We start from the raw sequence: 288358 nt of genomic DNA, 5'->3' as shown, positions 1-288358 counted from the left end.
ATGTTTGCACAAACACTAATTGCAATGATTAGATGTCCTGAGAACTATATACCTTGATATTGCTACAGAAATCTGCCCTTCTATGTGCTTACCAACAGTTTATCATTTTAATGAGCTTGTCCAATGGAGCTCAGATCACAATACTAGACTTGGCATCTGGTGCTTCCAAAAATTATTAAGAAAATGAAAACAATACTTTATGATTGTTAATTATGTGGGCAAATTAATATTCACAATCCTGCAAACCCAAATATTGAGTTTTTAAGAAGTATTTCCCTAATGTAATTCAGGTCATCCAAAACAGTCCCTCACAAGATCTAAGTTTATCTTGCTGGTGTTCTTAATACGGTTTTGTCATGGACATTAAAATCCCACACAAAATGTTTGATACTTACAATGGAAAATCTTAAATGTAATTTTTCAGCATTATATTCTACCTCTACAGATTCTAATGAATGAATAAATTCTTTATTGACTTTGGCTCAACTGGCAAGGCTATGTGACTCAGGGAATAACCAAGTGTTGGCAGAACAAAAGTGAAAAATCAATAGCAATTGATTATTTAAACTCGGAATTTCAGGGTACTCAGGGAGGATTTATTCTAAGCCAAGCCCCAGTAGGAACACTCTTTGAATCTATCCGATTTGTAAACTGTCTCCAATACTTTTTCCTATATAGTTAATTTGCAATCAGAATTGCTGTTTTAAACTAGGGCATCTAATGTGTTGGTGAATGTTACATAGTTCCTGTAATTTATTTATTTTTGTTCATATATGTGTCAATGTCTACCTATGTCCCATTACTCTTTTTCGTTTTGACTTCTGATCCTTCTCTTGAGATGTTTCTTCTTTATATTATTTTATTTCAGAAACTGCTAGAATTCCTTCAGGACTCCAGTACCCCTGTGGTGTTGTCATATTGAATTTTCGGGGCGGGGGCGGTGGTGTTACCCATCTGATCTCAGCCAAATCAGGATGGGACATCATTCAACTGAAAGCCAAGAGGGGCACAATTGGAAAGCAGTGCACCATGCTTTTTGTATATTGCACCTGTCTCTTGGGTGGCATGCTAAAAGTGGGAGCACTTTCAGAAAGAGAAAAGCTGGCAGATGTTGGCAGTGATTAAAGGGATGATTAAAAACTGGCACACTCTCTCCATGAAAGTGTGTCTGTGTTTATTCAACTACACTTAGAACTTGGCAGGTCTTGGAGATCTGGCCAGACTGGCAAAGCTCTGGCAGGACCACTGTTACTCATAGTTTCTTCTTCCAAGATACTAGGATCAGATACTAAGCAATTAAATTTACCAAAATAATATATAATGCCATAAATATAATTTTTGCATGAACTAAGTAGAATATAAGGAAGTTACTTTCGCAATATGGTTATTGAATATTACAAACACTAATACTTAAAATTAGAGATGTAGAATTCTATACCATTAATTCATAGGTTTGTAAATATTTGGGTGTTTGCATGGAAACACTTTTTGTGTATAAAATAATTTAAAATTGAAAGTGCACAAGTAAAATATTTGGCTTCTTACAATCATGATTACACTTTTTTTTCTAGGAGAATCTGCTGTTAATATAGCCATTATAGAGATTTTCAACACAATTATCCATGAGACACTTTGTTAAGGCAAATGAGAAACAAGCTATGTACTGATCCTTCTGAAAACATAAAATGAAATGGCTTACAAAAGTTTGCAAGAATGATTCATCAATAGATAGTTTTGGGTTTTCAATTATTATTGGGAGTATAAAGGCATATAAAGTATAAGCAAATTCTTTATGTGAACTTGTGAATTACTAATAGTAAATTAGAAGTTGATGAGTCACTTTACAAATAGCTAATTGGGGAGAAAGAATATATTATTGCCACATACATGATTGCCAGTGAAAAATATAGACTGATATTATTATTGAATGCAAAGGGATCTTTGAATTCAACCTTTCTTCCAATTTTTGAATTCTTTATCCAACATCCTTGATAAACAGTCATTTAATATTTTTGCTATCAGCTATGTTTTTTTTGCCACCTCCAGCCATGAAACCCATTGAATTTCTCTATTGCCGACACATTTCTATGCCTTTGGCCTACTGTTTCTCCTGTCTGGACTTCTTTCCTCCCGTGCAATTTCCAAAGTATTATTTGCCTGGCAATATGAAATGCTTCCTTCTCCATGAAGAGGCTTTCACAATTCTGTCAAGGTAGCTAAAAATATATTTTGTTCTCTACTGCTGTTATGGCATTTGCCATACTGTATTGCTATTATAATGCACACACACATAAAAATATTTGTAACTCTCACTTTAAAATGCTTGTGGTCAGCAATGGTAAAATTCATTTGTATATTTTTGGAACTTAGCATATAGTCACCTCCCAATAAGTATTTTTTTGACTACACGTGTGAATGAATGAATAATTTTAATTGGACCAGAAAGAACAGTCACAAAATTACATAAGCAAGAATTAAAATAAAATATTTGAGCTCATAAGATTAAAAAAAGGTACTGACATAGATTAGCTATTGCTGAAACAACCAGTATTATCTCATTTTCATTTTTTAAAAGAGCTATATTAACCAATGATGGCCCCAGGTAACTGAGTGAAGTGAGCCTAGAGACAAGTATAATGAAGGAAGAGTTTTCACGTTGCTGAGAAGAATCAAAAGTGGACAAGAAACAAATGTTGATGTCCTGTAGCATGCTGTTGAAGTTCATGTCTTTTGTCATGCTGGTACCCTCTCAGCAAATGATAAAATCCTCAAAATGATAAAACTTGTAATTCTGGCAAGCACCCATTGTTTGCCGTTATTGTCCATCTTGATAATAGAAATAAAGCTGTAAGATTTTGCTGAAATCAGTATATTATTACTTTCTCCAATGCAGCTATAAGTGGAACGAAGGTTAATACATTTGCTATGTTTCTTTCATTGTGAAGTTATTAGAATATGTTCATTTTGTAACTGTTGTTTTATAGTAAAACAAACACATAGGAACACATACAAAGGATTTTTTGCTCCTTAGTTCAGCTAAAATCTGGGTTCTTGTCTCATGACCAGGAAAATTTAGGCACATGGACGCATTGAAGGGTGAGGAGAGCAGAATTTATTAAAATAAAGCTGTCTGTGAAAAAAACGGCATACTGCCAGCAAGCTCCCACCTTACAGATAGAATACCAGACCACCACACATGAGCTGAAGTGGCCAGGATCCTCCTGCTACATAAGGCACAAATTCCCTGTGGCTTCGCTCCATTCTCCCAGTGCGCAGGCAGGCCCTTAGTCTGAGTCACTCCACATTGATTTACTTCTCTTACTGCACATGTGTTAAGGGTTGGAATTTTTCACCGTGGGCATGTTTAGGCAAGCCCCCCGTGCAGAATGACCCCGTGTGGCATTTGGCTGTCTCCTGCCTCTATCATTCCCCTCTCTAAATAAGTACTTCTAACTGCCATTAGAACAAGGATAAGGATAAGGGCAAATACCAATCTTAACTGATTCCTGCTGACAGGGATGCTGTTTTGTGAAAACAGTAGTCAGATCTCCTTCAGAAGCCTATTTAAAGGTTCCCAGCAAAAGGAGCTACCATCTGAGGCTCTGGTTGCATGACCGTTTGGAGTTTCATGGTCTGAAGGCAAGAAGAGATAAATTGGGTTATTAGAAAACATGTGTCAAAACTCCTAAAGCCTTTTACTAGTTTGCATGGAGAGGGGGAGTCCAAAAGCCTGACTGGTAAAAACAAACAAACAAACAAAAAACAACAACAACAAAAACTTTGCCCTTTTGACAGCATGTTGGGCTTCTGGCCCCTGAGCCCAATACTAAGACAACCAGTTTAAGGTTTGGGAAATTAACTTTTCCCAGTTTGGAGGATGCATCTGATGGGAGGGTCCTGTAGTACAGAGACACAACTACCTATCTGTGAAGAGAGGAAAGAGGAGGAAAAAGGAAAAAAGGAGGCATTATTTTCAAAGGCATCACAGGGGTTCAGGATGCATTCAAAAAGGGTACAGACTGAAGATGAATGGCTACTCATCTAGAAAGGTGGCAGCGGGGCATCCCAGGTTCCCTTCTCTTCCTAGCAAATACCCAAGGTACATGAGGGAGAGAAAGTGAGGCATCCCTCTTTCTTTCTACCGTCCTTATATCCCTGAGTACCAGCAACCACAACAGGATACCACCCATGGGTGTCAAAGCGGCTTTCACCCATGTTAACAAGGGGGCATAGGGGGTGGGAATATCCACTCTTACTCATTTATGCCCTATCTCTCCTGCTGTCAGTAGCCTTTGAGTTCCCTAGAACTCATTTTTACCATGGATACTAGCATGACCTTTATCCATGAAATGAGAGGCTTGGCTTAATTGGCAGGAATTAGTGATGCTCACCTGCACTGTGCCTTTTAACTTCACTATTGTCTGCCTCTGTATCCTTCAGATCCAGTTTTCTTTCCTAGGGCTTCAACCAAAAGCTTGGAATTGAGTTTGGGACCAAAAATCTGTCTTGGGGAGGTTTCATGGACTCCTTATCATAAGCTGAATGCTAAAGTGAAGCTGTGGAATGAGACCTCCTCCAACAAGGGACTCAAAAAGGAAATATTTGGGCATCCTATTTATTTCCATCACCCAGCAGGATTTGTAGGATAATTGCCCAGAACTAGAATATTGATCCAGAGTTTTTCATTATCCATCCCCTATTATTCTTTTTTTTTTTTTAAGATGAATTCTCACTCTGTCACCCAGGCTGGAGTGCAGTGGCACGATCTCAGCTCACTGCAACCTCTGCCTCCCGAGTTCAAGCAATTCTCATGTCTTAGCCTCCCAAGTAGCTCGGGTTACAGACGTGTGCCTCCACACCCATCTAATTTTTGTATTTTTAGTAGAGATGGGGTTTCACCATGTTGGCCAGGATGGTCTCTATCTCTTGACCTCAGGTGATCCACCTGCCTTGGCCTCCCAAAGTGTTTGGATTACAGGCATGAACCACTGTGCCCAGCCCTCCCTTTTGTTCCTTCTGAGCTGTGGTCAGAGATTGCAGGTTGGTTCATAGGAATAAGCAGGGTTAGTCTAAAATGTAGGCAAAAACTTAAAAACAACTAATAAGTCTAGAATTTAGTGATAATAAGTTTTGAAACATAATTTCTCTAGTCTTCATTTTTGTTAAAAAAATCATGATAGGACTGAGTTGCTTGCAAAATAGACTTTAGTCTTATACTTAGCCTGATTATTTACATAAAGTGCAGCAAGAATAATTATTTTTACATAGGCCTTTTAGATTGGCTTTGATGGAACTCTGTTCCACAAGGAATCTCAGATAGGACTTTCTAAAGCAGAGCCCACCCATGGGTTTGTACCGTCAAACACCTGTGAGTGGGTAAACTCTTTTCTTGAGGTCCCAAGAGCATGGGGTTCTTGGGCCTGTTAGAAAGTGACATTCTTTACTTACCACAGGTTAGGAACCCAGTATGAAGACTGTGTAGACAAGGTATGAGGCCAGTTTTCCCAAGGGACTTTTATTGTCTCTGCAAGTTGAGCTTGACTCCTTAAAGGGAAGCATACCCTTTCAGTCAAAGCCTTGGTAAAACAGCCAGTTTTTCCAATTGCATCCTTTTGCAAAAGAAAATGGGTTGTTATTACACTGATGCAAGCAACTATATTGCCATAAGTTAAGAATACTCAACTAGTTTCTAAATTCTGCAGAAGCCAGGGAGAGACAGAAAAAAAAACATGATCTAAATTTTGTTCACAGGAGTATATCTTAATTATTAAAGGCTATAAATAGCTCAAAATAAATTTCCTTGACTCTGAAAAGCAAAACAAGGATCAGCAATGTTCCAAACAAAAGTGAAAAAATTACTTCAGCTTTCTATTAGTTCAGTCTGTTTAGTTAACTCTTGTTTTGCTTAGTATTTATGAACCTATCAGCTCTTCATGAGTCCTGTACATTTTTTTCTCTATTCCAATGTCACAATCTCCAAAGTTATCAGAAACCTGCATTTGAGAGCACTTGTCAAAGTTCTATAGCTGGTTGTAAACCATCTTTTGAAGAGGATCAAAACAATACAATTGTGAATAACAAAATGTCTGGGGTAGTTACAATCAGACACATGATTGACAAAGAAGTTTGGTTATCTGTATGGTTTACAATAACATAACAACCCTAATTGTGATTGATAGCATACATTCAGCCATAATAATTTTAGAAATCCCATACAATTTTGGAACATATGTTATTCCCTAAAATACAACCTGATGAAGATTAAACATCATTTTGGCAATCCCATGTACCTAAGCCTGTCAGACCACCCTGTTTACCTCTCTTCTGGATGCTGCAGAGGCCCTCTGCAGCATCCAAAAGCTAGGGTTCAGGAAAGACAACCTCAGAGCTGAAATATAATTTTGGGAAGCCTGTTAAATGTTAGAGGTTTAAAACACTTGATGTTACGAAATAAAATCCCAGATTACCATAAGTTATTTTGCCAAAATGATAACTCAAAAATTTAAAAAAGCAAAAACCTTTATAACACTTTTGAATTTAGTCAGTGTTCATACACAGAATTTTTTTGGCAAGATTAATTATTTAGAAACCTTCCACAACTTTGAGCGTTTGGCTTTATCTTATCTAATTCAAAACAATCCTTTAACTCTACGCAAAAATTTACATTTTGACTGCACCTGCATTTTACTAATAATCTTTAAGGCTTTTTATTTCTCAAAGATTAAAATCTTGTGAACCAAAAGATATCACAGCTTTTATGTTCTCTTTAAAAAATATTTGATTTAAGCATTTATTTTTCTTTCAAGCCAATTAATTAGAGCTCTTTTTTGTAGACACCACACGCAACGCATATATAACTACACAGACTCACAGAAGAAGATCGAATAGCTATAAGAGATTTTTTTATTTGCCAATCTCCTAAATGGACGATTGCCGTCTGGGTGGAGACATTTAAGAGCAAGGCTAGGAAAGCATGCACTTTCTAGGGCCTGCTAAACAGGTATAGCTGAAACACAAAAACAGATTTTGAGAGGGATCCATCTGCCTCCAATTCCTGGGACTCCCTGAGGAAAACAGAGGTCTCTCTCAAAATGGATTCTGTGGTGCCTTTTCTGTTTTTTTCCAAGGAGTCCCAAGCCATCAGAAATTATCTTAGGGCCCCTGATGCTTGCATTTAGAGTGACAAGATGAAATGGAGAAAAATAATTCAGTTGACTGAGAAAAAAATCCTTCTTCCAGCAAAACAAGATCCAAGAAGGGAAAACATAAAGGCCTTTTAAATATACCTATAACTTGGATATCCACTTTTAATTAAGCTGAACACTTTTTAAGAAAATTCTTTTAAATCCCTTGTTACATGACTTTAGCTGCACCAAGCAGCCAGTATTTCTGGCTTTCAAACTTTACTGAAGGTAACCACCCAGGTGCTCAGAGAAAGGAAAATTCAAGGCAGTTTGTGGAGTGGAAGAGAATCAACAAATGGCAAAGGTCACACAGATATCAAACCAGAAAGGACTCATTCCCTAAGCCAGGATTGAACCCAGGCCACCATTGTAAAATAGTGGAGGCTAAAACAAAGCATTGCCACATGGTTCTCCCAAGGACATAAAAGAAGATAGAAGCTTGCAGCAAAGTTTGCTACTGACCAGTTAGCCAGGCTGGCTTGAACAGTGGGCCTATGGAGTCCTAGGCCCACATCCCATCCTAAGATACCCCTCTTTCTGACAGAACCATACTAAAGCCATCCAAAGCATCACCAGATTGGCTACAGATTAAGACCAATCTCACAAATCCATTTTCATAAGTAAAACTTTACAAAGAATGTAAACAGTGATAGTTGGGTTCCTGGCCTAGTAAAACGTCCTTGAAAAGGAAAGAATAGCCTCTTGCATAAAAGTTAGCTCCTTGGACACAGGAAGGGGAACATCACACTCTGGGGACTGTTGTGGGGTGGGGGGAGGGGGCAGGGATAGCATTGGGAGATATACCTAATGCTAGATGATGAGTTAGTGGGTACAGTGCACCAGCATGGCACATGTATACATATGTAACTAACCTGCACATTGTGCACATGTACCCTAAAACTTAAAGTATAATAATAATAAAAAAAATAAAATTATTGAAGTAATAATAAAAAAAAAAGTTAGCTCCTGACCTAATGGAGAAAAGGAAAAGAAAAACAGCTTAAATGCAGGGCTAGAAAGATACCTTGGGGAAGAACCTCTTATTCTTATGCAAATGGGTTTTTCCAACAGGGAGAGAAACTTTTAATTGCTATTGGATGGAGATGGACTCCTCGGCTGGGGGAGGGGAAGACACCATGCATGTGTGGCAGGGAATGCTGGCCAGCCAGCCAAGCAGGGACTTGGGCCATGTGCCGCAGCCCCAGCTAGGAGGGTAGGGGGGTGGGAGTCACCACTCACCTGTCTATCCAGTGCATGTGATTGCAGCCATTGGGGTAGGGGTAGAACACCCCCAATATTGTAAAGGAAAAAATAGGTGCCATTACAGTCCTGACAAGAAAGATGGAAAATGACATAGAAAAGACTGGGTTGGATTGAGGCCGACATTCCTGAATCCGAAGAGCGACAGTAGGGGGTTGGTGGGGTGGGGTGCAGTTTCCTCTACCCTCGGAAGAAGTCTGAGGACAGGAAGGCTCCGAAACAAGAGGGATAAAGATTTTTTGTTCTGCATTTTATTCACCTTTCCTCATTCCCCAAACAGGCCACCAAAATGATGCAGGATTTTTTTTTTGCTTCTTAGCTCAGCTAAAATCTGGGTTCTTGTCTCATGACCAGGAAAAATTAGGCACACAGACACATTGAAAGTTGAGGAGAGTAGAATTTATTAAAAGAAAGCTCTCAGCAAAGAAAGGGGGTCCTTCCAACAGGCTCTCACCTCACATATTGAATATCAGACCACCACACAGGAGCTGAAGAGGACAGGCTTCTCCCTGCATAAAGTGTGAATTCCCAGTGTCTCCACCCTGTTCTCCCAGTGTACATATGGGTGGGTCCTTAGTCTGAGCCATTCCACATTGTTTTATTTCTCTTACTGCACATGTGTTAGGAAATGAAATTTTTGACCCTGGGCATGTTTAAGCAAGCCTCTTGTGCACAGTGACCTGGTTGGCATTTGGCTGTCTCCTGTCTCTCTCGCAAGCACACATGATGATTTGAGATGATGCATATATTCAAGGAATGGATATTAAAAAAATAAAAATTATTAATCTGGGCCATGTTCACACTTCTGTTGCTCTTTATTTCCTTAATTGGGGGGAGTTTTCTTAATTTTATTTCAGCCATTATGGCCTTTCATGCATTTCAATTTTGAGCATAATGTTTTTAATGAATGTTCTATCTTGGTTAATATTTTTACAGAATGCTGTTTTCAGTAAATGTTATATAATGCAGCTTATCAACTAATGTTTCAAAATATAACATTTTTGTTATATTACTATCATTGAGTGGGTACCACTCAAGAATTTTAAACAGGACTGTGATAAATTTACTGCTATTTATTTTCTCTGTCTTTTTTTTTTTTTTTTTTTGAGACAAAGTCTTGCTCTGTTGCTAGGCTGGAGTGCAGTGGCACGATCTTGGCTCACTACAACTTCTGACTCCCTGGGTCAAGTGATTCTCCTGCCTCAGCCTCCCAAGTAGCTGGGATTACAGGCATGTGCCACCATACCCAGCTAATTTTTGTGTTTTTAGTAGAGACGGGGTTTCACCATGTTGGCCAGGATGGTGTCTATCTCTTGACCTCATGATCTGCCTACCTTGGCCTCCCAAAGTGCTGGGATTACAGGCGTTAGCCACTGCACCTGGCCTCTTTTAGACAGCACTAGTTTACAGATCAAGATCTATTCTCAAATATCTAATTATATGTTTATATATTTATACTGTTTGTGTATTTATATTTTCAAGTAATAAGTTTTTCCAGGAATATTGAAGCAAAGAGAAATAATTATGTAATGAATCTCTGAGGTTCAGTTGAAAAATGAAAGTAAGAGAAAGCATCTTTATGATTTTAAAAAATGATCTTTATCTCAAGAGCAAGTGAATGAGACTGTATTCATGAATAAAATGTAAAATTTCAAAAAGATTTATAAATAAAATAATTAAATGTTGGAATTTGGAATTCCAAGGGATGGAAAGAATAACAAATAATGAAAATAAAAATTTCAATAAAATGTTAGTCAAGAAATGGGAAGTAATAGAAAATCTTAGGTAAAAAGAGTTTCAAGGAACATTTAGAAAATCACACACGTACACAAATATATGAGGTTGCATAGGAGACATTCAGGGGTACTGCTAGTTGAATCAAAATTTTAAAACCTTGAAAAATGAGACATGTATAAGAATTATACCAAAGCAGGATGACTTGAAAGAATTAAGCTCAGAAAGTCAAAATAAGAAGGTAGCTGCAACTAATAACTGACAAGATGTCAAGGTATGGAGTAATTAACCTCTAGAGATATCTTCCAATTCAACCAATAGCTTTTTTTTTTTTTTAAATACTATAAAGGTCCTTGGTTATCTACTGAATGTCTTGTGTTATTATGAATAAATCTGACACAGTTCTGTAGAACTCAAGATTTTTTTTTTATTTGTTTGTTTTTGAGACAGAGTCTCACTCTGTCGCCCAGACTGGAGTGCAGTGGCATGATCTCAGCTCACTGCAATCTCCACCTCCTGGGTTCAAGCACTTCTTGTGCCCCAGCCTCCTGAGTAGCTGGGATTACAGGCATGCACCACCATGCCAGCCTAATTTTTGTATTTTTATTAGAGACTGGGTTTTGCTATTTTGGCCAGCCTGGTCCCAAACTCCTGACCTCAAGTGATCCTCCCACCTCGGCCTCCCAAAATGCTGAGATTAGAGGTGTGAGCCACCACATCTACCCTAAGAGGTTTTTTTTAAACACTCTTCAAAATACAGTCAACAGGTTTCTTCTTAAAAATAAAGTAGATTATAGATGTATTCTTTAAGGAAGCAGGAGAGATCTAGTGCTTATTTCCACAACTGCATTCCTGCTATGTCTACTGTCTTTTGAAAGAATGTGTGCAGTGAGTTAGATTTTGTGCTACAAATGCCAAAGGTGAAAAATAGAAAAATATTATACAAGTTAAGAATTATATGTATATATTCATTTCTTCAACAATGATTTATTAAATAACTATTTCTTCCAGGCACTGTTCTAGGCATTGAATATATAGAAGTAACCTAAATGGATAGTAACTTTTCTCATGGTGTTCTGGTGTGGGAAGACAGACAATAATAATAATAAAAAAGAGTGAATATGTGTCAGAGTGTGAAGAGAGTTTTGGAGAAAAAAGACAGAGCTGGTAGATAGTACTGGGGTTGCTATTTTAGACAGGATGATCAGGAAAAATCTCTTTAATTTGGTGAAAATTAAGCAAACACCAAAATGCAATGAGGTGGCTACATTGGGGAAAATGTAAATTACAATTTATAAAATGCATTACAAAGTATATTATTTTATTTGAGTTCTACAACAACTGTAGGAAGCTAGATAAATATTATTATCATTCTTAATCTTGTGGAAACTACAGTTTAAAGAGGGCAAGGGAGTTGAAGTTACCTGCCTAGTAGAGAGGGGTGTTATATTTAATCCAAGTCAAATATTATTAGTTCAGCAACAGGTCTTGACAAAGTTGTTTACTTTCTCTAAGCCTCAGCCACCTAATTATTAAGATGGGGATAATAGTAATAGTGACCCCATAGAGTTGTGACAATTGTAAGATGATCTGTATAAATCAAATTAATATTTGGCACATGCATCTGACAAGCCTTGACTCTAGATCGGGGTCAGCAAAGTATTGCCCTCAGGCCATAGCCGGTCTGCTGTCCGTTTTTGTAAAATATGTGAGCTAAGAATGGTTTTTACATTTTAAATGGTTGGAAAAACCAAAAGAACATTATGTGGACTTCAAATATCATTGTCCATAAATAAAGTTTTATTGGAACACAGTCATTCTCATTCATTTATGTTTGTCTAAAGCTGTTTTATGCTACAACAGCAAAATTGAGGAGTTATAACAGAGACCATATAGCCGGCAAAGCTGAAAATTTGCTAACTGACCCTTTACAGAAAAATTTTACTGATCCCTACTCTGGATAGAAGTGCTCAACTTTGCTGCCCAAGTTGTGTCTTGTTTCTTATTTCATTTATTTTTATATTATTTTATTTTTAATAAGCATATAATAATTTTACGTATTTGGGGGGTACCTAGTTATGTTGTGATATGTACCACGTACAGTGATCAGATCAGGGTGATTGGCATATCCATCATCTCAAACATTTATTGTTTCTTTGTGTTGGGATCATTCAATATCCTCCTTCTAGCTATTTAAAACTATATATTATTGTTAACTATAATCGTCCTATAGTGCTATAGAACACTATAAATTGTTCCTCCTACTTGACTGTAAATTTGTATTCTTCAACAAATCTCTTCCTACCCCCAACTCCCACCACCCTTCCCAGCCTCTAGTATCCTTTGTTCCACTTTTTACCCCTTCGAGATCAACTTTTTTTTTTAGCTCCCACATATGAATGAGAACATATAATGTTTAAATTTCTGTTCCTGGCTTATTTTACTTAACAAAATGCCTCCCAGTACCATACAAGTTGCCACAAATGACAGGATTTCATTCTTTTTTTATGGCTAAATATAATTCCATTGTGTTTATATACCACCTTTTCTTTGTCCATTCATCTGTGGTTGGACACCTACCTCAAGATTTATTCCATATCTTGATTATTGTGAATAGTGCTGGAATAAACATGGGATTGCATATATCTCTTGGATATACTGATCACCTTTCTTTCGGATAAATGCCCAGTAGTGGGATTGTTAGATCATATGGTAGTTCAACTTGTAGTTTCTTAAGAAATCTCCATATGGTTCTTCATAGTGGTTGTACTAGTTTACATCACATCAACAGTGTATATGTCTTGCATATGTCTTGCCCTTTCAAGTCTGCAAAGAGGTCTGCCCATACCACCTAATCTAAAGTAGTTCCTTCCATCCCAATCTCACGTTTTAACTTCTCTCCATTGCTATGTTTTATTTTCATCAATGCACTCACTAGTGTCTGAAATTATCCTATTTATTTTGTGCTTGTTTATCAGTTTCCTTCCCACTTGATGAAATATTCTGCTTGTGTAAAAAATCCATCTGACATCTTGTCAGTTAGAGTTTTAGGATATATTTATGTTTTGCCTATTTGTCTTTGGTCTTATTTCTCAGTTTCCTATGAACTCTGAATGGTAAAGAAGTGTTGTTGATAGATTCTGCTCAAAATCTCCAGAAACACGTACAGATTGTTTCTTTTGAAGAATGGGACTATACTCTAGATCTTATTTGACTTTATTTTCTCTCTTTATTTTACCTTGTTTGTACATATAACTCCCTATTCTTTTTTTTTTTTTTTTTAAACAGATTCTCACTCTGTCACTCAGGCTGGAGTGCAGAGGCACAATCACAATTCATTATAGCCTCAACCTCTTGGCTCAAGTGATCCTCCCACCTTAGCCTCTCCAGTAGCAGGATTACAGGTATGTGCCTCTGTTCCCCACTAATTTTTGTATTTTTTGTAGAGACAGGGTTTCACCATGTTATGCAGGCTGGAACTTCCTATTATTTTAGTAACTCCAATATATACATAAAATTAGTTTAACTATTATCATTTGGATGGAAATTTGTAATAATTTATTATTACAAATAGTGATACAATGAGTATTTTGTTATTTTGTTCATTTGTGCAAGTATTTCTGTAGAATAGTATTAGATGTAAATATTATCTCAAGGAATATGCCTGTTTTAAAGTTTATAGATATTGAAGAATTGCTTTCTAAAGAGTTGTATGAATTTTTATGCTCCTTAACAGCACTTCTTTCCCATATCTTAACTAACACTGGATATTGTAAAAATTTTTCATTTCAGGCCAATCTGGTATGTAAAATGTGATACTGCATTACTATTTTAATTTTTTCATTGAATATATATGACTGGACATATTTGCTTAGGTGTGGTGGTCATTTGTATTCCTTTATTCTGTAAATTACCATTCATATCATTACTCCTCAAAAATGTTGAATTGTCCTTTGTTAAAATTGATTTCTATGAGTTCTTTAAAAAATGTTGACATTATTTCTTTTTAATCTTATGTAAGTTTTAAATATTTCCCATTTGTCTATTAATTATCTTTGAATTTTGCTTCTGGTATCTTGTAGCCAAATCTATCAGCTTTTTCTTTGTGGCTGTTAGATTTTAAGCCTTGAAGAACTTCTTCAATCAAAAATTATAAAAATATTTCTCTATATTTTCTTCTAGTAATTTTATAAATTTTTAATGTTCAGCTCTTTCATCTATCCAATTTTGCCTAATGTAACCAATCTAAATTAAATTTTCCCTTAATAGTTATCTGCCTCAATATTATTTACTGAGTTGCCATTTTTTAAAAACTACTTATTTGAAATGTTAACATCCAAAAACATATGCAGTTATTTCTTGATTATATTAATTTTTTTAAGTAAAAAATTTAAAATTAAAGAACAGAATAAATACAAAAGTGCACAAATTGTGAATGAAAACTTGATTAATTTACAAAGCAAACACACCATGTAACTATCAGCTATGTCAAGGAATGAAATTATTACTATCTCAGAAACCTGTATTCTGTAGGTAGTCAATTATATCTTCAAATATTGATAATTCTGTCTTTTAGAAATATGTTTTAATTTTGCTCCTACTATGTTAGGAAGGTCTCCAGAAATATACAAGGACCTGTTTCTCTTGTTCCTGCTTTAAATGGGCAATGCTTTTGATCTTTTATTATTAAACATGAGATTTGCTGTAGGTTCTTGGTAGATTCTCCCCAATAAAGTACAGAAAAATGTTTTTGTATTCCAAATTTATAAAGGTAAAAAAACATGCATAGGAACTGAATTTTGTAAGGCAACAATCAGAATTGTCTGAAGGTGACCTTATAGGCTCAGGCTGGCTTGCTTGAACATCAGGCTAGCTGGGACAACAGCATTTCTCCTAGGAGAAAATTCACTGAAATTCAGCTTTCACTCTCTCTCTGCCCCACCTTTGAAGGAGAAACTAAAGCATCTCACCTCACTAATATCTTTATTAAGACAGGTAGCTGATCTACTCAGGCAATTCCTCTAAACTGCTTTTGCTTCAAATCCAGAAAACCTGATGCTAGGCAACCTGAGTGCTCTCCCCACCCACAAGATTGACTCTCATGATTGAATTATCAGGAGGAGAGATGAGGGTGTGGAGGTGATAGTAGAGGTTGGCAGTAGACCTCTGGGTCTACTGGCTTTGGTTTGTCTTCCTGTGTCGTGTTGAAAGGATTAGGGGTTTCCACTTATGCCGTCTCTTCATTTCTGGTTCCTGGCATTTATAAATTCCCCCTTTCCCAAAAAGTGTATTCTTCAATAGGTGTAACATTGTAGAATTCATCCGATACTTTGTGCGTAGAGATGGTGCTCACTCAGGTTAGAACCACCAGCTGGCAACATGAATAGCATCTGTCATGATTATCATATTTTAAAGCCAATTTGTTAATGAATTGAATTATATGAATAGATATATTACTGGTTAACTTTTCTTTCTTGTGATAAACGCTAACATGATCTAATGCTGGTCTGATTCACCAGTATTTATTTATCATTATAAAAATCTCTATTAATGAGTAGGAGGACTTTATAGTTTTTTTTTGTAAATAATTTTGACACAATTTTGGCAAGGCTTTTCATCTTTATTTCTGTGCTCTGAACCAATTTAAATAACAAGGAGTTATCTGTTCTTTTTGAATTTAGTAAAACTGACTAGTAAAACTGGGCATGTGCATTTTGTAGAGAGGGTAGATATTGATATGCTTTCAATACATTTTTTCACTGTTGTCTAATTGAGGCTTCCTATCTATTTTTAAACTAAAATGAGTAGTTTAAGCTTTTCTGGGAAATTTTCTATAATTATCCATTTCATCTAATTTCCCCTTCCCCCAACCCATTAGAATAATATTTTTTTAATTAATTATTTTTTTTTTTTTTGAGAAGGAATCTCATTCAGTCACCCAGGTTGGAGTGCAGTGGCACGATCTCGGCTCACTGCAAGCTCCGCCTCCCGGGTTCACGCCATTCTCCTGCCTCAGCCTCCCAAGTAGCTGGGACTATAGGTGCTCACCACCACGCCCGGCTAGTTTTTTGTATTTTTAGTAGAGACAGGGTTTCACCGTGTTAGACAGGATGGTCTTGATCTCCTGACCTGGTGATCCGCCCACCTTGGCCTCCCAAAGTGCTGGGATTACAGGCGTGAGCCACTAGAATAAATTTTTATGTTATTGTCTTTAACTTTAAAAAATATGACCCAATATTCCCTTTCTTGTTCTGAGTTTATTATTAATAGCTTTTGTATGAAAAGACTTTCCAAAGTTTCTGTTTCTAAAGAACTAGTTTAAGAAATTGTTTTTACAGGCATGCTTTATTTTGTTGAATTTCGTGGATGTTGTGTTTTTTATACAGTGAAGGATTGAGGCACTTCTGCATCTAGCAAGTCTATTGGCATCATTTCTCCAACAGCATGTACTCACTTGTGTCTCTGTGTCACATTTTGGTAATTCTCTCAATATGTCAAGCTTTTTCATTATTATTATGTATGCTATGGTGATCTGTGATCAGTGATCTTCGATGTTATTATTGCAATTGTTTTGGGGTGCCATGAACCATTCCCATATAATATGGTGAACTTAATTAATAAATGTGTGTGTTCTGACTGCTCCACTAACTGGCTGTTTCTCTGTTTCTCTTCCTCCCCTTGGGCCTTTCTATTCCCTGAGACACAATAATATTGAAATTAGACCAATTAATAACCCTACAATGGCCTCTCGGTGTTCAAGAGAAAGGAAGAGTTATACATTTCTCCCTTGAAATCGAAAGCTGGAAATAATAAACCTTGGTGAGGAAGGCATGTTAAAAGGCTGAGATAGGCTGAAAGCTAGGTCACTCATGCCAAACAGTTAGCTAAGTTGTAAATGCAAAGGAAAATTCTTAGATGAAAATTAAAAGTGCTAGTCTAATGAACAGATGAATGATAAGAAAGTGAAACAACCTTGTTGCTAATATGGAGAAAGTTTTAGTGGTCTGGATAGAAGATCAAATCAGCACAGCATTCACTTAAGCCAAAGCCTAATCCAGAGCAGGAACCTAATTCTCTTCAATTCTGAGAAGACTGAGAGAGGTAAGGAAGCTGTAGAGGAAAAGTTTGAAGTTAGCAGAGGTTGGCTTATGAGGTTTAAGGAAAGAAGCCATGTCCATAACATAAAAGTGCAAGGAGAAACAGCAAGTGGTCTTTTGTAGAAGCTGCCATAAGTTATCCAGAAGATTTAGATAAGATCAATGATGAAGGTGGCTGCATACACTAAACAACAGAGTTTCAAAGTAGACAAAACAGCCTTCTATTGGAAGAAGATGCTATCCAGCACTTTGATAGCTAGAGAGGAGAAGTCAATGCGTGGCTTCAAAGCCTCAAAGGTCAGGCTGACTCTCTTGTTAGGGGATAATGCAGCTGGTGACATCAAGTTGAAGCCAGTGCTAATTGACCATTCTGAAAATCTTGAAGCCCTTAAGAATTATGCTAAATCTACTCTATTGTGCCCTATAAATGGAACAACAAAGCCTGGATGACAGCACATCTGTTTACCATGGGTTGTTTATTTAATAAAGTCCACTGTTGAGGCCTAATGCTCAGAAAATAGGATTCCTTTTAAAATGTTACTGCTCATTTGAATGTGCTTGGTCACCCAGGTACTCTGATGAAAATGTATAAGGAGACTGATGTTTTCCTTCCTGATGACACAACATCCATTTTGCAGCCCGTGAATTAAGGAGTAATTTCAACTTTTAAGTCTTATGATTAAAGAAATACATTTCATAAGGCTATAGCTGCCATAGATAGTGATTCCTCTGTTGGATCTGGGCAAAGTAAATTGGAAACCTTCTGGAAGGGATTCATCATTCTAGATTCTATTAAGAACATTTGTGTTAGGAATGTGGCAAGTCATTTACTTCTCCCAGTATCCTTAAAGCCATGAAAGGACTCATACTGAAGAACCTGAGGAATATAAGAAATGTGGTAAAACCTTTGGTTGTTCCAATTCCCTTTGAAAGCATGAAATTTCTTATATGTGGTTTTAAAAAACCCTATGAATGTAAGAAATGTGTTAAAGCTTTCAGATGTTCTAGTTTCACTAGAACACATGAAAAAACTCACACTGGAGAAAAACCCAACAAATATAAGGAATATGAGAATGTATGCAATTTCCCTAGTTCCCTTCAAAAACAGAAGAACCTATACTATGAAGAAAACCTCATAAATGCACAAAAGTGGTAAAGCATTCCATTTTTGCAGTTGCTTTCAGATACATAAAATAATTCACAATAGAGATATACCTTGTAATTTTCAGAAATGTGGTAAAGCTTTTAGTTTTTTTATTTTTCTTGAAATCATGGAAGGACTCTGTGGGGAAAAGCCGTATAAATGTAAACATTTGGTAAGCCCTTTAGTTGTTCCCGTTCCATTTGAAGATATGAAAGAACTCATTTCTGAGACTAACCCTATAAATGTATACAGTGTGGGAATGCTTTTATTTCTCTGATATTTATTCAAAGATACATGATAACATATACTGGAGATTGACCTTATAAATAAAAGCATGCTGAGATAAAACCCCAGTAGTTTGGAAAATACAGGGAAGTTTTCAATTGTAACAATTACTTTAAAAATTAGTGAAAACTCCCACTGGAATGGAATCTTATAAATATAGGTTAATTGGAACTTGTGATGCAAAGTAATTATTGCATAATGCTAAAAATGCACATAAATTTTATACTCGTCACAAATGTATAGTATTTGTCAGTGGTTCATTGTTAAAGAGGGACTCTATACTTTTGATTTTAACTTGTTTTGCAAGGAATCATGGAGGTGAGAATTGTGTAGATACTCTGTAAGCCATAGTACATGAATTTAATAGGCAGTGGTTTTATTCTCATCAGTTAATAAAATGTTTGTGTATCCACTTAAAAGTGTGTTAGACCCCTAGGTGAGTTGAAAAGCATTTGTAATATGTAGGTAGTTTTAATTTTCACATAGTTGTTTAATTGTTCTGTAATTAATGGGCCATGGAAAAATGAGTTCTTGTTAATTGTTTGAATTTTCTTAGTAGTTTTATGTGTCAAGTTTTAGTTATTACTTACCCATTATATATATAATGTATATTATATATTATATATAATTATATATTTATAGATATGATTTATATATATAATTATATATATTACATGTATGATATATATATCCTACCATTTAAATGGGAAAAATTATTTTTTGGCTGTAAAAGATGTTTATTCAATTTTCTTTGCTAATAAAGAGTTGTGATCAATTTTCAAAAAAAAAGAACACTAGTGATTCATGGGAAGAGGTAAAAATATGCACATTAATAGGAGTTTGGAATAGGTTGATTCCAGCTCTCATGGATAACTCTGAGTGGCTCAATACTTCAGTGGAGGAAGTAAATGCAGATGTTCTAGAAATAACAAGAGAACTAGAATTCAAAGTTGAAGCCTGGAGATGTGACTGAATTGCTACAATTTCATTATAAAGCTTTCATGAATGAGGAGTTGCTTCTTATGGATGACCAAATAAAGTAGTTTCTTGTGATAGAATCTGAAGCTGGTGAAGATATTATGAACATGGTTGAAATGATGACAAAGAGCTTAGAAGGTTACCTAACTTATTTGATAATTCAGTGGCAGTGTTTGAGAGAATTGACTACAAATTTGAAAAAAAGTTCTATGAGTGAAATGCTATCAAACAGCATCACAGGCTTCTTGTATTAAATGTTTGGTTTATTTGTTTTCAACTCTTTCTTTTCAGTTAATACCTGTATTTAAGTTGATTTTTTTGCTAAGTGCTTCTTTGCTCATCACATAGACTTTTTCAGTAATTCCTTAATAGTTCTAATTTCCTTTTTGATTTCCTCTTTAATGTAAGTAATTTAGGAGGGTATTTTTAATCTTTATAGAGACAGACTTTCATTTGATGTATTGAGCCACTTGTTATTCGATTTATAATATGATTCTATTTTTCTCCCCAGTCAGTACATTAAGTTCTGCCTCATTTTCTTAAAAGTTGCATTGCATTAAGTTTTATAGATGCATCATAATTTATTAAACCAGTATCATATAGGTAGAGATTTAGAGCCTTTAGAATTTTAGCTTGTACAAAGATTGCTACAAAATATTTTTATCAACGCATATGTACAGGTATTTCTTCAGGAGAGCACCCCAGAATTGAAATCATAAGGTCAAAACTTATGTATATTTTACATTAGATAGATACCATTCAATTGGGTTTCAAAGACTTACATAGGTACCATCAACAATACTGTTTCCTTTCATCCTCATCATAAGTAGGTGTGGTCAAACTTTTAATTTTCTTTGTGCCAATCAAATTATGTTACGGAGAATAATGGTCCCCAAAGATGTCCATGCCGTAGTTCTGGGAACATGGCAAATGGGGCTTTGTAGATATGATTAAGATATGGACCTTTAGATGGGAGATTATCCTCATTATCCTTTCCAGTAGGGCCCAAAATAATCACACAAGCTCTTAGAAGCAGAAGAGAGAGTCAGAAGAAGGTGTGAGAGAAATACGGCATAAGAAGACCTGACCCACAATTGCTGGTTTTAAAGATGGAAGAAAGAGGCTATGAGCCAAGGAATGTGCTGGCTTCTAGAAGCTGGGAATGACCCCTGGCTTACAATGAGTGAGAAAATCAAGAACCCAGTCCTATAACTACGAGAAACTGAAATCTGCCAACAACCTGAATAAACACAAAACATGCTTCCCTAGAATAAACAGGAAACATGCTTCCCTAGAGCCTCCAGAAAGGAAGGCAGCCTGCCATCATCTTGAGAGTATATTGAGACCCATTTCAGACTTCTGATCTACAGAACTGTAAGGTAATAAATTTGTGTTGTTGTAAACTACTAAAATGTGATGATTTGTTATGGTAGCAATGAAAAATGAATACATTGATGCTTTAATTTTCTTTCCAAGATAAGAAGTAAATTGGAGCATTTAATTTTTTATTTATAGTGTTACTGAATTGTGATTAGAAAATGTGATCTGTTTGTTTTTATTTTTAAATTTTATCAATATTTCCTTTGGGGCCTAATATGCTAATGTAGTTTTTATCTCCTGACAGGACCCTGATTAACTTTCTAGTGTATGTAAATATCTCAATTTTTATTTGAAAATAATACACATTCACCATTTGTCGGGTATAAAATGCAATGTTGCTATGTGGAACTATTAAATAAAACTTAGTTTATTTAAATCCTTTATATTTTTACTTAATTTTTTTCAATCACCTGATCTCTTAAATTCTGAAAGATTTCCTAAATTCTTCTATAATGATTGCAAATTTGAAAATTTATTGTTGTGTTTTTTCTAATTGAAATGATGAAATATTTGATGCTAATGAAAATTTCAAAGCATATAAATGAATAGCTATGACTGTTGGTTGATCTTATGAACTAGAACATTACCAACTGATAGGCTTTGGCTGTGTTCCCACCCAAATCTCGTCTTGAATTCCCATGTCTTGTGGGAGGGACCAAGTGGGAGGTAATTGAATCACGGGGGCAGGTCTTTCCCTTGCTGTTCTCATGATAGTGAACAAGTCTCACAAGATCCCATGGTTTTAAAAAAGGGAGTTTTCCTGCACAAACTCTCTTCTCTTGTCTGTTGCCATGTGAGTCATGCCTTTCACCTTGCAACATGATTGTGAGCCCTCCTCAGCCACGTGTAGCTGTAAATCTATAAAGCTCATTCTTTTGTAAATTGCCCAGTCTCAGGTATGTCTTTATCAGCAGCATGAAAACGGACTAATATACCAACATTTTGCAACACTTCTGTGACTTCCTGTATCTTATTCCTCTTCTTTCCCTAAGAGTTAATCAACTATTCTGAATTTAGTTTTCATCATTTCCTTGCTTAAAAAAATCTATCATATATGCATTTCTGTTCCTAAGCAATATATTACTTAAGTTTTGTTTGCCTTTGAGCTTTAAAAACTGTTGTATAGTCGTTTCTCCAGAAAAACAGAACCAATAGGATATACAGTTGACCCTTGAAGAAGCCACATATATGCAGTTGAAAATCCACATGTAACTTTTGACTTTCAAAAATTTGGGCTAGGCGCAGTGGCTCATGCCTGTAATCCCAGCACTTTGGGAGGCTGAGGCGGGCAGATCAAAAGGTCAGGAGATTGAGACCATCCTGGCTAACATGGTGAAACCCCGTCTCTACTAAAAATACAAAAAATTAGCTGGGCATGGTGGCACGTGCCTGTAGTCCCAGCTACTTGGAAGGCTGAGGCAGGGGAATCTCTTGAACCTGGGAGGCAGAGGTTACAGTGAGCTGAGATTGTTCCACTGAACTCCAGCATGGGCAACAGAGTGAGACTCCCCCTCCAAAATAAAAAAAAAATTGACTACTAATAGCCTAACATTTATCAGAGCCTTACTGATAACATAGACAGTCAATGAACATATGTTATGTATGTTATATGTATTATATATTATATCTCATTATAAAGTAAGCTGGAGAAAAGAAAGTGTTATTAAGAAAATTATAAGAAGAGAATATGTATTGACTATTCATTAAGTGGAAGTGGATTGTTGTATTTTTCTTCATTCTTATCATCTTCACATTGAGAAAACTAAGGAGGAGGAGGAGAAAGCTAAGGAGGAAAGCTAAGGAGGAGGAGGGGACCTGCACAGTTCAAACCCGTTGTTCAGTTGTTTCTGAAGTGTTTGTAATTTACCTCTTTAACAGCAGTTGTCTAACAATATATTTCTGTCAGTTCACTTTCTTAACATTCAGTGTCCTGAATGGTATTGCTGAGGCTTTCTTCTAGGGTTCTTATGGTTTTAGGTCTTACATTTAAGTCTTTAATCCATCTTGAGTTAATTTTCGTATAAGGTGTAAGGAAGGGGTCCAGTTTCAGTTTTCTGCATATGGCTAGCCAGTTTTCCAAACACCATTTATTAAATAGGGAATCCTTTCCCCATTCGTTGTTTTTGTCAGGTTTGTCGAAGGTCAGATGGTTGTAGATGTGTGGTGTTATTTCTGAGGCCTCTGTTCTGTTCCACTGGCCTATATATCTGTTTTTGGTACCAGTACCATACGGTAGCCTTGTAGTATACTTTGAAGTCAGGTAGCATGATGCCTCCAGCTTTGTTCTTTTTGCTTAGGATTATCTTGGCTATGCGGGCTCTTTTTTGGTTCTATATGAACTTTAAAGTAAATTTTTCCAATTCTGTGAAGAAAGTCAATGGTAGCTTGATGGGGATAGCATTGAATCTATAAATTACCTTGGGCAATATGGCCATTTTCACAATACTGATTTTTCCTACCCATGAGCATGGAATGTTTTTTCATTTGTTTTTTTTTTGTTTTGTTTTTGTTTTTCTTTTATTATTATTATTATTATTATTATACTTTAGGTTTTATGGTACATGTGCCCAATGTGCAGGTAAGTTACATATGTGTACATGTGCCATGCTGGTGCGCTGCACCCACCAACTCGTGATCTAGCATTAGGTATATCTCCCAATGCTATCCCTCCCCCCTCCCCCCACCCCACAACAGTCCCTGAAGTGTGATGTTCCCCTTCCTGTGTCCATGTGTTCTCATTGTTCAATTCCCACCTATGAGTGAGAATATGCGGTGTTTGGTTTTTTGTTCTTGCGATAGTTTACTGAGAATGATGATTTCCAATTTCATCCATGTCCCTACAAAGGACATGAACTCATCATTTTTTATGGCTGCATAGTATTCCATGGTGTATATGTGCCACATTTTCTTAATCCAGTCTATCATTGTTGGACATTTGGGTTGGTTCCAAGTCTTTGCTATTGTCAATAATGCCGCAATAAACATACGTGTGCATGTGTCTTTATAGCAGCATGATTTATAATCCTTTGGGTATATACCCAGTAATGGGATGGCTGGGTCGAATGGAATTTCTAGTTCTAGATCCCTGAGGAATCGCCACACTGACTTCCACAAGGGTTGAACTAGTTTACAGTCCCACCAACAGTGTAAAAGTGTTCCTATTTCTCCACATCCTCTCCAGCACCTGTTGTTTCCTGACTTTTTAATGATTGCCATTCTAACTGGTGTGAGATGGTATCTCATTGTGGTTTTGATTTGCATTTCTCTGATGGCCAGTGATGGTGAGCATTTTTTCATGTGTTTTTTGGCTGCATAAATGTCTTCTTCTGAGAAGTGTCTGTTCATGTCCTTCGCCCACTTTTTGATGGGGTTGTTTGTTTTTTTCTTGTAAATTTGTTGGAGTTCATTGTAGATTCTGGGTATTAGCCCTTTGTCAGATGAGTAGGTTGCGAAAATTTTCTCCCATTTTGTAGGTTGCCTGTTCACTCTGATGGTAGTTTCCTTTGCTGTGCAGAAGCTCTTGAGTTTAATTAGATCCCATTTGTCAATTTTGGCTTTTGTTGCCATTGCTTTTGGTGTTTTAGACATGAAGTCCTTGCCCATGCCTATGTCCTGAATGGTATTGCCTAGGTTTTCTTCTAGGGTTTTTATGGTTTTAGGTCTAACATTTAAGTCTTTAATCCATCTTGAATTGATTTTTGTATAAGGTGTAAGGAAGGGATCCAGTTTCAGCTTTCTACATACGGCTAGCCAGTTTTCCCAGCACCATTTATTAAATAGGGAATCCTTTCCCCATTTCTTGTTTTTCTCAGGTTTGTCAAAGATCAGATGGTTGTAGATATGTGGCATTATTTCTAACGGCTCTGTTCTGTTCCATTGATCTATATCTCTGTTTTGGTACCAGTACCATGCTGTTTTGGTTACTGTAGCCTTGTAGTATAGTTTGAAGTCAGGTAGCGTGATGCCTCCAGCTTTGTTCTTTTGGCTTAGGATTGACTTGGCGATGCGGGCTCTTTTTTGGTTCTATATGAACTTTAAAGTAGTTTTTTCCAATTCTGTGAAGAAAGTCATTGGTAGCTTGATGGGGATGGCATTGAATCTGTAAATTACCTTGGGAAGGATGGCCATTTTCATGATATTGATTCTTCCTACCCGTGAGCATGGAATGTTCTTCCATTTGTTTGTATCCTGTTTTATTTCCTTGAGCAGTGGTTTGTAGTTCTCCTTGAAGAGGTCTTTCACATCCCTTGTAAGTTGGATTCCTAGGTATTTTATTCTCTTTGAAGCAATTGTGAATGGGAGTTCACTCATGATTTGGCTCTCTGTTTGTCTGTTATTAATGTATAAGAATGCTTGTGATTTTTGCACATTGATTTTGTATCCTGAGACTTTGCTGAAGTTGCTTATCAGCTTAAGGAGATTTTGGGCTGAGACAATGGGGTTTTCTAGATATACTATCATGTCATCTGCAAACAGGGACAATTTGACTTCCTCTTTTCCTAATTGAATACCCTTGATTTCCTTCTCTTGCCTAATTGCCCTGGCCAGAACTTCCAACACTATGTTGAATAGAAGTGGTGAGAGAGGGCATCCCTGTCTTGTACCAGTTTTCAAAGGGAATGCTTCCAGTTTTTGCCCATTCAGTATGATATTGGCTGTGGGTTTGTCATAAATAGCTCTTATTATTTTGAGATACGTCCCATCAATTCCTAATTTATTGAGAGTTTTTAGCATGAAGGGTTGTTGAATTTTGTCAAAGGCCTTTTCTGCGTCTATTAAGATAATCATGTGGTTTTTGTCTTTGGTTCTGTTTATATGCTGGATTACATTTATTGATTTGCGTATATGGAACCAGCCTTGCATCCCAGGGATGAAGCCCACTTGATCATGGTGGATAAGCTTTTTGATGTGCTGCTGGATTCGGTTTGCCAGTATTTTATTGAGGATTTTTGCATCAATGTTCATCAAGGATATTGGTCTAAAATTCTCTTTTTTTGTTGTGTCTCTGCCAGGCTTTGGTATCAGGATAATGCTGGCCTCATAAAATGAGTTAGGGAGGATTCCCTCTTTTTCTATTGATTGGAATAGTTTCAGAAGGAATGGTACCAGCTCCTCCTTGTACCTCTGGTAGAATTCGGCTGTGAACCCATCTGGTCCTGGACTTTTTTTGGTTGGTAAGCTATTGATTATTGCCACAATTTCAGCTCCTGTTATTGGTCTATTCAGAGTTTCAACTTCTTCTTGGTTTAGTCTTGGGAGGGTTTATGTGTTGAGGAATTTATCCATTTCTTCTAGATTTTCTAGTTTATTTGCCTAGAGGTGTTTGTAATATTCTCTGATGGTAGTTTGTATTTCTGTGGGATCAGTGGTGATATCCCCTTTATCATTTTTTATTGCATCTATTTGATTCTTCTCTCTTTTTTTCTTTATTAATCTTGCTAGCGGTCTATCAATTTTGTTGATCCTTTCAAAAAACCAGCTCCTGGATTCATTTATTTTTTGACGGGTTTTTTGTGTCTCTATTTCCTTCAGTTCTGCTCTGATTTTAGTTATTTCTTGCCTTCTGCTAGCTTTTGAATGTGTTTGCTCTTGCTTTTCTAGTTCTTTTAATTGTGATGTTAGGGTGTCAATTTTGGATCTTTCCTGCTTTCTCTTGTGGGCATTTAGTGCTATAAATTTCCCTCTACACACTGCTTTGAATGCATCCCAGAGATTCTGGTATGTTGTGTCTTGGTTCTCGTTGGTTTCAAAGAACATCTTTATTTCTGCCTTCATTTCGTTATGTACCCAGTAGTCATTCAGGAGCAGGTTGTTCAGTTTCCACGTAGTTGAGCGGTTTTGAGTGAGATTCTTAATCCTGAGTTCTAGCTTGATTGCACTGTGATCTGAGAGACAGTTTGTTACAATTTCTGTTCTTTTACATTTATTGAGGAGAGCTTTACTTCCAAGTATATGGTCAATTTTGGAATAGGTGTGGTGTGGTGCTGAAAAAAATGTATATTCTGTTGATTTGGGGTGGAGAGTTCTGTAAATGTCTATTAGGTCCGCTTGGTGCAGAGCTGAGTTCAATTCCTGGGTATCCTTGTTGACTTTCTGTCTCGTTGATCTGTCTAATGTTGACAGTGGGGTGTTAAAGTCTCCCATTATTAATGTGTGGGAGTCTAAGTCTCTTTGTAGGTCACTCAGGACTTGCTTTATGAATCTGGGTGCTCCTGTATTGGGTGCATATATATTTAGGATAGTTAGCTCTTCTTGTTGAATTAATCCCTTTACCATTATGTAATGGCCTTCTTTGTCTCTTTTGATCTTTGTTGGTTTAAAGTCTGTTTTATCAGAGACTAGGATTGCAACCCCTGCCTTTTTTTGTTTTGCATTTTCTTGGTAGATCTTCCTCCATCCCTTTATTTTGAGCCTATGTGTGTCTCTGCACGTGAGATGGGTTTCCTGAATACAGCACACTGATGGGTCTTGAGTCTTTATCCAATTTGCCAGTCTGTGTCTTTTAATTGGAGCATTTAGTCCATTTACATTTAAAGTTAATATTGTTATGTGTGAATTTGATCCTGTCATTATGATGTTAGCTGGATATTTTGCTCGTTAGTTGATGCAGTCTCTTCCTAGTCTCAATGGTCTTCACATTTCGGTATGATTTTGCAGTGGCTGGTACTGGTTGTGCCTTTCCATGTTTAGCGCTTCCTTCAAGAGCTCTTTTAGGGCAGGCCTGGTGGTGACAAAATCTCTCAGCATTTGCTTGTCTGTAAAGTATTTTATTTCTCCTTCACTTATGAAGCTTAGTTTGGCAGGATATGAAATTCTGGGTTGAAAATTCTTTTCTTTAAGAATGTTGAATATTGGCCCCCACTCTCTTCTGGCTTGAAGAGTTTCTGCCGAGAGATCCGCTGTTAGTCTGATGGGCTTCCCTTTGATGGTAACCCGTCCTTTCTCTCTGGCTGCCCTTAACATTTTTTCCTTCATTTCAACTTTGGTGAATCTGACAATTATGTGTCTTGGAGTTGCTCTTCTTGAGGAGTATCTTTGTGGCGTTCTCTGTATTTCCTGAATCTGAATGTTGGCCTGCCTTGCTAGATTAGGGAAGTTCTCCTGGATAATATCCTGCAGAGTGTTTTCCAACTTGTTTCCATTCTCCCCATCACTTTCAGGTACACCAATCAGACGTAGATTTGGTCTTTTCACATAGTCCCACATTTCTTGGAGGCTTTGCTCGTTTCTTTTTATTCTTTTTTCTGTAAACTTCCCTTCTCGCTTCATTTCATTCATTTCATCTTCCAGGGCTGATACCCTTTCTTCCATTTGATCGCATCGGCTCCTGAGGCTTCTGCATTCTTCACGTAGTTCTCGAGCCTTGGTTTTCAGCTCCATCAGCTCCTTTAAGCACTTCTCTGTATTGGTTAGTCTAGTTGTACATTCTTCTAAATTTTTTTCAAAGTTTTCAACTTCTTTGCCTTTGGTTTGAATATCCTCCCGTAGCTCGGAGTAATTTGATCGTCTGAAGCCTTCTTCTCTCAGCTCGTCAAAGTCATTCTCCGTCCAGCTTTGTTCCGTTGCTGGTGAGGAACTGCGTTCCTTTGGAGGAGGAGAGGTACTCTGGTTTTTAGAGTTTCCAGTTTTTCTGCTCTGTTTTTTCCCCATCTTTGTGGTTTTATCTACTTTTGGTCTTTGATGATGGTGATGTACAGATGGGTTTTTGGTGTGGATGTCCTTTCTGTTAGTTTTCCTTCTAACAGACAGAACCCTCAGCTGCAGGTCTGTTGGAGTACCTGGCCGGCCGTGTGAGGTGTCAGTCTGCCCCTGCTGGGGGTGCCTCCCAGTTAGGCTGCTCGGGGTTCAGGGGTCAGGGACCCACTTGAGGAGGCAGTCAGCCCGTTCTCAGATCTCCAGCTGTGTGCTGGGAGAACCACTGCTCTCCTCACAGCTGTCAGACAGGGACATTTAAGTCTGCAGAGGTTACTGCTGTCTTTTTGTTTGTCTGTGCCCTGCCCCCAGAGGTGGAGCCTATAGAGGCAGGCAGGCCTCCTTGAGCTGTGGTGGGCTCCACCCAGTTCAAGCTTCCAGGCTGCTTCGTTTGCCTAAGGGAGCCTGGGCAATGGCGGGCGCCCCTCCCCCAGCCTCCCTGCCGACTTGCTGTTTGATCTCAGACTGCTGTGCTAGCAATCAGCGAGACTCTGTGGGCGTAGGACCCTCTGAGCCAGGTGCGGGCTATACTCTCCTGGGGCACCGTTTCCTAAGCCCGTCGGAAAAGCACAGTATTCGGGTGGGAGTGGCCCGATTTTCCAGGTGCCGTCTGTCACCCCTGGAAGGGGAACTCCCTGACCCCTTGTGCTTCCCGAGTGAGGCAATGCCTCACCCCTGCTTTGGCTGGCGCACGGTGCGCTCACCCACTGACCTGTGCCCACTGTCTGGCACTCCCTAGTGAGATGAACACGGTACCTCAGATGGAAATGCAGAAATCACCCATCTTCTGCGTGGCTCGCGCTGGGAGCTGTAGACGGGAGCTGTTCCTATTTGGCCATCTTGGCTCCTCCCACCTGTTTTTTCATTTGTTTGTGTCCTCTCTTATTTTTTGAGCAGTGGTTTGTAATTCTCCTTGAAGAGGTCCGTCACATCCCTTTTAAGTTGCTTCCTAGGTATTTTATTCTCTTTGCAGCAATTGTGAATGGGAGTTCACTCATGATTTGGCTCTCTTTTTGTCTGTTATTGGTGTATAGGAATGCTTGTGTTTTTTGCACATTTATTTTATATCCTGAGACTTTTCTGAAGTTGCTTATCAGCTTAAGGAGATTTTGGGCTGAGACAATGGGGTTTTATAAATATACAATCAGTCATTGGCAAACAGAGACAATTTGACTTCTTCTTTTCCTATTTGCATACACTTTATTTCTTTCTCTTGCTGGATTGCCCTGGCCAGAGCTTCAAACACTATGTTGAATAGGAGTGGTGTGTTGTGGGAAGTCAGGGACTCCAAACAGAGGGACCGGCTGAAGCCATGGCAGAAGTTCATAAATTGTGAAGATTTCATGGACATTTATTAGTTCCCCAAATTAATACTTTCATAATTTCTTATGCCTGTCTTTACTGCAGTCTCTGAACATAAATTATGAAGATTTCATGGACATTTATTACTCTTATAATTCCCTATGCCTGTCTTTATTCTCTTAATCCTGTCATCTTCGTAAGCTGAGGATGTATGTCGCTTCAGGACCATGTGATGATTGTGTTATCTGTACAAATTGTTTGTAAAATGTGTGTTTGAACAATATGAAATCTGGGAATCCTAAAACAGAACAGGATAACAGTGATTTTCAGGGAATAAGGGAGATAACCATAAGGTCTGACTGCCTGTGGGGCCAGGCAGAACAGAGTCATATTTCTCTTTTTGCAGAAAACGAATAGAAGAAATATCGCTGAATTCTTTTCCCATCAAGGAATAATCCCAGGAAAGGAATGCATTCCCAGGGTTGGGTCTATGGATGCCTGCTCTGGGAGTGTCTGTCTTATGTGGTTGAGGATTAGGGATGAAATACTCTCTGGTCTCCTGCAGCACTCTCAGGCTTACTAGGATTGGGAAATTCCAGCCTGGTGAATTCTAGTCAGACCGGTTGTCTGCTCTCGAACACTGTTTCCTGTTAAGATGTTTATCAACGACAATGCATGCCCAGCAGGACATGGAACCTCATCAGTAATTCTAATTTTGCCCTGGTCTTGTGATCTCGCTCTGTCTCTCTGCCCTTGTGGTCTTTTATTGCCCTTTCAAGCATGTGATCTTTGTGACTTACTCCCTGTTCATACTCCCCTCCCCTTTTGAAATCCCTAATAAAAACTTGCTGTTTTTGCAGCTCAAGGGGCATCACAGAACCTACAAATAGGTGATGTCACCCCCAGAGGCCCAGCTGTAAAATTTCTCTCTTTTGTACTCTTTCTCTTTATTTCTCAGACTGGCCGACACTTAGGGAAAATAGAAAAGAACCTACGTTGAAATATTGATGGCTGGTTCCCCCGATAGTGGTGAGAAAGGGCCTCCTTGTCTTGTGCCAGTTTTCAAAGGAAATGCTTCCAGCTTTTGCCCATTTAGTATGATATTGGCTGTGGGTTTGTTAAAAATAGCTGTTATTATTTTGAGATACGTTCCATCAATACCTAGTTTATTGAGACTTTTTAGCATGAAGGGGCATTGCATTTTATCAAAGGTCTTTTCTGCATCTATTGAGATGATCATGTGGCTTTTGTCATTGGTTCTGTTTATGTGATGGATTATGTTTATTGACTGTTGTATGTTGAACCAGCCTTGCATCCCCAGGATGAAGCTGACTTGATTGTGGTGGATAACCTTTTTGATGTGCTGCTAGATTTGGTTTGCCAGTATTTTATTGAAGATTTTCACATCAATTTTCATCAGGGATATTGGCCTGAAATTTTCTTTTTTTGTTGTGTCTTTGCCAGGTTTTTGTATCAGGATGATGCTGGCCTCATCAATGAGTTAGTGAGGAGTTCCTCTTTTTCCATTGTTTGGAATAGTTTCAGAAGGAATTGTACCAGCTCCTCTTTGTGCCTCTGGTAGAATTCAGCTGTGATCCATCTGGTCCTGGGATTCTTTTTGGTTGGTAGTCTATTAATTACTGCCTCAATTTAAGAACTTGTTATTGTTCTATTCAGGGATTCACCTTCTTCCTGGTTTAGTCTTGGGAGGGTGTATGTGTCGAGGAATTTATCCATTTCTTCTAGATTTTCTAGTTTACTTGCATAGAGGTGTTTATAGTATTCTCTGATGGTAGTTTGTATTTCTGTGGGATCAGTGGTGATATCCCCTTTATCATTTTTTATTGTGTCTATTTGATTCTTTTCTCTTTATTAGTCCGGCTAGCAATCTATTTTATTGATCTTTTCAAAAAACCAGCTCCTGGATTTATTGATTTTTAGAAGTGTTGTAGTGTCTCTAGCTCCTTCAGTTCTGCTCTGATCTTAGTTATTTATTGTCTTCTGCTAGCTTTTGAGTTTGTTTGCTCTTGCTTCTCTAGTTCTTTTAATTGTGATGTTAGGGTGTCAATTTTAGGTCTTTTCTGCTTTCTCCTGTGGGCATTCAGTGCTATAAATTTCCCCCTAAACACTGCTTTAGCTGTATCCAAGAGATTTTCATATGTTGTATCTTTGTTCTCATTGGTTTCAAAGAACATATTTATTTCTGCCTTAATTTCTTTATTTACCCAGTAGTCATTCAGGAGCGGGTTGTTCAGTTTCTGTGTAGTTGTGGGGTTTTGAGTGAGTTTCTTAATCCTGAATTCTAATTTGATTGCACTGGGGCCTGAGAGACTGTTTGTTATCATTTCTGTTCTTTTGCATTTGCTGAGGAGTATTTTACTTCCAGTTATGTGGTCAATTTTAAAATAAGTGCAATGTGGTGCTGAGAAGAATGTATATTTTGTTGATTGGGGTGGAGAGGTCTGTAGATACCTACTATGTCCACTAGGTCCAGAGCTGAGTTCAGGTCCTGAATATTCTTGTTAATTTTCTCTCATCGATCTGTCTAATATTGACAGTGGTTTGTTAAAGTCTCTCAGTGTTATTGTGTGGGAGTCTATGTCTCTTTGTGGGTCTCCATGAACTTGCTTTAAGAATCTGGGTGCTCCTGTATTGGGTGCATAAATATTTAGGATAGTTAGCTCTTCTTGTTGCATCAATCCCTTTGCCATTATATAATGGCCTTCTTTGTCTTTTTTGATCTTTGTTGATTTAAAGTCTGTTTTATCAGAGATAAGGATTGCAACCCCTGCTTTATTTGGCTTTCCATTTGCTTGGTAAATATTCCTCCATTCTTTTATTTTGAGCCTATATATATCCTTATATGTGAGACGGGTCTCCTGAATACCACACCAATGGGTCTTGACTCTATCCAATTTTCCAGTCTGTGTCTTTTAAATGGGGCATTTAGCCCATTTATATTTAAGGTTAATATTGTTGTGTGTGAATTTGATCCTGTCATTATGATGTTAGCTGGTTATTTTGCCTGTTAGTTGATGTATTTTCTTCATAGTGTCAATGGTCTTTATAATTTGGTATATTTTTGCAGTGACAGGTACTGGTTGTTCCTTTCCATGTTTAGTGCTTCCTTCACGAGCTCTTGTAAGGCAGGCCTGGTGGTGACAAAATGTCTCAGCATTTGCTTGTCTGTAAAGGATTTTATTTCTCCTTCACTTATGAAGCTTAGTTTGGCTGGATATGAAATTCTGGGTTGCAAATTCTTTTCTTTAAGAATGGTGAATATTGGCCCCCACTCTCCTCTGGCTTGTAGGGTTTCTGCCGAGAGATCTGCTGTTAGTCTGATGGGCTTCCCTTTGTGGGTAACCCAACCTTCCTCTCCGGCTGCACTTAATATTTTTTTCCTTCATTTCCACCTTGGTGAATCTGACAGTTATGTTCTTGGGGTTGCTGTTCTCAAGGAGTATCTTTGTGGTGTTCTCTGTATCTCCTGAATTTGAACATTGGCCTGCCTTGCTAGGTTGGGGAATTTCTCCTGGATAACATCCTGAAGAGTGTTTTCCAATTTGTTTCCATTCTCCTCCTCATTTTCAAGAACACCAATCAAATATAGGTTTGGTCTTTTAACATAGTTCCCTATTTCTTGGAGACTTTGTTCCTTTTTATTCTTTCTCCTCTCATCTTTTCTTCATGCTTTATTTCATTAAGTTGATCTTCAATCTCTGATATCCTTTCTTCCAGGGCTATTGATACTGTGTATGGTTTATGAACTTCTCGTGCTGTGTTTTTCAGCTCCATCAGGTCATTTATGTTCTTCTCTAAACTGGTTATTCTAGTTAGCAATTCCTCTAACCTTTTTTCAAAGTTCTTAGCTTCTTTACATTGGGTTAGAACATGCTCCTTTGGCTCGGAGGAGTTTGTTATTACCTACCTTCTGAAGCCTACTTCTGTCAGTTCATCAAACTGGTTCTCCATCCAGTTTTGTTCCCTTGCTGGGAGGAGTTGTGATAATTTGGAGGAGAAGAGGTGTTCTGGTTTTTAGAATTTTCATCCTTTTTTCCACTGGTTTTTCCTCACCTTTGTGGACTTATCTACCTTTGTTCTTTGATGTTGGTGACCTTCAGATGGGTTTTTGTGTGGACAATCTTTTTGTTGATGTTGATGCTATTCCTTTCTGTTTGTTAGTTTTCCTTCTAACAGTCAGGCCCCTCTGCTGTAGATCTGCTGAAGTCTGCTGGCGGTCCAATCCAGACCCTGTCTGTCTGGTATTACCATGGGAGGCTGCAGAACAGCAAGATTGCTACCTGTTCCTTCCTGTGGGAGCTTTGTCCCAGAGGGGCATCCGCCACATGCCAGCTGGAGCTCTCTTATATGAGGTGCCTGTTGACTTCTGCTGGGAAAAGTCTCCCAGTCAGGTGGCATGGGGGTTGGCGACCCACTTGAGGAGTCAGTCTTTCCCTTAGCAAAGCTCAAATGCTGTGCTGGGAGATCTCTTCAGAGCAGGCAGGCACGAACGTTTAAGTCTGCTCAAACTTCACCCACAGCCTCCCCTTCCCCGAGGTGCTCTGTCCCAGGGAGATGGGAGTTTTATCTATAAGCCCCTGACTGGGGCTGCTGCCTTTCTTTCAGAGATGCCCTGCCCAAGAGGAGGAATCTAGAGAATTAGTCTGGCTACAGCAGCTTTGCTGAGCTGTGGTTTGCTGCCCAGTTTGAACTTCTATGTGGCTTTGTTTACACTGTGAGGGGAAAACCGCCTACTCACGCCTCAGTAATGGCAGATGCCCCTCCCCCCACCAAGCTTGAGCATCCCAGGTTGACTTCAGATTGCTGAGCTGGCAGCGAGAATTTCAGGCCAGTAGATCTTGGCTTGTTGAGCTCTGTGGGGGTGGGATCTGCTGAGCTAGACCACTAGGCTCCCTTGCTTCAGCCCCCTTTATAGGAGAGTGAACGGTTCTCTCACTGGCACTCCAAGTGCCACTGGGGTATGAAAAAAAAAAAAACTGCAGCTAGCTCGGTATCTGCTCAGTTGGCTGACCAGTTTTGTGCTTGAAACCCAGAGCCCTGGTGGTGTAAGCACCTGAGGGAATCTCCTGGTCTGCGGGGTGCAAAGACCATGAGGAAAGAATAGTATCTTGGCTGGAATGCACTGTTCCTCATGGTACAGTCTGTCAGGGATTCCCTTGGCTAGGGGAGGGAATTTCCTGACCCCTTGCGCTTCCCAGGTCAGGTGACGCCTTAGTCTGCTTTGGCTTGCCCTCTGTGGGCTGCACCCACTGTCTAACCAGTCCCAGTGAGATGAGCTGGGTACCTCAGTTGGAAATGCAGAAATCATCCGCCTTCTGCATTGGTCTCGCTGGGAGCTACAGACTGGAGCTCTTCCTATTTGGCCATCTTGCCAGCCACCCCGTCTTATTATTTTCTTGCTTTTTCTTTTCCTTCTTTTTTTTTTTTCTTAAGATAGAGTCTTGCCCTGTTGCCCAGGCTGGGGTGCTATGGCACGATCTCAGCTCACTGCAACCTCCGCCTCCGGGGTTCAAGCGATTCTCCTGCCTCAGCCTCCCAAGTAGCTGGGACTACAGGCATGTACCACCACGCCCAGCTAATTTTTTGTATTTTTAGTAGAGATGGGTTTTCACCATGTTGGCCAGGCTGGTCTTGAACTCCTGACCTCATGATCCACCCGCCTCAGCCTCCCAAAGTGCTGGGATTACAGGCGTGAGCCACCATGCCCAGCTCTTTATTTTCTTGATTATTAATGAGCTGAGAATCTTTTCTTGTTTATTGGCCATTGATATTTCCTTTCTGTGAAATGTGTTTCAGGCATTTTTTCCAATTTCCTATTGGGATTTTGGTTATTGTCTTTATTTTTTTTAGTTTATATAAATTTAAAGGGTACAATTGCAGTTTTGTTATATGGATATATTGCATAGTGTTTAATTCTGGGCTTTGAGTGTTTCTATTAGTGGAATAATGTATATTGTACTCATTAAGTAATCTCTCATTACCCACCACCCCAACCTCCCATCCTCTGAGTCTCCAGTGTCTATTATTCAACACTCTATGGCCATGTGTACTCGTCATTTAGCTGCCACTTCTAAGAGACACACGGTATTTGACTTTTCATTTCTGAGTTGTTTCACTTAAGATAATGGCCTCCAGTTTCGTCCACGTTGCTGCTGAAGTCATAATTCATTCTTTTTTGTGACTGAATAGTACTGCATTATGTATACGTTATTTTCTTACAGAATTTAAGGTATTATTTATGTATTTTTTTCTCTATATATGTATTTTTTTGCTCTGTTGCCCAGGCTGGAGTACAGTGGCGTGATCATGGCTCCCTGCAGCCTTGATCTCCTGGGTTGAAGCCATCCTCTTGCTTCAACCTCCTAAGTAGCTGGGACTACAGGAACGTGCCATGACACGTGGCTAATTTTTTAATTTTATTTTTGTAGAGATGGGGTCTTGCTATGTTGCCTAGGCTAGTCTCGAACTGCTGGGCTCAAGCAATACTCCCACCATGGCCTCCCAAAGTGCTGGAATATAGGAGTGAGCCACTGTTCACAGCTGCTCTCCATATTTAATATTTTGTTTCTCTCAAGTGTGGCAAATCTCTTTCCCAGTTTGTGATTTGCACTTTGTTTTTTCATTAATTTATTCATTCTTTATAATTTACTTTTTAAAGTCTTATTTCAGTAATCATTCCCTACCTCAAGATCATAAAAATATTCTGCTTTATTTTCACCTATTTATGTGGGTTTCAAATATTGATAATTAATTTTTGCAAATTGTTTAATCCTATTTCATTTATTTTTTGATATGGACAATCATTTTTTCAGTACCACTTTTTGAACAGTTAGTTTTTCCAGGTGACTGCAAAGACACTTCTGTCAAATATCAAGTTTTCATTTTTTGAGGATCTGCTTCTGGACAATGTATTCTATTAGACTATTTGCCCATCAGAGTTCCTATGCCACTCTGTATTAATTATTCTAGTTTCAATATAAGTTCTAATATATACTAGGTCAACACTCTCTGCTTCCTTCTTTTTCCTTCACTCTTTGTCCTTGTCCTCTTTCTTGTCCTGCTTTTCAGTTTTTTTTTTGGTTATTCTTAGGTTTTAATATTTTCATGTAAATTTTTAAACTCTATTTCAAGAGCTTTTCAGATTCCTTTAAAAATTTAAAAAATCTTCCTGGAACTTGATTGAAATTACATTGAATCAATACACAACTCTGTAGAGAATTGACATCTTTATGACACTGAGTCATGCTATCCTACTATAGAATATGATATCTCTATTTAGGTAATATTTAATTAAAATGGTCGGTATAAAATATTAATAATAACTGCTGTAGACCTTCACATACAAGTTTTTGTGCAGACACATGTGTCCAGTTCTCTTGGGAATATACATAGGTAAGAAATTGCTGGTTCATATGGCTTAACTATGTTTAACTTTGAGAAACTGCCGAACTGTTTCCTAAGCAGCTGCACCATTTTGCACTCCTACCAGCTATGTATGAGGCTTTTAATTTCTCCACATGGTTGTCAACATTTATTGTTATCTTCTTTTAGATCATAGTCATTCTAGTGAGTGGGAAGTGGTACATCACTGTGGTTTTAATTTGTGTTTACTTGATGACTAATTTTGAGTATCTTTTGGGTATATATAGATATACATATAACATCTATATGTATATACAGATATATATAACGTCTATATGTATATACAGATATGTATAACGTCTATATGTATATACAGATATGTATAACGTCTATATGTATATACAGATATGTATAACGTCTATATGTATATACAGATATGTATAACGTCTATATGTATATACAGATATGTATAACGTCTATATGTATATACAGATATGTATAACGTCTATATGTATATACAGATATGTATAACGTCTATATGTATATACAGATATGTATAACGTCTATATGTATATACAGATATGTATAACGTCTATATGTATATATAGATATGTATAACGTCTATATGTATATATGGATATATGTATAACGTCTATATGTATATATAGATATATATATGAATCTATATGTATATATAGATATATATATAACATCTATGTGTATATATAGATATATATATAACATCTATGTGTATATATAGATATATATATAACATCTATAGGTATATCTAGATATATATATATAACATCTATAGGTATATCTAGATATATATATATAACATCTATAGGTATATCTAGATATATATATATAACATCTATAGGTATATCTAGATATATATATATAACATCTATAGGTATATCTAGATATATATATAACATCTATAGGTATATCTAGATATATATAACATCTATAGGTATATCTAGATATATATATAACACCTATAGGTATATCTAGATATATATATAACACCTATAGGTATATCTAGATATATGTATAACACCTATAGGTATATCTAGATATATATATAACACCTATAGGTATATCTAGATATATATATAACACCTATAGGTATATCTAGATATATATATAACACCTATAGGTATATCTAGATATATATATAACACCTATAGGTATATCTAGATATATATATAACACCTATAGGTATATCTAGATATATGTATAACATCTATAGGTATATCTAGATATATATATATATATAACATCTATAGGTATATCTAGATATATATATAACATCTATAGGTATATCTAGATATATATATAACATCTATAGGTATATCTAGATATATATATAACATCTATAGGTATATCTAGATATATATATAACATCTATAGGTATATCTAGATATATATATATAACATCTATAGGTATATCTAGATATATATATAACATCTATAGGTATATCTAGATATATAACATCTATAGGTATATCTAGATATATAACATCTATAGGTATATCTAGATATATAACATCTATAGGTATATCTAGATAGATATAAAACATCTATAGGTATATCTAGATAGATATAACATCCCTATGTATATCTACATAGATATAACATCCCTATGTATATCTAGATATAGATATAACATCCCTATGTATATCTAGATATAGATATAACATCCCTACGTATATCTAGATATAGATATAACATCCCTACGTATATCTAGATATATATGACATCCCTACGTATATGTAGATATATATGACATCCCTACGTATATCTAGATATATATGACATCCCTACGTATATCTAGATATATATGACATCCCTATGTATATATAGCTATATATGACATCCCTACGTATATATAGCTATATATGACATCCCTACGTATATATAGATATATATGACATCTCTATGTATGTATAGATATATATATGACATCTCTATGTATGTATAGATGTATATATGACATCTCTATGTATGTATAGATGTATATATACATCTCTATGTATGTATAGATGTGTATATACATCTCTATGTATGTATAGATGTATATATAACATCTCTATGTATGTATAGATGTAATATATACATCTCTATGTATGTATAGATGTAATATATACATCTCTATGTATGTATAGATGTATGTATAACATCTCTATGTATGTATAGATGTATGTATAACATCTCTATGTATGTATAGATGTATGTATAACATCTCTATGTATGTATAGATGTATGTATAACATCTCTATGTATGTATAGATGTATGTATAACATCTCTATGTATGTATAGATGTATGTATAACATCTCTATGTATGTATAGATGTATGTATAACATCTCTATGTATGTATAGATGTATGTATAACATCTCTATGTATGTATAGATGTATGTATAACATCTCTATGTATGTATAGATGTATGTATAACATCTCTATGTATGTATAGATGTATGTATAACATCTCTATGTATGTATAGATGTATGTATAACATCTCTATGTATGTATAGATAGATAGATATATAACATCTGTATGTATAGATAGATATATAACATCTGTATGTATATATAGATAGATATATAACATCTGTATGTATAGATATATATAACATCTGTATGTATAGATATAGATATAACATCTATATGTATATATAGATATAGATATAACATCTATATGTATATATAGATATAGATATAACATCTATAGGTACATATAGATATATATAACATCTATATGTATATGTAGATGTATATAGAACATCTATATGTATATGTAGATATATATAACATATCTACATATAGATATACATAATATATATATCTCTATAGATATATAACAGCTATAATATATAGTTATATATAACACATAGATGCACACATATGGACATATATATACAATTTGCAAATGTTTTCTCCCATTTTATGGCTTTTTTTTTTACTTTCTTGATCACATGCTTTGTAGTATAAAAATTTTAATATTGATGGAGTCCACTTGTCTATTTTTTTTAGGTTGTTTGTACTTTTGGTATCATATCAAATATACTATTGCCTAAGCCAAGATCACACAGATTTACTCCTATGCTTTCTTCTAAGAGTTTTATAGCTTTATTTCTTATATTTATAAGAAATATAAAGTTCTATATTTATACTGAGTTAATTTTTATATCTGGTGTGAGGTAGGAACAATTTTTATCATACTTTAACTCTTTAGATAAATTTTAAAAAATTATTTTAACATAATAGCTGATTTAAAATCTGTTTCTAATATGTCTACAATCTGGGCTTTTGTAGAAATAGTTTCTGTTAATTATTTTCCCCCCTGTGTATTGCTCATAATTTCCTGCTTCTTTGGGTGCCTTAAATTTTTTTGGTGAAACTGAACATTTAAAATAAATAATGTGGTAACTCTGGAAATGATAGCCCCCCACCTCCAGGGTTTGTTGTTATTGGTATTTGTTGCTGTTAGTTTAGTGACATTCCTGCACTAATTCTGTAGCCTGTGTTTTTTGTTTTAACTGACCACTGATGTCTCTGCCTGGTAAGCCTGATGGTCAGCTCATGATTGAATAGAGATTTCCTAAAATGTCCTGTATCATAAGTCTCCCAGCCTTTGCTGAGGGGCTGTGTGTGTGTGTGTGTTTGTGTTTGTGTGTGTGTGTCGCAAAATGTCTTGAATGCTCTGACTGGCAGTCTATAATTCTGGCTTAACTTTAACTTTCTTCTTGTGCAGGGACTCAAGGTGAGCCAGAGGTGAGAAATTACATGTTCTTAGGTCTTTCTTGGGCATGTACAGAACCCTTCAAATGTATGTGGTTTTCTAGATCCCAGTAATATGTCTGAACTTTTAAAGCTCCCTATGAACACTTTGTTTTCCATTTTTTATTCCTTTTCAATTTTTTGGGTCATCCTCTTGTTAGCCCAACTGGTAACCCTGCCTTAGTTAGCCATGAAGTTGAATAATTGCCAGTGATTTTTTTTTTTTTTGACAAATACCCTGGGATAGGTCAGTTTGCAAAGACTGACCTCTGAGTTAGGTGAAATAATGATAAACCCTGAAAATGGTGCTTTTCAAATGCTGCTAGTCAGGTCAGATATATTCTGTAGGGTTAGATCTTTAGGGAACTCCAAACCCATTCTCCCTTCTCTAATGGCTAATAGGCTCAAGGTTTTCACAGTTACCATCATTGTGAGGCTGTTGGTTTTTAAGGCTACTGCAATGCTAGAAAAAGGAGATAGGATTAGGGCAAGTTAAAATGCCACAAAATTTGCTCTTCTTACTGAATTTTAGCTGCTTTCGTTGAATGAACATTCATTGAATTGCTGCGGTTTTTAATTTACAGCATTCTGAAAAAGTTGATTTTGATGATTTTTGCAAGCGTTCTTTCTCATTGCTTTTATGAAGAGATGGATTTTCAGAGTTCCTTACTCTGTCATTCTGATGACAGAGTATCTGATATACTAAATGTTGATCTATTTTTAAATTTGTTGTTTTTTGTTATACTTTTAATTTTGAAAACAATTTACGATGAAGATAATAGAGATTGACATAAATAAATATGAGAGACATCAATATACCTAGCTTTTATAATTAACCAATGTTAATCTTTTTATTATTGTTGTACTCTTTTGAAATATACTAATAATACAAGGTTGTCGTGATTCAATTATTTGGTTGTTTCTGTCCTAAAAAGTTACCTATCTTAAGAAGCACTTGGACCAGGCGCGGTGGCTCATGCCTGTAATCTGAACACTTTGGGAGTCTGAGGCGGGTAGATCACGAGGTCGGGAGTTCAAGATCAGCCTGGCCAAGATGGTGAAACCCTGTCTTTACTAAAAATACAAAAACTAGCCTGGCGTGGTGGCGTGCACCTGTAATCCCAGCTACATGTTTTTAATATCCCTGACTTTCAATCTGCTAATTTATAAAATAGCAACCATAACATACACCTCATAGGGTTATGTTGAAGATTAAATGACACAATGTATGCAATGCTCTTTATTCAATACATAGTGCCTATTATTATTTAAAATTGAAGCAGTAGTTTAGATATAATTTCAGTTGGAGGAAATTAGCAGGTGAGATGGTTTATTCATGTCAGAAATTTAACATCCTCCCACCTCTTTCAGTTGGTTACTTTGAAATTTTCCATACTTCGTCTTCTGCTGTGATTCTTTTGAGGGGGCACCATTTATTTATATATTTCAGTTCCAAAGCACAGGAAAAGATCCTGTTGATAGCATCTTCAATCAGTTGCACAGTCTACTTCTTTCCTAGGGCCAGGAAGCCCTGGGTAGGTTACTTCTTAATCCAACTTGAGCAGTAGTGGGCTTACTACTTCGTGTAACATATCAATTTTGCAAATTTACGTTGCGTGTCAGGGATAAACACAGGTGTTTCACAGAATGTTATCTATCTTTACCTAAGTTTCTGTAACCACTAATAGATAGCAATAACATCAAATGTCAAAATATTAATTGCTTTTTTATTCCCGAACATCAGATTGTGCAGTTACTTAGTAATTGGTGTTAAATTTATCTGGTAGATAAAATGAAAAAGATATTGGTGTTATATTTCAAGGGGTGCTTACAGAAATAATGAATAACAAAAATTAAATTTAGCAAAATGTACATGCAAACATTTAAATCATTTTCACAAATAGAATTTAAAACATTTCACGTGATCTTGCTTTGGGATTCACAATAAATAAATGCTCGGATATTTTACTTAGCTATTTTTGAAATCCTATCTGTGTACTTGAGCAAATATTTATGATAAAATCACAATCTTTGCTACTAATCTTTAACTTAAATTGCCACATGCAAAATTTGGGTGGAGTAGGATACATAGAGAATATCTATTTTTAAAGAAAGTGTGTGGATTTTGTTAGTCTAAATGTTACTGTTCTTCCCAAGGATGAGGGCATCTCCTTAGTCTAGCCCTGTGGGTTCTGGTGATGATCATTCATGTTATATATATGTGTGTGATTTGCTTCCTTGGTCCGGTGGCCATTTTTAGAAGTTATCGATTTCCCTGTGTTCTTACTTTAATTCCCATCTCCATTTAGTTAGTGATTTAAGGAAAGAGTTATTTTCTAGCATATTTTTTATTGGCGATTTGAAGAATTTTAAAAGATCCAAAATGTTACTGTTTTTTCCCCAAGGCTGAAGAAATTAGAATGTGAGCCCAGAATATGTGTAGAAAAGAAGCTAATTGGAGTAGAGCACCAGGCTCAAATATCATAGGCCAGAATGCTCACATATCTGGGTCTATAATTATTTGGCAAGTGGCATCTACAGTGCTTTCACTAGGAACCAAAGAGATTTTACTCCTAAATGTAAATGGGAGTGAGGGTAATATTTGTATAGGGACTACAATAATTCAGATATATTGATGAAAAGTTCTTCACATATTACTTAAGTTTTACTCCACTCCTGAGAGTCAGTCATTACTATTTTTCTTTTTTTTTTCAGATGAGAACTTTTTTTTCTTAGAGAGGTTAAATATTTTCTCATAAGTCATATCACTAGTAAAGACTTCCTTCCTTCCTTTCTCTCTTTCCTTTCTTTCTTTCTTTCTTTCTTCCTTTCTTCCTTTCTTCCTTTCTTCCTTTCTTTTCTTTCTTTCTTTCTTTCTTTCTTTTCTTTCTTTCTTTCTTTCTTTGATATGGAGTCTTGGTCTGTCGCCCAGGCTGGAGTGCAGTGGCACAATCTTGGCCCACTGCAACCTCTGCCTCCTGAATTCAAGCAATTCTCCTGCCTCGGCCTCCTGAGTAGCTGGGACTACAGGCAGGCTACTATACCTGGCTAATTTTTGTTTTTAGTAGAGATGGGGTTTCACCATGTTGGCCAGGCTGGTCTTGAACTCCAGACCTCAGATGATCCACTTGCCTCAACCTCCCAAAGTGCTGGGAATACAGGTGTGAGCCACTGCGCCCAGCCCATTTTTGATATATTTTCTTGAGAGTAGTGTAATTAATGTCAGATTAAGGAGGTAAATTAACACTTTTATAAAATGAAAAATGTTAAGAACATTTATGCAGTTTTTAGCGTAGAAGTATGTGGTTCAGATAGTGACAGTGATATTTTTACCAAATGTTCATAGGTAAGGAAATAAAATTCAAACAGTGCTGCTTTTCCCTAATTCTACTTCCTCTAGTCTTCAATTGTAAAGAATTTGATGTAATATTTAGTTGGTTATAAAACAAAAATCCCTAAATATATGTTCTATTTCTGCTATATAGAATGGCTATGTTTCCAAATGTAAAGAGCCTATTGAACCACTAACTTAATAATAAGAATTTTTTTTCTTCATGAGGACATTTATAATTCTCATGATTTTACCGTTCATTTCCCCTACAGATCCAGAGTTCTCTTGGAGTAACTATTGAACAAGTATAATACATTAATCAAGTATCTGCTTATGCTTGATAATTTATTTGTCTCATCCAGATCCACTCTACACTCTTCTCTCTCTTGTTCTATGTCCTGGGAGGCTAACCTTTTTATAAAGTGCATCAGTAGGATCTCCTGCTCTCTGGCTTCTTGTGGGAGTTTCCCAGTGGCAGTCACTGTCAGGAGAATGGAGGCCTAGAGAACAGTAAGATTGGGGTATTTTTTTCTTTGATTTGATTTTTGTCATGGCTCCACAGGGTTGCTTGAATCTTGTCTATAACAGACCACTGCTCCTATAGCTATAGTTACTCTATTAAGGTTCCAGAAACTTCTCCCTCCCCCTTTTTATGCATAATTGCATAATAGCAATTATAACTTGTAGATTTCCCTTGCAACTGTCCATACTTTTGTAAATTGTCCGTTTATTATCCCATTTGAGTGCACAATCTGTTTCCTACCAGAAGCCTGACTGGTACACACCTACATACTGAAAAATGTATTAGCCTCTGTACTCTAGACAGAACAGAGGGATAATTCTTAGGGGAGAGACATTACTAAAAAGCAAAGAACAGATACCAGGCATACGCAATGAAACATGCCATACAAATTAACATGGCCAACAGTTCCAATAATTGAGTGTGGAGATGGAAAAAAGAAAAACTGGAGTTAGTAAGATTTATTGAGTCTTCAAAAGTACACGTTTGTTAGAGTAAAGCTAGATATTGGTAGAGTAAAGCTAAATATTGAAAAATATTGGCCAGGCGCAGTGGCTCACGCCTGTAATCCCAGCACTTTGGGAGGCCGAGGTGGGCGGATCACAAGGTCAGGAGATGGAGACCATCCTGGCTAACACGGTGAAACCCATCTCTACTCAAAATGCAAAAAAATCAGCCGGGCGTGGTGGCGGGTGCCTGTAGTCCCAGCTACTCGGGAGGCTGAGGCAGGAGAATGGTGTGAACCTGGGAGGCAGAGCTTGTGGTGAACCGAGATTGCACCACTGCACTCCAGCCTGGGCGACAGAGCGAGACTCTGTCTCGAAAACAACAACAACAACAACAACAACGAAATATTGCCCTCAGTATACATTCTAAGCAATTTGGTTCTCAAGATATAAGACGTTCCCTGATAAGAATGACAGAATTGGATCATCTTTGATATAAGCATTCAGTAATTGCTCTTAGAGTGTAATACATGGGAGTTATTTCTCTCCCTAAGATACTGAGTGATATGATACTCACGGAATTTGCTATTTGGGTGGTATAGGTTTCATGGAACTTGAACTTTGAGTGGTACTCTGCTTTGGAAGTTAAATTCTGGGTGATACAGCCTTTATAGAATTTAACCTTTGGGTGGTGCATTCTTCGGGAATTTGACCCTGAGTGGTACAGTTCTTGTCTAATTTGACCTGTAAAGTCATTGGATGAATATTAAATGGGATATGCATTACAATATTTGACAAAGTCACAGCTCAAATCTGAAAAAGCACTTGAACTCCGAGTTTATAAAGAATTTTAAAATAATAATAAGATATACAATCCAATTTAAAACATAGACAACAAGTTAAGTAGTTTGCCAAAGATGTACCAATGCAAACAGGGACATGAAAGGACGCTCAACATCATTGGTTATTAGAAAAATGCAAATTAAAGCCATATTGAGATACCACCATAGACCTGCTAGAATGGGTAAAATTAAAAAGATTGAGAATAACAAGTGATCGTGAGGTTGTGATACAATGGAAAGCCTCTTATGTTGGTGTCCAAGAATGCCAAAATGATACAGCCACTTTGAAAAACAGCATTGGCAGTTTTTTTTCTCATAAACACATTTATCATATGATTTAACAATTCCACTTCTAAGTATTTACCAAAATAAATAGAAACAGGTTTACACAAAGACCTGAACTCCAATGTTCGGAGGAGCTTTATTCATAACAACCCAAACTTGGAAACAAACGTAATGTTCATCAAATAACGAATGGATAAATACTTTAATATTCATATAATGGAATGCTACCCAGCAGTAAAAAGGAGTGTACTACAAATACTGGAGACAACATGGATAAATTTCAAAAGTATGATGCTAAGTGAATAAAGTCAGGTATAAGACATCACATACTGTATGATTCCATTTATATTACATTCTATAAAGGCAAACTTATAGGGAAAACAAACAAATTAGTGATTACCAGAGTCTGGGGACTTGGGGGAGCAGGTATTGACCACAAAGGAAAATAAAGGAACTTTTCTAGATGATAAAGATGTTCTGATTCTTGATGATGGTGGTTACATGACTGTATATATTTATCAAAACTCATCAAACTGTACATTTAAAATAGTGGGCCTTATTGTATGTAATTATACCTCAATAAACCTGACCAAAAAAGGTAGAAAGTTAGGCAGTTTATAATAATAGGTAAGTATTCAGTTCCTCTCTGAAGTTGTTGATGGTATATTTTGATATTGGGCATATTTCAGTGCAATTCAGCTTATTTGAAATTTGAAGCACTGAGGGAGATAAGATTATTTACACTCTAAATGGTATGTTATTGGAAAAGTAGAGTATGTGAATAGAGTTTATTTCTTTTGCTAAAAACCTTACTGATTTGCTCTTATGCAATGAAAATACCTGTGTATATTATGAATGATGGATTAAGATGAAGTAGAGAAATTCTAAGAGAGGACCAAAGACTGAGAGTCAAGGGTCCTTGAAAATGGTAATTTCCAATTAAGAAAAATAAGCAATTCAAAGAACTATATCCAACAAAGACCATTTTGCGTAAATTTAGGCTAATCAGACTTAAGCGTTCCTTTCGGAGTTACCTGGAAGGGCTCGGAAGGCACCCTCACAATGACCAGATTAAATTTGTATTTGTCCTCCATACTCCATACAATCAGAAGTAACTAAAACTACTTTTTTTTCTTAATGGTGGTGGAGGAATTCATATCAAAATATCAAAGAAATCCTTCAAAGGATATTTTTTAAACAGTGGAAATTTTGAAGAAAAGAAACACTACAATTTTAAAAAGATAACCTTTCTGCATTCCTGACGTCTCACAATGCCATTGTGTCCTTATTACTACCTAAAATCAATCCTGAATAGTTCATTTTTATATTTTACTTCAGTGTTTTACTTAAAGATTGTCATTTCCCCCCGCGTTATCTGACTTGGTACTTCTTGCATAAATTTGTTGCTTTTATTTTATTGTCTTCCAGGCTGTTTGTTTTGTGGCTAGTGAGTTATACATTTGTTTCAAATGCATAATGAGTGTTTTGGTGTCTGATCTCATTTCTTAGAAATATTAAATTATCTTATTTTTATACTCCATGTACGCTATCTGTGGGTTCTCTCTGTGGTGGCATAAAAACAAATGTTCTTAAATTTTGTGTCAACTCTGTGTGCTCCAAAAAGGGGTAGTGTCTCCCTGGGGATTCAAGGAGTTTTTAAGGAGCCAGTTTTCTCAGTCAAGAGTAGTTGGTTGTGATCTAAAAAATATCCCCACAGTCAAATGTGATAGTACTCTTGCTTTTCAAATGCTAGCATTATTTTAGAAGTTCTAAGCATTAGTGTTTCATATGCAAATGAAGATTACATTTTATGAAAGAGAACTCCTGTGTTTTGAATGCCTACTGTTGGTCACTTATTGGCACTTCCCCTCTATTTCTTGATCTTCCTCAAAATTATATGAGATAGGTAGAGAAATCTAAGGTTGACATGTAAAGTGACTAGCCCAAATTTACATAACTTAGGAACAGAGGTAACGTTGAACCCACCCCTATCAGACTTTAAACACAAGGCATTTTCAACTATGTCCCACAGAAAATAGAAAAGAAAAAGGGAAATTTTCAAAGTAAAAAGAAGACTATATAAAATTTAAGTTTCCTGGGTTGTTACTCTTCCAGGATTCCATAAAAATTTTTAAAAGAAATTGAAATCACATACCTTTGTACCCATTTGTTTTTACCTTATATCATACCCACTTTAATGGACAGAAGAAACAACGTTTCATAAAGTAAGAAGTTCTGGAGATTTTTTAGCAGGTAATTAGTTTCAAAGTTGCAGCTGAATTAAAACAAGATTTTCCTGTTGGTAATCTCTGTGTCCAAAAAGGTGTTGTAATTTTTATTTTTGATTTTTATGTTGTTTTCTTATATGCTTCCAGCCTTTTTGAAACAATAGCAAACATGTTGTTATGCTTGTATATGATCAGGGAAATTACAAATATGTATTTTGCTGTAGTCATATTCCCACTTATATCAGTTTGAAGTGCCTTTTCTAGTCTGTGATGGTTATAGGTAGTCTGATCTGGTCCTATAACTATTACTTACTGAGTCTAGTTCTACATTTACACCAAATATTTCTATGAAAAATAATGTATCCAACTTTTGTTTTGGTTCTTTCTTTCTTTTTTTTTTTGTTTGTCTTTTGAGAGAGGGTCTCACTCTGTTGCCCAGGTTGAAGTGCAGTGGCATGATCTCTGCTCACTGCAGCCTCCACCTCCCAGACTGAGGTGATCCTCCTACCTCAGCTTCCCAAGTAGCTGAGACTACAGGTATGTGCCACCACCCCTGACCAATTTTTGTATTTTTTTGTAAAGGTGGGGTTTTGCCATGTTGCCCAGGTTGGTCCCAACTTCTGGGCTCAAGTGATCTTCCCATCTCTGCCTCTCAAAGTGCTGGAATTATAGGCATGAACCACAGCACCCAACCTATTTTGGTTATTTCTGCAAAACCAGAAACATCTATTAATCAGAATATTTTTGATGTTATCTGGCACTATCAACTAAATTACATAAAGAAAAACTGAATTTCATATCACTGAGAAGTGGGTGTATTAAATGCCATAGATTTTTTGGATGATCATTTAAAGTGGTTGAAAGCCTGCTGACAGAATCCAAAAGGAACTTGGCAGGAAGATATAATCTTGGCAGATTTTATTAAAGGGCACTTCCCTCCCTTCTTTCTTTCTCCAGTCAATGAAATAATTGTTACAGGAGAGATGGAGATTGATCCACAGACTACCTAAGTAGTCCTTTCATTTATGGGCTTCTGATTACACCTAAGGTTAAATATGTTTGAAGGATAGTCTCAAAAATAAATTAATGACACTTCTGGCTATTTGGAAGAGTTTGAATATATTTATTTATTTATTCATTCATTATTAAGCATTCGCACACATATTTTATCTTCCTTCAAAGAGTTTATAATTTAATGCTGGAAGTAAGACATAAATGAAAATAAAAGGCAGAAGAATAGTTCAGTGAAAGAGGCATCCATAAATTTGTTAAGTCAGAAAGAAGCATAACTTCTCAGGGTGGAGAACACGGAAGGCTTTCTGGAAGAAGTCACTTTTGGACTATGCCTAACAGATGATAATGGTGGAACAGGGAAGGGTATTCAAGTAGGAGGGAACAGACTGACTGACAACATAGATAGGAAAGCTTTTGGGTGTGTATGGAGAATGGGGAGTAGTGTGATTTGGCTTGAAACAGGATAATAAAATGGGAAAATAAAGTGGGACACTCGGGATGTGTTGAAATTCTGGATGGAGTGTGGACAGGCTAAGGAATTTGGCTTTTATTCCACAGGCAGTTGAGAAATCAATTGGCACTAATGCAGCCACTGGAAAACTCAGTGTACCACAAAGAATTTCAATAGTCTTGTGAGAGGTGTTAAGAGGTCATTTAACAAAATTTATATTTTTTTCTCTTGTTTTTTTCTCCCCTCCTTTTTTTTTCCCCACTGATGTGCTATCTACTGTGTCAAAAGCAAACTTTCCAAGATTTTCAAGTTACATATAATGGCAACTCTAATCAATTCAACATAATTATTTACTGAATTTCCCTTATATGCAAGACCCATTATGTCAATTTTAAGACTTTACTTCTCAAAACTTTTTTACCTAAAAATCCCAAATGCAGAGAATAAGACTTCTTACCCTCAAGGTTTTGGGGATAGAACTCCCAAACAACCCACAGACATAACATTATTTGAAGTTTTTTGCTTTATCTTACATGTGATTTTTCATTGAACTTTAAACTATGTAAACACAATCTTAAATTCTTGCTGTAATAGTATTAAAGGTAAGGAATTCCTACTATTCCTACTAAAAGTCCTTGACTAAAATTGACACTTAAGGAAGATGAACAAAATTTATAAGTGGTACTTTTCTTAAAATGTCAATTTAGCTATTGGAGATAATCATTAGTCAGTGATTAATTGAAAACTGACCAGACAGAAAATAAGGACATTGGAGTCCAGAAGAGGGAAAAAAATCATGACCTCTGCATTTGTATTTGAACTCCCAATGCTAATGTACCATTATACTTTCCATTTTAAAAGAAAATAGATTTTATTAATACTCTGAATACAAATATCTTGAAAATTAAAACATTATTTTGAAAGGGTTAAAGATTGACATATGCTACCATATTAAAAAGATTTTGATCAGATTGCCAATAAAAATTTAAAAGTTTAGTTTGTAAATACAAACATAAACGCATTTTCACCAATTCTTGTTTCTAGTAGATATTTGATTTCTGTCCTTCCTGACGTCAGTTTCTTTTTCAAAAAAATTCTTTTAAATTTTCTTAATATTCAAATGGTATTTTAAAATGTTTACGACAGATGGAACTTCTCGACTTTAATTTTAGTTATGACCATTTACTCCAGTTGTTCCCAAACTTGTATTTAAATTGTTATGTTTTAATATAAAACTTTAATTATAATCACAACATAATGTGGCACAAGAAAGCAGTTTGTAGGTATTATATACTAGTATGACATTTTTGTTTAAAATGTATTCCAAATATTTGGGAAGAGTATATAATAAATTATTAACAGTGGTTATTAGCATATATTTTCTGTTTTTTAATGAGCAAAACAATTTTAATCACTGAAACAAGAAAAGTATTTAAAATGGCACCTAGAATAGTATTTTGCTATGCTCTGGTGTTAGGATGTTTACTTTTGAGGATTTCGATTTCAGGTGCTCCTATCTTTGGAGCACTGATGTTAGATTTGACCTATCTTCTTTGTGTCTCCTACTTTCAACTCCTTTGCAAATATGTACTTACGTTAGTATTAAGTTTGGGATTTGAGGGGAAGAGCTATCAGCTTTTAAAACCACAGAACTTCATTTGAAAGAAGTTTGCCATTAATGTCTCCCCTTGGTTTTATTTATGTTTACAGGGATGTGGTCACTTAGCACATGTATATAGGGTAAATGCAAACCATAATATAATACTAGAGCAGATGTATGCTACTACCACAATTCAATGGAGAAAGTTCTGTGTTCATAGTAAGTTTCTTTCCTCAGAAACTCAAACCCTTGCTGTCTGTCCATTGATAAGAACTGATAGGCTAGTTTAGGTAACCTAAGACATACAGATGCACTTTATTTCTCTGAATATTATTTTCCTCTTTCTTTTCACTTTTAAGACTCAATCCTATGCCTTTGGAATCCTAGTATAATTCCTCCTGTATTTGTTTCTCAATATGTTCTTTTGCAGTAGTCTATCCATTCACGTGGATGAACGTCACTCTGGATAGAGGAAGGGCAATCCCAGGCAATCATAAACATAAAATCAAATGTCCTTCATTTTTTCCAGAGGGATTCTGGATTTTCCATAGAGGATCAATGCTACTTCTTTGGCATCTTCATCACCCAGGAATGTATAGCCTGTGTTTGCCAGTGATTTACAAAAATAAAAACAAAGTTTTGTCCCCCATTTCCTACAAATAACATTTTATTGGTTATGCTATTTCAAAGCATTGATCTCCTTACTGTGTAATGCTCAACTCAATTCAGTTGAAATATTACAGAGTTTCACACTCTAACTACCTCTAAATATCAATTTGAGGGTAAAGGAAAATAATGAAAGGAATCACAATGTAGTGAAAAAAGCACAGGCTTTAGGGTCAGACAGATCTGGGTCTGAGTTACCTCTCTTGTTCACTGTATGACTGTGGTCAAATCATATGACCCATCTGAGCCTCAGTTTCCTCATCTGCAAAGGGCAGATTGTGATACCATCTACAGTGAGGATTAACAGTGCATGCAGAATATATGACACATGGTATGGTAGCTACTATTGGAATTTATGAATGTGAAAGTATTTTATAATTTACCAAGTGCTTTATAAGTGAGGAGTTAAGACTCTCCTTTTGAAAACTTTCCATCTCGATTCTTCTCAGATTCATATGCCTGAAGCACCAAACTGCTTGGCATTTACCAAGATTCATAATCTTGTCCCCTTTTCTTTCATTTATTTTGGAACTGTAGTTACTGACTTCTCCTCTTCTTTTCTCCCCACCTCGGCACCCCGGTGGAGCTCCTTGTCTGAATTCTGCTTGAGCACTCTGTATATGTTTCCATGCACAGATGTATATGTTTAAGTATGTATCTTTTCTCCCCAACCAGCCCTTAACACAGTATGTTGCTCATGATGCTTTGCTCCTTACCGCATGTTGATATTGGGATTCAACAGAAAATATATGGTCCATAGACTTTGGCTTGGATATACTGGCTGTCATGAGGGACTTGGAATGAACTTGAAAGTTCGATCTGGTTTGAGTTCTGGCACTGACATTGACCATCTCTGGGGACTTGCTTAATATCGCAGATTTTTTTTTTTAACTCCAGAGGACACAAATTAGATTATGGTTGAGAGAACTGTTAAAGATCTGCCTTGGGACAGAGTATTTTCTTACATATGTTAATTTGGATTCCTGTCTGTAACCTCCTCCCCAGAGTAGATCTTTCTTTTTATATTATATTTTAATTTTCTTCCGTGGTAGCCTAACCCTTGTCACTTGCCTCATTTTTTTCTACACACTCAAGTGTCAGCACCTCACACAATTTAAAAATAGAGATGTTTGAGCTGTTTATTTTTATGCTTGCGTGTTTTAGGGGCAAGTGGGTGGGAACACTGCATCCTAAATTGTCGCATTTCAAAGAAAGTCTTAGTGAATGTATAAAAGTTATAAAATAAAACAAAGTTTTTATTTTCCTATAGTGGACACTATGATTGCCTATCCAGCATTCATTATCCCCTTTCCTTTTCCATAAGGATACCCTCAAATTTTCAGGTAGCTGCCCTTCCATCACATATTAGTCTGTTCTCATGCTGCTAATAAAGACATTCCCGAGACTGGGTAATTTATAAAGGAAAGAGGTTTAATGGACTCATGGTTCCACATGGCTGGCGAGGCCTCACATCATGGCAGAAGACAAATAAACAGCAAAAGGGCATCTTACAAGGCAGCAGGCAAGAGAGAGTATGTGCAGGGGAACTCTGCTGTATAAAACCATCAGATCTCGTGAGAGAGACTTATTCACTATCACAAGAACAGCATGGAAAAGACCCACCCCTATGATTCAATTACCTCCCACTGGGTCCCTCCCACGACACATGGGAATTATGGGAGCTACAATTTAAGATGACATTTGGGTGGGGACACAGCCAAACCATATCATATCATGTTGTCCAAGTGCTTGAGACAGGGTACTACAACAAGACTCGTCAGAGAAGGCTGTGTTTGGTCTAAGGCTCGTCAAGCTCACCCTTTTAAAAAGAATTGTTCAGGAATATAGGCTTAGCCAGGCAGCCTGAATTAGTTCCTCTGTCAGGCAGGGATATGGGATATATATGGGGTTGGTGAATGCAAGGGAGCAGGGTTGTTTGGAACTTTAAGGAATTAGTTTTCTGACCCAGAAGAGATCTGGGTCTTCTTTTAGATTTCAAGTTGTATGAAATAAAGCTGAAAAATGTCATAGCCATTTTTTTCTGTCACCAAGGAAGCTATTTTGAACCAACTCAGATGAGGGGATAGTGAAGGGGAATCCAGAGAAATAAAACTGAAATACTGGGTTCAACCTAAGCTGAGGCCTAACCTGTCTCGTGGCTTGTTACTTAAGTCAGTTTGAGTCAGGGTTTGTAGTATATGCATCTAAAAGCTTCTTAACATGATATACAATTTTAAAACTGAGGTTTTTCCCTAGAGATAAAAATGTGATCTAGATCAGTACTATCCAATATTACTTTCTGAGATGATATAAATGTTCCATATAAGTGTAGACACTATTCAAACGTAGCTATAGAACAATTAAAAAGTGGCTAGTACAATTCAGGAACTAAATTTCTAATTTTATTTAGTTCTTCCCATTTTATTATTTTTATTTTTTATTGATACATAATAGATGTACATATTTTTGGGTACATGTGAATATTTAATACATTCATGTAGTTTGTAAAGACCAAGTCAGTGTAATTGGATAGTATCACCTTAAATATTTGTCTTTATGCTAGAAACATTTCAATTACTCTCTTCTAGCTGTTTTGAAATATACAATAGATTACTGTAAACTATGCTCATCCAACTGATCTATCAAATACTAAGTCTTATTTCTTCTATCAAACTATATGTTTGTACCTATTAATCAACCTCTCTTCACCCCTCCTCTCCTCTACCCTTTCTAACCTCTGATAACCACCAATCTACTCCTATCTTCACGAGATTTGATATTTTAGCTTTCCTGTATCATTGGGAATGTGCAATATTTGTCTTTCTGTGCCTGGCTTATTTGACTTTACAACCGCCATTTCCATCCATGTCACTATCAATGACAGAATTCCATACTTTTTATGGCTAAATAATATTCCGTTGTGTATATATACCACATATTCTTTATCCATTAGTCCATCAATGGGCACTTAGGTTGATTCTATATTGTGGCTGTTGTGAATAATTCTGCATTAACTGTGGGAGTGCAGATACCTCTTAGATATACTGATTTCCTTTCTTTTAGATATATAAGTGGTAGTGGAATTGCTAGATCATATGTAGATCAATTTTTAGGTTTTTGAGAAACCTCTGTACTATTCTTCATAGTTGTAGTAATTTACATTCCCACCAACAGTGTACAAGGGTTCCCTTTTCTCCACATTCTCACCAGCATCTGTTATTCCCTGTCTTTTTGATACATACTATTTTAACTGGTTGAGATAATATCTCATAATGGTTTTGATTTTCATTTCACTGATGATTAGTGATGTTGAGTATTTTTCATGTCTTCTCTTGAGAAATATCTATTCAGACCTTTTGCTTATTTTTAAAATAGATTGGACAGGCTCAGTGGCTCACGCCTGTAGTCCCAACACTTAGGGAGGCTCAGGTGGGCAGATGGTGAGGTCAAGAGATCGAGACCATCCTAGCCAACACGGTGAAACTCTGTCTCTACTAAAAATACAAAAAATTAGCTGGGCGTGGTGGCGTGTGCCTGTACTCCCAGCTACTCAGGAGGTTGAGGCAGGAGAATTGCTTGAACCCAGGAGGCGGAGGTTGCAGTGAGCTGAGATCATGCCACTGCCCTCCAGCCTGGTGACAGAGTCTCAAACAATCAAACAAAGAAACTATATATATATATATATATATATATATATAGATAGATATATAATTTTTATTATCTTTTGCTATTGAGTTGTTGGGGTTCCTTTTGCATTCTGGTTATTAATCCCTTGTCATATGAATAGTTTGAAAATGTTTTCTTGCATACTGTGGTTGTTTCTTCACTTTGCTGATTGTGTCCATTGCTGTGCAGAAGCCTTTAGGCTTGATATGATCCCATTTATCTATGTTTGCTTTGGTTGCCTGTGCTTTGAGATCTTGCCCAAACAATCTTTGCGTATATCAATGTCCTGGAGCACTTCTTAATGTTTTCTCCTAGTAGTTTTATAGTTTTAGGTCTTGGATTTAAGTCTTTAATCCATTTTGATTTTATTTTTATGTATGGTGAGAGATAAGGATTTAGTTTCATTCTTCTACATATTGTTATGCAGTTTTCCTGGTACATTTAGTGAAGAGACTGTCCTTTCCCCATTGTATGTTCTTGGCACTTTTGTTGAAAATGAGTTAGCTGTAGTGGAGAGAGGCAGAGCAAGATGGAGGAATAGAATGCTCCACTGATCGTTCCCTACAAAAGGACAACAATTTATCTACACGAAAAACAAAACAAAACAAACAGACAAACAAAAAAACACCTTTAGAAGAACCAGAAGTTCGATGAGCCCTCATAGTAGCTAGTTTTATCTTTGTATCACTGAAAGAGGCACTGAAGAGATAGGAAAAATAGACCTGAACTGCCACCCCTCCCCGACCCCTGCAGCAGCAGTATGGTGCAGAGAGCACAGAAATTGTGAGGCCGTGAACTCAGTGCTATCCTGTTAGAGCAGAAAGAAAAACCTGGACCAAACTCAGCTGACGTCTGCCCATGGAGGGAGCATTGTAACCATTCCTAGCCAGAGGGGAATCCCAGCAGTTGGAACTTGAATTCCAGCAAACCTTGCCACTGAGGGATACAGTCCTCTCTGTCTGTAAATGAATTTGAAAGGCAGTCTAGGACATTAAATCTGCAAAACTTAGGTGAGTCCTAGTCCTGAACTAGGCCCAGAGCCAGTGGACAGCGACATACTGAGACAGTAGCTGAGGCGGTTAAGGGGCTGCTGTTGTCACCTCCCCTAACCTCAGGCTGCACAGTTCAGGGCTCCAAAAGCGACCCTTTCTTTTTGCTTGAGGAGAGGAGTGAGAATACTGGGGAGGACTTTGTCTTGTATCTTGGATACCAGCTCAGCCACAGCTGGATAGGGTACTAGTTAGAGTTGTGAGGCCTGTGTTCCAAGTCCTTGCTCTTGGATGACATTTGTAGACACACCCTAGGCCAGAAGGGAACATGCTGTCTTGCAGGAAAGGACCCAGTCATGGCAACATTCATCACCTGCTTGCTAAAGAATCTGTGTGCCCTGTATAACAAGCATCAATACCCAGGTACTACATCAAGGGCCTTGGGTGAGCCTCTGAGACTTGCTGGCTTCAGGTGAGACTCAGCACATTACCAGCTATGGTGGCTATGGGGCAAAACTCCTGCTTTGGAAAAGTGGAGGGAAAAGTAAAAGGGACTTTGTCTTGCATCTTAGATACCATCATGGGCACAGAGAGGTAGAGCACCAAGTGGGCTCTTGGGGTCCCCAACCCCAGGACTTGACTCTTGGATGGCAGTTCTGGACTTGCCCTGGGCCAGGGGGAAGCCCACTGCCCTGAAGGGTGAGTCCCAGGCCAGGCAGCATTTACCACAAGCTGACTTAAGAGTCTCTGGGCCTTAAGGAATATCAGAGGGAGGTAGTCTGGCAGTCCTCCTGTGGCCTAAGGTGGTGTTCGCTATGGAATGAAGCTCCTTTGCCTTTGGAAAGGGGAGGGAAGAATGGGAAGGACTACATCTTTTAGCGTGAGTGTCAGCTCAGTGGTAGTAGAACAGAACAGCAGGTAGAGTTCTAAGGTTTTTGACTCTAGTCCCCAACTCCTGGATGGCACCTCTGGACCCCCCTGGGGCCTGGGAGACCTCACCATCCTGAAGGGAAAGACACAGGCCTGCCTGGCTTTGCCACCAGCTGATTGTGGGGCCACAGGGCCTTGAGCAAACATGGAAAGTAGCAAGGGAGTGGTTACAGCAAGCCTTGGGTAAGACCCAGCACTGTGCTGGCTTCAGGTCTTACCCAGTGGAATCATAGTGGTGTTGGCCACAGGGATGCTTGTTACTCCACCCCCAGATTTAGGTGCCTCAAAACAGAGAGAGAGACTGACTCTATGTTTGGGGGAAAGCAAGGGAAGAAAACAAGAGTTTCTGCCTGATTATCAAGATAGTTCTTCTGGATCTTGTCCAAGACTATCAAGGTGGCACCTCTACTAGTCTGCAAGAACCACAGTGCTACTGGGCTTGGGGTATCCCCTAGAGCAATTATAGTTTGGATCACAACACCTAAGTCATTTCAAATATCTGATCCATCCCAAGAAGGATGGATACAAATAAACCCAGACAGCGAAGACTATAATAAATACCTAACTCTTCAATGCCCAGACACCAAAGAATATTTACAAGCATCAACACCATCCAGGAAAACATGACCTTATGAGATGAACTAAATAAGAGACTAGGGACCAATCTTGGAGAAACAGATATGTGAATTTTCAGACAAAAAATTCAAGATAGTGTTATGGATGAATCTCAAAGATAAATTCAAGATAACACAGAGAAGGAATTCAGAATTCTATTAGATAAATGTAACAAAGAGATTAAAATAGTTAAACAGAATTAAGCAGAAATTCTGGAGCTAAACAATGCAATTGGCATACTGAATAATGCTTCAGAGTCCTTTAATAGTAGAATGGATCAAGCAGGAGAGAGAATTAGTGAGCTTGAAGATAAGCTATTGGAAAATACAGTCAGAGGAGACAAAAGGTAAAATAATAAAAATCCATAATGCACTCCTACAGGATCTAGAAAATAGCCTCAAAAGGGCAAATCTGAGTTACTGGCCTTAAAGAGGAGGTAGAGAAAGAGATAGGGGTAGAAAGTTTATTCAGAGGGATAATAGCAGAGAACTTCCCAAACCTAGAGAAAGATATCAATATCAAAGTTCAACCTCAAAAAAGTCTACCTCAAGGCATTTAATAATCAAACTCTCAAAGGTCAAGGATAAAGAAAGGATACTTAAAGCAGCAAGTGAAAAGAAACAAATAACATAAAATGGAGCTCCAGTAAGTCTGGCAGCAGACTTTTCAGTGGAACATTTACATGCCAGAAGGGAAAGTTATGACATATTTAAAGTGCTCAAAGAAACAAGACTTTCACCCTAGAATAGTATATTCGATAAAAAAATCATTCACACATGAAAGAGAAATAAAGACATTTCCAGACAAACAAAAGCTGAGGGATTACATCAACACCAGACCTGTCCTACAAGAAATGCCTAAGGGAGTACTTTAATCAGACAAAAAGAAGAACATTAATGAGCGATAAGTAATCACCTGAAGGTACAAAACTCACTGGGAATAGTAAGTACAGAGAAAAACAGAATATTATAACACTGTGACTGTGTAGAAAGACTAAGTGATGAACCAATAAAAATAATAACGAACAACTTTTCAAGACATAGTACAAAAAGGTATAAATTAAAAAACCAAAAAGATTAAAAGCAGAGGAATGAAATTAAGGCATAAAAGTTTTACTACTTTTCTTTTTGCTTGTTTGTTTATGTAAATAGTGCTGTTATCAGTTTAAAATAGTAGGTTATAAGATAGTATTAGCAAGCCTCATAATCACCTCAAACCAAAAAACACAATGAAGACACAAAAAATAAAAGGCAAGAAACTAAATTACATCACCACAGAAAATCACCTTTACTAAAGGAAAGCAGGAAGGAAAGAAAGAAAGAAGAGAAGATCACAAAACAACCAGAAAAAAATCATAAAATGGCAGGAGTAAGTCCCTACTTATTAATAATAACATTGAATGTAAATGGACTAAAGGTTTCAATCAAAAGACATAGAATAGCTGAATGATTGAAAAAATAAGACCCATTGATCTGTTCCCTATGAGAAACACACTTCACCTATAAAAACACACACTGACTGAAAATAAAGGTATGGAAAAAGATATTCCATTTCAATGAAAACCAAAAAAGAGCAGGAGTCACTATACTTATATTAGACAAAATAGATTTCAAGACCAAAACTATAAAAAGAGGACTATAAAAAGGAGAAGGTCACTATACAATGATTAAGGGGTCAATTCAGCAAGAGGATATAACAATTTAAAATATATATGCACCCAACACAAGCACCCAGATATAGGAAGCAAATATTATTAAATCTAAAGAGAGAAATAGGCCCCAATACAATAATAGCTGGAGACTTCGATTCCCCACTTTCAGCATTGGACAGATCTTCCAGACAGAAAATCATCAAGAAATATCAAACTTATTCTGCACTGTAGATCAAATGGATCTAATCGATATTTACAGAATATTTTATCTGATGGCTGCAAAATACAAATTCTTTTCCACAGCACATGGATCATTCTCAAGGATAGACCATATGTTAGGTCGCAAAACAAATCTTAAAACATTCAACAAAACTGAAGTAATATCAAGCGTCTTCTCTGGCCACAATGGAAAGTAACTAGAAATTAATAACAAGAGGAATTTTGGAAACTATACAAATACATGGACATTGAACAATATGCTCCTGGATGACCAGTGGGACAATGAAGGAATTAAGAAGCAAATTGAAAATTTTTTTAAACAAATGATAATGGAAACTCAACATACCCAAACCTATGGGATATAGCAAAAGCAGTACTAAAAGGGAAGTTTATGGCTATAAGTACCTATATCAAAAAAGAGGAAACATTTTAAACAAATAGTCTATCAGTGAAACTTAAAGAACTAGAAAAGCAAGAGCAACCCAAACCAAACTGAAATTTAGTAGAAGAAAATAAATAATAAAGATCTGAGGAGAAATCGATGAAATTGAAATGAAAGAAACAATACAAAAGATCAATTAAACAAAACATCAGTTTTTTGAAATGTTAAACAAAATTGACAAACCTTTTGCCAGACTAACATGGACAAAAGAGAGAAGATCCAAATATATAAAATCAGAAATCAAAAAGGAGACATTACAAACTGATACTGCAGAAATTCAAGAGATCATTAGTGGCTACTATGAGCAACTATATGCCAATAAACTGGAAAATCTAGAAGAAATGGACAAATTTTTAGACACATAAAACCTACCAAGATTGAACCAGGAAGAAATCCAAAACCTAAACAGGCCAATAACTATTAATGAGATTGAAGCCATAATGAAGTCTTCCAGTAAAGACACGCCTGGGACCCAATAGCTTCACTGATGAATTCTACCAAACATTTAAAGAAGAACTACTACCAATCCTACTCAAACTCTTCTGAAAAATATAGGAGGAGGGGATACTTCCAAACTCATTCTACAAGGTCATTATTACCCTGATAGCAAAACAAGACAGACAGAAAAAAAAGAAAGAAAAAAGAAAACTACATGCCAGAATCTCTGATGAATATTGATGCAAACATCTTCAACAAAATACTAGCGCATCAAATTCAGCCATACATAAGGAAGATCATTCATCATGACCAAGTGGGATTTATCCCTGGGATGCAAGAATGGTTCAACATATGCAAATCAATCAATGTAATACATCCTATCAACAGAATGAAGGATAAAAAACATATGATCGTTTCTATTGATACTGGAAAAGCATTTGATAAATTTCAATATCTCTTCATGATAAAAACCCTAAAAAATTGGGCAATGAAGAAACATACCTCAACATAATAAAAGCCATACATGACAGACCCACAGCTAGTACCGTACTGAATGAGGAAAAACTGAAGGCCTTGATGGATGCCCACCATCACCACTGTTGATTAACACTGTATTGGAAGTCATAGGTAGAGCAGTCAGACAACAGAAATACATAAAGTGCATCCAAATTAGAAAGGAAGGAGTCAAATTATCCTTGTTTGCTGATGATATGATCTTATATTTGGAAAAACTTAAAGGCTGCACAATAAAACTATTAGAAATGATAAACTCAGTAAAGTTGCAGGATGCAAACTCAATACACAAAAATCAGTAGCAGTTTCCGTTCCAAGATGGCTGAATACAAACAGCTCCGGTCTGCAGCTCCCAGCATGATCAATGCAGAAGATGGGTGATTTTGGCATTTCCAACTGAGGTACCTGGTTCATCTCATTGGGACTGGTTGGACAGTGGGAGCAGCCCACAAGGGTGAGCTGAAGCAGGGCAGGGCATCACCTCACCTGGAAATGCAAGGGGTCAGGAGATTTCCCTTTCCTAGCCAAGGAAGCCACGACAGACTGTACCTGGAAAAATGGGACACTTGTGCCCAAATACTGTGCTTTTCCCATGGTCTTAGCAACCAGCAGACCAGGAGATTTTCTCCCATGCCTGGCTCGGTGGGTCCCATGCCCACAGAGCCTTGCTCACTGCTAGCGCAGCAGTCTGAGATCAACTTGTCAGGCTGCAGCCTGGCTGGGGGAGGGGCATCCGCCATTGCCGATGCTTAAGTAGGCAAACAAAATGGCCAGGAAGCTCGAACTGGGCAGAGCCCACTGCAGCTCAGCAAGGCCTACTGCTTCTATAGACTCCACCTCTGTGGGCAGGGCATAGCTGAACAAAAGGCAGCAGAAACTTCTGCAGACTTAAATACACCTGTCTGACAGCTCTGAAGAGATCAGTGTTTCTCCCAGCACAGTGTTTGAGCTCTGAGAACAGACAGACAGCCTCCTCAAGTGGGTCCCTGACCCCTGTCTAGCCTAACTGGGAGACACTTCCCAGTAGGGGCCAACAGACACCTCATACAGGTGGGTGCCCCTCAGGGACAAAGCTTCCAGAGGAAGGATCAGGCAGCAATATTTGCTGTTTTGCAATATTTGCTGTTCTGCACCCTCTGCTGGTGATACCCAGGCAAACAGGGTCCAGAATGGACCTCCAGCACACTCCAAAAGACCTGCAGCTGAGGGACCTCACTGTTAGAAGAGAAACTAACAAATAGAAAGGAACAGCATCAACGTCAATAAAAAGGACATCTACACCAAAACCCCATCTGTAGGTCACCAACATCAAAAACAAAAGGTAGACAGTATCACAAAGATGGAGAAACCAGAGCAGAAAAGCTGGAAATTCTAAAAGACAGAGTGCCTCTTCTCCTCCAAAGGATTGCAGCTCCTCTCCAGCAACAGAACAAAGCTGGACAGAGAATGACTTTGATGAGTTGACAAAAGTAGGCTTCAGAAGGTCAGTAATAACAAACTTCTGCAAGCTAAAGGAGCATGTTCTAACCCACTGCAAGGAAGCTTAAAACTTTGCAAAAAGGTTAGCGGAATGGCTAAATAGAATAAACAGAGTAAAGAAGACCTTAAATGACCTGATGGAGCTGAAAACCATGGCACAAGAACTTTGGGACACATGCAGAAGTTTCAATAGCCGATTTGATGAAGTAGAAGAAAGGGTATCAGTGATTGAAGTTCAAATTAATGAAATAAAGTGAGAAGACACGTTTAGAGAAAATAGAGTAAAAAGAAATGAACAAAGCCTTCAAGAAATATGGGACTATGTGAAAAGACCAAATCTACATTTGATTGGTGTATCTGAAAGTGATAGGGAGAATGGAACCAAGTTGGGAAACACTCTTCAGGATATTATCCAGGAGAACTTCCCCAATGTAGCAAGGCAGGCCAACATTCAAATTCAGGAAATACAGAGAACTCCACAAAGATACTCTTCGAGAAGAGCAACCCCAAGAACATAACTGTCAGATTCACCAAGGTGGAAATGAAGGAAAAAAATATTAAGTGCAGCCGGAGAGGAAGGTTGGGTTACCCACAAAGGGAAGCCCATCAGACTAACAGCAGATCTCTCGGCAGAAACCCTACAAGCCAGAGGAGAGTGGGGGCCAATATTCACCATTCTTAAAGAAAAGAATTTTCAACCCAGAATTTCATATCCAGCCAAACTAAGCTTCATAAGTGAAGGAGAAATAAAATCCTTTACAGACAAGCAAATGCTGAGACATTTTGTCACCACCAGGCCTGCCTTACAAGAGCTCCTGAAAGAAGCACTAAACATGGAAAGGAACAACCGGTACCAGCCGCTGCAAAAACATGCCAAATTGTAAAGACTATTGATGCTAGGAAGAAACTGCATCAATTAACGGACAAGATAACCAGCTAACATCATAATGATAGGATGGTACAATTCACACATAATAATATTAACCTTAAATGCAAATGGGCTAAATGCCCCATTTAAAAGACACAGACTGGAAAATTGCATAAAGAGTCAAGACCCATTGGTGTGCTGTATTCAGGACATCCATCTCACTTGCAGAGACACACATAGGCTCAAAATAAAGGATGGAGGAAGATCTATCAAGCAAATGGAAAGTGAAAAAAAGCAGGGGTTGCAATCCTTGTCTCTGATAAAACAGACTTTAAACCAACAAAGATCAAGAGACAAAGAAGGCCATTACTTAATGGTAAAGGGATCAATTCAACAAGAAGAGCTAACTATCCTAAATATATATGCACCCAATACAGGAGCACCCAGATTCATAAAGCAAGTCCTTAGAAACCTACAAAGAGACTTAGACTCCCACACAATAATAATGGGAGACTTTAACACCCCACTGTCAATATTAGACAGATCAACGAGACATAAGTTTAACAAGGATATCCAGTACTTGAACTCAGCTCTGCACCAAGCGGACCTAATAGACATCTACAGAACTCTCCACCCCAAATCAACAAAATATACATTCTTCTCAGCACCACATCACACTTATTCTAAAATTGACCACATAATTGGAAGTAAAGCACTCCTCAGCAAATGTAAAAGAACAGAAATCACAACAAACTGTCTCTCAGACCACAGTGCAATCAAATTATAACTCAGGATTAAGAAACTCATTCAAAACCACACAACTACCTGGAAACTGAGCAACCTGCTCCAGAGTGACTACTGGGTAAATCACGAAATGAAGGCAGAAGTAAAGATGTTCTTTGTAACCAACGAGAACAAAGACACAACATACCAGAATCTCTGGGACACATTTAAAGCAGTGTGTAGAGGGAAATTCATAGCACTAAATGCCCGCCAGAGAAAGCAGGAAAGATCTAAAATTGATGTCCTAACATCACAGTTAAAAGAACTAGAGAAGCAAGGGCAAACAAACCCAAAAGCTAGCAGAAGGCAAGAAATAACTAAGATCAGAACAGAACTGAAGGAGATAGAGACAACCCTTCAAAAAATCAATGAATCCAGGAGCTGGTTTTTTGAAAAGATCAACAAAATTGATAGACCACTAGCAAGACTAATAAAGAAGAAAGGAGAGAAGAATCAAATAGACGCAATAAAAAATGACAAAGGACATATCACCACCAATCCCACAGAAATACAAACTACCATCAGAGAAAACTATAAACACCTCTATGCAAATAAGCTAGAAAATCTAGAAGAAATGGATAAATTCCTGGACATGTCCACCCTCCCAAGACTAAACCAGGAAGAAGCTGAATCTCTGAATAGACCAATAACAGGCTCTGAAATTGAGGCAATAATTAATAGCCTATCAACCAAAAAAAGTCCAGAACCAGATGGATTCACAGCCAAATTCTACTAGAGGTACAAAGAGGAGCTGGTGCAATTCCTTCTGAAACTATTCCAATCAATAGAAAAAGAGGGAATCCTCCCTAACTCATTTTATGAGGCCAGCATCATCCTGATACCAAAGCCTGGCAGAGACACAACAAAAAAGAGAATTTTAGACCAATATCCGTGATGAACATTGATGTGAAAATCCTCAATAAAATACTGGTAAACCAAACCCAGCAACACATCAAAAAGCCTATCCACCATGATCAAGTTGGCTTCATACCTAGGAAGCAAGGCTGGTTCAACATACCCAAATCAATAAATATAATCCATCACATAAACGGAACCAATGACAAAAACCCCATGACTATCTCAATAGATGCACAAAAGACCTTCGACAAAATTCAACAGCGCTTTATGCTAAAAACTCTCAATAAACTAAGTATTGATGGACCATATCTCAAAATAATAAGAGCTATTTATGACAAACTCACAGCCAATATCACACTGAATGGGCAAAAACTGGAAACATTCCAGCACAAGACAAGGATGCCCTCTCTCACCACTCCTATTTAACATAGTGTTGGAAGTTCTGGCCAGGACAATCAGGCAAGAGAAAGAAATAAAGAGTATTCAATTAGGAAAACAGAAAGTCAAATTGTCCCTGTTTGCAGATGACATGATTGTATATTTAGAAAGCTCCATCATCTCAGCCCAAAATCTCCTTAAGCTGATAAGCAACTTCAGCAAAGACTTAGGATACAAAATCAATGTGCAAAAATGACAAGCATCCCTATACACCAATAGCAGACAAACAGAGAGCAAAATCATGAGTGAACTCCCATTCACAGTTGCTACAAAGGGAATAAAATACCCAGGAATCCAACTTACAAGGGATGTGAAGGTCCTCTTCAAGGAGAGCTACAAACCTCTGCTCAATGAAATAAAAGAGGACACAAACAAATGGAAGAACATTCCATGCTCTTGGATAGGAAGAATGAATATCATGAAAATGGCCATACTTCCCAAGGTAATTTATAGATTCAATGCCATCCCCATCATGCTACCAGTGAGTTTCTTCTCAGAATTGGAAAAAACTACTTTAAAGTTCATATGGAACCAAAAAAGAGCCTGCATTGCCAAGACAAGCCTAAGCCAAAAGAACAAAGCTAGAGGCATCATGCTATCTGACTTCAACGTATACTACAGGGCTACAGTAACCAAAACAGCATGGTAGTGGTACCAAAACAGATATATATAGACCAAGGGAACAGAACAGTGGCCTCAGAAATAACACCACACATTTACAAATATCTGATCTTTGACAAACCTGACAAAAATAAGATATGCGGAAAGGATTCCCTATTTATGTTGTTGGGAAAACAGGCTAGCCATATGTAGAAAACTGAAACTGGATCTCTTTCTTACACCTTATACAAAAATTAATTCAAGATGGATTAAAGACTTAAATGTTAGACCTAAAACCATAGAAACCCTAGAAGAAAACCTAGGCAATACCATTCAGGACATAGGCATGGGCAAGGACTTCATGACTAAAACACCAAAAGCAATGGCAACAAAAGCCAAAATTGACAAATGGGATCTAATTAAACTAAAGAGCTTCTGCACAGCAAAAGAAACTCCCATCAGAGTGAACAGGCAACCTACAGAACGGGAGAAAATGTTTGTAATCTACCCATCTGACAAAGGGCTAATATCTAGAATCCACAAAGAACTTAAACAAATTTACAAGAAAAAAAACCCCATCAAAAAGTGGGCAAAAGATATGAACAGACACTTCTCAAAAGAAGACATTTATGTAGCCAACAGACACATGAAAAAATGCTCATCATCACTGTTCATAAGAGAAATGCAAATCAAAACCACAATGAGATACCATCTCATGCCAGTTAGAGTAGCAATCATTAAAAAGTCAGGAAACAACAGATGCTGGAGAGGATGTGGAGAAATAGGAATGCTTTTACACTGTTGGTGGGGGAGTAAATTAGTTTAACCATTGTGGAAGACAGTGTGGCGATTCCTGAAGAATCTAGAACTAGAAATACCATTTGACCCTGCGATCCCTTTACTGAGTATATACCCAAAGGATTATAAATCCTGCTACTATAAAGACACATGCACATGTATGTTGGGCACTATTCACAATAGCAAAGACTTGGAACCAACCCAAATCTCCATCAATGATATACTGGATTAAGAAAATGTGGCACATATATACTATGGAATACTGTGCAGCCATAAAAAAGGATGAGTTCATGTCCTTTGCATGGACATGGTTGAAGCTGGAAACCATCATTCTCAGCAAACTATCAGAAGGACAGAAAACCAAATACTGCACATTCTCATTCATAGGTGGGAACTGAACAATGAGAACAAGGCGGGGAACATCACACACCAGGGTCTGTCGGAGGGTCGGGGGCTAGGGTATGGATAACATTAGGAGAATTAGGAGAAATACCTAATGTAAATGATGAGTTGATGGGTGCAGCAAACTAACATGGCACATGTATACCTATGTAACAAACCTGCATGTTGTGCATATGTACCCTAGGACTTAAAGTATTAAAAAAAAGTAGTATTTCTGTATGCCAATAATGAAAAATCTAAAAAAGAAATAAAAAAAAATCCCATTTATAATAGCCACACATGAAATTAAATACCTAGGAATTAACTCAACCAGAGAAGTGAAAGATTTCTATAATGAATACTATAAAACACTAATGAAAGAAATTGAAGAGGACACCCCAAAATGAAAAGTATTCCATATTTATGAATTGTAAGAATAAATAAAATATCCATACTACCCAAAGCAGATTGCATCGAATCTATAGATTTCAATTCTGTCAAAACACCAATGAAATTCCTCACAGAAATAGAAAAAAAAATCCTACAGTTTATAGAGAATCACAGAATACCTAGAATAGCATAAGCTGTCCTAAGCAAAAAGAACAAAACTGGAGTTATCACACTACTTGACTTCAAATTATGCACAGTACCCAAACAACATGGTACCGGCATAAAAACAGACACATAGACCAACCAGTGGAAGAGAATCCACACACCTATAGTGCACTTATTTTTGACAAATGTGCCAAGAACATACAGTGGGGACAAGACAGTCTCTTTAATAAGAGAAAACTGGATATCCATTTGCAGAAGAATGAAACTGGTGCTGGGAAAACTGGATATCCATTTGCAGAAGAATGAAACTAGATCCCTATCTCTCATCATGTACAACAAAATCAAATGAAAATAGTTTAAAGACTTAAATCTAAGATCTCTAACTATGAAACTACTACATGAAAACATAAGGGAAAATCTCAAGGACATTGGTCTGGGCAAATATTTCTGGAGGAATACCCCACAAGCACATGCAACCAAAGCAAAAATGGAAAACAGGATCACATCACATTAAAAAGCTTCTGCACAGCAAAGGACACAATCAACAATTTGAAGAGACAACCCACAGAATGGGAGAAAATATTTGCAAACTATCCATCTGACAAGGGCTTAATATATAGCCCCATATATAAGGAGCTTAAACAACTCTATAGGAAAAATCTAATAATCCAGTCAAAAATGGGAAAAAGATTTGAATGGATATTTCTTAAAAGAAGACATGCAAATGGCAAACAGGCACATTAAAAGGTGCTCAGTATTGTTGATCATCAGAGAAATGCAAATCAAAACTACAATGAGATATCATCTCACCCCAGTTAAAATGGCTTATATCCAAAACGCAGGCAATAATAAATGCTGGCGAGGATGTGGAGAAAAGGGAACCCTTTTTCCACAACTCATTGTTGGTGAAAACGTAAATTAGTACAACTATGATAGAGAACAGTTTAGAGGTTCCTCAAAAAACTAAAAATTGAGCTATTATGATTCAGCAATCCCACTGCTGGGTATATACCAAAGAAAGTTAGTATATCGATGAGATAGCTGCACTCCTGTGTTTGTTGCAACACTGTTTACAATAGCTAAGATTTGGAAGCAACCTAAGTGTCCATCAACAGATGAATGGATAAAGAAAATGTGGTACATATACACAATGGAGTACTATTCAGCCATAAAAAAGAATGAGATCCAGTCATTTGCAACAACATGGATGGAACTGGAGATCAACGTATTTAGTGAAATAAGGGAGACAAAGGACAAACATCTCATGTTCTCACTTATTTGTGGGATCAAAAAATCAAAACAATTGAACTCATGGACATAGAGAATAGAAGGACAGCTACCAGAGCCTGGGAAGGATAGTAGTGGTGGTGGGGGAGGTGGGGATAGTTAATTGGTGCAAAAGGTAGTTAGAAAGAATGAGTAAGACCTACTATTTAATAGCATAATAGAGTGACTATAGTTAATAATAGCTTAATCGTACATTTTAAAATAACTTAAAGGGTGTAACTGGGTTGTTTGTAACTCAGAGGATAAATGCTTGAGAAGATGGATACCCAATTCTCCATGGTGTGCTTATTTTACTTTCCATGCCTGTATTAAAACATCTCATATACCCCATAAATATATACACCTACTATATACCCATAAAAATTAAAAATAAGAAAAAGAAAAAAAGAAAATGAGTTGGCTGTATATGTGTAAATTTATTTCTGTGTCCTCTGTTCTCTTCCATTGGTCTCTGTGTCTGTTTTTATGCCAGTACCCTGCTGATGTGGTTACTATAGCTTTGTAGTATATTGTGAAGTCAAGCAGTGTGATATCTCCAGCTCTGTTCCTTTTGCTTATGATTGTTTTGGCTATTTGGAGTCTTTGTGGTTTCATATACATCTTGGCATTATTTTTTCTACTTTTGTGGTGACTTATTTTTGTTGTTGTTATTGTTTTGTTTTTTTTGTTTTGTTTTATTTTTGAAATGGAGTTTCACTCTTGTTGCCAAGGCTGGAGTGCAATGGTATGATTTTGGCTCACCACAACCTCTGCCTCCCAGGTTCAAGTGATTCTCCTGGCTCAGCCTCCCAAGTAGCTTGGATTACAGGCATGCACCACCACACCTGGCTAATTTTGTATTTTTAGTAGAGACAGGGTTTCTCTATGTTGGTCAGGCTGGTCTCAAACTCCCAACCTTAGGTGATCTGCCCACCTCGGCCTCCCAAAGTGCTGGGATTACAGATGTGAGCCACTGTGCCCGGCCTATATTGGTGTTTTAATAGAGATTGCATTGAATCTGTAAATTGCTTTAGGTAGAATTGTCATTTTAACAATATTATTTCTTCCAATCTATTAGCATGTGATATTTTTCAATTTTTTTGTGTCCTCTTCAGTTTCATTCATCAGTGTTTTATAGTTTTCCTTGTATAGGCCTTATAGTTCTTCAGTTAAATTGATTGCTAGGTATTTTATATTCTTTGTAGGTATTGTAAATGGTATGGCTTTCTTGATTTCTTTTTCAGATTGTTTGCTCTTGGTATTTATAAGTGCTGATTTTTGTCTATTGATTTTCTATCCTGCAACTTTACTAAATTTGTTTACCAATTCTAACAGTTTTTTTTTTTGGTGGTGTCTTTACATTTTTCTAAGTATAAGATTATGTTATCTGTAAACAAGGCTAATTTGACTTCTTTGTTTCCAAATTAGGTGCCCTTTATTTCTCTTCCCTAATTGCTCTGGCCCTATTTAATTTTTATTAATTAAAAGTTAAATAGCTTCATATGTCTAGTGGCTACCATACTGGATAGTACAGATCTAGACCGACCAAACTTCAGATGGTTGGGAGCAATCTGTACCATCCCTCCTAAGCTTCATCTTCAAATGATCACTAATAACTCTGTTGAATTCTGTTTTGGATTTCAGTAAGTTATTCCAAAACCAAATGAAGCTCTGATTTAATTAGACCAAAGTGTCAGTTGCACAGGTGTGTGTGTGTGTGTGTGTGTATGTGTGTATTCAAAGTTTTCAATTTGCTCACATTTCTATTTCCTGTAATTGGTGCTATAAGAAGATAAGCATGTACATATTCATTGCCAAACAACTTAAGATAAACACATACAAAAACAAACCTGAGAAATACAGAGCAATATATAATTACGTATCTGTCTTTAAAAGCTAAGAGACAGAAGGATAAAGACTGAGAGTACTTCTTTCACTAACTCTAGCCACTGTTAGAGTGGCTTCCTAAAGAAGATGACAAGACACTTATGTTACACTCTGGGCGAAATTAGCCATTTTTCCTCTGAAGAGGGCCCAGCTTCTATATTAAAAAATAGCTTGGCTATTTTAAATACAGAATATTATAAAAATATTCAGCAATAATCAGGTGGATATTCAGCAAATTATTAACTTCCGAGTATAGCATTTCAAATGTTGTATTGGTTAAATGATTATAATAATATCATCTTTTTAATTTAACTTCAAGTTTATTATGAGGGTAAACATATCTGTAAATATTTCTGATGTTAAATGTGTAATGTAAGCACAGTGTACTGTTTTAGGGATTACAACCTAGGGAGAAAATAATACAACAAACTACAAAGCAAAAATGTTTGGCTACTGGCTAAATTTTCAGAATTCTAGAGGAAAAGAAATGTAACTCAAAATAAAAAAGTTACCCTGCACAAGAAAATATACAACACTTTGAATGATCTAACAGACAAACGTCACTTCCCCTAAACAGTAAAAAAGCAACCTAGGTATTAATGAAGTTCTGGCAACTTGTCTGTGCAGGCTACTCAACGAGGCAGACAACCTTCAGAAAGAAGATACAAGCTGTCAGGTTCATCCAGCTAAAATTGGAGTATATATTGACTTTGGTCAGTTTAGCAAAGAGAATATCAATTTACAAAGTGCTAGCTATGATGGAGATGTGATAACTGGAGATCATTGTTAAGAAGTCTGCCACTTTAAAAAAGATTTGTCTCTAGAAGCTAATAGGAATTTTAAATTGCTACAGCAATTGCATGTCAACATGAGCTATTTATTGGCTGTTAACTATAAATGTATAATATATTAATATGTTTGAACATACTGTCATTAAATTCAATTAAAATTGAATAATTATAAACATATAAGTCCCTAGAGCCTAAAATCACCAATTTTCAAGGAAAATAAAGAAGATAAGAAATTATTCATATTCAATCACATTTTGCCATCAAATTTATTTTTCAGATGAAATATTTGCAACAAATAAATACTTAAAATTGGGTGCTGTAATAGAATAATTAATAGATCCTTACTTCCAGATAAAATGATTAATGCTTCCATTATGTATATTATGTAGCATTCGAGTTAAATATGTCAATGTTATTGTATTCAGTGAATAGTTCAATTGATCTTTCCTGTCTTAAAGCAAATCATTTTCCAAAGGAATATGTATTTCAGAATTACATAGTTCCACAAATAAGATGTTTGAAAGCATGAAATAGATAATGCCTTGGTTTGATAGACCCCAAAACTGAAACGGAAATTACAGTCATTTGGGATAACTAAACTATTGTTTTACATAGTTTTGTTTCAAGCTTACCAGTGAACAGAAAGAAAAAAAAACTAATCAAATTATTTTCAATGGGGCTACAAAGCATTGCATTGTAACCTGAAATCCAAAGCTTACATTGGCTTGAAAATTTGACCAGGCTTACTTAGCTGAAAGAGTCCTCTTAGACTATAAACTTTTGCTAATTTTGTACCAGAAAAACTGGGTTCAAAGATTTTATTCTTTATTTTCCTTTAAATCATATATATATATGATTTTAAAATATTTTTTAAAATAGTAATTCAGAAAAAGGATAAGGAAACTCAATTGTCCTGATCACGTAAGCAAAACTACTTTGAGATTAGCATTTAGAACCACCCTTTTTCCCTCAATCTGGTTCTTAGTTCAGGAAAGATCATTTTATATACCAGAATAAATGAAAAAATTTATTTCTGCCCTATTGCATTGGATTAGTGTCCTCACTAGTTCATGAAACAGTTTCAATAAAAATGCAATTACAATAAAGTATTTTAAATCATATTAATATGATTAACTTAGCCTCACATTGAAAATACAGAGAATGTTTAATTTTTAGAAAATGTTAAGTATTTTAGCTTAGTAAATCCTATCATGTTTTCCAGTAATGCTAAAAGGTGCACAATACTTTTTCACTTTAGGTGCCCTGTGACTAGAGACTTGGCACTTGATGGCTGCAGGGGAATCACTAATAAGCTACAAAGCCTTTACACCTCTAGGTCAGGAGTTTGGCTTAGATCTAGGTTGGGAGTGACAGAAAGTCGTTACCATCTCATGATAGTTCAATGGTTTATGTGAAGGAAATTCATTGTTTCAGGCCACTTTCTAATGAGCAAGCATCCACCTTACAAAAAGTCACCACTGCTTTTGACAGTAATTGGCAACAACCTAGAGAATGAAAAATTTAACCAAGATTTGTGTTCCTTCCATGCTATGACTACCATATTCAAGTAAGGAGTTTTTAATGGAAAAAGACACAGTACATTGCAGATATGCCTATGAAAAGTAAGGCTAGGGAAGAAAAGGGGAGGGAGAATAATGAAGAGAAAAGAGAGAGTCATCCAGAGTAGAGTAAATCAAAATGCAGTTAAGACATATCATCAAAAACCTTTACTTACGGTTTATATAGCAAAGGTATTTAATTCAGAAAAGACATGCACTTATTATTTGTTTCTCTTTAGTAAAATTTTAATAATTTTACCTGAGGCCTTTAGATTAGGGCATCAAAAAGATGATAAATGCCTGGAAGTGGTGTTTCCTTAGCGGAGAGTTGTCACTACACATGTCGTTATTATCTTCTTTAGGAAGCCATGGTGGCTAGAGTTAGTGAAAGAAGGCTTCTCAATCTTCCTTCTTCCTAGTCTTTTAGTTTCTACAGACACAGACACATAATTACGTATTACTCTGTTTTATTCAGGGTTGTTTTTGCATGTGTTTGCCTTAAGTTGTTTGGGAAGAAATAGGCACATGTTTATTTTTCTTACAGCACTCATTACAGGAAACACAAGTCTGAGCAAATGAAAAACTTCGAATATGCACATAGACACATGTGTGTGCACACACACACACACACTTGTACCATTAATGTTTTCATTTAATTAAATCTGAGCTTTGTTTGGTTTTGGAATTATTTATTAAAATCTAAAATGTTACTAATGATCTTTTGAAGACAGAAGCATAGGAAGGATGTTGCAGAGTGTTTCCAACCATCTGAGGTTTGATCAGTCAGGATCTGTGCTATCTAGTATGGTAGCCACTAGAAAAATGAGGCTATTTAAATTAAATTAGTGTTCACTTAAAAAAATTAGAAATTAAGTTCCTAAGTTGCACTAGCCACATTTCAGTTGTTCTGTACCCACATGTGGATAGTATCTAAGTTATTTGAACATTTTTATCATCTCAGTAAGTTCTATTGAACAGTAGGGCCCAGACCACCTTTTCATCCCTATGCTTAATGTTTTTATATTAAAATATGATATTTTATGTAATAATAAAAATCAAAAGAAATAATTGGAAAGTAATAGTGAAACCTAAGGAAAAAGAAAACAATGAAAAAATGCATTAGAGTCGGAAGCTTATATAATGCATGATCTATAATAATATCCCACTAATTATTATATTGAATGAATGCATTTTTCATTTTTTCAATTTAAGATACTTGAAGATTTTGATTTTTCAAGAGAGACAAGAACTTGATGCCTTCTTTTTTCTTTGCAAAGAAGATGATATTAATAATTTGTTATAGGCTGGCCCTGGTGGCTCACTCCTGTAATCCCAGCACTTTAAAAGGCTGAGGTGGGAGGATCGCTTGAGGCCAGGCATTCAAGACCACCCTGGGCAACATGGTGAGCCCCTGTCTCTAAAGAAAAGTAAAAAATTGGCTGGGCATGTTGTTGTGCACCTGTAGTCCCAGCTACTCAGAAGGCTGAAGTGGTGGGAGGATTGCTTGAGCCCAGGAGGTGGAGGTTGCAGTGAGTGGTAACTGTGACACTGTACCCCAGCATAGGTGACAGAATGAGACCCTGTCTCAAAATAATAATAAAATAAATAATAATAATAATTTAGTGTTATTTTTATACCTTAAATTTAGTTAATAGGAAGAAATATATCAATTAGAGCGTACTGGAATCCCTCGGCCTTATTTTTTCTTTTTCAATGAATGATATGTTTGCCTGCACAAGCACAAAACCATAAACCTATTTAGAAGATGAGGACATACCAATACTTCTCTAATATCCCAGAGGTGAAGTTCACCTGCATGTCAGATATTAGAACTGAGAGAGGCTATTCCTATTTGGGAACATTTCTGTCTAAAATATTGTCCTCTACATTATTTTATAAATGATGAACTAACTAAAGAAAAAGTTTCAGAATGTTGGTGGATGGGAAAGGAGCAACTGTTGACAAGTTTAATTTCATTTTAAGCCATTATCACAGGGGATATGTGTATACTATCTTAGAATCTGCCAATTTTTCAGCTTATTCATAACAGTCAAAAGAAAGATGTTATCTCTATGCTTATAGTGAAAAGCTTTGGAAGTCAGAAAGCAAATCTTTTATTAAATTCTTGTGCAGGGTTCATCTGTCAGGTCTAGAAATGACTAGTTATTGTTACCATGTACACCAAGATCATCTATGAGTGATATGGAAAAATGAAACATTTTAAAAGAATTCGAGAAGCAGTGGGTCCCTGTTCTTGCCTATCAATTTTGTAATGAAACAACAATTCCTTGTATTTACCTGGACAATTCTTCCAATGCAAGTCAGATCTATTTAAAGTAGAAGGTTTGTAGGAAAAGGGGTATCAGGGAAGCAGGTAAGATTTTGTGAAAAGTTAAAGAATAATGTTGCTGTAATGTTAACAATCATATTTATAGGAATACAACCAGGGAAATTCTTCAACATATTGGTCAAAGATAAATTAATAAAATTTCCCATTCAAATATACAGTTAGATTGCTCAAGTATACTGAGCATTGGAACTTTTAATAAAGTGGATCCTTCGGAGTCTTAAATTAGTCTAATAATGGCTTAAAAAAGTGATTGAAATGCAGCAGCTTTGGTGTCCTGTTTTAACTTTAGTGAAAATACTAATTCTGGATGTTTATAAACAATTTTTACTTCTACTTTCTCTAGAGAATTTCACCCCCTGATACCCACATCACAGGAGATAACACAAGAATTTATTTACAATAAATTCAAGTTTCTCTGAAAAATATGGTACAGTAACCTGAGAGAAGATGAACAGATTATTTTCTCATCCTAAGTGTCTGCTATTTTATATATTGACCATATGAGAGAATGAGTTTTAAAAAAATTTTTAATTTTTGTAGATACATAGTAGGTGTATATATTTATGGGATACATGAGATGTTGTGATACAGGCATGCAATGTGAAATAAACACATCATGGAGAATGGGATATTCATCCCCTCAAGCGTTTATCCTTTGTGTTACAAACAATCCAATAACAGTCCTTTAGTTATTTTTAAATGTACAATTAAGTTATTATTAACTATAGTCACCATGTTGTGCTATCAAATAATAGGTGTTATTTATTTATTATATTTTATTTTTGTACCCAGAGTATTTTCTTATATGAATAAAAGATAATGATATTCCATACCATCTTGGGAATGGAATCCCTTGATCCCAGGTGCCTGTGGAAATGTTCACATTTTTCATGGGTGAGGATAAGTGAGGAAAGAATAAGAGCAGAAGGGCCCTAGAGGGAAACCTTAAAGAACCCGAGAGTAGAGAATGGATGGAAGCAGGTGATGCGGCTTTTTCTCCTTTCCTCACTGCTCTCCCTTCTGCAGAGGTGAATGTCTTCTTGCCTCAGCTTTATTTTTCAAATTGTAATCAAGACCGAAACAAGTCAGACCATTAAGACTCATTTGTTTTCTTTCCGAGTGAAAGCAAACAGAACTAATTTCATTCTGAGTCAAGGCAGGTGGGCTTAATAGACAGTATGGGGGTGGGCAAAGAGGAGAAATGGTAACTGTGGGAAGACATCAGTTGTAATTTATCTTGACTTAGTAAGACTTTTCCTTTTTGCATGACATACTGCTCAACAAATGGAGAGACACTCCAGTTAAGTAATTGCTCAGATTATTAGTGTGTTGTGCTTAAAAAGGACTTCTAAGCTGCATTAGCTTGGGTTGACATTGGAGATGCTCATTTTCAAGGGGTCAGTACAAGAATGAATCTATTTAACATCTTCATCAATGACCAAGATAATGGAAGAGATACAGCAGGTCCGTTAATTAACATTATGAAAGACATTATACTGCAAGGGTCGCTTGCACATTGTAGGGCAGTGTATGAATTTTAAATGGCCTTTACCATGTTAAAACACTTGTCCTTTGCATTCAAAATTTTAAAGGCTATTTGTGTTCATCCCTGCAGGCATGGCTAAGAAAACAAATAAGTGAACTCTTGCTACTGTGAATCTCTGTGTTCTATTTGCTAAAGCACAGGGCACTAGGACTGGAACAGCTTTACTTTAAATAGAACCATCCATTTTTTATAGCTGCAGCCCCAAATGATTTCCCTCATTTCCCTATATGTAACTCTTTCCCAGAATTTCAAGGCAATGGTGTAAGGCAGGGTCAGATACATAACTTGAAGAGCCCACTGTGAAGAAAAGAAAAAAAAAGCACCCTTTGTTCAAAAAGTAGAAACAACCACTAAAGCTACTAATATATAAAGCTTTTTTCATTTCTTCATTGTTGCTCTATTAACTTGTTATGGTGTTTTTATTTACTATTTAATATCAGTGTAAGAAAAAAATTAAAAATTTAAATTATTAGCATAAATTAATAATCATCTTTATATTGTGTATTGTCAGTTTTAAATGCACTCAGGGGAACATTTTACTCATATATGAAATCACCAAAATTATGCAATTCATATTTGGTAGCTCATAGTAAATTGGTACCAGTTGAGTGGGGGTGCTGCTAAAAAGATACTCGAAAATGTGGAAGCGACTTTGGAACTGGGTAACAGACAGAGGTTGGAAAAGTTTGGAGGGCTCAGAAGAAGACAAGAAAATGTTGGAAACTTTGGAACTCCCTAGAGACTTGTTGAATGGCTTTGCCCAAAATGCTAATACCAATATGGATAATAAAGTCCAGGCTGAGGTGGTCTCATATGGAAATAAGAAACTCGTTGGGAACTGGAGCAAAGGTGACTCTTGTTATGTTTTAGCAAAGAGACTGGCAGCATTTTGGCTCTGCTCTCGAGATTTGTGCAACTTTGAACTTGAGAGAGATGATTTAGGGTATCTGGCAGAAATCTGTAAGCAGCAAAACATTCAAGAGGTGACTTAAATGCTTTTAAAGGCATTCAGTTTTAAAAATGAAAGCGTACAGAAGCCTGGAAAATTCACAGCCTGACAATGCGATAGAAAAGAAAATCCCATTTTCAGAAGAGAAATTCAAGCCAGCTGCAGAAATTTGCATAAGTAACAAGGAGCTGAATGTTAGTCACCAAGATAATGGAGAAAATGTCTCCGGGGTATGTCAGAGACCTCTGTAGCAGCCCCTCCCATCACAGGCCTGGATGTTTGGGAGGAAAAAATGGTTTCATGGGCTGGGCCCAGAGTTCTTCTGCCTTGTGTAGTCTAGGGACTTGGTGCCCTGCATCCAGTCACACCAGCTGTGACTAAAAGGGGCCAAGGTACAGCTTGAGCTGAGGCTTCAGAGGGTAGAAGCCCCAAGCCTTGGCAGCTTCCCCGTGGTGTTGAGCCTGCAGGTGCACAGAAGTCAAGATTGAGGTTTGGGAACCTCCACCTAGATTTCAGAGGATGTATGGAAATGCCTGGATGCCCAAGTAAAAGTTTGCTGCAGGAGCAGCACCCTCATGGAGAACCTCTGCCAGAGCAGTGCAGAAAGGAAATGGACAGTCAGAGCCCCCCCTACAAAGTCCCTACTGGGGCACTGCCTAGTGGGACTGTGAGAAGAGGGCCACCAGTCTCCAGACTCTGAATGGTAGATCCACCAACAGCTTGGAAAAGCTGCAGACACAATGTCAGCCCATGAAAGCAGCCAGGAGGAGGGCTATACTCTGCAAAGCCACAGGATGGAGCAGCCCAAGGGCATGAGAGCCCATTTCTTGCATCAGCATGCCCTGGATGTGAGACATGGAGTCAAAGGAGATTATTTTGGAGATTTAAGATTTGACTGCCCTGCTGGATTTTAGACTTGCATGAGAACTGTAGCCCCTTTGTTTTGGCCAATTTCTCTCATTTGGAATGGCTGTATTTACCCAAAGCCTATACCCCCATTGTATCCAGGATGTAACTAACTTGCTTTTGATTTTACAGGCTCATAGGCAGAAGGGATTGCCTTGTCTCAGATGGTACTTTGGACTGTAGACTTTTGAGTTAATGCTGAAATGAGTTAAGATTTTGGGGGACTGTTGGGAAGGCAGGATTTGTTTTGAAATGTGAGGACATGAGATTTGAGAGGGGCCAGGGTGGAAGGATGTGATTTGGCTGTGTCCCCATCCAAATCTCATCTTCAATTTTCACAAGTTGTGGAAGGGACCCAGTGGGAGGTAACTGAATCATGGGAGCAGGTCTTTACTGTGCTGTTATTGTGATAGTGAATAAGTCTCATGATGTCTTATGGTTTTAAAAAGGGTAGTTTCCCTGCATAAGCTTTCTTCTCATCTGCCACCATGTGAGACGTGGCTTTTACCTTCCACCAAAACTGCAAAGCCTCCCCAGCCACATGGAACTGTAAGTCCATTAAACCTCTTTCTTTTGTAAATTGCCCAGTCTTGGGTATGTCTTTATCAGCAGCATGAAAATGGACTAATACACTCATACATGCATGTATATTTCATTCTTCCCAGAAGAGTAGAAACACTGTACAAAACTAATTTTGTGATTTTTATTTCATTTCTTGATATGCCCACATTCTACCAGTACTTCAATCTTGGGCTTACTGATCAGTAAAGAAGAATTGAAAGGAAAAGGATCCATGGGTTACTCTATCATTTTCTGTATAAGAGGATGGTTAATATGGGGAAGTAATTGACTCGTTATAGTGTTATGGTAAGAAAGGATAAATAGGGTTACTTGAATATTTGCCTTTTTTAAGAACACCATTCCCTTTTCTCTACATCTGAATCAAATTCTTTTCTGAATGGAGAACATGGCTTGTTGGGGTTGTCAGTGCCTCTGTTTACTGTCACACTTCTACTTCATGCTCACTTTGAATCTTCATCAGCTCTTACATATTGTGGGTCCATTAAATTTCTTTGCTCATAGGGCCTCTGAACTCTATCTGTTAATGAGTGGCAAGGAATGGCAGGCACCCATATTGCATGTATCTCCTCTGTCACACTCATGCTTGATGGTCCCAGTGGATTTCACTTACAATACATAAATTCTGGGATACAATTATTAAGAATATTAAGAGGGTGACAGAATTGAAAAAGCAGAGGGCTACTTCTGAGCATGGGGTTTAATGCAACTGCACAGACTACACCCCCAGAAAACTGACCTTTGTGTAGGATCTCCATAAATTTTCTCTGCCTGCCATGGTCCATATTTGTAGTCCTCTTTGTCTGATCTTATCCCACAAAAGACAGCTGTTTTCATCTTCCTGTAAGAGTCTAGGTTTGTTTTACCTCTGTTGCCAGAAGGCAAGAACTTCCTTGACTAGGCTGGAAAAGAGATTGCTAAGATAAATGACTACTTTGACAGCTCCAATATTTAAATGTGCAGCTACAAAGCAGAATTCTCAGGTTAAGGCAGAAAATACGTGTTGAGATATATATCTATACACATATTATATATGTATTTTCTGAATAGTTGGGACAAGAAGTCCATGCCACTAATATATATTATATATACTTATTTATAATATATGAGATTATATATAATTATAATATATTATATAACATAAATTATATATGTTATATATAACATATATAATTATCTTTATATATGTTATATAATATGTTATAATATATGCTATATAATATATAATTATATATAATATTATATAACATAATATATTATATATTATATTATTAATTATATCTTATAGATAATTAATAATATATTATATAACATATAATATTATATATTACATATAATATATAACATATTATATATAATTATACATAATATATTATATGACATATATGTCATATAATATTGTATAAAATTATATATAATCTATTATATGACATATAATGTTATATATAATATTATATGACATATAATATATATTATATATAATATTATATGTTAATATATTACAATATTATATATACTTATAATATTAATATATAATGAATATGTTATATAATATGTGTTCATATATTATATATTATAATAATATATATATCATTATAATATTATATATAATGTATATAAGATATAATTATAATATATAATATAATATATATAAAATATAATATATCATATATAATGTATAACATATGTTATATATTATACATTATATATAAACATTGTATGTTATATATTATATATAACAGATAATATATGTTATATATTATATATAACAGACAATGTATACGTCGTATATTGTATATAACAGACAATATATACGTCGTATATTGTATATAACAGACAATATATACGTCGTATATTGTATATAACAGACGATATATACGTTGTATATTGTATATAACAGACGATAAATACGTCGTATATTGTATATAACAGACGATATAAACGTCATATATTGTATGTAACAGACGATATAAACGTCGTATATTGTATGTAACAGACGATATATACGTCGTATATTGTATGTAACAGACGATATATATGTCGTATATTGTATGTAACAGACGATATATACGTCGTATATTGTATGTAACAGATAATATATATGATATATAATATATCATATATAATATATTATATATAATTATATATACAATGTATCATAGATAATATATTATATATAATTATGTATACAATACATCATATAGAATATATAATTCTATATTATATATAGAATATATAAATATACATTATATATAATATATAAATATTATACATAATTATATATACTATATAACATATTATATATAATTATATATAATACATAATATAACATATAATGTACATAATTATATGTAATATATTATATAACATGTAATATTATACATTATAGGACATATAATATATAATTATCTATAATATGATATGTTATATTATATATTATATATAACTATATATTATACATTATATAATATTATCTTACATATTTTATAATATTATATACTATATGATATTATATATCATATATAATATGTGACATATGTTATATAATATATTATATATAATTTTATATAATACATGACATATATTATATGTTACATAATATATGACATATATGTTATATAATATATTATATATAATTATATATTATATATGTTATATATAACATGTTATATACAATATATATTATATATAACATGTTATATACAATGTTATATATATAACAATATACATTGAATTATATATATTTATATATATATTTATATATAAATATATATATAAATATATATATTTATATATATCATATAACTATTATAGATATTTATATATTATATAACTATTATAGATATTTATATATAAATTTATAAATATATATATTTATATATATAATTTATATATATAAATTATATATATAACAATATATATTAAATTATATATGTTATATATAACATGTTATATAGTGTATATGTTATATATCACATGTTATACATAGATATACAATATGTTATATATAACATGTTATATATACAGTTTTATGTAACAAGTTATATATAACATGTTATATATACAGTTTTATATAACATGTTATATATACAGTTTTATATAACATGTTATATATACAATTATGTATAACATGTTACATATACAATTATATATAACATGTTATATATACAATTATATATATTGTTATATATAGTATATATAATTATATATAGTATATATAATTGTATATATATTGTATATATGTATATATGTATATATATACATGTATGTATATATAGTATATATAATTGTATATATATTATATATACAATTATATATATTGTATATATATAATTATATATACATTGTATATATATAGTATATATAATTATATATACAATATATATAATATTTATATATACAATTATATATAATATACAATAAAATATTATTACTATATATTATATATTATATATTACTATATTGTATATATTATATATAATATATAATATATCATATATAGTAATATATTATATATATCATTTTATATTATTATATATAATATAGATGATATAGTATTATTACTATATATAATATATAGGTAAAATATAAATCTATATTATAATATAGATATATATTATTATGTCTACATTATATAGATAATATATAGATAATTATACAGATATAAATATATATATTTATCTCTCTATATATTATATATAGATATGTATATTATCTATATATAATATCTAATTATCTATATATAATTATATATAATTATATAGATAATATAGATATATAAACATATAGATATAATATAGATAATATATAATGTTATCTACTATAGATAAAATATAATTTTATCTACTATAGATAAATTATATAATAGATGAATTTTATATTATATATAGATAAGTTATATAATATTATATATAATACATTATGTAACATATATTATAGATAATCATATATAATACATTATTATATCGAATATATAACATATAATAGATGTAATTATATATAATATAATATATAACTACATTATATTATATATTATAGATATATATCGATATCTATAGTATATATAATATATAAATACTTCGATATGTCTGATATTATATAAATATTTATACACCTAGTACACAGGGGTTAGGGCCACTGATGCCCATGCAGTCATAAATCTATGTATAACTTTTTCTCCCCATGTATCCCTGTATAACTTTACTAAGTTATCCTTGTATAATGTTACTAATACTCTACTGTTTACTGGAAGTCTTACCAATAACATATACAGTAGATTAACATATATTCTGTATGTTATATATGTTATATACCATATTCTTGCAAGAAAATAAGCTAGAGAAGAGCAAATGGTAAGAAAATCGTAAGGATGAGAAAATATATTTAATGTCCAGTAACTAGAAGTGGATCATCATAAAGTTCTTCATTTTCATTCTCTTCACATTGAGTAGGGTGAGGAGGAGGAAAAGGAGGGATTGGTCTTGCTCTCTGAGATCTGCATATAAGTGAATCCTCACAGCCCAAACCTATGTTGTTCACAGGTCAGCTGTATCCTTCTATCTATGTATCAATCAATCAATCAGTCATTGATCTATTGCTCTATCGATCGATCTACACACACACACACACACACCCACACCCACACAAATGCACACCTGTTTGTACCTCAGGTACAGGAGATTACATTCAATCCCTGCTCCTATCTACTATTATCTCTCTGGCTTCGGTTTCAGAGAAAATGACAATGTTTCTCTAACTTATGAATTTATTGTCACCTTGGGCAGATTTTTATTTATTTTTTATTTTTTTATTTTTTAATTTTTTAATTTTTTTAAGCATTTCTTTTTTTTTATTTATTTTTATTTTTTTATTTTTTATTTTTTATTATTATTACTATTATTATTATTATACTTTAGGCTCTATGGTACATGTGCGCAACGTGCAGGTAAGTTACATATGTATACATGTGCCATGCTGGTGCGCTGCACCCACCAACTCGTCATCTAGCATTAGGTATATCTCCCAATGCTATCCCTCCCCCCTCCCCCCACCCCACAACAGTCCCTGAAGTCTGATGTTCCCCTTCCTGTGTCCATGTGTTTTCATTGTTCAGTTCCCACCTATGAGTGAGAATATGCGGTGTTTGGTTTTTTGTTCTTGCGATAGTTTACTGAGAATGATGATTTCCAATTTCATCCATGTCCCTACAAAGGACACGAACTCATCATTTTTTATGGCTGCATAGTATTCCATGGTGTATATGTGCCACATTTTCTTAATCCAGTCTATCATTGTTGGACATTTGGGTTGGTTCCAAGTCTTTGCTATTGTGAATAATGCTGCAATAAACATACGTGTGCATGTGTCTTTATAGCAGCATGATTTATCATCCTTTGGGTATATACCCAGTAATGGGATGGCTGGGTCAAATGGAATTTCTAGTTCTAGATCCCTGAGGAATCGCCACACTGACTTCCACAAGGGTTGAACTAGTTTACAGTCCCACCAACAGTGTAAAAGTGTTCCTATTTCTCCACATCCTCTCCAGCACCTGTTGTTTCCTGACTTTTTAATGATTGCCATTCTAACTGGTGTGAGATGGTATCTCATTGTGGTTTTGATTTGCATTTCTCTGATGGCCAGTGATGTTGAGCATTTTTTCATGTGTTTTTTGGCTGCATAAATGTCTTCTTTTGAGAAGTGTCTGTTCATGTCCTTCGCCCACTTTTTGATGGGGTTGTTTGTTTTTTTCTTGTAAATTTGTTGGAGTTCATTGTAGATTCTGGATATTAGCCCTTTGTCAGACGAGTAGGTTGCGAAAATTTTCTCCCATTTTGTAGGTTGCCTGTTCACTCTGATGGTAGTTTCCTTTGCTGTGCAGAAGCTCTTGAGTTTAATTAGATCCCATTTGTCAATTTTGGCTTTTGTTGCCACTGCTTTTGGTGTTTTAGACATGAAGTCCTTGCCCATGCCTATGTCCTGAATGGTAATGCCTAGGTTTTCTTCTAGGGTTTTTATGGTTTTAGGTCTAACATTTAAGTCTTTAATCCATCTTGAATTGATTTTTGTATAAGGTGTAAGGAAGGGATCCAGTTTCAGCTTTCTACATATGGCTAGCCAGTTTTCCCAGCACCATTTATTAAATAGGGAATCCTTTCCCCATTTCTTGTTTTTGTCAGGTTTGTCAAAGATCAGATAGTTGTAGATATGTGGCATTATTTCTGACGGCTCTGTTCTGTTCCATTGATCTATATCTCTGTTTTGGTACCAGTACCATGCTGTTTTGGTTACTGTAGCCTTGTAGTATAGTTTGAAGTCAGGTAGTGTGATGCCTCCAGCTTTGTTCTTTTGGCTTAGGATTGACTTGGCGATGCGGGCTCTTTTTTGGTTCCATATGAACTTTAAAGTAGTTTTTTCCAATTCTGTGAAGAAAGTCATTGGTAACTTGATGGGGATGGCATTGAATCTATAAATTACCTTGGGAAGGATGGCCATTTTCATGATATTGATTCTTCCTACCCATGAGCATGGAATGTTCTTCCATTTGTTTGTATCCTCTTTTATTTCCTTGAGCAGTGGTTTGTAGTTCTCCTTGAAGAGGTCCTTCACATCCCTTGTAAGTTGGATTCCTAGGTATTTTATTCTCTTTGAAGCAATTGTGAATGGGAGTTCACTCATGATTTGGCTCTCTGTTTGTCTGTTATTGATGTATAAGAATGCTTGTGATTTTTGCACATTGATTTTGTATCCTGAGACTTTGCTGAAGTTGCTTATCAGCTTAAGGAGATTTTGGGCTGAGACAATGGGGTTTTCTAGATATACTATCATGTCATCTGCAAACAGGGACAATTTGACTTCCTCTTTTTCTACTTGAATACCCTTGATTTCCTTCTCCTGCCTAATTGCCCTGGCCATAACTTCCAACACTATGTTGAATAGAAGTGGTGAGAGAGGGCATCCCTGTCTTGTGCCAGTTTTCAAAGGGAATGGGCAGATTTTTAAATGTGTCTGAGGTTTAATTTTTTTATCTGTTAAAAGCGGACAGTGCCTATCTTGTAGATATTATTTAAAGATTTAATGAGGTAATAAAATTGCCTCACAGACAGTAGTCCTATCACTTGTGCTCTACTAAATTCTTTCTGAGAAGACGTTAATGTAGTAGATAAATCCCTATATCCTTATTTTCACTACACTCAGCACTCAAAGCATTCAAACTTTTCATTTTAGCACTCAATCTTTATGTAAGTTTAGAAAGTTTACTTATTATTCCCATGATCACTTTTTTTTTTTTTGAGACAGTCTTGCTCTGTCACTCCAGTTGGAGTGCAGTGGCACCATCATAGCTCACTGCAGCCTCGACCTCCTGTGCCCAAGCGATCCTCCCGTCTCAGCTTCCTGAATAGCTGGGACTACAGGAGCACACCACTAGGCCTGACTCAATCACTTATTTAATCTTATTTCCTTTACTTGTCTGCCATCCTAAAAGTTTCCATCTTAGGTGGGCTGCGTGGATTTTGTGTAGAAAGTTGGATGCCTGCTTGTTTCACCGTAAAATGCTGACATAAGAAACAGCCATTTACCTTTTTCTGCCGTCAGATTTTATGCATAAGCTGTACAAATTTAAATATCAGGCAGAAAAATATACACTGGTGTGGCTCACATTTACAACTTCTTAGTTAAATTTTTACGATTACATTGCTCTTACTTTGCTCAATTTTAAAAATATAGTATTTTTCTTTACTAGAGGAAATTGAAAATACAGAAACAATAAAATGAAGAAAGAATTATACACATTGAAGATAGTCAATGTAAATAGTTTTCCACTTCTTTTCTGGTCTTTTCTAAATGTACAACTTTAAAAAATACTGGCAGATTCCTACCATATATAAAATTTTACATCTTGCTTTTTATGTAATATTATATTGCAAACATTTTTTTTCATGTTACATTCTGCCTGGACATTTTTATGGCTGCAGAGTATATTACTACATGGATTTATTTACCAATTACTCCATTTTTGGACACAATTTCATTTATAGTAAATACTGTGATGAACATCTTTTTGAATAAATCTTTTCTCATTTTTCAAGGTTATGTCCTTAGGATAGATTCCCCGAAGAACATTACTGGGTAAAAGCATCTCAGACATTTTAAGTCTCTTGATTCTTGTTGACAAATTGCTTTCGAAGGAGTCGTACCAATTTTTACTCCTGCTAGGGATTTACCACAATGCTTGTACTTCGTTAAATGTAGATTACTGTTATTAATGGTGATGGGCATTTTTATATGTGTTTATTTTCTAATTCTAATTCCTCCATCGTGAAGTATGGTATCTCCTTCATGTCCTTTTGTAGACCACTCACTCTTACAGGCATGACCTCCTGGCAAAAGTATGGCAGAAGAAAACACTGAAACATTTCTACAGAGGTTGTATCATTTCTAATGTCTCCACTTCCCTAGCCACCCTCCCTTATAAAAATTGGGAGAAAATCAGAAAAAAGCTGATATCTCTTTTTTTCAAAGCTTATTTTTCTTGCAAAATAATATGCTTATATTGCATAAACTAAACATTGCAAATAAAGCTAAAGCATCCCTTGACCAAGACCACAATGTTGCACAAATTCACAGACTGTTTGTGACCAGCCTGGACAACATGGCAAAACCCCATCTCTACAAAAAATACAAAAAGTAGCCAGGCCTGGTGGCACATGTCTGTAGGCCCAGCTACTTAGGAGGCTGAGGTGGGAGGATCACCTGAACCTGAGAGTTCAAGGGTGCAGTGAGCCCCAATCATACCACTGCACTCCCGCTTAGGTGACAGAGTGAAATCCTGTCTCCAAAAAAAAAAAAAAAAAAAAAAAAGAATCTACAGACCACCTTACACAGTTAGTTGTGCAGTGTTGATGGAGAGACCCTGGGCTGGACTATATCTGCTTGTCATTCCCAATCTTTATCCTCTCATGGGAGGGAAACATTGCTCTCAGTTTTATGTAAATCCCCCCAGATACTTTTCTTTTTAAAATTTTTTTTAAAATTTCATTTTCTTATTATTACCATAGTGGAATGAGCAGAACTGGCTTATCCCTGCCCTTCTCCTTAGCTTGTTTCCTCATAGAACGCTAATGCCTTTTCTCTGCATTAAATTCCAGTTAGTCCTATTGTTTAGTCCTCTTTCTGTAGTCCGGGCCACTTGTTTTCCACATTTACATGTTATGAATATGGTTTTGCATCTCTCTAGCAGTCTGATCCCAGAGCGCCTCTCAGATTTTTTATTTTTAAAGGTTCAGGATGTTTTGCTGTATTAAGGAATGCTGGGGAGAAACATGTTAGAGAAACATTATTTTAGGATGCCAAAATCTTTTTCTCTCCCTCAAGCTAAAACACATACAGTTTCACCCTAAGGAAGCAATTCTTTAGAAAACTGAGCTAAAAGGGAAATGAAATGAAAGGCAGCCTACATTAAATTTCATTTAGTCCTATTGTTTAATTTATGTTCTGGGCTGCTCGATTCCTTTTAGGCCCTAGGCATGCAAGATACTCTTTCTGTGTGTTTGGTCACTCCTTCATATTTTATCCTACCTTTGGGCCTTATGGATATTTCTGTTCTGGAGGCTTCTGAAATCAGTCGGCTCTCTTTTTGGGAGAGTTGGTAGGTGGAGTGCGATATGTTTTAGCAGGCATGTTGGTTTATATTTTTTTTCCATTAAACCTATTGGCTTTCTTCTTTGTGAGTTTAATAATGTGATGTCTTGCTTCTGCTGATCAATTTTTAAAGTTTTGATTATTCATTTGTACTCGGATTGTTTTGCCATATTTTCTGAGTAATTTTGTTTATTATTTATTTATTTATTTTTAGTACAGCCTTGGAAGAGACATTAGATTTCCTAGGAAAGCCTGATGAAAACACAGTCTAACCCACTTGTGGACCTTTGCAGATTAGGGGTGCTTCCATATTGTGAGCCATGTGGCTAAGCAGGATATGATTGCCTCGTTTCTGACCCAGCAGTCAAAGATGCTGTGCTTTGCTGGAGGGAAATGTTCACAGCTACTGCCTGTGTTGTAATTTTTTTTTTTTTTTTTTTGAGGATTAACAGAAGACCTGAATTTTTAGAGTTTTCCATATGGTTGCTTTCCTAGTAGGACTAACATTGACTTAAAAAAAAAATCCACCTCTTCACTTTAAGGAAAAGAAAAGTCCTGAGTCACTTAGTATTCCTTACACTCGGGAAGGCTGACTATAAAGGCTTACACTTCCTGCTGTGATTGTATCCTCCTTGAAAGAAATGAAGCAGCAACATGAACTTAGTTCCCTTTATCTGCACAGTGATTCTAAGTCTCAATTTCTGCCGTCTTCCCTCTCTGACTATTTAATACACTTATCGTTTCTCTGCCTGGCATTCCCCTATAGGAGAGATTGAATTTAACAAATGTACACTAAGAATGATAGCTGACACTAATTCAATGAGCAGAAGGTTAAATCCGATCATAATTCTTGAGGTAATAGAGACGGGTCAGGTATGCAGATCTCTGAAGAGTCAAAGAGATTAAAGGAGACTACACAGTTCCTTTGACTCTGTAGACACTAGGAAACTATAATAGCATTTTAAGGTAGGGTAGTACTGGAGCCTAAAGATTTATTTTTTAAAAAATGAAGAAAGCATCACCGTCAAGCTGATGCAATAATTTTGCAATCCCTTGAGCTGTTAAACTCAAGAAAGATGTTAGCTAAATGCAATCTGGAACAAATACATTAATTTTCACATTTCCTTTTCCCCGTTGCGCATAGTCTTGAACTATTTTAACTCAGATGAACTTTAGTCCATGATAAAATCTGGAAAGAGTATCTGCAAAGATGTAATAAATATAAATAAATTACATTAGGGATATACGAGTGGAAAAGGGAGAAAGAAAAAATTTGCAAACACTTAAAAAAAAAAACTGCTTGATTTAATGTCTGTAGATGGAAGCTGTGGATCAGTACTTCCCATGAGACTCCATGGTGGATTGTCGCTGATGGCAACTAACAGAAAACGAATGAAAGACTTGCAGCTGGGGCCCTTGCTGGATTCGCCTCTAACAGCCCTTCTCAGTGGGATGGCAGGATCAGGGTTAAGGCTGATAAGATAATGGAATCTGTGTGTGCCCGGCCTGATTGCTCCCCTGATCTGATCACTAGTATCGGGGTGACAGCTACTTTTCCAACCCTCTGGGCAGCAAGTGGCAGAGCAGCATGTCAATTGCATGTGCACATTTGGCAGTCATATATTGACAATTAAAGAGAAAGTGTTTCACATTTGTATTACCCTTATTAAAGAGTGTGTGAAATATTTAGTCAAGGAGTTGGAGGGTTTAGAGATCCCATTATGCATTTTTGCATGACTGAGCAGGGTTCTTTTAAAATATACACTTGATCAGTGAATTATGATAATTCTTGCATTGGTGTGTCTGTGTAAAGATATTGAACATTACATATGCAATTCACATATATACCTCAGAGGAAGACTGTCAAGTTTTAGAATTGCAATAGTAGTACATGACACTGAAATTGGGATGGGTTTGTTAAAATTCAAAATGGAGGTAATGAAATTGAAAAAAAAAAAAAGAACTGGAAAGAGAATGTTTTGTTTTCAGGGATTAAAGCTTTCTAAATTAGTGGGTTAGAATAAAGTATTATGTCACTAAAGATAGTAAAATGTGTAAATACATTACTTTATATAGAAAGGAAACCAGTTTATATATACACATTTGTGTGTATATATATATATATGTATACACACATACACAGACACATACACATGTATATCTGCTAGTATATATCCACTTAAAATGTGCATACTCTTATATCTCAGATTTCCACGTCAAGGAATAGGTATTCTTCACCTGCCCTTTTCACTTAAATAATGTATCTTCTTTGTTGTTTGTTTTTGCAATTGAAGGGCACTTCTTTTAGTTCTGTGTAAAAATTGTGTGTTTGAAAAATACAAAAGAATACATGTAATTGATACGTAAGCAAGGAAGCATGATAATTACTGAACACTAGTGAATCTACCATGCAATTAGGATCTGGAACATTATTTATATAATTGTGTTACACTCCTATTTCATCCTATTTTCTACTTCCTATAGATACTCAGTAAACTGAATTTTATCATTTCTTTTTCCAAAATGGTTTTATCATATAAGTATATACTTTCATAACCTCATTTTTCAAAATTAAGGTATAATTTACATATGGTAAATTTTACTCATTGTGATTTACAATTCTTTGGCTTTTTACAAACACCTACACAATCAAAATTAAGATATAGAGCAGTTCTATTACCTCTCAAAATCATCCCATGCCACTTTGTAAATCAGTCCCTCCCCTTTTTCCCCACCCTTGGCAACCTCTAATTTGTTTTCTGCCCCAAGAGTTTAGCCTTTTCCAGAGTGTCCTTTAGATGGAATCATACATTATATGTCCTTTTGAGCCTTCTTTCCTTCTGCATAATGCATTTGAGATTCATTCATGTTTTTGTACATATCAGCAGTTTATTTCCTTTTATGAGTAATAGTATTCTATTATAGGAATGTATTACAGCTTGTTTATTGATTGACTAGCTGAAGAGCAATTTGTTTCCAGTTTTTTGCAATTGTAAATGTATCGGCTATCAATATTTGTATACACATTTTTGTATAAATATAAATTTTCATTTCATCTGGGTACCTACTTAGAAGTGAAATTTCTGGGTCATATGACAAATGTATGTTAAACTTCATAAAAAACTATAAGATGTAGCACACATTTCCAAAGGGACTGTATCATTTTGCATTCTCACAAGCAATTTGTCAAAGTTTCAGTTGCTCTGCACCCTTATTAGCATTTAATATTGCCAGTTGCCTATTTTTTTTCCAAATTTAGCCATTTTAAATTAATGGTATCTCACTGAGTTATAATTTAAACTTTCTGAATGACTAATTACTTTGAGCAACTTTATGTGCTTGTTTATGATCTATATGGCTTGTTTAGTGAAGTGTTCACTTTTTTTGCCAATTTTAAAACATATGTTGTCTATTTTCTTATTGAGTTGTGAGAATTTTTATGCAAAAAATTTGTTTTAATTAGACGTGTGATTAACAAATATTTTCTTCCAGTCTGTGCTTTGTCTTTTCATTCCTTTAACAGTTTTTGAGGATCAGAAGTTCTTAATTTTGTTAACACATAATTTATCAATTTGTTTTATGCATTATGCTTTTGGTACCTAAGAATTTTTCACCTAACCCAAAGTCACAGAGAGTATCTCTGATTTCTCCTAGCAGTTTATAGTTGTATGTTTTACATTTAGATTAGTTACTCACTTTCAGTTACTTTTAGTATATTATGTGAGGTAGGGATCAACATTTATACATTTTTTTGCGTATGAATAGCTAATTGCTTCAGCATAATTTGTTAGAAAGATTATTTTCAATTGAACAGACTTTGCATCTTTGTTAAAATCAAGTAAACATGTGTGATCTACTTCTGGATTGTCTACTTAAAAAAATTGATTTAGGTGTCTGTTATTTTACCAGTGCCATACTGTCTTGATGACTGGAGCTTTAATGTAAATCTTCAATCAGTTATCGTAAAATCAGGTACTTTTAAAAAAAGATTATTTTGGACTACTTAATTCTTTTAACTGTCCATATAAATTTTTGAATCAGCTTGTCCATTTCTATGTAAAACTTGCTGAGATTTTGATGAAATTATATTAAATCTATAGATCAGAATGTGGAGAAATGATATCTTAACCACACCAACTCTTCCAGTTCATAAAAGTCACTTTTTTGATGTTTAAAGTCAATATTATATAGTTTTCAGCACACAGATCTTGTACATATTTTGTTAGATTTATAACTAAGTATTTAATGTTTTGGTACTGTTATAATAGTACTTTAAAAATTTCAATTTTCAATTGTTCATCCTTATTGTATAGAAATATTAGAGAGTTTTAAATATAGAACTTCTATCTGAAACCTTAAATCACTTATTAGTTCTTTTAGCTTTCTAAAAATAGATTTCAGGATTTTATACAATCTTGTTACCCAAGAATAGAGACAGTTCTATTTCTTCCTTTTCAATCTGTATTTCTTGTATTTCTTGTGATTGCCTTACTGCACTGTCTTGGACATCTGGTATGATAAACAGGAAAGCAGACATCTTTACCTTATTCTCATTGTATGGGGAAAGCATTCAATCTTTCATCAATAAATATGATGTAAGGTGTAGGCTTTTTTGGTATGTCTTCTTTATCAGGTTTGGGAAGTTCCTTTCTATTTCTAATTTGCCGAACATTTTCTATAAACTACAAATCAGTGTTCAAATCTCTCAAATTTTTCTCTATCTTTCAAGATGGTGATTTTTTTCTTCTCTATTACATTGATATAGTGGATACATTGATTGCTTTTCAAATGTTGAACAAACTTAGCATTTTAAAAATAAACCCCACGGTGGCTGGGTGTGGTGGTTCATGCCTGCAGTCCCAGCACTTTGGGAGGCCGAGGTGGGCGGATCGCAAGGTCAGGAGATCGAGACCATCCTGGCTAACACGGTGAAACCTCGTCTCTACTGAAAATACAAAAAAAAAAAAAAAAAAATTAGTCGGGCGTGGTGACGGGTGCCTGTAGTCCCAGCTACTAGGGAGGCTGACGCAGGAGAATGGCGTGAACCTGGGAGGCGGAGCTTGCAGTGAGCCGAGATCGCGCCACTGCACTCCAGCCTGGGCGACAGAGCAAGACTCCGTCAAAAAACAAAAAACAAAAAACCCTTGGTCATGATGTATTATTATTGTTTTTTTACGTATTGTTGTGTTCAAATTTACTGGTATTTTGGACAAGCGCGGTGGCTCATGCCTGTGATCCCAGCACTTTGAGAGGCCAAGGCAGGCAGATTGCCTGAGCTCAGGAGTTTGAGATCACCCTAGGCAACATGGTGAAACCCTGTCTCCACTAAAATACAAAAAATTAGCCAGGCATGGTGGCGTGTGCCTGTAATCCAAGCTACTAGAGAGGCTGAGGCAGGAGAATTGTTTGAGCTGGGAGGCCGAGGTTGCAGTGAGCCGAGATCACACCACTGCACTTTAGCTCGGGCAATAGAGTGAAACTCCCTCTCAAAAACAAAAAACAAAAGACAAAAAACAAACAAAAAAACCTCACGAAATTTACTGGTATTTTGTTGAGGATTTTTGTCTCTTTATTCATGAGGAACGTTGCTGTGTAATTTTTTCTCTCCACCTGCCCCCCACCTCCGTCTTGTGTTGTTTTTTTCTGGTTTTGGTATTAGAGTATTTTTGGCTTTACCAAATGAGTTGGGAACTGGCCCCTCTTTTCTATTCTGGAAAAGATTGTGTCAAATTTGTATTATTTCTTTTTCAAATGTTTCGGAGAGTTTGCCAGTGTGGCCCTCTGGCTTGAAGAGTTTTTGGTTGGAAACTTTAATCCAGAAATACACTTTAATTAATAGATATAGAATTATTTGGATTATCTGTTACATGATTGAGATTTCATAGTCTGGGTCTTTTGAAGCATTTGCCCGTTTTACCTAAGTTGTTCATTTCTGGGCATAGAGTTGTTTGTAATATTATTATTATCCTTTGAATGTCTGTAGTATTTATAGTGACGTCTCCCTGTAAAAATTCTTACTATTTGTACTTCCATATCTTCCCTCTTACTTTGTTGGTCAATTTGGCTGGATGAGTACAATATTTTTTTTTCAAAAAATAGCTGTGGTTTTATTACTTTTCTCTTTTTTTGTTCTCAGTTTAATTTCTATATGTTTTATTCCTTCTGTTTGGGTATAATATAATTTTATTTTTCCAGTTTTTAAGGTGGATTCTTAGAAGATTGCTTTTCAAATATCGCTCTGGCTGCATCTCACATATTTTGACAGGTTATGTTTTCATTTTCATTCAACTAAAATATTTTCTAATTTCCTCTGTGACTTTCACTTTCATCTTTGGGTTATTTAGAAATGTTTTGTTTGCTAACCAATTATTTTGGGATTTTCCAAGTATATTTCTCTTACTAATTTCTAGTTTAATTCCATTATGGTTACAGAACATACTTTGTATGATTTAAATTTCTACAAATTTTAAATGTTTTTTTAAATTTTTATTTTTTTGTTATACTTTAAGTACTAGGGTACATGTGCACAACATACAGATTTGTTACATAGGTATACATGTGCCATGTTGGTTTGCTGCACCCATTAACTCATCATTTACATTAGGTATTTCTCCTAATGCTATCCCTCCCCCAGTCCCCAATCCCCCAACAGGCCCCAGTGTGTGATGTTCCCCTCCCTGTGTCCAAGTGTTCAGTTCTCATCTATGAGTGAGAACATGTGGTATTTGGTTTTCTGTCCTTGTGATAGTTTGCTGAGAATGATGGTTTCTAGCTTCATCCATGTCCCTACAAAGGACATGAACTCATCCTTTTTATGGCTGCATGGTGTTCCATGGTGTATATGTGCCACATTTTCTTTGTCCAGTCTATCACTGCTGGACATTTGGGTTGGTTCCAAGTCTTTGCTATTGTGAATAGTGCCGCAATAAACATACATGTGCATGTGTCTTTATAGTAGCAAGATTTATAATCCTTTGGGTATATACCCCAGTAATGGGATCACTGGGTAAAATGGTATTTCTAGTTCTAGATCCTTGAGGAATTGCCACACTGTCTTCCACAATGGTTGAACTAATTTCCACTCCTACCAACAGTGTAAAAGCATTCCTGTTTTGCCACATCCTCTCCAGCATCTGTTGTTTCCTGACTTTTTAATGATCGCCATTCTAACTGGCGTGAGATGGTATCTCATTGTGGTTTTGATTTGCATTTCTCTGTTGAACAGTGATTATGAGCATTTTTTCGTGGGCCTATTGCCTGCATAACTGTCTTCTTTTGAAAAGTATCTGTTCATATCCTTTGCCCACTTTTTGATGGTTTTTTTTTTCTTGTAAATTTGCTTAAGTTCTTTGTAGATTCTGGAAATTAGCCCTTTGTCAGATGGGTAGATAGCAAAAATTTTCTCCCATTCTGTAGGTTGCCTTTTCACTCTGATGGTAGTTTCTTTTGCCGTGGAGAAGCTCTTTAGTTTAATTAGATCCCATTTGTCTATTTTGGCTTTTTTTGCCATTGCTTTTGGTGTTTTAGTCATGAAGTCTTTGCCCATGCTTATGTCCCAAAGGGTATTGCCTAGGTTTTCTTCTAGGGTTTTTATGGTTTTAGGTCTAACATTTAAGTCTTTTATCCATCTTGAATTAATTTTTGTATAAGATGGAAGGAAGGGATCCAGTTTCAGCTTTCTATATATGGCTAGCCAGTTTTTGCAGCACCACTTATTAAATAGGGAATCCTTTCTCCATTTCTTGTGTTTGTCAGGTTTGTCAAAGATCAGATGATTGTAGATGTGTGGTGTTACTTTTGAGGCTTACGTTCTGTTCCATTGGTCTATATATCTGTTTTGTTACCAGTACCATGCCCTTTTGGTTACTGTAGCCTTGTAGTATACGTTGAAGTCAGCACAATGCCTCCCGCTTTGTTCTTTTCGCTTAGGATTGTCTTGGCAATCCTGGCTCTTTTTTGGTTCCATATGAACTTTAAAGTAGTTTTTTTCAATTCTGTGAAGAGAGTCATTGGTAGCTTGATGGGAATGGCATTGAATCTGTAAACTACCTTGGGCAGTATAGCCATTTTCACGATATTGATTCTTCCTATCCATGTGCATAGAATGTTCTTCCATTTGTTTGTGTCCTCTTTTATTTCATTGAGGAGTGGTTTGTAGTTCTCCTTGAAGAGGTCCTTCACATCCCTTGCAAGTTGGATTCCTAGATATTTTATTCTCTTTGTAGCAATTGTGAATGGGAGTTCACTCATGATTTGGCTCTCTATTTGTCTGTTATTGTTGTATAGGATTGCTTGTGATTTTTGCACATTGATTTTGTATCCTGAGACTTTCCTAAAGTTGCTTATCAGCTTAAGGAGGTTTTGGGCTGAGATGATGGGGTTTTCTAAATGTACAATAATGTCATCTGCAAACAGGGAAAATTTGACTTCCTCTTTGTTTTATGATCCAGGATGTGATCTATTTTAGTGTATGTTCCACATACTTTTGAAAAGAATGTATAGTCAGTCACTGTTTTATAAATGTCAATTAGGTTAAGAGGATTGATTGTGTTGTTGAAGTCTTTTATATTCTTACTGAATTTATGTCCAGTTATTTTATTGATTAATGAGAGAAGGATATTTAAGTCTCTAACAATAAGTGGTTTGTCTATTTTTCCCTTCAATTTCATTAGTTTTCTTCTTTGTATATTTTGATATACTATTAGATGAATGCATGTTTAGAATTATTGTCATTCTACTAAGCTGCTTCTCTTTGTATTTATTATATTAATTTTCCTGAAGTCTACTTTGTCTACTATTTAGATAGCCACTACAGCTTTTTTTTTGTTGTTGTTTGCATGATATATACACTCTTGTCCTTTTATTTTTAATTTGCATATTTATGTCTAATGTAAGTTTCTTGAATACATAATGCAACTGGGTGTTGCTTTTCTAATTAATCTAACAACCTTAGTTTTAAATCAGTGTGTATTTTGGCATTTTATGTAAGTACTGACATTTTTGGATTATTCTACCATCTTGCCAATTATTTTTTGTATGCACTCATCTATTTTATGATTCTTTTGTTGTTTTCTTTTGTATTATTTATTTTATGATGATTCCATTTTATCTATACCATTCACTTATTATTTTTACTTCGTATATATTTTTATAGTTGTTCTTGGGTTCATATTTTAATTAATCATATATTTTTGTTCACATCACATATAGTGCTTCATAGAGCCTTATAATGTTATTATCCCAATTCCTCCCTCCCTTCTTTTGGGATCTTTTTATAATTTTATCTTCACATGTGCTATAAATACACAATAAATTGGTACTATTTTTTGCTTTGATAATCCACCATCTTTTAGAGCAACATTATATATTTGTTCATAAATATTATTTCCAGGACTATTCATTTCTTTGTATAGATCTAAATTTCTGTCTGATGTCATATTCTTTCTAACTAGGGAATTTCCTTTAACATATCTTGTAGTGCAAGTGTGCTAGTAATCAATTCTCTCAAGTTTTGTTAGTCCAAAAAAGTCTATATTTTACCTTCATTTTGAAAGTTGTTTTCACTGGATATAGAATTCCGTATTTAAATTTTTTTCTTCAGTAATTTAATGATATTCTTCCATTGCTTTCAGGCATGTATAATTTCTGACAGAAGTCTGCTGTAACTTTTAAATCTTTGTTCCTTTGTATGTAACTTGTTTTTCCCCTGGCTTCCTTCAAAATTTTTCATCTCTTTTGGTTTTAAAATTTTAATATAATATAATATAATATAATAAATATAATATAATATAATATTATAATATAAGCATGGGTTTTTTTGGCATTTATTCTCCATGGCATTACTTGAGTTTCTTAGATCTGGAATTTGCTGCTCTTCCTTAATGTTAGAATTTCCATTTACTTTTTATCGTTTCTCTTGGTATTCCAATTACAGACATATTAGGCCATTTTTTGTTGGTCCACAGCTCTTCAGTGTTTTGTTCTCCCTCTCACCTTCTTTCTTTCTTCTTATTTTTTTGGATTCCAGTTCTATTGACTTTTAGTCAAGATCACCAATTCTTTTTCCTTAGCTTGTTCAAGTCTATTGATGAGCCTATCAAAGAATTCTTCATCTCTACTACTATTTTTCATTTCTACCATTAGAATTTGAACATTTATTCTATTATTTTTTACCTCTTTGCTAAAAATTTTTATCTGTTTATGCAATTTGTCAACTTTTCCTAGCAGGGATTTTAAAATATAAATAATAGTTATATCAAATTCCTTGTCTGATAATTGCAACATCTATTATATTTGAGTCTGGTACTCTTAATTGTTTTTCCTCTTCACATTGTTTTTTCCTTTCTCTTTTCTTTTTTCTTTTTTTTTTTTTTTTTGACAGAGTTTCACTCTTGTTGCCCAGGCTGGAGTGCAATGGCGTGATCTTGGCTCAGCGCAACCTCTGCTTCCTGGGTTTGAGCAATTCTCCTGCCTCAGCCTCTCTAGTTGCTGGGATTACAGGCATGCACTACCATGCCTGGCTAATTTTGTATTTTTAGTAGAGATGGGGTTCCTCCACGTTGGTCAGGCTGGTCTTGAACTCCTGACTTCAGGAGATCCACTCGCCTCGGCCTCCCAAAGTGCTGGGATTACAGGTGTGAGCCATCGTGCCTGGCCTTTCCTTTTTCTTTATATGTTCTTCTTTGTGTATTTTGTAATTTTAGCTGCAAGTTGGACACATTGTATAGGACTGAGGTTCATAGCAGTAATGCTTGTAAATAGGCATGCCTCATTCTTTTCTAGGTTGTAAACCAATCCATTTGGGAGGTGAACCAAGTCTGTGTTTTCTTCTTGCTATAATTTATATAATGCTCCAAAGTTTTCAAATTCCTCTAGCATTACTTTGTGCTTAGGATGGGATTTGAGTTAATGGAGAGTTTTTCTCAATATACTTACTTTATACCTAGCTTTTGACATTCTCTGTTAAACTTGTATCTTAGAGAAGTTCTCTGTTCTCTCCTTTTTTCTAGTAGTAGATTACTGTTATTATTTACTTGGTACTTGCTTTCCTGGTTGGCAGGGGAGATGACAGAGTGCTTTCTGAGATTCTGTTTTAGTTTGAGTCCTAGGCACGTGTTGTGTTCCTGGGTCTTGACTGTGTAGTGTTAGTAAGCTTGCTTCTGAGCAGCTTAACTGAGGCAGGGAAGCCTCAGTTTTCTAGGGCTGCTGAAACAAATTACCACTCACTGGCTTAAACAACAGAAATTTATTCTCTCAAAATCCTGAAGACTATAAATTAGAAATAAAGCTGTTAGCAGTGTTGATTCCTTTTGGAGATGCTGAAGAAGGATATGTTCTATGCCTCTCTCTTGGCTACTGGTGGTTCCCAGAGTCCTTGGTCTTCCTTGGGTTGTAGATAAATCACTCCAATCTCTGCCTCCATCTTCATATAGTGTTATTTTCTTTGTGTTTCTGTGTCTTCACATGGTCTTATTTCAAGGACATCTGTGATGATATTTAATGCCTACCCTAATCCACTATGATCTCATCTTAACTTGATTACATCTGCCAAGAACCTATTTCTAATTAAGATCACATTCACGGGTACCAGGAATTAGGACTTCAGCATGTCTTTTCTTGAGAATGTGTTAGTTTGCTAGGGCTGTTATAACAAAAATACCACAGGTTGGATGGTGTAAACAACAGAATTTTATTTTCTCACAATTCTGGAGGCTAGAAACCCATGACCAAGTTTTCAGCAGGTTTGGTTTATCCTTAAACCTATTTTCTTGGCTTGCAGATGGTCATCTTATTATTGTGCCCTCTCATGGTCTTTTCTTTATATGTCCATATTCCTGGTGTCTCTATGTGTGTCCAAATTTCCTCTCTTTATAAGGACACCAATGGCCCCATTTTAACTTGATTACTTCTGTAAATGCTCTATCTTTTAATAAACATTTTGAGGCAGTGGGGTTTAGAGCTTCAACATATGAATTGGGATGGAGGGGAAAGAGACACACAAATAAGCTTACAACAGAGGACACAACCCCAGGCTAATTGAGCATAGTAGGGCCTAGGTGTTTTTTTGCCCTTCGCCCCAATGTAGAGGGCCTGAAAATGAATAGAACTTTTACAAAAAAGTTCTTTTATCTATTTTCTTACTAAAAAGTTCTACTATTTTCTTATTCAAATCTGCCTGATCATTATTTATAATACCTTTAAAATGTGTTTGTGATCTTTGTGAAATCATATTTAATTGCTTTTAACTTGTGGATAATCTCGAGGTTGAATTGACAAATGCTATGCTTCATAAATGATTTGCATATATTTCTTTTAGAAGCCAAGTGCTACTACCAAAGTAGTTTTACGTTAGCCCTTTCCTTTCCAGGATCACAGATTAATCTAACAGTCTCTAGTTCGTACCTATAACCCACTGGTTAAGGTATTTATCTCCTGATTGTGGCTTTAATAATGGCATGTATCTATCAGGTATGCCTGCCTATTATGTGTCTTTACCAATCAGCAATCAGATTTCAGCTCACAGGATTATTTCTTCCCTTTGGAGATTTCTCTTACTTCTTGGGAGCCCATTAATGTAATTAGTTTGATGCAGGATCTAGTTCTTTGGTAATATGTGAACCTTCCAGAATATTTAGTCCATCAAATCTCAAAAATCAGAAGTATCTGACATTAAATTTTCGTAATGTCTTTCCATTCCACTTACATAGCTATACCTCCACATTTCCAAAGTTTGCATAGTATTAGATTTTAAGGATGTAACATTTTGAGAATGATACCTCTATTTATAGGCATAAAGACTATTCACAGTTATTAGCTATTTCATGTGACAGGCAGTGAGCATAATTGTGCTTGAATTTTCATAAACTTGTATCAACATATACTTGTAGAATACACTTCTGAAAGTGGAATTGCTGAGTTAAAGGCATTTTGAGAGTTTTTGATACGTATTTTCAGACAAATTTAAATGTTGCTAGAAAATATAAAAATATTTCTAGACTTTTGTATTTAATAATACTTACCTGTTTTATAAATTATGATATATTATTTCCTAATGATCAACATTTACCCTTTGATGGCAGTAAAATCTTGTTCATATGGAACATTGTCTAAGAAGGCAAATTGTGCAGAAAATACTATACTTATTACCTAGGTCCTAGTTTCAGATTTGCCCTGTATTTGCTTTTTGACTTTCATAAGTTAGCTTGCCTTCCTCATTCTTTGTAGCTTTATACGTGAACTAAAGATGTTGAACTAGAACAAGGGTTATTAAATTTTATTCCAAGGATGGGAAAATGAACCCGGTGGGTGGTGCTTTGAAATTCCTGTCCCTACTTCAAGCAAGACAGCTGCACTTTTATCTTTTTTGTATCAGAAGTACTGAAGGTTATTCCATTTGGGGAAAATAAGGTTCTGCTATTAAAAGTAGTTTAAAATCTCTTTCCTTAGGTAGATCTAAAGTCACTCCTAGTTCTAAAGTTTTCTTATGATTTTGTACATGCTTCCAAATTGCTAGATTTTTCAGTATTCGAACTCCAAATATGGCTCCTACGTTTTTCCCCTTCTACAGTCAATGCAAAAATAAACTCACTTATTTAGATGAAAAGTAACAAAAAGAGAGCTGTTTCTTCCTTTAATTCCTTATCTTAGGCTTCTCTTTTGAATTACAAATGCTTTAGACTCAACTACATTTTTAAAGACAGAGGTTAAAAATATGTGACTTCTCATTATTTATTATCCTTCAGAGTTAGATTGAATTTAAATATACAATATCATTTCTTATATCCTGTCTTTCTTCATTTTCTTTAGTGTGTATCCATTGCCTATGTATTGATCATTTCTTAAGTACTGTTTCTATCCCTATCCTCATCAATCTGTAAGTCCCAGCATACTTTCCCATAGTCAGTATTGAATGCTATAGTCACATTTATTTTGTCTGAACACTATTTTCACCATAATAAGATTTTTTACATTTCTTTGGGAAACTCTAATTACCTTAGGCACAAGAACAAAACTCTTAGTTTAAATCTCTTAATCAGGCTTCCTCAGAATAGTTACTGAGGCAAACTGACTCACTCTCCCATGTGCCTGATTATCTCTCTCAGAATTTTTGAAATTCACTCAATTTGCATCTATGTTAAAAACTTCTGCATCTCTACAAGTTCCACTTTTTCCATTGTTAAAATGTAACCTTCTTCAGGAAATTTTTTCCTACTAACTGGGGATAAAATGTCCTCTTTTCTTTTATCATTGCGGACAAAGTACTTGCACTTTGTCTATAATGAGAAAACAATAGAACTTTTTGAAATGGATTCTAGTGAGGCTGAGTTTGTATTAATTTTGTCTACACTGAGTAGAAGTTTGAATATGCTATCTTTAAAAAGAGGTTTAACAGAGAAAGAAGCATAATTAAGACGGTAGAACATATACACAAACATACCCCAAATTTTAAAAAGTTAAGATTATGAACTCTGGTTTCTAATTTAAATAACAACATCTATTAAAATAATCAAATATATAAAAGACAGTTTCAGCATATTTTGTGCAATTTAAAAGGAACTTCCTTTGATTTTAAAAGTGCTTTATTATACTGTATTTATTCACTAGTGAAAACTTTAGATAACTTACTGTAGATGATTCCCAGTTTTTCCTTTAGGACCAAGGCACTCATTCCCACACTGTTAGAAATGGTGGCTGGAGAGTGTCAGGTGAGTCCCTCACTGAGGATAGCCCTCAACTAAAGAGTGTCATATCAACCAAAGTCATATCCTATCTTTGAGAACAGTCTGCACCCAGTGCCTACTTTGGTGGAATTATAAAGACCTTATTTTCTTGCCTTGATTGAGACAACTCTGATATGCTATCCCAGTTCCACAGCTCACCAAAGGATTGGCTCAGGCCTTTGTCATGACATCGCTGCAGCTCAACTTTTTCCTTTGCTTACCTACTTCCTTTACAACCCCATAGGTATTGTTCGTGAGGGCACTCCTAAATAAAATTGCTGCATATGTAATCTTGATGTATAATCCTTACCTTCCCAGTCCTGACATTTACTGTGTAACAATGAAAAAAATGCAAAAATGGCTAATATTTAAACAGCTATTACTATTTCTCAGGCATTGTGCTAAGAACTTCAGATTCATTAAGTCATTTAAACCTCACACCAATATGAGGTGGAAATTATTATTAAAATCTCTATTTTACAAATGAGTAAACTCACCTTAGAGAAATTATATAATTTATCAAAATTCTACAGCTACTAGATTGTAAAGCCAAGATTTGAAACTATGTCTGCTACATTCCAGAGATGATGCTTTTAATGACTAAATTACACTACCTCCTGCATCTTGAGGACATGTATTGAATGCCTGAAAGGGCATTTTGGGATAGAGTACAACTTAATGTTTTTGTCAGTGAAGACCAGTGGGCATATTTTGAAAATTAAATTTTGCTCTATATTTATATTGTGAGAAGACATAATTTTTTGGGGGGGTTAAAAATTATTATTATTTTTAAGTTATAAACAGAGTATTTAGATGTTGGATATTATTGTATTTTTATCTCTGATGCAAATGAAGAAATGTGAAAATTAATTTCATGTGAGGAAATTCAAGTCTACTTACTAACTGACATTAATAAAGGTTGATTTTTTGTTAGAACGAATCACTGATGTGCTAGTGAAATTCCAATTAATTGTTTGTCACTATTGTAGACATTAATTGGCATTCCATCCATAATTTGTGACATAATAAAAGACAAGATCAAAATACAGATTGTTTTGTAGTTTTAAATGTATTTCCAAGCTAATTGTACTAGCTACATGACATGACTGATCTTGTCTACTGAGAAGAGATTGACTGTTAATTTAGTTAAAAAATTCATCTGAAAATTCCTTTCTTTTCCAGGCACATACAGATGTAGTCTTATATTAGAAAGCTTTTACAAAGTAGAAAAACTGTATATTAAATTGCTACTTTTATGTATGTGAAACAACTTTGATATTTATATATATTTTGTAATAAAATATTTTATATTTGTATAGCACTGATGAGTTTTCACAAATATTATCTCATATAATTTTTATCATAATTGTGAGATAACTGAGGTGGTGTTATTAATTTCATTTTCTAGACAAGTAAATAGAGTATCAGGCTAAGTGATTTGTTCAGATGACTGAGGTAAGAGTCTATCTGACCAATTGATATGGTTAGGCTGTGTCCCCACCCAAATCTCATCTTGAATTGTAATTTCCCTAATCCCCACGTATCATGAGAGGGACCTGGTTGGGGGTAATTTAATCCTGGGGGCAGTTTCTCTCATTTGATAGTGAGTGAATTCTCATGACATGTGATGTTTTTATAAGGGGCTTTCCCCCTTTTGCTTGGCAGTTCTCCTTGATGCCACCATGTGAAGAAAGAAGTGTTTGCTTCCCCTTCTGCCATGATTGTTAAGTTTCCAGATGCCTCCCCAGCCCTGCGGAACTGTGAGTCAATTAAACGTCTTTTCTGTATAAGTTACCCAGTATTGGGTATTTCTTCATTGCAGTGTGAGAATGAACTAATACACCAATGCTCTTTTACTACACTGACATGAGCATATTAATGTTTTCTCCTCCTTGAGCAATTTCTTCTCTATTGCCACCCTTCTGAGATAAAATGTTTTGTTCTCCCCTTCAGAGGCAAATTTCTCCAGAAAAAAACCTAATTTGCTCCACTCATTTTCAAATTATGTAACCACCACTTGTGAATGTTTTGCAATCTGGTCTGTTTTCATCACTACAAAAGGGCAGTGCTATCACAGTTCACCAGAAATCCTTGTCACTGCAGCATCCACTGGCATTATCACAGATCACAGGTTTCAGATATCATTGTTCACCATCTCTCCTAAACATATTACATATTTTAAGAAAAGTTCATCTCTTTGTTTCCATGATACCGAAAGTTGTTCTTTCCTCTCCTTTGTTACCTTCATTGTATACTTTTCCTATCTTTCAAGTAGAGTTGTATATGTATACTAAAGATACATCCTTGACTTTCACCTCTTCTATTGGCATATTGTATCTTCCATTTAGTGTTTATGATTTCAATTATCACCTCCATCTAGGTGAGAAGCAATATGGTACGGGGTTAAAACCATGGCCTCTGGATTCATATTAAATTGAGTTTGAATCCTAGCTCCAACATTTCTGTGGTTTTGAAAAACTACTTAGTTTATACATGTACCAAATTGATTTACCCCTGCTTACCTCAGAGGGTTAGAAGGGTTAAATGGGATAAGGTATGTAAAAGGCTTAGCCATTGAGATTCCCAATTGTTTTATTTTAGTAAAATTTAATCTCCTTATCATAATGCTATAATACTCTATACCATCTGGCTGCTTCCTACCTCCAGGCAAGCAATATTGATGGTAAAGATTATTTGGTGGCAGAACAGATGGAAGGAAGCAGATGTATTTAAGACATGTTTTATAGGAAGGATTTACAGAGTGGGCATTAACTTGGTGATTCGGATGAAGTGATGAAAAAAGGTTATACTAAAATAACTTTACATTTTCAGCCTCATAGAGTTGGGTAGATGGTGATGTTATTTACTGAGACAGGAATGACTGAAGGAAGACTATGATTCTGGAGTAGATTATGAGTTATGTTTAGAGTATGTGGAGTTTTAAGTTCCTTTTAGGTATCTAGGTAGAATGATTGAATAGGCAATTAAACAGGTAGCAGCATTCAGAAAAGAAATAGGAGGAAAACAACTCAGAAATATTTTAAGAACCACATTAAAATCCACACAAAAAGAATAATACAACTGAAAATATATACAATCAAGAATGTGATAGGTAAGCATATGTAAAACTTAAGTATAAATATTAAAATTATAATAAGTATGAAAGACATACTAGAAAGTTTATATGTATGCATAATTGGTTCTGAAGAAAAAAGGATATATAAAATATTAATACTGATTAATGATATACTAGAAGAAAACTTTTCTGAAATAAAAGCTTGTATTATTGTTTTATTCAAAAATATTCATTACGTGGCTAGTTTTTTTCAGGTGCTATTTTAAGCCTTGGGAACAGAATATTGAAAAAGAAAAGATTGACTGTTCTCATGGAATTTATATTTTATAGGACTAATACTTATACCATGTTCCAGGAAAAATTTAAATGAAACGTCAAGAAGACATACTCTCATGAAGTTATTAAACATCAAGATAAAGAATTTTATGGATGTTTAGTCAATGAATGCAATTTATTTGTGTGGATGGAAAATAATGTTGACCTCTGTCTTCTCTATAATAATGATCAGTGAGAACACAGAGGATCAATAGCTCCAAAACTATGAGAAAATCAAATGTGTCCCAATAATTTTGACACCCAACCAACATTTCCTTCAAATACCAAGGCAATGAATAGATATTCTCAAGTAAATAAGAAGTCAAGCAATACTGTAGCCATGCACCTTAGTTGAAAATATCCTAAAAATTGGACAATAACATCCAGCCAAAAAAGACACAAAGCAAATTAAAAAAACACAGGATAGAGGACCCATACTCTTCACTGAATATACTTAAGTATAGAAATATTAAATTACTGTGGGAATTTTGTTTGCAGAACAGAATATACATGCTATAAACCTTATAATGAACAATTAGATATTACAAGATGGGGAGAGAAGAGAAAGGTGTATTATTCCTATTTAATTTTCTTATCTTTTATAGTAGAGGTTCAAAATCATGCTCTAAATTCAAATCATGAGGGTTTTTTTCCCCTCTGAAGTAACAATTCCTATCTTTTAATGTTTAAAATTATTTTCTTAACTTTAAAGAATTCTTTTAGGTACCAATATTATGAATAGGTGTCCAAACTACAGTTTCTTCATTTTGTTTTATTTTCTTATGTTGAAATTCAAATGAATTTAAGTAATTTAGAAATTGAAAATAAGTATGATATCATTTGAATTGCTGTTCTTTATGTGTTACTCTCTGCTCATCTCTGTGTATAAGTGGGAGTGGCTCCTGGAGTGACAGTCTCCAGATGATAATAACAAGGGTTGCCTTTGGGGGTTGGGCAGTAGTGCTAATGTGGTCAATTTCTTACTGTTAATCATAAATGGTAGTATATGGAGAAAACTACCAAGAAATGAAGAAAAGAAACAGTTGAAAGTCATCCCTGGAAATGGAGCTAGAAGTGGGTGTAAGTTGGGAGAGGAGAATTAACCATCAGAAAATTTTTAATCCTCTTGGCCCTCTTAGTTCATAAATTGGAAGTCAGCACATTTTAAACTATGGAGGGCAAGTTATTTAAACAATAGTATTTTACAGAAAACTTTCTAGTTCTGATGCATTTGTTGACTGTTTCAGATCTGACTTGCTAAATACTTCCATTTCAAACCTCAAAACAATTTTTAAGATATTTTGTAAGTATATTTGAAATAATGACATATTTTTTCAGGGGATTCTGTAGCTATTATTCTGTGTTAATAAATAAGCTGATGTTATACATGTGTTAGAACCTGGTTGCATCATTTGTTTTTTATTTTTTGAGACTATCACAAAGCAGCATTTTGTTTACATAATTATTTCAGAATATATATATCCCTGTAATGCACCAATAGAAGCATAGATGGACAGAGAGAGTGAGACAGAATAGCAGACCAGATTGGATCATACTTATTTAAAATTACAAAATGTATATATTATATTATACATCTGTACTACACATGTTTGCACACACATACACACACATATATATATTTTCCAATTAAAAAACTTAGCGTTTGAGAGGACTTACCTAAAACAACCTGATCTTTCTGATTTAATTTTTACCATTATAAATCAATGCATAAATGCAGAAAATTACTTCTTCTAAATTCCTGTGAGTTCCTTACAGTACTAAAACTATTTCATTTTCTAGGATCTTCTTTCAAATCAAACTCTATGCCTTAAGCAGCTGCTATAGGGCTCAACTTCTATGTCACCCAGGTCCTAGTAGGAGGATTTGAGGCCAGGAGGCCAGGATTGCACTAGCTGTCTGGGTTTTATAAGCAAACTTTGGAAAACATAATATTCTACACCCTTTTACTGTTTTTTTTTTGTTTGTTTGTTTTCAGAAATGTGCTCTCCTGAAGAAAAATCAGAAACACATTGATAGGTATGACTCAAATTCATTTTATCCACCACGAGCCTATTCTTGGGTTTAAAATAATACAGCTAATGCGAATTATCTGTTTTTTTTTCAGTCTCTTGGTACTTTTTCAGAGTTAAATAGTCTACAATGAACTATTTAGCTCTGTTCTTGAATTAAATTAAGAACAGCTATCATCAATTAAAAGTACATTCTTCTTTACATCAAAATAATTTTGTGAAGTAAATTTTTACATTGTAAGTGAAAAAGACTTTGTACCTGAAATTTAGTATTGTAGCATTTTAGAGGTGTAAGGCCCGTTGGAGATGATTAGCCTTCCCAGAATACTAGGGATGGCTCAAATGTGTCTCGCCTGCCTTGGAAAGACAGATGTCCCTGAGTGGGCAATGCTTCTGGTTCCCTACATTATTTTTCACTTGTTTGCTGCTAGAGAGCTGAGTTCATATGGGAAACAGAATTGAAAGGATCCTGGTTGACTAGGGGACCAGGGATCTCAGTGGGATCTAAGTTAGCATCCAGGGTTACTCCTGAACATAGTGATCTATGCAACTCTGTGGGTGCACTACTTCTCGATCTTTCCTGAGAACCACTTGATGCTCAAGAAGATCAATTCTTTTCTGGATTCTGGGTCTAAATCTCATCTTAGAAGCAATTTAAAGAGGAATTAGAAAGCGTTTTGCTAAAGTGCTTGGGTTTAGGGATTAGATTCAAGCTGCTTGAGGAAGGCTCTGTTAAGAAGTCACATTCTAGTCCCCAAAGAATAAGGGTTGTGGAAAGTAGTTGATTGAATGGAACTACTCATTAGTAAATTTCTACCTGGCAGAATCTTTCTCCTTTATCACTGTGACCTCCATTGTTTAACCTATTGCCTGGCATAGAGGAGAAACCCAGTATTTGATGAATGAATAATAAGATATGACAACAAGAAAAAAAAGAGACATAATTCGGTCTTACTGGGGAGTAAGTTGCACACCAGGTCTTGGAAATGAAGCAATCACTAGAATGGGGAATAAATTTAGTTCTTTAAAGAAACTGGAAATCATCATTCTCAGTAAACTATCGCAAGAACAAAAAACCAAACACCGCATATTCTCACTCATAGGTGGGAATTGAACAATGAGAACACATGGACACAGGAAGGGGAACATCACACTTTGGGGACTGTTGTGGGGTGGGGGGAGGGGGGAGGGATAGCATTGGGAGATATACCTAATGCTAGATGACAAGTTGGTGGGTGCAGCGCGCCAGCATGGCACATGTATACATATGTAACTTACCTGCACATTGCGCACATGTACCATAAAACCTAAAGTATAATAATGATAATAATAATAATAATAATAAAAGAAAAAAAAAAAAAAAAAAAAAAGAATCATCTGAAGTGTGAAACTAGGGCTCCCTCAGTATCTTCCCACCAACTCATCTTACGGTCTTGGGAGTCCCCTTTTAGAGATTTACTCGTGACAGGAATGTGGCAGAAGTGGGACTGCCAAGTTCATCATGACTGCTTCTGGAAAAAAAGACCATACAAAGTAAAACAAATAAACAAAATCCAAAACAATTACAAAACAGCAAGCACAGGACAATGCCTAAAAAAAGATGTCATGTTATGTTGATGTAATATTTTCTCATAGTTAAATTATTCTCTTAAATATTCATTTTCCATGTTTTATAAAGAGATCTATATTAATGTATTCAGATCTTTTGGGGTTATATAACCACCTTCTACCTTGAAGATTAAAACAGGGACCTTCCAAATCAGTGAACAAGAACAACTTTCTGCCACCTACAGAAAATCTTGCTGCCATGGTAAGAAATGACAGACCTGTAATATTTATGCCAAAGATAGCATTTCTTGGGTCCCAAATGATATAGCTGGAGTTCCTGTATTTACTAGCTTTGTTCATATTGCTAAACTGTCTTCTATTACAAATAAAAGTTTGCTTTGGGTCACCTTGTAATAAAGAAAAGCCATTAGCAAAAACTTTGTGCTATCTCTTGCCCTAAAGTTCTTCCAGGGGGAGAGTTTGGAAATCTGTTTTTTCTCTAAGTTCAGAAGGAATTTGTCAAGAGTCTCTTTATGGTTTTCTGGCCACCATATAAAAGGTCACAGAAATTCTACTGCTTCTGATGTTGTCATCTTGTTCCTTTGCATCCCAGCTGGAATTTCAGTGGATGGGGCAGAAAATTTTTGATTTAGCTCCCTAAGCTTCAAATGACATGCACTATTATGGCAATAACATATCCTATAATTTGCTTTTATCAACTAACAGATTTTCCCTCTAAATGTGGTATTTGTTTGATGTGCATTGAAATGGTTGTTGAAGAATCTTAATGGGGAATTCTGGTTTGCCTTTGGCCTTTGACATAACTTTTTCTCGTTGAAATAAGGATCAAGGGGAGACTTGATTAATAAACTGTGGGATTAAAACTTTGTCTTAACAGAAGTCGTCTTGGAAACAGAATAAGGAGGGATGCCCTGATGTGTTCTCCACCCCTGAGGCACCTGAACGCTCACAGTGGAGAGAGAAGGGACTAGAGACCTGGAGTCGGTAGAGTCTTGATTAGAGAAAGACACTGTTTGTTAGAAAGGAAATTCCTTAACAGTTATTTCTGACAATAGAATTGGTGTCCTTGGAATACATTTTCTTTGTTCATTTAAATATTTTACTTTTTGCTGCTTTAGAGTCAAATTAGTTTGGATAAAAAAATTTGATTTGAACTCAGTGACATAAAGCTGGTCATTTTTAAGCCAAACACACTAACTGAATTTGGACTTAAAAACAAAACAAAACAAAACTTTTCTTCTTGAAAGATGCTATAGAGCTAAAAAGAAAAAAAAATGATGTTGTTTGGTTTCTGTTCATAGACATAAGCTTTGGGAGTTAAGTTTTTGCTTTATATATGTATAAATAAATGAATCCAACTGTCCCCTGTGATATTCAGCTTGTGGTAGAAACTCCTTTTTTGACTTAAAAAGGTAAAGATCACTTGTTATAGAAAATTTGTTATTAATTTATATCAAGGTTATAATGCCTAAAAAATGTAGTGAGTCAAAAGAGATAAATTTGACATTTTAGAATGGTACGATTTTGATTTAACTGCAGATGAAGACTTTGGTTACTGAGGGACATCGTTTTCTCTTTTAATTAATTTCTTTTCCTGACATTTCTCTCATCATGAGGCAAATTTGTTTGTGGCACTTAACCTTTAAGTATTATGTCACTTTTCACTGGAGTCATGCAGTGACCAAGAATAAGCGAATGTAAGACATAAAAAGTTTTTTAAAAAGGCAAAAACTTCTCAAGCTAAGTTTGCCACCAGAAATTTTCTTCTCAACTTGAACTCAGAACTCACGACCTGAGGTGCTTTTTGTTTTTGCCTTCTTGGTCCTGCTTCCCATCCTTCAGAGCTCAGGAACCCTGTGTTCTGAAAATGGCTTTTCAGGCTCAATCTTCCCTACCCACTAAATGCATATATATGTTTTCAATTTGCTTTTCCCTTCGCTGTTCCTTTCTTAGTTCCTGCTGTAAAATCCTATTTATTCTTTAAGCTCACTTTTACTTTCCTAACCCCTACTTTCTCTTCTCTATTACCTTCCCTCTCCCATTTTTGGATTATTGATTCCTTCTTTATTCTGAAGCATTCAGTACCTGTCTGTGATACAACATTTACTCTATGTTATCATCATGTATAATTTGCCTGTTTCTCTTCCTCCCTTCCTTGAGAGTAACTGGGTTTTACTGGCAATTCAGCACTGGGGAGGAAGGAATTACAGCATCTGACCTGAGATCCAATTTCTTACTCCCTTTACTGAGGGCAGGGGTAAGAGATTCCCCTGGAAAAAAGATGAGGCAGGTGACTTGGTCTCATTTCCAGGATAATGATATTTTCTGGGAGAAAGAGATCTTATTTGCACATAGTCCTTAGTAGGATGTCCCTGGCCAAGACCTATAGTAAATAGGACCCGCAAAATGAAACTTAGCTCCCTGGAGAATGTCATCTGGGCTATATAACATTCAAGGGCAGGGATTGATTCATTTTTTTTCTTAAAAGGTCAGAGAATAAATATTTTAGGCATGTGAGCCACATGGCTTCGATTGCAACTATTCAACTCGGATTGGAGTGAAAAAACAGACATAGACAAAACATAACAAGTAAACCTGTCAGTGTTCCAGTGAAATAAAAATGGTGGTTGGCTTGTGGGTCTTAGTTTACCAACCCCTGATCTAAGGTATAAAATAGAGATGCTTCAGAACTTAAATCCACCTGCTCTGTGGGGTAATTATAATTGTAAAGCTTCACTTGGAGAACTCAACTATTGTTCTGGGCAGAAACCCATGTCCAGGGAGGGAGGAAAGGTTGGAGGAACCACTCTGGAGGGCCTACATCTCTCACTATTCTGTGTCTCCTTGATTGCCTGCATCCTCACAATCATTAATAAAACTTAATTCCAAAGGGGATCTCTGATTTGTGTAGACCTGATTTGACAATTCAATTCTGGAGGTTGGCTCAACACATTAGCACCAATGTTGAACAATGCATATTTGGTGAAAATAATTACCCTGGAACACTCACCTAAGTCTCCTAGTGATATTTGTACCTTAAACGAAGAGCTTCTAAATGCAGACATATACTGTTGCCCTGGTTGGGAATCAGGTGGCCCATCAAACTATCTCAAGGGGATCGTGATCTCCTCTAACTTGTATCATCGTTGAAATCCCTCATTTTTCTACAGGTGTTTTGAAGATGACTTTCAAATACATCAAGGTCGTGTTACTGATTGTATTTTGCTCTTTAAAAAGAGTCACTTTTCCTAAGAAGTGTTCTCTGTCTGCAATAAAACAACACTATAGGGATTAGTGTCCTGGTTTCGTTTGGAGAGACCTGGTTAGGTTTGACTTTTGACTTGGCATTTCAGTTGAGTATACAACTTGAGAGATCTTTCCACCTTCTTTCTTTTTCTTGAGAGATGGGATCTTGTCCTGTTACCCAGACTGCAGTGCAGTAGTGCAATCATAGCTAGCTATAGTCTTAAATTTAAGTCCAGGAGTTTAAGACTATAGTGAGTTATGATTGCACCACTGCACTGCAGCCCGGGTGACAGGACAATGTTCCTGCCTCAGCCTCCCAAGTAGCCAGGATTACAGGAACAAGCCACCGTGCTTGGCCACTTCTCTATTTCTTTCTTCTTCCTTTTCTTAGTGGAAGATTTATGGACAGAAAAAAGGAAATTGATGTACAGAAAATCAAAGTGAGGTACAGAAGCAGCTGGATTAGACACAGCTGGTGTTTGTCTCATTTGAACATGCTCTTTGAACAGTTGGCTATAACCTTTTGTATTTCTTACACCATTCTGAATGACTCAGAATCTGAAAAGAAAGCAGCAGAAGAAATTACTAATAGAAGTCAGGGCCCTGTCTTCTGAAGCACTCCTCTCTTAATTTGGGCAAAAGACATAATTAGGCAGATTTGGCACTAAATCTTGTTATGTTACAAACTAGCTGTGTTATTCTGACCAAAATATGTAACTTCTCTGAACTTGTTTTCCTTCTGTAAAAAGGAGAAATCCACCTTTCACATGTAGATTTAAAGAGAAAGCTCATTTACAGGTTGGGTGATTATTCTTGTTCTTTGTTGGCCTTTAGCCAGAAGTTATTTGCACATGCACACATATGTCACTCAGAATTATACTCAAATGTTGAGAAGCCTCCGCTACAGATGTTCCTAAAAGAAAAGGGCAGATTTTCTCTTTCTAGTATGGTTTAAAAGCAGTTCTACTTGAAGGCAGAAGGATGAACTGGAACAATCTCTAATTATCCTTTATTGTCTTACTAACCTGTCTATTTTATCTGCTTCTTTTTGGCACAAATAGTGTCTCACTCAACTTGATTATTCTAGGAGAAAAAGCCACTAAGCTAGTGCCCAAAACTAGGTAAGTGCTGATTTAGTGAGTTCTGAATGTATATATGGCTTGACTAAAATTATTTATGCAGTCGGGGAAGAAACTAATTCACACAGCAGTGCCCTAATTGGCATCAGAGAGGGGTTTCCGTAAAGCCCTTAGGAAAAGCAGGAAGTTGATTAAATAGGAAAAAATGCACATGAAAATAGGAGTACAAAGAATGCATAGAAGAATAAAATGCAATTGTTAAATAATCACCCTCATAATATTTTTCCCCCAAGAAGTTGCCTTTGATTTAATGCAGGAGAGAGCACCTGGGAAAATTTCAAGTTGGAGTCCCTCCCACACTTCCCCTGCCTATACTAAGAATCCATGGCCCAGAATTCAAATACGAAATGTAAGAGAGGCAGGTAAAAAGAACAGTGGAAAACAGATGGCAGCAGTTACAACTAGCAAATTCCCAGTTGGTGGCTCTCACATTTAGAAGCGGGCATCTGTTCTTCTTCCCCACTGCAAAGTGGTTTTAACTCAGAGGTGTTAAAAATATCTAAGTTGCTGTTTTATTCATTTCTGCTATTTACTGACTTTAATGACTTACAGTATATCCAATGAAAAGTACAATGTTTACCCAAGCGGCAAGAGACTCAAAACAGAAATATGGGATGCTGTTAAAAAACCTTGTGGACTACAAAACAGCATGTATGGTTTTATAGGTGTACCTTGCTTTAAGAAATCAGTGGGTACCTTAACGTTTGTGTAAGTTGAAATATACTTTAAAATGCACCTGGGGTGCTTGACATTACAAAAATCCTGAGAGAGTTAATAACCTCTCTGGGCCTTAGTTTCCTCCTCTCTGAAATGGGAATAGTAATGCCTACATTATTAATCTACTGTTCAGGTCTGTTGTGAAAATTAGGGATAGTATCAGTTGAAGATATTATAAGCCCCTCAAATACTGTAATGCTTAGTCAATGTTAATGCATTTTCTTATTTATAAAAATTCTCATTTTGAAATAAACATCCATTCATAAAAAATTAAAAATGTAGAGTGTGCCCGTGTTCATGAGTAAGAAAGCCTCAAAAATAAAAGGGACAGTTAACATAATTATAAATAAAATGTCTATAGCCTGTTTATGTTATTGTAAAGATGCCTTTCCCAGAACCATTTATAACAGGTACCAGGAACAGAGTCTTATTGAATTGAATATCATTCAACCCATTGCCTAATGTAGATATTTATTGACTGCTGGCTATCTCATATTTTGTTTTCTTCCCTTTTTTGATCTAAAAATAGTATTCATTCATTGTAGAAAATTTGGAAATACATAAAACATAAGGAAGAATAGAAAAATAATTTATAATTTAAAACCCAGAGACATAACACTAGTATAGATCTTATGTCTATACATGTCACCACATTGAGAAAGCACCAGTAATAAGATTAATTTATTAAAAGCTTTTCTGCTCTCATAAAAGTTAAATTGAGTAATAGATTTATCCAAAGCATGGTTTGTAATCACAGTTTCTGACCTCACAATCACTATGAATATTTTTCTTCAATATTATTATTAATAATCACTAACATTTTTTGAGTAATTACTATGTACCAGTTGCTACATTAAGGCTTCATATATATTAATTGGTATGAAACTCACAACAACTTCATGTATTTGGCGCCATTATTTACAAATGTGAAAATCAGAACATTTGATATTAAGGAATATGCCCGAGAGCCCATGGTTAATACATGGTACAGCTGTGATTGAATTAAAAATTAGGAGTATTTGATTCCGTAATGTACACTGGGATATTCTGCTTCTCTTTAGTATGGTGGTAGCAGCCCAGATTTTGGAATGAGATATGTTGTGGGTGATGCTTATTCTCCACTCTTCATGTGTGTTTTCATGTGGAGGGACTTTCATATCCAGTCACTTTCTGTGCTTTCATTCTCTTCTCTTCATGTCAAGAAGGTTGACATCCCATTTGTGAGTAAGGAGGTTTAAACTGGATGCCATTGCCTTAGCCCTTTCTGCTCTTCTCTTTATTTGAGGTCTGCCTGTGTGAAGAGAAGGTGCATTCTCAGCTGCTCCTTGGCAGTGCAGGCTGTGTGGATCTGACCAATAGTGTTTTGGAGAGGAGGGTAAATTCAATTCAGGGAGGCATGTCACTATTTCTTTGTACTTATCTCTCTCTGTTTAGCCCTTTGCCAATAATCCATATGTCTAACTCTGATATATATTTCTCAGTTTGTTACATACTTGGGCATAGAAAGAAGTGTTTCTAAATTGATTTTCTATGACTCTTAACAGATATTCCCAGATACTTTTCTAACCTTCACTGTCTTTGTGTGAAACCTTGGGCAAGTGACTTCACTAATCCATGTCTCAGTACCTTCAGTTATAACACAGGCATACTTTTTCCTTCCTCATGGGTTTTTGTTAGGTTTAAATGGGTTAATATGTACAAAAAATACTGAGAAGTTGTTTTGTAAAACAAAATAGAAGGAAGCCATGGTGCAGAAATTTGGTTTAAGGTCGGTGGGCTGAGGTTAAAGAAGAGAGGTGACTTTGGGTACACTGAGTGCTGGTCATTCCAATAGTCCCCTAACCCAGCCCCCATGGACCCAAGCCTGAGCTTTGCTTATGTTACTTCGTCTCATCCTCACAGGACGCTGTCAGGCAGGCATTATTTTTCCCATTTTGTGATGTGAACACTGAGGCTTATAGAGTTTCAGCAACTTGCACAGGATCACACAGCTGGCAAGAAGAAAGGCAGGCACCGCATTTCAAACCACATCTGAAGTTCATGCTCTCTCAAGACATGACTCTGATAATTATGACAGGACCTGGGGTAACGAGCATGGACTCAGATCCTTCTGTAAGAGTGGGCCAGTGTCAAGGAGGTCACTAAATGACAGCAGAATGATGCCTTGAACCAAGCAGTACAGAATCTTACACAGGTTGTAGAAATAATGTCTTGAAAGCTGACATGAGGGTGCTAATTTCTTTTTGTTGTTGTTTTTTTGTTTTTGTTTTTGTTTATTTAAGAAGAGTGTTTTTCTATCGATTTTTCTTTTTGAACTAAGGTTGAGATTTTTAAAATACTTTTTTTGTTTTTTAACATAGAATCACATACCTTGTGATCAGGTTCTCATGCTTCAGAATGCTATGGTTGTGTTTTATTTTTCCACTTCCTCTAATTAGATGTTTGAGGTCATGTCTCCCTGCACCACTATCAGCATTCTCAGACCCCATTAGTCTCTTCTATCCCTGTCCTCCTCTCACCCTCAACTTTGAAAGCAATGTATCCCTGTACTTTTTTTTCACCCTCAAACTCGAAAGCAATGCAGTATTGTCTGAGGAAGCATAATATGTAGAAAGGATTACACATGGTTTAGGGGAAAGTTTGGTAATGCATCTGCTCTGAGAGTACAGAGAATTGGCTTAAAAGGGCATCAGAGTATGAGACCAGTTTGCAGAATGAATTGTCTTGTGCTTATGGTTGTCTTTCTTGTGGAAAAGGCCATTTTCTCAAGGGACGACTTGAGTTTAGTCATCATTTGGAACAGGTACAGATTCTTACATAAAACTAATATACGATGAAAGCAACATTTGTTGAGTGCACTGTACTTGATGTTTTGACCCACATTACCTCAATTCATCTTCACAATAATACTAAAAGATGAATATTATTATCCTTGCTTTTACAAAAAGAAAACTGGGGCTCAAAGAGGTTGAATACTTTGCCCAGGGTCAGGTACTAGTAAGTGCAGGCACTGGTAAGACTCATGCTCTAGTTTGTCTCTTTCCAAAGCCTCTGCTCTTTTTGCTCTTTCTTGCATGAACTAGTTTATTAAATATGAATGGGGGAAGTTCACTAGAAGGCTTTTTCCTCAAAAGAAGCCTAGCAATCCCCTCTCTGCTTGTAAGTGGACACATTAGTATGATCTCCATATCCATCTATAAATTATCTATAGTATGCTCAATTCTGAAACTGGCAAGGACAAACTTGGGCAAATAGCTGCTCTTTACAGAATGTCTAGAATTGGAAAGAGAATGACTATGCTCTGTGCCATGAAGTTTTCAAGAGAAATGTTGCAAGGGATAGAAATCTTGATAGATAAGAATTTTGTTTTGAAAAGCTCCGTATGAGAAAATCTTCCACGAGGGACATACCTTTTACCAACTTGGCAAAGACTAAAAATGCAGAGCATCCAGGATCAAAGCGTATTTGCAATGCGAAGAACTATCCCCTGACAATCAGGCTGGAAGAAGGAGGTATCCTTTAATCTTTTCCCTTTGTTTTATTACTTTTTTTTTTCTGAGGGGAAAAATTCTCTTTTTTATTTTCTCTTGCTGACTAACTCTTCTCTTTAGTCATTTTCATCGCACGACTCATGGCAATTTTCCCTCTTTACATTAAGAATGAATACGAACACAAATCACGTTTGAGTTTCTATTTCAGGGCCTTGTTTCTCTCCTCAAATGTTCAGAGGTAAGCAACAGAAAGTTGGAGTGAGCACAGCACCAAGACTTCAGCAGGATCAGAAGTTTCCGTCTTCCCTCTTTTCTCTGTGCATGCCAGAGTTATGGAGAAAAATGTTTCTTGTGGCAACAGGAAAGCAGTTTGAATCAATCAAAGATCATTTATAATTTTTATAAACTGGAGAGAAGAAATAGGCTTGAGCGATCTTTAGATTCCAGGGAAGTTCTATAAATGGAACCAGAAGTAGTTATTTATAAATGAAACTCGAGGTTTTTGGTAAGGGGCTTATGTGCTAGAGATTGCACAGCTTCATTCGATGTGTCCTAGTTTTTAGGACAAATGCCAAAATAAGGGGCGGAGGTTTACTGCACATAGCTTCCTGTCTGGGGGTCTAATATGGGTGCACACATTGATGCCAAGGTTTGCTTTTGAATTGTTACTTTCAAAAAAGCTTAATTTATTAAAAAATAAAATCATCATTATTATCTCATTACAATATGGGCCCTGGATATGAAAAAAATTGATTACCTGATCTTTAGTTCCTAACTCCATTCTATCTATCTCTAATTTTGTTGCTTGGGGATTATTGGTCTATCAACACTCTTCCTGAATAATCAATCTGGTTAATTTAGCCTATAAACCACTTTTCCCCTTGTGTCTGGTGTAACATATTGTTTAGTAATGTGCCCAGTAAAGCAGAAAAAGTAACTCCCAGGAATAGAAAAGGAAACGGCACTCAGATTTTGAACTTGAGTATCTTGCATTTTACCCGTCTGCTGGGCTGTGCGGTAACTGACTTTTTATTTATTTTGTTTTTAGCCATATGACTAACTCTACCTCATTGTGCTCAGCAGCTGAACAAAATGCACAGTGCTATATTCTGAAGTGCCCACTCATTCTTTATTGCTTTTATGACAAAGCTGTCCCTCCACATGTCTGCTCTGCCCTCTGACCCAAGGCGTTTACTTCAAGTAAACATGCCAGATGGTGGAGAAAAGTGATGGGTCAAAGAACAACGCTCAAGGGTCAGGAGTCACCAAATCCTTCTTCACAAAGCAAACTTAAAAGCAACAATTTTACCAAATGCTCTGGAGTGCTTTCACAGTGGAAATGGAGGTGGGAAAGGTAGACCTTAATTACATATTTTGCTTTCAGGGCCTAATGGTTTTAGGTACAGTGTCTATTGGCTAATTTGAACGTAAGCAATTTATGAGAAATGATAAGAAAACAAAGAGGACAGATGGATCACTCTTGTACTCAGCAAAGAGCAGCAAGGTAAATAGTTTGTGTGTGGATGAGTATTCTAAGCTCTGGCCTGAAAATTACATAGGCAATTTAGATTCCTTATCTTTTTTAGGGGCTATTGTTGAAAGTTGAGGCCTAAAGGATGCCATTGTCTAAAATACACTAGAACCCTAACAAGGCTCTAGTAACCTCCAAGGAAGCTTTTAGATGAGATCTTCCATTTTTTTCCTTGTCTAGTATGGTGCTGCGTAAATCCAGATATATGAGCATTTGTGGAGTTATTGTAAATATCTTAAGCACGAGGATGTGTCTTTTTAATGTTGCTGTTTTCAAAAGTAATTTAAGAAAATGTTTATTAGCTATTTTACAGGCTGTGTATTTTAGAAAGAACATTAGAAATAGTAGTTACTCCTTGCAGATAATCTGGCATAGGTAGGCACTATTACCTCTCTTTCAGATCATGATGGCATAACATGTCTATAAAATGCACTGGATTTATACACAGTATCCTAATATATTTTTAAAATAATTTAAAGAGGGAAAAATTTTTGAATTTTTCCTATTCAGTGTGTTGAAACATATCCATGTTCCTAAAACTCTTTCTGGGTTAAGTACTATCATATTTGACTTTCAAGATAAAGTATTTCTCCTAATTGCCAAGCATAAGAACTTATTTTTTTGTGTGTGGTAAAGTGAATTCTCTAGCTGGGATGTGGTATAAAATAGAGTTAAATTGGAATTCATAAGGGAGAGGTTATTTATAGGGCTGAATGTGTATCCTTAATAAGTTACCAAGATTCTGTGATAGATCATCTGTGAAGAGATTGGCAGTAATAGTTACTTTTCAAGAATTACCAAATTAACATTTAATAATATTAATAATAACCTCCAGTTATTGGGTGTCAACTACGCACGAGAAACTTTATGAGCTACTTTATGAGACACTTTATATCCATGCCTAATTTAATTTTTCCAACTTTAGCCAAAACGACAGCAACTAATATTTATTTAGAGTTTACAAATTACCAATTGCTGGGTTTATTGGTTTATATATGTTATCTCATTAAGTCCTCAAAACAACCCTGGAAATTAGGTACAGTTATTAGTGTCCTTTTATAAGTGAGAAAACTGAGGTTTAGAGAGATTGAACAAGTTGTTTACTTCAAGATCATACACTTGATAAATGGCAGACATAGATTGAAACCCAGGCACAAGTTCTTACACTATTCTAGGTATTATTATCTCTACTATATTAGTAATAAACAGAAATTCAGAGATGTTGCATCTGCCCAAAGTCACACTACTAGCAGGAGGCAGAGGGCACATCCAAACTCAGGTCTTTTTTTTTTTGACTTTAAAGCCCACACTAGATATGGCAGTTGCTCTCTCAATAGAGCTACATTCAAACACCCTAGAAAAGTAACTGATGTTCTGCATTGTTTCTGTAAAAGGTACAAATTGTTACTCACTGCATCATCAGTATTCATGGCTAGTGGGCTACTATCTGTTATGCTTGCACACTTCTGCTCCTAATCACTGAGTTTTGTGTTTAGAGTTGTGTAGTTTCCAAACCTCTTTATACCAATTGAACATGTTACTGTTGTTATATAATTATGTTAATTGTTACATAAGGCAATGTTAAATATAAATGTGGAAATAGAACTGTTATTTCCATGAAACCTAAACTGGATGAAAAGACAATAAAGGAAGGTACAAAGATATTCAGCCAAATTAAGTATGAGTGATGCAATTGTAAAAGATTGAGAGAAAATAATAAAATCTGAGACAAATTCTTCATTCACAACTGCTTCCCAATTTTATTTAAATTTTGATTCCACTTAAAAGAATCCCAAGTTCTTGAATAAAAGACCTTGGTTCTAAATCGAACTATCGGCCAATGAATGGATATACATGTTAGCTTAAAATAAAATATTTAAGTTATATACTTATAATTTTATGATTGCCTGATGATTCCTGATAAGGGGGTTTCTTGTCTGTTTACAGTGGACAAAACTGAGGTGCAAGCTGATTAACTCACTAACTTAGATCCTGCCATCTAGTACAGTGGCAGAGCTAAGACAAAGTGGCAGAGCAAGAAACAGGATTTAACTCCATGGCTCTATTTAACTCTATAGTTCTCCACAGTTTATGATTTGTCTTTTACTGCCTCATCAATGTGATACATTTGAGGGTTAGGAATCGTGTGCCAGGAAACCCCATGGAAAACTGTTGTGCCCACACGAACTTCAAAACTCCCCCTACTCCATTCCTGCCCTCAGAAAAACCTTCCTTTTTCTCAGTCAGGGATTAACCTGTTTGATTTTCAAAAACTCTAGGGAAAGATATTTCATCACATCATATTATGATTATCATTGTTATAAGAATTTTATTTTCCTTAGAGACTCTACCAATATACACTCCTGCTAAGATGCAGAGCTTTTAAGCAATGGGAAAGAACAGAAATGACTTTTAATGACATGACAACATTGCTGAAGATATAAATCCCAGAACTTCTCTAACTTCATGCTGTCTCCCCTAGCTACTTACTTGACACTTTCTGAATTACTCATAACTGAAAAAATACATTGTGTTTTAGACTTGGTTATTAACATCACGTTAGAAATAATTTATTTAACCTGTTTCTATCTGTTGAATTAACAGAAATACCAGCTCTCCCGGAGAATTTCCAGAGAATGATTCGTGATCATATTTTCTTGAGAATTAAAGTGGTATAATGCTGAACAAGAGAATAATTGCTATATATACAGATATGCTCTTTTCTCAGGATTTGTTTATATAATGTCCAGGTTCCTTGTAATTAGTTACTATGGCTGTGTAACAAATCACCCCAACTTAGTGGCTTATAACAACAATATTTATTTACTGTCTTTCCTGGTTTCTGTGGTTCAAGAATTTGGTTGTGGCTTGGCTGAGCTATTCTGGCTTAGGGTCCCTCATGAGATTGCTGTCAGATGTTGACTGGGGTGAGTCATTTGAAGCATTGACTGGGACTGGGAGATCTACTTCCAAGGTGGTTTTCTCATGTAACTGGCTGGTGGTGCTGATTGTGGGTGGGAGGCTTCAGTTGCTCTCTACCTGGGCCTTTCTAAAGGGCTGCTTGAGTGTCCTCATGGCGTTACAGCTGGCTTATATTCAAGAATCCAGTGTAGAAGTTGCAATACATTGATCTAGCCAGAGAAGTTGTGCACCACCATTTCTAGCATATTCTATTGGCCACCTAGGATCAAAAGGAGCAAGGATCAGGAGGGACTGTCTTAGAACCTGGCTACCACAAACCCCTACTTTGTCCACCTGGGATCATGGCAATGATCAAAATCTGTTATTGTAATGATAGCTGTCTGTCTTCTCTTTCAGAATTTCAGTTCCTTCAGTGTCTATGTTGTGTCACTTATTTTCTCTTTCTTGAATGCATAGGTTTTTAGAAGTCTTTTTAGCTCCTTTTCATCTCTTCACTCTGAGTCTGGATTTGATGACTGCATTAATTATTTGTTGCTGCAGAACAAACCACACCAAACCTTAGTGGTTTAAAACCACAATTGCTTGTCTGCTTATAATCATGTGGGTCAGCGATTTGTGCTGGGCTAAGTTGAGTGGTACTGTGACCATCTGTCTTGCCTGGGGTCAATCATATAACCCAAGTCATCTGACAGTTCGGATGGAGCTAGATGATCTAAGATGACCTCACTCATATATCTGGTGTTTGGCAGGTTGTCAGCTCCTTGATTCTTTATTATGTGGCCTCTCCAGCAGGCGAGCTGGAGCTCATTCTCATAGTGGTCTTAGAGTTGCAATCGCATCTGGAAGAGGCAAGCCCCAGAGTGTAAACACATTTCAATTCTCTGCTTGTATTATGCTAGCAAATATTCCATTGGCTAAGGGAAGTCACATGGGCAAACCCAGAGTCAAGAGACTGAGAAATTGATGTCACTTCCTGATGGGAGCATTGGCAAAGTCACATTGCAAAAGAGACAGATACGGGATGGGAAGAATTATTATGGCCATCTGTGCAAACAGTCTGCCCAAATAGCTTTCCTCTGAGCATTTGGGTAACCTTTTTTTATTTGTATCACCCTCTAAGCTATAAGCTCCCTGAGGCAAGGGCCATGGCTGATTTATATTTTTCTATATATTTAGTACTTTTCCCACTGTTACATAAATATTTGTTGAATTGAAATGAATGTAAAAACACTTTCAGGGAAAGAGATTGTGGAAAAGACAAGTAGAAAATAAAATGGAAAGACTCATGCTGTGTTGACAATTTTCAACTGGTTTAGTTATTTAAACAAAGCCTCAATCCAAGCATACTAAACCATTTGATTTTTAAAAATTACATTATTAGTTGTTTGCCTCAACTCACTACCTGTTTGGTCAAAAAGATTGGATAAATTGTGGGTATGTAGACAAAATACAAGTATAGTATGCCAATCAACATCACACGTTCATATTGCTGGTTCACATTAGATGCTTGATAAAGCACAGCTGTGATGTCTCTTGTTCAATAATCATGGGACTGCTCCTGTTGCCAACTTTGCCTGTAGTTCACCAAAGTCAAGTTGCCCATGGTAAGATAATTTTTTTTTTAAGATTATTGTTGATAGGTTCCAAAAGTGTATTGGGTGGTTAAATTCCTCATTGTTACCAATGGATTAGTGAGTCAAGCAATAAGCGTTAAGTTGTTAGTGTCAGTAACACTTTTACTTTTAGTATTCAATCTAGTTTTATGTATGTTTTATCATCTGTGGCAGTAGTTTTCAAATTAAGAGTATGTAAATATTTTCAAATTAAGAGTATGAAAATATTTCAAATTAAGAGTATGTAAATATTAAGAGTATGTAAAAAAAACACTTTTACTTTCAGCATTCAATCTAGTTTTATGTATGTTTTATCATCTGTGGCAGTAGTTTTCAAATTAAGAGTATGTAAATATTTAAAATATTTTGTTCTCAGAGTTGGGGAGGTAATCAAAAAATATTTTTGATAAGGCTGCATAGACAATCCAACATTCCCAACTTCTTTGTGTTTGACTAGAATTTTATTAACTAGAATTACAGTGTGTCAATTTGGATTGTTTCATCCTGATCAAAGTTATGGAATATCTGATTAATGAGAAAAAGAAAAGCAGGTTGATGTGTATATATTGTAGCTTATTAAGTAGATCAACTCTTGGGAAGCATGAGCTCCATGGAAAGAAATAGTAAGAGGAGTTTACTGGTGAAAGCTGAGAGACTAAAGTCTGTATTAAGTGCCTTAACATCTGGGTGGTCAATATGGTTGTAAGTAGTAGGTCTTATGAGAATTATGCAATTAAGATAGTTATAATGGGGACGGGTGTACTTATAATCTACTATTGTTTAAAAAATATTATCCCAAAATTTAGTGACTTAAAACAACAATAATCATTTATTATCTTACATGATTTTTGTGTGTCAGGTATTTAGACAAAGCATCATGGGATGACTCTATAGTGCTCTATAGTGGCTGGAGCCTCAGCTGAAAGAATTAAGAGTGGGGGCTGGGAATATCTGAAGTCTTATTCATTCACGTGGTTGATGCCAGAGGATCTCTTTGGGCTTGTTGGTGAGAACACCCCTACACTCTACACAGCCTCTTCCTGTGGCCTGGGCTTTCTCACAAAATGGTAGTTGGATTTCAAGGACAAAGAGAAAGAGAGAGAGATAAAGTGTGTGTGTGTGTGTGTGTGTGTGAGAGAGAGAGAGAGAGAGAAGCTGTATTGTTATTTATGACCTAGCTTTGGAAGTCATGCATTATCACTTCTGCTGCATTCTAACCATGTAGGCATTCATAAAGGCCAGCTCAGTTCTGGGGATGAGGAAGTAGAATCAGTTTCTTGACGAAGAGTGACAAAGTGCTGGAAATGCATATGGAATCAGAAATATTATCGCCAGTTTTGGAAAATATAATCTGCACCCATGGAGCAGAAGTAATCATGATCACATTGTGTGTGATCATGAAACCTTGCTAGGGTTTCAAAAAATAATTATACGAAATTTTTGATTTGTGGTCTGAATAATGAATATGATTGGTAGTACTGAACATAGCCAAGGATATTGACTCCAGGGGGATGGTATTAATTAAAATATCTTTCAGATAATTCAGAAAATATAAGCAAAATGTTTTGTTATATTCGTGGCATGTTTTATTGCTAGTGACAAAAATTGAACTCAAATTGGTTCAATCAAAAAGAGTGAATTTATTAACCTGTATAACTGAAAATTTGGGGGACAATGCTAGCTGAGAGTGTAAGTGGATAAAGGCCTCAAATGATGTTGGCAGCAGGAATCAGTATCTCTCCGTATCTTAGCTTTGCTTTTCAGTTTTTGTTGCTTAGGCAGGCTTTTCTCAATCTTGAAAAAAGAAGCCAGCAGCAATTCTAGGTTTATATTTTACCAGCTTAGCAACTCCCATTAAAAAATTGTCTCTTTTTCAATAATTCCAGCAATTATTTGGAGTATTGAGACTGGCTGGACTCTGAAAAGGTGATTATGATTATACCAATCTTTGAGTGTTTATAACTTTGATTAGTAAAGCTTGAACCATGTAACATCCAGAGGGCTGGAGGTTGGGGTTGGCCTCATCTACTCTCACGAATCAAGAGGCATGATGTGTATAATTGGTATATGCAGAGAATGCCTTTCACAGAAACTGTGGAAATACAATACTGATGCATTGATGTGGGCACTGGGTCCCGGATGAAAGAGCACTTTCTGGCTATGATAGACAGGATGACTTTGGAGGTCACCCAGAAAAGACTGAAATCCCCAAGGATCAATGCTACAAGGAAGAAATTGAGAGCCTATGCTTGTTGATTGATTTAATAAGTTATATATCAATCTGACTTCAGTCTTATGTATTTATTTGACACTTAGTTGTTAAACATCTAATATGTGCCGGGAATGGAATTTTACTTGTTTAGCTAGGATTGTAATTTTAGTTTAAGTGAGAATTAGAATTGTCTGGGCAGGTCTGGCAGAGGTGTGGTGTGAGTTAGTAAAAAACAATTGTTTGAGGACCTCAGAGCCTCTTGGGAGGTACATTTGAGGGAAGGTGAAAGTCTTTGAAGTTGGAAGAGAGAGGCAAGTGCAGCATGGTGTCTCCCATTCAGATCAATTCCCTAGCCCAGTTAGCCTTGATTTGTGTATGAACACCAGGGAAGGCAGTGGGATTAGAAGTCAGTATTGAAGGAGCTGTAAGGCAAGTGGTAACACTGCATTGCAACCTCCTTCTGCAGAGAGAAACCCAAAGGAGTTTCTCTTTGCTGATGAATAGTTGGATGGCTTTGATATCTTGAGAACTACAGTGTCTGGGATATGGTGGGAAACAATAGCTTTCAGTAAACTCCTAACAGGTATAGGTTTAGGGTAGAGAGAGAGTATTTATTTATGAGGTTGTGGATGATATTCTTTGGGTTCCCTCGAGAACATGTGGAACCATTTCTTTTTTAGAATGGGAAAGTGATGGTCAGTACTATAAAATGTAGGTTTTTATAAATAAGAGGGGCATTTGAGTTACATATAGTTTGGTATTGTTCAGTAATTTCCAGTACTATTGGAATATCTTATTTGTCCTTTATTAATACAACGGGCTGTGGAGTGGACTGGACTTAAGAAGGTTTAACCTTAAAACGTCTGATTTTTAGACTGATGCATTAAAAACTGTAATAACATCCAGGGACATGTTGGAAGTAGACACCATTATTTCTCAAATATACTGATTACATAATCTGCAATTTAAAAGAAGATGACCATAATTATCTAATGGATTTTTGGGATGCTATGTCAGAGATGTCTGGCCTTGTAAAGGATCCCACACAGAAGATGATCAAATGCACTTCTCTCTGAACTGCTCTATTTTCAAATACATTAAGGAACTAAGGGAGCTTAATTAGCATTGTGGTAGGCCAGAAGACATAAAATAATAAAATGTTGAGATTACAGAATAGCAGGCTGTAATAAAAGTATGCTTAAAGTGTAACATAGAGGAATAAATGGAAATAGGCAAGTTCACAGAGGAAGACATTTGAATTTGTCTTTGAAAGATGATTTGAAGTTGACTAGATATCAGAGATAATGAGGAAAGACCATCCAAGGTAGAGGAAACAGAAATGCAAACACATCAATAATCCCATGTTTGGAACAATGTGTAATCTTTTATATCTTGCTTATGAGTTTAAATTTTATCTTGTTAGACATTAGGGGTCACAAAATGATTTAAATTGAAGAATGACATAATTTGATCTTTGTCTCAGAAAGATTGCTTTGACATAATTTTGGAGATCTGGAGACAGAGAAGAGGAGAAAAGACTAGTTAAGCCTGTCATTCATAAGCAAGGCTAGCAAGGTCAAACTCCAAGCAAGAAATGATGAAGACTTTGATTTGGTCAGTGATGGGGAGCTGAGAGGAAGTGGTGCATTTTTGAGAAAGACTGATGAATTGTGTATTCATAAATCAGATAAGACACTGTATACCTCTATTTACCTAATTTTTATTATATGTACTTTAACATAGTTTTATACTTTAGATGGTTGGATGCGTTATAGCAAAGGACTCAAATTGTCTTAGTAGGTGGTGGCTAAATATTCATCAAATAGCAATACTTTCTGTTGGGGTTTGCGCTGAGTTTATTTCAAATTATATGAAGGGAGAGAGAATGAATTGTGAAAAAGGAAATCAGTAGTCTACTGTATTTTAATATAGCATGGTTTTTATTTGAATATGCCAAGAAGATACAGAGTAATTGACAGTCTGATTTATTTATTTATTTATTTATTATACTTTAAGTTCTAGGGTACATGTGCACAACGTGCAGGTTTGTTACATATGTATACATGTACCATGTTGGTGTGCTGCACCCATTAACTCATCATTTACATTAGGTATATCTCCTAATGCTATTCCTACCCCCTCCCACCACCCCATGACAGGCCCTGGTGTGTGATGTTTCCCACCCTGTGTCCAAGTGTTCTCATTGTTCAGTTCCCACCTATGAGTGAGAACATGCGGTGTTTGGTTTTCTGTCCTTGAGACAGTTTGCACAGAATGATGGTTTCCAGCTTCATCCATGTCCCTACAAAGGACATGAACTCATCCTTTTTTATGGCTGCATAGTATTCCATGGTGTACATGTGCCACATTTTCTTAATCCAGTCTATCATTGATGGACATTTGGGTTGGTTCCAAGTCTTTGCTGTTGTGAATAGTGCCACAATAAACATACTTGTGCATGTGTCTTTATAGCAGCATGATTTATACTTCTTTGGGTATATACCCAGTAATGGGATGGCTGGGTCAAATGGTATTTCTAGTTCTAGATCCTTGAGGAATTGCCACACTCTCTTCCACAATGGCTGAACTAGTTTACAGTCCCACCAACAGTGTAAAAGTGTTCCTATTTCTCCACATCCTCTCCAGCACCTGTTGTTTCCTGGACAATCTGATATTTTAAGAGAATGAATGAAAGCGTTCAAATAGGCTGCCCTTTGTCAGAATTTATGTAAGCATTGAGATTCTTAAGGTTGTTTTATTATACAACTAGGGAAAACATTTTCAATGTCAAAATGTGATTTAAAATATAAATATTCACTTAAAAAATTTTGGAATAATTGACATATTATATGAGAAAGCCAAACTATGACAGTATTGTGAGCGTCTTAGCTCTATTTCTGTAATATTTCCACTCTCAGATCAATCAAGTTCTTCAATTGAATGTTTAGTTCAAACTTAGATTCTGGAGACAGTCCTGTTTCTGGTTGGAGAAAGTTAAGAAACCTTAGGAAGATAGCTTGGGCAGACCTATATTAAGTGTCTTTGGACATGTATAATCTGATCTAATGTTCTTGATTTATGAATTGGAATCCTGATACCAAACTCTAACTTGTGTCTCAGTTTCAGTGACATGTTTTAATTTTTGTCTTATGTCTTAGCCCTGCTTTGATAATTCATCTAGTATTCCTGCTACTTGAGATTATAACTCATACTTTATGTCTGTCTAGAACTGAAGTCCTCAAACTCTGGGGCCATGCTATCTGTTACTACAACTCTCAGACAATCCAACTACCTTTGTCCTTGCATCAGCAGCCTCCAGGTGTCACCCTACTCTGTACACTGTTTACTGGGAGACTCACGTCTATTCTATACTGGTAGCTGGATCTTATTGCTGGTCTCTTTTGACTTGTTCTGTCCATTTGCAGACTGTTCTCTGATTTCAAACCCTAACAGACTACAATCTCCTATATTTATGCTAAAATAATGGTTTTCAATTTTCCCCAAAATCTGTGGAAATGGTTCAAGTAGTCTATGTTTATATTTAATAAAATTTTACTTAACTATATTTTTAATTATTATGAGCCCACCCCAAAGTGTCAACCCTATGGCAATAAGGCACGGATTCTGAAGTCAAGCTTCCAGGGTTTAAGTCCCAGCTCCAACATCACTCACTTGAGTGGCTTTACAGAAGTTGATTAACTTTTCATTATTTTAGTTTCCTAATCTGTGAAGTTGTTGTAATTAAATAATTTATTGTGGGGTAAAATAAGATTATTTATGTGAGGAATTCATCACAGTGCTTGTAACATTGTGTCACAAATTTTGTTATTTCCCTCCTAATAGCCACTCTTACTTTTTCCTGACAAAGAGAACCCAATGTTGTTCTGGCTGCAACAGCCCCAGGAGTTAAGTCAGGATTTGATTGAGCTAAGATATGATGCCACTTCACTTCTTCAGTGGGGGGTCTAGGGTTGAGTGTATGAACAATGAACATAAGGAAAAGTCTTCTTTTCAGGGGTTTTGGGGAAAAGTATTACTCACTAATAAAATGTGAGGAGGAAAGACTTCCTAATTTTGCTCTGCCCTCTATCTTTCTGCTTCAGATTCTGTCATTGGAAAACTTGCCAAGTAGAGCTGCAGCATCCATCTTGCAACCCTGAAGCACTAAGATGGAGAATGAACATCAATGTGTTGAGGATAGTAGAAGGATGGGAAAAGCCTTTCTCTGTGATGACATTGTTGAGCCACTGAGCCAATTAAAGACATCCAAATTGTGGACTTTTAGTTAAATTTACAAAAGTTGTTATAGCCTAAACCAGGCATTGGCAAACTACAACCTGTGGGCCAAATCTGGCTCTCTCTCTTTTTTTTTTTAATAACATTTTATTGCAATGCAGCCATGCCTATTCATTTACATGTTCTCTATGGAAGCTTTCATGCTACAATGGCAGAGTTGTTTAACGGCAACACAGACTGCATAGCCCACAATGCTTAAAATATATACAATTTGGCCTTTTACAGAAAGAGTTGTGGACTCCTTGCTTAAATCAATGTTTATTATATTTTCTTCTGCTTGAGATTGAAAGCATCATAATGGATACATTGAAAAATTTTAATAAATATTAACTATTGTTCCAGTAAAAAACACACGTGCAATGGAGTAACTTTCTTTTTCCCAGTTCTAGATAAATCTTCTACCATCTCCTCTTATTTGAAGAGTATCCTGAGATGGTGAGAAAAATAGTTTATAATAAACAAAAAATTCTGTTCCCACTTTGCAGACATTCATCTGTGGGAATTGGGACTTTTATTTATACCATAAAACCAAACCAAAAAAAATTAGAAAGAAATTGTATGTAAAGCTTATCTAGGGCTGCACCTGTCATATGTACTTCTGATTTCAAAATGAATGTTCACCAAAATACTTTCATTTTCTCCATTCATTATAAAAGTGGTTATAATGCATAACATTATAATGAGTATTTTATAAGGAAATACTACATACATGAACTTGTATATACACTTTAAAATAGTCATCTATTTTACATTATAGGACACCAAGCAATATTTTATTCGAAAAAAATTGAAATGAATTCCATTCCTCAGAACACAGTTGAAAACCATGGATGTAGAAATATTTTAGCTGCCTATTTAACTTTGAAATCTTTAACTTTGAAATGAGGCCCTCATATGAAAGACCTCTTCAAGGAGAACTACAAATCACTGCTCAAAGAAATAAGAGAGGACACAAACAAATGGAAAAACTTTCCATGCTCATGGATAGGAAGAATCAATATCATGAAAAGGGCCCTACTGCCCAAAGTAATTTATAGATTCAATGCTATTCCCATCAAGTTACCACTGACTTTCTTCACAAAATTAGAAAAACTACTTTAAAGTTCATATGGAACCAAAAAAGAGCCCATATAGCCAAGACAATCCTAAGCAAAAAGAACAAAGCTGGAGGCATCACGCTAGCTGAGTTCCAACTAAACTACAAGGCCACATTAAGCAAAACAGCATGATATTGGTACCAAAACAGATATATAGACCAACGGAACAGAACAGAGGCCTAAAAAATAACACTACACATCTACAACAATCTGATCTCTGACAAACCTGACAAAAACAAGCAATGGGGAAAGGATTCCCTATTTAATAAATGGTGTTGGGAAAACTTGCTAGACATATGCAGAAAACTGAAACTGGACCCCTTCCTTATACCTTATATAAAAATTAACTCAAGGTGGATTAAAGACTTAAACATAAGATCTAAAACCATAGAAACCCTAGAAGAAAACCTAGGCAATATCATTCAGGACATAAACATGGGCAAAGACTTCATGACTAAAACATGAAAAGCTATGGCAACAAAAGCCAAAATTGACAAATGGGATCTAGTTAAACTAAAGAGCTTCTGCACAGCAAAAGAAACTACCATCAGAGTGAACAGGCAACCTACAGAACGGGAGAAAATTTTGCAATCTATCCATCTGACAAAGGGATAATATGCAGAATCTACAAGGAACTTCAACACATTTACAAGGAAAAAACAAACAACCCCATCAAAAAGTGGACAAAGGATATGAACAGATACTTCTCAAAAGAGGACATTTATGTGGCCAACAAACATTTGAAAAAAAGCTCATCATCACTGGTCATTAGAGAAATGCAAATCAAAACCACAATGAGATATCATGTCATGCCAGTTAGAATGGTGATCGTTAAAAATCCAGGAAACTACAGATGGTAGAGAGGATGTGGAGAAATAGGAACACTTTTACACGGTTGCTGAACGTGTATATTAGTTCAAACATTGTGGAAGACAGTGTGGCGATCACTTAAGGATCTAGAACTAGAAATACCATTTGACCTAGCAATTCCATTGCTGGGTATACACCCAAAGGATCATAAATCATTGTACTATAAAGACACATGCACACGTATGTTTACTGCAGCACTATTTACAATAGCGAAGACTCAGAACCAACCCAAATGCCCAACAGTGATACACTGCACAAAAAAATGTGGCACATATACACCATGGAATACGATGCAGCCATAAAAAATGATGAGTTCATGTCCTTTGCAGGGACATGGATGAAGCTGGAAACCATTATTCTCAGCACACTAACACATGAACAGAAAACAAAACACCACATATTCTCACTCATAAGCGGGAGTTGAACAATGAGAACACTTGGGCACAGGGAGGGGAACATCACATACTGGGGCCTGTCAGGGTGTGGGGGGCTAGGGGAGGGATAGCATTAGGAGGAATACCTAATGTAGATGATAGGCTGATGGGTGCAGCAAACCATCATGGCACGTGTATACCTATGTAACAAACCCGCATGTTCTGCACATGTATGCCAGAACTTAAAGTATAAAAGAATAAAAAATGAGGCCCTCTTAAGATCTTTGTTTAGTGCTGGAGTTTTTTTTTTTTTTTTTTTGTATCAACCTATTGAAATGCTTCACAATTTACTTAAGAAAAAGGCACCTATCATTCTGGTTATCTACTCTTAAAATACCAAAAGGTATTTGTAATAGAGAAGTGATAAGTAGTCAAGTTATCCCTACCACGAACTGCTGAGGGATCTTGGTGAAGTCCCTTCAACTCTCCAATCCTTTGTTTCTTATCGCAATACCTTAGCAGGTGGTGCGAGGATCAGAAGATACTGGTTTCTTAGTAAACACTTATTATCTCGTTTCATAATGGTTTTGACACTATACTTATGATATATAGCACACATAGAGGTTTTGATGATTTTAACTGTTAGATTGAGAAAGGTGGAGTCAATTAGTTTTTTTTTTGTATTTGTTTTCAAAGCCTAAACTATTGAGTCTATCACAGGAAAAGAACATTATAAAATGAATACGTGATTGATCAAAAATAGCACATGTCACTACACCAGGTATAATAGAAGACTCTTGATTGCATATGACAAAAAACAAACAAACAAAAATACTAAACTTGGTTTTAGAAAAAAAATTCAATGGCAGATAAGCTAAAAAACACCTAGGGTATAGGTCTGTGAGGGCTCTGTGGCATGGTTAGATACAGGGGTCAAATAGCACTTTTGTCATCTTTCTCTCTTTTTCTCCTTTCCTTTTTCATTTCTTTGCTTGGCTTTCTATTTACTGCTTGGCTTTTCTCTGTAGTAGCTTTATTCTTAGCTAGGTTTTCTTCCTATAATGACGTGTGGTAAGTCCAGGATAACATCCCACCTGTCTAGCAATTCCTACAAAAGTCCCTGGTTATCATCCTCATCCTCCTACTGCTATGGACAAGGAGACCTGGTTCACATGTCCATTCCTCAAAACCAGTTGGTAGGCCTGCCCCAACCAAATTTCAAAGACTTAGAACAGAGTAAGGGCCGGCCTTGCAAAAGGAGAAGTTAGCTTCTGGCAGAATAAATTAGAATGCTGGGAAGATACTCATATCTCTGACTTCCTGAGTGCATGATCTTGGACAAGTTATCAATCTTTCTTCAGCTTTAGCTTCATCACTTCCTATTGATAGGAAGAGTTACTCCAGAGGTTTAGGTTGATAATTCAATGGCCTAAGGTATTAGAGAGTGTCCTAGAGTTTCTGGCATATACCCAGCTGGTAGGTACCCTTATTACATCTTTCCTTGCTTTCAGTAGCATGGAAATAAGATTTCGTGAGGAAGCCGAGTGTAAAATAGGAGCTGCTCTGAAATTCCTACCACAGTATCACTTTCCTTTTGATCTCATACATTTATACATGGAAATCATGAAAATCTGTATAATATTTCCTATAGGTCTAGGCTACTTTAATGCAGCAAGCAAATATAACCTGGGGATAAGGTAGATAATTCAGCTCTTGTAGTCTGTTAGGAACAGTCAAATAACTCCATTTACCTTCCTGGTAGAAGATGTCTAAACCTAACTGTCATCAGGGATAGAAATGCCCGAAGGTGCTCAATACCTGTTACCTCCTACAGAATATTCGCCATCCCAGGCATAAAAGTCAAGAGGACTGTGGGACTATCAATCAATGTGTTGATTAGTAATCTGCTACTCTCCTGTTTTGTCCTGTTAATGTGAGGACAAAAGCTGTGGTAATATCGATACAACCTGAGGAACGCACAGCAATTTCAATGTGTCGTTCATCGGAATGAAGCCATAGCTATGTAGCCTTACAAGTGCTAAAAGCAATTAGTTGTAACTGACCTTGACTATCAAAGAAATGCATGGGATGCTGGTTGTGTGGTGTGGTATCGTTTTAATTCCTGATTGATTTTTGCTGTAGGTTGTTTTTTGTAATTTTTCTAATAGCAAACACTGGGTGACAATAGCTTTTCTTCAAGCATGTATTGTGATCTTTAGTTTCTTGGTCCTGACATAATCCAAGGCTGCATCACAAGCCTGGATAAAAACACAGAGCATGTCAAGTCCCATTACAATAAAAACTTTTGTTTAACAAAATGGTTCCCAAGTCCTTTTGTGGCAGAATTAATTCAGGCAGCATGAAATAAAGCATTTTGGTATCGTAAATGGTTTGGATATTCTCTTTGAATTGCTCTTAAGTAATTATGAAATCATTCATTGCTTATTCAATAATTTAAAATATCTACTGTCTCTACTGCTTGGCACTGGGGTTCATGGCAATGCCAAAACATCTCTTCTCTTAGAGACATAATATTCTGTAGGATGGCAAAGATAATTGGATTAGTTTACTGAGACTGCCACAACAAAATGCCGCAGACTGGGTGGATGAAACAATAGAAATTTGTTTCTCACAGTTCAGGAAGCTAGAAATTCAAATTCAAGGTGTTGACAGGGTTTGTTCTCCCGAGGCCTCTTTCCTTGACATGCAGATGGCCACCTTCTCACTGCGTCCTCACACGGCCTGTGTGCACGTTCACTGCTCTCTCTCTGTATGTCCAAATTTCCTCTTATAAGGATATCAGTTAGAATGGATTAGTGCTCACCTTAGTGGCTTCATTTTTACTTAATCACCTCTTTAAAGGCCCCACCTCCAGTGTCACATTCTGAGGTACTGAAAGTTAGTGCTTCAACGTATACATCTCTGTGGGAGGGCATAATTAATCTCTTAATAATGTAAATTAAACCAGTGAGTATGTATCACTTAAGCTGGTACCCCAAAACTGTAAATAAAAGTAAGGCAGGGTAAATGATTGGGTAGTATGCTGGGGAAATTGTTTTAAACAGGACGGTCAAGAAAGTTGTGTCTATTGAAATAGCATTTGAACAGAGAAATGAATAGAAGGAAAGAAGAATGGGAATATTTGGGGGAAAAATGTTTTAGGCAGAGGGCATGGTGTTCAGTGTAGTAGAAAAGAGCCTAGAGGCTGATATGGCTGAAGAGGAAAGCGTCAGGACAGAGATGAGACCAGAGGGGTAACTGGTGATCATCATGGAAAGTCGTAGAGGCCTGCTAGGAAGGGGTAACAATCTGCTGGAGACAATAGATTCCTAAACCCACAATCAAGGCTCAGTGTCTTATATGCTAGTAGGGCTGTGCAGTGTGTTGTGGACAGGACTGGCTACCTAATTTGTAGGGCTCAGTGCAAAATAAAAATGTGGGGTATCTTGTTGAGATGTCAAGATGGTGACATCAGGGTATTAAACCAAATGTAGGATCGTTCTCATCTCAGAGCTCTGTGCAACTGCACAGGCCACATGCCTTGGCTGTAGAAACATAAGAAAGAAAAATCTGGATTTACATACATGCTTCTTCAAAGGTAAAATGTGTGGTCAGAAGCTGTGTAGTCTTGTGGAAAGTGTGTTTCTGTGGTTTAGATTTAAAATCTCAGTTAAAATCCCAGCTTCTTTGCTTTCTACCAGTGAAACCAACTGGTTTCAGATTTCTCATTTGTAACAAGGGGATAGTGAACCCTGTCTTTTAAGGTTTGGTTTTGGTCCAGTTTTGTCAAATAATGGTAAAAAGGGTTGGGTAAAATATAGGATTCTCTCTTAGTCCATTTTGTGTTGCTATGACAGAATACCTGAGACTGGATAATATATAAAGAAAAGAGGTTTATTTATCTCATGATTCTGCTGGGGGAAAGTGCTGGCATCTGCTAGGCTTCTGGTGACAGCCACATGCTGGGTGAAAGCATGATGGAGAAGGTCAAAGGGGACAGGAACACACGTGAAGACCCAAGTGGAGTCCTGGCTTTATAACAAACTGCTCTTGCAGGAACTAGTCCAGTTTTGCAATAACTCACTCACTACTGCTAGAATGGCACTGAGTTATTTATAAGAAACCTGTCCTCATTATCGAAAAAACTTCCACTAGGCCTTTCCTTCCAACATCACCACATTGAGGATAAAATTTTAACATGCGTTTTGATGGAAACAAACACATCATACCTAAACCATAGCGTATTCCATAAAAAATCATCAAGTAATACACTTAATTTGCTTCTCCTTTACATTCTCTTTTGACTTCACTTCTTTCCTATAATTCCTGAACAAGGAAAATGTTTTGTGAACTAATGGTAATGATTTACACTGGAAATGAAGATTATTCACCTTTTTGTAAATGCAGGAAATCAGTCTTATTTATATGATACATTTTATTATGGGCAAGAAGCCCAGATGTCAGATAGTGTTTGCTTTGTCCCATGACATAACTGAAAGTGTATGTTGATGGTCTTTATTACTCTGCAGTAATTATTTGGTAAAATGAGCCAATTCTAAGTGAGCCTCTGATCTTGGCCTCATCCTTTTTGCTTCTTCCCCTCTTAGACAGTCATTTTTCTGCCCTTCTTGCCCAACTTTCTCCCCAAAAAGCAGCTGTATTTGTGTGTCTCATCCTGAGAGGGCAGGCAACTGGCTGCTATCAAAGTCACTCTGTGGCCTGGCCAGTGGGGAGCCATGAAGAACCATCTGCTGCAGAAATTGAGTGTCACCTCTGCAGTAGTCTTGTTTAGAGAAGGATCATGGAGTTATTCTTAAATGAATATATTGTTTGCCAAAGAAAAGGACATAGTTTTAAGCAGTAAATAAGGAAAAAGCTGTAACTCATCTTGGTAAGCTTGCATACTTGGCTGCATGGAAATAGTTTTTCTGTAATCATGTGCAATGACAGCAGGAAGGCACACTGGAAACATACCTCCTATTGAATGCAGTCTCAAATATGAAAAATTAAATGACAAGAATACCTAACTTGTGGATGAAAATCAATAAAAGTATTTGTAAAGTTTGTATTAATCATTTTAACTCTCAGAGCCTCCCTTTGTAGTATCATCCCAGTCATATCTATTGCCTCTAAGGCTCCAGTTGCAGGGCGGGTTAAGGAAAAAGCATGGGCTTTGGCACCAGACTGATTTACATTCAAATCCTCACTTTACTTACTACCTGGGTTTACATGAACTTGTCAAAACCTCTTGGGATTGTTTCATCATCTATTAAATGGGCATCATAATACCTACTTTAAAGGGTTGTTGGAAAATTTGGAGACAATCTAATGATTATCACAGGAGGAACTTGAATGTAGTAGATGATCAATAATCATTAGGTATTATAATTAGCCAATGTTAAGATGATTGCTTTTCGTTATTCTTGCCCATACATGAGTACAAGAAACTTACTACAAGAAATATAGGCATCTGACAAAACATACAGTTTTAATGGTGGTTGACAACATGGCTCAAGTTAACTCTTACTTGAATGCAACACAATACATGTTTTTAAAGTGCCAATTATGGGAAAATCATTGTCCTTGCAGTGGGAGATACAAAAACAAACCCTGAAATCAAAAGTTGGTGGAATGATCAAGACATGAAGCTACTGAACTATTAACTATTTTGCAAAAGGACAACAGTTCATTTCTCTATAAAATCCTCTTTGAATTCTTTCTGTAGGACATGTTGATATTTTAGTTAGTCATATTTCTTGATCATAGCTCCACTGAAAAACATTTCATAACTTGGTTAGGATTCAAAATTTTTATATTATTTTCTTTTTGGAAGCTAGGTCTCTCTGGTTGAGAACTCATTAAAAAAATCTATCACATATTCTTAAACTGAGATATATCTTTCTTGATACTATTTCTAAATTAAAGCATGAAGATATTGAACCTAGCCTGGTGCTATAGGAAGAGAAGAACCACAGGAGGTGTGAACAAAGATAAGAAAAAGACAAAGAGATAAGACTTTAAAATGTCAAGAAATGAGGAGGGAATAAAAGGAGCAGCTTTAGAAAGAAAATGATGCAAAAACTGGAAAAATATATAAGGGAAAAATGAAAGGCAAAAGAAAAGTTAAGTAAAGAGAAAAGCAGGTGAAAAGGGAATTTATGTCAGAATATGTGGTCAAGTCATAAGATCTTTGTCTTACTTTTGGTCTGAAAGAGGATTTTCTTGCTTGAAAAAATATTTTTAATCCATGACATTTGTTTCTTACTTATATCTCTTAGAACATTTGAGAATCCTGGCCACTGATATATAAATCTATAGAATCAAACAAATTTTATGAAATTCTTGCTATTTTTAGAGATCTGCTGTTTGATCTCCTTTGAATATAATATCAGCAGTAGATTTCATTAATGAACACTGCCATTCACAAAACAGTTCCCTCTTCCAGTGGGGCAAAATTAAAATTTTATTTAGTTAAATGAGAACACCAGGAATCACTGCCGCTACATTTGATAAATTGTGAGATTGTTCTAATGATAAAATACTTTCTAGTTCTCTTTATAAACAGTGGGCTCTCATCCTAGAAATTCCAAGCACTCACTGATGTCCAAAATAATAAGCACAATCGGAGGATTGGAGACCATTTTTCTCAGCATGGAGATGTACTCTTATTTCTCATCTCATGTTTTAAAGTGATATTTGGAGGTTTTCATCGTGAGGCATAGATTCCACAATAAAGTGTAGCACATCGTTGTTTTGATCACAGTAGAGTTGTGTTTTTTAAAATGCAATTTGTTCCATCTTTAATTTTCTAAACAAGATTCTAAAAAAATTTCTGGGAAGTTTTCAAGGGAATTATCTTACATCTTAGCATTGTGTGGCATTTACATTTGTATAAGCCTACTATGGCTCTGAACAGAAATCTCCAGTGAGTCAAAGAATAGGGTTTCTTTTAAAACGTGTTTATCAATAAAATAACTGGAAAATAAGTTTCCTTTCAGAGTTTTGAAATGACAACAACATCCTATTTGTCATGAACATGTCTGGCTGGTTAAAAACAAATAGAAAATTATTTTTATATGTCTTCAAGATACTCTTGTAAAGATGTTTTTAATTTGTATTTATTACTAAAAACCCAAAGTTAGAATACCAATAATGCTTTTTCTACCACCATTATTTTCTTCTAGAAAATGCATATGATTAAAAGCAAATTTCCCTTTCTTCTCCTTAGAATACTGCTTTCCTTGATATTAATCTGACCATAAACAAAGCTATGAGACACTAAATCTATTTCTTAGCACCAAAGATACAACACAGAAAATCATCAAGAGTTCCTCAAATCAAATTTTGCTTTGGCTATCAAGATTGGAAAAGAAATGATAGGAAAAAAAGTTCAAAGCCAACAGGAAGCTCTTAGAAGTCAAGTGTTATTATTGTAGCATTATCATCAGCCTGATTCACTGCAGTAGTAATAGTTGAAATTGTTTATAATCAAAGAGAAGAATAGAAGGACCACGTCATGGAATATTTTGTTGGGGCTCCTTAGGGCTTTTCACATGGAAGATATGTATTATATAAAATACTAGTAAAAATTGATTTCTCACCCTTGGCACTATGTTTTTTTAAGACCTGTTAGCATATTTATTATTTTAAAAAGTAATTGGCTCCTAAGAAAGTAACAGATTTTGTTCAATAGTCTTCTTTTGAGTATTAATATCCTGATTAAACAAAAAATCTTCATAGTTCAGTGTCATGAACAAAGACTTCCCTTTAAAATGAAAATTCTGTATCAACTCTGAATTAAGAACTTCTCCAGATTCAAACTCTGAATGGATTGTGTGACAGAGAATAGAATATGGACTCCTTAATCTCTATTCTTTTCCTTGTCTATTCTAATTTACTTGGTTGTGTCACATTCCTAATTTCCCTCAAATCTTAGGGAAGACAGGAAAAATGGTCAAGTTGGGGAAGAAACGTGCAGACATCTTATATGGAGCCCATAGAATGGATGAAAAAATTAGAGGACAATTTTTATTTAAAGTCAGTTCAGCTCCAAAAAGGAAAGGGTTAAGCCAAGAAGGGATAGGTCTTGGCATGTGAGACACGTTTGTTTGGATTTGCTGGTCATCAAGTATTTCCCTCAGTTGGTCCACATGCAGTTATTTATTTCTCACAGGTTATTCTGCTATGGACATGGTCAGTGTTCTTGTAGAAATGCTAAGATTTTTGGGTGAGGCAAATGATATCCTCTCTACAAGGTCTCTATTGGTAGCAGTCTGTGGCTACCACAATGATTTCTTTTCTAACCTGCTTTCCTTATCTTTGGATTTTGGAATGCTGCTCTGTATACTTGGTTACCAGGCTGATGTGTATCTCTAGCCTGGGTGCTTGCTTCTCCATTAATACTGCTTATCTGTTTTATTCCACAACCTTACCTTAAACTCTGATACATTTGTGTCCTGATTCCTGATGTGGTTTTTCGATACTTTATTTTTCTCTCCATATATAACATACCTAGCTCTTGAGTGCCTGGGTTCTACCTTAACTAATAACTTCCAGGTATTATTCCGCTCTGATATTCTGTCTCAAGCTCTAGCTCTTACCATATGTTACTTGGTCTCTGTTCGTTATCTTCTCTCTGAGTTCTATTTGCCTCCTAGAGTTTCAGAACAAACATTTATGAATATGTATGGAAAGGACTTCTGGGTTCCATAAGAACACTGCTTTCCTCCTTATCAAGAAGCCTTGAACAAATATTTCTTTGTCTTATAGATGGTCGAAGTCTGACTGTCAATACAATTATATTTATTATAAAAGATAAGTCCCAAAGGGTAAATGTTTGGGTTTGATGCTACAGTCTTCTATTTTGTTTCTTCTAATTAATAAAACTTTGCTTCAGACATTGTGTGTGGGAACTGTGCTGAGTCTGAGAAAAAGCTGATAAATCTCTGAAAAAAACTGTGTTATAATTTTGTATAGTAGTGATATTGCTGCAGAAAAACAGGTGCCAACCAAAAAGCCTAGCTTTGAAAGAAAGCTTCATAGTTGAGTTATGAGACAGCTGGGGAGCAGCAAAATAGATATGGATCCATAAGCCCCACAGGAAAAACAACTTTAATCAGGGCCTGACACATTTGGTGATTGTAACGAAGTCTCTTGGTATGTGTAAGCCCTGGATCAAATGGCACCAATTGGCTATTGACAAGTGTTCCATTAGTGCAAAACTGGATGAAAAACTGGCTGTTGCCCTGCACAGTCTCCAGTAATAAGAAATAAGTTTCTTGTACGGAAAGGGACTTGGTTTGTTTTCTAAAAACATATGTGTACTGGCCCAGGTGATACCTCTGGTGGACTGAAATTCCTCTAAGCTCAGCCTTCAGATACTACAGCGGCATTTAGTGCAATCTTTCCAAGTCTCTCCAAGTGACAGGCCTCTTTGACTCCTTAAATTGATTCCACGATTCTGAATACCAGTAGCTAATGCTGGCAGTTTGACCCAGGAGCAGGGAGCTTTGTCCTGCCCTGAGAGCCCCTCAAATGGATTTTACAAGGGAGTGGTGCATATTACGCTTCTAGGTGCAGTGAAGCGTGTTTCTAGCACTTTTCACAGATCATATATTAATTTGAAATGAACTTCTCCCCTCCCACAAAACATAATATCAGAGAAGGACTGTCATCATGGTTTTTCTGTAGCGTAGTGCCTGAGGGGGGGAAAATCGTTTTCTCCTGCATTTGTTGACTGGACATGTGATTGGTGCCAAATGCTAGGCTGCCACAGATGCGTGGCATGTGTGTCCAATTCAAAATAATTTGCAGTTTGGAGTAGATTCTCCACACCGTCAGCTCTGAAACTGAAAGACTGGAAAGAGCTATGCATATTTTTTTCTAAAGATAGGTGTTATGTAAAGCCCCAAACTGATGTGTCAGGGACCCCAAATGTCCCATCCTCACTGTTTCTGTATTGTAAATATAAGTGACTATTCTTGATAGTTACCTGGGAAAGATAAGAAGTAGCTGGTAAGACATGCAGTCTTATTTTATAATTATGTGTGGGCATTTGGCAAACAATTGTAAAATAGTACAGTATCCTCTCTAGTAGTAATGCTGCAAGGTAGAAGGCATAAAACCAATTTTGTTCTTCAGAACTTAAAATTCAGTGTTTCTTTCACTTGTGTGTAGCACCTGCTATTTTATATACAATAAAATTTTACAGAATTGATTATATTAAACTTGGTTGATATCATTAGTTTACTTTCATATTTTCTTTTCCTTAGTATATAGTAGGACCCATAGAAAACATATTCGATTAATTGTGATTGAAAGTGACTGTGAGTTCAAGAGAATAGGAAATATTGTGGTGGAAGAGAAGAGAGAAAGGAAAATAAAAGGGAGAAGATGTGTGTTAGTAGGCAAGTATCCAGGTAATTCAATATCAACTACCTTTTTAGTGGCCTTCTTTTCTCCTGCCCAGATTTTCTCCTGATCTCTAGAACTTAACATCTAATTGTCCATGGACTAGTCTTGTAGTATGTTCCACAGGTGCCTCAAATTCAATGTCCAGACTGAACTATTCATTTTCCTCCAAATATGTCGTCCCTACATAGTTCCTGTCTTGAGGAATGGCACTACCATTCTACCCAGGAGTCATCTCAGATGACTTTACCCACCTTCTTTCTCACTTAATAGTTATAAGCAGTTGTAGAGTTCATCTCCAAAATTCCCTGCACTTTTATAGCCAAGTTTCCTGCCTTAGCAGTTCTCACTAGATTACTAGGTGAATGGACTTGCTGACTCCACCACCCCACTACTTTAATTTAGCCTTTACCCTGCAGCCATAGCTTTTTAAATTCAAATTTGATTTCATCACTTCACTGATTAAAATTCTTTAATAGTCCTTTCAGCCCACAGGATACATTTATCACCCAAAATTCTTTATGATCTAGCTGTACATGCTTCTCTAATCTTATTTCCTAACAGTACAATCTGGGGTCTATTTATTATACGAAAAGCAGTTTTCAAAAAATATGGTGCTGTTTCATATTTCCATGTCATTGCATATTTGATTTTCATTGTTGGGAACACCTTTTTGTGTTTTGTGTTTGGTACTTGGTTGGGTATTGCACAGTTATCCATAGTGAACTCACATTTCTTCATCTGCGAAGCCCCTCCTGGACTTATTAGTTTAAGTTATGCTCTTACTCTACTCCTCCTAGTATCATGTACATAATCCTAACATTGTGTCCATCCATGTTAGTTTAATTGCTGGTTTTTCTGTGTCCCTCATTTATTCTAAGCTCTTTAGGGTCCAGAACAGTGCTTTTAACATTTTTGAGGCTCTGGTGCAGTATAGTTTCTGGTATATGATGAATACTCAATGTATATTTATTGAATGAATATACAAATGCAATGATAAAAGCACAGGTTAATTGTGATAATGGATGAAGAACTCCCAGTTTGGCGAAAACATGTCTATTGTTTGGGGGCATTTGGCAATGCATAGACTTAAGAGCTGAAAGAAGATTTGATCTTAATTCACATTTGATTTGCGCTTCTGGGGCATATTGATCTTGACGAAGCCCACAGCAATTGGTGACTACCGTAAGGGAATATAGAAAAAGTAACACTCACTTGAAAAACTGAAGAGAGATTTTATTTTGTCCTTTCAGTCTTTGATGTATTGATACACTTAAATTTCCGTCTGTCTTTTCCTTTTTACCTTCTTCCCTCTCTCCTACCCTCTATAGCTTCTTCCAAAAGAAGTATAAAATAGTTGTATTAGAACATATAGGTTTATTTTTAAATTATTTATATATAAATATATGAATAAATACATATTTAGTCTTAAGATGACTCTGTTAATATGTATGTATATATATAAAATTTTAAAAAATCAGAATATATTGTAATTCTTTTTAATTACGTATAATTGTATGCTGATGTTGGTAAGGATCAGAAAAGGAGTCTGGGACTGGAGAGGGAGCAAGGAAGTCACGTAATGGCAAAGCCAGAATATGTATTTTGAGAGTCAGTCTTAGGGGAAGTGGATGAAGCAGAGGTAAAGTGCATGCGGGAGGCAGAATGCATAGGGCCATAGAACTTCATTCCTCTGCCTGTCAAGGGGGATTTGGTTAGTGCAACAGCAGAAAGAGCCAGGGCTGAGTGGTACACAGAGTTCCTATGTGTTCAGCCTGGGGATACCATGGACAGAGCTAAGGCCGGCTTCCTTTGTGGGTTAGGGAACACTGTGAAAAAAACTACCATTGGGTACACATGGGGAATGTCTTTTTAGCCATACCAAACTAATTATTAACATAAGAATTCCCATAAGCTTTTTCTATCTCACCTATGCTCTGCTGATACTCTAGAGCTCTGGTAGCACTGAGAATGAGCGGTCAACATGCTAGATATCCCTTCTCTTGTAAACTCAGCTTCTTGGGTGCTCTCTTAAATTGGAGAGAATGCATCTAGGGAAGAAAATGTATCCAATGCCTTCTGTGATGCCGGGTTCATGAAAACCCAACTGACACTGCTAGGGATTTGAAAGCATGTATGGACTGGGTACAGGGCTGAGTAGGATATCATTTGTAGGGTGCTTCTTACTTTGGTGTGTAAAAGGAAGTTGTTACATTAAGATTGCTTTCAAGATGTGGCTAAAAAGTAATGTATGTGCTTCAGGCAGGAAAAACAACCAATTCCTATTTGTAACCACTAGCCCAGGCACTTGAATTTACTCCTCCTAACTGCACTCTGGTATTAGTTTATCATCCTGATTTTACAATAGGAGAAGCTGGACTTCGCAGATAGTCAGTGGCAGAGCTGGGTTCAACCCTGGGTCTGGCTGAGTTGAATCCTGTTCACATTCTTTTCTCCACTCTGCCTATTTGCCGTCACATCTTGGCTGGCAGCAGGAGAGTCAAACCTGACAGGGACCGTGAAAAGCCTGGAGTTTTCAGCCTGCTAGGCAAGCGGCGGTGCCATAGAGGTAAGTCCCTGTGAGCTCTGTCATTTATTTCTGTCTACTTTAAATCTCTTATCTGTAAGGCGAAAAGCATTTACAAAGCTTTCAGGAAAATGCTTTGTGATTACCAGCACTAGCCGAGCAATGGCTTGCCTGTTTTTCACAGATAGCTGCAAAATATGTCTTTTAGGGAGAATTATCTGCTTTCTTCCACTTAGATTCATATACAAACACACCGATGAAGAAATATGTTTTGGATTCCCATAGTCCTAGGTATGAGCAGACAGTTGCTTTCTTTTTTTTTCTTTTTCTTTTTCTTTTTTTTTTTTTTTTTTGAGATGGAGTCTCGCTCTGTGACCCAGGCTGGAGTGCAGTGGCGCGATCTCGGCTCACTGCAACCTTCGACTCCTGGGTTCAAGCAACTCTTCTATCTCAACCTCCCGAGTAGCTGGGATTATAGGCACCTGCCACCACGCCCAGCTAATTTGTGCATTTTTAGTAGATACATGGTTTCACCACAGTGGCCAGGCTGGTCTCGAACTCCTGACCTTGTGATCAGTCCACCTTGGCCTCCCAAAGTGCTGGGTTTACAGGCATAAGCCACTGTGTCTGGCGAGCAGATAGTTTCTATTCCAGTTGCAATGAATCAGGTGAAAAAAGCAAGTAAACACTGAAAAGCAAAAAAGGAAATATTCAGTTGTAAATAAACAAAATCCCCAAACCTACCCCTGGTGACAAATTTCTGCCTTATGGTAACTGTTGTTAAGACTAGGAATCCCAAGATGTAATTCCATTGGTATGAAATATCAGGTGGTCCCTACCAGTGAGACAAATATTTTTTAAGACCTTGAGAAAATAAGAAGGAAAGGGCTAATAGCTCTTTCTAGCTTAAAAAAAATGGCACTCCACATTGTGTACATATTTCAAAACATCATGCCTTACATGATAAATGATATAGTTTTTATCATGAATTGAAATAAATAAACAAAAACAAAACTGACTAAAAGCGTACCTAGCCCCTCTTTGTAGGGTCTACTTGGATGATATTTTTCTCTTTGAAGAAAGAAGATGTTTGAATTGGCACCTCCCTTGGCCTGATGAGGGCTTAATCTTTAGTGTCCTTTGCACTTTCTCCATGCAGACTTCAGCTATGGGAGTAATTCTTAACAAATTGTAGTTGACCGTCTATAAGCCAGCTCCTCCTGTATGATTAAAAGATTTAGTGTTGCATAAGAATGTGATGATTTACGAAGCCCTAGACACCTTAGACTCCTTGCTCTAATAATATAAGTTGTTGAAAGATAGACCCCAAATCCTTGCTGCCTTCTCTGGGTGGACTGTGGGCGCCTTCAGACCTGGAGCCCAGGCCTTGCTGCAGCTGCTGTGCTTATACTCCTCCCGCCTAGGCTTCCGGAATCAGGGAATTCCCAAGGGAGGAAATTCTGAGTCTTCAACAAAGAGCCAGTTTTTGTATATTCCCACTGAAAAACTGAACATAACCTTTAAAGGGTAGAGAATCTCTTATTCTATGATTAAAAAAATATATTCAAAGCCAACTGATTCTATTTGTAATAGCTCTTCCTTGCGAGGTGCATAGTCCTGGCTGGAAAAAGGCTTTAATAAGCCAGGCATGGTAGGGTGACTGCTTTGCTCTACTTTGCTTTGCTGTTGAAACATTAAGCGTAATCTGATGTGTCAATAGAGTCACCTCAGGTACTCAGAATCATTTTAATTCCTCTTACCGTCAAAACATAGAGTCAATACAGACATGAATTGGCATTAAAAATATATGCGAAATCACCTGGAGAACAGCACTTTTTACTGATAGAAGGTCTCTTTAAAAGCAGTGTCTGTCAAAGATTCAATCTGAACTCTTTTTTGGCTTTGAATTGTACAGAGCAGCCTAAAAAAAAAAAAAAAACAAAAAAAACCCTGACCTACTTTGCATCATTCAAACCTATTTGTGGAGGAAAGAAGTTTTTCCTTTTTATCTGACCCCATGGGAGATGCTGTCCATTCCCAACGTTGTCTTGAGACAGATGTGCAAGATGACACATAAGTGGATGACATCACTCATGGCTCACAATTAAATACTTCCCTGGGACTCACAAGATATGTTCAGAAGAAAATGGGAAGAAGGAGTCGGTGATGCTGAGAACATTCTTATACATTCCACCTGGGTGCATATTTTTACTACTCTAGATAGATTTCAGGAAAGAATATGAGTGTAAAAAATGAGAGCATATTGATATAAAAGCCTTAAGTTTTAGTTTTGAGGGAATACAAACAAAAATATGCATATATTTGTCATATTATATTTTGTATGCTTTCTAATATATAACAGAAAATATGTAAATGTATGTGACGTGTAATTTGTAAAATATATGCAATTTGCAATATATATGTTCACTGTATATCATGTATATGTAGTGTTCTAGATCCCCATGAAAATCAAAAAACTAGGACAAAATATTTTATTTTTGATAAGTGACATATTTTTTGCTAAGTGGTATATTCAGATTACCTAAGTAGTATAACTACACATTCATTATTTGACTTTTTATAAATGTATTATAATGTTATACTTGATTTTTTAAAAAATGTAATGTTACATTTGAAGAGGTGAAGTGTTCTTTCAGCGTTATTTAGGAAATTATTTATTTATTAAGGTGGGACACCCATCAAATGTATGCTTATTGACATTTTGGCACACACAATTGTTTTTTTTATTTTCTTGCTTTGCAAAAATCTTTAGGGAATAAATGACCTGTTGAACTGAAAAGTGAACATCATTGGGTTTCAATCTTTGAAAGCAATAGATTCTGTCGACAGGAATGAACAGATTTTCTTTGTTGTTTGAAATTGTAGAGCTGGTCATTCTTTTTCTAGTTTGCTGATGTTAGCAGGTGTTTCACGTGTATTTGTGTGTGTGTGTGTGTGTGTGTGTGTCTGGCAGCAAATCACTCAGCTGACCTTTTTCATAATCAACTACAATAAATGGAGTGTGTGTGTATGTGTGTGTGCCTGCACTTTTGGTGTGACGGACAGTTTGCTTAAATATATGGGAAAAGTTAATCCCTCTGCCCCTGACCTTTGGCACAGGAACCTTGTGCTTCCAGTAGAAAGTGTGGTAAATGCCAAGTCCTTTGGGCAGAGAATGTTTGCATTAATGTTTTCTATGCTGGAGCCTGAGCCATAGATTTTCTGTCAGCCATTCTTTGCACTGCTGATATGGAATAGGTTGAGCTGTATATAGAATATAGTGCCTGCTACCATCTGTTTTGACACCCTGAATATTTTAACCCTAGCCAGTGTATTAAAGGAGAAAGTCTCCCAGTCCCTATCATGCATGTGATTGCCATGTAGTACCGAAGGTGAAAAGAGCTGTGCAGTTTAATGTGACTGTCAAAGGGTCAGTTGTCATGTTAATTATCAAGAGCTGAGTGATTATGACACAAAGAGGGAGGAGGATGGATATGGTACATACCAACCTTGTAAATAAAGTTAACTCTTGATGTTCATGGAAGCTCAAGGCTGCAACTCTTCAGCATCACACAGGCCTGGATGCAGCTCTGCATATGCTGATCTCTGTCTGGAATGCCTCATCATCATGAAGGTTTTGAATTGCAGGGAATACGTATTCCAAACAGAGTGAGGCAGCTTTGGCAGAAAGACCTTGCAGTAGGAGATGAAATGTTTCCAGTCTGGCATCTGAATTTAGCAGTTGAGAAGCCATTCTTGACTCCCCTACCTCCACATAGCCTCTATTCATTCAAAATGTAAACATCCCCCAGATCAATTGTTTCTGCTCCATCTGCTTTTTCATGGTCTTAGGTCCTCTCACTTCTTGCCTAGATTAATTGCCAGATTATTGGAAGCTGCCTTTCCAGTCCCTTCTTCTGTGTAATTTTGAAAATAATGCAAATCTGCCATGCCTTTCTGACCTGCGTGCTATTTTCACACACACCATGTCTTTCCCCTCCTGTCATTCTACATAACTCTCTCTCTCCATTTCCTATATTTAAATCCTACAGATATGTATCATCTCCTCCCTGGAAGCCTTTACAAGTCTGATTTAAAAGTCCTCCTTTGGGCTGTCATAGTACCATGTGCTTGTTTTGGTTATAGTTCTTTTCCTGATTTATTACAATTGTCTCTTGACAACTCCTGCCTTCCAGAACATAAGCTCCTTGAGGTGAGAGACCATTATATTTTGTTTTGTATACCAGAGCTAGGCAAAGAGTAGTTACAAAATAAGAGTTTCTTAAATTAACTAACAAAATATCATGAATTTTAGAGTAGAATAGTACGTGACAGACAGTAGTCCTGGTAGTTGGTCAGTAAAAGAGAGCGTTCATTTAGGAGATGGTTGGTGACATACATTCATTCTCAAAACTCTCCTCCCTGAGCCTCTCTCATCCCTCACCTACACCAATCCTGACATGATCACTTGAAATTGACCTGGGTTAAATCATATAAATCTTTGTATTCCACCTTCTTGAATCAGTTATAATCTTTAGTGTTGGGAGAGGAGGGACCTTCTTCCTTCTTTCTCTGATTTCGAAGAGGGAAATTTCTTCTGATTATTCCTGGGCTTTTTTTCTCTTCTTTTCTTTTCTTTTTTTTTTTTTTTTTTTGCCTCATCCTTTACAATTCGCCTTGGAGTGAGAAAGATGACTGGTTAGTTTGGGAATTGACTTAAGGATGCATCGTGTATCTCTTTACCCTCCTTTTTCTCTTGGAGCTTAGCTACACACAGAATGCATTCTGCTCTGCTACCCCATGTCTTAAATTTTACAGAACAGGCCCTCACACAGGGAAGTCTAGTGTTGCCTATGACTGGATGAGGAGGGCACTCTACTTCTGATGCTCAATAATAGGGATTCAAATTTGCCAAATATACAAACCACATTTTCCAGGATTAGATTTATCGATATAAAAGGTGATATGTTGCTATTCCAACTGTCTTACTCTTTTGTTTTGTTGTATTTTGTATTTGTTTCAGAATGCAGGTGGAGAAGAGGGACGTGTTTATTGGGTGAACTTAGCTCAACACATAGAATTTGAGAGTGAGGAGAAATCTTAGCTCTACTACAAATATATTAATCTTTGAAAATTTCACTTCTGCTTACTAAAGAACAGTAAGTCACTTTATGTTACTTAGAGTCATCATTGGAAACATTAAATATGCTTATGTTTGAACAATGATCATGGTGGGATGAGGGCAGTGACAGGATGTTAAGTGTAAGATGGAAGCCAGGAGGCCACAGCCTCTTTACATCCAGGTAAGCAGCAAGATTAGTACTAGCAGTGAGGGTTTGAAAGCAGAAGCAAGGAATGAAGATGTCTCTGTGTGTCGGAAGGATACAATGAGAATAAGTATGGAAATAAAATAGGTTGTAGATATCAGTAATCCAAGCAAGAAAATATAGGTCAGAAATCCAGGGAAGAAATTTGGATAAAAGGCATACAGGGGCACAGAACTTTAAGATTGTAAGATATCCTGTATGTCATCAAGTCTAAACATACATTCATTATTTGTATCATGTCTTCAATATTGTCACTCTACAATATCAGCTCTGTGTAGTATCTACCTTTTTCTCAGAGGCCCAGCCCTCACTATGTATTATCTTACTTTGTTCATTCTGTCTTTGGACATCTCTATCTATTCTGCTTTATTTTGAGCCAAATCAATTTCTTTTGATTAATCTCTATGATATTTATCACTAACTGTGATATAGCTGAGCCATGGAATCTCATGGCTGAGAGGGACATAAAATGATACTTTCTTCTGCCATAGTACCTAGAAGGATGAATATTATTCTAAGCACAGATGGCATAATTTCATTGTAAATACTGGGAGTGGCCTTAAAAGGAAACTGGTTCTGGTATCTGCCTCAGAAAATACAGCTCCATATTCACTAGGTTAAAATCCTTGTCTTTGGCAGACATTCACCAATTTGCTTGGTCAATATTAAATAACAAGTCAAGTCCTTCAGTCATCAGGGGATGACTTTTTCAGTTAACTTATCCTGGCAGGTGCCGTGGTGGTGCATTTTGTTTAGAGCCAGCTGTTTTGTTGGAGCATAACTGAAGCATTTTTTATGGCCACAGTAGGTGGCTGGTAACCCCCATAAGAAAGTATTTTATACTCCTCCTCAACTGAACTCCACTCTCCTCCAAAAGAAAGTCCATCTATCTCATGGTCTGTGGTGGGTATTCTTGAGACTGTATCAAGCACTTGTTCAAATGCTTGGCTTCAACAGTCCAAAGATGAGAAAAATTTTCACAAAATGCTTAAACATATGCTCTTTCTATCTGCTCTGAGAAGTGGATGGCCTTTTGTTCTAGAGGAAATACTGATTAAATGACTAAACTTTTTAAACAGAGAAGATATCAACCACACTACCTTCTTATTTTCCAAAGCATGTGCATTTTTCATCATATCCAATATCTTTAAATGCTTTTGCCTTGTCTACTCAAACAAATGTCAGTGGCATGCAAAATTCCAGCAATTTGCAGCCTCCACTCTCTGATGTTCATTTCTATTTTCTCGTGTAAGTTTTGACAAACTTCTTCTGCTTACTCTCCTCCTTTCTATATTCTGGTCTTTCAGAATACAGAATTCATATCTTTCTTGCCTCAGGTCTCATTTTTCTTGTATCGCCTTTTGAACAAGTTTCTGCTTTAGCTCTTTGTCTCTGAGATCGTTCTGCTGTTTGACTTTTGGTTCTCTGTAATGGAATCACTTATAAAGGACATGCCTACTTACTGCGCTTTCCAGAGAAAGGAATTTGAAAGATAGAACCTCAATCTGTTGCAGAATCTGTTACAAAATGCCATCACTACTGGCTTGAGAATACTTCATTTCTTACTAGATACCTTCTTGAAAGGCGTGATATATAGGAATGTTGTATAAAGATTATACTATTGTCTACTATAATACTATATATGGTTTACTTTTATTTCTCTTATATTATTAGAATACTAGATATTTATATACTTGGAGTATACACTTGTCTATATAGTTATCTTGAATGAGTTATGCTTTGAGATTATGCAGTCAGTTTTTCTCGAGGTTCACTAGAAGAAACAGCCTATATTGGACTTGTTTTGTAAACAGATTATTGAGGATATTGTCCACCATATCACATACTATGTTATATATAAACCTTCAGAAACATGCCTTTTAGTATTTAACAGGGGAAAATACTATCTCTTCCCACCTATGCTTTCTCCTTTTAATAATAATAAATTTACATGGCCAACAATGTAACTCATTACATTCCCATTTATTTTGCTCCAGTTGCCAGGAAGCTCAGAACAAAATGTAATGGTTAAATGTAGCATTTGACATTCTAGTTAGTACAAATGCATTTTCCCTTTGTCTAGGTTTTATATTTATATCTTATTAGGTTTTTTTTTGTTTGTTTGTATGCCCATAGTCTTAGTCTGTTTTGTGTTTCTGTAACAGAATATTTGAGACTGGGTAATTTATAAAGAAAAGAGGTTTATTTAGCTCATGGTTATGCAGGATGAAAAGTTCAAGGGCATGGCCCTGGCTTCTGGTGAGTTCTTCTGTGCTATGTCATAACAAGGTAGAGAAGGTCAAAAGGGAAGTGAAAACATACAAAGAGAGAGAACCCGAGGAGCATCCTGGCTTTATAACAACCCATTCACAAGGGAACGAATCCATTCCCTAAAAAGCTAATCCAGTCTTGCTACAGCAAGAACTCACTCATTGTCAGGAGATTGGCACCAAGCTATTCATAAGAGATGTACCCCCATGTCCCAAACACCTCCCAATGGGCCCCACCTCCCAATACCACCCTTCTGAGGTTCAAATTCCAAAATGAGTTTTGATAGAGATAAAAACAAAACAAAACAAAACAAAATAAAAAAAATATCCAAACCATAGTAACAATAATCTCAAATTTACTTTTTAGAGTCAAGATACTGTATTGACTTTTAATACTTTCCCTGAACAATCCTCTTTTTTGCTTGGGAAAGATGTGATAAAGTCCTTAGAGACCTACATCCTTGAAATATTTCATAATATAAGTCTCATTCTAACTCTTTGAATACTTACAATGTACATGGCATGCCACTAGATGCTATACGTCATGCACAAACCAAAACAAACAAAAACATAGCCCCTTTCCTCAGTTCTGCTGCTTTATTGCTGGGGCACAATCTTCTACAAAGTAGTAGGTTTTTAAGGACAATTGAGAAGTTGAAACAAACTATAGGAGGCTAGGAAATGTACAAATTGAGTAATGAGGGAAGGCTTTGTGGAGAAGATTTCGCTTGATCTGGGATTCAAACTGTGTATAGATTTGAGTACATGAAGCACACAAATGAGTGTAATGGCGTACTGGTAAACTGGTTTCCCCTTCCACTTCTGCAAAGCCCCGCTTTGCAGTGTTTGCCGGTTTGTTTCCATGGTGTAAATACTTCTGCTATGGCCAATTTGAAGCTATCAGTAATTTAACCACGTGCTTGCAAAGTTCCTGAATATTTAAAAATTAGCTGTCCTGAGCCTGTTTGAGCTGGGTTTAGCATACCACTGGATGAAGTCTTTATAAGAATGTGATACTATGAGCAAGAGTTCAGATTTGTGAGGTCCCACTAAGGAACAGAAAACAGTCCTGACTGTCTGCATCTGGAGGTTCATATTGGGAAATGATGGCAAGATGTAAGAGTTAATTTGGGACAGAATTTGGAGGTTTTTGCTGTGCACTTGGGGTTTATTCTTTAGAATGTGGGAGGGTCTTGAGTACTTTTAATAGAGGAATGACAGGATAGAATTAATGTTTTAGGAAGATAGGCCTTTTATTAGTTATATGCTGAGTGGTTTTAAGGGAGTAGAGGGGAGCAGAGATGAGACCTAGGAGCTTCTTGAAATGCAGTATGTATGAAGTAATAAGGGACCAGAGTTAGGACAGAAGTGGCCAGCATGGGAAGGGAAGACAGGAGAAAGGGAGGACAGTGGGGACAGTGCATCTCTGCTAGTATGGCATCAGCTGAGTTGGCTTACAAGCTCTGACTGGAATCAACTGAGGGTTAACTTACATGTTTGGGGATTGATATTGGATGTTACTAGAACCTTCAGTGAGGCTGTGGAGAGAACACTTATACAGATTCTTTACGTGCGGCTGCTTGGTTTTATTACTGTATGCTGGCTGGATTCTAAAAGTAAGAGTCCAAGAGAGGTAGACAGATGAAAACCACATTGCCTTGTACAACCTGGCCTTGAGACTCATATGATGTCTTTTTCACTCATTCTATTTGTTGAATCAGTCACAAAAGCACAGCTAGTTTTAAGGGAAGGGAAAATAAGACCTCCACCTCTTGATGGGAGACAGCAAGGCTATAAAAGACCATGTAAAAGTGACACACAGGAGTTTTTCAATAAGTGCTTGCTATTATTATCATTATATGAGTTTAAGTGTCTGCAAGTAAACTGGTTCCCTCTGAAATATAGTGAATATTTTTAGTGAATGCCTGATATATGTTCTGTGTGTTCAGTAACAACCTTGAAAAGGTGGTTGTGTAGCTCTCATTAAGTGAATGATATGATTACTATTTGGTTCTATTATACAAGACTACAGACAATTTCCTTCTCTAAGAAGGAAGAACAAGATCTTACATGTATGATAAGGTTGCTTTTATATTAATTGACTTGGACAAAGTAACATAATGATTGCAAACTCTTATTGATAGCTTCTCATGTACTGAACTCAATAAATTATTTTTACCCATGATCTTGTTTAATCCTCACAAATAAATCTGAAGAGAGTATTATTAGCCCCATTTATGAAGGATAAAATTGAAGTTCAGAGAAGTGATGTAATTTGCCTAAGGTCACATTGTTAATTAATGAAACCTGAATTCAGTTCTAGAACTGTGCTCTTCCTCCTCTTCATGAGATGTATTGTATCACCTCTTCATGAGCTAGAATGTATCACCTCTTCATGAGGTGATAGGGTTTGGCTGTGTCCCCACCGAAATCTCAAGTTGAATTGTATCTCCCAGAATTCCAACATGTTGTGGGAGGGACCCAGTGGGAGGTAATTGAATCATGGGGGCTAGTCTTTCCCAAGATATTCTCCTGACAGAGAGTAAGTCTCATGAGATCTGATGGGTTTATCAAGGTTTCAACTTTTGCTCCTTCCTCATTCTCTCTTGCAGCTTCCATGCAAGAAGTGCCTTTTGCCCTCTGCCATGATTGTGAGACCTCCCCAGCCATGTGGAACTCTAAGTCAAATTAGACCTCCTTTTCTTCACAGTCTTGGGTATGTCTTTAGCAGCAGTGTGAAAATGAACTAATACAGTAAATTGGTACCAGTAGAGTGGGGCACTGCTGAAAAGTTACCCAAAAATGTGGACATGACTTGGAACTGGGTAACAGGCAGAGGCTGGAACAGTGTGAAGGGCTTAGAAAAAGACAGGAAAATGTGGGAAAGTTTGGAACTCCCTAGAGAATTGTTGAATGGCTTTGCCCAAAATGCTGATAGCAATATGGACAATAAAGTCCAGGCTGAGGCGGTCTCAGATGGAAAAGAACTAGTTGGGAACTGGAGTAAAGGCGACTTTTGCTATGTTTTAGCAAAGAGACTGGCGACATTTTGCCCCTGCTCTAGAGATTTGTGGAACTTTAAAGTTGAGAGAGATGATTTAGGGTATCTGGTGGAAGAAATTTGTAAGCAGCTGAGCATTCAAGAGGTGACTTGCATGCTGTTAAAGGCACTCCATTTTATAAGGGAAGCAGAGCATAAAAGTTTGGAAAATTTGCAACCTGTCAATGCGATGAAAAAGAACATCCTATTTTCTGAGGAGAAATTTAAGTCAGCTGCAGAAATTTGCATAAGTAACGAGAAGCCGAATGTATTCCCAAGACAATGGGGAAAATGTCTCCAGGGCATGTCAGAAGTCTTCTCGGCAGCCCCTCTCATCACAGGCCTGGAGACAAAAATGGTTTCATGGGCCCAGTGCAGGGTCCTGGTGCTGTGTGCAGTCTAGGGAGTTGGTGTCCTGTGTCCCAGCTGCTATAGTCATGAGTACAAGGGGGCAAGGTACAGCTGAGGCTGTGGCTTCAGAGGGTGCAAGCCCCAAGCCTTGGCAGCTTCCGTGTGGTGTTGAGCCTGTGGGTGCACAGAAGTCAAGAATTGAGGTTAGGGAACCTTTGCCTAAATTTCAGAAGATGTGTGGAAATGCCTGGATGTCCAGGCAGAAGTTTGCTGCAGGGGCAAGGCTCTCATGGAGAACCTCTGCTAGGGAAGGTGGAAGGGAAATATGGGGTCAGAACCCCTGCACAGATTCCCTACTGGGGCACCACTTAGTGGAGATGTGAGAAGAGGACCACTGTCTTTCAGACCCCAGAATGGTAGATCCACCAACAGCTTGCACTGTGTGCCTGAAAAGCCACAGACACTCAATGCCAGTCTGTGAGAGCAGCTGGGAGACAAGGCTGTACCCTGCAAAGTCACAGGCGCAGAGCAGCCCAAGACCATGGGAACCCACCTCTTGCATCAGAGTGACCTGAATGTGAGACATGGAGTCAAAGGAGATCATTTTGGAGCTTTAAGATTTGGCTGCTCTGCTAGATTTCAGACTTGCATAGGGCCTGTTGGCCCCTTTGTTTTGGGCAATTTCTCCCATTTGGAATGGCTGTATTTACCCAATGCCTATACCCCAATTATATCCAGGAAGTAACTAACTTGCTTTTGATATTTCATGCTCATAGGCAGAAGGGACTTGCCTTGTCTCAGATGAGACTTCGGACAGTGGACTTTTGAATTAATGCTGAAATGAGTTCAAACTTTGGGAGACTGTTGGGAAGGCATGATTTGTTCTGAAATGTGAGGACATGAAATTTGAGAGGGGCCAGGGGTGGAATGATGTGGTTTGGCTTTGTCCCCACTCAAATTTCAACTTGAATTGTATCTCCCAGAATTCCCACATGTTGTGGAAGGGACCCAGTGGGAAGTAGTGGAATCATGGGGGCCGGTCTTTCCTGTGCTATTCTTGTGATAGTGAGTAAGTCTCATGAGATCTTATGGGTTTATCAGGGGTTTCCACTTTTGCTCTTTTCTCATTCTGTCTTGCAGCTGCCATGAAAGAAGTGCCTTTAGCCTTCTGTCATGATTGTGAGACCTCCCCAGCCATGTGGAACTATACGTCAAATTCACTCTCCTTTTCTTCTCATTCTGGGGTATGTCTTTATCAGCAGCCTGAAAATGGACAAATACACGAAGTATACAGTATCACTTCTCCATGAAGTAAGGAACTGGAATAGAAATAGGGCCTTAGTGTTGGCTGCAAAGAAATAAGTGTCTAAGAGTGGGATTGCTAATGTTGCACATGAAATGATACTAACTATGTGGAGGTGGACAGGGATTCAGAAAGTGATGGATTTAGGCAAGTACCCCGCAAGCTTTGCAGTGTTGTGGATTAAAACCTAGGTTTCAAGTAAGAATATGGAATGGAGTCATGCCAGAAAACCTTGAAAACATGCTTGTAGAAGAGTATAGCCATCTTCACACATCTGTTTTAGCACTAACAATATTAGACACTAAAACTCTACTAATATATCTGCTTCTCCCAGTGGGCTCTGTGCTCTTGGCAAAGTGTAGTATGTAGTAGATTTTCAATACATGCCTATAAAACTAAAGAGAAAAGAGTTGCACTTCATCCCTCTTTGACTCTAAGTTTATTTCCATTTTGTTTTCCAAATGTAAAGTTTCTTCAAATTTTAGCATCTATTAATGTTTCTAAGTGGAACCAAAATATGGGATCTCTAGAGCTCTTCTTGCTTCTTAGTCCAGTGCATAAAGGTGAAAGAAGCACATTGTTATATACCTGTTTCCTGGTTGTAATAATCCTGATGGGAAAAGGAAGGTGAATCACAGGGCAATGGAAGCAATACTCTGTTATAGTCCATAGAGAGAGTCATAATCCTTGCCTATAATGCTGTATAGATATCCTTCTGCAATATGAGTTTGGAAAGAAGAATTCAGTAATTCATCAGAACAGTTAGAAAACTGCTAGAAACTTTACGACCTCATATTCTTTAAAGTAACCAGTTTATTGTATCGTTGTGACTTTTATTTGTTCTCCCCCTTGACATTTCTGTGATGAGCACCTTTGGTGATGGCTGAAATTACACATAGACTAAGAGGACTCAGGCATAACAAAGATGTCTTTTAATTTTCCTGGAGATTAATCTCCATCTTAAATCTACAAAAGTAAACTTTTTATTGTTTTGATTTTGCACCCCAATATTTTTTCCAAGCTATAATTAGAGATGAAAATTAAGATAGCAATGAAAAAAAACTCTGATTTATTACTTTTGACAGGGAAAGTATTTTTCCCAGGCTGTTTCTGAATTCCTTTCTTTAGAGGAAATAGCAGGGGAAGGTGGCTATTTCTCAGCTAGTAGCAGCTTCCAAGAGAAGAATTATATTTGGGAAAATATTTGAGATTAAAGCACATTAGAAAAGATGCATCTCATCAAATCAAGGTATTGTTCAAATCAACCCATATCCTGTTTTAAATGTTAAATATGTATGTTTTAAAGCTTAGAGTTTTAACAACTTATGCTCCTTATAGATCGATGACATAACCTCTACAAACCAGAATTTCACCTAAAGATGGCACCCTCCTTTGGAAAAACACAGGGGCTGGTATTTTAATGAGCATTTGCAAGCCAAGTGCCTGATGAAATATGTGTTTGTGCTACTTTTTAAATCGTCACAAGTCGTTGAGGAGGTATTGTTATACCTATTTTGCAGAGGAAAAAACTAAGGCTGAAATTCACTACCTTGTCTAGGGAGCTGTAAAACATAAATAGAAGAGCCATAAATGGGATGCGGATGGTCGTAAACCAATGCCTCTCAAACTTTTTCTTTCTTTTTTTTTTTTTGGTTTTTGAAACCCAAGAGAGTGCAGTGGCCACGGGCCCACTTTTCTTTCCCTGCCTAGTTGTGAAATGTTGCTTGTTATTTCTACCAACCTAAAATATTATTCCTGGCTTTTTTCTTTCTTAAGTTTTAAATCAGAAAGCCAATGTGCTTCTAAAAAAATTTTCAATATTGAAAAATATATTTTACCCATATTTTATTGATCTGTAATGCCATTGATTGAAAGACATACCATGGGATTATGTATGTTCTACTAAGAAAAACAAATGCTATCAACAAAACTATGACATAATGCCTTATAAAACAGTCCTGCATGATGCATGAATCAGTCACATCACCACTCATTGTCTTTCATCAATTACAAGAGATTTAGCAATTTCTTTTGTGTTTAGTTCCTCTGCATGGCAGGTGATAGGCAATCCCTCTTGTATGCATTTAATAACAAAACCTAACACAGCTTCATCTACTTCTGGGTATTTTTTTCTTAGGTTCTGTAAAACACATTATTGTTTTGTGAGGAAATAAGGGGCTCTAGTCATTCCTAAAATGATGAATATTTGCTTCACTAAAAGCAAACACATTCCCCACTGCTCTATTTCTGTATATTTTTGTGTATATAATGACTTCTGCCTCAAAGCCAAATCATGTTGCAATCTTTAGAAGACACTTTAAATGGCAATTAAACTCAACACTTGTAGCACCAAGAATATTCAAAACTCAATGGAAGTGACAACAATGTGAATATTTATACTGAAAGCAATGACAACCACATCAAAACTGCCACCTGGCCAGCAGTGATTATAATATGTCATTAAATCTAAGACTCTTCCTAATTTCAGAGGTATTAAAATGTAAAAAACTGTACTTCTTAGAATCAATGAAATAAGTAAATATTAAATATGCTTTTTGATGGCCTCTCTTTTCTGCATTTCAGATTCTGATTGGGTCCCAGCTCTTCTATTCTCGAAGCACCCCTGTCCCTTATACCTCTCATCCTGCAGAGAAATACTGCTGTACGCTGTGCCTCTTTCCAGCAAGAAAGGTTTCTTTATCTACTCTAGACTGCATTTTAGCATTTACCCCAAGGCCTGTTATAAATGGACAGAAAATTAAATTTTTCTTTTTCCCCTTAGGGAGAGAAAACCTAACTATATTTCCAACTTATAACAGTGTATGTTCCACGTTTTCATTGTATCATGGTCATGTGTAGCCCTTTGCTGATAGACAGGGTGAGTGTAAAGGGATTTAATTTTCACTGCTTGATTGAACTCGTCAGTAAACTTTTTAAACAACTTGATAGTTTGTATATAAGAATTATTTTCTGTAAGTTGTCTGTTTACTCTGTTGATAGTTTATTTTGCTGTGTAGAGGCTCTAAAGTTTAATTAGATCCCACTTAACAATTTTTGCTTTTTTTGTGATTGCATTTGGTATCTTCATCATGAAATCTTTGCCCATTCCTATGTCCAGAATCATCTTGTCTAGGTTGTCTTCCAGGATTTTTATAGATTTGGGTTTTACATATAAGTTTTTAATCCATCTTGAATTGATTTTTGTTTATGAGGTAAGGAAGGGACCTAGCTTCAGTTTTCTGTATATGGCTAGCCAGTTATCCCAGCGCCATTTATTATATACGGACTTTTCCCCATTGCTTGCTTTTGTTAGCTTTGTCAAAGATTAGGTGGTGATAGGTGTGCAGCCTTATTTCTGGGCTCTCTATTCTGTTCCATTGGGTGGTCCATTTATCTGTTTTTGTGCCAGTACCATGCTGTTTTGTTTACTGTAGCCCTATAGTAGTTTGAAGTTGGGTAATGTGATGCCTACAGCTTTGTACTCTTTGCTTAGTATTGCCTTGGCTATTCAGGTTCTTTATTGGTTCAATAGGAATTTTAAAATACTTTTTTTCTAGTTCTGTGAAGAATGTCATTGGTAGTTTGATAGGAATAGCATTGAATCTGTAAATTGCTTTGGGCAGCATGGCCCTCTCAATGATATGAATTCTTCCTATCCATGGGCATGGGATGTGTTTTGAATCGTTTGTGTCTTCTCTGATTTCTTTGAAAAGTGTTTTGCAATTCTCATTGTAGAGATCTTTCACCTCCCTGGTTAGCTGTATTCCTAGGTATTTTATTCTTTTTTTTTGGCAAATGTGAATGAGATTGCTTTTCTAGTTTGGCTTTTGGCTTGGCTGTTGTTGGTGCATAGGAATGCTAGTACTTTTTGTACATTGATTCTGTATCCAAGTATTTGCAAACCATGCATCTGACAACGGTCTAATATCCAGCATCTATAATGAACTTAAACAAATTAACAAGAAAACAACAACTCCATTAAAAAGTGGGCAAAGGGCATGAACAGACACTTTTCAAAAGAAGACATATATGCAGTCAACAAGCATATGAAAGAAAGCTCAATATCACTGATCATTAGAGAAATGTAAATAAAAACCACAGTGAGAAACCATCTCACACCTAGTCAGAATGGCCATTATTAAAAAGTCAAAAAATAACAAATGCCAGCGATATTGCAGACGAAATGGAACACTTACACACTGTTGGTGTGAGTGTAATTTAGTTCAACAATTGCAGAAAGCAGTATGGCAATTCTTCAAAGAGTTAGAAGCAGAACTACCATTCAATCCAGCAATCCCATTACTGGACATATACCCAGAGGAAAATAGATCATTTTACTGTAAAGACATACGTACATGAATGCTCATTACAGCAGTAGTCACAATAGCAAAGACATAGCATCAACATAAATGCCCAGTAATGACAGATTGGATAAAGCAAATGTGATACATGTACACCATGGAATACTATGCAGCCATGAAAAGAATGAGATCATGTCTTTTATAGGAACATGGATGGAGCTGGAGCATGGATAATAGCCGAGGAAAGGAAAACCAAATACCACATGTTCTCACTTACAAGTGGGAGCTAAATGATAAGAACTTATGAACACAAAGAAAGAAACAACAGACACTGGGGTCTACTTGAGGGTGGAGGGTGGGAGGGGGGAGAGGAACAGAAAAGATAACTATTGGATATGGGCTTAATTCCTGGGTGATAAAATAATCTGTACAACAAATCCCCGTGACACGAGTTTACTGATGTAACAAACCTTCACATGTACTTCTGAACCTAAGATAAAAGTTACAGAAGAATTATTTTCTATTATTAAACGTGTCCTTTGGAAGCATTTTCATATATAACTTTGAAAACTTTGTTGTGCCCTGAGGAAAGTATGCAGTAGCTGATTTTTGACTTTTATTGAAAATTTATTTTTTTCTCCATTCTTCACAATTTTTCCATTGAAATGTAATGATAATAACTGCATCGTCTACCAATCCAAACAATATATAGTCAAAAGCAAAATTGATAGTCTCTCACTTTCTCTTTCTAATCCCATTTTCTAATGTAACTACTGTAAACTATGATTTCCTTTGCTAATAGAAACAAATGCCACACACACATACGCACATATATACATATATACCCACTGAAGATTAAAAAACAAACAAACATGAGGACCTAACTTGGAGCTGCTATTCTTCCCTAATGGTCTGTTGTGGACCTATTTTGAAGTCAATGCATAATGATCCAAATTTTTAAATAGCTGCTTATTGTTTCATAGACAATATATCATGGTTTAGGAAACCATTTCCCTATATATGGATATCTAAGTCTATTCCAGCTGCAGTAACAAAATATCATAAACTGGGTATCTTATAAATAACAGAAATTTATTTCTCACAGTTATGGGTCTGGGAATTCCAAGATTAAGGTACCACCAGGTTTGATGTCTGGTGAGGGCTTGTTCCTCATAGACAGTGTCTTCTTGCTGTATCCTCACATGGCAGAAAGGGCAGACAAACTCCTTTGGGCCTCTTTTATAAGGGCACAAATCCCTTTCATTCTCTAAAGGCCCCATCTCTTACTACTATTGCACTGAGGATTAAGATTCAACATATAAATTTTGAGGGAACACAAATATGCAGATGATAGCAATGGATAGTCTAGTTATTTACAGATATTGTTATTATAAATCTTTTAGATATGTTTTTGGGTAAGACTTTTGACAGTATCAGATATTGCTGATTTTTCTTTTTTCTTTCTCCCGACAGAATCCTAAAAATGAAGTTACTCAGTGAGGGAGTATGCATACTATAAATTTAATATTGCTAGTTTTATTTTCCAAAATATTATAAAAATGTACATTCATCAATAATAAATAAGACTGCCATTTTCTGTAGGTTTTCATTAGCACTGAATGTTCTCAGACTTTTACATGGTCACGTAATAGGCAAAAAAATCATTGTGTTGTTTTAATTTGCACTTTTATGTTTACTGATCATGGTGTATTTTCATTTTTTATTGATCGTTTGTATTTCCTCTTTTGTGAACTGCCAGCTCTTATCTTTGACTCACTTTAGACTGTCTTTTTCTAATTGATGTGAAAGAACTCTTTATTAGAAATAATAAGCAATGAGTGCTTACTGTTTAACCTGACCCTGACTCTCAGTACTTTATAAGAATGAACACGTTTAATTAATCCTCACAACAGCCTTATGAGGTAGATACAATTTTATAGGTAAGGAAACTAAGGCAGAGAAAGGTTAAATAATATGCCCAAGATCATACCGCTAGTAAGTGGCAGAGCTGGTGTTCAAACTGAGGCTGTCGGGATGTAAGCTCATGTCCTAACCCCTGCGCTATATTCTGATCAGCTGGAAGGGAAGATTTGGCGTGTGTACTCAGAACAAAGAGATATACCATTGCTGGGTGCAGAGGAGCCATGGCAAGCATATTTCAGAGCATATTGGAAGACAAATATTTATGTCTAAAGTCTCATAAGAATGATACTTCTCTTAAGAAAAAATACAAAACATACCATTTCGAAGTGGATTCTTGACACTGTAGATTGTTGTTAAAAGTGAACTGTGGGGGACATTGCGAAAGCCGATGAAGCAGAAACTGAACAATGAAAGCAAAGGAGCAGAGGGGAAAACTTAGTCGCATGATGCATTGGAGGTCATAAATTCTTTAACGCAGGGAGACTGCAAAAATAACGTCAGTACTACCTTCTTTGTGATTTGTAGTTTAAGTAAATTGTATGTAGTTTTCATTCCTTTAGCTATTCTTAATTAATCCCTTTGTGGTCTTTATAAAGTTCTCCATTAAAGAAAACTGACATCTGGCCCTTCCTTTTCCCCAAGGATTGCTACAGAAAAGATAGATTTATAACTGTTATGATATTTATTTTAAAAACTTTGGATGTTCCAGAAACACAACTTATATTTTTCTCAATACCTCTGTTTAGTTTCAATTTTGGAACCCTGATGTTGCCTGATTGCGAAAATAAAAAATAAAATGTCTTAGTCAGCTTAAGATAAACTCAGGCGTCTGTTTTAAGCTCATTTAATTCTCTTACTTATTCTTTCCTTTTTCCAATAATTTTCTAGGAGCTTTGGACCATGGGAGTTGGGAAGGTGATCTGGCTAAGGGCCATTTTTCTTCCAAGTGAGTATCCACAAGATGATACAATCCTTTCTGGTCCTTGGACATGACCATACTTCTCATGGAATCTTATGAGGCATCTGTTTTGGATTGATTTGTCTTCCTCAAAAATATGTATTGAAGTTTATCAATTGTATATTGAAGATAAATGTGAAAGTACCCCCCCCATATCTCAGAATGTGACCTTATTTGGAAATAGGGTCTTTGCAGATGTAATTAGTTAAAATGAGGTCATACTGGAGCGTGGTGGGCCTCTAGACAATAAGAATAGTATCTTCTTATAAGAAGACAATATATGAATGTACGAGAGGAGAAGGCCATGCTCTGAGAGAGGCATGTAAGCCCAGGAGTGCCAGGGATTGCTGGTGACATCAGAAGCCAAGAGAAAAGCATGGAACAGATTATCTCCCAGAGCCTTTGAAAGAACCTGGCCCTGCTGACATCTGGATTTTGGACTTGGAGCTCTCTTATGGGTGTGGGCACAGGGCAGTCTCTACACAAGTCCCATAGCCTCCAGAACAGTGAAATAATAAATTTCTGTTGTATTAAGCCATGAAGATTGTAGTACCTTGTTATAGCAGCCCTAGGAAACTAATACAGCATCCAAACTCAAGCTACTTCTAGAGTGTCCTCTTAGCCTAGTGTTCCAATTGCATTTACAGCAGCATCCACTCCATTCTGGATCACTTGGGAAAATGGCCATTTCCAGTGTCCTGTCAAACTGCCCATCTGCTAGAGCACTTAAAAACTCTGCTTTACTCAGGGGCCAGGGTAGCTTGGATACTGCCTGTAGTGCTTGCCAGCTTCCAGGACAACAAGACAGAGACCAGGCTTCGGTACTTTCTGTTCTTTGATCCTGAAACCCTTCTGGGGGTCCTATACTCTTATGACTTAGAGCTCTCTTATGGGTGTGGGCATAGGGCAGTCTCTACACGAGTCCCATAGCAGTATGTTTTCCTGCTGCTCTTTTTGCTAAACCTTCCCCTTCTTTACTTATCACACCTTTCATATCCATATCCTCTCAAACTTGGGATTTTTGTGGGATTTTTATCTAGACTGGGTAAACAGAAAACAACTGCTTCCACAGCCTGGTCTATAAGTATTTATCCCCGAATTTTTTATTTGGCATCTGGCAGGTATGAAAGTCTAGAATTTGCTATCTTTATTCTTGGGTTCCTTCATGACAAGAATGGGAGAGAGTCACTGTGGAAAGTATTAGTACAGGAAAAACTCATTTACTAATATTTTACAAGAGAATTCTGACGAAAGTAGCCAAGGTGGATGCACAAGTCTTAGCTGAAAATTGAGGTCAAATTCTAAAGCTTAGAACAGATGTGGGTACCCAAACTGCATCTCTTGTAGAATGTGACCCTTTAAGGAGTATACCTATCCATGTAGGGTCATATTTAATGAAGTTGAAAGGTGGCAGTATATGCCAGTCATTGTGACTACCACTTGATGCCTAAATATCAGTCTGTCAGTCTGCAGATTAATATTGGCTAATGTTTTCATGAATCTGTTTCCTTGTCAGAAAATGTGAGTTTCTTCCTAGCATTTTTGAGGGCTTTTGTGCATTTGTTAAGTTATTCTGGAATCTTTCTGCTGTGACGTGGCTGTTTTTTTGTTTTGTGTTGTTTTGTTTTGTTTTGTTTTGACTTGCCTATTCCTAATCATATTTTACCTTTGTATGATTGGGGAATCATGTAGGACCTGATATAAATAATCAAGTAATTTTAATAGAGTGATACATTCTGAATAGAGCTGATCTTGACGTAAAACTAAGTATTCTAATAATACGGCCGGGTGTGGTGGCTCACGCCTGTAATCCCAGCACTTTGGGAGGCTGAGGTGGGAGAATTGCTTGAGCTCAGGAATTTGAGACCAGTCTGGACAATGTAGCAAGACCCTGCCTGTACAAAAAAATTTTTTTAAAAACCCACTAAGTATTTTAATAATAGAGGAATTATTACATACCTGCTATATCCTTAACACAAAAGTGTGTGGTATGGAGGGGGGTATGAGAAATTTGTAAGGCATAATATAAATCCACATGGAGCGTTGCATCTACACAGGACACATATATCCATGACACACAAAACCACAAATACATGCAAGTTACAGAATGCAGATTATTATATAATTAAACAGTGTATAACATACTGCGTACTAAGCGGCACTCATGGGTGAGGTTAACAACTCAAGCAGGATGAAATAAATCTGGCCTGGAATTAACTCCAGTTGAAGATGACTTGACTCTTGAATCTGGCCAGATTCTGTCTAGAGAGAGAATATTGCTGGGCCAGCTGTGCACTGTTCTCCAAACTTGGAAAAGTGGCAATAAGTAGGAAAGAAATCCCATTTTGAGGGCACATGCGCAACAGGAAGCCCTTTTTTCTAGATAGACTCCTGGATGCAAATTCCCCAGGTTTATATTAACTTAGGCCTCAATCTCACTCAGGTTAATAAATTAATTGAAGTGGCTTTGCTAAGGATAGACACACAGGCCTTATTACATGCAGGCTAAATGGTTGAAGGAGATGTCTCTATTTTCTGCCACCCTAGTGCTCTCTCTTTGTGCAGCTGCATTACTCAAACAAACAAAAAGAAAATCTTCCCAGAACACTAGGAAGCCACACCTTTGGTATCAGTCTTGTATGGAAGGGCAGAAACATGTGGGCAGCTTGAGACCTGAGGTCACCACCCAAACTCATCAAAGAAAATAGCACTAGTGCACAGTCAGTTATGTTTTAAAATGGTTTCTGCCAATCATTCTAATCTATTTTTATTGCATTTTTAATTTTATTCATTGCTATATCACATAATTCCCATATTTTATGTTGCCTTTGTGACTATTTTCTCTTTTGTGAAAGTACCTCTTAGTCATTTGCTTGTTGTCGTTCTTTGGATAGTTGCTTCAATTTTTTATTTCTATTTATTTATTTATTTTTGCTAATGGATTATCAGCATTTAATGATGATCTTTTTGCTTTTCTTGATTTTTCCCTCATTATGAAGTTCCTGGAGTGAGATTACTGAGTTAAAATGAAAGAAGTTGTGCTGTTTTCCAGAATGGCTGTAACAATTTACAGTGCTGTTTGCCATGTATGAATGTGTCAGTGTGACAGATTCCGTATTCTAAAGATGGCCATAAAAATATCTTCATTCTACATGATTTTTGCTTATGTGACCTTGACATTCCTCTCATCAAGCCGTGAGGCTCTCCCCACAACACTTGACTCTGGGTGGGCTTGTGACTTGCTTGTAACCAATAGAATGCAACAAAAGTGATGCGGCATGACTGATGAGGCTGAATAAGGAAAAGCAATGCAGCCTCCACCTTGTTTTCCAGAACATTCACGTTCGGTGCCATGAACTGCCATATAAGAAATTTGGGTGTCCTAAGACTACCATACCAGAATGCACGTACCAAGCCACATGGAAAGGCCACATATAATAAGCACCCTAAAAGTAGTTCTAGATTTCCAGTCTCCCAACTCAGGTGCCAGGGTTTGGAAGTCCTATTGACATCCAAGCATGAACATTTACTTGGCAATTATGTATATGGACTTGCCTCTCAGGAAGAGGCTAAAGTGGAGGTCTGGATTTAAAGGTCATCAAGCAATGATGAAAATTGAAACTATGGGAGTGATTGTGATTGCCTAAGGAGAGTGTATCAGTTAACTATTGCCACATCACAAGCCATCTCAAAACTTAGTGGTTTAAAACACTAATAAATATTTATTCATAATTCTGAAACCTGAGTTGGGCTCGGTGGGGTAGCTTGTCCCTGTTCCACATGGTATTGGCTGAGCTCGTTCATGCATTTGCAGTCGGTTGATGGCACAACTGGAACTGGAGGATGCAATGTAGCCTTATCCACATGTCTGTCACCTGAGATAGGATTGTTGGAATGGATGGGAGCTGGTCAGATCTTTCTCTTCCTCATGGTCTCTCATCTTCCAGGGTCTCTCTCTATACATAGACCTGTATCTTCAAGAAGGATACCCCAAACTTTCTTACGTGGCATCTCTGGGTGGCAAAAAGATGAAAGGAGATATCTTAAAGCCCAGCTCAGAATTTGCACAGTGTCATTTCCCTTCATTCTATTGGTTCAAGCAAAAGGCCAGCCCAGTGAGTGGTGGGAGGGGAATTGAATGTGAATTCAGTGATTCACTAAGGCTGTTATCTAACCATCAGTCACAAAGGATGTGGGAATGAGAATAATCTAATGTTCAGAAGAGCACGACATCTAAAGAATGAGTATAGAAAAAGAAGCCCATTATGTGACTGAAGGGTGGCCAGAGATACAGGAGGAAAAGCAAGTAAGAACGGTATTATAGCAATTAAAAATTCCACTTCTAGAAAAATAGAACGGTTTGTTACTGCCAAAGTAAGAACACAGTAATGAAACACACCTTCAGATTTAATAACAAGCAGTTATTGGTGACTTCGACAGGAAGAGATTCAGTGGAGCAGAAGGAGCTGAAGCCAGATTGCAGAAGGTTGAAGGAAGGAAGCACAGGGAGAGAGAACGTTGCCTGTAAAAGGGCAGAGAGAACTGGGGAAATAGCCAGAATTTGACATGTTTCTATTTTAGTTTGTTAGTTTGTATATACAGGAGGAATTTGGACCAGTCAAAATGCTGAGAGGAAGGTGGAGACAAAAAGGGAAAGGTTGAAGGTATTTGAGAAACAAATATTAAGGAAATGAGTTCTAGTTTCTTGGTTTAGCAGAAATTAAAATCAGTTTAACTGTGCAGAACAAGATTTTGTTACCTTAAGCTATTATTTTCATTCATTTTAGTTTTCTAAAAAGACAATTTACTTGGAATCAAAAGGAGTAAAATCCATTAAAATGTATAAATATGTAATTTCACTTTGCTTTTTGAAGTGCCCAATTAAGAATGACTTAATCTAAAATGAATCCATTTAAAAGTAAAAATGTTTAAAGTAAGAGGAAATATTTTGAAAGTATATTGTCTTATGAAAGTAAATAGTATATTTAAAATACGCATCCTTGCATTTGACATATTTATTCATTTTCTTCAAGATGTAAATGCTTTAACAAATGTTGCAAATGTAGAGAAATAAATTAACTTTACATCAAAGAGCAAACATCTCACAAATGGCAACAAGAGAGCAGTTATATTTAAGATGTCTGATATTGCTTTATGTATATATTAATAATAAAATATTTCACTGTACTATTTTTCCTTATGGAAAACCCTGCTGTCCTTATTCATATACAAATCAAGCTGAAGGGGGATCTGGATGCCTGTGTACCTCCCAGAAGCTTTTTCTGGAACTGATTTGATGAGATGATTTACACTTTCTAATCACCCTTTTATACAGATATGCTCTTCACTATTTTTACCTTTGGAGTCCTGGGTATTTTGCTGGGTTTGATAAAGTGGATCAGACACACATGTTTGCTCCAGAGAGTTTAAACATACATTATTGATTCTATCGTTTGAAGGTAAAAATGCTTTCAGAAGAAACTTGGAAAACAAATCTAAATCAACTGAATTTAAAGACCAATAGAAATCCCTAGATATGGTTTCCACAGCAACAATTTGAATGTTTAATATTTCTTTGCACTCAAAAGGTAATTAATTGCTTCATTAATTCAGTGCAAAAATTTTGCAACCTACTATGTGCTAGGTAACTGAGAAGCAAAAAGAATAAAGCTAAATGGCATCTTGTTTTTGCCCCTTCTCTCCCATCCTGTAGGCAGTAGAGAGTTCACAGTCTACTCAGGAGGCCAGGCAAATAAAGACTTTTAATAATAATGTGATATGTGCCATAATGAAGGTGGGAAAAATGTACTTTGAAAGCACAGAAGGAAGCTAAATTTGTCTGTTGAGACTAATGACAGACAGGAAAGACTCACCTGTTTAAACAGCTGAGGAGACATTTGAGTTTTATTTTCAAGAATGATAATGGTTTGTAGAATGAATTGAGGGCTTGGGAAGAGGTGGGAGGATGGACTGAGTGGTCAGGAGGAAAGACATGCATCCTGTTTAGAGGAAATAGCACGTGTAAAGACAAAGAACTGTTAGGACATTGTGGTTTTGGAGTGCTCCTTGTGGTTTTTTTTCTCTAGTATGACAGAAGGCATGATATGCTGAGGGAGTGGCAAGTTATTATGCTGGTAGAGTAGATAGAGATATGATAAAAACATTTCTATGACATCATAAGAAGTTTGAACTTTATTAGTGGGGAATGTTGAATGATCAATTATTTATATCAGGCATAAATATTAAGAACAGGAAAATCAGAGCAACGAATCATAGGACTTGTATGACATGAGGTGATTACTATTTCTATTTCTCTGCCTTCAAGAAAAGCAATTGTCCAGGCATGTTTGCAGGTGACTTGTTCTTTTATGTAAAAGAGTCTGGGGGATGCCCCTTTGTTACTTGTTTTGTTATTGAATAGTTTTTATCAACAAGACTTAATTCCACATGCTGAATCTCACAGTGTGTAATTAAATCTTAGACTCTTGTTTTATCCTTAGGGACATGAAGACCTCTTTTGGCAATTTTTAATTCACTTGAAGGCAATTTTAAAGTTACTTCTTTGACTTTTCATTTTGGACTAAATAATCCTATCTCATTTTTTTCATAACTTCTATGTTACAATGCTTTAAACCATTTCAGTTGCTATTTTCTGGATTTTTCCCCCAGTTTCTTGATATATTTATTGTAAGTGGTAAAATAAGCAACAAGCAATATAATATTTTAAAAAGATTCTGGGTGATGTTAGACCTAAGATAAAGGATTATTCCCAGCCATTTCTTATCATACACCTATTAGGATATAACTAGTATTATGTTAGAATTTTTTAAAGGCAGCTCTGCATTGGTGAAAGATACAATTTATGTTTTGACCATTCTTTTTTCTTTTCTATTTGTGCAGTTAAAAACATTTTAAAAGCAGTCTTGTAAAGTTTTTTCTTATCATTGATGGATGATTTCTCTTGACATCTTAACTTCCATTCATATCTCAAGCAACAAGGTATAATGAAATGAGGAGATGCTTGGGAGACCCGAGTTCAAACCATGTCTCTTTAAGAAAGGTTGGAAGAGAGCAATTTAAGCTAAAAAAGTCCTAGAATAATTATGGGACATTCTCAAAAGTATCCTAATTTGGATGATAACCTGCATTGTCACTTTAGGCTCTTGTAATTATGAGTTTGTGCTTCTCTGAATCTCAGCTTCCTCCTTGGTAAGAGGGGACAAAATATATAGCCAATACAATTGTTGGGAGATTTAAATATTTTAAAAAGTTAAAATTTTTAGCATGAAGCCTGACACAAAGCAAAGAGTTTAGTTAAATAGGCCTTTTCGTCTTTTCTTGTCCCCTTTTTCTAAAAATGCTAACTCCTCCCTTCAAATCAGGTAGACTCTGTATACATAAATTAGCTAAATATCTGAGATAAAAATATACCCAACCAAATAACATGTTTGTAAAGTTCAGACTTAGATTTCAGTAGGAAGCTTAAGGTGCATCCTTGCTATACCCACAATCTAGGTCATTACTAATGACATTGCATAGTACAGAATTCTATGTACAATGGCTTCAGTTATTCCTTAGCTTCATATGCAACCAATAAGAATGCTTCTATGTTCAGCTGAACCTTCAGTTTTTAGATGAAATCTCATTGAAACAGAATTTCACCAAGTGCATTCTTAGGAACACTATTCCCTGTAAGTAGTTAGTCGACATTATGAATGGGGAAGAAGTGCTGTGGACAAAACAAAACAAAATAAAACAAACAAAAAAAAACAATGTGGAAATGGGAAATGTTGGAATAAACAAAGTTAAAGTTACTTGTAACTTGCAGGATTTCCCAGAGCCTTTAGCATACTCATCTTTACCATGAATCTGAAAGAGTGTAAGATAGTATGCAGCATTTACAAAATAACTGATTGAACTTGAATCCCTTTTCCATAGAGCTCCTCAACATACCAAGTTATTGAGAGCTCAGTTTACCATAGTGTTTTCCAATCTTGGTAGAATGTTCATTCATTTATTAAAAAAATATTGTTGGCTTACAGCATTTATTGATTGAGCGCTTTGTGTCTGAGTGGCACTTGGCACTTCAAACCATATTATTTAACACATTATAATTTAATATGTAGAAAGTAATTTGAACTTAAAAAGTATAGTAACATGGTAAACTTAGGAAATGATTTTTTAATTCTTATTTTGTGGCAAGGATTTAGTATGTTAGCTGTTTAGTACAATGGTTTCCAAACTTTCTAAGTAGTGTCCTCAGTTCTTCACAGGGCAAATATACTTATTTATTTATAAATTGTATTTATGTATTAATGGGTTAATATATAATGTAAGCATGTGCAAAATTTAGATGTTCAAAGGGATTAGATGAAAAAATAAATAGAAATAGCAATTCTAATATTTTCTTCCTGGGCTTTGATGAGTCACCTTGCCAACCTCTGGGCCACATACTTCTCTCTTTGGAGACCATTGTACTAGTAGTAAAGAAGCAAAGAAGGAAACAGAGATAACTGCTATATACTTGGAGGAAATATTGTCTTTCATTCATCATATTTGTCATCACTTATTATGGAGAAAATTGAGGTTTGACACTATTGTAAACTGTTCACAAAAAAGGATAAAGAAATAATTTTTTGATCTTAATAAGCTTATCCTGATTGAAGGAAATATATAATAACAGAGAAATGCTGATTGAAGAAGAGACTCATTGAAAATGGTGGGATAGGAGTCTCCAGTGCTTGCTCATTCACAGAAACATCAATTTTAATAACCATTCATGCACAAATACCTTTGCAAGAGCTAAGGAATCCCAGTGAGAATTACGGTACCTGGGTGGAACACAGAAATAAGAAAAGGCACTTTGAAGAAGGTAGAAAGGATTGTTGCATATTGCTTGCATCAGTCCTCTCCCAAGCCCACACAGCACAGTATATATATATATATATATATATATATATAGAGAGAGAGAGAGAGAGAGAGAGAGAGAGAGAGAGAGAGAGAGAGAATCTTCAGTTTGGGAAAAGAGTTACATAAGCACAAGACTTCATCATAGGCTATACAGCACCAGGTCTGCCCCAGTGAACCTCAGCCCCAGACTTGCCCCCACAGACCCAGGTTTTAGGCTTGTCCCAGTGCTAAGCTGGCTCTCAAAGCCTCAGTCTTCAGGCCTGCCCCTGTGGACTCATGCTGTATGATAGCCACCATGGCTCCAGGCACTGGACCAGTACCCATGGACCTAGGCTTCAGGCTGGCTCCTGCAAATCTAAGTGCCAGCCTGCCTCCTGCAAATCTAAGCGCCAGCCCTGCCCCAGTGCCAGACCAGCCCCTGTCATCCCAGATTCCAGGCCAAACATCACAAACCCAGGTGCCACACCTGTCTGTCCTCTGACTGAAGCATCAAGCCAGTTGTTCTGGTGACTTCAGTAGCCAGCCTATCTGTGGACCCTCAGAGCGGAGCTGCCCAAAATTTCTGGTTGAACCAACTGGTGAAGTGTTTTTCCTTTTAAAGCCAGTCCGTAAAGACTAGACAAAGTGCCTATTTCTTTAACTGCATAGACACCAACACAAGGCCAAAAGGATCATGAATAATCAGGGAAACATGACACCACCAAAGGCACAAAATAAATTGCCAGTAACTGACCCTAAAGAAACAGAAGTATATGAACTTCTAGATAAAGAATTCAAAATGATTATCTTGGAGAAGCTCAGTGAACTACAAGAGAACACAGATAGGCAACTAAACAAAAATCAGATTAAAAATATATGAACAAAATGGGAAGTTCAATAGAAAAATAGAAACCATAGAAAAGAACCAAACAGAAATACTAGGGTTGAAGAACACATAATTGAACTGCAAATTTCTACAGAGAGCCTAAACAGCAGAGTTGATCAAGCAGAAGAAAGAACTGGTGAGCTCAAAGATAGGTCATTTGAGAATATCTAGCCAGAGGAACAATTTTAAAACAAGAAAGACTATGGGACTTATGGGACACCATTAAGCAAACAAATATATACATTATGAAATTTCCAGAAGGAGAAGACAAGGATGAAAGAGAGGAAAGCTTATTTAAGGAAATAATGATAGAAAACTTTCCAAATCTGGAGAGGAAAATGAACATCCAGATCCATGAAGCCCAAAATTAAACATGGAACATAAACGTATATTTAGATTAGACATAAAAAGATCTTCACTTAAACACATTATAATCAAATTATTAAATTAAAGACAGAATCTTTTTTAAAAGGCAGAATAGTTTCTATTGTGTATATATATATATATATATATATATATATATATATACCACATTTTCTTTATTTGTTGATGGACATTTACATTGATTCCATAACTTGACTGTTGTGAATACTGCTGTAATATGAGATATCTGCAATCTGAGAGTGCAGATACCTCTTTGACATACTGATTTCAGATCCTTTGGAAATCCCAGAAGTGGGACTGCTGGATCATACGGTAATTCTATTTTTAGTTTTTGAGGCGCCTTCATACAGTTTCCCATAATGGCTTTACTAATTTACATTTCCACCAACAATATACAAGGGATTCCTTTTTCTGTCTATCTTTGCAAACACTGGTTATCTTTCATCTCTTTTATAATAGTCATTCTACAAGGTATGCAGTGATATCTAATTCTGATTTTAATTCGCACTACTCTAATGATTAGTGATGTTTGAACATATTTTCATATATCTCTTGGCCATTTGTATGTATGTTTGCAGCAACATGGATAAATCTGGAGGGCATTCATCTAAGTGAAACAAGCTGGGCACAGAAAACCAATACCATATATTCTCACTTCTATATGAAATCTTAAACAACCAGACTAATGGAAGAAGCAGAATTGTGGTTTTCAGAGGCCAAGGAAGGGGGATTGGGGAGATACTGGTCAAAAGGCATAATGTTTCAGTTAGACAGGATGAATAAATGATAAATATTTAAGGTGTTGGATATGTTAATTAACTTGATTTAATCATTCCACATTTCATACATATATCATAGCATCACATTGGAGCCCATAAATACCTACAATTGTAATTTATCAATATTCAATAAAATAAAAAAAGAAAAAAGTCAATGAGAATTTTGAAAGCAGCAAGAAAAAAGCCTTTTATCACATACAAGGGAACCTACTTTCCCTTATAAGACTATCAGCAGACTTTTTTTTGCAGAAACCTTGCAGACCAAGGGGGAGTGGGACATAATATACAAAGTGTTGGAAAGAAAACAACAAAAATCCTTTCAACCAAGAATATTATACCTGGCAAAGCTATCCTTCAGAAATGTGGGAATTCTAAAGATCTTCCCAGACAAGCAAAAGCTAACGGAGTTCCTCGTCACTAGATGAGCCTTACAAGAAATGGTAAAGGGAGTTCCTTCAATTGAAAAACAGTACACTAGCTAAGAACATAAAAACATATGAAAGTATAGAGCTCACTGTAAAGGTAAGAATATCATCAAAGGGTCAGACTCTAGTACTATTATGGTGGCATATAAATTACTTTTAACACTAGCATAAAAATTAAAATACAAAATTATCAAAAATAACTTTAGCCATAACAATTTGTTAAAGAAAGCACAATATAAAAAAGATAACCTGTGATCTTAATACCATAAAAAGTGAGGAGAGGAAAAGTAAAAGTGTAGAATTTTTGTATGTAATTGAAGTGGTTAGATTAAATAGACTATTATAACTAAAAAAGATATTTTATGTAAGCCCTGTGGTAATCACAAAGAAAATTACTTGTTACAGGTCCAGAAAAGATAAAGAAAAAGGAATCAAAGCATACCACTACCAAAAAATCATCAAGTTACAAAGGAAGACTATGAGAGGAAGAAAGGAATAAAGAAATTACAAAACAGTCAGGAAACAATGGATAAAATGGCAATAATAAGTCCTTATTATCAATAATCACTTAAAATGTAAATGCATTAAGTTTTCCAGTAAATGACATAAAGTGGTTGAACAGCTTAAAAAAATAAACCTTGATGTAATTCTATACTGCCTAGAATGGAGTCAGTTTTACTTTAGGGACACATACAGAATTAAAGTGAAGAGATGAGAAAAGATATTCTAGGCAAATAGTAACCAAAAAAGAGCAGGAGTGGCTACACTTATGTTGAACAAAATGGACTGTAAGTCAGAACTGTCAAAATAAACAAAGAAGGTTATTATTTAATAATAAAAGAGTCAATTAAACAAGAGGATATAACAATTATAAATATATATTCACCCAACATCAGAGCACCTAAATATATAAAACAAATATTAATAGATCTGAAGGGAGAGATAGACAATATAATAATAGTAGGGGACTTTAATATACCACTTTCAACAATGTACAGGTTGCCTAGACTGAAAATCAGTAAGGAAACAACAGACTTGAACAACACTATAGACCAAATGGACCTAACAAGTATTTATAGAACACACCATCCAATAGCAGCAGAATACACATTTTTTTCAAGTGCACAGAGATCATTTTCCAGGATAGATCATATGTGAGGCTATAAAACAAGTCTTAATAAATTTAAGAAGATTGAAATCATATCAAATATCTTTTCTGACCACAATAGTGTGCAATTTAAAATCAATAGTGGGAGGAAATGGAAAAATTCACAAATATGTGTAAATTAAATAATACATTCCTGAACAATCAATGGGTCAAAGATAAAATCAAAAGAACATTAAAAACCTATATATTTTAAATATATAAAATTATTTTAATAACTTTATTTTAATTTATTTATTTAAATATAGAAAATAATTTTGGGTGGCAATACCCTAAGCATCAAAGATAGTACCATTTTAGTATTAAGTGTGTCAATGGAGAAAAGTCTAAGATTTTGGGTCAAGACACCCAGGTTCAGACCTGAATTCTATCATTTCCCATCATGTGATCTTAAGCAAGTTACAAATTTCCTCTGAGTTTCAGTTTTTCTCATCTACGAATGAAGATAATATTACTTTGTTGCATTGTTGGAATATAATCTAATATATGAAATGTATCAGAAACTTATTTTACTTGACTAGAAATAATGTTGTTAAGGCATATATTATAGATCCCAAGCATGGGAGGTAAACCTCTATTAAAAAACAAATGTGATTAACCTAAATTATATGTGTGTGTGTGTGTGTGTGTATCTTTCTCTCTCTCTATATATATATGTATACACACACACACATTCAACAATTAACAGATCATCCAGACTGAAAATCAAAATGTCTGTCAGAGGGGGAGAGAGGGAGGGAGATTGAGAGAGAGAGAGGGAAAGAGAGAACTCTTATTTTACTTTAGTTTATTTTGAGACAGACACTCTTTTTATTAAAGTATGAATATATAAATGTGTATATTTTTCCTGTTAATGAAGAATAATGAATAGACATTAAAAATTCATCTTATTTAAAATCTTTCTATTTTTTCCTAATCAAAAGACTCCTGAAGAGTATCTTCACGCATTAGCCTCAGAGCCTCTTCCCTTGCTGGACCCTGTGAGATGTTCGTCCACATATAGTGACTTGCTGCTTGCCTTCCATCATATTTCAGCTTTTATAGTCAACTTTCCACTTTCCTGACCACCTAAAAAGTACTCAGTAAATATCCCTTTATCGCTTTACCTTGTCTTTATCTGTTTTTTTTTGTTTGAGACAGAGTCTCGCTCTGTCGCCAAGGCTGGAGTGCAGTGGTGCGATCTTGGCTCACTGCAACCTCCGCCCCCGGGGTTCAAGTGATTCTCGTGCCTCAGCCTCCTGAGTAGCTTGGATTTCAGGTGCCCGCCACCATGCCTGGCTAATTTTTGTATTTTAGTAGAGATGGGGTTTCACCATGTTTGCCAGGTTGGTCTCAAACTCCTGACCTCAGGTGATCCACCCACCTCGGTCTCCCAAAGTGCTGGGATTGCAGGCGTGAGCCACCACTCCTGGCTGCCTTTATCTTTTACCCTGTTAAGACAGTAGGTCTTAAATGTTCTCAACACACACACACACACAAAACAAAACAAAACAAAAAACAGTAATTATGTGAGGTGACGGATATGTTCTTTAGCTTGATTGTGGTAATGCATATCACAAATTGCATATGTCTATCAAAACATCATATTACCTTACGTATATATATACAGAGATAATTTTAATTTGCCAATTATACTTCAATAAAGCTGGGGAAAAAACCCAGAAATATTTGTAGAACGTTAATCATATACTAGGTAGTAGGCATCAGGAAAACAGGAGTCATGATCTTTTGAGGAAGTTTAAATATTAAAAAGATGCCCTAAACTGGGTAGTGTTTTAAAAACAAAAAGGGGAAGGTAACCCTGGAAAATTCCTTCTTAATATTATGAATATTTTATTTTGAATAGGAACTCTTTCTGTGAAAGGATCATGGGGAAAATGTTGTATTAGGCATCAACTTGCTTGGAGGGATCCTAGGACTCTCTTGTTCATGATTCTTACTTGAGTCTTGTTCTCATGAATTCTATTTGTTTCTAGCTACTTCTCCTCTTTAGGCCTACTTTAGTGTATAAGCCTTCTGCTGTCCTCTGAGCTATGGTTGCTAGTCATTGCTCTTCCATTCTCTTCATTACTTGCCATTTGATCTCAGTGTATTAGCCATTTAAACTTTTTCCTTTGTCAATGGCTGCCATATTTTTCACTTACCAGTAGTCTCCCATTTCATCCTTTGTTATGGTTACCCCAGTATATCATTACTTTAGATACATTTTATTTCACCATGACTCTAACTTCTTGCAGATGTTCACTTACATTTTAATCACATAAAATAGTCTTCATTATTACTTAAATAAATGTGTCTTTAGAATTTTTCAAAAGGTATTTTCTATCTTAATGTTATCATGCACTTGAATTTGTACACATAAAAGCTTAGCTATTTAAGGGATGGGTATAACCTGTAAAAAGATTTCTCAGGTTTCTAATTTTTTTCTGAAACTTCACTTCCAATAGAATTTTAATTGTATTGGCTCTAAGAGAGTGCAAACCAAGTTAGTATTGAGTCAGCAGATGGAAGAATCCTTATCATTGAACAATGAAACAACTTGAATTCTTTTTTCCCCCTTTTGCCATCTGGTATCTGTGCTCATATTTGAAACATTAACCATTCAAGAAAGAGTTTTTTTTCTGTATCCAGTAGTGAGAATATTTCTCTGAAGACTGGTGCTTATGTTTTCAGGAAAAAAAAAAAAGATAAAATGTTATAAATATGAATGGAGCCCTGAACTAATATTTGACAGTCACATAAAAGCTTAAGAAAATGCAGAGTACAAAGTGAGTCTAAGGAGATGCCATTTTCAATTTATTTTCATAATCTAATTCTGTATTGCTTGTAAAGGTTAATCTAAATCCAGCAGAACCAAGCCTGTCCACTGTTTACTTGTTATAGGCACTGCTACATTATTCTAAATGCAGCAAGATGAACATGGCTCTTGTTCACAACCTAGTTGCTATTTCTTTTTGAATCATAGCAGATATAATTTTTTTCATATGAACTTCAAATTATTAGTAGTCAAATAGTGTTCATAATGGTAAAATGCTTCTAAGAAAACACCTAGAAAGAAATTTATAATATTCACTTTGAAAATAATAACACAATATACATTTAACCTCGTTATTCAAATAACCTTGCAGATCATCTTTTTCTGGATGTCTACCTATTAGATGTCCTCAGCTTCTATTTGATGAGGAAGAAAGCCAAAGGAACTCAAATAGTTTACATACTAATTTAAATAAGAGCCTAGGGAAATATCTATTCAAAACTTTAGGCCCTAAGAGTCAAACATTACCTTAAGTGGTAGTAATGGCTTCTAGATATTCTGGTGTTTTCCTTATGTATAAAACTGTTTATCTCTATTTTTCATGAGTTTTTCTAGTATAAACAAAACATAAATAATTAATGTGGTAATTCTATTATGCTTGAAGCTAAATTCGTGGTCTAAGTCTAGATCTTTTAGCATGTGGGATACATATTGCCACTTTTCAAATTGGTTTGTGTTTGAGTAGACTTTGAAGACTATTTCCTCTTGTGGTTGTGTTTTCCATTTGGGGACTTGTTAGCAATGCCTTGGTTTCTGGTGGAGTGGATCAATTCCAGACGTTTTCTCTGCGTGAATCACTAAGAAGATACTATTAACTATTCTTTAGATTTAGCAATAATTTGTTCACTGAATAATCAGTCTGTGATGGACAAGTTTAAGAAGATTACAAATAACACTCATTAAGTAAAAGTTAAGCGTTTTCTTGAATCAGCTTGAACCTTTATCCATTGGCTTAATCTAGCTCTGGTCTACTTATTTGGCTTTGGGACAGACCCTTTAACTTTCTCTCCTAATGGGTATTTCAGATGTTAAAGAGCTTTTGGGCACAGGGAACAGTGATGTGCTCCGCTTGGTCATGTTATGGGAAGAGGGCTGAGGTTGCTTTCAGTAGCTACAGAAGAGGCTTCAAAGAGAACCTCAACTTCATTCCCTGTCCGTTAGTAAGCTACACTTTCCACCCAGCAGCTCTGATTACAGTGAGTCTGAAAATGTCTCCTTCAGAAACACTGTCCATTGCTCACTATTTTTGCACCCTGCCTGTTACCTAAGTCTCTCAGTTTCTTGCTCATGCTGCCAGCAAACTGTCCTCTATTGACCTTGGCCTCTGCCTACTTGGCTCCTATCACTTTAGGGACTCTTCCTCCTTAATGTGGATTTTCAATTTATACTATCACAGACTTCCAGCACTCTCCACATCTCACTATCACCTCTGCCACAGAGAATGTGTGGTTGCACTGATGGGTCTTCAGGTAGGAGAGAGTACCACTGCAATCCCATGTCAGGCTTACCTCAGAGGCCACTGTTGTGTATGTGCGTTAGAACAATGACAAAAACCAAAAACTCTACCAAGAACGGTATTTGTCGTTTAACTCAATATCAAGAATTCAGATTACTTCTCATCTCAGCCCTGGGAAGCAGGTATTATTCTTATCCCTGTTTTACAGTTGCGGAAACAAGACTCAGAGAAACTAAATACTGACAGAGCTGGGACTCAAACTCAGCTCTGTTTAACTTCAAATCTCTTGCCTTTAACCACTGTAATATGGCAGAGGCCAGGTCACAGGGTCATGTTATCCAAAGCCCAGAGTCCTTTGAACATGGTTGCCCTCAGAAGGGGCCTGTAGGCATGGTAGATGCCCCGAGGCTTTTCAGGAGGGGTGATTTCAGCAACAGATGCCTTCTAGCACAGATAATTTCCTGGCAGCACAATGAGGCTAGCATATCTATCCTATTACATACAATTTCTTGGTGGATTGAAGATGTGAGGCAAAACTGTGCTTTAAACTTCAAAGCAGTTGTGTAATGACAGAAATGGTACTGGGCTTGTAATAGTAGGACCTAGTACTTGTACCCTAGGCCTGGAATTTATTGACCTTTAAATTTTGGACACATCACTCAATTTCTTACTTTACTCATCTTAATAACTGGGTCAATCTTAATTTTAAAAGGACAATCACACGGATTTAATCTTTTAAAAAAAGATTAGCTTATTTTGATAAAGGGCTTGGCATTTGATAGAAATTGAGTATACTAGGGACATTTTTTTGTTTGGTTTTTCGTTTTTAATTCTCCAAAAAAAGACTATATCTGGCTGCGTAAAAAAAGAGAAAACCTCTCAATTGAAGTGTAATACACACAGAAAAGTGCAGAAATAAGTGTTCAACTGAATTAACTATCTCAAAATAAACTCACTTGTGAAACCACTTTCTTACTCAAGAAATAGAACATGGGGCCAGCACCCTGGAAGCCATTTATGTCCACGCCTAATCACTGAACCCTCCTTTTTCCCCAGAAGTAACCACTGTTTGGATTTCTAACACTATAGATCTGTTTTGCCTACTTTTTAAAGCTTTATGTAAATGGAGTTATATGAAATGTATTCCCTTGTGCCTGGCTTCTTTTGCGAAATTGTGTTTGTGAGATTCAGGGATGTTATTGCACATGGGTGTAGTTTGTTCATATTAATGGCAGTAGTGTGTTTCATTATAGGAATGTACCACAATTTATTTATTTTACAGTTGATGGACGTTTGAATTGCTTCCAGTTTTCACCTATTACTAATAATGTTTCTATGAATATTCTTGACCATGTCTTTTGGTTAGTATGTATACATGTTTAGTCTATATCTAGGTATGAAGTTGCTGGGTCACTAGATGTGGTATCTTTAACTTGAGGAGACAATACAAAGCAGATATCCCAAATAGTTTTCCATTCTGTCAATAGTGTGTGACTGCTTGTTGTTCCTAAGGCTAGCCAAATCTTAGTATTTTCAGTTATTTGAATTCTGATGGGTTTGCAGAGGTATGTCTTTATCTTTCCTCAGCTACTAATGAGGTTTAATCACACCACTTTTTTTTTTTTTTGAGATGGACTCTTGCTTTGTCACCAAGGCTGGAGTGCGGTGGTGCAATCTCGGCTCACTGCAACCTCCACCTCCCGAATTTAAGCGATTCTCCTGCCTCAGCCTCCTGAGTAGCTGGGATTACAGGTGTGAGCAACCATGCCTGGTTAATTTTTGTATTTTTAGTAGAGACGGGGTTTTGCCATTTAGGCCAAGCTGGTCTTGAACTCCTGGCCTCAAGTGATCCACTTGCCTTGGCCTCCCAAAGTGCTGGGATTACAGATGTGAGGTACTGTGTCCAGCCAGTTTAACCCCTTTTAATATATTTGTTGGAAATTTGGATATCCTGTTTTGTAAAATCCCTTTTCAGTCTCTTGCCACTTTTTGCAAATGAGTTCTGGATTTTTCTTATTGGTAGTTTGAAGTACTTTATTCTATGTTAGTCCTTTGTTGATTATATGTGTTGTAAATACTGTGGCTTGCCTTTTCACTCTCTTAAGAGTTTTTTTAATGAAAGGAACTTCTTAATTTTAATGTAGTCTAATTTATTAGTTTCTCCTTTGACTAGTGCTTTTTGTTCTCTGTTTGGAAAATATTTCTTAACCTCAAAGTCATTTAGAAGATACTCACTTGCATGGTCTTTCAGAAACTTTGTTGTTTTTATTTTCACATTTAGAGCTACAATCCTCTTGGACAGGAGATGGTAGTCTGGCTACTACATTTTTTTCTACGTTTTCATTCACCTGTGTCCTCTTTGCTTTATGGAAAAAAATGAGACTATGGCCTGAGGAAGATGTGAGTCTTTTTCTATATATCTGTGCTCTTTACGACTATCTTTTTATACATTGTCACATTTCATGAACATAACTCCCTCTCCCCCACTTTATTAAGCATATTTGAGACACAGAATGAATTTCTTAAATAATATTTTAGTACTCTTGTTTCTTAAGGAGATTAGGACAAAAACATTATGAAACACCCTTGATGAAAACAAAGAAGTTAATGCAGATACATCAAGCGGTTCATTCAGAGAGATGTGGGTTATTCTTACTTTTCAAAGTTCTTCCCACCATTCTCTGCCATGCCGTGGACTAGAAGGTTCTATACTAGCATCACTCTCAATACCTGCACTTAATCAACAATGACATCTCTTCCAATTGATAGTGAGTGATATGAATGAAGAAAGGAGGCTTCCAGGAAGAGAGGCTTCCTCATTTTATAGCAGGGCTTGATGGGCATTGCGAAAACAGAAGAATGATTCTAGTCTGTATGGAAAAGCATGGCTACTTCAGTGCCTGTTGGCATAATTAGTTTTGTGAAAAGCTTGTACATGGCTAGCTAACATATAACCATGACTAAAGTTGACAGATGCTCCATCATGGAACAGGCATCCTTCATGTTTCTTTTGTCCTGCTATTTTACTTTCCATATCAAACACTGTTACAAACACAAACCATTGGTTTAGCATGAAAAGGCTGCAGTAAGGAACATACAGATGGTGGCTTGCAGCAAGGTCTTGCACACGTTTCTCATGGACAAAATTGGCTTTACGCAATCTCATGTGCCTCTGCTATGGTGATTACAAAGCTAACATTTTTATGCTCCTCTGAACTGTAGCATCTTTCTGTTTGTTAAGCATATTTTTTAAGTGTAGGTCAAAATTACAAATATCTTCTTCTTTGTCTGCTTTCTAGAGTTGACTGCAAAAAATGAAGAGGTTTCCAAGGGTCTCTGTGCAGTTTGCAGTTTTTGAAGGACACACTAATAAAGGCACACTTCTAAGGAAGATAGGAAAGGTCAGCTAGTGCTTCTCAAGTAGTTTTAAAAAACTTCTGGCTTCTACAGCTGTGTGATGATTTGCGTAGGTATAATTGTTGAGGGCTTATCCTACAACTTAGGAAAAATTTTGCGCTTTTTCTCTAGCACATGGCCTTTTAAAATGTCAGTAACTTTGTTAATTCCAAGCCAATTATTTTCACACTTTTCAAAGCATGAAATCACACTGGTCATATGTGTCTCTGTATTGGGATACAATAAAACACACATACACAGACACAAACACACACACACACATTTACTTATTACTTTCATTCTCAGAGATGATGCCATTGTTCTCACTATTTTAATTTAATGTGTGCAAGCTTGGTCAGTGTTAAATGTTGATGGTAAAAAGATAAATAAGATACAGCTTCTGACCTTAAAGAGATTCTTATGGTAGAATATGTATACTGATCAAAAATTAAGCTATCGACTACAATATTTTTCACTTTGAATATTCAGAAAAATACCACTTAGGACCTAAAAATTATAGCTAGCCTATTTTGAAAAATTCCCCAGTTCTGACTGTTGGCCATGTGCTAGATGTAAACAAAGAGAAGATGTAAATAAAGAGAAAATCTCTGCTGTGAAGGTACTTACAAACCAATATGCTACACTTTCTCACTTTGCATAGATTCAAAATCAGGAAGCTACTACAGCAGTCCAGACATTTTTATTGTTATCTGGTTTTGCTTAATCTCACCGGATGGCTTATTCTGTTTTTATTTTGTTTTATTTTATTTTATTTTAAGTTCCGGGATACATGTGCAGAATGTGCAGGTTTGTTACCTAGGTATACATGTGCCATGGTTGTTTGCTGCACCTATCAAACCGTCTTCTAGGTTTTTTTTTTTTTTTTTTTTTTGAGACGAAGTTTCACTCTTGTTGCCCAGGCTGGAGTGCAATGGTGTGATCTTGACTCACTGCAGCCTCCGCCTCCTGGGTTCAAGCGATTCTCCTGCCTCAGCCTCCCGAGTAGCTGGGATTACAGGCACCTGCCACCATGCCCAGCTAAGTTTTGTATATTTAGTAGAGACGGGGTTTCACCGTGTTAATCAGGCTGGTCTTGAACTTCTGACCTCAGGTGATCCACCTGCCTTGGCCTCCCAAAGTGCTGGGATTACAGGCATAAGCCACCGTACCCAGCCATCATCTAGGTTTTAAGCCCCACATGCATTAGATATTTGTCCTAAAGCTCTCCCTCCCCTTGACCCCCATCCCCGGACAGGCCCCCAGTGTGTGTTGTTCCCCTCTCTGTGTCCAAAGCTTATTCTTTTCTTTCATAATTTCTCTGAATTAAAACACTATTGTATCCATAACTTTAAATATTTTGTATTCTGGTATTGAGGAAGTAGATGACCTTTATTAGGTTAGGGAGTGGAGTACTAAAAGATAGTCACTCTTTCATGAAAAGAATGCAAAGCAGAAAGTTCTTGTTTCTGTTGAATTTTGTATAAGGATGTCTTTGTCCAGCTAGTGAACTATATTAAATTTTGACACCATTGCATATCTGGTATGGTTTTTTGAGGTAGGAATATAAAATTAATAAATAATAATTTTGACAAAGTATAATTTTTTTCTTTGTTTTTGACTGAGCAATGATCAAATGGATAGATTACTCATGTTAATATTTTGTAATATCTAGATATTTCTATAAACTAAGAATAAGCATAGACAACAGCAGATTGTCCCAGATCATCATTATTAATATAATCATCATGGATTACTATGTAAGGTCAGGATGTCAGTTCTTCACAAATTAACTTATGGGCTTGATGCAATTCTGCACAAAACCCTTACATGATTATCTGGAACTTAAAGAAATCTTATTAAAATTCACCTAGAAGAGGGAAAAAGCACGAAGAGCTAAGAAAATATTGACAAAAAAGTAATGGATGGAAGGCTTGTCCTATGAACTATTAAAAACTAGAACAATTCAGTGATCAAAAACTGTATTTTAACTGTCAATTTAATGTATGTATAGGTATGTGAAATCTCAATAACATGTATATGAAAAACTATTCAAATCTAACTAAATCCTAGTATTCAAATATCTATCTGAAAGTCTATCTTTCATCTATGTATATTTAGAACATTTAACAAGGAAGTATGCAAGAACCATATAAAAAGATCTATAGCATTTATTGAGTGATATAAAATTATTTTATTATGTCCCTAGATTAAAAAAGCATATAGGATAATATAAATGTACAATATAAATTATCTTATATACCCTGTAGTATACTGTTCAGTACATAAAGTAAGTATTCAATGACTATTTCTTAAATGAATGAATATAAAAAAGTTTGTGTTGTTTTGTAATTATTGGAAGACTTATTTCAGCATGAAATAAAATCTAAGTAAGTGTTGATACACAGAAAGTAATTGTCAGGATAATTTGGAAAAAAACATATTGTCCTAGGTACATGATAAGAATATATATGAAGGAGGTAGGTATATTAGTTGGGAGTTTCCAGAGAAACAGAATCAATAGGGTGTGTGTGTGTGTGTGTGTGTGTGTGTGTGTAATATATGGTTTATCATAAGGAAGTGGCTTATGTGATTAGGGAGGCTAAGAAGTCCCAGAATTGGGTGTCGGCAAGAGGAAGATCCAGGAGAGCTGGGGATGTAGTTCTGAGAAACAGAGTGCTTGTAGTATAAGTCTCAGTTGAGGGCAGGAGAAGACTCAGTTAGGCAGAGACTGAATTCCACACTTCTCCACCTTTTTATTCTGTATGGCCCTCAGTAGATTGGATGATTGAGTGCAGGGTGCTTTACTGAGTCCACTAATTCAAATGCTAATCTCATCTGGAAACACCCTTACAGACACACCCAGAAGTAATGGTTATTCTGGCACCCCATGTCACAGTCAAATAGACACAAAATTAACCATCAGAATTAACAGGAACAGAAAAAAACTTTGAAGTTTGCCAGATTACATGGTGAAACAGGATGAGTAGAAAAATACTTATCCAAAAATAGTATGTTGGAGAAAGAGAAGAAATCGCCTATATTTAGGCCCTGAATTAGATACTCTTTGTTTGATAGATAGGGCAATGTCAGCTTAGAAACATCTGGCATATCAGGTATTAAATTGAAAGCAATAGGATATTGGGAAGACATGCATATTTCTAAGGAAGAGAGAAACTTAGAGTGGGACTTAATGACTGTTCTCTCTGATATATGATTTATTAAAATTCTTTCCAGTATAATTACTCATAAATATGGGAAATCAACTGCAATTTACTCCCAGGAATCAATCAGTGTGTTTTCTTGCTAGATCAATCCCTTGTGGGCTGCTGATCACTATTCCTGGATTTGGACCAGTGATGCAGAGTGCATTCATTATTCATTCACTTATTTCTTCAATAAATATTTGTGAAATGCCTACTCAGTGACAACATGGTGGTGGTATGGCTGCCGATTTAACAGGAAACAGCACATGGCTTCTAATATCTTGAGCTAAGAGAATGGGAAGGATTGGAGAAGGCGGGGACACAAATTTGCGTGTCCAAAGAATATGATGTAGGGTCTGTAGAGTAGCTGGCTAAATTTGTAACTGCCCAAATGGGTTCACATTACCTGCTGCCTAGACAGAGACAAGCTATCAAGACAGGGGAAATACAATAGAGAAAGAGTAATTCACGCAGAGCTGGCTGTGCAGGAAACCAGAGTTTTATTATTACTCAAATCAGTCTCCTGAACATTCGGGGATCAGAGTTTATTTTATTTTATTTTATTTTTTTTGGGAGACGGAGTCTTGCTCTGTCTCACAGGCTGGAGTGCAGTGATGCAATCTCGGCTCACTGCAACCTCTGCCTCCCGGGTTCAAGCAATTCTCTTGCCTCATCCTCCCGAGTAGCTGGGACTACGGGTGCACGCTGCCACGCCTGACTAATTTTTTTGTATTTTAGTAGAGACGGGGTGTCACCAGGTTGCCCAGGCTGATCTCGAACTCCTGAGCTCAGGCAATCCGCCCGCCTCTGCCTCCCAAAGTGCTAGGATTACAGGTATGAGCCGCCTTGCCCGGATGGATCAGTTTTTAAGGACAACTTGGTGGGCAGGAAGTCCCAGTGAGTGCTGGAGTGCCAGGAGTGCTGATTGGTCGGGTTAGAGATGAAATCATAGGGAGTGGAAGCTGTCTTTCTGTGCTGAGTCAGTTCCTAAGAGCAGATGAGCCAGTTTATGGATCCGGGTGGCACCAGCTGATCCCTCAAGTGCAGGGTCTGCAAAATGTCTCACACAACTTATCTTACGAGCAGTTTAGGGAGGGTCAGAATCTTGTAGCCTCCAGCTGTATGACTCCTGCACCATAATTTCTAATCTTGTGGAGAATTTGTTAGTCCTGCAAAGGCAGTCTAATCCCCAGGCAAGAAGGAGGTTTATTTTAGGAAAGGGCTATTATCATCTTTTGTTTTATACTGTAAACTATAAACTAAGTTCCTCCCAAAGTTAGTTCAGCCTACGCCCAGGACAGCTTGGAGGTTAGAGGCAAGATGGAATTGGTTAGGTCAGATCTCTTTCACTGCGTCAGTTACAAGTTTGTAATGGCGGCTTCCAGTTGTGTTTAGATCATAAAGTGTGTGTTGACTACAAGAAAAGTAAACAATAATAAAGAGTTGAGACTAAATCCTAGGAGAAATACGGCGCTATTAGAAGTTTTTAAGCAAGAGGAGGACATGGTCATATTTGTGTTTTAGGTGGAGCACTTTGTCTATAGTTCAGAACAGAGATGAACATCAGGCAAGATTGGAAGCTGGGAGATAGGGGCTGTTGCAATAATTTAGACAGCAAAGGATACAGATTTTGTATGTTTCATAGGTTACATATTTTGGGGTCCTTTAAAAAAATACAAAATTTTGAATGCAAAATTAGATGTGAAGCTCTAGAAGGGGCCTTAAGACTCATGAGTTTTATTCTAGATCCACCTTTAGATCCAGTAAAGTAATTTTGGTGATCTGAACTACGGTGGGGGCAGTAGGAATGAAGAAAGATGAATGAATGAGGAAATTTGAAAAGGAGCTTGGTGATGGGATGTGCAAGGTGAGGGGAGAGAACTATCAAGGACCATACTTAGTTTTCTGGCTTGTGCAATCAATTGGCTAGATGAAGGGTCTGTTCATTGAGACAGGAAACACAGGAGGCAGAGTAGATTTTGGTGGCAATATGGGAAGTGAAATTCGGCACCCAGGCAAAGTAGAAGTGATTGTGAAATATTTAGGTGTGAAGCTCAAGATAGTGAAATTATCCTACTTCTGATGAGGCTCAATTAATTTTGGCAACTTGGGTGTTCAGCATTCTGAGGATGAATGTAATGCCCCATCAAATGTGGCTCCCAAAGTAGGTGTAGATTTAAATTTGCATAATCCATAGTTAAATGGTTATTGCCTTGAAGCCCTATTGCCTAGGTCTGAAAACTAATGCTGGGTTATGTAGGACTCTTACTGTTTTTCTCACCCTTATTGTCGTGGCTTTCAGGATGATTTTTTTTTCCTAGTCATGTTGCACTATAATACTGGGATATGTGCTGCTTTGCTAGCAGGTTACCCTGAAGGCTTTTAGTTCTCTGGGGAGGATGAATTTTTGGTTGTATGTGTAGGGTTTCTCTCTAATGTAGGTCAGTGTCTGCACTCCCTTTGATTGTTAATCCGTAGTCTTCAACTGATTATGCAACCCACGGAGGACCTGTTAAATATAATGTTTTAAAGTTCAGCAGCAAATTTCCTTCTCCATTGTCCTTTGATTTGAAAATGGCTGACAAATTTTTCTTACAGTTTTTATGAAAGTGAAGAAAGATATGACTACCAACGAATATAAAAATTTCCCCACTATGAAAGTTTTAGACTGTCATCAAATGACTTAATATAGGAGATAATAATAGAGACTGTTTTGCAACCTAAAATATAGTATTTTCTACCATGAACACTGTAATTACTATTTACAGCTAGATTATAGGGAAATCTGTGGGTGTCATGGAATTCAGTTTAAAATTATGGAAACTCTGTTTGCATAATTAAAAGGTTAGTTAATAAATTCCCTCCTATTTTCTAACCTATTTAAGCAGATCATATATGTACCAATATTTCTTTGCTAACTATGGTAGAGAAGACAACCAACTTTAAATCTTCTGTTGCTGAATAATACCCATAATAACTGTGTATAATATATGGCTCATAATTAGTGAATATGCCGAGCTTTTTCAAGAAATGCATTAGATATGGCATAGATACAAATTTCTGCTTCATTAAATGACTTTATGGACTATATTTTGCTGCTTTTGCACATGTGATCTTTTCCCCTGTTTGATAGCAAGATTACTTTACAGCTTCTTAATGAGAGTACCTTTTTTTTACTGAAACCTTTTCTGAAGTTTTATTGAAGCTCTGGGTGACCTATTTCTAACGATTTTAGAGCTCTAACATTTTCTCTCCCTTATTTAAGTAGCTTTAACTTATGTTTGATTAGTGGTTTTAGAAGTAGATTCATAATCTAATTTTAGGAAGAAAATCTTTTCTTACAGGAGAAAACAAATTTAAAAATAACCTTACATGTCACAAGGTGCCTATGAATTATGGAAATGGCTCACATTCCCGGGGCACTTATTGGGTAAAGAGAAGGTGAAAGCCAGAGATGACTTCTCTTAGTTGCATTTTGTTCTTAGTTGCATTTCTGCAGGAAAATTTCTCTTTATTAAGAGGACTAGAAAATAAGTTCATTGATGGGTCTAAGGAATGTCTGCAATACAGTGTTAGGTGCTGTGATGTCATAGTAGTATAGAAGCAGAGATGAGATGCTAATACTGGGTATTTGTAGAATGGGTGGGAGGTTTCCAGGTGTCCAGGTGCCCCATATTTAAGGAAGCTTAATATTCACATTTGAATTTTGGAGCAGCTATGACTCAAATATCAAGAAATATTGTGATAAATGAATTGAGCCCTGAAAGATAAATAGGAATTTACCTACCACAGAAGATAGAAAAAGGCTGGAACAAAAATTTAGAGGCATTAATTCATATTATAACTTTTTTAGTTAGAGTAAATTTTAATTTTAGTTCTAAAAGAAATCCACACACTTTAACAAACTGAAACAATACCGACATATGTAATGTAAAGAGGAAATATCTACTTTATGTTGTTGCCCTCCGTATCCCCAGCCTCTATTCATGCCTCTCTCCACATGTTTAGTGTCGATTCTCCGAGAGCTTTTCCTATGAGTTTACTCGTTTACATATCTGTGTGTGTGCATGCATGTGTGTATGTAATTAGTTTCATTGTTATGTAACTTGCATCACTCAATATGCCTTATCGACCCTTTCCTGTTAGTGCATTTCAGTCTACTCTATACATTTTAAGAACTACCTATCAACATAGTATAAATATATCATAATTTATTTAACCATAGCCATATATAAGGTGTTTACAATTGCTATGGACTGAAAATCACCCCGTCTGTAATTTTTATGTTGAAATCTTTACCCCCAGGGTGATAGTATTAGGAGGTGGGACCTTTGGGAGGAGATGAGGTCATGAAAGTGGAGCCCTGCTGAATGGGATCAGTGCCCTTACCAAAAAGTGGGTGAAGGATATGAACACACACTTCTTAAAAGAAGACATTTATGCAGCCAAAAAACATATGAAAAAATGCTCATCATCACTGGCCATCAGAGAAATGCAAATCATAACCACAATGAGATAACATCTCACACCAGTTAGAATGGCAATCATTAAAGAGTCAGGAAACAACAGGTGCTGGGGAGGATGTGGAGAAATAGGAACACTTTTACACTGTTGGTGGGACTGTAAACTAGTTCAACCATTGTGGAAGTCAGTGTGGCGATTCCTCAGGGATCTAGAACTAGAAATACCATTTGACCCAGCCATCCCATTACTGGGTATATACTCAAAGGATTACAAATCATGCTGCTGTAAAGACGCATGCACACGTATGTTTATTGCAGCACTATTTACAATAGCAAAGACTTGGAACCAACCCAAATGTCCAACAGTGATAGACTGGATTAAGAAAATGTGGCACATATACACCATGGAATACTATGCAGCCATAAAGAATGATGAGTTCATGTCCTTTGTACAGACATGGATGAAGCTGGAAACCATCATTCTCAGCAAACTATCGCAAGGACAAAAAACCAAACACCGCATGTTCTCACTTATAGGTGGGAATTGAACAATGAGAACAGATGAACACAGGAAGGGGAACATCACACACCGGGGCCTGTTGTGGGGTGGGGGAGGGGGAGGGATAGCATTAGGAGATATACCTAATGTAAATGACGACTTAATGGGTGCAGCACACCAACATGGCACATGTATACATATGTAACTAACCTGCACGTTGTGCACATTTACCCTAAAACTTAAAGTATAATAATAATAAAATAAAAAATAAAGAGGACCAAGGGAGTCATTTGCCCCTTCTGTCATGTGAGGACACTGTGAAAAGAAAGCTATCTATGAACCAGGAAGGGGGCCCTCACCAGATAGTGAATCTGCGAGTGCCTTGATCCTGGAATTACCTTTCCATACTGTGAGAAATAAATTTATGCTGCTTATACGCTATGTCATTTATGGTATTTTGTTATAGCAGCTTGAATGAAATAGGACAACTCTTTTTCTATATTACAAATAATTCTGCAATGAACTTCTATATCCATAATTTTCTCCTAATTTATTCCTCTAGTTTTCTTTCCTTTCCCTCTTTTTTTCCTTCTCTATCTTCACTAACTCTCTCCATCACCCTCTCACATTTATCTAAACAATACCTTTGTGCACATTTGTATTTCTGTAGAATAGATCTGGAAGTGGAATTGCTAGAACAATTTAAATATTGATATGTATTCCTGAATTTCTCTTCCAAAAACTCTGTACCAGCTTACACTTCCATCAAAATTTGGTCGGGTTAATTTCATCATTAATCATGGATATCTTTGCCTATTCGATGGGAAAAAATGATAAATAGTATTGAAATCATTTTGTTGTTTTTCCTAAAATGGTGAATTTGAATTTGAACATCTTTTCACATGTATTTTGGCCAAGCGAATTTCCTTAAAATTTCTTGTTGATTTTTGTACTGAATTATTTTAAAAATGATTTTTAGAACATCTTTATTCAGTTTGGCTATTATAATATTTTTCTGCTATATGTTTTGCAAATATGTCCTTTAAGAAAGGTTTATTTTCTAAATTTGTCTTTTGTGGTAGAAAAATTTTTAATTTTGATGTAGTCAAATCTGTCAGTTTTTTCCTTAATTTTTTCTATATTATTTCTTTTATATCTCTTGCCTAAGAAGGACTTTTTCAGATCAATATTATAAAAATATTCTTAAATTTTTTTTTTATTTTCATAGGTTTCTTTTTTTTTTTTTTTTTTACTTTAGGTTTTAATTTGCATGGAATTTAATTTAAATTTGTATATAACATATGGTATGGCTGAGATCTAGGTAATCACCACATCTATCTCATTTTCTTTGTATGTGCATAGTTGGAGTTTATTTCCTAGTCTTCTGTGCAGTTGGGTGAGGCCCTGTGACTAAACTGTACCATGGAATGAGAATAGAAGTAATGTATACCACTTCCAGTCTTGGCTCATAAAAATCTTCCAAGAGAGACCCTCTATGTCTATCCTCTTCCCAAATGATCTTGGAGGCCATGTGTTGAAGATGATAGAGTCAAATTTGAAAGAGTTTAAATCCCAGAATTACCACTTAAAGGAGAGTCATACACGAATCAGGAACATCCATTTTTGACTCTATGTGAGCAAGCGAGAAACTTCTTTCAATAGCTTTAAGCCACTGAGATTTTAGGGTTTATCTTTCATAGCAGTTACATAATTAATACACAGAGTAAGATTGTGACTTAACTTTTTCCAACTGTAAGGTCAATTGTCCTAACACACTTTATTTAATAGCTTGCTATTTACTCTGTAATTTGAAATTCTACTTTTAGCATATTCGATATTTCCATAATTTTAGGAGTGATTCTAGATTCTGTTTTGTTTTATTGAGCTACTCATTTATTCCTGCAACAATGCCGTGATATTTTAACTACTATGGCTTTGTAATTTTTCCTGGTATCTGGTAGCAGAATTAGCTTTTAAAATTGAGGTCTGTCTTGTTCTTTTAAAGTCTTTCTGTGACTCTTAGATTACAATAGAAAATCTCTAACATGATCTCTAAAGCCCTGCATGATTTAGCCACTGTCTGTCTTTCTGGATGTATCCCTCCTTCTCTGCTTCTCAGCTGCTTTAATTTTCTGAAAATGTAAAGTATCTTAGGACCTCTGGACCTTCACAAATGAAAGTTTCACAAATATTTTTCCATTTGCCTGAAAGAGTTGAGTGTATCCAGATAAACTGTTGCTCCCATATGATTTTGATCTGTTATGTAAAGAGAGAGAGGTCATTACTGATTCCATTTAGTCAGGAAGACATTCTTAAGTATAAATAACTTAAAGACATGTGAGGTCACATGGAAAGGAAGAACTTGACTTGGAGAATTTTGAGTTTTTTTCCGTATCTGACCCATAGATGAATCAGTTCTCCACTGGCATCACATGTTTCTCATCATGTAAATAAAAAATGATGAATATCAAAGTTTTCTTTAGTAACCCTGGAGACATTGATTGTACACTATGTTGTGTGTGGTACAAGTATGAAATTTAATGGAACCTTTAAGTGTATGGTTTACAAATAATTAACAAATAATTTCGAAGTTTAATCTTATTGCATTAACTATAGGCCTGTTCAAGAGCAAAAATAACACTGTATGCAAGTTTTACATAAAATTATAGACCTTTTCCACCTAGGGGTACTGTCTGTCTCAAGCTCCTATATATTGCTGTATAAGTCAAGGTTCTGGCTACAAATAGTACCTCAAATAGTGTAACTGAAGAGTGTTTTATATGAGATGACAGACAATGGTGTGAGGAGGGGAAAAAGAAACGAATAAGAGATGGTGCAGTGCTCCAGAGTTGGTACTAATGGGGTCCTGTTACCAGCCCCAAACCTGAGAGAATCAGGAGAGAGAGAAGTTACTGGAAGTTGAAGACCAGGCCACCTGACAGGGACCATCCCTTTAGTATAGGAGCTTAACAAACCTGCGCTGACATGGCAGAGAGAGCCATAGGAATCAATCCTTGCTCCTGTTCTCTTTCTACTCTATGGTCTTCTGCTGGAGTCTTCTGTTGGTCAAACCCAACTGGAAGCTAAAAGGGAAGGTAGCTACATTAATAAGGGCTGTTAAGCTCTTGAGGTTCAAAGCTGGGTAACTAAGGATAGAGAAAATTTGGAGGGAGAAAAGAAAATATCCTGCACACTCTGATGTATCTTGAATTTATTTTTTAGGATTCATATAGGATGAAGATTAATTTCACATATTTCCAAGTTCCAAACCAATACTTCCAACACTATCTGTTGAGCTTGACTTTCCATATTACTTTCTGAACCCCTTCTAAATTATTATGCATAATAGAGTATGTTCTGGAGTATGTGGTCTGGGATATGTTTTTCACTGTTTCATAGTAGTTTTATAAAATGCTTATTTGATTGGATAAGACTTTCCTATATTTTTTTCTTGATTTAAGAGTTTCTTTTAGCATTTAGTATAGATCTAGATGATTAAGTGTTTTCAAACTATATGGAAAAAATAACTTGTTTCTGTACTGTGTGTTATACTTTTACAAATATGTGGAGCATTGTATCTAGTGTGTTATAGGCATAGGTAAACAGTAAAGTATGGCTGAATAAATGAATATACATTTATTTAAGAATATATTGAAGTATATATGTTCAAAAATAGTAGAATAAAGCAATGTATACTACAGTTAAGATTTGAAGACATTACATGACGTTTACTTAAATAAAGATAGATTTATACACACAAATAACAGGATGAATGGCTCTCATGTGAATAGGAAAGACCAAACAAAGTGTTTACTGATTCACTTGATATTATTAAATACATCATATAAAAGATTCTTACCAGAATGTAAAAGGTGACACATGTTAATTGGATTTCATGTCCAGATACAAGGGTTCCTCAAGGGGTCTGGGCACTTCCCCCAGTATCAGCTCCAGAGAGGCTTCGGGTACTAGGTGTCTAGTACAGGACTGCTCCGAGATTCAGAAGGGATTCTAAACTTCTCAGGGGAAGGGGGATGCCATCAAAGCTTCTGTTTTATCTGTCTAGGTCATTTCTATCACTCCCCTCAACTCCTTATCTTATTGAATTATCTCTCTTATTCATCTTTAAAAATTTAGCTTATGTTTATATCACTTAATCTTTTCTTTTACAAATTCTTTCTCAATCTGCAGTCTATGTCCTCAGTGTTCCTATAAATTCTTGGGCTGGTGGCATCACCATATCATCATCATAATCATCATCATCATCATCATCATCATCATCACAGTTGTGATCACCATTTGAGGCTGATATTTATTCAAATTGCTATGTACCAGGTATTTGGCTAAATAATTTATATGAGTTATCTCATTTAATTTTTACAATGAAGTAGATATTATAAGTATTCCTGATTTAGAGATACACATTGCATACTGTTTATAATCTTTTTGACTCATCTTCCTCTCTCAACAGTAAGTTCATTGAGGCCTTCAGTACATCTTTTATCTTGTATCTTTATATCCCTGGCCTTAAGAATAGTGATCAGTACATGTAGTTATACTCCAAGTATTTGAATGAATGTTGGTTTAGTCTATTTTGGTCTAATTTATAGACATAGATTTTATATGATCATTTTAAAACAAAGTGACACTTTGATTCCTATGCAAAGCCACGACATTTCTGGAACAATAGTTTATTTTATTAAATCCACTAAAATATTTGTCAAATTAAAATAAAATCCCTCTTGGGTTTTAGTTCTCTGTTCTCTATGTGTATTTAATTCAAATTGGATGAAAGACTGATAATCATGGATTTCTGCTATTGAAGAAAATGGAATAAAAGACTTCTTGGCAAAATAGTTAGTTTTTTAACTTGCAAATTAAATTATAGTGTAGATTTGCTATCTTGCCCCCATTAACTTCTTGCCCTCTTTGGCTATCTGAGTCCCGTGGAGATCAGATTTCCCGTAGCCCAGTATAACATGCTATTGATCACCCCTTCTGCTTTGCCACTTTCACCTTCCAGTACAAATTGGCCTGTGTCAAGTGGAGGAGGAACGTGGAGGGGGAAGATAATTAATTTACCCTCACATTGATATTAGATGCATTCTAAAAGGAGGCAATCATCTGGGCTTGGATCCCTGAGGATCTACCAATTTTGGGTTGTAAATTCCTCAGCTAACTTATTCTAAAGTATCAGGAGCATAAGTAAATACATTTTTCATACATCTGTGTGTACTGGGGTGAAAAGGATTGGATGGTACCCTAAAGTAAAACTAGCAGTGACCTTTTCAAAGTTTTTACACAGTTTTAGTCACATGGTGTCTCGAAGTTGAAATTATGTACTCTCAAAATACTGGAAACTTCTTTGAAACCATGGAAACAGCATGTGAGATGGGAGATGACTGGACAGCAGAATAAGACCTTCCTGTTATTACTATTGTTCTTTCACTGCGAATATCTAAAAGTGTATCTTCATAAGTCACTTTCTTCTAGTTATGGCTTTGAGAACATCAGTGCTTTTAGAATCAAAGATATTGTCTTAAAAGGAAGCGCAAGCCATGGAACTGTTTATAATATGATTATAAACAATTTTTTCTCTAATACTTATAGTTCTGCTTTCATGCTAAATAATGTATTTGAAGATCTGAGTCAGTAATCTTCCTAAGCAGAGTGACAGGAGCCTCCAAGGCATATATACAAGGCTGTTTCACTATTCTGCAGCATTTCAGAGTGCCTGTTATTTAATGCAATACAGATAAATTAATATGCAATAAAGCTTCCAGTAGTGATACTAATTTACAACAATGGTAGAACAAAAATGTTGTTAATAATTGTAATTCTTCCAGAGGGTTTACTTCTTACTTCATTCTATTATGGCAGTGAAAATGTGTTTAGGGAGTAACAGAGTACCGTTCTCCAGAACCCAGTAGCAGTCCTCTTAACGCTATACTTGTGGTGAATCCCTAAGTTTTAAAATACTCCCTGAACTTTTCTTTTTCTTTTCTTTTCTTTCTTTTTTTTTTTTTTTTTGTTGTTGCTGTTGTTGTTGTTGTTGTGTCTCTGCCAAGTTTTGGTATCAAGATGATGCTGGCCTCTTAGAATGAGTTAGGGAGGAGTTTCTCCTCAATTTTTTTGCAGTGGTTTCAGTAGGAATGGTACTAGCTCTTTATATAGATGATAAAATTAAGTTCTGAATCCATCTGGTCCCAGGCTTTATTTTGTTTGGCAGGCTTTTTATTACTGATTCAATTTCAGAACTCATTATTGGCCAGTTCAGGGATTCAATTGCTTCCTGGTTCAGTCTTGGGAGGTTATATGTGTCCAGGAAGTAATCAATTCTTCTAGGTTTCTAGCTTGTGTCCATATTGGTGTTCATAGTAGTTTCTGAGGGTTTTTTTATTCTTGTGGGGTCAGTGGTAACATCTGTTTGTCATTTTTGATTGCATTTATTTTGGATCTTCTGTTTTCTTTATTAGTATAGCTAGTGGTCTATCTATCTTAATAATTTTTTTCAGAAAACAAACTCCAGGATTTGCTGATCTTTTGTATGGTTTTCACTTCTCAATTTCCTTCAGTTCAGCTTTGATTTTGGTTACTTCTTGTCTTCTGCTAGCTTTGGGGTTGGTTTGCTCTTGTTTCTCTAATTCCTGTAGTTGTGATGTTAGGATGGTAATTTGAGATCTTTCTAACTTTTTGATGTGGGGGTTTAGTGTTATAAACTTCCCTCTTAACACTGCCTTAGCTGTAGGACTGGGCAAAAATTTCATGACAAACACAAAAACAAAACTTGACAAATGGGACCTAATTAAACGAAGGGACTTCTGCACAGCGAAAGAAACTATCAACAGAGTAAACAGTCTACAAAATGGGAGAAAATATTTGCAAATTATGCATACAACAAACGTCTAATATCCAGAATCTATAAGGAATTTAAACAAATTCACAAGCAAAATGTAAACAACCCAATTAAAAACTGGGCAAATGACATGGACAGACACTTTTCAGAAGAAGACATACACATGGTCAATAAGCATATGCAATAATGCTCAACATCACTAAGCATTAGATAAATGCAAACCAAAACCACAGTGAGATATCATCTCACACCAGTCAAAACGGCTATTACTGAAAAGTCAGAAAATAGCGGATGCTGGTGCAGTTACAGAGAAAATGGAATGCTTATACACTGCTGGTAAGAATATAAGTTAGTTCAGCCCTTGTGGAAAGCAGTTTGGCAATTTTTGAAAGAACTTAAAACAGAATTACCATTTGATCCGGTTATCCCATTACTAAGTATATACCCAAAGAAATATAAAACGTTCTACCTTAAAGACACATGCATGCATGTGTTCACTGCAGCACTATCCACAATAGCAAAGACATGGATCAACTTAAATGCCCATACTTGATAGACTGGATAAAGAAAATATGGTACACATACACCGTGGAACACTATGCAGCCATAAAAAATGAACAAGATCATGTTCTTTGCAGGAATGTGGATAGAGCTTGAAGTCATTATCCTAAGTGAACTAACACTGAAAAAGAAAACCAACTACTGCATGTCCTCACTCGTATGTGGGAGCTAAACATTGAGTACATATGCATGCAAAGATGGGAACAAGAGACATCAAGGCCTAGCTGGTGGTGGAGGGTGGAAAGAGGATGAGCACTGAAAAACTGCCTTATCAGTTACTGGGTTTATTACCTGGGTGATGAAATAATCTTTACCTCAAACCACTGCTACATGCAACTTACCTGTGTAACAAACCTGCACGTGTACCCCTGAACCTAAAATAAAAGTTAAACACAAAAAATAAAAAAAGAAAATACTCCTTGAGAATGATGTGGGCAGTAGGGAAAAAATTTGGGTTCATTATTGAAAAGCAATAATTTATGCATAAGGAGACCCCAATTGTTTTGATCTTGTTTCTAAGTTATGTTTATCTCAGTGAATTCTTGGCCTCATGACCTTTCTATTCCTCAATTAACATGTTTAGTAAGGATTATAGCATTGGTCAACCTTTCCAGTGGGAAGAAAGTGGAATGCATAGATGAATTTGTCTTAGATGAGCAGCTTATTAATTTAGAGTAAAAGATATGTCACAACCAATTCTAGGACATTTTCTTTGCTGTCACTCATAGGTTATTTAAAAGGTGCTAAAAAACATTAAAAAATGAAGCAACTTGTATTAAAATCTGAATTAGTTCAGGTGACCTTCAGAAATCAATCACTTTAAATCACATTTCTACCTTGCTGTGATAAAAAAATCTGCATATAATGGGAAAATTTAATCACTAATAACAGATTTTTAGCTATGTGAATCAGTTCAAAGAGCAATAATTGAGCATTGCTGTGAACCAGGCATACTGAAGGTAATCAAAATAAAGAAAACTTGGTGTCTGATCTTAGGCATTATTATTTAAGTAAACAAGCTGGATAAATCTTACTTCAAGGAGAGGATTCTAGGAAAGCCTTTTTTTTTTTTTTTTTTTTTCCAAATAAATGGAGTATGACTGGCTTTCTGGCTGCCAGAGAGGAGGATAGTAAATGGAGATTTTGCTCAATGTTCCTATGATAGGTTAGTTGGGTTTGAGTGGGCTAACATATATCTCCAAAATACTGGGGAGCACATTCTGATGAGTCCAATAGTTAGCAATGTTACACAGAGAGGTCCTTTAGCTTGATGTGATGATTTCATCTTTTTCAAACCATTGTCAACTTTTCTCTGGGGCCAACATAGCTTGGCAACAGGAAACAGCATACTAAATCCTGCCACTGTGACTGAACGTGGAGATAGAGAAATGCTTCGTAGGAAACCCAGATGCAAAGGTGTTTGCTTTCACAATTTCTAGAGGAAGAAGTCGACTGATCAACTGAAACTACCCAATTTGCTTAATCTTTTGAATTTTGTTCTTCTTATGCTTTGGATAACTACATTAAACAAGGTTAAACATCTGTAACCACCTGAGTATAAAAATGAGAAGGGGCTGGGCGCGGTGGCTAACGCCTATAATCCCAGCGCTTTGGGAGGCCTAGGCTGGTGGGTCTCCTAAGGTCAGGAGTTTGAGACCAGCTTAGCCAACATGGTGAAACCTCATCTCTACTAAAAATACAAAAATTAGACGGGCCTGGTGGCAGGTGCCTCTAATCCCAGCTTCTCGGGAGGCTGAGACAGGAGAATTGCTTGAACCTGGGAGGTGGAGGTTGCGGTGAGCCAAGATTGCACCACTGCACTCCAGCCTAGGCACCAGAGTGATACTCCATTTCAAAAAAAAAAAAAAAAAAAAAAGGAAATAAAATGAGAAGGATGGGAACTTCATCATATATCTCTTTATCTCCAGTGCTTGGCAAAGTGCCTGGCCCATAGCAGTGCTCAGTAAATGTATGATAAAAGTATGAAAGAAAGAATAAATGAATGAATGAATGAAGCCTGATTTGATCTAAGCCCCTCTAAATTCCCTATATAAATAAGATTAGCTTTTTTTACCCCCTTCAGCAGAAAAGACCAATGAAAACAATCACTAATTGGAGTTCTCTTTGTTTGCCAACTTTTTAATTAATTGAAATTAGTATGACTCCTTGTCCTCTAAGTATCTTGAACAATTGCTTGCATGTAATAGTGCTAATTGCTTGCATAAATGAATGAATGCTCTGGTGAGAGTAGATACTTTCATCATTTCCATTCCCTATACTCTAAATCCTGACTTATTATTTATATTTAAGTTCCTTATTTCCTATGAAGGCTCACCTCATCTCATTCTTTAACACAGTGGTTCTCCTTCCCTTGGACCTTTGTGTAAACTATCTTTTTTACATGTTTTATTGGCATCTAGAAATGACAGTGATTTACCTTTTCTGCTTCTGGGAATTTATCGTTAAGGCAAATTTTAAAATACTGGACAAGCTCTTTTGAAAGATGTTTATTGCATTGTTATTTTTAAGAGTGAAGCTGCTATACCTTGCTTCAACAGCTTAAGAGCACAAAGTTAGATAAAATCTTTTAACTTCACATCCAACACATCTGTGCTGCTATCCTGCTTTCTCTTCCCAGAGCTCCTCTTCTAAGTTGAGGACAAGGTGTCCAGGCATATTTATTGAGCCCATAAAATTTGTTATTATAACTTCATGGAAAAAGATCTGTTAAAATCTATCACTTCATCAAAAGACTAGTTCTCTGTAGCTGTTAGTGTTGTCACCATGATATGGAGTTACTTCTGAAAATATGAAGTTCAAAATTAAGGCCTTGACCATTGCTGGAATCACCATGGTAAACAAGGAACCCAGCTGTTACCAACTTGGCAATTGTTTCTTTGAGTGCAGGGACAGAAGATACTTTTCCTTTCCAGGTGACATTACTGTATGCTTGCTTCATACCAAAATATACATGGGCTCCCGAATGTTACAATTGTTAGTGACTTGCTCACTCAGTGCATGTACCTGGCTCTTTTTCCCAAGGCACACCATAGTGGCTGCATACTGAGGGGCTTCAGCCTCAGCCAAATGTTGCATAAACAGCTCTTTCTTACAACATTCTAGAGCTTGAGGTTGGTCCAAAGTTTACATATTTTTTCAAATGAGTTTTCTCTTAGGGGCGCCTGTTTCTTTCCCTTGATCTGGCTTCACATAGATTCTGATAGAGTTAAGCATTCTAAGGAAAAGGCTCTTCTTCTTTTAGAAATTTCCTTGACTGTACATAATTTTTAGTACAGCTGGCTTTGTGGGAGAGGAGTGTTGCTTAATTCCATCAACTACCTGTATTTTTGGTCCTAGACACTTACATATTAAAAAAAAATCTGCAATAGTCTTAGATAGATGCATGCTGCTTTATGTTGTAAACTGAAGCATCATTCATTTTACCCTCTGCAAACCAAGGTTCTTTCCAAAGTAACTGATATCTTTACCAGGAAACTACTAACAACTTTTACACAATATTTCCCTCACTTAAATGTTATAGGTAGCCTCACTGGGGACACTGTTACACTAGTATACAAAATGGAAACAATTCAAAGGTCCAAAAATAGGATCTTAAGCATGTGAAGTGATTGGTACACTTATTCAATTTGATATTATGCTGGCATTAAAATTAAGGTTATGAAGACTTTATAATGATATTAAAAACGCCATGAGTTACTAAGTGATAGAAGCAGAGGTTAAGTCACAAATCTGTATGTATTTCACTATCTATTCCAAGATACATAGTGTAACCACTTTGACATATTTTTAATTTTTGGAAGTCCATTACTGGAAAGTCCTGGATTGATCAAATGCACACAGAATGTAGAGAATGACACAATACAGTTCCTAGCTTTTCACCTCAAATCACTTTTAGGCCCATTATGAGTCCATTTGGATGGAGATCAAGAAGTCTTTTCTGTCTTGGGCTTCTCTGTTTTCCTGTTCCCTTAATGTCCCATTATCTTTACTCTTTGGCTATTCAGGGTTAAAATTCTTGTTCCTCTTGGCTCACTGGAGTGCTGTTTAGTTTGCCATTTTTCTAAAAGCTGGTGCACGTGTGTGTGTGTGTGTGTGTGTGTGTGTGTATCTCAAAGACACATCTCAGTCCTGCCTTATGGACAAGCATCCATAAGACAAACACACTTTTAAATACCAAGATAATCAACTTCTTAGAATGTCATTGTTCTCTTTGTTTTGCTTCTATTTTGCTAACGTGGTTGGGGTCTTTATGGATACTTGCATTTCTACAAAAACTAATGAGATAAGAAGGAAGCCCCATGTTCCCATATTTAGTAGGGGTGGGATCAGAAACGAATCTTACCAGAATATTTATAGTACTTTTATTAGATAGCAAATTGCATTTCATTTTTCCATTTTTCCCTAATTTCCAAAGTGTATTTATGTTTTATATTACTTTCACGTCAAAGAAAAACATGCAATAGGAAATTATGGAAACTTAGAGAATGAAAAAACTTCTTCTTTTTTTTTTTATTGATAAGGAAGTTGAATTCCAGGTCAATTAAATGAGGTATCCAAGGTAAGTGTTGATGACAAAACCTAAATTCTTAAAACAGCTCCACCATTTTCTAGCTTTATTACATAGAGAACTCTTTTTTCCTTTCCGCACCTCAGTTTTCTCATTTACGAAATGAGGCTAACTGGTTAGGTTGTGGTTTCTGTGTGGTTTACCCATGGTATAGCACATGTAAAGTGTTTAGCACCAATTCTGTCACGTAATGGGTAATGGATACATACTATTTCCATTCCCTCCTGGTTGTATTAATTCCTGGTGCAGAGCCTTACCAGCATACCAGCAAGAATCCCCTCTTGAGTCACTGTAATTACTCTGCTTTATTAAACTTATATACAATGTCTTCTGTTATGGGCTAAATTGTATCCACCCAAAATTTGTATATTCAAGCCCTAACCCCGAGTACCTCAGAATGTGACATTGGAGGTAAGGACTTTAAAAGGTATTGAGGGGCCTGGCATGGTGGCTCATGCCTGTAACCCCTGCACTTTGGTAGGCTGAAGTGGGCGGATCTCTTGAAGCAAGAGTTTGAGACCAGTCTTGCCAACATGGTGAAGTCCTGTCTCTACTAAAAATATGAAATTAGCCAGGCATGGCGGTGCACCTCTGTAGTCCCAGCTACTCGGGAGGCTGAGGCACAAGAATCCCTTGAACTGGGGAGGTGGAGGTTGCAGTGAACTGAGATTGCGCCACTGAGCTCCAGAGTGAGACTTCGTCTCAAAAATAAAATAAAATATTAAAAAATAAAATAAAAGGTGATTAGGTTAAAATGAAGGCATTAGGGTGGGCACTAATACATTCTAACTGGTGCCCTTATAAAAAGAGAAAATTTGGTCACATGGAGAGATACCAGGTAGTATGCACAGAACAGAGACTATAGGAGAACACAGACAGAAGGGGTCCAAAAAGAGATTCCTCAGGAGAAACTAGACCTACTGACACCCTTATCTTGGCTTCCAGCCTTCAGAGCCGAAAAATGAAGTTTTGGTGTTTAAGCCACCCAGTTCATGGTATTTTTGTAATGGCAGCCCAGGCAAACTAATACACCTTTCATCTTTAGATAAAAGTTATACTGCTTAAAGGAAAATACTGCATTATACTCATTTGTAATGATAGCAAATGATCAATAATTTCCTGGAAAAACTGTGATTTTTATTAAGCATGGAAACTTTGTTTTATATTTCTTTGAGTTCTCCCATGGAGACTTAGCTATTGAGGTTATTGGCAACTATAATGTGATAATGAGGATTATCAGTAATCTTTTTTTTTTTCCTTTTGCAAAAAGTGAGTAGAGTTCTGCTTTTTATGAAGTCATAGGAGTAAATTCATTTAGAGCTGAAAAGATTATTCCTTATTGCCTGTACAGGCATAGGTAGAGATAATTAAATCTGTAAATGTAATTTCTAAAATTAAGATTAATGACCAGGAATGTATGATTCCCTCATATGCTGATGACCTCATGTTGTCTGAGACTAAATGTTGGGGCTTCTCAATATCTTTGTATTAATGACTGTGATTGAGTTATTTTAAATGTAGTCAGGATACAAGATTAACTTGTCTGTGTTGGAAGTTTGTCTTATATTTTTCAGAGGATCAAAAATAGGCAATCATAAAAAGACAAAGTCAAAGGTTTTTTAACTGAGTTTTAAAAATTGCATTTGATTCTCATTTTTTGAATTGTGGGAAATGTGGGAAAAACTGAGTTATCTTAATTAATTTATGGAAGGGACATCAAGAGATGAAAAAATTTTGCAAGATTTTCAACATTTGCCAAGCCTAAAGCTCAAAGGCAAAGTTAGCATAAATGAGAAATTCTCTGAACAGTAGGTTATCAAGTTTATTACTGAGAAAAATGCAGAAAATAGTGCTTAAATAAGTGAGAGGGCTACTTCTTTCTGAGCAGAAATATTGTTTGTATATCCTTCCAGCAATGCAGGTACATATACATGCATATATACAAGGAATATTTTTCTAATGTCTCATTATCATAACTTGCTGAATAACCTTTGAATGTTAATTACAACCTCAGAATCTCATTCACACATCTATAAATAAAAGATATTAAATAATCTTCAACATACCTTCTAACTCTAGTATTTTATAGTTTTATTGTATCCCAGGTTATGAATAAAAGAGGACAGCAGATGCAATGCCACTTAGGGAGGCTACTTGTCACACAGATTCTGCTAGCCCCTTAATGACAATCGCTGCAGAAGGGGAAGTGACTAACTTATGAGTTTGAACACCAAACCTATCCTTCAAATGGTGGGAGTTCTATTTCCTGCTGAATCTTCAGGACTAGAAGAGTACTTGCAACACAGAAGACATCCAATACATTTGTTGGGTAAAGGAACAGATTAACATTTCCAGTGCTTTTTGGATTGTTATGATCTATTGTGGTGTAATTTCCCATATTTTTAAGGGCCATGTTTACATCTGTCTAGTCAATTATATTTCACTAGAGAGCTAGAGAATTAGAGAAACATGATCACATGTTGCTGCTAAACTAAACTAAATGATCTGAAACATCAGCAACATTTTAAAGAATCTTTTGTGGTGTTCCTCTCATATAGAAAACCAGAAAACTGTCTTGTCTTTCAATTTCTTCCTTCATATCTTCTGTTTTCTTCTCTTATTTTTACCCAACTCTACTGTTGCTAGGGAAAATATGTATTCTCTGAGTGTAAACTCTGTGAAGGCAGAGGCACTGGCTGTCTTTTGAATACACCTAGGACATCGCCTAGCAATAATGATACTAAAAGATATTTGTTTAATGTATGAATGGTAACATTTATAACCACAGAAAGATAAAATAATGTCTGGCTCACTTTTTGCTAGTAAGGGGGAAGGGTAGCCTGGAAGGAAGGGAGTGATGTATATATGCATATTTATAATACATCAAGAGAGATACACTATAATTTCCATTTTTTTTTCAAAAAACAAGAACTCTGTGTGTCTCATTATTTTCTTGGTCAAGTTATAGCGAGAATGTTTATGAGAAAAAAAAGCCAAAATTTAAAATGCTGAAATTTCTAGCCAGTCTTTTAAAAAGCTTGATTTCAAAAGGTTATATTGTAAATTTTAGCCATATGGAAAATAAGAATTGAAGACAACAGAATTATCCTCAGTATGAGTTGCCTCAGACATGGTTCTTCTAGAGGGTAGCTTAGCAATGACCTTCCTCTCAGGTAATTATCACAACATTTCTGTGCACGTCTGAGTTTGGTGCATGCTTTATGTAACTTAGGAGCCTGAGATAGCTGAAAAGCTATGCAAGTACAATAATCAGAATGGGAACCAGCCCGGCATTCTGACTCAAGAGGGATAAAAAGGAAATCAGCTGCCTAATGAGGCTCTTTCTTTACCCCCTGCCCTTGTGAAAAATAGAGGCTACAGTATTTCATTATGAATCTGTGTGCTTCGTTTCTCACCCTACCTTGGTTTGGGAATCAAAGGACATTTCTGTTAGGTCTCACCCTTGGAGCTCTCATCCTTACTCATGCCTTGAACTATTACCTCTATGCAGGTATCTTCCCAAATCTGTATTTCAAGTCACATCTTCCTCAGCCCTTGTCATCACTATCCTGCATTCCAACTAAACAATTTTTATTTTTATATATTGCCTATTTTGACGTATAGGTGCAGACTTTAAAAGAGTCAAAATTATATACAATATTTCATTTTTTTCTCAAAAAGTAAATTATTAAACTTTATGAACTGGACTTTTATATTTTTCTTCTTAGCAGATGTGTTGCAAAAGATCAAACTTTTTTTTTTTTTTTTAGAAGTAGGGAGTGTCAGAGCAACTTGCTGGCTTTCTTTTTTATTTCCTAAATAAAAGCACTGAGTCAGTGTGGCATGTACATCACTTTAACGTTGAGACTGCAGAGTCAAATTGAAGAGATTTATTCTCTCCTTGAATTCGACTCTGAAAATAGCTTGTACTAACATCAGGAACTTTGCATCCTCATCTTCGTAATCATATGGTTCCTACAGTCAGATTTAAGACAGAGAGTTTATTGCAACTGAAAAAATTATTTTAAAATGTGAAAGAGTAGTTACTTACTAAGACTTTTCCATAATACACTTGAAGTTTATATCCAAGAAGTATGTTTTTGATCAAGTATAGGTAGGCATTATTTATATGTTTCTGAATTTCTTAAATATTTATGTATATATGTCTCCGAAATTCTTAACATTTATAAACTGCAACTTAGTCATTCTGGTTTTATATCAAGTCTTACTGAGATATTTCCTTTACCTGCCCAAATCCTAGATTTGAAATGAGTTTGAAATATATATATATTTAATTTACACCCATCTATGTTATAAAAATATTTGAAAGGTATATGATCCCTGGTGTTGAAACTTTACTTCTGCAGGGAATAATGTCCTTCTGGAGGGCCTTTCTCATTTACAAAGTGCTTTTCTCCACCATGGCTATCAATTCTTCCTTACCACGTTAGCAATGGTGGCAAAGGGAGGAGCTGAGTTTGTCTTTTTAGCCTTAGATAATCTAGATGTGCATTTCTTCTTCTACAGCTATAGAAAGGAGATCATCTCCATTGCCATTTCTATACTGTAAGCATTCAAGACTCTGGACTTATTTTTGCCTAATTGCATGGTTCCTCTCTACCTCGGTATGGTTGATTATGTATTCTATTTCCTTATGTAGTATGTCACACTGGCATCTCTCCATGAGGTATTTGCTTTTCATCTACATAAAATAAGTCCCTTTTGCCATGGAGTTTCACCAGAAACTGACAACACTTGCCTGTGGTTTAGCTGAACAACGTATATATTTTTATCAAAAAAGATATATTTTAAAAGTACTACATATTGAAACAGGAATCATTAAAATTTATTAAAAGAGATTTTAGAAGAGTTCCATGAAGATATTTGACAAGAATGTTTGACAGTATACTTTGGGAGAGACTGAAGTAAAGAATTCCTCCACATTACTTTCTTGGGAACCTGAGGTTTTTCTCTCCTGTGCTATAATTAGATGTGTGGCATGTCTAATTTTCTGCTTCCATGCCTCACTGTTCTTCTAGTGCTTATCGTAATCCAGCTAAAGTGTCAGGCCCAAGTGTGGAGAAAACATTCTGTCCTGAGTAAGCCAACTTGCAGCTGTATGAGGACCCTCTGTGCCAGTCACGGTCATCCTACCGTTCACCCATGCATTCCTGACATTGTAAACAGAAGTCGATAAATGTTTTCTCAGTAAAGTAATTCTGAAAACTTAATTCTAAGTGTTGTATTAACTTAGCAAGACTTGAAGTTCCTGGAATGCTGGACATGTAACCTGGTTGATCGGAGAGTACCAGCTGCCAGTTAAATTTAAATAAATGCAGTTCAGTTCAAGTCAGGCCAATTTGGTTCAATTAAACTCAATTCAATACACACCTATTGAGCACCTACATGGCCAAATACTGTGTTATGTTCTCAGTATACTGAGACAAATAAAATACATTTGATGTCTGCAATGTAACAAGCAGCGTAAGCAAACAAAATAAATTGAATGTGGTTTAATAAGTAGAATAATAGAATTATCTACACAATGCTAAAGTAACCAGCGTATGAAGTGATTAATTTTTCTAACGGGGAAAAATGTCATGGTGGACCTCCGTTAACTTCAGTAGGGATGACACCAGGTTCAAGAAGCTGAAGAAGAGACCTATGGGACATAGAGTTGAATATGGGACATAGAGTTGAAGCATATGGGACATAGAGTTGAAGTGAAATTATATACAAAATGGTAACCAGTGATGGCAGGCTAGACAGAAGAACTGCATTGCATCCAGAAACGGTCCAGTGGCAGGTGCTGGGCAGGAGAACCACAGCTGCTTGGAAAAGGCATGCAGTTTATACAGCATTTTCACTTAGCATCCTCCACCTGACAACCTCCATTTAGCAACCTTCATTTAACCCAAAACAAAAGGCCTCTCTCTCCTGTATAGCCTGTGTTCCATAGGATGGTTCAGGGGTTCAGGTGTTCCTCATACATAAGGAATGGGTTTTGGGTTGGCCACTCCTGAACTGCTTAGCTAGGAACTCTGAACACACATTCAGGTGTATCTCCCATACAGGGTCATTCTCAGGGTATGCTTAAATTTAGTTATTGCTATCAGGTGTGTCTACCATACAGGGCACTATGGTGAAGGGCATCTCAACAAATGTTTCCTGAAAGAAGTTAGAAATTATACACAAATAGGATTTTGAAAGATGACCAAAAATGTGCTGAGTTTTAGGGTGTGGTCAAGTTTAGACAAAGGGAAGAACATTGAATACACTTTTCCATGGTGATGGATAGACTCGTATGCACAAGATACTAATCTTGGCTATTTTAATACAGTTACTTATTCACTGATTATTTTCAGGTGCACACATTGTTTCATCCATACCATGGCAAACGCGTACTAGATCAAGCAAAGTAGAGAAATGGATTAAGGTATCACATAGCCAAGATACTTGATATTTGATATAGCAGTGTATTTTTTTCAAAGAGAAGTCATTTAAAAATCTCAGGTTTTAGCCTCAGCTGCTTTTCTCTCTTTCATGACCTTTCAATTGTGCCTAATTATTAGCACTGACACAGTGCTACCTGACTAGTCAGCACATTTGCTGATAAAGGAGCATTTGTTACATATTTTTTTTTTTTTTTTTGCATTTCACTTCACAGCCCAAGATTTATTAAACAGGGTCTTTAGGGAGGAGTCTCATATGAAGACTTCAATGCTTTTATAAGGACATACTGTACTACATTTATAAAAAAAAGGACTATAAATAATATTACAAAAGGCAGTACAGCTCAGGTGGCTCTAAAATAAGCTGAGTGCAGAGTCTGTATGATCTAAGATATATGTTGCTCCACCACACTCAGTACATCCTAGGGGTTTTCTGCTTTTGTTTCATTCTCTTTATCCATCAATTCAGGGTCAGTTTCACGAAAGCTTAAAATCCTTCACTTTTCAGTAAAAGATACAAGAAAGGGCACCTCTGGCTGGCATGGGGAAGGACCCTTCCATTTTATTTGATGACATATGATTATTACTTTATTAAGGGATTGTTAGAAATGATGATATAGATGTCTGACTGATATCCTAGGAAGATTGGGAAATTAAAAATTGGACAGATATAGATTTAAAGCTCAGCTTGTCACTCAATAGCTGTGACTTTGGGTGATAAGATTACTTTCTCTGGGCCTGGCACAGTGGCTCACGCCTGTAATCCTAGCACTTTGGGAGGCCGAGGCAGGCAGATCACAAGGTCAGGAGATCGAGACCATCCTGGTGAACACGGTGAAACCTCGTCTCTACTAAAAATACAAAAATTAGCCGGGCCTGGTGGCGGGCGCTTGTAATCCCAGCTACTCGGGAGGCTGAGGCAGGAGAATGGCGTGAACCCGGGAGACGGAGCTTGCAGTGAGCTGAGATAACGCCACTGCACTCCAGCCTAGACGACAGAGGGAGACTCCGTCTCAAAAAAAAAAAAAAAAAAAAAGAAAAAAAGATTACTTTCTCTGATACTTGGTTTTCCCATCTGTAAGATGAAACTAATAATAACCTCAGGGCAGGATGTTGTGAAGATACATTGAAATAATATGTGTGTGTAAACAGCTGAACAATATCTGTTGCACAAAATAGGTGCTCATTAAATGGAGGCTATCATAAAAATAAAAAAGTGGGAGCAAAATGTCACACACAAAGTTCCAGTCACATCAGTGAAGGTTGTGTTTCCCAAGCAAATGAATGTAGTATACTTTCTGGGGAGTCAAATTCTCATTTCCAAATGGGTGGCATTTCAACTCTCAATACTGTGTGTTAAATTGACAGTAAAAGTAGAGCAAAACTTGACTTTTTTAGAAAAATATCTGTGAAAGGATTTTTTTTTCAGTAAAACAGAATGTGGCAAAAGTTTTTGGTTGTTATATGAAAGGTAACTACTAAGAGAAGGCAGGAAGATTTATAATCTTTCAGAACAGTAATAGTATGTTACAAACACAAATAAGAGAAGCCATTACAAAAATGGAAAAAGATGTTACTTTTCATGTCTAGGGCATGTTTTTAGGGGAACATGTTGGTGTGAGTGTTCCGCTTGAATATCTGTGATTATATGAGTATCCTGTGATTACCTGACTGATAGTAAGCCTGCTAATGCAGTTGATGGAAGTGGAGAGTGCTGGTGTGGAGAGGTGGGTGATGAAACTGAGGCCTCCGAGACAACATGTTTTTATCCTGCTGTACATTTCCACAAGGTCAAATAACTGGTGATATTGGACTCTGGAAAAAGAACCAGTGACTTTCTAAGCCAACAATCCCAACCTCAGGCTTACAAAATTGTGTGTCATCCTTGGAACAGCCGTCAAAGTCATTCCATGAATAAAAGGGGCTCCCATTGCCAATAAGTACGGAAATGCTGAATATTATTTCTCAACACACTACATGTTGGCATATTAAACACTCTGAGAAGTCCTGCCATAGAAAGGAACTATTAGCGAATAGTTTTTCATTTTTTTTCTTCTGAGACAGGGTCTAGCTCTGTTGCCCTGGCTGGTGTATCGTGGCATGATCATGGCTCACTGCAGCCTTGACCTCCCCGTCTAAAGTAATCCTCCCACCTCAGCCTCCTGAGTAGTCAAGATTACAGGTGCACACCACCATACATGGATAATTTTTTATTTGTAGAGATGGGGATCTTACCATATTGCCCAGGCTGGCTGGTCTTGTACTTCTGGCCTCGAGCAATCCTTCCACCTTAGCCTCCCAAAATGCTGGTATTACAAGTGTGAGCCATTGGGCCTAGCCTTTAACAAATAATTTGATGGTTTCCTAATTGTAACACTGTATCCCTTTATCAAGAAAGTTTTACAAACATCCTTTTGAGCTAGTGACCTAGAAAGCACACTTTGAAAAATCCTGAATTTGGCAACCAGGAAAAAAATATAGAATTATACATATGGTTATATACAGTGAGCTGTTTTGGGGAGATGAACATTTATAATTTTATATCTCCTAAAATGTACACCTTATGCTGTGAAGAACGCAGTGGAATCTTTTGGTTCTAGCTTACGACTAGCTGAAAAAAAATTTTTGTACTATCACATTAAGCAAGAACCAGTTATTTCATAGTTTTATTTTGCACATTAAGGCACAGGAGATAAATCTTACTGTCTGACGAAATCCTTTTCAAGTTTTGTTCTACAGTTTCCAAGTCCTGATGCAGCTTTCTTCTTAAGTAAAACCATTTTCTTAATTTGAGCAATTCGCCAGGTTGAAGAAAACTTGTAAGCACTGTTAGTACTTGTCAGGAGTAAATGGGACTCTAGAGAGTTCTTTGAAATAGGAAACATTTGAACAGAATATCATCTTGCTTTCAGCTGTTTGTATAGATGCAATTTCTGCAATTCTATACCTCACAGCTCTAATTTTTCTTCATCTGTGTCTCAGGCTTCCATCAATAATCCTTCCACTGAAACACACTTGACAAGAGAGGTAGAGTAGACGCCCTTGCAATATCTTCTTAATGTCACTCAGCAGTGATTTGTAATCGGGTTTATATATTTTAGGGAGAAAAATGTAAAACTAAATAGAAGATTCAATCCATATGAGTCCATATTGGACAAAGGTACTCTTAGTAGAATTTTATAAAATCACCTTTTGATTAGACAGTGGAAATTTTGTAAAACAGAAAAAAAATCAGTGATTTTGGATTCGTATTGTGGATCTATATCTACAAAATAAAATCGTCTGGTAATACACCCTATTGTATGAATGAATTGGCTGTTTTGAGGACCAGTTACATCCACCTTATGTACTGTGATTTTTAATACATGTTTCTAAGCTAGAAACTCTATAATACAGTTGTTACCTTGTCTCGTAACATCGATATTAGAATAAAGGTCCTAGTCTGTGTGTATACTTTAAGTAACCAACAGGATTCCTCCTGCTGCCCTTCTGAAATTCAGGGACATCTGGACTAGAGCCTAAAGTCCTTTGTTATTTGAAAATTAAGTTTGAAAACCCAATAAAAATATTCTTTCTGGACAGCAAAAAATATTACATTAATTTCATTTGATTTGGATCTTTCTGTTTACTTAGTGAAAGCTCTTAAAAGCCTATTCTGATTATTTTGGAATAAAATTTTAGAAAATTAAGTACATTTTTAAAGTGACGCCATATAGTTCTCTCTCAGTTTATACAGGAACTATATACTCGTATTAAGTTTTCATCATTTGTTTATGGAATATCATTAGAACTTTCTGGGAAAAAATATATATCCTGGACTGTGTATCTCAATTTCAATATATTTATGTGTCCTGTGTATGTTTAGCCACACAATGAAAGAATAGCCTATGTAAAGCATTGTCTGGAAGAAGGAATGATGAGTTTATAATAATAGTCTCTTTGACTAAATATAAGGATTAGATGAGTTTGGTATGTGACCATAGGCTATCATTCTACTTTCTCTAGAGCAAATTGCACTGTTTGAGGAATTCCTGTAAGCTCATAATTATAGTAGATAAGCATTTTGCAATTTCACATGAAGATCTAAATTGACTAATTGAAAGAGGTTACTTTAAAAGTGGTGAAAGTGATGAGACCTATACGCCCATTTAACATGAACTCTAATTTCCCTCTGTTGAATTTACGAATTTACAGTCATCCTTCTCCCTTTCATTCAGCTCTTCAGGGATCAAAGATTTCTACCCAGTTGGAAGAAGCCACTGTTGAAGTGTGAAAGGCTACTCTGCTTTCTGCGTCCATTTAACCTTTGCCCTGCCCTAAAGAGCCAGCCAGGTGTCAATCAGGGCTGATTGGGCACCTGTGCCTAGAAACAGGACAGAGAAATTCAGCTCTTCCAGGTCATCAAACCATCTCCAGATGGCAAAGAACTTCTGAAGTTATGAACCTAACTTGCTTGTGATGCAAATTAGTGACCTAGGGTGAGATGCTTAATGAATGCTTACTCCCCTGAGCCTCCAAGGTGTCAGAAGTTGGACTGCTTACTCTCACATTTTTTTTTGCTCTGTAATGTGCATTAAAATAATTTATATTCATAGAGATGGTCCAATAAATTGCATATGGCTAGTTAACAAGCTACTAAAGCAGAGAAGAAAATTAGATTTCATTTAGAAGAAAACAATATTTGGCTTTCCCCATGGAAATATGTGAAAAAGCTTTAGAAAATTCTGTTAACATTGAGGTCTCAGAAGAGACTGTGATTAAAAATAATAAAAAAGAAAAAATATGAATTTCTATCCAGATCACTATTTTTTTATCCAAGTGATGAGAAAAATTATACAAACCCATGCATTTGCCCTGAGTTATGATTGTATTATATTAACCTCAGCTGACAATATCCTATGCCAGCTTTGGCTTACTTAAAATTCTGCCTCTTGGGTATAAACACACATCTAAAATTGACTCAGCTCATTTCTTTCTTGCTGGGGTCACTTTACTGGTTACTCCCAACGACTCAACTTATTTTATGTGTTTTCTTTTTTACAATATTACATTCTAAAGTTTTTATCACCTATGAATTTCTCTCTGATGATTTTATTACTCAATTCCAGATCTATAATTACAACCAAATCTCACGGATAACAAGATGCTAAGATAGGCTAATAAGGTTTTGCTTCTTTTATTCATGGTAAAGTACTGGTTAGAGTGAACGTTGCCCAGTCATTTGCAAGTAATGTTGGGACTGTCAGGAGTGGCTTGTATTTTCCCATAAACTATCCTAGTACAGTAGAAATGCCTGACAGTACATGATGGCTATTATCTTTGGATCTGAGTAGTTCAGATAAAAAAAGCAATTATCTTAGCAATGTCTGAGAAAGATGTTTTTGAAATTTCATTACTAAAAATAACAGGTGCTAATAATAAATATAAAACAGTAAATATTTGAGGATCTACTTTGTGTTCAATGCCATGTGGATGATTTTTTTCAGTAGTATTGCTTTTCAACAGAACACATTAGGTCACTTACTACCAGAGTGTGTAACCATGGAGTCTATTTTCTATAAAATATGAGAAAGCTTACTCTGCTCAAATTGACTGAAAAGCTACTGCCAGTGGATATTTGAGGCTTGTAGAATTATTCTTTATAGTGCATCAGGCGGACAAAAAAGAAAGGATTCACAGAGAAAAGGTATGAGTTATTATGTGAGTTTTAGTGCAGTATAAATGTTGGATGATTCTTTATTCTAGTTATGGGTAGTGCTTTGAAAGATTAAGTTAAGACTAGTCCTTTCCAGAGATTCGTGATAGTAGAAGATTAGGCTAGATTCTATAAATAAATTTTTTATATATAATTATGAAAATTAGCATTTATACTTTAGAAATTATAAAAATAATTTAATTTGAATCCATGAGTGAATTCAATATGTTATCAGATACATGTTTCTTTTCATTTTTCCTGATATAATAATTATAAGTAGGGTATTCTCTAATTGTTATGACTGAACTATCTGATTATGATGCTGATGCAATTTCTACATTAATGTAATCAAATAGATATACCAAACTAAGTGGAACTTTAGGTATACTGGAATGCTTATTGTATTGTCAGACATTTTGGTATTAAACCATTTTTTATCTATGATGAAATACTACTTGGCCATGGTGCTATTCTCTCAAGTTCATTCTCACTTATTTGTCGTGCTTTCCTTCATGTCCTTCAATAATATGAGCTATCTGAGAGGGCATCCTGTGTAGTCACATTACTTTATGTAATTGCCTCACCTTTTTCTTCAGATTACAACAAAGCATTTGCCGTGGTTTATCGCTAAAGTCATAATTATTTTCCATGTCATAGATCTTTATTATTCTCAAAAGTCCACTTTTTCTGTTTTAAATGAAACCAAATCTTTCCAAAAATTTATGCTTATAGAAATTCCTCAGAATGTATATTCTGTAATTTGATTTAAAGTATACAAAAATTCAGATTATCTCTATATTTAATTCAAACTTTTAAAACTCTGATTGTCTCTCTGCTTCTAGTAAAAGTGTTTCTTCAGCTATCATAATCCAGAAATACAGCAATGTTCACCAATCTATAAAGAAATTAAAAGTGTCTGAGCATTCACTGTTGTTTTAATTTTCATTTTCCTGATGACATATGATGTGGAGCATCCTTTTATATGCTTATTTGTTATCTGTATATCTTATTTTAGTGAGGTGTCTCCTAAGGTTTTTGGCACATTTTAAAATCAGGTTGTTTGTGTTCTTATTGTTGAGTGTTAAGATTATTCGTATATTTTGGATAACAATCCTTTGTTTGATAAGTGTTTTGCAAATATTTCTCCCAGTCAATGGCTTATCTTTCCATTCTCTTGACAGTGTCTTTCACAAATTTATACTTCAGTGAAGTTCAGCTTATCAGTTTTTTTTCATAGATCATGCCTTTAGTGTTGCAACTAAAAAATCAATGCCAAACCCAAGGTCATCTACATTTTCTCTTATGTTCTGGAAGTTTTATAGTTTTTCAGTTTACATGTAGGTCAGTGATCTATTTTGACTTAATTTCCGTGAAAGGTGTAAAGTTTCTGTCTAGTTTTATTGTTTTTACATGTGGATGTCCAGTCCAGCACCATTTGTTGAAAAGATAATCCATTGTATTGCCTTTCCTCCTTTGTCAAAGATCATTTGACTATGTTTATGTGGATTTATTTCTGGACTCTCTATACTGTTCTGTGGATCTATTTATCTATTCTTTTGCCATTGCCATACTTTTTTGATTGTTGAAACTTTCTAGTACATCTCAAAGTCAGGTAGTGTTAGTCTTTCAACTTTGTTATTTTCCTTCAATATTGTATTGGCCATTCTGGGCATTTTGTCTTTCCATAGAAACTATAGAACCAGTTTGTCAATATACAGAAATGACTTTCTGTGAAATTTATTTGAATTGTATTGAATCTATAGATAAGATTGAGTTGATAGCTTCACAATATTGAGTCTTTCTGTCAATGGACATGGAATATCTCTTCATTTATTTAATTCTTTGATTTCTTTAATAAGAATTTGTGGTTTTCTTCATATAGATCTTATAAATATTTTGTTGATTTATTCCTAAGTATTTTATTTTCTGGGATGATAGTGTAAGTAGTATTCAGTTTTTTATTTCAAATTCCACTTGCTCATTGCTAGTATATAGAAAAATGCTTGGCCTTTATGTATTAACCTGTTTATCCTGCAACCTTGTTATAGCCACTTTATCAGTTCCAGTATTTTTTTTCTGGATTCTTTCAATTTTTCTTCATAGATGGTTATGTTATCTATGAACAAAGATAGTTTTATTTCTTTTTTTCAATCTGTATACCTTTTTTTCCTTTTCCTGTCTTATTGCATTAGATAGGACTTCCAGTACCTTGCTGAAAAGTGGTGATGAGAGGGGAAATCCTTGCCTTATCTCTGATGTTAGTGAGAAAGGAGTTTCTCACTGTTAAATGTGATGTTTGTGTGTAGTGTAGAAATAGGTGTCAGATGCTTTTTCTGTATCTATTAATTTGATCCGGTGATTTTTCTTTTTTAAACTGTTGATATGACAGATTATATTAATTGATTTCCAAATGTAAGCAGTCTTGAATACTCGCAAAGTGGTGGTAGTGTGTAATTATTTTTATACATTGTTGGATTACATTTGGTAATATTTTGTTGAGAATTTTTGCATCTATTTTCATGAAAGATCTTAGTCTATAGTTTTCTTGTACTGTCTTCATCTGGTATTAGGGTAATATTGGCTTAATGGAATGAGTTAGAAAGTATTCTCTCTGGTTCTAGCTTCTGAAAGAGATTGTAGAGAACTGACATAAGTTTTTCCTTAAATGCTTGGCTGAATTCACCATGAACCCATCTGGGTCGGCGGCTATCTACTGGAAGGATATTAATTACTGATTTAATTTCTTTCTTTTCTTTCTTTCCTTCCTTCCTTCCTTCCTTCCTTCCTTCCTTCCTTCCTTCCTTCCTTCCTTCCTTCCTTCCTTCCTTCCTTCCTTCCTTTCTGTCTTTCTTTCTTTCTTTTTTTCTTTCTTTCCTTTTTCATTCCTGGAGTTTCACTCTTGTAGCCCAGACTGGAGTGCAATGGTGCAATCTCTGCTCACCTCAACTTCCACCTCCCGAGTTTAAGCGATTCTCCTGCCTTAGCCTCCAGAGTAGCTGGGACTACAGGTGCCCGCCACCATGCCTGGCTAATTTTTGTAATTTTTTTTTAGTAGAGATGGGGTTTCACCATGATGACCAGGCTGGTATAGAACTCCTGGCCTCAAGTGATCTGCCTGCCTCGGTCTCTCAAAGTGCTGGGATTACAAGTGTGAGCCACTGTGCCCGGCTGAGTTTTCTTTATAAAGATAGACCTATTCAGATTGCCTATCTCTTCTTGTGGGAATTTTGGCAGATTGTCTCTTTCAATAAATTGATTCATTTCATCTAGGTTATCAAATTTGTGGGTGTAGAATTTTTCATAGTTTTCCGTTATTATCCTTTTGATGTCCATGGGATGTGTAATGATGTCTCTTCTTTCATTTCTGACATTATTATAATAGTAATTTTTGTCCTCTCTTTTTCTTTTGTTAGTTAGTCTAGGTAGAGGCTTATCCATTTTACTGATTTTTTTAAAAGACTGAACTTTTTGAGTTTGTTGATTTTTTTGATTTTCTGTTTTTAATTATATTTATTTCTGTTCTAATTTTCATTATTTCTCTTATTCCATTTGCTTTGGATTTAATTTGCTCTTCTTTTTCTAGTTTCTAAAGTGGAAGCTCAGATGACTGGTTTTATACTCTTCCTATTATATGCATTTGGTGCCATACATTTCTCTCTAACCAGGTACTGGTGGCTCATGCCTGTAATCCTACCATTTTGAGAGGCTGAGGCAGGAGGATTACTTGAAGACAGGAATTCAAGAGCAGCCTTGGTAACAAAGCAACACACCATCTCTACAAAGAAAATAATAATACTAATAAAAATTAGCCAGTCATGGCATGGTGGTGCACATCTGTAGTGTTCCTGTTACTGAGGAGAGTGAGATTGGAGGATCCCTTAAGCCCAGGAGATTGATGCTGCAGTGAGTTATGATCAGGCCACTGCAACCTACCTTGGCTGACAGAGTGAGACCATCTCAAGAAAAAAAAAAAAGATTTCATCTAATCACTGCTTTTCTTGTATGCTAGAAATTTTGATAAGCTGTATTTGTTTTGTTTTTTTTGGTTTTCAGTTAGGTGCATTTAAAATTCTCACTTGTTATTTCTTCTTTGGTCCATATGTTACTTAGAAGCATGTTGTTTAATCTCTGAGTATTTTGGGATTTTTCAGCTGTCTTTCTGTTATTGATTTCTAGTTAATTCCATTGTGATCTGAGAGCAGGCATTGTATGATTTTATTTATTCTTCTTAATTTCTTAAAGTGTATTTTAAGGCCCAGAACATGGTTTATTTTGGTGAATGTTCCATGTAAGCTTCAGAAAAATATATATTCTATTGTTGTATGAAGTAGTCTATAGGTGTCAATTATACGCAGTTGATTTATAATGTTGTTAATTTCAGCTATGTTCTTACTGATATCCTTCCTGCTGGATCCATCCATTTCTCAGGGAGGGGTGTTTAAGGTCACTTATATATAAAATTTTACCAGATACAGATTGCTCAAACAAGGAAGTTAATTAATGCACTGAATCTTTGAATCAAGATAAAGAAATATAGCAATGGTTTGTGATGATTGGATGAAAATAGCAGCCTCAAATGTAATGGCAATAAACATAATCCTGATTTTTCACAAGAATTAGCATGGCAACATTTTACCTAAAAAATTATGAAAATTTTATCAGCTTACAAAATTGTTTAATGTAAGGGCCAGAATTGTGAGTCCATTTCTCAATATATGTAGTCAACTTTATAGTGTTCAGATCAGTGCATTATTAATTCCATTATTTTATAGATAATTTGAATCTCATTAATTTCTTCAGTTTTTCAAAAATATTAATTAGGCACCTGGTAGGGACAAAATAAAGTCTTTAAGTTCTTGAATGTTTTAAAGATATGACAAACAGCCTATCCTAAACAAAATTAGTTTCTAGCAGGAGCTACTATACCTCACTCAAAATACATGTAATAGCAGATTAATAAGTTTTGAGTCTATGAAAAGACATAAAGATATAGAAAAGCTGCTGTTGCCTTTTACATGAAGGAGAGATTACTTCCAGCTATACGCATCAGAGATGACTTTTATCAGAAAAGCAGCATTTTACCTTGTGTTGAAAAATTTAAAAATTGGATATGAGGGATGGAAGGAAGGACATTCTAGACAACATGGTGGAATAATAAAGGATATGCTTCAGAATCAGAAAGATGCCTTGCCAAAGTCTTGGTTTCATTAACCAGCTGGGAGTCATTATTTGACTCAGATTTTAAGAACACGTCTTAAATCACCATCATTTAATTCTATCGTTCCACATTATTTCTTTACATCTAAAATCAATGAGAATCTTTAGAAGGAAGAACCTATAAACTGTGAGTATAGTGTAGTGTCTTAAAAAACATTGTAAAAACCTTTATTTCTAAGTTTGATTTAGTAATCATCTTGCTTTCTCTTTAGAAAAGCTGGAAACATCACTACCTTCTTTACAGATGGCAATGATATATCTTATGTGGTTAAACATTGCCAAGTAGTTGCCTTAATCTTGGAAAGGAATAAAGGTAATTAAAAAATTAATAAAGCTATCAAATTTTTGTAATGAGAACCTCTCTATTTTTTAATGTCTCCTGTATTATTACAAGATGATCATATATTTTACTGGGGATTAGAGAAATAATTATTTTCTGCCTTATTAATCCTGCATGGTTGTATGTAATCGTGATGTAATAAATACGTTAAAGGAGGTTCTCCCAGTTTCTTTTTTATAAAGTTATCTTAGTTACAAATGCTTTTTGACATTTGCATTATTATAGCATCTTTTTTCCTAATACAGGCTTTTTTATTAGGGAGGGGGAAATTTTAAATTTCCTTTATAAAATCTCTCTGTCCTCAATGTGAGATGCCCACAGTAAGCAAACATACCTTATATCCATGTTGGCTTCGTGAAACATGAGTCACAGTTATAGCAAAACTCGCTAAAAATGGAGCCTAGTATTTATACTCCTTTATAAATTTAAATTAGGAATATATTTTCTCTGGCTTAAACAGGGAGGAAGAAGAAAAGAGGGTAAAACTCAGTGCTGTCCATGCATGAAATTAGCTTTGGTAATTGACTTTTGTGGTACTAAGATACTAAACTACATAGCTTCACTAAATGTGAGGCTGGAATGAGAAGGATATGCAGTAATTAGTCACTTTGACTTTTTTTCACATAGCTTAGCATTTATTACTGTTTCTCTCATTGCTCTGACCTAAATCAATGACCTTTAAAATGAAATATATTTCATTGAGTCTGGTATAAGCCCTACCCTTTCTATGATTATTATACATAATTTTTTTTAAATTAAGTACTCAAAGTATGGAAGACACCCATCCATGGAAGAGGGGCTGTTTTTAACTTTACTGAAACGTCAAGAAGTAGTCATTATGATAAAATGTGTGCCTTATTTAACTTAAGAAATCAAATGTGACATTTATGATCAAGGCGATAGTAAAAAACTCATTTTTATACATTTAGTTAGATATAATTTATTATTTAACCAAAGTTTCTTGGGGGGATGGTCAAATAAACTAAAAGAAAAAATGAAAACTCTGAGAGGAAAGAAAAAAAAAAAGATTCTTCCAATAGAAATGGTCTTTTGCTCTCATGTTGCCATAAGACATTTAGGTTTGGAACAGGTTGGTTTTTAAAAAGCAGTTGTTACAGATGAAGTTCAACTTATAGTCATTTTAAAATCACCTTTATAGGCTATATCAGCTAAAGTGCACTTCCATTGTTCCCCCTCTCAATGGCTTAATGCTAGACTTACAAAATCAGAATCCTTGAAAATTAGGTCCCAGGATTTTTAACATGATCCTCAGTATATAAAAAAACTCAGAAATTTTAAAAACCACTGATTTAAATGGATTATTTTTTCTTAAGGAAAAAATCTTATTGGTTTTATTTTACACAGGATAACGAGATCTTTTATGTTTTATATTTAATTCTTGAACGCTTTTATATAATGAGAACACGGAGAACTTTTACTAGAATTTTTGTGTGTGAAAATCAAATAGATGCATAAATTCAAGTTATCATACATTCCTTCCTGCTCAAAACTGTAGCCATGAAAATAATGAATAACAATGGAAAAGCAAGTGGACCTAGAAGATTTCAAACTTAAGATAAATATTGCTGAGAACAAGAAAAAAAAATAGAAGAGTTACAACATGAATAGGGCGAAAGCCATAGAGATTCTGGTCTCTTGATCCCATATAGACAGTGGCAGTAGAGAGTGTGATACATTTAGAGTAAAGGGGACTAAAAGTTCTCTACACAGGAAGGAAGGAAGAAAAGAGGCACATGAGAAATAAGTTGACTGCTTGAAATTAAGGCCTAGGATGGGAATTTCTTTCAGGTAAAGGAAACTAAAACAAAGCAAAGCTCATGTCAGATCATTGCTTGCAGCTACAGCATTTAGCAAGCTGTTTTTCCGGTAGGGAGGATTTATGTACATACCACTTCAAAATGAGAAACTAAAAACAATTCCAATGGTGGATGACTGAATCTGTGATATTCTCAGCTCACCAGGGACAGAAGGATGTTGTTCAATGTCATTATAAGACCTGGTTTCAGACATGAGGTTGGGGCTGGGAAGAAGCAATTACAAAGTTACTAGAGAGGAAGGGGTGAACACAGAGGGCAAAGGAAGAGATAGATGGATAGATTATTGAGAATGCATTCACAAGTCTCCCACAATAGTCCAAATCACATGAAGATGGCTAATGCTAACACACAATCAGAATTAAATGTTGAATTTGTTCTACATGACATTAATTTTATGGAACAGTCTGAGGAAAATTTTAAAATAGATGTAAAACAACAATGAGCTCTTGTCTTTGTGAAAACCAAATATAGCTAATGGTCCACCACATATTGCTTAGGCACTAACATCTAATTTCTGGTTATGCTTTATTTCCCATAATGCTTTATATTTCCAATACCACTTTGTTTTTCTTCCTTCAACTCTCTGTCATCCAAGTGTTCTACTTGAATAATTTTCAAGAAATTTTGGGTTGTGAACAATTGGCAGTTTCTTCCATAATTATCTTTCATGTAACCAAATGTATTTTAAATTGCTTTTAGGATAAGTTTATTTATGTTTTCATCTCAGTGTACTCTTGTGGACCCTGTTAACCTTAAACATTTGCTTGACATCTGGCATTTTTTTCAGTCTCTCAGTATTCATCTCTTAACCTTTGCCTTTTGCTATGAATATGTATCTCTGAGCCTTCATATTATAATACTCAGCGGGTTCTTTATCTGATCCTGTTGAGGACACAGGAAATTTTTTCGAATGAGGAAAAAGGATACAATGAAATCTCATGACTTTCTTTTTACTGAAGGAGAGAAGATTTTGTTCTGTATTATAGACAATGAGAAGAGGGAAACTTGGAAAGACCACACTTAGTATTTTCCTAATTTTACTCATAGTATGTTGGAGAATGGGGACAGTAATTTTAAAGAAGATAGTTGAGAAACATTATTTGGTAAGTGCTCTAACATGAAATTAAGACGACTGCTTCTTTTATTCAGTGAAAATTCCTGTTTCAGCTTTCCACATATGGCTAGCCAGTTTTCCCAGCACCATTTATTAAATAGGGAATCCTTTCTCCATTGCTTGTTTTTCTCAGGTTTGTCAAAGATCAGATAGTTGTAGATATGCGGCGTTATTTCTGAGGGCTCTGTTCTGTTCCATTGATCTATATCTCTGTTTTGGTACCAGTACCATGCTGTTTTGGTTACTGTAGCCTTGTAGTATAGTTTGAAGTCAGGTAACGTGATGCCTCCAGCTTTGTTCTTTTGGCTTAGGATTGACTTGGTGATAAGAGCTCTTTTTTGGTTCCATATGAACTTTAAACTAGTTTTTTCCAATTCTGTGAAGAAAGTCATTGGTAGCTTGACGGGGATGGCAATGAATCTATAAATTACCTTGGGCAATATGGCCATTTTCACAATATTGATTCTTCCTACCCATGAGCATGGAATGTTCTTCCATTTGTTTGTATCATCTTGTATTTCACTGAGCAGTAGCCATATGTAGAAAGCTGAAACTGGATCCCTTCCTTACACCTTATACAAAAATTAATTCAAGATGGATTAAAGACTTAAACGTTAGACCTAAAACCATAAACACCCTAGAAGAAAACCTAGGAATTACCATTCAGGACATAGGCATGGGCAAGGACTTCATGTCTAAAACACCAAAAGCAATGGCAACAGAAGCCAAAATTGACAAACAGGATCTAATTAAACTAAAGAGCTTCTGCACAGCAAAAGAAACTACCATCAGAGTGAACAGTCAACCTACAAAACGGGAGAAAATTTTCGCAACTTACTCATCTGACAAAGGGCTAATATCCAGAATCTACAATGAACTCCAACAAATTTACAAGAAAAAAACAACCCCATCAAAAAGTGGGCAAAGGATATGAACAGACACTTCTCAAAAGAAGACATTTATGCAGCCAAAAAACACATGAAAAAATGCTCATCATCACTGGCCATCAGAGAAATGCAAATCAAAACCACAATGAGATACCATCTCACACCAGTTAGAATGGCAATCATTAAAAAGTCAGGAAACAACAGGTGCTGGAGAGGTTGTGGAGAAATAGGAACTTTTACACTGTTGGTGGGACTGTAAACTAGTTCAACCGTTGTGGAAGTCAGTGTGGCAATTCCTCAGGGATCTAGAACTAGAAATACCATTTGACCCAGCCATCCCATTACTGGGTATATACCCAAAGGACTATAAATCATGCTGCTATAAAGACACATGCACATGTATGTTTATTGTGGCACTATTCACAATAGCAAAGTCTTGGAACGAACCCAAATGTCCAACAATGATAGACTGGATTAAGAAAATGTGGAACATATACACCATGGAATACTATGCAGCCACAAAAAATGATGAGTTCATGTCCTTTGTAGGGACATGGATGAATATATATATATTATATATATATTTATATATAATATATAATATATTATATCTAATATATATCATATATAAATAGATTATGTATAATATGTTATATATCTATATTAAATAATATATTGTATATTATACATAATTATATGTTATATATAATTATATATATAGTTATTACATATATTTATATATTATATAAAAATATATTATATATTATTTTATATATACATATATTATATATGTAATTATATATAATATACATATACATAATATACATACATATATTATAATATACGTATACATGTTATGTATAGGTATAATATACATAACATGTATATGTTATGTATACATATACATATGTATATATACACATATACATGTATATATGTATGTATACACATACATGTATATATGTATATACACATACATGTATATATGTATATATACACATACATGTATATGTGTATATATACACATATGTATATATACATGTATATGTTATGTATACACGTGTATATATACATGTATATGTTATGTATACACGTGTATATATACATGTATATGTTATGTATACACGTGTATATATACATGTATATGTTATGTATACACGTGTATATATACATGTATATGTTATGTATACACATACATGTGTATATATACATGTATATGTTATGTATACACGTGTATATATACATGTATATGTTATGTATACACGTGTATATATACATGTATATGTTATGTATACACGTGTATATATACATGTATATGTTATGTATACACGTGTATATATACATGTATATGTTGTGTATACACATACATGTGTATATATACATGTATATGTTGTGTATACACATACATGTGTATATATACATGTATATGTTGTGTATACACATACATGTGTATATATACATGTATATGTTGTGTATACACATACATGTGTATATATACATGTATATGTTGTGTATACACATACATGTGTATATATACATGTATATGTTGTGTATACACATACATGTGTATATATACATGTATATGTTATGTATACACATACATGTGTATATATACATGTATATGTTATGTATACACATACATGTGTATATATACATGTATATGTTATGTATACACATACATGTGTATATACACATATGCATATGAATAATACATATGTATATATACACATATGCATATACATATGTATATATAAGATGTAAATGTATAATATGCATATACATAATATACATACATATATTATATATGTAATTATATATATTATTACATATATTATATATGTAATTATATATATTATTACATATATGTAATATATATAATATATATAGTTATTACATATATTCATATATTATATAATAAAATATATATTTTAAAGATATTATATATTATATATACATAATAATTATATATAATAATTATATATAATATAATATATATTATATATACATAATAATGATACATAATAATTATACATAATATATAATATATTATTATATAATATATATAATTTATTATATAATATATATTATATATCATTATATAATATATATTATATATTATTATATTATATATTGTTATATAATACATATAATATATAATATATTATTATGTAATATATTACATATCATTATATTATATATTGTTATATAATACATATAATATATAGTATATTATTATATAATATATAATATATTATTATATAACATATATGTTGTTATATAATATATAATATGTTGTTATATAAGATATTATATATTATTCTATAAGATATCATATATTATTATAAAATGTATTATATATTATTATATAAGATATTATGTATCATTATATAATATAGATTATATATTATTATATTACATATTATATATCATTATATTACATATATATCATTATATTATATATTATATATTATATATATAGATTTAGATAGTTCCTTTCCATTACATTAGAATATATATAGATATTATATATTATATATTATTTATTATAATATATATTATATTATATAATACATGTAATTATATATATTATATGTTATATATTATGTATAATATATGATATATATTATATGTTATATATTATGTATAATATATTATATATATTATATATGATGTATTATATATTATATATATCATATATTATATAATATATAATACATAAAATATTATGTATTATATATTATGTATTATATATTATATATTATATGTATTATATATTATGTATTATATATTATGTATTATGTATTATGTATTATATATTATGGATTATATATTATGTATTATATATTATATATTATGTATTATACATTATATATTATACATATATAATATATAATTATATATAATAGAATTATATATATAATTGTATATAATAGAATGATATATATTATATATATATAATAATGTCCCCAATAAAATATATGATCATCTCGTAATAATACAGGAGACATTAAAAAATAGAGGTTCTCATTACAAAAATTTGATAGCTTTATTAATTTTTTAATTACCTTTATTCCTTTCTAAGATTAAGGCAGCTACTTGGCAATGTTTAACCACATAAGATATATCATTGTCATGTATGAAGAAGGTAGTGCTGTTTCTAGCTTTTGTAAACAGAAAGCAAGATGATTACTAAATCAAACTGTATTTTAGTACATATAAGGGTTTTGTCATGTTAGTCAGGCTGGTCTCAAACTCTTGAGCTCAGGTGACTCACCTGCCTTGGCCTCACAAACTGCTGGGATTATAGGTGTGAGCCACCACACCAGCCTTTTAATCATTCCCATAGTCATGAAGATAGTTTCCTGTTTTCTTTTAGAAAATTTATTATTAAACATTTAGGTCTATGATCCATATAAAATTAATTTCTGTGTATGGTGTGAAGTAGCAATGGTACATGCTTTTCAATTTATATATCCAATTGTTCTGAAACCATTTATTGAAAAGACTGTCCTTTCTTTATTAAAACATACAGGTATCTTTAAAGAAAATCAGGTAACCAGTTATATGCGAATCTGTTTCTAGACTTTAATCTGTGTAATCGGTGTATTTGTCTATCTTTTTGAAAATACCATATTATCTTAATAACAGTCACTTAATATAAGTCTTGAATTCTGCTAATGTAAGATCTCAGTTTCTATTCTTTCAGGATTACCTTGGCTATTTTAAGTCCTTTACATTTTTATATCAATTTTAGAATCAACTTGTCATTTTACTGTCATACAATAAACATGCTGATATTTTGATTAGGATTGCATTGACACTGTAGATCAGTTTGAAGAGAATTGACATTTTAACAACATCCAATATTTTTGTCCACAAATATTGCATATATCTGCATTTACTTAAATCTCTTAAAATTTCTTTCAATAATATTTTATTGCCTTCCTTTGTAGAGGCTTCATATAGATTTTATTAGATTTACTCTTATATTTGATATTTTTGATGCTAGGTAATTACCATTCTTTTTAAAATTATAGTTTCCATTTTTTTCTTGCTAGTGGATAAAAATATTTTTGTATGTTTAGTTAGTATCCATAAACCATTAATTCAGTGTCTATTAATTTACTTTTAATCCTTTTTGTAGGTTTTTAAAGATTTTTTACATATACCATCATATTTCTTTCTTTTCTGTTTTCAAACCTAAAAGGAAGATCACAAGCCAATACATCTTAAAAACATAGATGTAATTTATAAACATAAATTACTGATAAAATAGAATATTTTCTTTTTATCAGTAAGGTGCTAATTGTAAAATTTTTGTGGCTAAACTTTATTAGATTTAGATAGTTCCTTTCCATTACTAGTATGCTAAGAGCTTTTATCATGAGCAGATTTTAGATTTTCTGAAATGATTTTGTGCATATATCGAGATGATAAACTTAAAAATTCTGTTAAAATAATGAATTACACTGATTGATTTTCACATGTTAATTCAATCTTGCACTCCTTCTTGGTAATGATATATACTTTATGTATTGTTGAATTCAACTCATAAATATATCTGTTTAGGGTTTTACATCTATGGTTTTAAGAGGAATTGGCTTCTGATTTTCCTTTTATGTAATGTTGTTTCCAGAGTTTGATATCAGAGATATATTGATATTATGGGCAGTGGGAAGTGTTTTCTATTTTTATATTCTTTGGAAGAGTGTGTGTGAAATTTGTATTTTTTTCCTTAAATGTTTGATAGAATTTACTATGGAAGCCATCTGGGCCTGGAGTATTCTTTGTGAGAATTTTTAAAAAGCTTTATTGAGCTATAATTGACATTTAATACATTACAGAAATTGCTAAACAATTTTTTAAGTTTTGAGATACATACATACTCGTGGAGCTATCACTACAATCCAGATAATGAACATACTCATCATCTTTAAAATTCCTCCCTCCACTTCTCTGATCCCAGTAAAGACATTTATTCTGTCACTATATATTAATATGCATCTTTATAATTTTTTGTAAGTGAAATTACACAGTACAGACTCTTTATTCCTGGCTCCTTTCACCCAACATAACCATTTAAATATTCATTCAGGTTGTGTGTATCAGTATCAGTAGTTTTTTCCTTCTTGTCAGTGAGTAGTATTCCATTGTATAGGTATAACACTGTTTATCTATTTACCTGCTTTGCATTATTTCTTTAAACACTGTTACCTATTTACCTCTTTTTGGTTGACTGCAGTTTTTGCCTATTACAAATAAATCTGCTATGAATATTCATGTACAAGTATTTGTGTGGTCATTTGCTTTCATTTTTTCTTGGGTGAGAATGACTAGATCAAATGGTTGGTGTATATATAAATTTTAAGAAAGTGTAAAGTGTTTTCTGAAAATGTTGTGCCATTTTATATTCTTACCAGCTGTATATAAGCGTTCCAGTTCTTCCACATCCTTATCAACACCTGGTATGATAAGTCTTTTAAATTTTAGCCCTTCTAATAGTTATATTATAGTATCTCATCCTGATTTTGTGTTTCCCCGATATCTAATGATGTTAAGAATCTTGTCATGTGCTCTGTAACCTTTGTCATACTTATGTGTGTATGTATCTGTCTATCTATTTAATTTGCTATTTTTTTCTGGCTAGTCTGTGACTTTTCTGCTCATTGTACGTATATTGTGCTGCTGGAAGTTGTAAAGGAGTTTGGTGATTCTCTCTGTTCATTTTCTTAAAAATCCTCTATTCTTTCTGTTTCGTTTTTGATATTTTCTATTGCTATACTTTAAAACCTGCCCATAATTTCATCTATTGCATTTTTTAATTCTATAAAATTATGGTTTTCATCTCTGGAAGTTTCAATTTGATTCTTTTTTATATGTTCTATATCGCTAATTAACTTTTTGAATATATGGAATACCGTTATCCTTAATGTTTTAATTTCATCTGTTAATTTTAACATCTATTTCAGTTTTAGTTTGGTTTCAATTGATTGTTTTTTGGTTTCCATTGATTGCTTTGTTCTTTGTTATGGATTATATTACCCTGCTTTTTTGCATAACTGGTTGTCTTTCATTGGATGTCAGATATTGCAAATTTTACCTTTATTGGTACTATTTTTCTATTATAAATATTCTTGAGCTTTTGTCCCAGATGCAGTTAAATTACCTGGAAACAGTTTGATTCTTTTGGCTATTACTTTCAAGTTTGTTAGTTTGGACCAGAACCATACTCATTTAGGGTTAATTATTTCTGACTACTGAGATAAAACACGTGAGTGTACTCTACTCATTGCCCATGAATCATGATTTTTTTCAGTTTTGTTGGAGAAAAGAGACACTATTCCTGGTCCTATGTAAGCATTAGGCATTGTTATCTCTAATCCTTTTAGCTTTTCTCCTTGGCCTCAGGCAATTTCTTCAAGCAATTTCCTGATCAGACTCAGCTGAGTACTCTGAAGTTCTCTGAATTTCTTTCTCTGTTGCTTTCCACACTCTGGTACTCTTTCTAGAAAACTCTAGTTGCTTTGGTGTCCCCAGACTTTCAGCACTGTCTCCTCAACTCAAGGAGTCCCCTGGGCTCTGCCAGGATTTCCCCTCTCTGCACTGCTGCCTGGAAACTCTCTAAAGGTAGTAAGCTGGGGCAAGAGTGGGGCTCATCCCATTTGCTTTGTATCTCCCAGTACAAAACAAATGTTTTGATGTCAGGCCTCATGTCAAGTTTCATTTTTGAATAAAACTCTTGTTCCAAATATTATGTTATTTTATTGGTTGATTAAAGTGGAAGGTAAGTGATATGGTTTGGCTGTGTCCCCACCCAAAATCTCATCTTGAGTTGTAATCTTTATAATCTCCACGAGTCGACAGAGATCAGGTGGAGGTAATTGAATCATGGAGTGGTTTCCCCCCATGCTGTTCTCGTGATAGTGAGTGCGTTCTCACAAGATCTGATGATTTTATAAGTGTTTGGTAGTTCTTCCTGTGTTCATTCTCCTTCCTTTAGCCTAGTGAAGAAGGTGCCTTGCTTCCCCTTCGCCTTCCATCATGATTGTAAGTTTCCTGAGCCACCCCCTACCCAGCCATGCTGAACTTTGAGTCAATTACATCTCTTTCCTTTATAAATTGCCCAGTCTTGGGCAGTTCTTTATAGCAGTGTGAAAACAGACTAATAGAGTAGGTAATGGTCATCTGTGAAAAAGGTTTTAATTACAAGCTAAATTTAGTTTGTCTTAGTTTTAAAAATATTTATTTTTATTTTTGAAAATTAATTTTAATTGACAAAAATTATACATATTTATCGTGTACCATATGATGTTTTGAAGTATGTGTATACATTGTAAAATGGCTAAATTGAAGTAATTAACATGCATTACTTTCTATACTTTTTGTGGTGAAAACACTTCATATTTACTCTTAATGATTTTCAAGAATACAATACATTGTTATTAATGGTAGTCACCATATGGTACAGTAGATTACTTGAAATTATTCCTTTGATTTAGCTGAAATTTTTTGCCCTTTGACCATCATCTACCCAACCCCCTACCCCCACTCTCTGTCCCTGTTAACCATCATTCTACTCTCGCTTTTTTGAATTCAACTTTTAAAAATTCCACATGTAAGTGAGATCATGTGGTATTTGTCTTTCTGTGCCTGGCTTATTTGGCTTAACATAATGCCTTCCAGGTTATCCATGTTGTCACAACTGACAGGATTTCCCTCTTTTTAATGGCTGAATAATATTCCATTGTGTGTACATACCACATTTTATTTATCTATTCATCAGTCAATGAACATTTAGGTTGCTTCTGTGTCTTGGCTATTGTGAATAATGCTGCAATGAACATGGGAATGCAGATATCTGTTTTACATATTGATTTCATTTTCTTTAGATGTATACCCAGAAGCTGATTGTTGGATCACATGATAGTTTTATTTTTAACTTTTTGAAGAACCACCATACTACACATAATGTCTCTTATATTCCCACCAACAGTGTGCAAGGGTTCTCCTTTATCCACATCCTTGTCAACTCTTATTATTTGTCTTTTTGATAACAGCCATTCTAACAGATGTGAGATGATATCTCATTGTGGTTTTGATTTGCATTTCCCTGACGATTAGTGATGTTGAGTGTATATTGCTTGGTCATATGTTTCCTTTTGAGAAATGTCTATAAAATTTATTCACCCATTATTAAATCAGGTTATCTATTTTCTTGCTATTGAATTATGTTCCTTATGTATCTTAGTTGTTAACCCCTTATCAGATGTATGGTTTGAAATTTTTTTTCTCCCATTCTAGGTCGTCTCCTTACTCTGTTTCCTTTGCTGTGCAGAAGCTTTTAAGTTTGATGCAATCCTATTTGTCTATTTTGCTTTTGTTGCCTGTGCTTTTAGGGTCATTTCCAAAAAATCATTGCTTAGACCAGTGTCATGGATGTTTTCCCTTATATTTTCTTCTAGTAGTTCTAGTTTCAGGTCTTAAAATCTTTAATCTATTTTGAGTTGATTTTTGTATATGGTGTGGGGTACGGGTGCAGTTTCATTTTTCTGCATGTGAATATCCAGTTGTCCCAACACCATTTATTGAAGAGATTGTCTTTTCTCCATTGTTTGTTCTTGACACCTTTTTTTGAAAATCAGTTGACTGTAAATGTGTCTGGGCTTTCTATTCCGTTCCATTGATCTATGTGTCTGTTCTGATTCCAGCACTCTTTATGCTCTTTTGATTGTAATAGCTTTGTGGTATATTTCGAGGTCAGGTAGTGTGATGTCTACAGCTTTTTTCTTTCTGCTCAACATTGTTTTGCCTATTTGGGATCTTTTGTAGTTCCATATGAATTTTAGATAATTTTTTTCTATTTCTGTGGAAAATGTCACTGAAATTTTGATAAAGATTATATTAAATCTGTAGGTCACTTTGGGCCAGAATAAAAATTTTAGCAATATTAATTATTTCAATTTATAAACCCTAGATTTCAATTTATTAACCCTAGATTTCAATTTATTTGTGTTTGTTTTCAATTTATTTCGTCAGTATTTTATAGTTTCCAGTGCACAAATCTTTCATGTCCTTGATTAAACTTATTTCTAAGTACTTTTTTATAGCTAGTATAAATGGCATTGTTTTCTTAATTTCTTTTTCAGGTGGTTCTCTGTTAGCATATAGAAATGCTACTAATTTTTGTATGTGGATTTTGTATGCTGAAACTTCACTGAATTTCTTTAATAGTTCTAACAGTTTTTTGGTGGACTTTTTGAGTTTTCCATATATAAGATCATGCTGTTTGTAAACAGAGCTAATTTAACTTATTTCTTTCCAATTTGAATGCTTTTTATTTTCTTTTGCCTAATTGCTCTGGCTAGAACTTTCAGTATTATATTGAATAAAAGTGGCAAGAGTGGTCATTGTTGTATTGTTCCTGATCTTAGAGGACAATTTTTCAACTATGTTGAATATTATGTTTGCCATGGGTTTGTCATATATGGCTTTTATTGTGTTTAGGTACTTTTTTTCTATACCTACTTTGTTGAGAGTTTTTATCATGAAAGCATGTTGAATTTCATCAAATGCCTTTTCTGCATCTGTTGAGATGATCATATGATTTTTATCTTTCATTCTGTCAACATGGTGTGTTACATTTATAGGACTGGGTATTTTCATCCATCCTCATATCCCAGGGGATATATCTCCATTGATCATGGTGAATGGTACTTTTAATATGCTGTTGAACTTGGTTTGCTAACATTTTGTTGAGAAGTTTTACATATATGTTAATTAAGGGTATTGGCCTGTAATTTTCTTTTCTTGCATTTTTACCTGGCTTTGATATCAGGGTAATGCTGGCCTTTTAAAATGAGTTTGGAAGTGTTCCCTTTTCTTGAATTTTTTTTTGTTGTTGTTGTTTGAGACGGAGTTTCACTCTGCCACCGAGGCTGGAGTGCAGTGGTGTGATCTTGACTCACTACAACCTCCACCTTCTGGGTTCAAGTGATTCTCCTTCCTCAGCCTCCTGAGTAGCTAGGATTACAGGTGTGCACCACCTCGCCCAGCTAATTTTTGTATTTTTAGTAGAGATGGGGTTTCATCATGTTGGCCAGGCTGGTTTTGAACTCATGTCCTCAGGTGATCCGCCATTCTCGGCCTCCCAAAGTGCTGGGATTACAGGCGTGAGCCATCGTGCCCAGTCTTCTTGAATATTTTGAAAGAGTGAGAAAGACTGGTATTAGTTCTTCTTTCAATGTTGGTGGATTTTTGTAAAGAAGCTTTCAGTCCCTGAGCTTTTCTTTATGAGTGACTTTTCTTGTTGGTTCAATCTTCTTACCCATTATTGGTCTGTTCAGATTTTTATTTATTCATAATTCAGTCTTTATAGGTGGTGTGTGTCTAGAAATTTATGTATTTCTTCTATGTTATTCAATTCTTGGTGTATAATTATTCATAATATTCTTTTATAATCTTTTGTATCTCTGTGGTATTGGTTGAAATGTCTCTTCTTTCATTTCTGATTACATTTATTTGAGTCTTCTCTCTTTCTTAGTCTAGTTAAAGGCTTGTCAGTTTTATCTTTTCAAAAATCCAACTCTTAGTTTTATTAATCTTTTCTATTGTTTTTCTAGTCTCTACCTCGTATATTTCTTTCTGATCTTTATTATTTCTTTCTTTCTACTAATTTTTTCTTTTAGTTTGTTCTTTTTCTAGTTGTTTGAAGTGTAATCTTGGGTGATTTATTCAGTCTTTCTTCTTTTTTAATGTAGACGTTTATTGCTATAAACTTTCCTCTCAGAACTACTTTTTCTGCATTCTATAAGTTTCATTATATTGTGTATCCATTTTCACTTATATCAAGATATTTTTTATTTTTTTCTTTGACCCATTGGTTGGTCTGGATTATGTTGTTTAATTTTCATGTAACACATTAAATTTAGTTGATAAATGACTATTCAGAGATGTTTTCCTTATGTCAGCTGCTATTTTATAAGTTTCAAGGAGTTCTTCCATTTCATCCAATTTTCACATTTATTTGCGTGATGTTTTTTATTATATTTTCTTATTTATTAACAATTTTTCATCATGTTCCCTTTTTATCCTAATTTGATAACATTGGATATAGCTGCCAATTGCTTCTTTATACAGTTCATGCAGCTACTGCCAAACTATTTGAGTTTGCCTTGTCATAGAGTATTACTTGCCACTCCAGTGTAGCTAAAAAAAAAAAAAGCCCACTGAACTAGGTATCTAAAAACATGGGATAAAATAAGGCTTTGACAGATCATAAATTTTGAACTTATTACGTAAATTTTGTAGACCTTTGTTTCCTCACCTGTAGAATGAAAATAATAGTGGCTATGTGGTTTAGAAAACTGTCTTAATCTATTGGGGCTGCTATAGCAAATACTTTAGATTGGGTGGCTTATAAACAACAGAAATTTACTTCTCACATTTCTGGAGGCTGAGAAGTCAAGGTGCCATCAGAATCGGTGTCTGCTGAGGTTTTATTCCCTACTTTATCGATGGTGCATTTTTGTTGTTTCCTCTCACGATGGAAGGGGCAAACAAGCTCTCTTAAGGCTCCTTTATAAGGGCACAAATCACATTCATGAGGATTCTGCCATCATGACCTAATCACCTCCTAAAGGACCCACCTGTTAATTCATTGCAGTGGTGATTAGGTTTCAATGTATGAATTTTGCGGGGACACGAACTTTCAGACCATAGCAAGAACCAAATAAGAGTAGAAGGGCATGCTAAATAATGAAGAGAGTTATGAGTAAAGGATCCTGATTACAAGTCCTGGATCTCACCCTTATAAACTAGAGCTTGGACAAGTTGGTAAATATCATGAAGAGAGCATCTGCATATATTTTGTTTTTCTCTCTATCCACAGAATAGCACCTATATAGTAAGTATGCAAATGGTATTTATTGAATTAAATGCTTTGCCAAATAAGGGGATTTTAGAAGATTATACCTAATGTCTCTTTTAGTTATATATTCTGTAATTCTAGGTAATATATGTAAAAGTGCTTTGAAGGTTGAACAGTACAAATGTAAGAAATTATTTTTAAAATCCTGGTTACATAATTGTAAAGCTGCTAAAGCAGAAGTAAGACATTTTTGATATTATTGCCAGATAACTGGTGGCAGGCTTAGATTTTTCAATAGGGAGTAGACAGAGTATGGACTATAAATTCTCCTGGACTAAATGATAATTATTACATATCAATATTACATGGGCCACCCGCATCCCCTGAGTTTTCAGTTTGTTCTATAAGTGCTTGCATAATACTTTTAAGATATATTTAGCACCTGTATCTAACAATTATAATACGTTGAACCTTTCCTCCCAATTTCCTTTTGAATATTAGTAAGGCTATATAGTTGGCTCCTACCTAGTAAGAAATACTCCCTTGCTGCTACATTTTTGAAATGATGTGGCCAAAATTGGTATCCAGTAAACAAACACTTATTTATATACCATGGAGTGTGGGTAATAATGAGCTTAAATAATGCATTTAAGTGGATCATTTTTTCTAGAATATTGTGGTTTTAAACCTATTGCAGATAGACCAAGTTAATTCTCAGGCTTCTTTATTTTCTAAAAAGTCAGACCAGTAAATAGAATATTTTTTGACATGTAAGTTCTGCTGTCATTTTGGATCTTAAATCTACATCTTAAAAAATGATATAGCATAATAATGATAGTGGTAACCTGAAGCAATTTTTAAAGCTTGTTTTCTGTGAATGGAGGACATTACCTATTTTCTTTTTGACTGTGAAAGATTCAGGTCACCAAAGATCTAGCAAAATGCATGTCATTGCAGATTTCCTTCATTGTCACCTGTTGCTTGGGCATTGTCAAATGTGAAAGAGAAAATGATTGCTTCTTTTAATTTTTTCCTATCTTTTTAAATGTTTTGACTGACTGGTGTGTGTCCAGGACAAAATGCTTTTTGCGGTGTGTGTGTGTGTGTGTGTGTGTGTGTGTGTGTGTGTGGCAGGGGGAGGGGAGTGGGGAGGCATGTATAAGAGGCACAAAGAAGAGATAAAGTCAAAAAGTAGATAATATGTCGTTTACTTTCCTCAGGCAAAAATTGTTTTTCTATTTTGTCTTAGTTCGGCTTAGTGCTAACTGCCAGCTCTAAGTCATGCCTTCCTTTGGAACACATTTTCAATCAGAATGTATGCTAGAACATCCTGTTAGACTGTTCTGATTTTATGGACTAATGTCTTCTGTCTTTCTGTCTTCAGGAGTTTCTGGGCTTGTAGACTTTTGGACACGTGGAAACTGTTATATGCAAAACCACAGGTGCTTCTATCTATGTGTTCAGTTTTTATTCCTGCATACAACTGTACAATAATTATAATCTTTGTTCTTTAGAAAACAACAGCAATTGTTCTTTTGCAGGTTGAACTTTGAGCCTCACATTTTGATAGAATATTAGAGTTGTAATGACTTCCAAGATAATTTGTGTAGCACTTTGCTTTTACAGATCAGAGAATTTGGGATGATAGCAAGTAAATGATTTGTTAAAGATCCCACTGCTTTAGTAGTGACAAGACCCCTATGAAATACTAGGTGTAGAATTTCATGGCCCATTCCATTTTTCTGCTGTACCACACACAGCCTCATAACATTTCAATAACCATCTTCAGAAATGAGCCTTATGTCAACCTCTCCCTGTCAGCCCCTACATGATATCGTAGCATGAAGGTTTCCTGAGTTTGGTAGTCTGAAACAATCTCTCTTCTCCCTCCATGATGCAGTGGAAAGAGCATAGAATTGGAGTAATTCACTCAAGTATATTTATTGAATGCCTTCTCTATGCCAAGAATGTGACCAGGACCTAAGAATACAAAAGTGAGTCAAGCATGTCATCCTGGCTTTTACAGTCTATTTGGACTTGAATCTTGCAACTTATCACTTGTATATCTCAGACAAATCATTTTGCCTCTCTGATACCCCATTCTCTGATCTTTAAAATAAGGGTAAATTCAATTTTTTAAAGTCCTGAGAATTAATTAAGGTATAAAAATGTAAATCTTCTGGCACATTTCTGACAAACAGCAGGCATTCGCTCAATAAATGTTAATATCTTCCCTCTAACTTCTAAGGATTATTGTGAAAATCAAGTAAGATAATGGATATAAAATTGTTTTGTGAATTGGAAGCATGTGTTATAGTTACAGATGAAGTTGGAGTTTTAGAGGGTCTACAACTTTCCTCATCTTTCAAGTTCAATTCTAATGAGAAGAGGCATACACCTCAGGATCAAAGTAGCAATTTAATTACTGATAAAAGCTGGTTTAGAAGTTGATTTTGATGTGCTTCCCAATCCTTTACTTTAGAATGCAACTTCCCTGCTCAGGCACAGGCATACTGGAATAGCTACAAGTTTTACCCACTGGAACAGGTAATTTATTGCAAGGCAGAGAGCAAAGAGAATAAATGTTTCCTGCAGGGAAGTGGAGAAGCTGTGAAGGGGTAGAGCTACCCATGGGCAATTCTGTTTTCAAACTCACCTGTCAAATAAATTGCTTGACCTCATATGGAAGATAAACTGCAAATGCTAATTTTTGAAAACTTCTCTGCATGGAAAGGAAATAGAAGGCCAGAAAAATATATGTTTCTCCAACAGATACATACATATTCCTTTGAAAAAACCTCAAATCAGCCTCCCTCCTCCAACTTCTCATTCTTTTTTTTTAACTTTTATTTTAAGTTCAGGGGTACATGTGCAGGTTTGTTACATAGGAAAACTTGTGTTATGGAGATTTATTGTACAGATAATTTCATCACTCATGTATAAGGCCTAGCACCCATTAGTTATTTTTCCTGATCCTCTCCCTCCTCCCACCTTCCACCCTCTGATAATCCTCAGTGTGTGTTGTTCCCCTCTATGTGTCCATGTGCTCTCATCATTTAGTTGTCAATTATAAGTGAGAACATGTGATATTTGGTTTTCTGTTCTTGTATTAATTTGCTAAGGAGACTCCAGTTCCATTAATGTCCCTGCAAAGGACATGATCTCATTCTTTTTAATGGCTGCATAGTATTCCACTGTGTGCATTTACCACATTTTCTTTATTGAGTCTATCATTGATGGATATTTAGGTTGATTCCATGTCTTTGCTATTGTGAATACTGCTGCAATTAACATACTTGTGCATGAATCCTCATAAGAGAACAATTATATTCCTTTGGGTATATACCCAGTAATGGGATTGCTGGGTTGAATGGTAGTTCTGTCTTTAGGTCTTTGAAGAATCACCACACTGTCTTCCACAATGGTTGAACTAATTTACATTCCCACCAACAATGTGTAAGTGTTCTTTTTTTTCTCCACAACCTTGCCAGCATGTTATTTTTTGACTTTTTGATAGTGCCCACTCTGACTGGTGTGAGATAGTATATCTCATTGTGGTTTTCATTTGCATTTCTCTCAGTGATATTGAGCTTTTTTTCATATGATTGTTGGCTGCATGCATGTCTTCTTTTGAAAAGTGTCTGTTTATGTCCTTTGCCCACTTTTTAATGGTGTTATTTTTTTTCCTTATAACTTTTTTTTTAAGTTCCTTATAGATGCTGGATATTAGACCATCGAATGCATAGTTTGCAAAAATTCTGTAGGTTGTCTGTTTACTTTGTTGATAATTTCTTTTGCTGTGCAGAAGCTCTTTAATTAGATCCCATTTGTCAATTTTTTTTTTTTTTTTTTGAGACAGAGTCTCGCTCTGTCATCAGGCTGGAGAGCAGTGTCATGATCTTGGCTCACTGCAACCTCCGCCTCCCGTGTTCAAGCAATTCTCCTGCCTTAGCCTCCTGAGTAGGTAGAACTACAGGCGCACGGCACCATACCCAGCTAATTTTTGTATTTTTAGTAGAGATGGGGTTTCACCATGTTGGCTAGGATGGTCTTCATCTCTTGACCTTGTGATCCACCCACTTTGGCCTGCCAAAGTGCTGGGATTACAGGTGTGAACCACCATGCCTAGCCCCCATTTGTCAGTTTTTGCTTTTGTTGCAATTGCTTTCAGTATCTTTGTCATGAAATCTTCTCTTGTGCTTGTGTCCTGAATGGTATTGCCTAGGTTGTCTTCCAGGGTTTTTATAGTTTTGGGTTTTACATTTAAGTCTTTAATTCACCTTGAGTTAACTTGTATATATAGTGTAAGAAAGGGGTCCAGTTTTAATCTTCTGCATTTGGCTGGCCAGTTATCCCAGCACCATTTATTGAATAAGGAATCCTTTCCACATTGCTGGTTTTTGTGAGGTTTGTCAAAGCTCAGATAGTTATGGGTGTTCAATCTTATTTTTTGGTTCTCTATTCTGTTCCATTGACCTATGTGTCTATTTTTTTGTATCAATACCATGCTGTTTTGGTTACTGTAGTCCTGTAGTATGGTTTGAAGTTGGGTAGCATGATGCCTTTAGCTTTGTTCTTTATGCTTAGGATTGGCTATTCTGGTGCTTTTTTTTGTTCCATGTGAATTAAAAAATTTTTTTTTCTAGTTCTGTGAAGAATCTCAATGGTAGTTTTATAAACATAGCATTGAAACTATAAATTGCTTTGGACAGTATGGACATTTTAATGATGTTGATTCTTCCTATCCATGAGCATGGAATGTTTTTACATTTGTTTGTGTCATCTCTGATTTCTTTGAGCAGTGGTTTGTAATTCTTCTTGTAGAGATCTTTCACCTCCCTAGTTAGCTATATTTCTAGGTATTTTATTCTTTTTGCAGCAATTGTTAATGGGAGTTTGATCCTGATTTGGCTCTTGGCTTGACTGTTGTTGGTGTATAGGACTGCTAGTGATTTTTGCACATTGATTTTGTATCCTGAGACATTGCTGAAGTTGTTTATCAGCTTAAGAAGCTTTTGGGCTAGGACTGTAGGGTTTTCTACATACAGGATCATGTCGGCTGCAAACAAGGATAGTTTCACTTCTTGTCTTTCTATTTGGATGCCTTTTATTTCTTTCACTTGCTTGATTGCCCTGGATAGAACTTACAATAGTATTAGAACAGGAGTGGTGAGAGAAAGCAGCCTTGTCTTGTGCCAGTTTTCAAGGGGAAGGCTTCCAGCTTTTGTCCATTCAGTATGATGTTGGCTGTGCGTTTGTTGTAGATAGCTCTTATTGTTTTGAAGTATGATCATTCAATACCTAGGTTATTGAATGTTTTTAACACAAATGGATGTTGAATTTTATTGAAAGCCTTTTCTGCATCTATTGAGATAGTCATGTGGTTTTTCCCTTTAGTTCTGTTTATGTGATGATTCACATTAATTGATTTGCATATGTTGAACCAACCTTGCATCCCCGGGATGAAGCCTACTCGATCATGGTGGATAAACTTTTTGATGTGCTGCTAGATTTGGTTTGCCAGTATTTTGTTGAGGATTTTTGCATCTATGTTCATCTAGGATATTGGCCTAAAGTTTTCTTTTCTTTGGCTGTATCTATGCCAGGTTTTTGTATCAGGATGATGCTGACCTCATAGAATAAGTTAGGGAGAAGTCCCTCCTCCTCAGTTTTTTGGAATAGTTTCAGTAAGAATGGTATCAGCTTTTCTTTGTACATCTGATAAAATTCAGCTGTGAATCTGTCTGGTCCTGGGCTTTTTTTTGGTCGGTAGGCTATTTATTATTACCTCAATTTCAGAGCTCATTACTGGTCTATTCAGGGATTCAATTTCTTCCTAGTTTAGTCTTAGGAGGGTGTATGTGTCCAGTAATTTATCTATTTCTTTTAGATTTTGTAGTTTATATGCATACAGATATTTATAATATTCTCTGATGGTTGTTTGTATTTCTGTGGCGTCAGTAGCAATATCCTTCTTATTTCTGACTGTGTTCTTCTGAATCTTCTCTTTTTTCTTCTTTATTAGTATAGGTAGCAGTCTATCCATCTTATTAATTTTTTCAAGAAACTAGCTCCTGGATTCGTTGATCTTTTAAGTGTTTTTTTTTGTGTCTCAATTTCCTTTAGTTCAGCTCTGATTTTGGTTATTTCTTGTCTTCTGCTAACTTTGGGATTTGTTTGTTCTTGGTTCTCTAGTTCTTTTGGTTATAATGTTAGGTTGTTAATTTGAGATCTTTCTAACTTTTTGATGTGGGCATTTAGTGCCATAAATTTCCCTCTTAACACTGCCTGTATTAGTCCATTTTCATGTTGCTGAGAAAGACATACCTAAGACTGGGTAATTTATAAAGAAAAAGAGGTTTAAGGGACTCACAGTTCTATGTGGCTGGGGAGGCTTCACAATCATGGTGGAAGGTGAAAGGCATGTCTTACATGGTGGCGGACAAGAGAGAATGAGAACCAAGTGAAAGGGGTTTCCCCTTATAAAACCTTCAGATCTTGTGAGACTTATTCACTACCATGAGAATAGTATGGGGGAACTGCCCCTGTGATTCAATTATCTCCTGCCAGTTCCCTCTCACAACACTTGAGCATTATAGGAGCTACAATTCAAGATGAGATTTGGGTGGAGACAGAGTCAAACCATATCATTCTTTCCCTGATTCCTCTTAAATCTCATGTCCTCACATTTCAAAACCAATCATGCCTTCTCAACAGTCCCCCAAAGTCTTAGCTCATTTCAGCATTAACTCAAAAGTTCACTGTCCAAAGTCTCATCTGAGACAAGGCAAATCCCTTCGGCCTATGAGCCTTTAAAATCAAAAGCAAGTTAGTTACTTCCTAGATATAATTGGAGTACAGGCATTGGGTAAATACAGCCATTCCAAATGGGAGAAACTGGCCAAAACTAAGGGGCCACAGGCCCTATGCAATTCCAAAATCCAGCAGGGCAATCAAATCTTAAAGCTCCAAAATAATCTTCTTTTACCCCATGTCTCACATTCAGGTTATGCAGATGCAAGAGGTGGGTTCCCATGGTCTTGGGCTGCTCTGCCCCTGTGGCTTTGTAGGGTATAGCCCCTCTCCTGGCTACTTTCACAGGCTGGTGTTGAGTGTCCATGGCTTTTCCAGGCACACGGTGAAAGCTGTCAGTGGATTTACCATTCTAGGGTCTGGAGGATGATGGCCCTCTTCTCACAACTTCATTAGGCAGTGCCCCAGTGGGAACTCTGTGTAGGGGCTTCAACTGCACATTTCTATTCTGCACTGCCCTAAAAGAGATTCTCCATGAGGCCCTGCCCCTACAGCAAACTCTGGCCTGGACATCTAGGCATTTTCATACATCCTCTGAAATCAAGGCAAAGGTTCCCAAACCTCAGTTGTTGACTTCTGTGCACCTGCATATTCAACACCACATGGAAGCTGCCAAGGCTTGGGGCTTGCACCCTCTGAAGCCATGGCCTGAGCTGTACTTTGGTCCATTTTAGTCATGGCTACAGCATCTCAGATGCGGGGCATCAAGCCCCTAAGCTTCACACATCAGGGGGGCCTGGGCGTGGCCCAAGAAACCATTTTTTCATCCTAGGCCTCCAGGCCTGTGATGGGAGGAACTGCAGTGAAGGTCTTTGACATGCCCTGGAGATATTTTCCCCATTGTCTTGGTGATTAACATTTGGCTCCTTGATACTTATATCAGTAATAAGGAACTGGCTTGAATTTCTCCTCAGAAAATAGTTTTTTCCTTTTTGTCACATTGTCAGGCAGCAAATTTTTTGAACCTTTATGTTCTGCTTCCCGTTTAAACTTAAGTTCTAATTCCAAACTATATCTTTGTGAATGAATAAAACTAGATGCTTTTAATAATACCCAAGTCACCTCTTGAACATTTTGCTGCTTAGAAATTTCTTCCACCAGATGGCCTAAATCATTTCTCTCAAGTTCAAAGTTCTATAAATATCTAGGGCAGGGGAAAAATGCTGCAAGTCCCTTTGCTGAAACATAGCAAAAGTCACCTTTGCTCTAGTTCCTAACAAATTTTGAATCTCCATCTGAGACTACCTCAACATGGACTTCATTGTCCATATCAGCATTTTGGTCAAAACCATTCAACAAACCTCAAATTCCAAACATTCCCACATTCTATAATTCAAAATGAGATTTGGATGGAGACACAGCCAAATGCTATCACTGCTTTGTCTGTATTCCAGAGATTCTGGTATGTTCATACCAGAGATTCTGGTATGAAACTAATATTCATTAGTTTGAAAGAACTTATTGTTTTCTGTCTTAATTTCATTATTTACCCAAAAGTTATTCAGGAATTGGAAAGGAAAAATTATATTAAAATATTCACTGTAATCACTTTTGGGTATGATTTCAGGTGATTATTATTGTCATGTTTTTTTGTACATTTTAGAATTTATTAATAATGTGTTTTTTAAAAACTCAACCCCCTCTCCCCCTGCCAAAAAACAAAACCCAAAAACTAAAAATGGGCACAAACAAAAGCCTAACTTAACCTAGCCAAAAGTTTCTTCTTTTCTAATTCTGACAAAGTTTTCTAATGTCTTCTTTTCAGTTACATTCAGTATGAGTGATCCAACAGACTCACTTCATGCCTTGAACATCAATGGAAGGGCAAATTACAAGTATTATATGTGACCCTAAAACCCCATCTTTTCCATTATTTGTGAATAATGATAAGCCCTGGAGGTAAGGTGAAAAGTTCTAGTATCTTTTCCTTCATCAGTGTGTTTTCACATGTTTAAAAGCCATCTGTAGTTACGATTCTGTCAAATATATGTTCATTGTCTTTGCCTATATTTTCTATTTTTTGACATTGTTGTCAACATGTAAAAGCTTTTTGTATGTTAGAAAAATTACTTTATTTTCTGTAATGTGAATTACAAATATCTTCTCACTTCTTGATTTTGTTGATAGTCTTGATAGAACATTTTTGGAAATAGAGACTTTATTTTTAAAATTAGGTTCAATTTATTTATCTTTTCTTTGAACTTCTTTGTTTTTTATACTGAAAAAGGCCTCAACTTCCAGGTTATAAAAGTTTGTCTGCATGTTTTCTTCTGAGCTATTGTGGTTTTATTTTTACATTTAAAAATTTATATTTTAGAATGTTTACTGGTGCAAAGGATGAGGTGTGAGAAATTATTTTCCCCCAGATGACTCTCCAGTCTTATAATACCATTTATGGAATAATCCGTGATTGCCTCATCTTTATCATATTCTAAGTTTCTACATGCATTTGCATTTATTTCTTGGCTTCTAATTTGTGTCAAGATTCTATTTATTTTTTCAGAGAGCACCATATTTTAAAATTAGGTTGCTATATTATGTATTTTAAAATATGGTTAGTAAAATACCATCTCTTTGTTCCCATAATACAGCATGAAAGTGAACTCAGGAGGTGGTGCTCTGTTGGAGAGATCACACATAGATTTATCATTTTTTATTGCAATAACTTTAGTTTTTTTAAATCAATATCATAGCTTTTGCTGTTTTGGAAGGGTGCCTCTTGAAATGACATTTAGGCAAGCCTATGATTCAATTGGTGTCTCAACTATTAGCAATCTACGATGCAGTTGTATTTCAAGAAGGAATAATCGGACTGGCAACTTCACTATAAAAAACTGATTATCATAGGCAAGCAGGGTAGCACAAGGCATTTAGGAGAAACATATATCTTTGTTCTTTATGTTTTGCTGAGACATCTTCCCAGTATCTCTTTGGATTGAGAAATATGCCGTTTTCTCAAATAGAAAAACCTAGTGATTGTGCCATCTTAGACATTTGGAATGAGATGCCAACTTTGTGTGTGTAGGTGTATTGTGCCAGGTACTCAAAATAGATTATTTCAAATACTAGAGGGGCTCAAAAAATCTATTTGACAAGATAAATCATTAACATTTCTGATTCCTTTTCCTGAATTCAAGAAATAACTCCAATCTAATTTGTGATATGACAATATTTTCGGTCCATTGCTAATTTTTAGCAGTATTTCTATAGCTTTTCAAAAAGTGCTGTAACTACGGCTAGAAAAAATATCTCTGTAAAGTAAGCATCTAGAGTACGTATATGCTTTCTGCCTTTAGTTCATATGATTCACCCCGACTTAATTTATCTTTGGGAATTTATTCCAAGGAAATAATGCAAACTATAGAAAAAAATGTATATGTGCAATTTTTATTGTCATACTACTTAAGAATTAACTAAATTGAAAATAACCGAAATGCTCCCATTTAGGGGAATTGTTATATAACATAGTATTTACAGGTATGGAACATTTGTCTTAAAATAATGCTTACAAGGAGATTTTATGGTGTGGGATTATGCTGTTGATAAAAAGTTAGGTATTAAAAACTAAGGCTATCAAGGGTAGTCTCAGCTATTAACATTACATTGTATTGTAAAAATGTTAGAAGGGGTTCTCTGAGAGCTGGAATTATGGGTGGTTGCTTATCGGGCTTCTCTAATCTTTGTGGCTTTTGTAAATTTTTTACAAAGTATGCAAAAATGCAATTGCTTTTAAAATATGTTTACAACACTTTCTCTTGACTTTAATCTAGCATTTCTAATAGCATGCATTAATTTTCTTTAATATATCTTTTTACTGAGGTACAAGTTAAATATAAAAAATATAAATAAGTAAAAATTATTAAGATATTTTATATGGATAAACATCTATGTAACTACTATTCAGATTAGTATAATAGAACATTTCCATTGCCCCATAATGCTCTCTCATGCCTCATTCCAATCAATACTCCTATATGTAACTAACCACTATTTTAACTTAATTTCTCTACAATTCATGATTGATCATATATGCGTATTTGAACTTCATATAAATTGAAAAATGTAATATGTATTCTTTTGTAGCTTGCTTTTTCATTAAACATTATGTTTTAAAGAGCTGTCTTTATTGTTGCATGTAATAACAGCTTTTTCATTTTAATTGTTGTGTATGCTCTATATTAATAAACACTACATATTTTCAGTAGATCAAAATGCTTTCTCAAAGTGGCTGTACCAATTTCTATTTTCATCAGCAATGTATAAGAGTTCTAGTTGGTCCACTTCCTTGAGTTCTAGTTGTTCCACTTTTATCACATCTTTGGCATTGTTGGCTATTTTAAGTTTAGCCGTTCTATGTAAGAGATACAATGGATTAGGAGAAACAGCAGTTGAGAAGTTGTATCCAAGGAATCTCATCTACTTAATATCTTCTCTTAGATCACTGATGCTAATTTTTTTACTATATCTTCTTCAATTTGAGTAAGTCCTATTAATTTCTTCTTGTCATTTGTTATTACTTTTACAGATTAGATTTTGTTAAGATCCTCCAGTGAATTTTTTACATCATGCATTGTAATTTTCAGTTCTATAATTTCCATTTGCTCTTTAAGAATATTTATTACTCTCCTGAAATATGCCATGGCCTCATTCATTATATATGTCTTTTCTTATAAACATACTTATAATAGTTTTGTTTAGAGCCTTTGATTACTAATTTTCATAACTGTGTCATCTCTGTGTTTGCTTTTATTGACTCTCTTTTCTCTTGATTATAGGTCATATCTGGGCTATTCTTCATTTTCTTAATATGCTAGTCTTGATACTATGTACAAATGAATGCAGATATTAAAGTATGAATTTTGTTCTGTTTATTTCTCAGAGAGTACAAAACCTCTTTTCTGTTGTGTGATTAGGATAAGGGGCTGATCACTCATATTTCTTTTAGAGTTAAATTGATTTGGACCTGAGGTGTAATTTCAATTAGATTTACTTCAGTTACAATTGGCCCAAATCCCAAATTCCTGTCCCTGTCTTTTTACTCTTGTCAATATTTAGCTCAAATATGTTGGGATGTAGTTTCAAGTGTTTGGGTTCATATTTGTAGTCAACTCTAGCAACATCTTAAAAGTCAAGCACCACAAAATTTTTGCATTATAAAGTAAATTCTCTCTCAATTTTAATCAATTTCTAATGTCACATTCTTGTATTATGTCTAGATAAGATCAACATTGCAGTTGGAGAGAGAACTTTCAACCTGAATAATGTGTTTTTCTGTTTGAGCCTCTTCCTAATTCCTAACAGTGGTTTGTTTCAGGAACCCACTGTTTTTTTCTAAAGCTTGCCTGATTTCTCATTGTCTCTCCAAAGACTGTTTGAAGTCCTGCTCCATGGTATACCTCTACACAGCTCAGGCACAAACCTCTAGATATGAAAGTTCTCTGCTCTCTCTAATCGTGTATAAAGGGCTTGTTTTATTGGATTAGTATTTTCAAGTTATATATTTTCTCATGCTTTGCCTTTCAACCTTTCTTTATCACTATATTTTAGAAGTGCTTCTTTTAAACTGCATGTAATCGAGTTTAAAAAATCTAGTCTGACATCTTTTGTTCATTAACCTGAACGTTTAATCCATTACAATTAATGTATGTGCAGATACATTTGGGTTGAGATTGTCTTATTTTATCTTTTCTAATTGTCCTGCCTGTATAATGTTTGTTTTTTAGTTTTTTCATGCCTTTTTTTGTATTGAGTGTGTATACTATTTATATCTTTTCAAGTATGGCATTTATAATTCTATTTTTATTCATTTAGTGGTTAATAAACCTTATAAAATAATAACATTTTTCTTCTACTGGATAATAAAAATACATAGAAATGTAAGTCCATTCACCCTTTCCTCTTTCAGTTTTTATGCCATTGTTTTCCTAACACCACAAGGTACTTTTCTTTGGATTTGCTTTAATAAATATATTAGTTCTTAGGGCTGCTGTAACAAAGTACCACAAACTGGATGGCTGAAGACGAAAGAAATTTATTATTTCATAGTTCTAGAGGCTAGAAATCTGAAATTAAGATGTTGTTAGGGCCATGTTCTCTCTGAAGCCTCTATGGGAGGATTTTTTCTTGCCTCTTGTAGCTTCTGGTATCCCCAGGCATTTCTTGGCTTGTGGTGGCAGAGCTCCAATATTTGTCTCCGCCTTCACATAGCTGTCTTTCTTCTGTTTGTGTGAATCTATCTTTTTGTGTCTCCTCTTTTCCTATAAGGATTTCAGTCATATTGGATTAGGGGCCCACTCTTCTCCAGCATTACCTAATCTCAATTAATTACATTGGTCATGACCTTATTTCCAAATAAGGTAACATTCTGAAGTACTGAGGGGTTAGTTCTCCAACATCCGTTTTGAGAGAACACAATTCAACATAACAATGAATTAATGTTTATTTAGATTTACCTAAATGTTTAATATTTATGTTCATTTTTATTTTTTCTTATATCTCCTAACTTCTACCTGGTATCATTTTCTTCTGATTGGAGTACACCTTTAAATATTGATATGCTGGTTGAAAACCCTCATTTTTGTCCAAAATTGTTTGTATTTCATTTGCATTCTTGACTACTATTTTTTCTGTGTATAGAATACAAGCTTGTCAGATATGTCTTTTAGAATACTGATGATATCGTTCAACTACCTCCTGTTCTCCATTGTTGTGATTGAGAAATTAACTGTTAATTGGAAACTCTTTGGATGATTTTATTTTTTCTGGCTTCTTTTAAGACTATGCCTTTATTTCTTTCTCCTGCCTGATCTTCCTTACACCTTATACAAAAATTAATTCAAGATGGATTAAAGACTTCAATGCTAGACCTAAAACTATAAAAACCCTAGAAGAAAACCTAGGCAATACCATTCAGGACATAGGCATGGGCAAGGACTTCATGACTAAAACACCAAAAGCAATGGCAACAAAAGCCAAAACTGACAAATGGGATCTAATTAAACTAAAGAGCTTCTGCACAGCAAAAGAAACTACCATCAGAGTGAACAGGCAACCTACAGAATGGAAGAAAATTTTTACAATCTACCCATCTGACAAAGGGCTAATATCCAGAATCTACAAAGAACTTAAACAAATTTACAAGAAAAAAATCAAACAACCCCTTCAAAAAGTGGGCCAAGGATATGAACAGACACTTCTCAAAAGAAGACATTTATGCAGCCAATAGACACATGGAAAAATGCTCATCATCACTGGCCATCAGAGAAATGCAAATCAAAACCACAATGAGATACCATCTCACACCAGTTAGAATGGCGATCATTAAGAAGTTAAGAAACAACGGGTGCTGGAGAGGATGTGGAGAAATAGGAACACTTTGACACTGTTGGTGGGACTGTAAACTAGTTCAACCATTGTGGAAGACAGTGTGGAAATTCCTCAAGGATCTAGAACTAGAAATACCATTTGACCCAGCCATCCCATTACTGAGTATATACCCAAAGGAGTATAAATCATGCTGCTATGAAGAAACATACACATGTATGTTTATTGCGGCACTATTCACAATAGCAAAGACTTGGAACCAACCCAAATGTCCATCAATGATAGAGTGGATTAAGAAAATATGGCACATATACACCATGGAACACTATGCAGCCATAAAAAAGGATGAGTTTCTGTCCTTTGTAGGGACATGGATGAAGATGGAAACCATCATTCTCAGCAAACTATCTCAAGGACAGAAAACCAAACACTGTATGTTCTCACTCATAGGTGCGAATTGAACAATGAGAACACTTGGACATGGGGTGGGGAACATCACATGCTGGGGCCTGTCGTGGGATGGGAGGGGCATGGGGAAGGGATAGCATTAGGAGATATACCTAATGTAAATGACGAGTTAATGGGTGCCTCATACCAACATGGCACATGTATACATATGTAACAAAGCTGCACGTTGTGCACATGTACCCTAGAACTTAAAGTATAATAAAAAATATTTATTTAAAAAAAAGACTATGCCTTTGACTTTGGTTTTTGGCAGTCTTGCTTTGATGTTCCCGGATATGGATTTTTAGTGTATGTATGTATGTATATAAGTATTAATTGTTTATTCATTCATTTGTGTGTTTCAGATCCTTTGGGGTCCTTGAATCTGTAGACTGCTGCTTTTCATGAGTGGCATATTTATGAAGAAATTCTCTAAAATCAAAACAGTGAGAAATGTGGAGTTGTGGGGGATATAGTTGGGAGATAATTTTCCTTGGGTCTCTCGTGTTTCTATTTCTGCACATATATAACAGTTTTTGTTTCAAACTATCTTGGAATACAGATTTGAAAAATAGTACCTATCTGGGTGGAAGGCAGATTTGTTTGTTATCCAAAATAATAAATGTAATGTTCCCCTTTGATGCAAAAGTGGAGTAGTTTTGTTAGCAACCTCCTTATGAGATGGGATTTCCTGAAATCATGGTTCCTTAGCTGTGACATAAAACCTACTGTATGTGCAACATCTACCAGAGCTTACCTTTGAATCATCTTTTGGGACTTGGGGTCAAAGAGAAGTTATGTAAACAGGAAGGTCATGCTGCCTGCAGTGTGGTAAGAAAGTGTTTTATGACACAGAAGTATGTGTCTTCTTTCAACATCTAGGAAACTGTGGAAGGATAACTTCTTAGGTTATAAAAAGGATAAAATCTCAGACCCTTCATAGTTGCTTAAAATAATGTCTTTTTTCGGCCAGATGCGGTGGCTCATGCCTGTAATCCCAGCACTTTGGGAGGCCAAGGCGGGTCATCATCTGAGGTCAGGAGTTCGAGACCAGCCTGGCCAATATGGTGAAATCCCATCTCTACTAAAAACTTAAAAATTAGCCAGGAGTGGTGGTGGGCGTCTGTAATTCCAGCTACTTGGGAGGCTGAGGCAGGAGAATTGCTTTAACCCAGGAGGCAGAGGTTGCAGTGAGCCAACACAGTGCCACTGCCCTCCAGCCTAGGTGACAGAGTGAGACTCTGTCTCAAAAAAGAAAATAAATAATAAATAATAATGTCTTTTTATTGGCAGCTTTATAAAACACCATTTTTCAGTATTTAGATTATGTCTTGGTGTGCCTTGATATTTATTCTGCTTTTTTTGATGTTTAGTGGAATTATAATTCTATCAAATGTGAAAAATTTCATCTCATTATTTCCTCAAATATTTTTCTCCTCCCCCATTCTGTTATCCAATAATACTTTTGTTGGATAATTTGATATTGTCCTAAAAGTTGATTACACTACTTATTTTTAAAATTCCTGTTTTCTTTTTGTATTTCATTTTGAATAGTTTCAATTGTCATGTCTTCAATTTCAATGATCTTTACTTCCGCAGTGTCTAATTTGATGTAATCCTTTCTGGAGCATTTTTTAAATTTAGACAATTTTTTTTCTCATTTTTAGAAATTTCATTTGGGTTGTTTTATCTCTTAAATTTGTTTCTTCTTTATGTTTATTTTTTTTTTCTTTATAGCCTTGAAGGCACAGGCAGTCTCTGACTATGATGGTTCAACTTATGATTTTTCAACTTCACAATCACATGAAAGTGATATGAATTCAGTAGTATCTCATTAAATCACATGAATTACATGACTCAACACTTTATTATAATATTGGCTTCGTGGTAGGTTATTTTGCCCACTGTAGGCTAATGTGAGTGTTCTAAGCATGTTTCTGGTAGGCTAGGCCAAGCAATGTTTGGTAGCTCAGATGTATTAAATGCATTTTGACTTATCATACATTCAAATTACAAAGGGTTTGTTTTGGATGTAATCCCATCATAAGTTAAGGCACATTTGTATTTATAGTATTTGCAAAACCTTTTTTGAGGTTTTTGTCTGCTAATTCTAGCATCTCTTGTTTTCGAGTCTATCATTGATTTTTCTCCAGGTTATTGGTCATGTATTTCTGCTTCCTTGCATACCTGATAATTTGTATTGGAAGCCAACCAATGTGAATTTTATGTTGTTCAGTGCTGGATTTGAATGTGTTAATTTAAAGAGTTGGTATTTTTTCTGGCAGTCAGTTAAGATACTTGTAGATCAGTTTGATACTCTTGAGGTTTCCTCTTAAGCTTTATTAACATGAGTGTTGAGCAAGCTTTATTGTAGTACTAATTTAGTCCCCTCTTTCTCACTAAGTAATGACTCACTTTTGAATGACTCTACCAAATGCTTCAAGTATTGTGAGACTCTTCATTCTGGCTGGTGGGTATGTTAACTATGCTAGGCACGTGAGATCCCAAAATATCTTGTTTGTTTTTATGTAGGGAGAGCAAAAGTTTTACGATTAAAATAGAAGGGCTGATGTTTTTGACTATGTGCTGATCCTTGAATTTAAAAAATTGTTTGTATGTAATATTTGAAGGCTAGGATGATAGTATTTTTCTGCAAAGAGAATTTCACATTCTTCTGCTAGGAACCTGGGGATATTGCCATTCTGAGACCAAGTTCAATGTTTGAGGTTCCATGGATCATCAGATTTAGAAATATGGACTATTTATATCTGATTTACCTTTGATTTATTTTTACCTTTTGAAATCTGGGCTTATTATTTGTGTGTAAAGGTGATTTTCAGACTGTCTGATTTCAGTGGGCTTTGACTTTTATCTCCAATTTTTATGAAGCTACCAAAAATGGAATTTCAGATTTGCAGTTTTTCTTGATTGGCAAAGAAGAGAGACACTTGAATGCTAATATCTTCACTCAGGTATTTCTGGTGCTACAGCTGCTGGTATAGTGTGTAGAACCACCACCATAAGCCTTTTGTCACTTAATACATTTAAAAATAGACTTTATTTTTAAGAGCAGTTTTAGGCTCCCAGCAAAACAGAGAGAAAATATGGAGAATTCCCATATACCCACCCATACAACTCACCTGCTATGAGCATCTTGTACAAGTGTGCTACTTTTGTCACAGTGAACAAACACATTGACACATCATTATCACCCAAAGTTGATCATTTACATTTAGGATTCACTCTTAGCATTGTTCATTCTGAGTTTTGATAAACATGTAATCACATGTATCCACTATTAAAGTATATGGAAAGTTTCACTGACTTAAAAATCCTCTGCGCTCGACCTATTCATCTCTCCCTCTCCTCTAACTCCTGGAAACCACTGAATTTTTTAGTGTCTCCATGGTTTAAACTTTTCCAATATGCCATGTAGTTAGAATCATACAGTATGAAACCTTTATACGTTGGCATTTTTAACTTAGATGTATGCATTTATTTCCTCCATGTATTTCATGGCTTGATAGCATACTTTTTAAAAAAGCAATCAATAAGATCCCATTTTCTGGATGCACACATTTTATTTATGCATTAACTTACTGAAAGACATCTTGGTTGCTTCCAAGTTGTGGCAAATATGAGTAAAGCTATATAAACATCCATGAGTAGATTTTTTTGGAGTTGTACTTTTCAATTTATTTAAATAAATACCAATGAGTATAATTACTTGTTTATTTGCTACAAATATGTTTAATTTTGTAATAAACTGCCAGACTATCTTTGTAAGTGATTGTATCATTTTTGCTTTCCTATCATCAATGAATAAGAATTCCTGTTGCTTCACATCCTCACCAGTACTTAGTGTTGTCAAAGTTCTGGATCTTGACCATTCTAATATTCATAGGTATATAGTGGTATCTCATTGTTGTTTTAGTTTGCAATCCCCTAATGCCATATGATGTTGAATATCTTTTGATATCATGACTCGATGTCTGTATATCTTCTTTGATTATACCTACACCTGTTGCTATTATTATTTTGAACCAACTATTATCTATTAGATCAATTAAAAACAGGAAAAAATATTTCATTTTACCTTTGCTTATTTCTTCTCTAATATTCATCCTTCTGATATGAACTTCACATAGATCTGACTTTATAACCTATATCATTTTCTTTCTCTCTGACACAATTCTTTTTAACATTTCTTGCAAGATAGGTCAACAAATTTCCTGATTTTTAAAAAGAGTTTTCCATTTCTTTCTTGTTGTAAAATCCATATGACATAAAATTTACTGTCTTAAGTTTTTAAGTGTACTTAAAATGATACAGATGGTAATTACGTTCACATTGTTGGGCAACCATCACCACCACTTACCTCCAGAATTCTTTTAAACAAAATATTTTTGCAAACACAAATATGAAATGGGGACCAACATTTATCTTCAAAACATTGAGACCTGGTATAGGATACAACCTCCACTGAGACTGGCGTATGCAGCTCTTGGATGATGTTGGAGGTTGTTAAATTGCCTTCCAATATGGATAGAAAACAGTTTTAGCAGGCTCTTGCATGATGTTGGAGGTTGTTAAATTCTATTCTAATATGGATGAAAAACAGTCTTAGCAGAAGAATGATCTCATTCCTGGTGCTGTTTCTCAAAGAGAGGAATTCAGATGTGAATTCCTGAGGCTAGGTAGTTTATTCTAAATGTAAATTTATTGGCTTGTGGCTCGGGAGACTGTGAAGTCCAAGATTGACGGGCCACCATTTTGTGAGGTCCTTCTTGCTGTGTCAAAACATAGTGGAAGGGCAAAGAGAGGGCAAACCCATTATCTTGATAATGGATCCACTCTTGTGTTAGTCCATTCACGAGGACAGAGTCCTTATGACTTAAACACATCTTAAAGATCCCATCTCCCAATACCACAACCAATGGCAGTTAAATTTCAACATGAATTTTGGACATGATAAACATTTAAACCATAACATATACCACAAAGGTGAGCCCCTGAAATAGAAGTGGAGAGGAGACCATCAGCCTATCTCTTCTGTTTGAGGAGACGAGGAATCTCCTAAGAGGAATCTCAGTTGGCGGGTTTGAAGGTGGTCTATGCCTTGTGAAGATAAGAAGAGAGCTAGAGAGAAACTTAGACAGATAACCTCAATGCAGGGCCACAAGACATGCCTACCCTGCACAAAAGTGCCCAGGTTGTGAACACGAATTGGAGATGAAATTGTACCCTAGAACCATGCCCTCTGGCTTGGGTGTGATTCATTCTGTAGAAAGAAGCATAGCAACTTTTGGAAACTGATGTGCCTAGAAGCGGCACCTCTTTATAATTTGTTAGCCCGGAGGCTATGTATGCTCACATGGGGAAACCTCTTTTTCAATGAAAAGAGCCACTCATAAGCAAGCCACAGTAGTTCCAACTATTAAAATGAAGATGCCATAGCTTTAAAGTGAAAATTACCTAAAGTAATGATTCATAATTACACTCTGTGTTTTCCTCCCTTTATTACTCTGCGGTATTCAGTAAAGACACCTTTATACATGACAACCTTGTCTCCATTACAGCATGTGCTATCTATTCTTAGATTAATGTGTTAAAGTGATATCAGCACCCATTTCTCCAAGAGATAAACTTGGTAGTAGCAGCTGTAATCAGCAAAAATCCACCAAGAAATTACGCCCTTGGAATTGTCTATAAGCCACCTGATCCAGTCGCATTCCTGGAACTAAACTGGAAGGTGTGGGCAAAATGGTGAGCAGATGAAGTATGTGTAGTTTTAGAAAGGAATTGTTTACAGCAGCTCAAAGAGAACTTCCAGAGGAAGATAAAAATATCTCAACAGAAAAGAAAATTTGAATATCATGAAAAACCTAAGAAAACTCTAAAACTCTTTCCAGACAGCTCTTTTAACTGAAAAACATATGAATATGTTTTGAAATTATTGCAGAAGTCTATGTCATAAAGCTACATAAAGTTAAATCATGTTTTATCTTACAAAATCTTAATGTTAACTCTAACCTCTTTAAAGGAAGACTTTCTTTGTTTTACCTAAAATATTAAAAAATTACTGATAAACAAAATGATAATCTGCATGGTTTACAAGTATCACTGACCCCCCCCACAAATAAAACAGAAATTGAAAAATTCCCAAGCATTTTAATAGATACAGTGCAAAACAAAATTTTCTACATCTTCAAATATTACTAACTTTACACTATTAGTTATTATAATTTGAGTGGATGCTAATACATAAAGAGTCTGATTTCTACCACCAAATATTTTAATGAAGTTGTTGATATAATTTTCAAATAAGGAGTTTTATTATTTCCTATTGCTACCTACTCAACCTTTTGAGAGAAAGATTTTCTCATTGTTTATTTGATTAATATTACTGGCTAGTGAAAATTTACAACATTTTAACCATAGTTTCCCTGATGTGGGTGAAGAGATAGCCCTATAGAAAGGGTAGCACGAACACGTGTATTTTGATACAAATTCTGTAAGAGAATTTTACAAGGGTATGACTATTAATATATCTTTAGCAGCTTTATTAGTTTTGAAGTGCTAAAATCATGGATGTAGAAAACTATATGAGCAAATAAAAATTTGTTCAAAAGAAATTTTGTTAAAATTCAGAATTATAAAATATTACACCAACTTACTAATATCCCTACAATGTGATCTTTGTTCCACCTCACAAATGATATTTGTGATGAAAAGTTTGGTAGTGATAAGAATTATAAAGTAAAGGTAAGAAAGGCTAATGAGATAGAGACATACATGCAGGGGTAGTTTTTAGGTGGTCAGGGAAGTAAGTAGTAAGTTGCCTGTGAAAGCTAAAATATGATGGGGAAGGCTCAAGTTACGATGTGTACAAGAGCATTCCAGGCAGAGAACCTGCAAGTGCAAAGTGTGTGAAGCTAAAATATGAAGATATTCTTCAGGAGTTTTTTGATTAGGGAAAGATAGAAAAATTTGACAAAAATGAAAAAGTCCATTTGTTATTCTCCATTAACAGAAAAAATATGCATTTTATATTTCTAGTTTCATAAAATGTCTTCATCAAAACTAAAACCAGAATAAACTAGGAATTTTCTTATATATGTAGAATGAGAATTTAGGCTAATCACATTTGTTTCTAAGGATATTTACCCTATAGTGAGATCAATGATTAACAACATTATTTCCAATTAATTAAAATAAGTTTTGGAAACATTCTACACATTACATTATATTCCAACAACCCAACAGGCTAGTATTATCTTCATTCATAGATTAGAAAAACTGAGTCTCAGAAAAAACTCCATAACTTGTTTAAGATCAGATGATCAAAAACATTAAAATCTAGGCCTGAACCTGAGTCTTCTGACTCAAAATCCAGGAACTTTTTCATCTGATGAAACTAACACTGAAACACTACTGAAAATAGTTTAGTCTATCTTTAATGTTTCAGATGTCCCTAGAAAGATCATATATGGATACTTCAGAATGCCACACTTTGTTAAGCATAGTGGCAAGTTTTCTGCATCTTAAAGAAGGCAGTTAGGAATATGTCATTATCTGCTAAGTATTTCTCATCTATTTATTTAACAAACGTTTTCCTTTTTTGGCAAATATAAATTATACGTATTTAAGGTGTGCAACATGATGTTTGGATATACATACAGATTGTGAAATGACTACCACTATCACACTAATTCACATATATTCATCATCTCACATAGTTACTGTGTATGTGTGTATGTGTTCAGTGAGAATACTTGAAATTTACTCTCAGCAAATTTTGAGTATACAATATATCATTATTAACTAGAGTCACCATGATGTACATTATATCCCCAGAATTTACTCATCCTTTGTAATTGAAACTTTGAATTCTTTGAACAAACAACATATGTGTTTCCCACACCTCCAAGGCCCTGGTAATCACCGTTATAGTCTCTGCTTTTACAGATTGAAGTTTTTGAGATTTCATATAAAAGTACATACAATATTCCTGTTTCTGTGTGTGGCTAATTTACTTAGCATAATACTTTCCAAACAAAATTATGAATGTTGTGTTAAATGGCAGGATTTCCTTCTTTTTAAAGATTGAATAATGTTCTAGCCTCTGTGTTTCTGTGTGTATATTTATGTATGTATGCGTGTGTGTATGTATATATGTAAATGTATTTATTATATTTTCTTTATCAATTCATCAGGCAATAAAAACTTAGGTTGTTTCTATGTCTTGGTTATTGTGAATAACATGACAATGAGCATAGAAATGCATGTATCTCTTTGAGGTCCTGATTTCATTTCCTTTAGCTGTATAACCAGAAGTGAAATCACTGGATCATATGGCAGTTCTATCTCTAATTTTCTGAGGAACTTCAATACTGTTTTCCAAAATGGCTATACTGATTTACATTCCTACCAACAATGTACAAGAATTCACTCTTCTGCACATCCTTGCCAGTACTTGTTCTCTTTTCTATTTCTAGTAATAGCCATTCTAACAGATATGCAGTGATATTTTATTGTGTTTTTGATTTGCATTTCCCTGGTGATTAGTGATGTTGAGTACCTTCTCATCTACCTGTTGGCCATTTGTATATGTTCTTTTGAGGAATGTCTCTACAATTTCTTCTGCTCATTTTCACATCAGGTCATTTGTTTTCTTGCTATTAAGTTGTTTGAGTTCTTTATATATTTTAAATATAAATATTAACCCCTTATCTGGTATATGGTTTGCAAATATATTCTCCCATTCCATAGGTTCTCTTTACTCTGTGGATTGTTTCCTTTGTTGTACAGAATCTTTTTCGTTTGACGCACTCCCTTGGTCTACTTTGTTTTTGTTGCCTGTGCTTTTGGGATCATATCCAAAAACTCGTTGCTCAGACCAATGTCAGGACGCTTTTACCTTATGTTTTCTTCTAGTAGCTTTACAGTTTCACGTCTTACATTAAGTTTTTAGTCCATTTTGAATTTATTTTTGTATATGCTGTGAGATAAGCATCTAATTTTATTCTTTTGCTTGTGGATATCCAGTTTTCTCCACATAATGTATTGAAGAGACTGTCTTCTTTCCCCTTTGTGTGTTCTTGCCATTTTTATCAAAGTTCAATTGGCCGTAAAAGTGTGGATTTGTTTCTGGGCTCTCTGTTTTGTTTCATAAATTTATGTATCTGTTTTTATGCCAGTACCATACTGTTTGGATTATAATAACATTATATTATATTTTGAAATCAGGTAGATTAATGCTTTCAGTTATTTTTCTCAAAATTGTTTTGAGTATTCAAAGTCTTTTATGGTTTCATATGGATTTTAGGATATTTCTATTTCTGTAAAAATGTCATTAGAATTTTATAGAAATTACATTGAATCTGTAGAAGGTCATATAGATATTTTCACAATATTAATTTTCCAATCTATGAACACAGGATTTTTTTTCATGTGTTTGGGTCTCTTAAAGTTTTCTTCATCAATATTTTATAGCTTTCAGTGTACAAAGTTTTACCTCCTTGTTTAAATTCATTTCAAAATATTTTTGATGCTGTATCATTTTATTTTTTATTTCTTAATTTTTTATTTTTAATTTTGGTAGGTATGTAGCAGGTATATAAATTCATGATGTACATGAGATATTTTGATACAGGCATACAATTCATAATAATCACATAAAGGTGAATGAGGTATCCATCATCTGAAGCATGTATCCTTTCTATGTGTTACAAATACTCTAATAAAACTCTTTTAGTTATTTTAATGTGCACAATAAATTACTGTTCACTGTAGTCACTCTGTTGTGTTATCAAATACTAGATTTTATTCATTCAATGTAACTATATTTTTGTATCCATTAACCATCCCCATGTCCATCCCTCAGCCCAACTACCCTTCTCCACCTCTGGTAACCATCATTCTACTTTCTATCTCCATGGGTTAAATTGTTTTATTTTTTAGCTCCCACAAATAAAGGAGACTATGTGAAGTTTGTCTTTCTGTGCCTGGCTTATTTCAGTTAACATAGTGTCCTGCATCTATTATGTTGCAAATGACAGAATCTCATTTTTTTTAATAAGTGAATAGTACTCTATTAAATATGTAGCATATTTTCTCTATCCATTCATTTATTGATAGACACTTAGGTTGTTTTCAAATCTTGGTGATATGGTTTGTCTGCGTCCCCACCCAAATCTCATCTTTAATTGTAGCTCCCATAATTTCCATATGTCGTGGGAGGTAATTTAATCATGGGGTGGGGCTTTCCTCTGCTGTTCTCATGAAAGTGAATAAGTCTCACGAGATCTGATGATTTTGTGAAGGAGAGTTCCCCTACACAAGCTCTCTTGCCTGCTGCCATGTAAGATGTGCCTTTTCTCCTCATATGCCTTCCACCATGATTGTGAGGCCTCCCCAGCCATGTGGAACTGTGAGTCCAATAAACCTCTTTTTCTTTAATAAATTACCCAGTTTTGAGTATGTCTTTATTAGCAGTATGAGAACAGACTAATACTATTGGCTATTGTGAATAATGCTAGAGTAAACATGGGAGTGCAGACATTATTTCAATATAGCAATTTCCTTTCTTGTAGGTATATACTTAATAGTGGGATTGCTGGATCATATGGTACTTCTATTTTTAGTTTTTTTGAGGAACCTCCAAACTGTTCTCCATAGCAGTTATATTAATTTACATTCCCACCAACAGAGGACCAGAGTTTCTTTTCCTCCACATCCTTGTTAGCATTTGTTATTGTCTGTCTTTTGTATAAAAGCCATTTTAACTGGGGTGAGATGATATCTATTGTAGTTTTGATCTACATTTGTCTGGTGGTCAATAATCTTGAGCACCTTTTCAAATACCTGTTTGCCATTTGTCTTTTTTTGAGAAATGGCAGATCTTTTGCTCATCATTTAATTAGATTTTTTTTTGCTATTGAGTTGTTTGAGCTCCTGAAGTATTCTGTCTATTAATCCCTCATCAGACGGATAGTTTGCAAATTTTTTTTTTTTTTTTTTTTTTTTTTTGAGACGGAGTCTCGCTCTGTCACCGAGGCTGGAGTGCAGTGGCATGATCTCAGCTCACTACAAGCTCCTCCTCCTGGGTTCACACCATTCTCCTGCCTCAGCCTCCCCAGTAGCTGGGACTATGGGTGCCTGCCACCAAGCCTGGCTAATTTTTTGTATTTGTTTTAGTAGAGACGGGGTTTCACCATGTTAGCCAGGATGGTCTCGATCTCCTGACCTCGTGATCTGCCCACTTCAGCCTCCGAAGTGCTGGGATTACAGGTGTGAGCCACTGCACCTGGCCAATATTTTCTCTTATTCTGTCGGCTGTCTATTCACTTTGTTGTTTCCTTTGCTGTACGGAAGCTTTTTAGGTTGATGTGATCCCATTTGTCCATTTTTCCTTTGGTTGCCTGTGTTTGTGGGATATTAATCAAGAAATCATTCCACAGACCAATGTCCTGGAGAGTTTCCCCAATGTCTTCTTTTAGTAGTTTCAAGTTTGAGGTCTTAGATTTAAGTCTTTAATCTATTTTGATTTGATGTTTGTATATGGCAAGAGAGAGAGAGAGATAGGAGTCTAGTTTTATTCTTCTGCATGTGGATATCATTTTTTCCTTGCCTATACATAGGTAAGAAAAAAATACATATATTTGTTGTTTGTTTTTTGATTTGAGGTTACCACTCTACACTTTAATGCTATTTTAGATTGACAAGTTTTCTTAATTTCTTTTTCAGAAACTTCGTTAGTGTATAGAAATACATTGATTTTTATACATTGATTCTGTATCCTGCAATTTTACTGTGTTACTTTTTAGTTCTAACAGTTTTTTTGGTCAAGTCTTTAGCTTTTCTTAATATATAAGATCATGTGATCTGCAAACAGAGAAAATTTTACTTCTTCCTTTTTTATTTGGATGCCTTTTAATTATTTCTTGACTAATTGCTCTGGCTGGCCATTCCAGTACTATGTTAAATAGAAGTGGTGAAAGTGGGTATCCTTGTCTTGTTCATGATTTTAGGGAAAAAGCTTTCAGCCGTTCATCATTGAGTGTTATGTTAACTGTTGGCATGTCATATTTGGTCTTTTTATATTGAGATAAAATACTTGTATACTAATTTGTTGAGAATTTTTTTATCATGAAATGATGTTGAATTTTTAAACATGCTTTTTCTGCATTTATTATAATGTCATATGCATTTTACCCTTTATTCTGTTAACGTGGTGTATCATGTTTATAGATTTGCATATTTATAAACCATTCTTTTACCTCAGGGATAAATCCCACTTGATCATGTCATATAAACTTTAATGGGCTGATGAATTCAGTTTGCTAGTATTTTGTTGAAGACTTTTAAATCTGTGTTCATCAGGGATTGGCCTATCCTTTTCTTTTCTCGTAGTGTCCTTGTCTGGCTTTGGTATCAAGGTACTGCTGGTATATTAGTCAGGGTTCTCTAGAGGGACAGAGCTAATAGGATATATATAAGTTTATTAAGGAACTCACATGATCACAAGGTCTCACAATAGGCCATTTGCAAGCTGGGGAGAAGGAAGCCAGTTTGAGTTTCAAAACTGAAGAACTTGGAGTTTGATGTTTGAGGGCAGGAAGAATCCAGCATGGGAGAAAAATGTAGGCTGGGAGGCTAAGCCAGTCTAGCCTTTTCATGTTTTTCTGCCTGCTTTATATCCTGGCCACACTGGCAGCTGATTAGATGGTACCCACCCAGATTAAGGGCAGGTCTGCCTTTCCCAGCCCACTGACTCAAATGTTGATTACTTTGGCAAATTTTCTCCTCAGAGAAACAGCCAGGATCAATACTTTGCATCCTTCAGTCCAATCAAGTTGACACTCAGTATTAACCATCACAGCTGGCTTCATAAAATGAGCCTTGAAGTATTTCATCCTCTTAAAGAGATTGAGAAGGAATGGTATTAACTTTTCTTTAAATATTTGGTGGAATTTGATAGTTATCATATTGCTGCCTATTGCTCATTTCAATTCTGTTTATTGTTGCTTTATATATATATATAACATATATATATGTTCCAATGTTGAGTCCCTATATATTTACAACTGTTAGATCCTCTTGATGAATTTACACTCTTTATCATGACCTTTTGTGACCTTTTGTCTCATGAAACCTTTTGACCCAGTCTATTTTGTTATATAAGTTTAGCCTCCCCTGCTCTCTTTCATTTGTATATCTCTTTCCGTCCCTTTATTTTTAGCCTATGTGTCTTTTTACAGGTAAAGTGAGTCTCTTGTTGGCAACAGATAGTTGTGCCTTCTTTTAAAAATTCATTTAGCTACTCTATGTCTTTTAATTGGATAATTTAATCTATTTATATTTAAAATGATTATTAATTGATTAGAAACTACTATTGCCACTACAACTGTTTTCTTACCATTTTATAATTTCTTTGTTTCTTTCTTTGTTTCTTGCTATCTTCTCTGGTGATTTGATAATTTTTTATTAGCATGGTTTTATTCCTGTTTTACGTATCCACTAGAGTATTTTTGTTTTTATTATAAGGTTTACATAAGACATTTTGTAATTTTAACAGTTTATTATAAGCTAGTCACAATTTAACTGTAATGAAATACAAAAGCTCTACCCTTTTACTTCTCCTGCCTTTCATGTTTTATGTTATTGATACCATAATTTACATCATTTTATAGTTTGCATTCATAAAGAAATTATTGCAGCAATAGTTGTTAAAGACAGTTTTCTTTTTTATCTCTTATATTTCCTATTTTCTTTTTTGTCTCTTGGACATTTGCCATAGATGAACCCATTTCACTCTTTTTGTTCCCTCTTTTGGAGGAAGTCTTACGATTCTGCACCTTTTCTTGATCCCACAAAGCTAGGCCAGGTGCCGAGAGGCTCTCATTTATTTTCCATAGTGCAATCCCAAGTGTTGAAGGTTAAGCACTTATACCAATCCAGCAGAATTGAGTCATCTGTCTGTGTGTGCTCAAGCATGACGTGCACTGTTTCACATGCTGTCCATGAAAACATACACAATGTGTTGACTATGGGAGAGAAGGGGAGGATGTGACTGCAACTGGAGATATACTTAGGCTTGCTGGGGGAGACCTCAGGTGATGTGTTCTATGAGGACTGTGGGCAAGTGTCTTGGTAGAGTCCACAATTAGCTAATAAAAAACTCAGGCCTTTGTTAAGATCCACACCCTGATTGTTTTGAGTCTTTGTCCCTTTTCCTGCTACTAACTGTCCCAGAGTATTCAGTCATTATGATCTCCTCAGTCTTCAGAGTGGGTCAAGCAAGAAGTGGACCTTTTGGGTACTGTTCCTCATGGTTGAGGAAGGCAAGTGAGTCCTCACCATGCTCTCACTTTCTTCTGTGGGAAAAATGGGCCAACGAATTCTGATATGATTTGCCTGTGTCCCCACCCAAATCTCATCTTGAATTGTAACTCCCACAATTCCCACATGTTGTGGGAGGAACCCGGTAGGGGGTGATTGAGTTATGAGGGCAGGTCTTTCCTGCACTGTTCTTGTGAGTGAATGAGTCTCATGAGATCTGATGGCTTTAAAAACAAGAGTTTGCCTTCACAAGCTCTCTTTGCCTGCTGCCTTCCATGTAAGATGTGAATAGCTCCTCCTTGCCTTCTACCATGAATGTGAGGCTTCCTGAGCCATGTAAAACTATAAGTCCAGTTAAACCTCTTTCTTTTGTAAATTGCTCAGTCTCAGGTATGTCTTTATCAGCAGCATGAAAACAGATTAATACAGTAATTTGGTACTGTCAGAGTGGGGTGCTGCTGAAAAGATACCCGAAAATGTGGAAGTGACTTTGGAACTGGGTAACAGGCAGAGACTGGAACAGTTTGGAGGGATAAGAAGAAGGCAGGAAAATGTGGGGAAGTTTGGAACTCCCTAGAGACTTGTTGAATGGCTTTGAATGAAACACTGATAATGATATGGACAATGAAATCCAGGCTGAGGTGGTCTCAGATGGAGATGAGAAACTTGTTGGGAACTGGAGCAAGGTGATTCTTGTTATGTTTTAGCAAAGAGACTGGTGTCACTTTGCTCCTGCCCTAAAGATTTGTGGAACTTTGAACTTGAGAGATGATTTAGGGTATCTGATGGAAGAAATTTCTAAGCAGCAAAGCATTCAAGAGGTGACTTGGGTGCTGTTAAAAGCATTCAGTTTTATAAGGGAAGCAGAGCATAAATATTCAGAAAATTTGCAGCCTGACAATCCAGTAGAAAAGAAAATCCCATTTTCTGAGGAGAAATTCAAGCCAGCTGTGGAAATTTGCATAAATGACGAGTAATGTTAATCCACAAGACAATGGGGAAAATGTCTCCAGAGCCTGTTAGAAATCTTCACAGCAGTCCCACCCATCACAGTCCCAGAGGCCTAAGAGGAAAAAATAGTTTCATGGGCCAGGCTCAGGATCCTCATGCTGTGTGCAGTCTAGGGACTTTGTGCCCTTTGTCCTAGCCACTCCAGCTGTGACTAAAAGGGGCCAAGATACAGCTCAAGCTGTGGCTTCAGAGGGTGCAACCCCAGGCCTTGGCAGCTTCCACATGGTGTTGAGCCTGCAGGTGCACAGAAGTAAGAATTGAGGTTTGGGAACCTCCACCTAGATTTCAGAGGATGTATGGAAACACCTGGATGTCCAGGTAGAAGTTTGCTACAGGAGTGGGGCTCTCATGGAAAACCTCTGCTAGGGCGGTACAGAACGGAAATGTGGGGTGGGAGCCCCCACACAGAGTGCCCCCTTGGGTCACTACCTAGTGGAGATGTGAAGAGGGCCACCATCCTCAGGACCTCAGAATGGTAGATCCACTGGCAGCTTGCACTGGAAAAGGTGCAGATACTCAATGCCAGCCCATGAGAGCAGCCAGGAGAGGAACTATACCCTGCAAAGCCACAGGGACAGAGCTGTCCAAGACCATGGGAACCTACCTCTTGCATCAGTGTGACCTGGATGTGAGACACAGAGTAAAAGGAGATTGCTTTGAAGCTCTAATATTTGATTGCCCATTGGATTTCAGACTTGCATGGGGCCTGCAGCCTCTTCGTTTTGGCCAATTTCTCCCATTTGGAATGGCTGTATTGACCCAATGCCTGTATCCCCATTGTATCTAGGAAGTAACTAACTTGCTTTTGATTTTATAGCCTCATAGGCAGAAGGGACTTGACTTGTCTCGGATGAGATTTTGGACTGTGGACTGTGGACTTTTGAGTTAACAGTGAAATGAGTTAAGACTTTGGGGGACTGTTGGGAAGGCATGATTGGTTTTGAAATGTGAGGACATGATATTCTGGAGGGGCCAGGGGCACAATGATATGGTTTGGTTTTGTCCCACCCAAATTTCTTCTTGAATTATAACTCCCACAATTCCCACATGTCAGGGGGAGAAACCTGGTGGGAGGTGATTGAATTATGGGGGCAAGTATTTTCTGTGCTGGTCTTGTGATAGTGAATGAGTCTCATGAGATCTGATGGCTTTAAAAATAAGAAAAACAAGTTTTCTCTCTGCCTGCTGCCATCCATGTAAGATGTGATTTGCTTCTCCTTGCATTCTGCCATGATTGTGCGGCTTTCCCAGCCAGCTGGAACTATAAGTCCAATTAAACCTCTTACTTTTATAAATTGCCCAGTCTCAGGTATGTCTTCATCAGCAGTGTGAAAATGGATTAATACAAGTTCTCTCTTGGCACTGAGCTGTGATGCCTGGGGGAAGGAGTAATGCAAGCAAACTGAAACTATTCTTCTTACTCTATTAAATGTATTCATTCTTGAAAATTTGCTTTAACAGGTTGCTGGGATATCTCTCTAGATGTTTAGGCTCCCACAAAGATACTACCATCTGTGGATTGTTATCAATATTGATGTTTTTAAAGGGGGAAGAAGATAGAGACTCCTACTCTGCTATTCTGTTGATGTCACTCTGGATTCCCCAATTTTTACTTTTCTGAAAAAGTCTTTATTTCTTTTTTACATTTGAAGAATTTTTTTTGAGAATACAGAATTCTAAGTTTGTTGCTTTTTTCTCTCAACAATTTAAACATTTCATTCCACTCTCCTCTAGCTTGCATGTTTTCAAAGAAGAAGTTGGGTGTAATTCTTATCTTTGTTACTCTATGGGTAAGTTATTTATTTCTTCAGGATTCTTTTAATATTTTTATTCATGTTTGAGTTTCCAAAGTTTGAATATGATATGAGTGGATGTAGTTTTTTGTTGTTATTTATCTTGCTTAGTTTTTTTTTCTCTCAAGTTCTTGGATCTGTGGTTTACAGTTTGATGCCATATTGGGGGAAATGCTCATTTATTAGTGCTTCAAATATTGCTTCTATTACCTTCACTGTTTCTTATCATTCTGGCATTCCCATAACATGTAAGTTATATCTTTTGTAGTTGTTGCACAGTTCTTCGATAGTCTGTTCCATTTCTTTTAAGACTTTTCTCTTTGTTTCATAGTTTTGGAAGTTTCTATCTATGTATTTCCAAGTGAAACTCAGATACTCTTTCCTCAGTTATGTCTTCTACTAATAAGCCCATCAAAGGTATTTTTCATTTCTGTTATAATGGTTTTTTTGTACACTCTAGCATTTTTAATATTCTTTTTTATAATTCTCATCTCTCTATTTACATTATCTATTAGATTTTGTATGTTGTCTACTTCTTCTACTAGATTTCTTTGCATGTTAATCATACTTCTTTTAAGTCCATGATTTGATAATTCCAACATCGCTGCTGTATTTGTGTCTGGTTCTTATGTTGCTCTGTCTCTTCAAACTGTGTTTTTGCATTTTAGTATGCCTTGTAACTTTTCCTTGAAAGGTGGACATGATGTACTGGATAAAAGGAACTGCAGTCAGTAGGCCTTTAGTGATGTGGTAGTAAAGTGTGAGGTAGGGGAATTGCTCTGCAGTCTTATGATTAGGTTTCAGATTTTTATGGAGTCTGTGCTAACAGGCTGTGAACTTCACAAATGCTTCTCAGTTTGTTCTTTTTTCACCTCATTAGATGGTACAGAATGGCTATAGGGGACTGGAGTGGGGTAATTCTCTGCCTCCACAGGAAAAGCTAGAACAGCTGCAGTTGAATATTTTTCTTCTTTCAGGTGAATCAGGCTCTGATAAAAACCCAATAGGTTGGGCTCTGGTAAAATTTTTTTTTTGAAGGCAGGCTTTGTTAACAAGAACAGGTTGCTATGGTGCATTTCAAAATGACTTCTTTCCTCCTGCTCTTGCAGGAAGCCAAAGTAGATTTTTCTCTGATCTTCATTGTGAGAACCTGGTAGAGGTCTTGGAGGTAGGACTCACAAAAATGTTAGGGTTGTCCTATAAATGGGTCCACCTGGAGTTTTCATCTCTCATACTTGTCTATTCTGAGCCTCCAGCAATTTGTGAACTACAGTCCAGCTTTTCCTGCATTGGTACTCGTTCCTGTGAAGGTGGGTTTCTGCTCTGGTAAGTTGTGATTCTCTGTATTCATCAACTTGTCTCTCCAATTTTGGGGGCAATGGTGTGACCTGTGACTTCACTTTTCTAACACACCTAAGAAGAATTGTTGATTTTTCCATTTGTTCTGAATTTTTTTTCTTGTTAGGATAGAATGCTGACTTCTATGTTCCTGACATGCCAGATAAGAAACTGGAGGCCTTACTAGTATTTTTTAATCTATTCATATTTTCCAGAGAAGACTCTTCCAACCTCCAGCATGGAGACTAAAAGCCTGTATCCCAATATTTTGGGAGCTGAGTGATGAAAATGGACTGAAGGATCCTGGAATACAGTGTTCATTTTTCACTTAACTGCCCTGCTTTCTCATCAAGTGGAATTGCATCTTCCTGTCCAGAGAGCCCTTTGAATTGCCATTTCCAGATAATGTATCAGTGTTTGCCATGATATGTGGGTAGAGATAGTTAACTTTCTCAATTCAGCAAGACTGTTCTCTCTTTTAAACAGATATTAAACCAGGTTTTCTTACTTTAGTCACTATCTCTTCACTTCAGTTTCTATAGATTCTTGATGCCCCCAACACTTGATTGGTAATGTTCCAGGGTGAATCAGGTTGATTATTGATTTTGCCCTCCAACACTTGCTTAGCACTCAGTTTTCTCAGTTCTTTCTGAGCCGTCTGCTTTTTAGCTTCTAACACTTTGTTTCTATTGTCTCCTTTCCTATTCTCCCCAAGTCCTCTGGGTTTATATCTTAAAAGTCCCTTTATTGTCATTTTAATGGGGTTTAGGAAAGTAGTGAAAGTTGATGTTCATTTTTAATCATTTGTCTTTACTTGGAAGGTAATTTCAAATTATGTCAAAATAATTTAACCATTATAATCAATATTTTAAATGTCATGTAGGAATATTCCAGGAATAATTATATATTAAGAACTGGTAGAAGCTAAGATGATTAAGAAGAGTAATGAATATAATTTTATATGGACATGATATACCTTGTTTTAAAGATTATCTACATTTGGATTGCCCAGCAGAGATGTTTTTGTTAATTTAATGTCACCATTATCAGGACAAACGTATTATCATACAGATATCTCCTTAAACATTGTCTATTGAAATAAATCTTTCATTCATTCATCAAACATGTATTGATTTCCTACTATAAGCCAAGTATTGTTTAAGGATTAGGGGATAGAAATAAAGAGTATATCACATCTAAAATATATTAAAGACTTCTAAATGTACAATTATAATATAATGAACTAAGTGAAAAGTAAGATTTTTCTTCATTTCCCCAGGTGGTAGATTCCTGCTGTTACTAAATTCTTAATCTTTATTATACATTTCACCTCCTGTGCACACTGCTCCTTTATTTCCTTATATTGCCTGTTAGACATCACCCTGATTAGATTCCTTCACTCCCAAGTTAATATTTTTAAAAGTCTTTCCACTGGATATACTTTACTGAAGATTATCTGATACCCAAGAGAGGGATTAACATGCAATGCAACACAGCAGAGCATACAACTCAAATTTATGTTAGATATCCTTTTTGTTAAATGCCCCTTTGCCATTTCAAACAATGTTAACTTCTCACTGATTGGTTCACCTCATCAGTCCCTGGACTTCAATTTTACTGCAGGACTCTTCCTTCTGTTTCTGTTTAGTTCTTCAAAAATTATCTGGGTTTCTTATGTAGAACAATTCCATTTTCTTCAATAAATTCTGGGCCCATGTTTGTGTGTTAGCCAGAGTAGGCTGATATCATTGGTTTAATAAAATAAACATTTAATATTTATAGTTTGCTGTGAGTTCACAGAAAGGCTTTGTTTCATGAGTCATTCAGGGTGCCTGAACAAAGGCACAAAAATACTTGAAGGGTAGCCCAGGAAATTACTGGACCGAGCCTGAAAGTATCATTTATCATATCCTCTTACATTTCACTGTCCAGAACTCATTCATGCGTCCCCACTTAACTGCAAGAGAAGTGAAATGAAATACCCTCTGATGAACATATAGAATTATTTCTGCCACACTTAAAAAAAAATACTAGGTTGATTTGTAAAATAAAAGCCTGATCTGAATTATACTTTATTTTACTGGAATTTTAGTAAACGTTTTTTTCTTGTACATGAGTTTTTCATCTTACGTAGGCCTTCCTGTCTGAGGCGATAATCCCAACCCTTAAAGGAGAAGAGGTTCCTATTAATTATGTTTTTTTTTTGTTTCATTTTCTGTTTATTTTGGTGACATGTACTGCCCTGTTTATTGCATCTATAATTAGCCAAGTTCATACAATATGCATATATAGTTTAGTATTTAAAAAATTTTTACTAATAATACTTGAGGAATTTTCTTCTCATGGGTTGAGCTTATCTACTGTACTCTAACGTGATACTAGATGCTTTTAATTCTGATTTTAACCACTAGGATCAATGTTAGGTCAATGTTTCTGGAGCTTGTTGACTGTAGCAGAAAATCTGTCCCTACATTTTGTGAAACCCCATTTTTCTTCATTGTTCCCTTAGGATTCCCTACTCATCATTTCCAGCTTGTCAGCTACTTTCTTTATTTTTATTTCATATTGGTTTTCAAGTTATTCCCTTTAGCTACCTTGACTTATCACTGTTTTTTTTAAACTTTGATTGCTCCTCGTGTTTCTATAATCAGCTGGATGGTTATTTTTTACTGCTTATACATTTAGTCCCTTAAAGTGAAAAAAGTTAATGAGTAATTCAGTTCCTTCTGTTTGCTTCCCATTCCCTGACCTTCCTGTTAACTTTAGTCTATACACATTATAGTTGTATTTTGTACAACTTTACTTTTCAGCATTTTAATATGTGAATCAGTCTTTGAATTCTTCTTTTTTTTTTGGTCATGTGACAGTCGTTATAAAGAAATTTTGGAATCAGCAATGCTACTCCTTCATTTGTATAATAAATTAAGGTTGTATAAACTGAGTTCAGGAAGGGTTTTCTATAACTGTAGTATGGTTTGAGGAGAGTATAATTCAAAGAATCTAGGAAAAACAATAAAATGTTTTATTCAAATTTGGATTGATATAAAATATTTTTCAAATGCAGCAATTTTAATAAATAGATAAGTTTAGAGGCTAGCTACTAGTCTGTTGCTATTTCTGATGGGATAGTCTCTTTTTTAGCTAATGGGTTAATATGGGTGAGCTTATTAGAGTTACCAATGCAATAAAATCCAAACTTTTACTTTTGAGGTAGGAGGGAATATATTTAAAAAACAAACATTTTTGTTGGCAATTATCATTGTATAATGAATACTCTCCTTGAAGGATATGGATGGAGAACTGTTTCTTGCTTAGTAAATCTGTGGAGTAATTAACACTTTTGTATTCTTGACAGTAATAGGTATGTAAGCTTTCCTGTCTCCAGTGTTCTAGGAACTGCCCCTCCCCGCCACCACAGGGATGGGTGATAAGCACGTTACCAAGGTATGGCCAATTAGTTTGGCCATTTTGATTGTTTTATAGAGAAATGTATGATCCAGGCATGGCCTATTAGAGTTACCATGATGCCTGAAATTTCGAGAGAAAATTACTTTCCCTGTCATACCCCCGAACCCCTCTAGAGTTGTGGTAGGGATCATGTCAGTTGGGGAGCTGCTGGAAGTTCTTGCTACCATCACCCAGTGATCCCCTTTCTAAGGACAAAACAGGGGGAAGTGTGGGAGGCAGGTGAGGGATAAAAGACTACGTAATGGGTACAGTATACACTGCTCAGGTGATGGGTCTACCAAAATCTCAGAAATCACTACTAAAGAATGTATCCATGTAGCCAAAAACCACCTGTTCCCCAAAAACTATTGAAACAAAACAAAACAAACAAACAAACAAACAGAATGAGGAAAACAGCTCCAAAAGGGAGAGATAGAAAGAAAATTTCTTGATGGCATTTTTGAAGCCCTGTATCTAGTTGTGTCTGAAGTTAGTCACCTATCGGATTTCTCAGAAAAGTAATTCATTAAGTTACATCATAATTTCAGCTAGTTTTGCTTGAGTTTCTTTCACATACTACTAAAAGTGCCCCAACTAAACCAGTAGACTACCTAGATTATATATATATTAATATGCATCTATAGATATAGTCATCTGTCTATATCTATGTCTATATAGATATCTATCTACATCTATGTCTAGATCTATATATAATGTCATAAAATAAAAATATTCATTTAGGAGGGTAAGAAAGGGCCATTTCTATATTGCTCACCATTGTATCGCTATCATATATCATGGTGACTGCACATAGACATATATCATATTACTCCCCAGTTTGATCTTGAGGTCTCTCTCTACAGAGTGGCTATAAGCTCTAGCCCTACCCTTACAAGGCTCCAGGGACTGTGGTTGTGGGTTTTTACAATGTGTCTTTCATGGGATTCTCCTTTATCTTAGCAAACAGCCTAATGCCTAAGTGTCCAACCCATGACCCCACGCCCCTCTCATAGTAAACTTGTTTATGAGGGAAAATAAAACAATTTATGGGGGTAAACTGGCAAATGTCCTTGTGGTTCTTGTCTGAGCTGTGTCTAGTTTATTTCTGCCAAAACAGCCACTATCTAGGAGAGCCTTGACTAGGAGGCAAGTTAGGTCTGGGTGTGTTGGTCTGAGGAGACACAGAGGAGGCAACACAATAAAAACACATGAAATATTAATAACACAAGTGGTTTATTACTCGCAGATCCATGAGAGAAAAGGGGTACTGATGAAGGTAATGGGAATGTTCCTGAAGAAATAAGCTCAACCAGCAGGTTGGGAGCCAGAGAGAGATGAATCTACAGGCTGAGGCATTTACTGGGGTCTAGGACATTACCTAACTAGGTTTCCTGTGGGGAGTGCTAATTAGTTGGTGAGGTTAGGGTAAGCAGGTACAAGTTTCATGGAACTATGCTGTGACTGACGGTGATCACTGAAGCATATCTGCGCAGTTTATGCAGGTTGTGGGGCTCAGTAGGGGAAGCTAAGTATTTTGTATCTGTATATAGTATAGGGTGATGGTCACCAGGAGATGGTCGGATAAGGCAGATATCCAGATAAACCATATTGAGAAGATGGGAGGAGACAGAGAACTAGAAACTGTGTCAAGGGCGAATAAACCCTGTTTCTGGTATGAGCAAGTTAAACCTAGATCCAGAATGAATGCCAAGATAGGATATAATTTTAAGAAATTACTACAACATGTTTAATAAATATTCATGAATGAACAAATAATCTAACTAGTGCAATTTATTGGGCCCCTGTTTTGTGTGAAGTCCTATCTTAGGAGACAGTAACATAATAAAAAGAATAAGAGACTTTGTCCTCTGGTTGACAATGTTATACAAGCTTTGAGGTATAACAAAAATGTAAGGTAGATTAAGAGAAGGGGCTAAAGGAAGTGAAAATTGTACATTGAAAAATAGCTAAGCCATGAAAGGGCACTAGAGTTAGACTACCTGGGTTTGAATCAGTGCTCTATTCTTGTGAACTGTTTGATCTTGGATACATTACTTAAACCCAGGTTCCTTATATGTAACAAAGGTATACTATTGTTATGTTCTTGATAGATGTTCTGTGAGGAACATTTAAAGTGAGTTAGATGCCTAGGATATGTTAAGTGCTCAATAACTATTGGCTATTTTTATTTCAGGAAGCAAAGATGGGCAGAACATGATTTAAATATTAAGGAAAAGAGAATTGGAAGCAAAGTCACCCTGGGTATCTGAATATTTATTGTATTGTAAATCAACACCAACTATCAAAAAAATGCCCACAAACATAGTTTAACATACAATATAATCCAGCAAAAGTTTAGTGTTGCACAGGTTAGATTTATACAATGATAGGTTTATTTTAGAGATTAGTTAAGACTTGAATCTTTGGTAAACAGGAGGGAAAAAAAAGACCTGTACGTTATACTTAAAAAATTTTTAACAAGAAAGGACTTAGCATTTAAAAACTTTGAGTGATAACTATAGTGTTGGATTTTATTAGATATTCTGCATGAGGAAAAAAGTGGATTGAAAAAGTACATTTAATTATCTGCTAGGAGGTAGATATGCAGAAGATTATTACATAGCTAGATGGAAAAGGACTTCTTGAGTCTTTGCAATACTTAAAGATCATAAAATTTGATAGAATTTTATAAAGACTCATTCAGGAATAAATGCCTTCCTATGTCATAAAATGCTTTTTGTAATTATGTTTTTTCCTAACTTTAATTCTTACCTCATGGTAAAATGGTAGTTTCCTTTGGGTCTCTGGATACAAAGGAAAATGAAATCCCATTAATAGACATAAAGTAGCTTCATATATGTTTAATACTGCTGGTCTACACATTTCAGAAGCATGGGGGCACTTCCACTTGATTCAGGGGTCTTATGGAGAAAACAAAACAGGATGGTATAGTAGAGGAAAGAACATACAAACAGATTAAAGCTATGTGACCTTGGACAAATTAACCTTTTTGGGCTCAAGTTTCCCTGTGAGTAGAAAGAAGATAACAATTATAGTGTCTTGTGAGGATTAAAGATAATATTTACAGAATGATAAATTTTTTTGGCATATGGTAGGAGATCTAAGATAGATAAATATGAATAAATAAAACTGTTGACACAAAATGTTAAGTAGCAACTTGCAAGATTTTGATAAATACTGATCGAGTCTTAGCTGATGTCATCACTAATGAATAGTCGTGTTCAGCACTGTGACTTAATAATTTCATTCCCCCCGCCTGGTCCAGTGATACATGGATCAATGTTGACCAGACAGGGATTATGACAATGAAGCCAGTGTTCTATGCTTTCTCTTCTTCTCAGGTTATATGCCCTTTTAATTTAGCATGTAAAGGAAGCGTTAGTCTAGCTTCTACCAGGAACCAGCATTCTCAGTCTTAGCATTCTGTATTCAACTTTCTTGTCCTTGTTTCTACAATATTTTCTGGCTTCCTCTCCTGACTCTGCCCAGTAGTCCTTTCTTGTTAGTTTACTGAAAAGCTTCTTTACCTTCACAAAACTAGGTTCCTCAGGGGCATTCTCAATCTACTTCACACCATGGAAGGATGCAGCCTTCCTTAAGAGCTGCAAAATACATATTGGGATGTTAAAAGTAGTTACTTACTGGTTTTAAGGACTTTTTATTCGTTTAGATTTAAACTGATCAAATCCCCAGATTTAGATTTTAGCATCTATGAGTTTACCCATTGGTCCAAGATTATCCTTAGAAGGTCACAATGTTTTTTTTTTTTCTTTGTCTCTTTTCCTTCCTTTTTGAGAAAAAGATTACTATATAAATGGTTTATTTACAAGAATTTGAAACTTTTTTTTAACTTTAGTCAGATATTCCTTCTTTTCTATTTTATTCTTTTTTTTTTTTTTTTTTTTACTTTTTTTTCTCATAAGAAACTTTTCAAAGCAGTCTGGCATGTAAAAAATATAAATCTAGTTTACAGTCCCACCAACAGTGTAAAAGTGTTCCTATTTCTCCACATCCTCTCCAGCACCTGTTGTTTCCTGACTTTTTAATGATTGCCATTCTAACTGGTGTGAGATGGTATCTCATTGTGGTTTTGATTTGCATTTCTCTGATGGCCAGTGATGATGAGCATTTTTTCATGTGTCTTTTGGCTGCATAAATGTCTTCTTTTGAGGAGTGTCTGTTCATATCCTTCGCCCCCTTTTCGATGGGGTTGTTTGATTTTTTTCTTGTAAATTTGTTTGAGTTCATTATAGATTCTGGATATTAGCCCTTTGTCAGATAAGTAGATTGCAAAAATTTTCTCCTGTTCTGTAGGTGGACTGTTCACTCTGGTAGTGGTTTCTTTTGCTGTGCAGAAGCTCTTGAGTTTAATTAGATCCCATTTGTCAATTTTGGCTTTTGTTGCCATTGCTTTTGGTGTTTTAGTCATGAAGTCCTTGCCCATGCCTATGTCCTGAGTGGTATTGCCTAGGTTTTCTTCTAGAGTTTCATGGTTTTAGATCTAACATTTAAGTCTTTAATCCATCTTGAATTAATTTTTGTATAAGGTGTAAGGAAGGGATCCAGTTTCAGCTTTCTACATATGGCTAGCCAGTTTTCCGAGCACCATTTATTAAATAGGGAATCCTTTCCCTATTTCTTGTTTTTGTCAGGTTTGTCAAAGATCAGATAGTTGTAGATATGCGGCATTATTTCTGAGGGCTCTGTTCTGTTCCATTGGTCTAAATCTCTGTTTTGGTACCAGTACCATGCTATTTTGGTTACTGTAGCCTTGTAGTATAGTTTGAAGTCAGGTAGCATGATGCGATTCCTTAGGGATCTAGAACTAGAAATACCATTTGACCCAGCCCATTACTGGGTATATACCCAAAGGATTATAAAACATGCTGCTATAAAGACACATGCACACGTATGTTTATTGCGGCACTATTCACAATAGCAAAGACTTGGAACCAACCCACATGTCCATCAATGATAGACTGGATTAAGAAAATATGGCACATATACACCATGAAATACTATGCAGCCATAAAAAAGGATGAGATCATGTCCTTTGTAGGGACATGGATGAAGCTGGAAACCATCATTCTCAGCAAACTATCACTAGGACAAAAAACCAAACACTGCATGTTCTCACTCATAGGTGGGAATTGAAGAATGAGAACACATGGACACAGGAAGGGGAACATCACACGCTGGGGCCTTTTGTGTGGTGGGGGGAGGTGGGGGGGATAGCATTGTGAGATATACCTAATGTTAAATGAAGAGTTAATGGGTGCAGCACACCAACATGGCACATGTATACATATGTAACAAACCTGCACATTGTGCACATGTACCCTAAAACTTAAAGTATAATTAAAAACAAATAGAAATCATTGCTGCTATTTTTGAGGAAGAGGTAGATCCAGAGCTCTGATTTTTCATCCCTATCATCTGCACAGCTTCTGCAGTACCTCCAAGGAACTACAGGTTTCAGGAAATGCATTTTAAAACCTCCATGTTAGTGAAAAAAGAACTGGAATTCTAGAGACTTTATTTTTAGCATTAGTTCTACCATCAAATTTGTATGTGTCACTGATAGGGTTAATTGTTTCATCTGCAAAACAAGTGGTTTAGAACAGTGGTTCTCAATTTGGGCTGCGTATTAGAATCACCTGGGGAGTTTTTAAAAAATCCTGATGCTTAGGCCTCACTCTATACCAATTAAATTAGAATCTCTGGGGCATGACCCAGGCAGCAGTATTTTTTAAAACCCCTCTAGGTGATTCGAATATGCAACCAGGTTTTAAAACCACTAAAGAATTTGTGAGCAATAATGTTCCCCAAGTCAGTGAGTCTGTGCAGCATGTTTTGCTAGATGTCGTTAACATGTGCACAGAGTCTAGTATAAAGTGAGGATGAGGGATGAAGGTAGACATAAAGATGGAATCTGGAAACTAGTTTTTTTTTTAAATCCTAGTAGCTCTGTGTTTTGAGCAAACACTTTGTTATATCCCTGATGGGAATGATTTTAACTTCCTGTAAAATGAAGTTCTCAAATGGGAAATTATATTTAAATGCCATGTTATTTTTATACCAATAATATCATTTGTTAATATAATTAGCCAAGAATTATGCCTAAATATTTCATTCATAAAACAAATAGAAAAGGCAGGTTGACTACGGAAATATAAGATATGGTTAATATTCCTTAGTTGATGGTATAGATTTTAGGCATATTGAAGTAACATGTTGATAACATTGAAAATCTCTGATACTTATATAGTGTAAGTTAAAAGTCCCTGCATCAAAAAGGTTAAAAACAAACAAAACCCAGAATTACTGCAGTGTGCATATTGTCCATTATTAAAAACTATTGTTTCACATTTTCAAATTAGGAAACAAAAATTTACAGCATTGGTAAGCGATTGATCTTGGAACATATAAAAATTGGATGACAATATTCATGCAACAATCTGCAAATGTCAAATGAATTTATTATGATTAGATAAATTATGGTGAATACTAAATAGTTTAAAAATGATAACAGAATAAAATGATTGATATTAGGTATTTTAGATGCATAACTAAACAGAAATGACTTTTCATTTTATTACAAAGGCCACTTACATATTTTTTCTCATATTTGTGCAGCTAATGAGTATTCAACATTCATGTGCTTTAATCTCCACTTTTTAACAGGGTAGTTCTTTTCTGAAAGTTGGTAACATTTAAATAAAAGAAAAAGTGCCGTTATCACTTGAGGCAGGACAATATATTAACAATTTTACTACCTATTCTTTAGGCTTTTTTTTCTGGAATAGATTTACCAACAATGGAACAAAAAAATATTTACTCATTTTCTGGACAGAAAGGTCAGTCAGTCTTTTGTGTTTTTGTATTCTGGTCTCCTTACCCTAGAGAAAAATTCACACTAGCCTTTTCATGTGGAAGTGTCCTGAGGGGTTAGGTAATATGCCCCAACATTGACAGGCTAGGTGAAAGACTATAGAGACAATTTTGACAATGTAGAATGGAGGCAGCAGCAGCATTGACCACTTCTCAATGAACCATGGTAACAAGGACAATGAGTTCTTTTACCAATGATCATGAGTGACTGCTGGTTGAGAACATCCCAACTTCCTTCTTTTTTTCCAGACTGTAGATTCTGATGTCCTGGTACAATATAAAGTGAGTAAGGAGAATGGGGCAGGTGAGGAGAGGGAAATAGAGTGTGTAAGAAAAGGCGGGTAGAGGGAGAGAGACAGAGTGAGAGCAAGAGCGAGCACACGCGATATGGGAAGTAGGGGGAATGGGGGAATAGAATGTAGTAGTGAAACAGAAAATGATTGATGTGGTATTTTCACCAAATTTGGCCAGTAGAGACTGGGAACTAAATATAATTTGGTTTAGATAAATTAAAGGCATTTAACATTTTTCTATACTTTCTGTGTTGTGGCACAATTCTTAGTTGTCACACACTTTTAAAAATATAAAATTGGTACAAATAACGCCCAATATTTGGTCACTGGTGAGTTATTTCTTTTTAATGAAAAATATCTAAAATGCTTCTGTGAAGTCTTCTTAGTTTACCATTTACATAGAGATCTCTATTGTCAACTTAAATTACTTACTATCTACACCACTTATTTTGTGGCTCATTAATATACTTCTATGAGACATTTCTTTGGTTGTCTCCTATCATAAAACTCATATACTTTACTAACAGATCTAAATTTTAAACTTCTACCGTGGTAGGAATTGCCTGAAAAAGTGTTGAGTAAGTGAATATACGAATATTCCTCTAGAGTGAGTTGTCTAAGGGCAGGAACTAACAATACCATTTTATCCATGTGTTTTCAGCACAGCACAGTTCAGGCAACTAGGAAGTGCTCAATACTTGATTGTCAACAAGTACTGCATGAATAGATGAGTAGACTAGTATGGAATTAAGACCCAAATGCATATATCCACCTGCAGAGTTGATTCATTCATATCTCATGAACGATTCATTTGTTAGATCCAGATATGAATTTTTAATCCAGTACAATATGTGCTTTTTACTAATATATTGTGGTAACCAGTCTGATTAATGTCAACAATAGAGGAGATTTAGATAAAAATCTCATACAAATTATGAAATCTATCCTTAATTTTTCAACCAAATCTTATATTTTATATTTGTTTATTTTCTCTCTTATGCAAAAATGAACATAATCACCCAGCCCAACATACTCAATTTCTGTCAAGCTCCAACGCCTAAGCACTGTTAGTTTTCTTTGAGAGTTTATTATGAGTTGCCCAAAAACATCCCAACAGGCCACTAGACTTTATCTCAGAAGGATCTGAGCAATGAAATCCAGAAGTTCTTTTGGTGAAGAAAATGTTAGGAACCTCTTTTAAAGTATTTCTGTGCTAGTTTAAAGAAATTATTTGAAATTCTCCCATGGAGATGTAGGGTCTGTTTCTAACACCAGGAAAATATGACAGAAGTTATACTTGGTGACTTCTGAGACCAGGTCATGAAAGGCCATGGGTTTTCTGATTTGTTTGCTGAAACACTGAATGGTGACCTGGGAAGTCTGATTATCCTTAGGCCTTCATGCTGTTGAGGCAGAGTGTGTACGTGCTTGGCTGATCATCCCATCAAAGTCCAGCTGTGAAGAACCGTCTTGGTAAGTGGGTCCTAAGCCCCAGCTCTTCTAGCTCCCAGCTATTTGAGTCACCCCCTAAACATCAAGGAGAAGAAGTAAGCTATGCTTTGTCTGAATTCCTGACCCACAGTCTCTGTGAGCATAATAAAAATGTTTGTTTTATGCCTCTAAGTTTTGGTGTAATTTTTTACAGAAAAGAGTAAATGGAATAAATTTTGTATCCTGAAGAGTATATTTTATTTTAAAAACTATAATACAATAAGTTTTGTATTTGCCATTTATGAGAAATATATAATGCTATATTTAACTTAATCTAAGAAACTCCTAATTTACTTTAGGTTCTCTACCCTTTCAAAGTTTGAAATCACTAAATGATAAATTCAGTGACTCATTTTAGCATATTGTGAGCCCATTTAAAAAGTATCTCAATGTTACTTTTAGTTCCTTTTTCGTTTCCAGTAAATATAAATTCCTATAGTGTTCTGCTTTTTACTTTCATTGTGCCTGAGGCAATCGCCATGGAGACTGGATGTAGCCCAGGTTTCTTGAAGGCATTGTTCTTGGCTTGAGTCACTTTTCCACTGGACTCTCTTCTGGGATATGTTAATATACATGATAAAATAAAAGAATTCCATGGTCAAAAAATTGGGAAACATATTTTAAATGCTCTTCTTAGAGAGTCATAATTAACATTAGCATATCTGGTAATCTGAGAAGTCCTAGTATAAGGAAATCTGTTTGACTCCGTTTAATTCAGTGTTTCTGAACTCTTTTGACCATACCCAGATCATATGACCATACCACACTCTAGAGAATATGCTTTTTAATATCTAATGTCTTGTACTACCGGTTTAGAAAATGCTTATTGATCTAGATAGAGTAGTAATTAGAAAATGTTCATAATTAGCCAAGTAGTAATAAGTAAATATTAGTAATTGGCAAAATTCAAAGAGCTTACTTTATTTTTTTCTTTCATTTATATACACTTTTTGAAATTATTAAGTATACAGGAACATAAATGATGGCCTTAAACACTCTAAGGAATGAATGGTGTGAAGAAGAATTGTAAGAGATAAGATCAGAGAAAAAGGGATTAGCAGCAATTAAGGACTATTATAGATAATATAGGTCAATTATTATGAATAGCTCTATCCCTCCTATATGGTTCCAGGGTGTTTATCAGAGTTTCCAGGAGAAGCATAACAAAGTGTTGGAAATACACATATTTAATTTTATGATTATTTAAATTTGCCTTTAGTTGTATTGTTTAACTCTCTTGCAATTTTAAATAAGAGTAGAGGAGGGTGTAATCATGAGTATAAAATAATTGAGAGATTTAGGTCTGAGTAGAACAGAAAATTCACAGCTTTGGAGAGTGAGGTAACACCTTTGTATCCCAGTCTCATTGGGGAATGGTGTATTCTGGTCAACCAAGTCTCCAATTACTTCATTTTGACAGCAAAACTGATATTAGAGCA

This window comes from Pongo pygmaeus, chromosome 13 (genome assembly GCF_028885625.2).
Source record: "Pongo pygmaeus isolate AG05252 chromosome 13, NHGRI_mPonPyg2-v2.0_pri, whole genome shotgun sequence".
Classification (NCBI taxonomy): Eukaryota; Metazoa; Chordata; class Mammalia; order Primates; family Hominidae; genus Pongo; species Pongo pygmaeus.
The sequence above is the reverse complement of the archived record's forward strand: the minus strand, read 5'-3'. Positions refer to the sequence as shown.